Source organism: Pinus tabuliformis, chromosome 5_1 (genome assembly GCF_031772625.1).
Source record: "Pinus tabuliformis cultivar Carrire ecotype Pingquan chromosome 5_1, CPIR1, whole genome shotgun sequence".
NCBI lineage: Eukaryota > Viridiplantae > Streptophyta > Pinopsida > Pinales > Pinaceae > Pinus > Pinus tabuliformis.
This window is the reverse complement of record NC_142305.1, coordinates 922,352,764-922,641,121: the sequence shown is the minus strand read 5'-3', so window position 1 is coordinate 922,641,121 and position 288,358 is coordinate 922,352,764.

Sequence of the window (288,358 nt, the reverse complement as noted above, 5' to 3'; positions counted from 1 at the left end):
AATGTTCGAGAACTATATATATATTCCTCCCTTGGTCACCTTGTGAAGCAAGGTTATCTCCTCTTCTACATGCAACCCTTATTATACCCATCACTATGGTGAATTTTCCCTCCGAGGTAGGTTGATTAGTTGAGTCAAGTTGTTGGGGTGGTTTCATAGGGAAATCTATAAACAGGTGGCCATAAGCATGACAATGACGACACCTAAAGGGCATATGATAATAATGAATAGGTTTCTCCCAGAATATGTCTTCACAACTTAGGATGCTTGCTAATATAGGCTATGTGAGATCTAATTAAATGCATCGCTGCACATATTAAGTATATCTCCCATTTTTTGTGATGTATGACATCATGATGAATTTCCCTATTTTGTTTCCTATGTGAGTTAGAATTTCAGGATCCCAATATTCTTGAGGGAGGGAATATAATCTGACCCATACTGGAAGGAAGGAGAAATATTCCATTTTTAGATTTAATCTGGGTACCTAAGTTTTCATAAATAGACCTACTGAGTTCATAAAGTATGCACCTTCTTGGAAGATATGATCCTGATCTTGAATATTATTGAAGATCATAGTGAAAAATCCTTTAGAACCTAGTTTAAGTTTCAATTCTTACTTGATTTTCCAGTTTCTCTAGATCCAGTCGATGACGAACCATTCTCAGGGCCAGGATCCTATAAATTTCCAATTGATTACATGATCTTTCATATGCTCAAATTTTGAGCACAATTTTTTAGGAGGAATTTCCAAAAGAGGGGCTTCTTGGGTTTGCAAGAGATATGGGTTTGCAAGATGGGTTGATTTGACTATTAGATCCATCAGTGGACTTGAGGGTTGGTGTGTTCTTAAGCTTTCCACTACTAAAGTGTTAACTGATTAGTGGACTACTGCATTGCTAGAATTGCGCGCATGCTACTGAGCGGAATGGTTGGCGACCACATTTTTTAATTAGGGGTTTCTTCCTACCCCCCATGGGGTCATAACGGGAGCTAAGTCGATGGTTGCAAACTATGATGTTGATTAAACCCTAGGACACGTTCCAACGAATGCCAATATATATAAAGGGATATGTATTAGGAAAAAAACCCTGTGAAAATTTGTTAAACAAATATGATTCTTGAAATAAACCAAACACATGTTGTTGTTCTCCTATTCACCATCTACTAACATAACTTAATTCCTTGTCATTTTCTAGGAAAAAAAATTGAATCCAACTCTCAGGAGTGACACCAAAATGGATTTTTTCCCTCAGGTTGATCCTTTTTAGGAATCAATGTCAAGGAATCCTATGGAAGTTAGGAAATGTCCTCATTTTAGTCTTCAATCTAGCCCTTGAACAAGAGGGGGTAAACCTCAAAATATAACAAATGAAAACTTCTCTAAGTTACCTAACAATGATTTTGTTAATCCCTTAGATTTCTAGATTCAAAGCTAGGTTGGAGATAATAGTACACTCGAACTATTATCTTGGAACCAAGGTTCCTCCAACATGCACCTTCACCCTTATTGATGCCAGCGTAAGTCGACAATACCCACATTATGCAAATAAAATTGTGTGCCAGTGGTCCCAAGCCTTAATCACCTAATCCATGGTGAAAACCTTCTTAAACCAAGGTTTAATGTTCTTAATTAAGTTTTATGTGGAAATGTTATATTTGACTATTCAATAGACTGACCCCTCATTAACCTTTCTAGTGGAACTTTATAACTCCACATTCATTAATAAACTTTGATTAATCTATACCCCGCGCATATTAACCAAACCCCACTCTTAACTTTGGTTATATGCGAACTTAACTGATAAAACCTTTATCTGCTTTATTTCTATTATAACTCTTGTATAATAGAAATATTACATAAAACACACTTAACCTTACCTTTTCACCTTTCCTAGACTTTTGCACATTTACTAATGTTCTACCTTTATCGGGTTCACTCTCCACCATTGATTTCACTCCATTAGATCAACGAATTTCGCGTCATATCTCATTCACCCTCCGGAACTCAAATAAACTTAACTCGTGTTAATAAACTCCTCGGGTCCACTTTTTCCCCAAACATTATCAGCTTCACTCTCTACTGTCGATCTTACCATTCAATCCGACAATTTCTGATCCACCTGATAAACAAAACTAATCGACGATCCTACACCATTTGATCAAAGCCATTTGATCCAACGGTTAACAATGATATCAGTCAGGCCTCTTGCATGAGGATTACCCACCTGATAAAGCGTTTTCCTCTCTCCTCCGACATGCTATGTTTCGACTGCTAAATGGAATCAGGTGACCACCCCAAATTACCACTTACCACTTTTTCTCCACCCGATAACCCACTTTTGCTTATAAACCTGCCTTTCTTCCTTGACTAATGTACAAGATTATTGGTGCCCGATGACCATAGATCTTCATCCATCAGACGGCTGCGATGGCTCCTCTGAAATTCCTCTTCCGCTAACACTTAAGTTAATCTCTGTCATTCATTTTTTGACTCCATTATACAGGACTTAATCCTAGCTGCTTATCCCAAACAATCTCATCCGTTGATCTAGCTGATCCAACGGATCCTATGCATCGACACCTCACTTTTCATTCTTCCCTTTACTTCATTTTTATGCCATTTCTTAGTGTTCTTCTGTGGGTTCGAGTTTCTTCCAGGGTTCTAGTCTTTAGTTGTTCTGCATCACAGCTCTCTCTTGATCTTAACTCCGCTCGTTCCTTTATGCTTCTTTCACCTTCACTATAACATTAAAGGCTTCCTCCTGTACTGTCAATGTGTGTAAATTCGTAACACCTCTCTGTTACTCTTCTCTATATTTCACCTCTGATTCTACACTTGCAACCTATGTTACACAGAATAACTCAAGATCATACACAATCTATATCTCAATTACTCAATACACACACATGAACTCAAAATCGAGTTGTTTGTGTTAATAAACAAGTATTTACATAATAGTCTCTCTCTCTGGCCTGATATTCTAATCAGTGGCCTTTGTTTTCCTACCTGCCTATAAGCTTACAGTCAAACCTCTAACTCGCACCTCTAGCTACTAGCTTGACTAACTACCTAACTTGACTCTGCCTTTTAGGCTTACATTTATACAACAGGATTCTATAACCAATTCTTGGTTTAGATCCTTAAGCTTCTCAACAAAATCCTAAAATCTCTTCCTTATCTCTAAGGATCCTCTTTAATCCACAAAATCTTGAACTAGCTCCTAATCTAAGATTTACAATTAATTCTCACATCTCTCAATCTCTCAACCATCTTGATTCTCTCATGTTCTCCAACATTCGAGAACATTTACAAATATGCTGCACAATACTTAATTAATTCCTATTCTCATTAAAATCACACAAAACCTAGGAAACCAACTTCCTTAAAACACAAGACCCCCCTATGTCTACTAAAATATAATGATATTGTTGAGCCAAATGCTTCTGCATCAGAATCTAAAGGTTGAAAATAATCATGATCTCCTGATCATGTGCTTCTGATCTGTGTCCTCCTGGATCCCATACTTTAGTTTGTAACTTTCTGAATTCTCTGCACCTTTGCTTCTGCTGTATGTATACTGTCTTCTATTTCATCTTCCTCTCCTTGTCAATCAGGTTCAAGTTTTGATTGATCATCCTTTCTATTGTCATTTCCCTCATCCTGGACTATTTCATCATCAATTGCCATAATTATTCAATATTCATCTCCAGCACATCCTTGGACTAGTCCATACTCTGCCACTTATTGTTTCTTCCTTGATTAACGTATGAGATTATTGGCGGCCGATGACCATAGATCTTCATCCATCAAATGGCTGCAAGGTCTCCTCCAGATTTCTCTTCCACTAACACTTAAGTTAATCTTCGTCGTTCATTTCTTGACTCCATTCTACGTGACTTAATCTTGGCCGCTTATCCCAAACAATCTTGTCCATTGATCTAGCTGATCCAACAGCTCCTATGCATCGACACCTCACTTCTTCGTTCTTCCCTTTAATTCTTTTTTTATGCCATTTCTTAGTGTTCTTCTGTGGGTTCAGGTTTCTTCCAGGGTTTTGGTCTATAGTTGTTCTGCATCACAACTCTCTCCTGAGCTTAACTCCGCTCGCACCTTTATGATTCCTTCACCTTCACTGTAACATTAAAGGCTTCTTGCTATACTGTCGATGTGCATAAAGTGGTAACACCTCTTTGTTACTCTTCTCTTTATTTCACCTCTGATTCTACGCCTGCAACCTATGTTACGCAGAATAACTCAAGATCATACACAATCTGTATCTCAATTACTCAATACACAGACATGAACTCAAATTCGAGTTGTTTGTATTAATAAACAACTATTTACATAAGAGTCTCTATCTCTCTTGCCTGATATTCTAATCAGTGGCCTTTGTTTTCCTACCTACTCGTAGGCTTATAGTCAAACTCTAATTCACACCTCTAACTACTAACTTGACTAACTATCTAACTTGACTATGACTTTTAGGCTTACATTTATACAAAAGGATTCTATAACCAATTCCTGGTTTAGATCCATAAGCTTCTCAACAAAATCCTAAAATTTCTTCCTTATCTCTAAGGATCCTCTTTAATACACAAAATCATGAACTAGCTCCTAATCTAAGATTTACAATTAATTCTCAAATCTCTCAATCTCTCAACTATCCTAATTCTCTCATGTTCTCCAACATTTGAGAACATTTACAAATATACCTTACAATGCTTAATTAATTCCTATTCTCATTAAAATCACTCAAAACCTTAATAATTACATTAATTCAACACTTAGGAAACCAACTGTCAAAGACCTCCTTATGCACAAGTGAACCCTCCACATGATATCCTCCCAACCAGACAATGTCTACCAAAGTCAACAAAGGTAAACGTCTTCACAAACTACTCTTGTCAAACTCTTGGTCCTACAACTTTAGGTCCAGAATTCGGTCTACAACTTTGGCCTTTGCAACTCAGATAGAAAACCCTTATTTTATCATACGTGTGGACAAAATAGATATATTTTCAAGCTTTATTCCTCGCTTTTAGTTTTCCTTCTTCTCCTTGACGTTTTCACTCTTCTTTCTTCTTGTCTTATTTCAAATCGAACTTGTGAAGTTTATTATAGAATATGTCAAAGTCTCTTGCTATATTTACACCTTTCGTGATGTCAAATAGGCCACTTCTTGGATGAATTCTCTTTAGTAGGGCTAACTTGGTCTTGGGAGTCCAAATTGACTTTATAAACTAAAAAACAATGTTTATTTCTCAATACAAATTTCCCAAAACGTTCTTTTACATATGACAAAAATTATTTGACTCATGAAAAATATCGGACAAACCCTGGGAGCATGAAATGCATTCCTGGCCTAGATTACCATTAAATGGAGCATGAAACCCACACTTAAATAAAAATAATTTTCTTCTTTTACATAAAATACAAATTTATATAAGTACAAAGATAAATATGAAGATTGAACCTAGTTACTTTTCCAACACCCCCTCTTAACTATGGAGGTATACATAATGGCTCAATAGGTCTATCTCAAGTTGAAATATTCTCATAAGGAGTGATCTAAATTGGTAATCATCAATGATCATCACAACCAACATTGTCACATTAGCAAGGCCTTGATAGGTACACTCTGCCTCTCACAAGATCAAAGCACAATGCTGGGAGGCATTCCATGGGACACCACGTTGCCTCACAGAGGTACGTAATCCACCTAGGATATGCAGAGTATGTCTTCCACTAGACCATTTCCCTCAAGGAAATGTCTATCCATTGGACCATTATTTATCCAAGTCTATGTACTTAACTTAGGATCTCCATCATAATCCATCATAGTACATGACTCAAGAATTCCCCTCCAAGATTATTATCCAATCCACCATTTTCCTTCTTCATTTCCATGTACTTGACTTAGGATATCAGTCTTAATCCATAACGATACCTGAAATAAGGAGACGCATGCTAATTGAATCCATCATTTCCCTTTCCATGATGCATTGAATAGACTTACGATGGTTAGTCCTTCCCTAGTACATGACACAGGGAGAACTAGTATCCAACCTTACTCCTCTCAACCTTAGAGGATAAATATATGCTCACTCCCTCTCAAACAAGGAGAATTCATTAGAAATCCTTAGCTTATGTCAGAAGTACACATACTTCCCTTACATCATCTACCAATTATAGTTGTATCTTCCTCCACCAACCCTCTTATCATTGAGTTTTCTCATCTAGAAAGTTCTTGAACTAGGGTTCCAAATATCCCTCCTAACATTCTATGATTATGTACTTGAGGTATTCATGTACTAAATCCTTAAAATTTTCCACACCTACTTCCTGCACTACTTTCTTCCTTGAATATAGTTTATCACACAGTTTCTTCAATAAACCAATCATCACAAGGTTAGCTAATCCATTGTTTTGAATACAACGTGGTTGACCTTTCTAATTAGTATCTATCAATCACAAATAATTCTTCCCTCTAGCTTCTATTCTCACCTTTCTAAAATAGCCAACTCCCACGATCTTCAAATAAGCCTTCTTACCAGTCCTCTAATTTCCTCTTAGATGATTGTCCTTAGCCCTCTAACTATCCTATTGTTGTTTTAAATTAGTAGTTGTTAGGGAACAAATAAAACTACCTTTCAATAGTGACTTAGCTTCTCCAAGATTACTAACATACAATCTTCCAAGTAAAACCCATTTGATAGTGAATGTCCTCTACTTCACTGTCCTTAGGGTTTTCATAAATATTCCACACAATAGTGATCCAACTCTTGCAGTCACTATACATAGATCTCCTTCAAGTGTTCTTATAAACAATTACCGATATGAACCTACATCATTTAGCCCTGTCTAGGGCTTCTTTTTACTTGTAAAGAAAAACATAAGAACATCACCAACGAATGTTCTTCCTACATAGTTTCCATAAAGAGATGTGACCTAGTTTTGGAAAGCCTAAAACATAACTCATTCTCCAAAACAGGTCCTTCTTTAAATTTTCAATTACATGGAAGTTTTGTCCTTTCTATAATTTGAGAATATTCTTTCCATCCTTCTAGACCTTGGCCAATTTTCTTAAAAGATTAATCCTCGAATCTCCAAATCCATGCATGTCCTAGTAGACTTATATTTATCCATAGGTCTACAATTAGGGTTTATTTGGACTCCTACTTGATTGCATTCAAACAACCTCAAGATGTGCAATCCAACAACTGCCCCAAATCTGGACTATCTATCTACTAGAAAAAATCATAACAAGAAGGCCAAACAAACCTTGTTTCATAAATTTCTTCTCCCATCCTTGTAATCTGTTCTATGCATTCTCTCGAGGTATTTAGACCTAAAACTAGGGATTCTATAACATCTATCACAACCCCATAAACCTTGTGCCAAAACACCTCCAATGACAATGGTTGACCTTCTATTTGCTAGATCCCTCCTTCACTCTACTTCAACATTCTTTCCAACCTCCTACTGCTCTTTTTGGCCTTCAAGATAACACCTACAACAACTTCTTCATGTGGTTGAGTGATTTAAGAATCTCGAACTACTAAATCAGAGAATTAGCCCTCCAAATCAGCATAGAAACCATCCTCCTCTTTTCTGGCCATTTCTTCTTCAACTCTGTCCAAACAAACATGAGAAGACCACCCAAAACACACCTTCTTCATCCTTCTCTTGGCATCCTAGAGCTGCATCTACCTCAAAGATGAATCTTGTGATGTTTTCATAGTTTAGATTGGATCAAATTATGACCTTCTTAGTATCCCATCTCGACCTTCAAGTTTGGTCTCCATATGGGCTACATATTAGCCTTAGAAGTAATTTGTATCATATTCATGCATTTCCTTTTTGGTAGAGAAAACACATATCTCTATTTTAACTTTTCATCAATCTTCAAAAAATAGATTTTATCCCTGAATATTCGGATTACAGCAGTATGGAAATAGATATTCCTCTTTGTATTATAACTCAAGTCATTGTAGAAAGTTTCATAGGTCAGATCAAACACATTGTAACATATCTGCATCATGTATACTATAACTACACTGTAGTGAGTTCACAGACCTTGTTTGTAGACCTTACAAATATTCTAACCATCCTTCATGCTTCAATATCTTATTCACAATGCTTGTATCACTGAAATTATGATATTGTAATCCTCATTCAAATTTGTCTTATTATAGAACATAAGTGGAATTTCAGACCTTGTATACTTTGTTCTTCTAATTAGATTCAAGATCTTCCTTCATCCTTGAACATAATTCAGATAATATAGTAGAGGAATAATTTAGTTGCCTTATCATATTCTTTTTACTTCTTCTCTCACGGAAAATAGGAATTCAACACAAAGAGCCTTTGATGAAGGAACTTGTTGTAGAGGTGTCAATTATTCCAACATGAGTGATCTTCAAGTTGTCTTCTTCTTCACCTTAATTGTAATACCATGTTAAAAAATCAAGGAATTCGTTGATTAATATTGATTTTCCTCACTTGATAATTACTTGTGATATTTTTTGGCATTTTATTATTATGTTTTACTTATTCATCAAGAAATTATCAAAAACATGAAGATCACAAAGCTCAAAGAACACGAGATATAGGCTCCATGCTAGGGAAAACCCAAAGAATCCTCTTCTTATAGAATCAGATCAAAATGTGAACTTCAAGACCTAAATACCAAGTCCAAGACCTCCTCAAACCCCAAGTTAGCCTTCCACATGATCTCCTCTAAATAAGACAACGTCTAGCAAAGTCAACTAATGTCAATATCTTTACAGACTACTCCAGTCAAAGTTTCAATCCTGCAACTTTTGACTACAATTCTGCCTGTAACTTTGGCCCCAACAACTCCTACAAAAAACCCTAATATGCTCACACATGTGGAAAAAAATATATATTTTCAAGGCTTCTTCGTCACTTTTACTTTTCCTTCTTCTTCTTGACTTTTTCACTCTTCTTTCTTCTTGTCTTATTGTAGATTTAACTAGTGAAGTGTGTGCTACAATAGGTCAACACCTCTAGATATATATACACCTTTCAAGAGGTCGAATAGGTTAGTTCTAGGTTGACTTCTCCCTAGGAAGGCCAACTTGGTCTTGGGAGTCCAAATTGACTTTATAAACTAAAAAATAATGTTTCTTTCTTAATACAAATTGTGCAAAAGGGTCTTTTACACATGACAATAATTGTTTGAATCATTAAAAATATTTGACAAACCCTAGGAGCATGAAATGAGTGCTTTACTTAGATGACCATTAAATGGAGCATGCAACCCATGCTTAAATAAAAATATTTTTCTTCTTTTATATAAAATATGAATTTATACAAATACAAAGATAAATATGAAGACTCAACCTAGTTACTTTTCCAACAAGGAGATATAGAATCTCCTTGACTTAACCCCCTAGATGGGGGTAAAGGTAGGGGAGGGATATCCATTAACCAAAAATTAAAAGAATGCTTAGTAAATGAGGTCCACAACCCAAGATACCCATTTTTCATGAAATCCATAATCCATGAGAGTGTGATATATGAACTTCCATCTATCTTTATCAAAGGTCTTTGACATATCAAGCTTTAATATCATTCATGGTTGCTTAGAAGTATGAAGTGAGTGGATATTATCTTGTGTTAGGATGATGCTATATAGAATTTTCCTTCCTTATACATAGCATGTTTGCTTTGGGGAGATTAGAGAGGGTAGAAGTAGCTTGAGCAAGTTTTCTATGGTTTTAGAAATGATTTTATAAATGACATTGCATAAGGATATGGGGCGAAAATTAGTAGGAGATGAGGCCTTGGAGGATTTGGGCATTAGAAAAATGAAGATAGCATCAAAGGCTGAAAGCGAAGAGGTAGAAACCTAAGAGTCTTCTACTAATTTCCATACATTCCTTCCCATAATATCCCAACAATATAGAAATAATTTAGTTGTGAAACCATCAGGACTTGGGGCTTGATCCCTTGGCATGTTAATAACGACTTCTTCCACCTCTTGGAAGGTGATTTATTTAAGAACTAGGTCATTCTAATTCTCAGATACAAGTTTGGGATATGTTGAGCCATCAATTGATTGTCCACTCTCCTATCAGAGATCAACTTGGTGAGAAGAGAGCCAAAGTATTGAGAGTGGACACACAATATGTCTTCATGTTCTTCCATAAACTAGTTGTGTTCCTAAAAAATGTGATTTATGAAATTTGGTTTCCTATAGTTGAGCATTGATTTATGGAAGAACTTTGTATTTCTTTCTCCCTCTTTCAAACACTTTACTCTATATTTATTCTTGTAAAGAATCTCCTCCTACACCATGTTGTCTTCTAATTGCTGCCTCAAGACCCCTTCAAATTCCATCAATTCTTTTGACCTTCCCTTTGAAATAATGGATTGTTGAACCTATTTTATTTTAACCTCGATCTTATGCTTTTCTTCAAAGATTTACCAAAGTACTCAAAATTACATGCTTTTAATTTCTTCTTAATATATTTTATCCTCTGTTGAAAGCGAAACATTATATGCCCATGAATGCCACTAGGTTTCCATATTGGAGATGAAATCTAGATGGCGCAACCAAAAGGCCTCAAAATGAAATGGTTTATTACATGACAAGAAATTCTACCCCAACTGAAGAATGATTGGCTAAAGATCCAAACCATAATATGGGAGAATGATGCTTCCAATATAATCCCAGATAAGAGAAGTGATTCAAAGATGAAAAAATGGTTTAACCTTTAAGCCATCTGATGCAAGCCCCCCCTTTTATTATTCTAGGTGTGGACTCCATTACAGGTATGAATGTATACCATATTAGAATTATCAATGAAGGTGTTGAAGAGTGAGGCCTCTTCTTCCAACCTTCTTACATCTCCCTTCTTTTCTTACAGAGATCAAATCATGTTGAAATCCACTCCTATGATCCATTATGCAGGGTGTATATGGAAAGACACTGTGAAAATATTTAACATGAAAACTATTTTTTCTAGAGGAGCGTTTGGGCCACATAAATTAGAAATAAAGCCAGAGTGTTAGGAACCAACGGGTTGGAAGAAAGTTTTCAAAATTTTGGGCAAAGAAAACAAATCCTTAACGGTGACAGTGGATGGATTCCAGAGTATTGCTAGGCCTCCTGAAGCACCCATTTCACATTGGGTTATGAAATCACAATTCTTCCAGAATTAGCTCATAAGTTGACTAACACTGTTGTGAGAGAATTTCATCTCTTGAAGAAAAAGGATATTAGGATTTTCTTTTGAAATTTGTTTGTTTTGTTTTGTTTTGTTTGTTTTTTTTTTAATTCAGCACCTCAATCTTCTATTCAGTCCATGCACATTCCATGAGATGAATTTCAGCATTAGTTTTTAGAGATAATAGGGAAGAGTGCGTTCTTGGAAGAAACTCTACCCAAATTAACCAGTAACTCTCTTAAATCTTGAAGAAGTTGGCTATTGGTTTTACGATATTTTTTCTAGGGTTCTTTGGCTAAATTGGAAGAGCCTTGAGGGGAATTTCTCTTGATGCCTTGTGAATAAAAATAAGGGGATAAAGATGAGGTGGTACCTGGCGCATTTTCCTTATGGAGAAACAAATCCTGATGATGAAGATATACTTTTGAAACCTTTGAATTTGTTTTTCTAGAATAGTAGTGGGGTATTTAGGATCACATTCTTCTACAATCTTTTGTAGGTCCATATTTTCAAAGTTGAGATACTCCAAGTCTTCTTCCTACATGGGAGTTGGGGACTCTTGGCCTGAGGTATTACTTGATAGCCCTGGTCCTCGATAAGGAGGGACTAGAACTGATTTTTTATTGGGAAAGTCCCTCTAAGAGGGTTGTTCCAAAGGATGTTTTGTTGATGGTACTTCCTAGCTCGACACATTTTCCTCCCACAAATGTTCGAGAACTATATATATATATATATATATATATATATATATATATATATATATATTCCTCCCTTGGTCACCTTGTGAAGCAAGGATATCTCCTCTTCTACGTGCAACCCTTATTATACCCATCACTATGGTGAATTTTCCCTCCAAGGGAGGTTGATTAGCTGAGTCAAATTGTTGGGGTGGTTTCATAGGGAAATCTATAAACAAGTGGCCATAAGCATGACAATTACGACACCTAAAGGGAATATGATAATAATGAATAGGTTTCTCCCAGAATATGTCTTCACAACTCAGGATGCTTGCTAATATAGGCTATGTGAGATCTAAGTAAATGCAACGCTACACATATTAAGTATATCTCCCATCTTTTGTGATGTATGACATCATAATGAATTTCCCTATTTTGTTGCCTATGTGAGCTAGAATTTCAGGATCCAAACATTCTTGAGGGAGGGAATATAATCTGACCCATATTGGAGGGAAGGAGAAATATTCCATTTTTAGATTGAATCTGGGTACCTATGGTTTCATAAATAGACCTACTGAGTTCATAAAGTATGCACCTCCTTGGAAGATATGATCCTGATCTTCAATATTATTGAAGATCATAGTGAAAAATCCTTTAGAACCCAGTTTAAGTTTCAATTCTTCCTTGATTGTCTAGTTTTTCTGGATCCAATTGATGACGAACCATTCTCAGGGCCAAGATCCTATAAATTTGCAAATGATTGCATGATCTTTCATATGCTCAAATTTTGAGCACAATTTTTCAAGAGGAATTTTTAAAAGAGGGGCTTCTTAGGTTCGCAAGAGATAGGGGTTTGCAAGATGGGTTGATTTGACTATGAGATCCATCGGTGGACTTGAGGGTTGGTGCATTCTTGAGCTTTCCACTACTAAAGTGTTAATCAATTAGTGGACTACTGCATAGCCAGAATTGCACATATGTTGCTGAGCGGAATGGTTGGCGACCACATTTTTGAATTAGGGGTTTCCTCCAACTCCCCATGGGGGCATAACGAGAGCTAAGTCGATGGTTGCAAACTATGATGTTGATTAAACCCTAGGACACATTCCAACAAACTCCAATATATATCAAGGGATAGCTATTAGGAAAAAAACCCCTGTGAAAATTTGTTAAACAAATATGATTCTTGAAATAAACCAAACACATGTTATTGTTCTCCTATTCACCATCTACTAACATAACTTAATTCCTTGTCATTTTCCAGGAAAAAAAATTGAATCCAACTCTCAGGAGTTACACCAAAATGGATTTTTTCCCTCAAGTTGATCCTTTTTAGGAATCAATGTCAAGGCATCCTATGGAAGTTAGGAAAATGTCCTCATTTTAGTCTTCAATCTAGCCCTTGAACAAGAGGGGGTAACCCTCATAATATAATAAATGAAAACTTCTCTAAGTTACCTAACAATGATTTTGTTAATCCCTTAGATTTCTAGATTCAAAGTTAGGTTGGAGATAATAGTACACTCGAACTATTATCTTGGAACCAAGGTTCCTCTAGCATGCACCTTCACCCTTATTGATGCCAGCGTAAGTCGACAATACCCACATTATGCAAATAAAATTGTGTGCCAATGGTCCCAAGCCTTAATCACCTAATCCATGGTGAAAACCTTCTTAAACCAAGGTTTAATGTTCTTAATTAAGTTTTATGCAGAAATGTTATATTTGACTATTCAATAGACTGACTCCTCATTAACCTTTCTAGCAGAACTTTGTAACTCCACCTTCATTAATAAACTTTGATTAATCTATACCCCACGCATATTAACCAAACCCCACTCTTAACTTTGGTTATATGCAAACTTAACCCATAAAAGCTTTATCCACTTTATTTCTATTATAACTCTTGTATAATAGAAATGTTACATAAAACACACTTAACCTTACCTTTTCACCTTTCCTCGGCCTTTGCACATTTACCGATGTTCTACCATTATCAGGTTCACTCTCCACCATTGATTTCACTCCATTAGATCAACGACTGTCGCATCATATCTCATTCACCCTCCACAACTCAATTAAACTTAACTCATGTTGATAAACTCCTCGGGTCCACTTTTTTGCCAAACATTATTGGCTTCACTCTCTGCCATTGATCTTACCATTCAATCCGACGGTTGTTGATCCACCCCATCAACAAAACTAATCAGCGATCCTACACTGTTTGATCAAAGCCATTTGATCCAACGGTTAACAATGATATCGGCCGGACCACTTGCATGAGGATTACTCGCTTGATAAAGTAGTTTCCTCTCTCCTTCAACATGCTACGTGTCGACTGCTAAATGGAATTTGGTGACCACCCCAAATTACGACTTACCACTTTTTCTCCACCCGATAACCCGCTTTCACTTATAAACCCACCTTTCTTCCTTGACTAGCATACGAGCTTATTGGTGCCAGATGACCATAGATCTTCATCCTTCAGATGGCTGCGATGGCTCCTCCGGATTCCTCTTCCGCTAACACTTAAGTTAATCTTCGTCGTTCATTTCTTGACTCCATTCTACGCGACTTAATCCTAGCCTCTTATCACAAACAATCTCGTCCATTGATCTAGCTGATCCAACGGCTCCTATGCATCGACACCTCACTTCTTCATTCTTCCCTTTACTTCATTTTTATGCCATTTCTTAGTGTTCTTTTTTGGGTTCAAGTTTCTTCCATGGTTCTGGTCTTTAGTTGTTCTGCATCACAACTCTCTCCTAATCTTAACTCCGCTCACGCCTTTATGCTTCCTTCACCTTCATTGTAACATTAAAGGCTTCCTCCTGTACTGTCGATGTGTATAAATCCGTAACACCTCTCTGTTACTCTTCTCTGTATTTCACCTCTGATTCTGCACCTACAACCTATGTTACATAGAATAACTCAAGATCATACACAATCTATAACTCAATTACTCAATACACACACATGAACTCAAAATCGAGTTGTTTATATTAATAAAAAGTATTTACATAATAGTCTCTCTCTCTCTTACCTGATATTCTAATTAGTGGCATTTGTTTTCCTACCTGCCCGTAGGCTTACAACCAAACCTCTAACTCACACCTCTAACTACTAACTTGACTATGACTTTTAGGCTTAGATTTATACAAAAGGATTCTATAACCAATTCCTGGTTTAGATCCATAAGCTTCTCAACAAAATCCTAATCCTCTTTAATCCACAAAATCATGAACTATCTCCTAATCTAATATTTACAATTAATTCTCAAATCTCTCAATCTCTCAACTATCCTGATTCTCTCATGTTCTCCAACATTTGAGAACATTTACAAATATGCCTCACAATACTTAATTAATTCCTATTCTCATTAAAATCACTCAAAACCTAGGAAACCAACTTCCTTAAAACACAAAACCCCCCTATGTCTACAAAAATATAATGATGTTGTTGAGATGAATGCTCCTGCATCAGACTCTGAAGGTTGAAAATAATCATGATCTCCTGATCATGTGCTTTTGATCTGTGTCCTCCTGGATCCCATACTTTAGTTTGTAACTTTCTGAATGCTCTACACCTTTGCTTCTGTTGTATGTCTGCTGTCTTCTGTTTCATGTTCCTCTCCTTGTCAATCAAGTTCATGTTCTGATTGATCATCCTTTCTGCAGTCATTTCCCTCATCCTAGACTATTTCATCATCAACTGCCATAATTCTTCAATCTCCATCTCCAGCACATCCTTGGACTGGTCCATACTATGCCACTTACTGTTTCTTCCTGGACTAACATATGATATTATTGGCAGTCGATGACCGTAGATCTTCATCCATTAGACGGTTGCAAGGGCTCCTCCAGATTTCTCTTCCACTAACACTTAAGTTAATCTCCACTGTTCATTTTCTTGACTCCATTCTACGTGACTTATTCCTGACCGCTTATCCCAAACAATCACGTCCATTGATCTAGCTGATCCAACAGCTCCTATGTATCGAAACCTCACTTCTTTGTTCTTCCCTTTACTTCTTTTTTATGCCATTTCTTAGTGTTCTTCTGTGGGTTCGAATTTCTTCCATGGTTTTGGTCTTTAGTTGTTCTGCATCACAACTCTCTCCTGAGCTTAACTCCGCTCACACCTTTATGCTTCCTTCACCTTCACTGTAACATTAAAGGCTTCCTACTATACTGTTGATCTGTGTAAATCCATAACACCTCTTTGTTACTCTTCTCTTTATTTCACCTCTGATTCTACACCTGCAACCTATGTTACGCAGAATAACTCAAGATCATACACAATCTATATCTTAATTACTCAATACACACACATGAACTCAAATTCGAGTTGTTTGTATTAATAAACAAGTATTTACATAAGATTCTCTCTCTCTCTCTTACCTGATATTCTAATTAGTGGCATTTGTTTTCCTACCTGCCCGTAGGCTTACAACCAAACCTCTAACTCACACCTCTAACTACTAACTTGACTATGACTTTTAGGCTTAGATTTATACAAAAGGATTCTATAACCAATTCCTGGTTTAGATCCATAAGCTTCTCAACAAAATCCTAAAATCTCTTCCTTATCTCTAAGGATCCTCTTTAATCCACAAAATCATGAACTAGCTCCTAATCTAAGATTTACAATTAATTCTCAAATCTCTCAATCTCTCAACTATCCTGATTCTCTCATGTTCTCCAACATTTGAGAACATTTACAAATATGCCTCACAATACTTAATTAATTCCTATTCTCATTAAAATCACTCAAAACCTTAATAATTACATTAATTCAACACTTAGGAAACCAACTTCCTTAGAACACAAGACCCCCCTATGTCTACTAAAATACAATGATTGTTGAGCTAAATGCTCTTGCATCACTTATGTAAATACTTCAAGATTAAAGGATGATATATTTCAAAAAATGAAATGCTAAGGGAATAGCATGAGAATTATTTAGCATAGAGAAGCACAAATATATCAAATTCTAATGGGAGTATCATGAGTATTTCCTTGGAAATTTGATAAGAAGAAAGATTATTAAAGTTGATATGAATAAATTTATCATGTTAATATAATAACTTACAACAAAAACCATGAACCTTTAAAAATCCAATTGTTGATAAAAATATTCATCATAACAAATAGGAAATAGTAAATATCATACCTATCATAAAGTTTAAGTATACAATTAATCAAACCCTAAAATATATACTTACATAACACATAAAATATTTTATATTTTATTATTATTGATTAAAGGAAATTTATAATAGTCAAAGAAAAATCATCATGAGATCATAGTGTACAAATAATTTATTTAATGACCAAAATCAAATATTACAAATGTCCATTTAATGTATGAAATAAAATATTGCAAATGTTTACAATTATCTAGAAAATTAAATAAGGTCTTGAATTATGTAAGAAGGTTTATAAAAATACATAAGAATATCGCCCTTGTTGGGTGTGGAGCTTGATTATCTTCCTAATTCATTGGTCTTGTTTCATCCGTGTTTGTATCCTAGTCCCTGATGGGAGGGGTTTGGGGGGTTGCCCCCCAATTATTGTCTCCATACCCACCCCTTAGCGGGGGTTCGAGGGAAATGCCCTTGAAGAAAAAATTAGATGAAAAATGCCTTATAAAATATTGTAATTCATAGTCAATCTGGGTTGCTCATTAGGGCAAAGCTTTGATGGTAAATGTTAGTCATGGAATCCCCCCACAGCATGTTTTGGGGCTCAAAGCCCAAGTTTTTGTCAAATTTATAGTAAGATTCTACAAATTACAGGCACAGAGTGCGAAGTATAGGATGAGTCTTAGGGCTATTCGCCCTAAAGTATTGTAATGTAATGTAAAGTCATGTCGGCCTACCCAGGGTCTGCAGACTATGGGATTGTATAAATAGAGCGAGACTCTAAGTTGTAAAGGGGCGAAGAAGGAAGAGAGAAGAATACAAATGGTTTGAGCCTAGAATAGGAGTCTAAATGTATTGGGTCGTAGTAATACGAATAGGCTCTGCAGTTGAGTGTGCAGAGGCCTAGTAGAGTCCGCAGCTGAGTGCACGGACCCCTAAAGCTGAGTGCATAGGGCGGTGTCGAGTCTACAATCTTGATCAAAGAATAATAAAGAGAAGTTGATTCCTATTTCTGTGTATCTGCTTGTGCATTGCCTTCTTTACATTTATACTGTTTTATTTATCGTGCACACTGATATTGTTGCTGGATATGCTATAATAATCATTAGTCTTACACTAGTAAGTTAAGTAATCGGCTAATAATAAATTAAATAGAAAGGAACTTGGGTATTATACGAGTTGTGCCCTGAGTAGGGCTGTGCGGAAGCAACATCACAGGTTATGAAGGAATAACAAATGCACATAGCAACGTGCGCGTAGGGTCAAACTATGGACCTCCAGAAGCTCATCAGACATCCCCAAGGTGTGGAAACCTGGTTCTAGCATCCTCCCATACTACTTCGGGTGAGACCTCAGTCCATGCTCCGTGGACTATTGTTGAAAGGGCTAGTAGTATCGAAATTTTCTTGGCTAAATCACCTCTGAACCTGGGTCAGGCCCATACAAGCCAACAAATGGTTCCATTTCTAGGACCGGGATCTAAATAAGGGATGTCTGATGTCATGTCACTGGAATCTAACAAAAAAGGAAATTGAAGAGTGGTTGGACAAGAAGATCCACGAGTTCATGGTGTAGGAAAATATAAATCTGTGAGTATCTAAGGAACAATGGTTGGAGCACTACTTGTATACAGAAATCCACGAAATTTTCTTTGCATCCTTTCCTTCTAAGCTATATGAGTGGATTGCGAAGTTAGTAGACATCCAAAGAAGGTGTAGGCTCAACAAACCAATAGTGTGGACTCTAGAATTAGTGTGCAGACTAGAAGGATTAGGAGATAAGATTGCGCGAGCTGTGGACCATTGGCTCAATCGAACAATAGGAGGATTTATCACTGAGTTTGTGGTAGACACGACCATCAGCTACAGTGAGGTGGAGCAATGTTTCCTCAAATGACTGCGAGGTAAGTATATTAAATCTTTGAACACTTGGATTAAGATGCTATTATGTGAAAAGTGGGTTATGCAAATAAATTAATGTTCGAAGCTACGCGAAGTGGGAAGATCTACAGAAGCTGAGGTAGTGAAGACTTAGAAGCCAGTCCCTTAATTTCACCCTCGTGGGAGAGCGAGGTAGAGCTCGTGAAAGTTTCTCTGAGAAGCACGATCAGTTTGATAAGGCAACGAATTCCACATTTACCACCTCCACCCACATCGCCACCTGTCTCACCCTCCTCACCTCCATCTCCACCCACCCCACCTCCGTCACCACCACAGTTCAGTATGGCGAGTGCAATCAAACTACTGGTATTCAGGGGAGTGGGGAATGAATATCTGGACCAATTCTGGTTTGTGGTAAGAGCAGTATGGGAAGCACAAGGCATTGTGGATGACAATATTAAAAAGGCTACGCTGGTGAGTGCATTGCAGGATCATGCATTAACATGGTATATCAAGCATTCTAATGACCACCCAAATGTAGGAACCGCAGAGATCCGGGTTGTGCTGAATAGGGAATTTAGTAGGCCAAAATCAGAAACACAATCAATCATCAGGTTTAAGGAGATCGCGATGCTCCCAAGCGAGACCCCCTAGGATCTGGACCAAAGGCTGAAAAGTACGATTCGCAAAGCCAATATGACATTGACAGATGGATAGCATCGCACATGGTTTGTGGCATCACTTATGCCACACTTAAGGATGACGCTGCCACAACAAAAACTTTCCACCCAGGTCAAAGCATTGGAGATGGCAGTGAGATTACATGAGACCCCTATACAAGACCCTGGGTTGAGAGTCCAACAAATCCATGCGCAACAACAGAATTTGTGTCTGGAAATGAAAATTTGGAAACAGGACAGGACACCTCGGCCAGAGGCGCGCGAGGAAGTATGGTGCATAAAATGCAAAGGCCAAGGGCACGACAAGGACCACTGTCCAGTGTTCACGAACTACTTGGCAGGGGAAGGGCCAATGCCGTTGAGACCAAAGGCACAGGCAGGGTCAAGCTCGGCGTCTGCACTATGGTGCGCGATCTGTTAGATAGGAGTAAAACACACTACAAATAATTGTCATTTGTCGCAGAAGTATATGCAGACGTCCCAACAATTTTTTTGTAACTTCTGCAGGTCGATAGGCCATGATGAACGCACCTGTCAAAGCTACGAACTAATGATGGATCAGATTCCTGCCTACAGGGTACAGACCGAAATGTGATCCCTCAACCCAAATGTAAGGATGGCATGCACTAGATTTTAGGGGTGTGGTCGAGGTCGAGGCAGAATGGGACCAAGAAGGGGCCGCAAACAAATAATTTGCTACAATTGTGGAGGGACAGGGCACTATGCCCACAATTGTACAAACCCAACAAGGACATCATGTCGGTACTGTACTCAGTTTGATCATGAGGCAGAAGATTGCCCTTCACTGATAGCAAGGATGCACGAAAAAGGGGTACTCCATCCCCCTTCGACTCAGAATTTGCAGATGATGAGGTCTAAGACGCGCGAAGAAGACCCAAATGTAAACATGATGCTTAAGAATGGTATGACCATGGGCGACGATAAAGGGAAGTAGTCAAAATAAAGTGCATGGGTTCACAAGGCTCCTACAAAGGAACCTGAATTTGATTTAGAACGTGCGAAGGAGACATTCATGGAAGCTAAGAAGAGCTTCACAGAGGCCTCCACTTTAAGTAGTAAGGATCAACTAGAACCCGGGATGGATCCTTCAATGCTCACGACCTTTCTGGAGACATGCATGAAATTGCTACATGATAGCAAGGTAGTCAAAGGACTATAGGAACTTATCACTAGGTGCGCAGGGTCAGGAGAACTACGCATGGTCTGGAAACTTGGAAAGAATTCATTTCTCATAGGAAGGGAAATGAGGTTGACTGCACAAATCAGTGAGTATGAAATGGATCAGGTAATCCTAGATCTGGGTTCAGAGATGAATATACTACCAAAGCAAACGTGGGAATTCATGGGTAGAAATGCGCTACAATAGTCCCCTTTTCAGTTATGAATGGCGAACCAATAGATGATTTTGCCCATGGGAAGATTGCAAGGGGTAACGGTAGATATTGAAAGTGCAAGCGTGCAGGAAAATTTTGAAGTGTTAGAGATTGTTGATGATAGTAATCCCTATCTCGCACTACTAGGAATGGACTGGGCCACTGATATGAACAGAGTCATAAATCTAAAGAAGCGCAAAATGATCTTTGAGAAAAAGTCACTACGCGTAGTAGTACCGCTAGATATAGCCAAAGGAGAACGATACACCGAACCGGTGTGTGACAATGTTAGTGATGACGATCTCAATTGTATTTACAAGATAACTGCACGAGAATAGGATTGGGTGAATCTGACTGCAGATGGAAGGATTTTGTGGCAGTGCAAAAGCTCCTGCACTTCGGATTCAGATGAAGAAGTAGAACGATGGCAGAATCAGCTGCACGAAGTAACAACACTTAATTGTAACATGATGATTAGATCACTGTGTTGTGTGACAATAGAGGCAAGGGATATGCCGATGTATGATGGATTTTCAGCGGTGGATGAATTCCTAAGCCAATTTGAAAGCGCAGTACCAGAATAGTAGTAGTTTGATGCACTAAAGTGGGCACTGCACGCAACACCCGCACGATGGAGGGGTATGCATCAAGGAGATTTTGAGGACTAGCATGGATATAGAAGAATGATGTGCCTACGATTTAAGAAACCATAGATACGGCTAGTAGACAAATATGACGGACGAGATGATCCATGCACACACCTCTCGAAATGGACCAAGGTCTACGGGGAAGAGCCACAACCTGAATGGGTACATTTGTTCTACCATACCCTGGATGTCATACCCATGAATTGGTATATTGAGATGGAGCTCCGCCATGGTATGGGCGAATGGGATGTCTTGTGCAAGGGATTTTTGTTAACCTTCACGTTTGAAGATCGTTGGTGGGATACTTTTGACGATGCACTACAAGTAGTAAAAGCCACTATCTTCAAAATACCCCAGGGGCCAATGGGAGAACTTCAGCTAGAATGGGCGATGCAGTCAAGTAGCGCACTAGAGTGTTATAATGTAAATGTTGAGGAGGATGATGAGGACCCATGAAACATTAAAATTTCAAAAATGGAAGGATGTCACAAGATTCGCAGACCATCACTTGAAGACCCCGACATCACCATGCCACTAAAGACAAATCAGGTGAACATTGGAATGGAGGCAGAGCCGAAGTACGCAATGCTTAGGGACTATTGGGATGAAGCCACAGTGGATAAGGTCGTTGAGTTACTCTACGAATACCAAGACTTATTCCCGACCAAAATTATGGATTTAAAAGGGATTGTTGGTGATTTAGGGATGATGAAGATCACCCTGAAACCCAACGCGAAGCTAGTTAAGCAGTGGCCTTATCGCTTGAATCCAAAGTATAAAGAAAAGGTTTGTGATGAATTAGACAAAATGCTCGCAGCTGGGATTATTGAACCAGTGGAAGAATCCAACTTGGTGAGCCCTATGGTAGTACAACAGTAAAAACAAAAGGGTGAAATAAGAATATGCGTAGACCTTAGGAAGGTGAACGACGCCTGTGTACACAATCCATTCCCAGCACCATTCACAGATGAAGTACTGGAGAATTTTGGTGGTGAGGAAGCATACTCCTTCACGGATGGGTTCTTAGGGTACCATCAAATCAAGATCACGCTGGAGGATAGGAGAAAAATGACCTTCGCAACAGAATGGGGCTGCTTTCAATACACCATTATGTCGTTTGGATTGAAGAACTCGCCAGCTATATTTTCACGCATCGTTGTGGCCATGTTAAAAGAATACATTCACAAGTTCTTGGAGGTCTATATAGATGATTGGACTATGTTTGGATTGTTAAGCATCATGTAGCGAGCTTACGCTTGATGCTGGATACTTGCCGCCGACACCAAATTGCATTGAACATTAAGAAGTGCACATTCCTCATTCCCTGTGGAAACCTGCTGGGACATGTGGTCTATAAACAAGGACTGATGGTGGACCCTGTGAAGATTTCCATTATCCTAAATTTGGAAGCACTGCGAAGTGTTAAAAAACTGTGCGCTACCTTGGGACACACTGGATACTATAGGAAGTTCATCAAAATTTATGCCCAAATAACCACGCCGATAAAAAAGATGTTACATACTACTGGAATGATGATTGCATGAAGAGTTTGGATGTCCTGAAGGGGAAACTGGCCTTCGCTCCAATCCTGGTCTTCCCAAACTAGGATGTGGAATTTGATGTACATGTTGATGCGTTGTGTATCACGTTGGGAGCTGTATTCACATAGGAGGGCATAGAGGGTGTGGATCACCTAATCGCGTTTGCGAGCTGAAGATTGTCCAAAGCAAAAAAGAACTACTCTAACACCAAGCGTGAGGGGTTGGCAATGGTATACGTGCTCTAAAATTACCGACACTATTTACTCAGGGGACATTCCAAGATGTATACCGACCATTCTGCGTTGAAATACCTGGTGAATAAGCCTTTGTTGGGGGGGTGCATATGCAGATGGCTCTTACTATTTCAAGAATATGATTTTGAGGTCATAGTCAAGCCAGGACGCCTAAACGCAGGGCTGGATCACTTGTCAGGAAGTGAGATGGGCGAGGAACCCACGAGGCACCTCTAAGTACATATCTTCGCAATATCTCATCATTTCCCATCTTGTAGAGGTGTTGCAAGAGGATGCTATACAAGACACATGACCACATAGAAGATTCTTCGCCCAGAGTTATGGTGGCCAACCCTGCACCAGGATTCGAAGGCACACTGTAAGGCCTGCAATATATGTCAAAGGACTGGAAAACCATCACAAAGGGATGAGATGCCACTAAATCCACAAATGACACTGCAACTGTTTGAAAAATGGGCAATCGAATTTGTGGGCCCGATCAAACCTTAGGGAAATACGGATGCACGCTACATCATCACTGCGATGAAGTACCTGACACGATGGGTTGCACGGCCGCTACGGCTGCAAAATTTTTGTTAGAAAACATGTTGACACGATTTCGCTATCCGAAAATCCTAATGAGTGATCACGAACCACATTTCCTGAATGAAACCATTAGCACACTCACAGAAGAGTTCCAAGTGTATCATCAGAAAAGTACACCGTACCACCCACAGGCCAATGGGATAGTAGAGGCATTCAACAAAATAATGGAGACTGCGCTGACCAAAGTATGTAATGCACAGCGAAATGACTGGGACCTAGGTGTACCTACTGTCTTATTGGCATACAGGACAACATGCAAGAAATTGAAGGGACAGACACCTTTCTGGTTAGTCTATGGCACGAAAGTTGTCATGCTGATGGAATACATCGTACCTAGTCTGTGAATAGCAGTGCTCACAGGCATGACGGACTGCGAAGCTCTAGAAGAAAGGCTCACGCAATTAGAAGAAGTTGAGGAAGAATGATTTTTGGTTGGATTTCATCAGCAGGTACAAAAGAAGCATGAAAAGGCCTGGCATGACTGCCATATCAAGTTGCGTACCTTCAAGGTAAACAACTTAGTACTACTATATGACAGTAAGTTTGAAATTTTTTTGGGAAAATTCAGAATACACTGGCTGGAACCATATGTGGTAAAGGAGGTCACAGATGGAGGTGCGGTCCAGCTAGTCAAACTAAATGGAGAACCCTTCCCAGGAAATGTAAATGGCAGTCGCTTGAAACCCTACATGGGTGGGACAGTTCTCTGACTAACCGGCTGAAGCATAGTCTTTGCAGCCCGAGGAGCTTGACAAGGGTGCGAGACTATAAACACATGCACCAAATGCCGGTACCAAGGTAAGGACATTATTTAGACGCAAATTATTCAGAAGCAATAATGCAGTAGGTCTAGCAAACCACAGAATAGTGTGTTTTGGACCTCCGAGCAGTACGGGACCAGTTGGAGGGGCTCCATGCCAAGATCGCCACACCAACAGAGTGACTCAGGACAAGTCATGATGATTGTGTTGGGGGCCTGCTGGGCATGGGATCCCCCCACAACATGTTTTGGGGCTCAAAGCCCATTTTTTGGTCAAATGTATAGTAAGACTCCGTGAATTACGGGTGTGGAGCACGAAGTATAGGATGAGTCATAGGGTTGTCCGCCCTAAATTATTGTAATGTAATGTAAATTCATGTCGGCCTACCCATGGTCCACGGACCATGGGATTGTATAAATAGAGCGAGGCTCTAAGTTTTAAAGGGGCGAAGAAGGAAGAGACAAGGATATGGATGGTTTGAGCCTAGAATAGGAGTCTAAGTGTATTGGGTTGTAGTAGTAGGAAGAGGCTCTGCAGGTGATTGTGCAAAGGAATAGTAGAGTCCGCAGCTGAGTGCGCGGACCCCTGCAGCTGAGTGCATAGGGTGGTGTCGAGTCTGTAATCTTGATCAAAGATTAATAAAGAGAACTTGATTCCTATTTCTGTGTATTTTCTTGTGCATTGCCTTCTTTACATGTATATTATTTTATTTATCGCATGCACTGATATGATTGTTGGATATGCTGTAATAATCATTAGTATTACACCAGTAAGTTAAGTAATCAGGTAACAATAGATTAAATAGCAAGGAACGCGGGTATTATATGGGTTGCGCTCCGAGTAGGGCTACGCGGAAGCGGCATCACAAGTTGTGAAGGAATAACAAGTGCACGTAGCTGTTAGAGTCGGTCTGGTTATCCCTCCGTCAGAGATCAAAACTCTTTTTTGCATTTCATGTTTAGGTGTCCCATCAGTTTCGATCAGTTGCATTTCATTAGGAGCATGCCATAAATCTGACGGAAAGGTTTGTGTTACTCATTCCCCTCATGCTTGGCACTGCTGGCTCAGGTCTATTCATAAAAATAAAGTCTTGAAAAGTCATTTGCAGTCTTGTTTCAGTCTCGAGGTCATAACAGTGTTTTTTCGGTCATTAGGTCTAGGGTTAAGTCAATTGGGTCTTTGAAAAAGTTTAATAAAGCCAGCAGGCCAGAGGGAGGTCCTTGATATGTTGTTATCTCAAAGATTTTTATCATGAGATGGATAGATTATGACTTCTCTTCAAAACTCTGTTTTGAAGATAAGTCGACATTTCACTTTTGTAATAATTTTCAAAAATTTCAGTTCTTGAATTGTCTAGGCGTTGCACTGGTCTCCTTTTCTAGATCATATCACAGCTATCCCTGCAAAAAATTGTCAAAGAAAATCATTATTTCAACCGAATTTAAGGAGGAAACAAAAAGGTCAAAATTCTATTAATCCTAAAAAAGTGTCAATTGCAAAACACAACAAAGTGGGTTATGGAAGAGGCAAAAATCAAATTGGTGTCTATATAAAGGTTTTTCAATGAAGTTTCAAGTCATTGTGCATGCCAAAGGTGGAGAAAGTCATTCCAAGTCGAGTTTGTGCGTTTTGGAGAAGATTGGTCCCCATTTCACCTGCGCGGCGCATATAACTTGCGCGGCACACACAGGAGTTCCGACCAGTGCAAAATTGAACTAGCGCGGTGCATATAACTTGCATGGTGCACTGGGTAATGAGCGCGGTGCTTACAGTTTGGAGCCCGAAAATGGTTTGAAAACTCATCAAATCGCCCAATCTTCACATCAATTTGCCAGGTAGGCTCGCCTCCATTGCTTTTTCTTTGTTTTTGATGGTGAATGTGGTGGGTTCATGGATGATCGCCATTGAGACAAGATTTTGAAAGCCTCCCTTTGCCAATATAAAAAAATGTGCTGTAGGTTTTGAAAACAGTTTTGTTACCAAGGTCGTTTCCTTTCCTCATTTCCTTTTGTTCCTCATTCCCAAATCCACTCATCAAACTTCCTCATTAATCCCCTCATTAATCCTACACTACAATCCCTAAAATCCTAATCCCTCACCTCTATAAAAAACTCCTTAAACCTATTCAATATCCCAAACCCTAAAACCCTATTCCCATATATACATTTCCCCTCTCTTCCCTAATTACATTTTATTTCAAACTTCCCTAATTCCCTGATATTTTTCCCTTCCTAAAATTCCCTTGTACATTTGTTTTCCCCTTTGTCACAGCATTGTTTAGATCAAAAGAACAGTTCATATTCAGTTGCACACAGCAGTTTCACATATCTTCACATATCAGCATTCATTCAAGGCAGTTTGTATATCAGCAGTGATGTCATCTGGTCACTCATCTGAATATGAGGCAGAAACCCAAAGTGATTCTCCCTTGGGTGAACAGGAACCCCGGAGGCCTCATAAAAGTGGTAAACATGTCAGGGAAGAACCAGTCAACCTTAGAGAATTGCATGCTTGTCCTCTTGCTATGCAGTGTTTTGAGCATCAGCCTTGTTGAGGTTCAGTTTCATTATGAGTTGGCTCGTCTTTTTGTCTTGCATTTGCACGGAGATCAAGCTACCTTGGTTGGGGTCACCTTTACACTTACACCAGAAACTGTTTCGTTAGCAACAGGTATACCAAATATTGGTGAACTATGGCACAAAAAACAACAGATCGATCGGCAGCATTATGAGCCATACATCAAACCCAATTTCTTGAGGCAGCTCAAAAGAGTGTTCCCGTTCAGGTACCTGAAAGATGAATATGCTCCACTCATGAGATTGATCATGAAATATTTCAGCTGTGAGGGACGGTTCTCTCATCTTTATGCTTATCACATCAGGTTACTCATGCATTTCACCAGGGTGTGGATGATGAACATTCCGTATTTCATCTGTCGAAATATAGAGAGGATGACTACCTTTATACAACATAAAACCCCTCAGCAGCAACTCAACAGTGTCTATCATTTTGCTCTTATAAAGATTTTGGTGGTTCATCAGCTTGGTTTGCAGGGCATCACTTGGGATGACTTCATCTCACATGATTTCTTCAGAGCTTCACAAAGAGTATCAAAGGTGAAACATGAGGGTGAACCTTCTCAGCAGTATGAGTGTCATGAGACCAGGCCTATTTTCATTACATATTAGAGAGGCTAGCGAGTGTTATCTCCACCTGGCGTGGAAGGGGCCTCGCTTCCGACATCAACACCACAAGCACAGGTACAGGACAAGGGTAAGAAGCCCATGCATGAGAAGGGGCCTTCAGGTGAGCCATCAGGTTTCGTTCTCATTCCTGATGATGAGACAACTACGGATTTAGAGAAGTCTAGATATAGAAGGATTATTGAGGAGCAAGAAACAGACATTCAAGCCTTGGAAATCCAGTTGGAGATGGCCAAATGGAACATCAAGTATCTAGAACAGAGAAATAAGCAGCTTGAAGACCAGCATGTGATCATGGAGCTACAGAACATCCGTGAGAATCGCCAAGCTGCCCGACATAGGAGGATTCAGTTCACTTCTCTAGAGCAATAGGTCAATGAGGATCGAGAATCTAATCTCGAGAGGGTCAACATTTATTTGGAGAAGCGGCTGAACAAGGCCAATAGAGATAATGCATTGTTGAGACACATGGCTGTCCACTATAGGGCACAAAACCAAGTTTGCAAGGCTCGGATAAGAAATCTAAAGGCGAAATTGAAGAAGGCAATCAACAAGCAAAAGAAGCAAAGGGAGCCTGATCGTCTTCATATTTTGGCCAAGGCCTCTTTAGCTCATCATCACACTTGATAAGGAAACTCCAGCCCAAATTTCAAGAAATTTGGGGCATTTTTGGTCATTTTGGGAATTTTTGTGTTAAAAAACAGGCTTTTTCCCTATGTGTTGCGCACCTTGCGTAACGCATAGGATTGGGAGCTCCAAATTACAAATGGCTTGCAGTTTTGGATTTGTCATGAGAAATCATGAATTTTGGTACTTGGACAAGAAATTTGGGTGAGTTATGGGTCCCCAAAAGGTCAAAAAACATGCAAAAAATGACCTCACTGCCCCTATTTTGACACACAGGAAGCAGTCTTGGGAGAATGCACTTTTGGAGGGGCAAATGGACACCAATTTGGAAAATTCCACTTGGGTTGGATAGTAGACAGGCAGGGATTTCCAACAAGCCAACCTAAGATCAATTTGGACTCCTACAGGTACCTCAAAAGCAGCAGCAAAGTAGCACGGCGCATATAGAAGTCAGCGCAGTGCATATAGATTTTTTGCCCTATTTTTCATCTTTCAGCTCAGAAACTCGGCTAGTTTGACTAGTTTTGATTTGTAATGTAATTTTTGACTTCTCTTGATGTAATTAACTGAACATGATGTAATTTTGACACTTAGTTACTTTTTCTAGAGGATTCATTCACCAAAGGGTGAAAATTTAATGAATGAATCAGTTTCCTACCTTATAGAGGCAAGTTGTTTTGACTGCCTAGATTTCAGTGCTTTGTTTAGAATTGGTTGAAACAGCTCCTAGAATGATGAGCTCGACCCCTAGAGGCAAGGGAAGAGGTTGGCTTGCCTATATTATGTAATTTCTAAGTCATTTTCAGGGTTGGACGCTTGGGAAAAGCTTGACACTCTATTGTACATTCACTTCTGCATTTTTGGCAAAGGAAAGACCAGGGTTTTGCAGCACTGTTTGGGATCCTTGTGGCTTTATGTGTTGATGGCGTGTTTCTTTCAGTAATTGTAAGTTTTTATGTGTATCATTTTCCTTCTCTCATCTTCTGCAATTGAACAAATGAAGTGTTAAGGTAGAATCCATAGATGGTTATGCTCTGCCTTTAATTTTGTTTGATTTTCCATGTTTTCATCTATTTAAGGAGAATCCTTGAAAGCTTCTTGCTCTCTTTAGCTTCTCACCAGTCAGATCTACCCATTCATTCTCTTTTAAAGCATCAAGACAATCGCCTACCTTGCCCCAAGTAGACCTCTGCAAAAACTGTGTCTCATCCCTGCACACAAAATTGCCTTTCCGTTTGATTCAACAAAAACTTCAAAAATCAACCTCAAACTCCTTGTACTTCATACCTAGCCTAAGATCAATTACCCATTTAGTCATCTCGAGCCTCATCGATTACCTTTGCTGAGATTGACCCGGAGAGAGCCCTCTCCTGTCCTCTTAGGGCTAGCTACGAGGCTAAGCGTGGTTTGGTGTGGACCTATAACCTTTTCTTTTCAGCCTGAGACAAATCTAGGCTCTAACAGTAGCAACGTGCAAGTAGGGTCAAACCGCGGACCTCCAGAAGCTCATAAGAAATCCCCAGGGTGCGAAAACCTAGCTCTAGCATCCTCCCATACTACGAGTGGGAACTCAGTCCGCGCTCCATGGAGTGTTGCCGAAAGGGACCATAGTATCGGGATTTTCTTGGCCAAATCACCTCTAAACCTAGATCAGGCCCATACAAGCCAACAATAGAAGTTATATTAATTTAAGGTTTTTTGCTTAGAAGGAAACCCTTGGATTATATGATGGAATTGTATTGTGGATGTGTATTAATTTGTGTGAAAATAAAAGAGGAGATATAATGTGAGAGCGAAGAGGCAGTTACAACGGATTTGATGTATGTTCTATCTCTTCATTTTGCTAAATAATATAAAAGGAAGGACTAGTAGTTTCTTTATGGACATTGTCCAAATTGGTTGAACCACATATGTTTGTGTCTCTCTTATTCTATGATTTTTTGTGTTTGTTTTTTGACAGTAATTTATATGTTCATTTCTCTATTAAGTAATTTCTAATAACGGGTATTAGAGTTGAAGGTCTATGTCACTGATAAACTCGCAAGAAAGAAGGGTTCCTAGTTTAGTGCGAGAAATGGAAAGAGATGGTAGGTTTAGGTTGAGAAATTCAATGACCAAATCTATCAACTATCAAAGATGCAAATGGAGGATGATTTGTATTAGAAATATATTTACCTAGAATTGAGTGGAAAAGCAAAGAAGCCGATAAGTATGACAGACGAAGAATGGGAGATTCTTGACAAAAATGCATTTGGGACAATAAGGTTATGCCTAGCAGCATCAATAGCCTTCAACATTTCAATGAAAACAACAACAAAAGGTCTAATTATTTCATAGGAAAAACTACATAAAAAACACTTGGCCTCAAACAAGGTATTTCTTATGAAGCGTTTATTTAATATGAACATGTTAGAAGGTGGATATGTTGCAGATCATTTAAATGAATTTAACACAGCTACTAGTTAGTTGAATTTTGTAGGGGTAAATTTTGATGATGAAGTTTGGGATATTTTGTTTATGTAATAATTGCTGGAAAGTTGGAATGGCTTAGTCATGGCCATTAGTAATTGTATCTATGGATCTAGTACTTTAAAGTTTGATGATGTTGTTGGTGTTATTCTTGGTGAGGAAATGAAATGGAAAAACTCAGGTGAGAAAATAGGTAATGCTTTAACTGTGGGGACTAGGGGAAGAAAACTAGAAAGAGGAAAGAGCCCAGGGCATCATTGTAATTCAAGGAAAGGAAGATCCAAATATAGATTTTGGATAGTTTGTTGGAAATGTGGAAAGAGAGGAAATCTAAAGAAATACTGTAAATATCGAAAGGGACAATAAGGAGATGGACATCAAGAGAACAATCAAGAAGAAAGTGTAGAAAGTGATGTGTTACAAGATGCTCTGATTCTTTCATTAGAAAATATTATTGATGTCTGGGTGGTAGATTTAGGGGCTTCATTCTATGCCACACTTGATAGGAAACATTTTCATGACCATGTTGAAGGAGATTTTGGATAAGCTCATCTGGGTGATGGTAAACCTTGTAAAATTATTGGAATGGGTAAGGTACTTATAAAACAATAAAATAGAAACCAATAGATGCTAAAGGAGGTTAGGCATGTTGCATATCTAAAGAAAAAATTGATTTCAACAGGGCAGTTGGGAGGTGAAGGTTGTGTAACTAAATTTATAGATAAAACCTGAAGGTCATTAAAGGAGCTCCAGTAATAGAAAAAGGAGAAAGTGTTGGTACATTGTATTTATGAAATGGTATTTGTAATTCTGCTAGTGATTTGACCTCCATAGGAGCATATATGGCACTATGTCATCATAGGCTTGGGAACATGAGTGAGAAGGGGATGTAGATTCTTCACTCAAGAAATTTATTTCTAGGTTTGAAGCATGTTGATTTGGATTTCCGTGAGAAATTTGTTTAGGGAAAATAGAAGAGAGTCAGATTTCTCAGAGTTGGGAAAGAAAAGAAGAGTGAAATTAGAGCTTGTGCATATATATGTATGGGGACCTTCTCAGGTATCATCTCTCGGTGGCTCTTTCTATTATGTTACTTTAATTGATAATGAAGCTAGGAAAACAAAGGTTAATTGTATTCAAAATAAATCTGATGTCCTTGATACTTTTAAGAAATTGAAAGATTTGTTTGAGAATGAGACACGAAATAAGTTAAAGAGTCTTAGATAAGATAATGGAGGTTAATATTGTAGCAAGAAGTTTGATAATTATTGTTCATACCATGAAATTCATAGAGAGAAGACAGTTCTAGGAACACCACAAGAAAATGTTGTGTCAGAAAGGATGAAGAACACAATAATGGAGTGTGAAGGGTGTATGAGATTGCATTCAAGATTGTGCTTACAATTTTGGGCAAATGTTATAGTTATTGTTGTTTATCTAATAAAAATAGGGCCTTCAATTTACTTCAGTGGTGGTATTCTAGAGGAGGCATGGACATGTAAGAAGGAAAACTACTCATTCCTAAAGACTTTTGGCTGTGAAGCATTTGTCCACATTAATAAAGAAAACATAACAAAGCTTGAGGAAAAATCAAAGAAGTGTACCTTTATTGGATATGGTGTTAATGATTTTGGTTATCACTTATATGATTATGAAAACCAAGAAATCATCAAGAGTAGAGATGTGGTATTCAATGAAAGGGTCATGTACAAATATCAATTGCAGGGAAAGAAATGGGAAAAAAAACACAAAATACACAGTGCTTGATGAGATCACAAAAATTAAAGTCAAAGGTGCCAGGAAATCATAATGATTAACGACAACAAGAATAATAGCGACAACAAAAACAGTAGGCACCTCAAACTCCTGTTAGTGCTATTAGGAGATCTACCAAGCTAAGTAGACCCCATGAATGATACTCTCCATTATTATATTATGTATTGCTGACTAATTTTGGTGAACCAAAAGGATATGAAGAAGAAATGTAGGTAGAAACCAAGAAAAAGTGGGAGAAATCCATGAAAGAAGAGATGGACCCTTGGTACATAACCAAACTTGGTACTTAGTCAGGTTGCCTACAAGTAAAACAACATTGTAGAATAAATGGGTTTACAAGTTGGAGGAAGAAGATGGAGGAAAAAAATGACACAAGGCTAGACTTGTTGTGAATGAGTTTGCACAAAACAAAGGTATATACCTTGACAAAATATTTTCTCCTATTATTAAAATGACTTCAATCATAAGTATTTCTCCATGGGGATTTCAAGGAAGAGATCTATATGCAACAACTACAAGGGTATGAGGTCAAATGGAAGGAGAAATTAGTGTGCAAGTTGAAGAAGAGCATGTATGGCTTAAAACAAGATCTAATGGAGTAGTATCTAAAATTTTACAGATTTATGTCTGAACAAGTTTACACTAGATGCCACTCTAGCCACTTTGTTTATCTTAAAAAGAAAAAAATGATGGCAGCTATATTATATTGTTATTGTATGTAGATGACATGATTGTTGTAGGGTATAAAATGAAGATAATAAATGTGCTCAAAAGAAAATTGGCTAATTCATTTGCAATGAATGATTTGGGTGATGCAAAGCAAATCCTTGGTATGATAATAACTAGAGACAAGAAAAATTACAAACTAACATTGTCTCAGAGTGAGTACAAAGTAAAGGGGTTCGAAATATTTATTATGTAGAATGAAAAATAAATTGGTACACCTTTGGTTATCCATTTAAAACTAATTAAGAAATGTGTCCCAAGACTCAAGAAAAGATGGATTATATGTCTAAATTTCCATATGCATTAGTAGTTGGAAGCTTAATGTATGCAATGGTGTGCACAAGGCCTGGTATTGCACATGTAGTGGGAGTTGTGAGTAGGTATATGAACAATATAGGAAAAGAGAATTGGATGAAATTAAAGTGGATTCTCAAGTATTTGAGAGGTACCACTAATCAATCATTATGTTTTGGAGGTTCAAACACTGTTCTACAGGGATATGTTGATGCAAATATGAAAGGTGATAGAGGTAATAGAAGGATTACCATAGGGTATGTGTTTAATGTATGTGGAACAATAGTAAGTTTATCTTCTAAACATTGTTGCACTTTCAACAATGAAAGTGAAGTATGTTACTGCTACAAAGGTTAGTAAATAAATTATTTAGTTACAAAGGTTTATGGATGATTTGGGCAAGATGTAGGAGATTGGCAAGTTATACAGTGATAACTAGAGTGTCATTCATCTTGCAAAGAACTCAACATCACATTCCAAGACTAAATATATACAACTCAAGTACTGTTTCATATGATTAATTTTGGAAGATGGAAATTTGAAGTTGGAAATGATACACACTAGCCAAAATCCAACAAATGTGTTAAGAAAGGTTGTAACCAGGGAGAAATCAAGTTTCTTCTCAGTTTCAATTAGTCTTAAAGTATGTTGTTGAAGATGATAAATATCCAAGTCCAAATGGAAGCACTATCCAACAAGTGAAGCAACGATGGAGTTGATATAACCAGCCTCTAAGTGGCAGATTGTTGGGTGTGGAACCTGATTATATTCCTAATTTAGAGGTATTATTTAAGACGCGTTTGGATCCCAGTCCCTAATGTGGTGGCATGGATGGGATTTCCCCCCCCCCCCCCCCCCCCCCCCCAACTATTTCCACCACCCCCCTTGGCGAGGGTTCAAGGGCAGTGCCCCTAAAGTGAAAATTAGATGAAAATTTTCCTTGTAAAATATTATAATTTCGTAGTCAATTTGGGTCATTCATAGTAGAATTTATGTTAATTTAGGTTTTTTTTCCCATAGAAGAAAACCCTTAGATTATATGAGGGAACTATATTATGGTTGTTTATTATTTTTCGTGTGAAGATAAGAGGAGAGATTGTGGGAGAGTGAAGAGGAAGTTATAATGAATTTTCTATAGGTTGTGTTATCATAGTTTGAATTTAAACAACTATCAATATTCTTCAAAATGATTTGTTTTCAGTTTGAAATAAGATTCCCATCTGTATAAAGGATTGGCATTCTAGAAGTGACAATTTTTAGCATTTAATTTCAAAATTGCAATCCTATTTTAGTCTGGGGCTAATGGATTTCATGCACATGTTACAAGTCTCAAGATTTGAAATAGTTCAAGGGTTTCAAGTTTCAGATTTCCATGCTACCTCATTAGGAGGTCTATATCCAAAATCCATTGGAGTTAGCTATTAGTACTTGGTTGATATTTTACAGAGTCAAAATGGTGTGAAGGAAACTTGTTTGTCTCTTGAATAAGTTTGAAGCATGAGGCATATTTGGAATTTTGATACAGAGGATATCATGAGCTTTAGAGTTTAGTAAAAATCCTCTTGAGGAATACCTAATCACCAAACTAATTTTCATAAAGATTTTTGTTGTAGTTATTAGTTTTTAAGAGTGATGCAAAAATATTTTCCATCACCTACATGTGGCATGCAAAAATATTTTCCAGTGCCTATAGGAAGTGCTACAAAAACATTTTGCAAAATCTACATAAAGGTTACGAAAAACAAGTTCTAACTACTAGATGTTAATTCAACATTTGTTGTTAAATGTTTAAGACCCTAAGACCTAAGCTAAGATAAAGTTTCAACAAGTATCACATCATTAAGGTTTCAAATAGTTGAAAAGGTTTCTCAAAGGCATGTTAGCTTTTAAGTTGGTGTAGTAATCAGTTAGTTTTCAACAAAGATAGTTAAACTTATTTTTGTAGCACTAGAGTTAGTTTTTCACCATTTTGCAGTGTAGTTGTCAACAGCTAAAGATGGGGAAGTTAGGGCACATCAAGCGTTATGAACATGAGAATGTGGGACGACTTGAGGCATATGAAAATATGATGCATGGATTTAGAAATGCGGGTTGGGAGTTGATATTTGATCATTTCAGTGGTTACAATTTAAGTTAGAGCCATGATTTTATAAACTCTTTTTATGGTAGCATTACCAAGATTATGGATATGTAGTTTCTAGTGACTGAGGATTCAATCGCAGAGGCTACAGGACTATCAACCGAAGGGGAAAATTGGTTTAAGAAAAAGATGCTTCAGGGTGTTGATTTGAATTTTTTCCAAAAGATGATGCTCATAATCCTTGTTGGAGCATTGGGGTTCCTTGGAGCCTGTTATCACCTAGATTGACCTCAAGTTGAAGGGAGGCAATGCCAGGGTAACCACAAAACAAGCTTAGCCAAGTAGCTAGCCCTACTAGGTCGGGAGAGGGCTCTCTTCGTAAGGATCTCAGTCAAGATGACTGAATCAAGTAAAGGATTTTAGGCTAGCTATAGTAGCACGAAAGTTTGATTGGATTTGTGGAGGTTTTGCTGGATCAGGAGGAGCTGGGCAATTTAGGTCTCGGAAATTAGGTCAGAAATGCAGGGGGTTCTATGGGGAAAGGTAGGCAGAGGCTTTAGCACTCTTGGTCTTGATGGGGTGAGATGTTTAAGACTAGTGAGAAGCTAAGAATGGCATGTGACAACTATGGATCCTTCCTGGACTATAGAAAACATGAAATGATGAAATATTTCCCAAGGCAGAGCACTGATACAATGGATTCTACCTATCAAACTTGAAAACAGTCAACTAGAAGGAATGAAATGATATATGGCATACATAAAACATATAAACATATAATCACAGAAGAAGAAACTGTACTAAAACTCCATACCACAAGGATCCCATAAAAATAGCTGCAAATCTTATTAATTTCCTGCCAAACTGCTTACAAAAGGTGTACAATCAATGTCTGAGCATCCAGTTGAGTCCAACCCCTTACAAAGAGAAAGAAGAAGAAGATATAGACATGATTTTAACTTCCTCCCATCCTTAGGGGTCGAATTCCTAAGATGAGGAGCTAATCTAACTGATACTGAACAAGAAACACGAATATAGGCATCATTAACAACTTGCCTCTAAAAGTGAAAAACTAATTCATTTAAGCTCAAACTAACTCCTAAAGCAATGAATCTACCCTCTATCACTATTTTTATATCACAAATACATGCCAAGTCATCATTTAAAATGGTAAATCATCCACCATGAGAGAGAATCCATGACTACAGTAAAAAATCTGGAAAAATAGCAACCCTGAGCAAAACTGCCAAAAGCGCAGCGCCACTGGGCAAAAGCACAATGCCATCTTCAGGTCCCTTTTGGAGGCCTTCCTCGACATCCAAATTGATCCCAATATAGCTCATTGGAAAGGTAATCAAGTCTACTTTCCAAAACACCTATAATTTATGCATTTGGAGCTCATTTGACCCTTCAAACTTTGATTCTCCCAAGACTGCTTCTGTGTGTCCAAAAAGTGGCAGAAAGGTCATTTTTAGGGTGTTTTTTGACCTTTTGGTGGACCAGTTCTACCCCAAAAACTTTGAAACTTGCTAGGGTGCATGTCCTCATTGCTCTGAATCCAAAAATACAAACCATTTCTTTAATGGGTACCCCTAGGAAAAGTGTTGCACTTATAGGTAGTTTTCCTGTGTATTGAAATCCAAAATTTGCAAATGACAAAATTTGCTCAAAAATTGCCCAAAATTGGTGAGAAGCACCATCATCATGTGCTTTGATGAGCCAAGGAAGCTTCAGCCAACATCCTAAGTCTATCCTCCTCTTTCTTGCCTTTCAAGGCCCGCCTTAGCCTAGTTTTCATTCTCTTGACCCTCATATTGCAAATCTTGTTTCGGGTCCTATAATGATAGGCCATGTGTCTGATCATCTAATTATCTCTGTTGGCTTTCCGTAGTAGCTTCTCAAGGTGTAGGTTGACTCTTTCAAGCCAAGTCTCCCTATCATCTTCAATCTCTTGCTCAATAGGAGTCAAAGTGACTTGTGCTTCTTTGCCACTTTGTCATTTCAACTTGAGCATTTCTAGCTCCATGAGGACTTGTTTGTCACTCAATTGTTTGTTTTCTTGCTCCAAGTATGTAATGACATATTTGGCCCTCTCCAAATTGTCTGCCAAAGCTTGCACTTGAGCTTCCCTTTCTTGTATGATGATGTCTTTGATGGTTTCTTCGTCCTGAGCCTCTAAGTCAATGATTTCAACCCCATGATGAGTATAACGTTGCTCTGGCTCATCATGCTCAGTCAAGTCAAAGTCCCTTTCCTCCTCATCATCAAGACTCTACTCTAGCATCTTTTCCTTGCCTTTGTGTAGTTGCTGCACCTATACCTGCTATGTCGATGAAGAAGGCAAGGCCCCTTCCACATCCTGTGGAGAAAACACTTGCCTATGAGCTGATGAAGAAGGCAAGGCCCCTTCCACATCCTGTGGAGAAAACACTTACCTATCTACTGCAAATAATCTCCTAGTGCCCCTTTGATATGTCATGTAAAGGAGCACCTCTGTAGTTATTGTCTCCTTGGCCTCCTCATCTGTTTTCACTAGGCTAGAAGGTCCTCCTACTTCTTGAGGCACTGGTGGAAGAATTTGAGGACCCTTGAAGATCTCATGAGAAATAAAGTTCTCCCAATGGATGTTATGGAGACTGAGATGACGAAGCACAATGAATTTGATCAGAGAGTAATGATAAAGGCTGCTCATCTGCTGAGGGTAAGGCTTCCTTTGGACAATAAAAGCCATCTTCTTAATACTCCTGAACAAGTAGTAATGGAGGTTTAGCATCCTCACCCTGGTAAAATGCATGAGGAGCCTGATGTTATAAGTGTACAGCGTGGAGAACCTGCCCTCACAAGTGAAATACTTCATGATGATTTTCATCATGGGGACATACTTGTTCTCAAGAAACATAAAAGGAAATAGTCTCTTCACCTGATTTCTGTACTAGGGTTTGATATAAGGTTCATAATATAACTCATCTAGATCTTGGCGCTTGAACCACTTCTCCCCTACATTAGGAATCCTGGTGGCATCTAAAATAATGGAAGATGAAATGGTGAAAGTTACCCCAGCAAGAGTCACCCTGTTGTCCTGAAGATGTGCTGCAAAAAGTCTAGTGAGCTCCGGGTGATATTGAACTCTCTCAACCTATTCACAAAATTCATAGCAGCCAAGGTATCTGAAGCATGTGACAACTAACTCAGAGGCCTGCAATTCCCTAAGGTTTGATGGCTCTTCTATGATGATCCTGCCTCCCTTGTGTGGTTTTCTCGGTTGCATGGCTCTATCAGCTGAAGTGTCACTGCCTGTGTTCTCCTCCTCATAGTCTTGGTCTTCCAGGTCCATGTTTGCAAGGTTGAGGTGTATGGAAATGAGGAATGAGGGGATGGAAGATGAACTTGTGGCTAGGAAATGAATGGAGGAGTAGGGAATGAGAAGAAGGGTTTTGTGTCTTGAGATTTTCTCTTGGGGAAGAGGGACAAAGGGGAATGTGAAGGAATAGTGGTAAAGAGGAAAAAGGGATAGGGTGATAGGGAAATAAGGATAGGGGAATTTTAGGACTGTAGAGCTGGGTGCTAGGATGAATAGGAAAGAGTTAGGGTTTAAGCATCATTAGGGAGATTTTAGGGTTTGAGATTAAACATGGAAAACAATGCTTGTGACTTAGATTAGCAAATCAAAACCAAGGTGAAGAATGTTTACTTACTTGTGGCAATGAAGAGCAAGGGCAATCTTGAAGTTTTCTTGAGGATTTGAAGGTTTTTGGGCTCTCCTACTAAAACCGTAGTGCCAAGACAAAAGAACAGCACCTATGTTAATTTACACTGAGAAAATCAGGTAAACGTGCAGTGCTAGGTGAAAAGTGTAGCGTTGGTCTCCAAAAGCACAGTGCCAGTCTGCTTTAGCCAAAAGCACAATGCTGGGCTTTCTTCACTCTAACTCACTCAAGCTTGTTTTCTTTTCTCACCTTTTCACTCCTTGCTTGGCAAATGAAGATAGTGAATTTGAAAATGAAATGTGAGGGCTTAAATAGGAGTGGATTTTAATTTTTCACTTGAAAAACCCACTTTTCTAAAGTTTCTTGTTCTTCTTTAAAACTCTATTTTAATGCCTTTTTCTTCTTTGTGTCTTTGTAGGTAGATAAATGCTCAATTTGACTTGATTTTTGCAGTTTTCTTTGTCTTGCAGCAAGGAGAAATGCTCTGGTGCAGCTGAGATCAATTATTACATATAGGGACTTAAAATTACATATGAAATACAAATAAACTTAAAATACTCTGTTTTCACCTCAAAAACATGTTTTTGAGGTGAAAATTACATTAGGTTAAAATATCATAACTCAATAGCTATGACTTACAAACCATCATGCTTGATTTATCAATCATCCTCATACCCTTGCTGACCTTTATTTACACTTTAAAATCAAACTTTTGACCTTGGTGGTGAAACCCTAAGACCTAATGAAATCATGCTCTATGACCTGATGAAATCATGACAACAGATTGATTATGAAACCATAACTAAAGCCAACGTGAAGAAGGATTAGCAAGTATAATCTATGAGGGAAAAAATTAGATTTTCTAAAGAGAGGACAACCATCAGTGGATCGGTATGTCATGACCTAACGGAATGATGCAAAATTTTCAGTATGGGACCCCTAAAATGAAAATACAAAGAGTGAATTTTGATCCTTGATGGAAGTATGTAGATACTAACACTAACATTAGCCTTATTGGGGATGGAAGCTCCTTGGAGGTGTTAAGAAAACCATAGACCAAGTGCCTCATCCATTGGGCAATACGGTCAAAAATAAAAAAATGAAAAATTACTCAATACAATTGAACACTGACTCTCAACCAAACTGACTCAAAACTTGACTATAAACTAAATCAACCAAACTTGATACTAATCATTCAAACTTTATAGCCTTCACTTCGGGCCCTAAGCTCAAATGACAATGTACTTGAAAAGCTTGCAATGGAAATCAAACTGGTATATACAATGAAGGTGAAGTAACTTTAGGGAACAGTCTCAAAAGTAGTAGTGCTTTAGGAGCCTACCATTCACTGGCCCTCCTGAACAATCCTGACCATCCATTTCCTTTAACAAAAAGGCATTCTATCCTCGATAAGCTGAGATTTTGTACGGTCCTTTCCATAGATTGTCAAACTTACCATGCTTTCCCTTTTCCTCATTCTGTGCATCCCACAAAAGCACTACATCTTCCAGCTGAAACTTTTCTGCTTTGGTTTTGTGGTCATAAATCTTCTTTATTTTCTCTTGCAACTGGAAAGTGTTTTGGGAAACCTCTTCCCTTGTTTGCTGAAGGTGAATCATTTGATTAATTCTGCATTGAATATCATCCTCTTCGCTACCATCTTCTTGTAATAATCTCATGACTGGGACTACAAGTGATGTAGGAAATATTGTATCAGTACCATAAACCAACTCAAAAGGTTACATACCTATGGATTTCTTACTACTCACTCTGTTAGCCCACAAGGCATTAACAAGCTTTCGATGCCAAGTCTTCTTATTTGCCTCCAACATTTTCTTGATTATATTCACCAAGGACTTATTTGATGACTCTGCCAATCCATTGCCTTGCAGTTAATATGCTGTGGAATGACCCAATGTGATATTGTAATTATTGCAAAATTCCACCATCATCTTGGACTTAAATGCAACTGCATTATCTGTTATGATCTTGTGAGGCAAACCAAAATGAGACAAGATATTAGATTCTAAAAATTGAATAATTACCGTATCCATGGCTTGCCTTGTTGGAATGGTTTCAATCCACTTGGTGAAGTATTCGGAGGCTGTCAAGATCCATCAGTGTTGTGCTGATGATATAGGATGGATTTCCCCTATGAAATCAAGTCCCCACCACTGGAAGGGTGCATTTACTTCAACTGGTTTCAAAGGAAAAGGAAGAAGCTTCCTTTTTCCTTGAAAAACTTGGCATTCATGGCAACTCATCACTGTCTTATACAAATCTGTAAATAATGTCAGCCAATAATATCCTGCTCTCAAAACTTTGTTAGATGTTGTTTTCCAAAACAAATGACTGCCAAAATCACCTCTATGAAAATCATTCATTACCTGCTGAGCTTCTTCTTCAACCAAACAATTAGGAAGAAATCCTCCTAGATCTTTCTAATAGAGAGCACTGTTTAAAATGTAGAATTTTGTAGACTTGAGTTTAAGTGATCTACCTTTGCTTCTTGACATTCTAGGAGGTGGAAAAAGATGTTGAAGAACATACTCTATATCAAAATAAGATGGTGACTGGAGAAACATTTCTAAAACTTGAATGAGCTAGTCACCATCCTCATCTTCCAACATCGCTGCTATGAGATTTATGTCTAGAGCATGCAGATTTGATTCTACCGTCAGTTTTGCTAAACCTTGTCCCTTGATTAGTTTAGTGGGTTTAATTCTCGAGATCATATTCCAACATTGCTACTATCAACTTACCTCTTCTTCCCTCTGGATTAGTTTGCATCAAAACATCTTTTACCACTACATTAGGAACATATGCTATGGTATGTGAATGCAGAATGTACACTCTGAAATCCTTCAATGTTTCTATGAGAGCCAGCGCTTGTTTTTCAATGATATTACACCGTAAGGTAGCATCTCGAATAGCCCTACTAAAGAAAGAAATGGTTTGCTCAAGCTGATATCTTTTTTGCATCAATACCGCGACCATGGTATGCTCGGATGCAAATGAAAATATAATGAAATCTTGAGTGTAATAAAGACTAATCAAGACTAGGGCTATGGTCAAAGAAATCTTTACCAAATTGAATGACTTCATGGAATCCTCGATCCATTTCATAGTGTTGTCCTTTTTCAAAATATTAGTCATTTCACATAAATGTTCCTCCAAATTAGGTATAAATCTGCGTAAGAAATTCATCTTACCATTGAAAGCTTGAATCTCCTTTTTGTTGCGTGGAAAGTATATATGATGAATTGCCTCCACCCTTGAAGGATCAATGTGGATACTATCTTTAGAAATGATATGACCAAGGAGCTTACCCTCATCCATGGCAAAAAGACTCTTCTTGGGGTTGAGAGAAACCTCAAACTTTCTACATCTCTCAAAGACAATCCTTAAGTGGTGCAAGTGTTCATCATCAAAACCAGAAAATACCATCAAATCATCTAAATAAATAACCAAGAAAATATCCTTCTCATTAGCGAAAGTGATGTCCATTGCTCGCTAAAAAGTGGCTTCGACATTCTTCAATCCGAATGGCATTTTGGCATATTGAAAAGTTCCCCAAGCTGTTGTGAAGGCAAATTTGTCTTGGTCTTTTTCATGCACCAAGATCTAATTATAGCCCGAGTAACCATCAAGTAGTGACACCCATGATGCTCCAACTACTCTTTGTAGAATATGGTCCATCTTTGGAAGTGGATAGTTATCCTTTAAGGATACTTTGTCGAGGTTCCAAAAATCTATGCAAAACCTTATTTCTCCAGTCGTCTTTTGTACCGGGACCAAATTCGAAATCCAATCAGAAAATCTGATTGGAACAATGATGCCAGCTTTGAACAATATATTTACCTCTTTCTCGATGGATGGCAACAGCTTTGGATTGATCCTTCTCAAATTTTGTCTGAAAGGCTTTTGATCCGGCTTGATAGGAATAGTATGCTAAATTATATCCTTGTCATACACCTTCAAATATGAATAACCTACGTTAACACATCAAAAAATTCAGAATGAACCTCAAGGTTGAGAAGAGGTAATTCTGAGGTAACCACAGACCAAGCTTTCGATCTGGCATCTAGACCTGCTAGATCAGAGAGGGTTCTCTCTTTGCCAACAAAATGTGGCTGCAATAAGTGAATCTTAGGCTAGATATGCAAGTACGGGGATTTGATTGAAAGTTGAGAGTCAAAAACAACAAGAGAAGGGATCATTGGGCTATGGAATCGAGGCTAGTTTCTGCCAGAAAACTTGGGGAAAAGTAAGCGCAATGTTCAGCTAGATTAAAGATATAATGAGAGAATAAAAGAGGAAAAAGACCACTGCCTTGCAGGCATCAATCAGGGGATGGATCTATTGGCAACTTTAGGAGAAAGAGAAGCACAGGATTACTCAATAGAGCATCCAATAGAGGATGGATTCTGAAAAGATAACCACTACATTAAACAACATAATCATTGTGAAAGGAGCATCGTGTATGGATGGATTCCTAACACTTCCCTTAGAGAATGCTGTAATGAAATTAGCTGAAAAAACAAAGCATGGAAATTAATTTACAAGGAAAGAATGTTGCACATTAAACACTGTGATGGATCCCAAATCTAAAGGGTAGAAACTGCTCCATTAAAAATAATATTCAGAAAAAGATTTACACAGTCAAAAGAAGCTTCCCTCTGCTACAAAATAGAACCCTTTACACTTTGAAATTCATAAAATATGTACAATTAGCTCATCCATGTACTAAGGGAGTTGAGCTCAACCATCTCCCTAAAGATAGAAACAATTACATTAAATTTGGACTAAATTTCTGAAAATAGGGGTCACAGATGAACTCGTATCTCTTGAACCATAACACCTGTCACAAAAATGAAAGAAGTTTTTGTAGATAAGGTCATTTTTGAGTAAAACCTCTCTCAAATTTTAGAAATTTGTTTCCAGTTGCTCGAAAATCTGTGCCACAAAATAATCTCTAAAACAAGAAATCATTAAATATTTAAATCTGTAAAAATAGGCTTTAAAGATCTAGCCAAATATTCCAATTCATGATATCTGTAAATAAAATGAAAGACTTTTCTTGTTATATGGCTCGTTCTTGACAAAATCCTCCTTGGGTTTCTCAAAATTACTTTCCATATGTTGTGAAATGGTGCCGCACTAAAATGACTAAAACAGTAAAATAAATGAAAATTTTGTTTTATTTTAATGTAGGCTTCAAATATCACTACATATCTCCCACATAGTAATACCTATGCATAAACTGAAGGAGGTTTTTGTTATTTGGTATGTGATTGACAAAATATTCTTTCACTTTTGTAAAATTCATGTCCATTACTTTAGAAACTGATTTTGTAGTAAATTTGTCCCTGTGTGCAGCAAATACCTTAAAACATGCATAACCAAGGATCAATCATTCATTTTGATCATATCATCGGATCAGGAGCCATTTTTGGGAGTGTGATATACCATTGGAAATCTTTTTCTGAGCTGCTTCTGATGAACATGCTTATGACATGTTTTTTTGCTAAAGATCATGTGCAAAACATCTCTGAAAACCAGACATAGTAAGAGCCCATTTTGATCCCTCGTGATAGGCTGCAAAGACTGGAACTAACATTGGCCTTATTGGGGATGGCTCCTTGGAGGTGTTAAGAACACCATAGACCAAGTGCCTCATCCACTAGGAAATACAGTCACAGACAACTCTAAACTGAAAAAACTCATACCATTCTAAAAACATATACATACTGTAATATGTAGATAAACAAATACCGGAAACTGAAATGCTGCTTTGGGTAGTTTATTTATTTAAAAATTTACCCTACTCTGATGCAAAATTGATAGATCAAGTAATGTTGTAATGCCAAACCAATCAATCAAGCAGCTGTGGCAACGATGATGCTAGGGAGTACTTGAACCAAGACACAATTGTTAATGGTAATAGCTATACATGCACAAAATTAGTCTGGCTGTGAAAAAGACAATCTGGTTTGTCATTCAAACTGAAAAGATTCTCCATATATGCAACAATAGGATCATAGAAACCAGACCATGTATGTTGCACTAACTCCTCAAAATATGCTTCCAGCTGCAAACTGTTAATGCAAACATTCATGGGCAGCCCTATTGTTTCTTGTTTTGAAGGAGGGAGAGTTTCCAAGAAGTTTTTGGGATCTCGGAATTCATATGATTTAATTTGAACAACTATATAATCAATCTCCTTCTCAAATTTTTCAACCACTAACTCAAAGAAACCAGTTTTACTGTTAAGAGGAAACTTTGGAGATCTCAAACATTGAAGCATGGTAATGAAAAATACCTCATCTATTTCAATATCCACTAATTGATCTGTAACTTCTTTGAAAAATTCACAAAACACAGGGTTTGCCACATACCCTACCATCTTATTTTAGTACATGAACGGATAAGTAAGCACTGGAATCTCTGGATTGAGTTGGAGTCACCAGGTGATTGTTTTAGCCTTCATATGTGTCTGATAGTTGTCCACCATTAGTAACCAGATCTTCAACTTGAACAATCTTTCCCAGAGAAGATCTGTCACCTCGTCCCTAGCAACAGTGCCAATATGTTAGCACTTAGAATGAACCTCAAGGCTGAGAAGAGGTAATTCCAAGGTAACCACAGACCAAGCTTTCGATCTGGCATCTAGCCCTGCCAAATCAAAGAGGGCTCTCCCTTTTCCAACAAAATGTGGCTGCAATAAGTGAATCTTAGGCTAGCTATGCAAGTATGGGGATTTAATTGAAAGTTGAGGGTCGAAAACAACAAGAGAAGCAATCATTGGGCTATGGAATCGAGGCTAGTTTCTGTTGGCAAACTTGGGGAAAAGTAAGCGCAATGTTCAGCTAGATTAAAGATATAATGAGAGAAGAAAAGAGGAAAAATACCACTACCCTGCAGGCATCAATTAGGGGATGGATCTACAATGGCAACTTTAGGAGAAAGAGAAGCACATGATTACTCAACAGAGCATCTAACAGAGGATGGATTCTGAAAAGATAACCACTACATTAAACAACATAATCATTGTGAAAGGAGCATCATGTGTGGATGGATTCCTAACACTTCCCTTAGAGAATGCTGTAACGAAATTAGTAGAAAAAACAAAGCATGGAAATGAATTTACAAGAAAAGCATGCTGCACATTAAACATTGTGATGGATCCCAAATCTAAAGGGCAGAAACTGCTCCATTAAAAATAATATTCAGGAAAATATTTAAACAGTCGAAAGCAGCTTCCCTTTGCTACAAAATCAAACCTTTTACACTCTGAAATTCATAAAATATGTACAATTAGCTCATCCATGTACTAAGGGAGTTGAGCTCAACCATCTCTCTAAAGATAGAAACAATTACATTAAATTTGGACCAAATTTTGAAAATAAGGGTCAAAGATGAACTCGTATCTCTTGAACCATAAAACCTGTCACAAAAATGAAAGAGGTTTTTGTAGATAAGGTCATGTTTGAGTACAACCTCTCTCAAATTTTGGAAATTCGTTTCCAGTTGCTCGAAATTTGTGTCACAAAATAGTCTCTAAAACAAGAAATCATTAAATATTTAAATCTGTAAAAATAGGTTGTAAAGATCTAGTCAAATATTCCAATATATGATACTTGTGAATAAAATGAAAGATGTTTTTGTTATATGGCTCGTGCTTGACAAAAAACTCCTTGGGTTTCTCAAAACTAATTTCCATATGTTGTAAAATGGCACCACACTAAAATGACTAAAACATTAAAACAAATGCAAAATTTGTTTTATTTTAACGTAGGCTTCAAATATCACTACATATCTCCCACATAGTAATCTCTGTGCATAAATTGAAGGAGGTTTTTGTTATTTGGTATGTGATTCATAAAAACCTCTTTCACGTTTGTAAAATTCATGTCCATTACTTCAAAAACTGATTTTGTAGTAAACTTGTCCCTATGTGCAGCAAATGACCTCAAAACATGCATAACCAAGGATCAATCATTCATTTCGATCATATCATCTGATCCGGGAGCCAGTTTTGGGAGTGTGATATACCATTGGAAATATTTTTTTGAGCTGCTTCTAATGAACATGCTTATGACATGTTTTGCGCTGAAGATCATGTGCAAAACATCTCTAAAAACCAGACATTGTAAGAGCCCATTTTGATCCCTCGTGATAGGATGTGAAGATTGGAACTAACATTGACCTTCTTGGCGATGGTAGCTCCTTGGAGGTGTCAAGAACACTGTAGACCAAGTGCCTCATCCACTGGGAAATATAGTCACAAACAACTATAAACCCAAAAAACTCATACCAATCCAAAAACATATACATACTACAATATGTGGATAAACAAATATCGGAAACTGAAATGCTACCTTGGGCAGTTTATTTATTTACAAATCTACCCTACTCTGATGCAAAATTGATAGATCAAGTAATGTTGTAATGCCAAACCAACCAATCAAGCAGCTGTGGCAACGATGATGCTAGGGAGTACTTGAACCAAGACACAATTGGTAATGCTGACAGCCATACATGCACAAAATGAGTCTGGCTGTGCAAAAGACAATCTGGTTTGTCATTCAAACTGAAAATATACTCCATATATGAAACAATAGGATCATAGAAACCAAACCATGTCTGCTGCCCTAACTCCTCAACATATTCTCCTAGCTGCAAATTGTCAATGCAAACATCCATGGGCAGCCCTATTGTTTCTTGTTTTGAAGGAGGGAGAGTTTCCAAGAACTTTTTGGGATCTTGGAATTCATATGACTTAATTTGAACATCTATATAATCAATATCCTTCTCAATTTTTTCAACCACTAACTCAAAGAAACTAGTTTTATCGTTAAGAGGAAACTTCGAAGATCTCAAACATTGAAGCATGGTAATGAAAAATACCTCATCTATTTCAATATCCACTAACTGATCTGTAACTTCTTTGAAAACTTCACAAAGCACAGGGTTTTTCACATACCCTACCATCTTATTTTAGTACATGAACGGATCAATGAGTGCTGGAATCTTTGGATTGAGTTGGAGTCACCAGGTGATTGTTTTAGCCTTCATATGTGTCTAATCGTTGTCCACCATCAGTAACCAAATCTGCAACTTGAACAATCTTTCCCATAGAAGATCTGTCACCTTGTCCCTGGAAACGGTGCCAATATGTTAGCACTCAGAATGAACCTCAAGGCTGTGAAGAGATAATTCCGAGGTAACCACAGACCAAGCTTTCGATCTAGCATATAGCCCTTCTAGATTAGAGAGGAATCTCTCTTTTCCAACAAAATGTGGCTGCAATAAGTGAATCTTAGGCTAGCTATGAAAGTACGGGGATTTGATTGAAAGTTGAGGGTCGAAATAGCAAGAGAAGGGACCATTGGGCTATGGGATCGAGGTTAGTTTCTACTGGCAAACTTGGGGTAAAGTAAGCACAATGTTCAGCCAGATTAAAGATATAATTAGAGAAGAAAAGAGGGAAAAGACTGCTGCCCTGCAGGCATCAATCAGGGGATGGATCTACAATGGCAACTTTAAGAGAAAGAGAAGCACAAGATTACTCAACAGAGCATCTAATAGAGGATGGATTCTAAAAAGATAACCACTACATTAAACAACATAATCATTGTAAAAGGACCATCGTGTGTGGATGAATTCCTAACACTTCCCTTAGAGAATGCTGTAACAAAATTAGCAGAAAAAACAAAGCATGGAAATGAATTTACAAGAAAAACATGCTGCACATTAAACATCGTGGTGGATCCCAAATATAAAGGGCAGAAACTGCTCCATTAAAAATAATATTCAGAAAAAGATTTACATAGTCCAATGTAGCTTCTCTCTGCTACAAAATTGAACCCTTTACACTCTGAAATTCATAAAATATGTACAATTAGCTCATCCATGTACTAAGGGAGTTGAGCTCAACCATCTCCCTAAAGATAGAAACAATTACATTAAATTTGGACCAAATGTCTGAAAATAGGGGTCAAAGATGAACTCGTATCTATTGATCCATAACACCTGTTACAAAACCGAAAGAGGCGTTTGTAGATAAGGTAATTTCTAAGAAAAACCTCTCTCGAATTTTTGAAATTCGTTTCCAGTTGCTCAGAATCTGTGCCACAAAATAATCTCTAAAACAGGAAATTATTAAATATTTAAATCTGTAAAAATAGGCTATAAATATCTAGTCAAATATTCCAATTCCTGATACCTGTCAATAAACTGAAAGATTTTTTTTGTTATATGGCTCATGGTTGACAAAACTCTCCTTGGGTTTCTCAAAATTACTTTCCATATGTTGTAAAATGGCACCACATTAAAATGACTAAAATAGCAAAACAAATGCAAAATTTGTTTTATTCTAATCTAGGCTTCAAATATCACTGCATATCTCCCACATAGCAACACCTGTGCATAAACTAAAGGACGTTTTTGTTATTTGGTATGTGATTGAAAATAACCTCTTTCACTTTTGTAAAATTCATGTCCATTACTTCATAAACTAATTTTGTAGTAAACTTGTCCCTGTGTGCAGCAAATGACCTCAAAACATGCATAACCAAGGATCAATCATTCATTTCGATCATATGTTCTGATCTGGGAGCTGGTTTTGGGAGTGTGATATACCATTGGAAATATTTTTCCGATATGATTATGATATCCCTGGTGACAGGTTGTGAATACTGGAACTAACAGAGCCCATTGAAACCTTAGTGGTACAACATTGTGATGATAGTCAAGATTTACTTCAACTGTGAAGGTAAGTATTCTAAATTTTACCTGTATCACATGAGGTTCCTCTATTATTTGGCTAATTTTAGTGAAATTAGTTTGTCGTATTTTATCCACCAGAGTCTATTAAAGGTCACTACAAAAGCTAGAGTTGAGAGGGTTTTACATCCCCATGACATCTTCCACCATGGTTTAATAAAAATGCCTACATTCATGAAATAAACAAGAAAATAAAGTAAGTTAGAAGAAACCCTTTACCTAGGAGACTAAGAAAGGGTAAAATAAAAAATTCTAATGAAACCCTAGAAGTCAAAAGTAGTCACCAAGCTACTATTTGTTGGCACAAAAATGTCATTAGGGAAAGACCCTAGGTTCAAGCACAAGGGGCCAACAAGGATTTGATATAGTCTAGGAAAACGCTAGAATTTTCACCTTACCCAAAGGATAAGGAATCTCACCCAAGGCATGTTGTGACTAAAACTAAGAAGGATTAGAAGGATATCAAGGATGATCTAGACATTAACTCATAGGTATCTTAAAGAATACATTCATCACAACATCGTATTGTTACAATTACCAGATTCATCCAAGAAAATGCCATCAATAGAAAAAAATTTAGCAACTCTGTAAATTAGAACAATACGCTTAATCATAATTCCATACAAACTGGATCATTCAGTCATTGATATTAACTCACAAGAATACTCATTACAACATACATCGGCATAAAGCCTTAATAAAACACATAAAATACCTTGGCGACAAGATGGCTTAGATCTCAAGCCAAGCCTAGCTCTGGCCACTCTACAACTACTCAGGTCCTTGGGATCCTGTTCCTTTGTGTTTCAGGCTCCTACTAGATACCAACCCCATATCCATGCTATCTTCTCCTTTTATCTTCTCTTCCACTATTCCCACTACCAGTTCTATTCAGTTGTCTTTTCCCTCGGCTGCTTCTCGCTCTCCTCCTTATCTGCTCGACTGTTTATGCTTGCTCTCAACACCTTGCCACAACTACCCATCTATTGCATGGTCTTGCTTCCCTCCCTGGTTGTCATCTCCAAAACTCAACCGTTGTTTTTGCCACCTGTTTTCCACCTTAATTCCTTCAAAAATTTCAAAATTCAAAATGAAGGCCCCAACAAGCCTTGACCATAGTTCTTTCATTCGCTGTGTGCCAATCTATCTCAAGAGTTGTGGGTCTTGTTGCTGTTTCTACGGGTATTTCTGCCTGTTTCTGCTCCAGTCCTTCCTTCTGTAGGGCTATTGCTTCAGCTGCTTCTGCCACATGCTATCCTTCTTTACAAAATGAAGGCCCTAATTAAAAAACAAATGTGGTCGTTTCTTGCCTGAAGTTGTTGTAGTTGTTGAGTATTGTTTTCCATGCAATCACTATTGAGTTAGCCTGCTTGATGAAGTCTTTCATGGTGCTATACATTGGCTGACTTGGCCTGATGCTTTATAGTATGTTCCACTGTGCTTCAATGTTGTTGTATACCTCTTTCAATGAAAGAACATGTAGGTGAACTGGTGGTCTGAGGTCACAGATTTTCTTTTTACTTTTTGCAGAGGCTTCCTCTATCTATTGGACTTGTGCCTCAATGGAGGTGATTTCTTCATCAATCTTCTGCAGCCGAACTGAGTCTTTGCATGTCTTGTTGACTGCAATTAAATTTTGTAGTTGTTCGTGAAGAGAATATATAGGCTGATTTTGTTTAGCCAAGCTACCCACCCAATCATGCACTTTATCCATTAGGGCATAACCATCTGTGAGTGCTTTAGCAAGGTACTTTTTTCTAGTGATGATGATGTTGATCTTTTCATCGATTGATTGGATGTAAATCTCAGTTGGATCAGGCAACACCGATCTGACTATCTCCAACTTCTTTTTCATATCTGAATTTATGGCTATCAAGCTTGAACATGTTGCTTGTATGTGTTCACAAAAGTTGACCAATGTGCAGGATGTATAATCTTCGGGAGCTTCAATGACAAGGTCTTAGATTGTCAGAAAAAGGGCCCTAAACTTATATGTAACCTGATCTACTTGTGCTTGCAGATAATTTTTTTCTTTTCTGAGTTGATCCCTTTCTTCCGTGATTGCTTGGAATTGTCTTTTCTTCTACTCATGTTCGTGAATGAGGTCATCGTGTATTCTCTCTACTCTCTATGCAGCTTGTTAGATAAATCCAAACAACTGCGATGATGATCAATGTTGCAGAGTCTCTGCCTGCTTTGTGTTTGGATTTGGGAAATTACTCTGAATGGGTAGGCCACTGGTGATGGACTTTTTTGAGTGGGATGGGGGTGAGGTCGCTGGCCGTGAAGCTGGGGTGAACTGAGGAGTGGGTGGAATGATAACTGGGTTTGGGATTAGTAGGAAATTTGTTGGGAAGGCAGTCTGGTAATGGTCAGTTCCCTTAGAATGTGGTGTGGACGCAATTGACTCTTCCCCTGGTAGTGGGACCGACCCTAGAAGTAGGGATATCAATGAGGATGTGTGAGCACCATTGCCCTAGAGGGACTCATTGTACTGTTATGTGGAGTCTACTGCCATATCTTCTATTGCCACACATGTACCAGGGAATAGATTTAGACAGGGTTGTGGAGATGGAGGATGTATACTATGATGGATCCCGCGACTCTGGTGAGACTGTGGATGTGGATGGAGGATTCTCTTCAACTATGGGTGACACAGATACTGATTGGCCAGCCTTGCCAGTGAGGGTGAAAACCATAACTATAGGGGTTGTCTTGGTTTTCTTAGTGACTAGAGTTTTAGTTCCCCTTTTCTGTTTCAACCTAGGAATTGTTGTCTTTGGTTGTGCATGAGGGCCAACATGAGGAATTGCTACAAATAAAGGGGTGGTGATGATTGGATTAAACAGTGTAGATCCTTGAAAATATATGGATCACGTTATCTTACTTAAGGGTTCTGTGAAACTTGCAATCGTTTGTTTGAGGGAAGACATATGTTGCTCCATTTAAATAAACATAGGCTCCATATTGTCCTCTGGTACTCTCTTCCTGTTATTTCCCCTTAGTTGATGACAACAGTCGCATGCCTTCAAATAGGTACCTGTATTTTCCCTCCGTGATCTCACACACAACCCTTGGCCATGAACCAGCTTTAGTGTGGAATACTGCTTCTGTTAAGGAAAATTTTGTGGCCTCATTTGGAACATTTTTGGATGAACACATCTTGGCCTGGCATATGTATGCCCATGGGTAACCCCATACTAGATATCCTGCAAAAACTCATCCAATAAATCTTTGGGTATTCATTCTACCTTTTAGATTGTAATTAGAATTGCTTCATACCAATTGTTGAAGGCTGCTTCATTGACTTCTTTGCTACTAGAGTCCCCTAAGGTTCTCCAAGGGTTGTACTTAAGTGCTATAGGTTGATATTCTATAATTTGAACAAGGTCCCTTCCTTTTAGCCATCACCATTTCCACGTTTCTAGCATCATGAGTATATATCCAATATAAAATTGGTGCTTCTCTTATATATTTCTTTGGAAGCTTCTAAGAGCTCATTCAGTAGGAAGGTCGACCAGTTTAGAACCTCCCCTTTGTAGTAGTGTTTCGCAACCGATATTGCGTCTAAGGTACACTCATTTTGGGAAAAATGTCTCATTTTGTTCCCTACTATGATATAACATGAAAATTTTATTTATTCCTTGCTGATGAGGTCAATATTTGCACCTTTTCCTCCACACTTGGTCTTGTATTTTTCATAGTAATCTTTGTCACCTTCTTTCTTTGCTCACTTTGTTCCTCCCTAGAACACAGGAGATACTACATTCCCTACTACTGAGATTCCTTTCAATAACTGGATATTGTTGACATTAATTAGGTATTCTTTGTCAAGACTTAGTGATCCGCCATGCATCCTGTTGGTGAGGAGCTTAGTGTATTGCATCGTAGCCAATTGTGTACCAAAGACTGGTAGACTTTTGAGATTAATTAGTGTTGATCATTGGTGGCCTCTAAAATCATCCTTAAAAATTTCATGGTGTGATCTCCCTTGGGAACATAGTCTGTATATACTTCTTGCTTCAAAGCTGGGAATTAGAAACAATCTGAGACATCATTGTCCACTAAAGTTTCCTTGTCATATTTCCCATACAGAGTTTCCAAAACTGTAATTTGTTCTTCCAATTGATCCTCCGGGACTGAGATAATTTCCTTTGTCATCTTGTTGCGCCTTTGATAGAAGAATGTTATTAGAGGTTTACTGTTTCCGTGTCTCTACTGCTGCTGGTTCTCAGACTGAATTTCGAGTTCTTCTATCACTTGCACTAGAAACTGTGTAACTTCTTGCATAGACATGCAAATTAAGTAGATCAATTTTGACACAACGTTTTTGACTGTACTTGGTAACTAATTACTACAACAACTTTCCCTATTCAAGCTAAACCTTGTTATGTCATCAACGACTAACCTAGATCTGACTGGGATGACATAGCATGGGAAAGGATAGAGTGGCGTGCATGGTTAATAAAGTTTCCATAATGTAGGTAATTATTAGCTAATTTCTTCCCCATCGAGAAAATATTTTATGGAAATTTTTCTGATAGGTGTATTATTGCTTATTTATTTTGGAAAAGAATGGTAGTACGATGGAAAAGACTCGTAGAATATGTGACTAACCCCCCCCCAACCACAAGTGGGTTGCAGTGTCAGGGAATTGTTTCCACCACCCAACTGACACGTGCTATTTATTTTCTAGGAAAAATCAAAATAAATCAGAATGCAACTAAATATGCAACTAACTATGTGTTATTGACTATAAACCTACTTGTGGGTTCATCTTCGAGACCCTTTCAATTTGATGATGCGACTTTGGACTTGTGGAAAGGCTTTAGGCGTGTGCAATTTACCCATCCTGGTAACATTATCCCATATAGTTGCACTAGCTTCACCACACCTGAGTCTTTTATCTCTACAACCATGAATGGCCCCAACTAATGCATTTGTAGTTTTCCTCGGAATTTCTAAAATTTACTATCATATAGTAGAACATGATCTCCTACCATGAAAGCTTTCTTCTTGATGTATCTATCATGCCAAGCCTTCTATCTCCATTGTTCAACTGATTGGTGGAATTCAACTAAAAACCTCGATTCATCCAACTCCATTAGTTCTTCCAACCTCTCTTTTAAAGATGCATCATTTTTCATTTTAGTGGCCTGAGAAATGAAGATGCTTGGGACAATGAATTCTACTGGTACTACTACTTATCGACCGTATACCAGTTGGAACGATGTTTTCTTGTGTGTCTGTTTTACCGTTGTTCTGTAAGCCCACAATGTTGCTGGCACCTGCTCATCCCAGTCATCTCGATTTGTTGATATAATTTTTGTTAGGCCCTTCTCGAGTATCTTATTGAAGGCTTCGACCATTCCATTGGCTTGAGGATGGTATGGGCTGCTCTTGTGATGTTGGATCAGAAAATTCTTTAGGAGAGAAGCGACAGTTTCATTAATGAAATGAGCCCCTTGATTTCTAGTTATGCTCTTCGGACATCCAAATCTGGATATTATGCTTTCAAAGATGAATCTTGCTGCTATATCAGCTGTACAATCCTTGACTAGCACTGCCTCTTCCCACCAAGTAAGGTACTTTGTAGCTATTATGATGTATGTGGCATGGGAATGACGCACTGGCAGCGTAATTGGACCGATAAAATCTACTTCCTATTTGTTGAAATTTTTTTACTATGTGTACTGGATATAAAGGAAATTCATCTCGATGCGATGACTTCCCAACTCTATGAAAAACATCACAACTCTTTGCGTACTCCTTAGCATCCTTGTGGAGGTTAGGCCACCACAACCCCGCTTGTAGTACTTTGCTTGTGGTAGATTTTCCCCCGACATGGCCCCCCACAACCCCAACATGGCATTCCCACAATACGTCTTTCATTTCGTGTTGAAGGAGACAATGCTGTAGAACTTGATAAAGTCCAGTTTGTATATATGTCTTGAAATTAGTTGATAATCTTCCTCTCTCACTATTAGGTGTCTCTTTTGCATCACCGTGTATCCCTCCAAGCAGTGTCATGTTGCTAATAACACAACAATATCCTCTAGGTAGCCTGGTATGGCTTCTATTCAGAACAAGTTTGAATCTCACAGTTGGTCGTCTAGTGGTCCTGCATTCTCTTTTGACTCCAACTTGGACAAGTGGTCTGGACCCACATTTAACCTTCTCAGTTTTATAACAACTTCAAATGTGAATTCTTGTAATAGTAACAACCATCAGTAGATCCTTCCTTCCAAGACTGGCTTGTTTACCAGATATCTTAAATCTAAATGGTCCTTGAAGAACTTGAATGGTGCTCCTGAATTTTTACAATGAGTACACCATGGCCAATGCTTCTCTTTTCGTTGTGGTGGAGTTCTTCTCTGTTGTTGATATTTTCCTGCTAACGAAGTAAATTGGGTGGCCTAGGTTTTCTTCTCCGAGTTGCGTCAATACTTCTCCCAATGCAATTCCTGATGCATCAATGTTTACATGGAACTGTTTATTCGAGTATGGGTATAAAAGAATAGGAGAGCTCACCAATTTTTCCTTTAATTTATTCAGCGCTACTTGATAGGCCTCTGTCCACCTGAAGGCTTCTATCTTCTTCAGTAGTTTCTCAATGGGAGCCGTAATCGAGGCATAACTCTAGATGAATCAGCAGTAATATCTTGCATGGCCCAGTGCTGATCGCAGTTGCTTCACATTATTATGTGGATCCATATTTACAATTTTTGCAACCTTTACGGTATCTACACAAACGCCATCCTTGCAAACAACATTGCCTAGCAGTGTTCCAAATGGAATTGCAAAGATGCATTTCTTCAAATTTAAGGAGATTTGTCGTTGTCTGCACTGCTCAAACATCACCTGAAGGAGACTGGTGTGTTTCTTTAGCAAGCTGTATAATTTTCATTCATCCATATATACTTCTAATAATCGATGAATATAATCTCTAAAGGTAGCTATGGAAATCTGGTAGAAAATAGTTTGTGCATTCTGTAGATAGAATGGCATGACATGATATGCATAGAACCCCCATTCTATGGTGAATGTTATTTTCTTCTTATCTTCTTCCACTATTAAAACTTGATGATATCCTGAGAATCCATCGGTGAAAGAGTAGGCTTCATTCCCCACAACGTTATCCAGGACCTCATCACTGAATGGCATTGGAAAGGGATCGTGTACACATGCATTGTTTAGGCTCCTATAATCTACACAAACCCTGATTTCCGTGGCATCCTTATTATTTTGTATTACAATTGGGCTGATCCATTCCGCTTCATCTACTGGGAATATAAGTCTTGCTTCTAACATCTTATCAATCTCTTTCTTGACCTTCTCTTTTACCATTGGGTTTAGCCTGTAAGGTTTGTGCTTTACTCGATGTGCATCTAACTTCAACATAATCTTCATCTCCCTGATGTCCCCTTTTATTCCTTTTAATTTAGCAACAGAGGATGGAAACAAGTCTTCGTATTCATGCAACAAATCAAAAATTTCCTTAGTTGTTTGCTCATCCTAATAATCCCCAATGGACGCCATCTTAGGTTTATTTTCTGAGCCAATGTTTTTCTTCCACAACTTTATTGGGAGAAAATGGGGGGCATCTACTAAAGGGCCCTCTTGAATATCTCACTCTCCTTCAGTTTCTTGGAATGTGAGGTGTCTCAGTCCTTCCAATTCACCCTCCTTTAGATCCGCATTAACTTTTCCACAAGACATGAATTCTAGATACCCTGCCTCATAGAAATACTGTAGGAATATCTCATCAACGCACCCCTCCCATAACTTTCCTGGAGTAAATAGAATTGTTTTAATAACATATAGGGTCTCAATCAGACATCAGTCACTGTCTTTGAATGAGAAATGGATGCAGAATTTGTTAGCCATAACATCCTAGTCTATGGTTTATCATCGAAGTTCCTCCTGTATATACCATGCTTGGGGGATTGTACCCAAGGTATGTATGAACATGTGCACCCAAATTTCCTTTGGGACTCTCTCTTTTGTCCACTTCCCTGTGCAATTTTCTAGATGTTTCCAAGGATCAAAGTTTCCTCTATATTTCACCTTCTCCTGCGGTCGATCTTCTTCCTATCTAAATATTTCTGTCATTACCCATTTTATAGTCTCCCATTCACACAAGGTGTTGTGATGCACTCCCCACAAGGAGTTTTAATGTAGTATCCAATAATGAGACCTTGTGACTTTCCCTTATAGTTCTATCAACCTTATTCAGAAAAGTATCTACTGATTCTATGCCATGAAAAGTTTGGTAATTACTTATCTCTATCCCAATCTAGTTTACTCTGCATATCTTGGCACAACTTCTGGTATCAACCTCGTATCCTCCTTGTTTCCATGCATCCCAAGTGGTTTTAGAGCTAGCTTCTGAGCTTTGTATGCTTCTCCAACTAACCAATCCTCCTACTATAGGATTGATATAGTATTCTCTTTTTCCTAGAGTTAGAATATACAATTGATCCAACATCCTAGGCTCATCTCAATCATCTACAGGTTCGGTGAACCTTGGTCCCTGATATGGATCTAGTGGTTTTATTACTCGCATCACTTCTACTTCAAAAACCATCAATTACTTCTTCAGATCAATGATGACATAGTTCTCATATGCTCAGTCGATACTAAGGAGTGCTGGGTAAGGGTCCTTATTACCCATTATATTTATTACTTTGAATTCAGTATGAGTTTACCCCTGCCACATCCACTTTTACGTCTTCTAGCCTTTCAATGGGAAATATGCAATACTATTTTTCCATTTGCAGTTGGATTGGTGAATATTTTAGTTGTGGCTTTCCCAGCGCTTCCCATGTTTTTCTGGGTAAGATGTTTACATTGGATCCTAGATCTAACATTGTATCTTTAGTATGAAATCCTACAACTTGAGCATCAATCCAGAATTCCAAACCAATTCTTTTCTTGTTCCTCCATATCCTCCTCGAATGTCTTTTAGGTAGATTTGTTGATAGTGTTTCTCCTTTCTCTTATTCTTCTAGTAATACTTCTTTTAGACTCCTGCACAACTCCTTTAACATTTTTTCATTATCAATAGTTTGAAAGAATAGCCTAAACCATTCTTCAATTGGTCAAGAGTTTGCAGCTATGCCTAAATCTTGTTTCTTGTCTCCTTTTGTCTCTGTTAAACTATCAGAAAAATTGGCTGCTTCCTGATAGTATTTTTTCTATTGGGTGGGGTTGTATGACCGCTTTGGGGATGCTACCTGAACAATTGAAGGTTGGTCTACCATACCCCAATCATCCCCTGTCCTTTTAGCCACTCTAGTAACTATGTTTATATTAGTTACTAGAAGCGTGTCAGTTGTCCGTGGTTCCACATTGATCGAATTAGTTCCCCTCTGTCTAGTTCTTTCTTCCCATTTTGCAATCAGCTCTAGACAATCTTTTGTGGCATGCGTATTGACATGACATTGTGAGCACCAAGGCCTTCTTAGGAGTGGGTAGTCTCTGGTGACATTTCCCTCCTAATCACAATTGTAGCACCTTATGGGTCCTCTACCCCTATTTCTTCCTCCTCTCATACCTCCTCCCCATCCTCCATGACTAGTTTCATTGATTCTGAATGTTGACCTATCTAGCCATTTTGCTAGGTTGTCTAACGCTCGGCACTAATTGGTGTGGTGAGTTGTGGATGCACAAAAATCACAGTAATTGTTGTTGGGTACATTGGAGTACTTCTGCAATATTGGACATGCTCATAGCAAATGTACGTAATTTCCACAGGCTTCACAGTAGTCTTACAAATTTCGGCCCAGGAAAGCTCCTTACAATCCCACCACCGCAACAACTGTTGTTGGCGAGGCCCCTAATGATCCTGAAATTCCTGCTGAACTATTTGTGCCTCTCAGTCTTGGGCATTCAATTGCTACATGACCTTTTATCAGGCAATGAGTGCACCATACATTGTGTCTCACCGGTCAAATCGGTTGTAGATCTTTTAATTTCTCTGTTAGACTGGCGATCTGATTTTGGAGGCCCATGATCAATGGGTATTGCGATCCCATACCTCCCCAATACTCATGGGGGTATCCTGACATGGCTTCTATGTGCAATTATTTCTCTAGGGCATCTTGGAGAGTTCCAATATTATGTTGTGTTAATAGTGTCCTAGTAAGGGGTAGGAGCACTTTAATGAACCAATCCCTCTGGTGATTAGGATCTATTGTATAGCTTAGCTTGCTAATAGCATCTTTGAACCTCTGCATCAATTCCCAAGCAGTCTCTCCTTCCTTTTGCTTGATCTCCCATAGTTTTGACAGTCCTTACTGATTTGTTTGTGGTACTTTGAACTCTTCAACAAAGCCTTTCTTGATGTCGCCCATAGGAGGATTCTGATTCAGCTCTATCCATTTGATAAACCACCTTGGAGCTCTCTCCCTTAACATAGTCTGGAACTTAATCGATTTCACATTGTCTAGTGTTTGGAAGGCTATCCATATAGCTTCACATAGGTACCAATGTTGTTCCACATCTTCATTCCCTTTACCAGCGAACTTCAGATATCTAGTAAAGGATCCTGCCATGTTGGTTTGAGTATGTGCTAGGAGCATGAATCCTTGGTTTCTGGGTTTCTGGGTTTCTGTGATCCTTGCATCCTTGGTTACTAATACTATTATGACCACTACTATTATATTTATTAAATCTCGTCTTATATCTATCATGCACACTATGTACTCGTATCACTTTAATCAAATTAGTAACAATTTTATCAGGGTTTTTGTAAAGCACCAGGGGAAGGTCAGGGTGAACACTACCCAAAATTTGTGGATGCTACATCTGAAATTTATCTGATGTATCATCCTCTGCTAACAATCTTCTCATCACATCACACATCTCATCTTCCATCTCCTCCTCGTAAATTCCTCGATTTCTTACTTTCAGTATCTTACCCACAACTTGGGAGGGAGAGTCCCTGTTATTCTCCTGGCTCCTATCCATCTAGTAGACATCCAACTCTTTCTCTATGTCCTTTTCCATCTTATTTCCATATTTTAGACTCCCTGACACTGTTCTTGCTTGGTGGGTTCCCATACATCTCTCCTTCAGTGCTTGAACTGCTCTTTCCTTCCATTTTTCTGCTAGTAGCACTCTCCTTTGCAACCTAATATCTCTAGCCTTCCGTGATCATTTTATATCCATTCCTTCAGTATCATCTAAGTTTCCCCAAATGGCAATGTTCTCCCCTTAGATCCTTTCTCCGCTACTCGTGTTTTATGCTACCATACTTACTCTATGTAAAGGTAACAACCCTTCCTCCACCATCAACATCTTAATCCGCAGGGGCACCTTGTTCACTAATTTCCCTCTCAACCCCGATCTGAACAGCGCATCCACCTTCTAGAAAGAAAGATAGTTCTCCGTTGCGAACTTGACTACATACCCCTCTATGGTAGTCTTTACCTAGAAATATACTACCCTCGTCTGCTCACTATCCAAGTGTTGTAGCGTTGCGAGGTCTGCGGGAACCCAGTCAGGATGGGCTAACGTAGGTCCTTCTGGCAGACTCTGTACTTTGAAGCTCCTTAACTAGTTATATGATTCTTCTAAAAATTTACACCAGAAGATCTCGTATTGATCACTCACAGCCTCTGAGTACAAAATTTCTTCATTTACATTATTAGTAGGTTGGCTTTGACGAGTAGACTGCTCTAACAAGAATTGATCTACTCGGTTATCCAACCAATCCCAAATTTCCTTCTTAAATATCCTTGATACCATATTCCAAACCACTCTTTGTGATTTCAGGTCCTAACAATGGAACCATTTGTTGGCACAAAAATGTCATTAGGGAAAGACCTTGGATTCAAGCACAGGAGGCCAACAAGGATCTACTATCTAGTCTAGGACAACGCCGTCATTTTCACCTTACCCAAAGGGTAAGGAGTCTCACCCAAGGCTTGCCATGACCAAAACTAAGAAGGATTAGAGGGATATCAAGGATGATCCAGACATTAACTCATAGGTATCTTAAATAATACATTCATCACAACATCATATTGTTACAGTTACCATATTCATCCAAGAAAAGGCCATTACTATCAAAACATTTAGCAAGTCTGTAAATCAGAACAATATTCTTAATCATAATGCCATGAAAACTGGTTCATTCATTCATTCATATTAACTCACAGGAATACTCATTACAATATACATTGGCGTAAATCCTTAATCAAATACATAAAATACCATGGCCACAGGATGCCTTAGACCTTAGTCCAAGCCTAGCTTTAGCCACTACACAACTTCTCAAGTCCTCAGGATCTTGTTCCTCTGTGCTTCCAGCTCATACTAGATACCAACCCCATCTCCATGTTGTATTCTCCTTTTATCTTCTCTTCCATTGTTCCCACTACTAGTTCTATTCGACTATCTTTGCCCTCAGCTGCTTCCCGCTCTCCTCCTTGTCCACTTGACTGTTTCTTATTTCTCTCGAAACCTTGCCACAAATGCGCATATACTACATGGTCTTTCTTCCCTCCCTAACTATCATTTCTACAACTTAAGCTTTGCTTCTGCTACCTATTTTCCACCTTAATTCCTTCAAAAATTTCAAAATTCAAAACGAGGCCCCAACGCTATTGAACTTATAGAAAACCCTATTAGAGAGACAAAGATTAGGGTTTATAAGAGACAAACAAAGAAACAACAAGAACATGTACAAGGAGGTAAAAAATCATAATACATGGTGGTTGAAAACAAGAAGGGAAAACATCTAAACAGGAAAAAAAGGGAAATTAGCAAAAAAATAGAGGAGAAAGTATAATATTTTATCAAACCATGTACTAGGCATACAAAAAATACGAGATTATATTTTAAGGCCAAGTTTAACCCTAAGTTGAAAGAAACTATCATTGTTGATGAGGAGGAGAGTGTAGGACCTTCCAAAAGCAAGAAAAAGTCTACAAAGAAGGTAGAAACAGATTCTTCAAGAAGGGTAGGAAAGCAAACCCTAACAATTGATAGAATCATTCAAGGAGAGAGAAAGAGGGTTACGAGATCAATGGCAGGTTAGGATGCTTGCACAAGAAGCTGAAATGATGGAGGATTGATTAGATCTACACTTTCCTTTTTAAAAAATATTGTATTAATCTAGAAGCGGGTGAGGCTTAATTATTCTTCAAACCCTAATTTCTTGTCATATACCATAAGCTACATCACTAGGTAGTTTTGATAGTATCAAGAATGATTTAATAAAGAGGATATGATGAAGACCTTTATGTGGTTTTAGTCACATAGATGTAGTTTTTGTGATCTTTTGTTACATAATCAACAAGATAAGGGTGCCTTCAGAAGTGGAGACAGTTGTGATTTCGGTTACATGATTGGAGGTAGTTTTGAAGGTTCAATGTATCTCAATCACCATAGGAGATTAAGGAATACACCTTATAGTGGTAGTACACACTAGCTACAATCCAACAAGCAGTTCTAGATCCAAGTTTTTGGTGATTTGACTCCACGATTTCTTTCAAATAAGCAACATCAATCTTGAGATCAGTTTTCAAAAATATTTTATTTTGTGTCTATATTCAGGATTGGAATTCAAATAGAATTATTAGCAGGGATTAGACTTATTTTGAAATGGAAATAGTGAAATTATTGTAATATTTTTCATTTGAATTTTCCAGATATTATGGATATCATATTTTGTATATTTTCCTATATAATATATGAAAAACAAGGGTCAAGGGTTGGAAAGTTTAGGAAAAACCTTGTGTATTATGTATAGCTTTTGATATTAATAGAATTTATTATAAGTAGTGTTACATGTACAATTTCTGGAGATTCATGTGTCAAAGGTTTCCAATCAGTTCTCTACCATGCCTTTTTCTCCTTAGCCAAATATTTGATCAGTAAATCTTTAATGTTTGAATAAAGCGTTTATGAATTATAATTCTTAGAAAATGCCCTGTTTCATGTTATTCAAATCACTCATGTGTTTTTCAACTTAGATGTCACTTACAAAAATCATATGGTTGCTCTTTTTTTATGTTTACTCTCTAATGTATTATACAATATCTTGTTGATGATTTGTCTAAGAAACCTAAAGCTGTCTTGTCTCTGTTAAACATTTTCATACAACCTGTAGCTAGCATATTTTATATCAGAGACTCTATGCTCAATGGTCTTTTTATCTTTCCTTTCCAAACCAATTTTATATGTTACCAGATAAATTTGGCCAATAATCTTAATGACCTATTGCTAAAGTGAACTTGAGTGGTTGAGTTAAGGAGAAATCCCTCTCCAGATTGAATGGCCAACATTCAATCTCAAAGCGGTCTAAAGGTTTTCTCATTGAGTTTCTTTTCATAGCCAAGGAAAACTTCGGATTGATAACAGGTTGTATCTCTTGATTTTGTTAGATAATATAAAAGGAAGGACTAACTATTTCTCCATGGATGTTTCCCAAATTGGGTGAACTACATATATTTTATGTGTTCAATTGCTCAGTTAATTAATTTTGAATATCCCTGAGGGTTATCTCAATTCATTGAGTCGCCATCATTAAAGAATATTTTCTATTGAGATGTCACGAGTTAAATTCTCTCGACACTCTTAGGGTTAGGCTCTGTGATTAAGCTAGTAGAAAGTGATCCATTTGGGCAGATCTACCTGGTACAAATATTTTGTGGATGTAGTGGTCATCGATCTTTGGATTCAATTAACCACATAGAAAAAAATACATAACAATATGGATTCAATTTAGAATGTGGGAGGCAATACTAGTGGTTATTCAATGATCTTCTATAAAATACAGTGCCTTGTGCTACTTTGAGCATAATGTCTCCTTCATTGTAATAAAATTCCAACATCTTCTTTCTGTTTTTCATTTATTTTATCCTCCTAGAAAGTTAGTTTCTAAATTTATGATTATGTAACCATTCTATAAAAAAAAATTAAGGTTTAAATTTAATAAAAACAATATGATCCTTTAAGTCTCAAAATATAATTATACATATATTATTTTTCCCATTAATATTAATAATTTTAATAATGTCTTAGCATGTAAGTGCTTCAACTCTTTTAAGTAACTTCATCACTTCATCTTTATTCATATTCTATTGAGAGGTGAATTCTGATATCATTAATATGAAGAAATATTGAGTATTACTTATCATATTAATTATTATTATTAATAATGATACATTATCTTAATGAATTTTACTTAAAAGAGTATCACAATAATAATAATGGTATTTATTAGGGGTGGCAGGAGGGGAGGCATGCTCTATATCCTTGAGAAAGTTAAAGTTGTAAAGTATTCATGAGGCTTAGGATGCACAAAAATGAATCTAACTGAAGCTTATTCATTCTACTAGAGGATTTAGTTAGCTAAAGAAAAACAGGTAACTTCTCTCACTATTTTGGGAGACTCCGACATTCTTATTCAACATTTGGTGAAGGGTTATTCGTTGAGGGAAAAAAAATATATCTTATGAAAGTAATTAGGAAAGCAACAAAAAGGTTCTCTTCAGTGACATATTTCCATGTTCTCCATGATCTCAATAAATATGCAAACTTATGTGCTAATGAAGGGTGTAAATTAAGATTGAGAAATTTAAAAATCAATGGTTAAATGACATCTTCTCATATTCCTTAGAGCTAAATGGATTGAAATTACACTATTATTAAGTATTGTTTATCAATGAGTTGTAGCATGACATGCAATTTTTTTGTTGGGTCAAGTTTGTAGGGTATATACCTACAAAACCTCACTTTTTGTTGTCCATTTTGGAGTCCTTCTAGAAAAAATTGTAGTTTTGCTAGATAAGGAGACTCATGAATTTTTTTATGTACTACCTGATGTATTTTTTGCGATCTAGACGTAAAGTTTCATACAAATATAAAATTCACATTCTAACTTAAAAAAATAATGATAATATTTATAATATTAAAATATTAATATTAATTCGAATTTAATTAATATAATTAAATTATAGTAAATATAAATATTATAATATAATACAATATAATGTTGTAATTTAATATGTAGTATATTGTGATGATAACTATCATTGTAATTATGTATATCTTAATTACAATTACATAATTACAAATTATTTCATACGTGTGAAAATAAATATATATATATAATAATGTATAAATTATATATATTAATTATAATTATATTGACTTTGTGTATGTTAGAGAAAATATATATATATATATATATATATATATATATATATATATATATATATATATAATATGTTGTAATATGATGTGTATGGAAATATATTAATTTGAAATTATAATAAATATATTCATGTATTATGTAATGTAAAATTAATATACATATATGTTAATTATAATTATTCTGATTTTTTGTATGCTACATAGAGAAATGTATATAAAATAAGTTATATATATATATATATATATATATATATATATATATATATAATAATGCAAATTAATATATTATGTTATATATATGTATATTAAATTATATAAAAAAATAATAGTATATAGAGATAAAATGAATTATATTGATATAATGTAACCTAAATATTTAAGGTATTATACTCATAATTATACCTCATTTTTTCTTCTTATTCTATATTCACTTTACCATTTTACATGTCTCATTATGTTAGTAAGAATTATTCACCTTCTCATTACTACAAGTGTAATAAACATATTATATGTTGGGTTTCCTAGTTTTAGAGTTTACTTTTATAATCATTGTATTTTTTCTTAAAATGGATTATCAATCTAACTCCACCTTTATTTGGTATTGCTAATATACAAGGAGTAACTTCAGTTAAAGATAGAGAGACTTCTCAAAATATAGTTTTCCTAAGTTACTATTCTAGCATTTCTTGGATTTGTAGGTCTTGTAAAAAGTAAAAACAAACAAAGTAACACATGCTAAAAAATATAGGGATTCAAACCATACAAACTCACCTTTCACAGAGATAAATATTTACTAGTAAGTGATGAAATCCAACATCACAGAGTTCAAAGTGAAAAGTTTAATATATATGAACATTTGGAACTAGTTACCTTGACAACCTGCTCAATGAAACAGTCTGGTGCAAGTAACTTTTCTTATGCTATCTCGAGCAAAGATTACCCTCCAAAAAGTCCAAGTGAATCTAGTCAACGTCTATTCCAGGTACAACGGGACCTTCCCTTTGTCGTCACCTCGAGTATAGCCCTAGTATTATGGTCACTAAGTCTACGAACTACAACAATTTTACCTGGGGGGACAGTCACGTATCGAACATGCACGCAAGGGCAGAGTAACAAGTTCAATCCCCTTGAAGGCTCCTCCACATGATCAATTGGAGGTTTACTTTCAAGTGACCCCAAGTACCTTTTGGTACAGTTTTAATACATGTAAATTACTCTATCATAGCTAATGAAGTGCTTACGATCAATTCACTAGATCCGACATGATCTCGTGCTTAATTCATGTATAAGTAGAGCTTCCCAGAGCAAAACTAAAATAATTGGATTTTCTCTCCCTAACTCAAGGTTCTATGGTTTGTTTGTAGCTTTGGAAAGTTCACTTCCTTCCCTATTCCAAAGCCCTACAACCTAATCCACTGTAGGTGGAAAGAGACCTAAAAATAATTAAAAATCTAGATAAATTTTATTAATGCTATGTTATCAAGCCGTTATTTACTCAGAGGATAAATGGACGTGAAACTGATGGTGTTATGAGTTGACTCAAAACTCTAATGCATCAAATATGAAATATTTTATCTCTTCATTTTGATGAATTCTAGCTCGAGTAAGTAAAGAGGTTCTTCTTTAAAAAATTAACTCCAAAATGTAACACTTCTATTTTTTCAATGCAATTCAAAGCTCTAAGTTGCAAAGCACACAATGTAATCTATGCACAATTTGGTTGAAAACTATGCAAATGTAATCTATGCACAATTTCCATGAACACTATGCAAATGTAATATATGCACAATTTTCATTCATGAAATGAGAATTCTAACCATGAAAATGTAATCTATGCAAGATAATTATTCAAAACAATCACAAGATGATTCCAAAGCAGCGAAAGAACAACAAGACTATTTCCCTTCACTAATCCAACTAAAGATCCAATAAAGTGTAAGTAAAGAAAATCAGGTGAAAATTCCAAAGATAAAAAATAATGACACTCAAAGGCGATTAACGCTCAGACACATTTCAGCGAAAAACATGAAATCAAAAAACATTCCAAAATTGTTTAATAACTTAAGCAAATATTTGAGAAATGACCAAAGGAAATAAAATTCAAAACACCCAAAGAAATCCTTAAAATGAAAATGCTTGAATGAATGTTATGAAATCAACACTTAAAGTGTAATTTTGATTAAACTTCAGTACCGGAATAAAAATGACTTATGTTTTCAATGCAACAGAAGAAGCACATCTCATCAAAACACTAATTCTTGAGAAAACCTACCTTTCAATCCTTGAAAACAGACAAATCTCAAGAAAAAACCTTCACAATGCTAGATCAAACACACGGAGACTGACTGGAGTCATAGACAAATGTAATGAAACCTTAAAAACAAAACATTAGACTTTAATGAGAGGAAAAGCTATTTTTTCCAAAAATATCAGAGTATGTGCAGGTAAACAATATAATACAGTGTGCATGTGCGCTGTTACTGCATAGATCTATGCTCTATTTCTAAATAGGAACTGTGCAGGTCAATAAACTTAAAGAATAAATTGAAAAAAAAAGTATCCAAATAAATCACAAAATCTAAAATATCATTAACTTGTCAAGACTCATATAAAGCTATCAAAATAGGTTTGAGAATAAAAAACAAAGAGATGGAAGAGAACAAGACATTCCCTAGTATGGTTTCCAATTTGTTGGGTGGGTAAATCCCTCTTTCTAACAAGAGTGATCTCCCTAGATCCTAAGAGGAAATTAGAAACAAACAGACAATCAAGCTAATTCCTTCCATGAATCTATCTTTTCTTGAATCATAAGCCAATAAGGTGGGAAAAGGAAATTCATATCTTATTACGACATGCTTGATGAATATCCATTTTTGTGCTTCAGTGCAACTCCTCCATGCTTGAACCTAGACCTACACACATGGAAACAACAAAGGATCAAAGGCATATGCAACATAAATAATTCAATAATACAAACTAGTGATCAAGGAGACTAGTAACAAACATCATTCCAATGGATAAACATAAATAACATCATTCCAATGGACAAATATAAATAACATAAACCATCCATGAAATTGATCAATTAATCCACTAAGAAATGAAGTGAGAAGGAATGCTTGCTTGTATTAATTTCAGAAACATATAGGAGTTACAAAACCCATACCTTGATGTTGTGAAGCTCCTCCCATTGATCTCAATCCTCTCTAAGAAAGATAAGCTCTCCAACCTAATTACTCTAGCATAAACTTACTCTCAACAGCCTCCTTCATTCCCCCACCTATGGATTGATTAAATAGGCCAAAAGGAAGTAGTTTGAGATCCTTAGTCCAAGGATGAGATCCACTAAAAGAGGGATGAGGGCTCCTTGAAGAATGGGAATTAGTTCGATCAAAATTGAGGTTAGGCTCGAATAAACATGAGTTCAAGGCTTTCTCTTGGGAATGATTTTCCCAACAATGCTTCTAGATCGTACTTTTTATTGATTTACTTGTGCAGTTTTTGTTCATAAACAGAGCACAAATCTACACAGTTTATAGTGGAAGAAACTGCACATGTGCGGTTTTTGTTCAGAAAAACTACGCAGATGCTCAAAAGCAGGGTTTTGTACCAAGAGATCCAGAAATTCCACTTTATTCAAGGTATATAAGTTGTTGACTTGCAAGGGAGTGCTTCATGACACTTGGATGGATGGTGAGAGATCCAATTTTGATGATTATTTTTCATGGTGACAAAATGATGTGTAACAACCCCTTAGATATAAAATTGAATTAATAAGGGGCTTTCAATGCATTTGATACCAATACTTTTCAGTAACATACATATTTTACCAACACACTATCAAATCCTTGATACCATGACTTTGCATTGTAATATATATAGCATACAAACATGTTTCCTTACAAAAAAAGAGTTTATGGTTCCCAATTACGTTGATTAGCTTGGTTTGTGACACCTCACTCGACCATGTGGTAAGTCAGAGACGAAAGTTTGAGATTTGAGTTTAGGGATGTAATGGTCAAAATTCTCTTGTCATTTGGTTAGGGTAACCCCACCCTTTGTCTCCTCCACCATTTGCAAGTTGGGGTTTTGAATTCAACGCTCTATGAAAAGAAGAGGGTTTTGAGGTTTGTACTTCTCTTTGATTTTTAGTTCAGTTGATTTTTTATAGAAATTCTTTTCCCGCATTGTGATTCTATCCTCCTTGAATAGATTGTTTGCTTAAATATATCAAAGGAGGCTGTTGTGTGTAGAATTATTTAGATATTTGCCTTTTGAATCCCTCACATAAATGTATTAATTGCTATCGTGTTTCGAACCAACTAATGTGGTTTATCATCGAGACGATTAGATGAAGAGAAACTAATCCAACATGGGTATCAAAGAAATTAACCATTAGGAAAAATAAACTTAATATAAATTTTTAATACTAACAAATATAAATAATAACGGAATTAGCGTTATCATAATAATTCATTATTAATAAATATAAATAATTATAATAAGAGAATTAAGAGTCAAATAAAATTAAGACTAAATAAATAATAATTTATTACAAAAAAATATTATGTATATATAATTATTTATACAACTATTATAACTATATAAAGATTTATTTACTACTTCATATAATTATAACAGTAAAATATAAATAAAATATAAATAATAAATAATTAGGGATCAAATAAAGTGAAGATTAAATAAAAAATAATTCATTAAAAATAATTATTATAGATACATAAATATTTATATAACCATGTTTTTTTTGTCGGTAAAAAAAACTTAATTATGTTATCATAGCTTCAACAGCAAAATACATAACATCACACCATCAAAATACATCACTACTGCCACACAAGGCTGAGTAGCAGGCTTAAGAGTTGGCACAGGCCTTGCTTTGAACAACATTAAGCCTGTGAAGAGGCCAAGACACCCTGTGTCTTTGGTTATTGCCGATACAAAAGAAGCAAAAAAACATATCTCAGGAATACACATTAAGGGGGTGGGTTGGGGGGAAATGCTAGAGGAGCAATAACCCGCTCATGTGTATGATATTCGATGTGTTCCACTGGAGCCTCCAAAGCATGGAGATGGTCATTTCTACGTTGGATCTACCTCCGAAGGCCATCTATGGAGTCCAAGAGCTCACTCTGCATACGCTAGAGGTCATTAATGTAAGCCACCAGTTCATTCATGTCATCATACCTATGCTCCCTTAAAGTTTCCATGCTGAGTTGGAGATTGTTAAGTTGGGCCGCTATGGATTCCAAGGTGGCTGGAGCCTCAACGTGGCCCAGGGAGTGGCCTGGGGACATGGCAGCGTCTGCATCATAATGGTGGCTCTCGGTCAACTTTGAGCCCGAGCTGGGCATTCCCTGGTGCGGATGTTCATCCATACGGTGACCGACTCTCCCCCTTCAAGTGTTTCCTCTTTGTCTCGGCATGTGGCCATCACCACCACCACCAGTTTCACCACTACAAAGAGGAAACTACCTGCCCCATGAAACCCACCACATAAGCCGCATGTTAACCAAACACAATAACATGTCACTTACCACACTTGAGCCAGGGAGCCCTAAGAAGTTATTTCTAGTTCTGTAACCATAACCATAATCCGTAGGTGAACAAGGGGATGCATCATCGTTCCTATAATTGGGCAAGCCACTCCAGTAAGGGGACCAAGACCTGTGCTCCCAACCACACTGCCTCTCCATAGGAACAACCGCAAACCAAAGGTATAACCAAACTAAGGATCATGGGATGAATGCTCCCCACCCACACTCTCTAGCCCCAGAGCGGTACTCCTGATTGCAACTGCTAATGAATTCCTCACATGGATCCCATGGCCAAATTGACTATAGGTTCCAATCCTCCACACATTCGCATTCACCGAGCTCACCCTGCACTCGCCCCAAGCCACAGCTTGAGCCAGGATGCTAATACCTCGTTGCTCTATCTCGCCCAAGAGTCTCTCCTCATCACCCAACAATTGCAACTCACCACCCTCCTACATATGTTCTGCATTATGTAGTACTTGCGGGAGCAGGTTCCAGGTCACAATGATCCATTAAGTCATTCGTATGGTGCGTGGAGGCCCATCTGGCTCCACTCTCCAATGAACCTCCATCTGTCTCTTGCCTTGGTCACCCCCATATGGGAAAATATTTATATAACTATCATAATTATATAAATATTTAATTATTTTTCATATACTGGATTATATGAAATAATGTTAATAAGGGCCAAATAAAGCTATTAATAAACTTTAAAATGTTAATAAATAAAAATATGTTAAATAAATATAAATTCAAATAAAATCTAAATATAAGATAGATTAATATAAGTAAATAAATAAAAATAATATTTTTAGCCCTTAACATTATTATTACAAGTAAAATGAAATGTAAATATAAAGTTAATAATAATAAGAAAATGGTCATAGATCAATGACCTTCTTAACGCAGTTGAATCCCAAAATGATATCTAATATAATGCACTACAGAAACCCCCAATACTTAATTCAAAAGAGTGAAGGGAACTCTACTGGAATGGTTCATGAGGCACAATACTTGCTAAGGTTTTGCAAATGGGGTAGCAAGCTAAGCGGGCTTGATTGTGGGGAAAACTCCACAGTTTAGCGTGCTTGAGCCAGAGGCGATCTGGGATGGGTGACCTCCTAGGAAGTGCTGGTTACAGGGTGCAAGCCCCAGAAGTGATGATTAACACTATGTGATTTATTTCACTAGTTTCAATACCACTTCTTTACCTCTGTGAGCATCACCGGATGCAATGAGTGCTAAGTGGACTATTCAAAACTCAAGAGAAATTAGTCAGTTACGACTACCTCTCATGAAAATGGTCATAGATGAATGACTTTCTTAACACAGTTGAATCCCAAAATGATATCTAATAATAATAATGTTATAAATCAAATATAAAATTAAAATAAAAATTAGCTAAGGGTAAAATAAATTATAAAATATGAGAATACATAGAAATAGAAGGTGTTGGCTACTTGAATTGTTTATTGATTAAACAGTCGAGTACCACATTAATTTGTCAACCCGGGAAAGTCCTTTTATTTCAAAGGTGACCTCGTACTGTATGTACTTAATTCTAAAAGCATTAAAAGTTGTAGTATACACAATTCTATTTTCTGTCAAACTCCTTACTCTATGTTATAACAATTAAAGTATATTGAAATGAAAGCAGTTAACTAAGAATACAAATCTGCAAAGAAAAATAATGGTTGCTCTGTTAGCAGAGGATCAGGACCCTATCCTCAGGGTAAGGATGTTCAGCACCTGCCCCTGTAACCAGGTTGCTAATACACACTGCAATTCCAAATCACCGGTGAAGTATTCTTTTACAATATCAAGCAATTAACAAAACAGAGTATCAGCAAAAGGAAATTATCAGAGGTAATGCTACAGAATACAAACAGAGTACCAGCAAAAGGAAATTATCAAACACACTCACACACTACAGGAAATGAATGGGTGAATCTTGTGAAGAAGGTGGGCCCTGTCCCTCTCACAAGATTCCCCAGAACACAATGTCGGATTAGATGCTCAGAACAACCTTTTATTCATCTGCCAAAATGTCCAGTTACAATGAAGATTCAGACTTGCTTTTGTTTTTCAAAATTTCCCCTTACAACTTGTTTTCTTTTCTCCCCCCTTTCTAATGTAGATGTCTCCTCTTTATAGAGGAGACATCTATTACAATAGACCGTCATAGTTCATTCAGTTAAACCTTTTTGTCAAAAATAAGAAATCCATCCTTGTTACAGGATGTCGTTACAATAGTGTGATGGTGTATTCTTTCTTGGGTCTCTTACTGTTACACAGCTGGTAAACAAACTTCAACCGTCTTCTTGGAATCCTCGTACTATCCTTTGTCGCTTCCCCATTGTTGTTGATTTAGTAAACTCATGTTGTTCCTGGTGTTTTAGCAACTGTAACCGTGTTTTACCCTTTCTGGACAGTTGCTGATCGTGCTGTGTTAGCATGGAACTTTGCTGATCTTCTGATAGTTGCTGTTTGTCATTTCTGGTATTCCAGTTGTTGCAAAATAACGTTTTCCCTGCTTTAGATAGTTGCTATTGCTGGTGTTGCAGCAACTGCGTAGTTGCTATTTCTAGTGTTGCAGCAACTACGTAGTTGTTGTTTCTAGTGTTGCAGCAACTACGAATTATAATTTCTGCAGACTTTAGACAGTTCAACGATTACTTAGCAACTTGGTTAACTTCTCCAAAGATAATTATAAAGATAACATGAATATGTAATGAATAATTAAACATATAGTAATGCGGAAAGTTACTTCATACCTTGGAATGATTAGGTCATTATATAATCAAAGCTTTCAACTTATGGACTGAAGAGGGTAATATTATAGCAAAAATACAAGGTCAAAAGTGGTCAATTTGGAGTCCTAACATCCCCCCCAACTGAAAGGGTTGCATGTCCTCATGCAGTGCTTACTCTGAATCTGAGTCGGAGTACTGGGATGAACAGTGTAAATTACTGATACAGTAGCTATGGAAAGTGTTATCAAACTTGTCTCTGAACCCACAGACAGTCTCTAGTTGCCTCCATGCTGCCACCTCTTCCTTTTTGGATGATCCAAACTGACCCTTATATTGCTGACCAGATAACCATAAGAGGGGAAATTTAAATCTGTAGCCAATCCATTTTTCAGCACATTGTTCCATACATCTAACATAGTAAGGTACCCTTGAAATTGCTGCCTGTAGATTATGGGGATTGTAGGGATGATACTCCTGTCTTTCCTTGGGACAGTTTTCCCAGAATAGGTTGTTGGCTTTAATAGCCAAAGGTGCCTTTGTTTTCACATAGTGTTGGCAATCTCGCAAGACCACTGCTTGTAGTTGCCTAATGTGATCAGTCATTCCAGGTTCACTTAACATTCTTTGGTGTTGTGCAATGAAAGTAGCTGCATTTTGAGGTTCAGCCCTAACCCACAGGAGGCAGTTATGTTCATTATGTTGTGCTGAGATGAAAGCGTTTTGCCAAGTGAGTTGGTTGGCTAGAAAGGAAATGAAAACTCTGAGTTGTATGTCCCCAAGAAGAGGGAGTATATTCATTTTTCTGTCTTCACACATGGCTTCGTTGTGGAGATAAAGCTCACACAACAAATTCTGATCATTCTTGGGTGCCTCTGCAAAGGTTTCAATAAATTGTTCTGATGCAATCACCTGATGAGGTCTACCATCTCTAACTTCCTTTATCTGTAAGAATGTTAGTCGTTCCCTCAAAAATGCTGCATAGTTGAAGGAAGGTTTTCTTGTAGCAAGTATTCTTTGAACCAAATCAAAGATCTGGGACAGTCTGGCTTTTAGTTCCTTAATTTATTTGTACTGAGCTCTAGACTGCTCAAGTGCTTCCCAATTCTTATATGCATAATTGAACCAGATTCCCTTTTGTTGTTGGAATGCTTTCCCTTGTGACAGCTCATATTCTTTCCACCATATTCCCTTTAATTCCTGAAAACTAGTGGTCTCTATGCATGCATCACTGACAGAGGGAGATTCAGTTTGTGTAAACGCATCAACAAGAATTTTTTTTTCTGTGATAATTGGAGTAGGCCGGGGTGGTTCGATGTCTTCTTCTCCATTTTCTGCTAATTCCTGTGTAACAGCCAATGCTTCTTCTTTTTCTTGTTCTGTAATTTTTGGGGAGCCTGCTGGTTCTTGTGTTACGGCAAGTTCTTCTTCTTCTTTCTTTACACTTTTTGGAGATCCTGCTGGTTCTTGTGTTACAGCAAGTTCTTCTTCTTCTTTCTTTACACTTTTTGGAGATCCTGCTGGTTCTTGTGTTACAGCAAGTTCTTCTTCTTCTTTCTTTACACTTTTTGGAGATCTTGTTGGTTCTTGTGTTACAGCAGGTTGCTCTGTTTCCACCTGCACTGTTTTTGTAGAGCATGCTGGTTCTTGTGTTGCAGCAGGTTGTTCTATATCAGCAGAGGGTTGTGGTGGTTCTATTTTTGCTTCTGCAATTTGTGTAACAGCAGGTTCTTTCATTTCAACTACAACAACAGAAGGTTCTGGAATGACTCCAGTCACTGGTACTGCAACTATCTTGTATCCTGCTTGAGTGTAGAGCTCACCACACTCAGCGCACATATACTCACTCTCTTTACTCCTCTCCGCTGCAGATGCTACCTGTGCTAAAATGTGTAGGTTGCTCTCATTTTGATAAGCTTCTTTGACCCTTATTATTTCCTCCTGATAATCCTGAATTTGGGATTTCAGAAATTCTATTTCTTCCTGCAGGGTAGATATGGTAGGCTGAACTTGTGAAACTGTAGGTTCCAGTGGAGGTAGAGGTTGTGTTTCAGCGTTCATTTGAACATTTATACCCCCAACAGGTGGTTCTTGTGTGTCACCTAGTGGGGTAGTGGTTGTTTCTTGTGTTGCAGCCCCTTGGCCGATATTACCTTGGGTGTCGGTAGCTGGTTCTTGTGACAGCTGCCTCAAAAGATAATGTCACGAAACTGTGAACACTCTGCATCTCAGCCCCAGAGAATGAGGAAGGGGTGTTTTCAGGGCTGGTGGGAGTACGGGTTCTTAACATGATGGGTGGAGAGCTAGGGAGAGTGGGGCTAGGGGATTTAGCTGTTACAGACGACCGAGTCCTTTTCTTGGGTAGAGAAGCAGGGAATTCAGATATTTTTCTTTTTCGGCTAGCTTTCTTTAAAATAGGGGTAGTGGCGGAAATAACAGCTGCCTTGACCGAAGCCCTAGTTCTTCTTCTTTTCGGTGAGGTTTCATTTTTCTGTTGCTTCTTTCGTTTGAGAAGGGTAATAGGGATGTTATCATCAGAGTCATCGATAGAAATACCAAGTATGGGAGTGGATGGGTCGCTTTTATTGGGGGATGGGGTTGTTTGCATGGGTATTTCTACTGCTGATTGTACATTTTCAGCAACTTGTGGGGGAGTTTTTTCAGTTTGCTGGGGAATTTCTTGGGGTATTTGCTCTGAAGAATCCTCTGTTTGCTGAGGAATTTCTTCATCCTGTTGAGGTATGTTCTCAACTTGATGAGGGATTTCCTCTTCCTGATGAGGAATTTCCTGCTCTAGCTGAGGGATTTCTTCCTCTTGGTGGGGATTAATGAGGGAAGGGGGGTTATTTAAGGCAAGGCCTTTATTTATCAATAATTGAGTTAGACGGTGGTGCTTCAAGGAATGGAGAGGATGCTTTGCGTTGACAGTATAACGTGACATATTTTTAAGACACCCCAATGGATAGTATGGCATATTTATCAATTGACCATGCCTCAAGTGATTCAACAAGACAAAATCGTGCTGGTAAATTACCTGGTACCGGCCTTCGCATGTCAGGTATTGCTTTAAAAACTCAGAAACTTTCGGCCATGGTTGAGGCAGCGATTGAAGTGCTACGCCTCTGCCCCTTGGTTCCACCTACTCGCCTGGTTGAAGAAAATCCTGCTGCGCGTTGAGGATCAGGTGCTTCCTACTGAACCAGCGCGTTCCATTAGCTGGTAGCCCGATAGCTTGGGCTATGAATTCCTCTGTGACTGGAATTTGTACTCCATGAACAACGGAAAACACCTCTGTTAAATTGCATGCAAACTCAAGGACTTGCTGTGCGTCGAAATCTGGAAGTCTCCTAAAATAATCTAGCCATCTCGCTTGCCGGAAGATTTGGTAGGCCTCGGGATAGAGCTCAAGAAGTGTTGTTGTGCCAGGTTCATATGTGATGAGATTTCCACCCATAGCTGCTGTTTCAGTGAGAATTCTCAGTACAGAGCCGAGTTTCTGAGTTCAGTCCAGAGTAAACCATTGCAAATGGTAACATGACACGATGAGGTGACTTTTACATATTACCGGGAGATTTAAGGGCGGCGGCAGTTGGCGTGTTATACAATTATGACAGCGCTTTGGTAATCCCCTCCCCCGAAAGCTACGACTAAGTGATATGATTGGAAGTACGATTATTCAGTAGTCCTATCAACGTCTCCACATTAACTATTATTTAATATCCATGCATAATCATGCGTACCTTTATATTTTACCTTTTTAGTTGCTACGTCGAAGAGTCTTGTCTTGTCTTTTGCTGGATTAATAATGATTAAAGTGGGTCTAAAAGTATGAGAATACCGGCGGTTTTTATTACTGACGAGAAGTAATAGTGGAGGATTGTAATCATCATAGTGTATGGCTGGTTCTTTTGGTAGGAAATGGTATATTTTATGCAAATAATAATTCATTTCTTGGGGACTGAAGTGGAGAAACTGGTGCTCTTTTAGTATAAATGAGAGAAATACTTGAAAAAGGTATTACGTCATCGAAAATGAGCAACGAAGTTGCAGCAACTGTAGCAACAGGAAGTTGTATCGTGTTGCAGCAACGTTGCAGCAACATGCAACAACAGGAAAGTTGTGTGTTGCATAGGAAAGCAACAAGACAGCAAGAGTTTGGTGTTGCAGCAACGGGAAATGATGAAAGACTGATTTATGGTCCAAAAACGTTCCCAAGTCCGCAAAGTGATTCTTTTGAAGTTTTTGTTCTCCGCCATTTTCCAAAACTAAGATCTGTAAAATAATGAATTGTAATATGGCAACCCTTGGAAGGGATTATTAGTTGAAAAGAATATCTAATCTTAAAAAAAATACATAAATGAACAGAAATTTAAGTGCTTTGAGGGACAGCAAGTTCCCCCAGGAAAGCATAGTGTATATCTGCCATGCAAGTAGTTTTAAAATCTTCTTTAGAAACAGGCCACTGATACAAACTGAGTCGATACCCATTCACTAATAGTGGAGTTTTTCTATCATCAATCGTTAAAAGTCTGACTGTCCCATTTGGAAAAACAACAGCTACTTCATAAGGCCCTAACCACCTTGTTCTTAACTTACCTTGGAAATTCTCAAAACGGGAGTCATAGAGTAGAGCCCAGTTACCTTTCTGGAACTGCTTTTGCTTGATGGTTCTGTCATGCCACCTGCTTCTTTGTTGCTGTATCATGGTTGTTTGATGGATGGCATCTAGTCTCTTCTCGTCCAATTCTTGAAGCTGTTGCAACCTGGCTGTCTGTGTATCAGTCAAGTCAAGGTTAACAGCTAAAGCAGTTCTTAAAATTTTGATTTCAAACTCTACAAGGAAAACAACATTTTTTCCAAAAGCTAATTCATAAGGTGAAAAACCCGTAGTATTCCTCCAAGTAGTTCTATAGGCCCATAATGCCTCAGGAAACCTTTGAAACCAGTCTCTTCTATTCTCCTTTATTGTTTTTGTCAAGATGGCTTCTATGACTTTATTGGTGCTTTCTACCTGCCCATTTGCCTGGGGGTGATAAGGTGTAGTCATTTTGTGCTTAATATGATATTTCTGAAGTGTGTCCTTGAAGCCATGAGAGTTGAAAGGAGGTCCTCCATCCGTGACTAGTTCTCTAGGCAATCCAAACCTAACAAAGATCTCTTCAAATAAAAATGTTAGTACTGCTTCTTCATTAGCTTTAAGGAGTGCCTTAGCTTCTACCCATTTAGTCATATAATCTATGCATACTAATATGTACACTCTTTGATTGGATGGGGGATTAATGGGACCTATAAAATCTAATGCCCATCTCTCAAAAGGTTCAAGAATTACATGGGGATTGAGTGGCATTTCATCCCTGTGATTAGGCTGGCCCATTCTTTGACAACTATCACAGGCCTTCACATATTTCCTTGCATCTTTGAAGAGTGAGGGCCAATAATAACCCATTCTGAGTACCTTGTGTGCTGTTCTTTTGTCTGCAAAATGCCCTCCACAAGGGCCATCGTGACAAGCTTTTAACACATCATAAATTTCATCTTCACCAATGCATCTCTGGATTTCTTGATCGAGTCTTGTGTGGAAAAGACACCCGCTTATCCAGCTGTACCTAGCACTTCGCTGGATGATCTTTCTTTTTTCCCTGTGTGATAGGTGCGATGGTAATTTTCCTGCAACTAAATAGTTGGCAATGTCTGCATACCAAGGTGAGTGAGCAGATACTGCAAATAAATATTCATCAGGAAAAGAATCATCTACTGGAATGTTTTCATCAGTTTTTAATCGAGAAAGGAAATCAGCAACTACATTTTCTTTTCCTGGCCTATCTACAATTGTGATGTCAAATTCTTGTAATAATAATAACCATCTAGTAACTCGAGCATTTGTAACTGATTTATTCATTAGATATTTAATGGCTGAGTGATCAGTATGCACAAAAGTAGTGTAGCCAGTAATATAATGTCGAAACTTATTGATAGCATAAATGACTGCTAGGAATTCCTTCTCAGTGACTGTATAATTCAGTTCAGCTGGTGTCATATTCTTACTGATAAAATAAATGGCATAGGGAAGACTATTTTCTTCTTGACCCAAGACAACTCCAATTGCAGTATCTGAGGCATCAGAGGATATATGAAAGGGTAGTGCCCAATCAGGTCCTCTCAAAATGGGAGCTGTAGACAATTGATGTTTAAGTTCATTAAATGCTTTTTCACAATCATTAGTCCACTTAAATTCAACATTTTTTGTTAATAACACAAATAGAGGAGAAGCTATTTTGGAAAAATTCTTGATAAATCTTCTATAGTATCCAGCATGTCCTAAAAAGCTTCTTACATCAGTTTGTGTTTTGGGGATAGGGAGGGTCTGAATTACCTATATTTTGGCTGGATCGACTTGAATTCCTAGGAATGAGATGAAGTGACCCAATACAATACCTTGATTCATCATCATATGACATTTTTTAGTGCTTAAGGCAAGGTGTGCTTCTACACATCGCTTAAGTACTTTTTCAAGATTCTGCAGTGCATCCTCAAAAGTCACTCCATAAGGAGTAAAGTCATCCATAAATATTTCTAAGGAATCATTTAGCATATTAGAAAAAATCCCTATCACTGCTCTTTGAAATGTTTCTGGAGCATTACATAGCCCAAATGGAAGAACACTGTAAGCAAAGGTCCCCCATGGGCTAGTAAACATGGTCTTGTCTTGGTCTTGGGGTGCAATCTTAATCTGATTAAATCCACTAAATCCGTCCAAAAATGAAAAGAATTTCTTACCTGCCAAATTATCTAATACCTGATCAATGAATGGTAAAGGGAAATGGTCTTTCTGGGTGGCTTTATTCAGAGCTCTGTAATCCACACATACTCTCCATTTTCCATTTTTCTTGGGTACAATTACAAGTGGGGAAACCCACTCACTATCAGATATAGGGTATATAAATCCTGCATTCAACAGTTTTTGAAGTTCTTCTTTCACAATTTCCCTTAGATTGGGATTCATCCGTCGCTGAGGTTGACAGACTGGGCGGGATCCTTCTTTAATATAAATGCGGTGGGTGCATAGCTCAGGAGAAATCCCCTTCATGTCTGTATAATCCCATGCAAATGCTTCTTTATTTTCCCGGAGTAACTTTATTAACTGATGTTTTTCATTATCAGTTAAGTTAGGATTTATATTTAATGTTTTGCCAGGCTCAATTTCTATTGTTGTACTTTTGGAGGAGCTGCCTACTATTGTCTGAGATAAATTTTTAGTTTTCAGGTTCTGCTGAGATTCAGATTCCAAGATTGCAGTGAAGTGATTATACATTTCTGGGTTGACCGAAGAAGGTTCAGAAATGAAGCTACTGATTAATTCATCTTCAGTAGAGTCTTTGAAAGTTAAAGCTTGTTCGATAGTCAAGATAGGTTGGGTTTCTTCATCCTCATAATCTACCCATACAGAGTTGTCATTATTAATCATGGGTGTAGCATGAGGATAAAGGGTAAGCTGTTTGGTTTCTTTCCCATTAGAGATGGTCATTGATCCTGATCTACAGCTGATGAAAGCATCCGCTGTAGCTAGCCAAGGTCTTCCTAGAATCAGTGGATGACCCCCCAACTTTGTTTTAGTTTGTAACACCACAAAATCAGTTGGGTAATTCCAAGATTCTACAGAAATTATTAGGTCTTCAATGACTCCTTCAGGTTTAATTGTAGAGCGATCAGCCAGCTCTAGAGTGGTTGGAGTTTCCCTAATAAAGTTTTTTAACTGCAGCAATTGTGCTGTTTCAAGTGTCATAATGTTTATTGCAGCACCTAAATCTACTAGAAATTTAGAGACAAAAGTTTTTCCAACCTGAACTGTTACTATAGGGTGACCAGGGTCACCATATTTCACAGGAGGATCTTTTTCTGTCATTAAAGCAGTCAGTTCTCCCATCACATGAACTGTGAGGGGGTCCTTAGCTTTTCTTCCGAGTTTTTTTATGCAGATATATGTAACAGTCCTAGCATAAATGGGAACATCTCTTAGCGCTTGCAACAATGAAATTTTAACATATAAATTCTGTAGTTCGCCTAAAAGGTTAAAAGCAGGTTGCTCAAGTGTTTTGGTGAGAGCCAGACGTTCAGGGAATGGCAGATCTGTTGTTTGAGCATTGTTGTTAGATGTTGATTCAACTGTTTCAGCATTATTGTTAGCTGGTTTTTCTTTTCCAACTTCCTCTTTATCAGAGTCAGTAATGTCATCAATGATGGGTTCAACAATTCTCCGTGAACGAAGATGGATATCGTTACATTGCATGGGGGAGACAGGTTGATTTTGAATATCAATTACTTGTAGAGCTTTATTGTTATTTGGGTTGGGGTTGGGTTGCACAGGCAGATGTGGTCTAATTGCTTGGTTATTCGGAGGAGTATTGGATGGTAAGGAAAGAGACTCCTGATGCTGAGGAAATGGGATCTGCTGGCCTGCCCAGTTCGGATTCCATTGATTAAAATACGATTGCTGGGGAGCCCAAGGATTCCATATGGTAGGATCAGGAAAAGGAAGACTTGGTTGCTGCATGGGTAGAAAATTCATCGTATTAAAGGGTGGGTACTGCATTTGGTTCATGGGTGGGTAATTTGTTTGAAAAGGAGAATGATTATTCCAACGACTAAATGCTGTGTTAGAATTCATACCTTGTCTTTGTGGCCATTGCCTCCTGTGTCATCAGGTACAATGCTTCAGCCTCTTCTTCAGTTGACTGCAATGTTGCTTTTATTCCAGGCAGAGAGGGGCATTGCTGGGTCTCATGGTCCTTTTCACAGATCGTGCAGACTGGTACCTTATCTAGTGGGCATTCCCTGAGTGGGTGTTTTTCTCTGCATTTAGAACAAAAAATAGCTAGGGAATCTTCTGCTTCTGCCTGTTTCTTTTTTACCTACAGAGCATCAATTTGTGAAGCAAAAGAGCTTAACATCTCAGTTTTAAATTCTTCCAAAAAATTACCTATTTCAGCCCTTGTTGCTCCTCCACTTGCTGACTTCTGGACTCTTGAATATACGTTGTCCCTGCTTTTTGATCTGATTACTGCTCCTCTTGAACATATCATACAGAGGTTGATAATTTCATCAAATGGTTCCTTGGAAATGTCCCCTTTTCCAAGCATATTCAACATGTCCAAGCAGTCATCTCGTACCCCTTTCAACAGTATTGTTTTCAGAATATCTTTACTCATGGTAGGGTGGTCAGACCGCTGCAGATTATACTACAGTATTTCCACAAAGTCCTCCAGATTCTCGTCCTCCTTCTGAACCATTTTAAACAACTCTTCCTTCCTCTCTCTTGTTCGGCAGTAATCCTGATATTTGGCCAGAAAACTTTCTTTCATCTGATCCCAGGTAGTGATTGCCTAAGCTCCTAAGCTCATAAACCACCTTAACGCATTCCCTTTTAGTGTTGCTGGAAACAGTTTTAGTTTCTGATTAGGGCTCACATAATCATAACTCCTACATAGTATATCAAATTCAAAGAGGAATTCATCCGGGTCTTCAGAGGATAACCCATGAAAGTTGGGTAATGCTGAAAGTGGAATGTTCTTCATAGGGGTTGCTCCTCTCGGGAGCTCCCCAATAGGGAACTCCAGGGTAGAGAGTGAGTTTTCCCCCCTTCCTTCTGCTCTGTTATCCTCCATTGGTCTTTTTCCTGAATCGCTTGCTTTATCTTCTGTATCTTCTGTCTCTTCAGGTTCTTCTACCGGTTCCTCAGTGTACTCTGGTGCTTCCAGCTTCCTTTCAGGTCCTAGTACTTCCTCCGTCTGTCGATCTGTTTGTGAGGAATACTGGATCTGAGATCTTCGGGAACTCGTCCTCTGTGATGTCTCGGCCTTTGAAATAATTTCGTCAATGAAGGTCTTTCTTCCTCCCCTGCCTTTGCCGCCTGTGAAATTAGGTTTCCTGTGTCCTCTCATGCACCTGTTATTCTTAAAAAGAAATCATTAATGCTTTTAAAATCTCTAGTCGCCTTCCCCGGCAACGGCGCCAAAATGTTGGCTACTTGAATTGTTTATTGATTAAACATTCGAGTACCGCATAAATTTGTCAACCCGGGAAAGTCCTTTTATTTCAAAGGTGACCTCGTACTGTATGTACTTAATTCTAAAAGCATTAAAAGCTGTAGTATACACAATTCTATTTTCTGTCAAACTCCTTACTCTATGTTATAACAGTTAAAGTATATTGAAATGAATGCAGTTAACTAAGAATACAAATCTGCAAAGAAAAATAATGGTTTCTCTGTTAGCAGAGGATCAGGACCCTATCCTCAGGGTAAGGATGTTCAGCACCTGCCCCTATAACCAGGTTGCTAATACACACTGCAATTCCAAATCACCGGTGAAGTATTCTTTTACAATATCAAGCAATTAACAAAACAGAGTATCAGCAAAAGGAAATTATCAGAGGTAATGCTACAGAATCCAAACAAAGTACCAGCAAAAGGAAATTATCAAACACACTCACACACTACAGGAAATGAATGGGTGAATCTTGTGAGGAAGGTGGGCCTTGTCCCTCTCACAAGATTCCCTAGAACACAAATGCCGGATTAGATGCTCAGAACAACCTTTCATTCATCTGCCAAAATGTCCAGTTACAATGAAGATTCAGACTTGCTTTTGTTTTTCAAAATTTCCCCTTACAACTTGTTTCCTTTTCTCCCCCCTTTCTAATGTAGATGTCTCCTCTTTATAGAGGAGACATCTATTACAATAGACCGTCATAGTTCATTTAGTTAAACCTTTTTGTCAAAAATAAGAAATCCATCCTTGTTACAGGATGCCGTTACAACATTGTGACGATGTATTCTTTTTTGGGTCTCTTACTGTTACACAGCTAGTAAACAAACTTCAACCGTCTTCTTGGAATCCTCGTACTATCCTTTTCCGCTTCCCCATTGTTGCTGATTTAGTAAACTCATGCTGTTCCTGGTGTTTTAGCAACTGTAACCGTGTTTTACCCTTTCTGGACAGTTGCTGATCGTGCTGTGTCAGCATGGAACTCTGCCGATCTTCTGATAGTTGCTGTTTGTCATTTCCGGTATTCCAGTTGTTGCAAAATAACGTTTTCCCTGCTTTAGATAGTTGCTATTGCTGGTGTTGCAGCAACTGCGTAGTTGTTGTTTCTGGTGTTGCAGCAACTACGAATTATAATTTCTGTAGACTTTAGACAGTTCAACGGTTACTTAGAAACTTGGTTAACTTCTCCAAAGATAATTATAAAGATAACATGAATATGTAATGAATAATTAAACATATAGTAATGCAGAGAGTTACTTCATACCTTGGAATGATTAGGTCATTATATAATCAAAGCTTTCAACTTATGGACTGAAGAGGGTAATATTATAGCAAAAATACAAGGTCAAAAGTGGTCAATTTGGAGTCCTAACAGAAGGTAATTATAATTTTTTGGTATTAATAAAAACAAATAAATAAGAAAATAATAATAATCATTAAAAACTAGAATGGCTCAAAGCAAGAGTGTAATCATCGAGCTACAGGTAATGATCGACTTTGATTTCTTCATGGGTTATTACAAATTTGTGTTGTTTTCATTTTTTTCCTTGATATTTTGTTCTCTGAGCTTTATAGTATTGATAGATAACAAGTCCTTATTGATTTTGTAATTCCAAGATATTGGAAAGGATTTTGTCTCATCATTTTTAATGATTCAGTGAGTTCTTTACCCCCCTGTTATAAATCTTTCTAACTATAGTTACCAGTTTCACAAGTAATTTTATTAGGGTTCCTATTTTTTCCTTAATATTAACTATAACGTTCCTTGTTTATTCCTCGATCTTTTTTCCCTTGAAAAATCCCTTTTCACTCACCATTTCCCCTTTTTCTTATGTAGGCTTGAACATGGCTCTCTTAGTGTTTTAACAACTACAAGTTTTGAAGGCTAGGGTTTTAGTTCCTACAAGTAAATGTTAAGGTTTCCCTTGAGTTTCTTAGCACTTATGGGTGAACCCTTCTTCTTCTAATTCTTATGTTATTGCAATGGTATAACTTTATTAATAATACCTTAATGTTTTTCTTCAACAATTTTAGGTTTGACGTGGTTTTATTCTGTCAATTTTGAAGGCAAGTTTCTCGAGCCACAACTACTCATAATCATTTATTTTTCTTATAACAGTTCATAATTGGGTTTAAAATTTTTTCTCAAGTTAAATACTCAAAAACCTCCTTACTAACTGTAATTTGTCTTGTTATAGGGACAAGGAGTCTTAGCTTTCATCTATTTTCTCACCAAGTAATTTATATAAACTAACCCCTTTTCTTATCTTATGGTTTTCACAGAGTTTCTCTTTTTAATTTATGTTTGCTAACATAATTGTTCTTTTGGGTGAGTTTTCAAGTTAGTTGACTCATGTTGTTGTATTTTCTCACCAAGTAATTTATATAAACTAACCCCTTTTCTTATCTTATGGTTTTCACAGAGTTTCTCTTTTTAATTTATGTTTGCTAACATAATTGTTCTTTTGGATGAGTTTTCAAGTTAGTTGATTCATGTTGTTGTGGGGTTATTGTTGGAAAAATTCTTAAGGTTTACACATTCTGACTCTCTCCAGGTATTAATTTCCCATTAAATTTACCCATTCCTTTCTTTTGTTGTAGGGTCATTATTATTGAATGTCATTCTTAGGTTGGTTATGGCCAAATCCACATGTGAATTGTTTTATTTTTTTTTTGTATTTGGACGTTTTATATATAAGTCTTGGTAGCTAATATTATAACTATTTGATTTTGAAAAACAATTTTATTTATAAGTATTCCTTCAACAGGTCAGCTTGTACTTGTTAATTTTTCAAAATATGCTTATCAAATTTCTTGTACTACTTTTTCCTCTTGGTTTTGGTTGTGTAAAGGATAGTAACATAATTAATATATTTGAACATTCTATGTTCTCAATTTATAAAATATGTTGTAGACACATTCCCATAACTTAGCACACTTTCTGGTTGTAGTAGACACTTGTGTTGTAACTTGTATTTTAAGTGTTGCAAAGCTACATTTCAATTTTTGTTTCAACTGTGGTTGACGGTCACTAAGTGGCCGCTACATCCACAGGTAATAATCGAGAAAAATCAACTTGAACAGATTTATCCATCAACTTATTTGGTTGGGCCTGACCCCAAGGGCATCGAGGATATTTGACCCCGTGACCTCCCAATTGGTAAGGTACTTAGCAATGGGAACTTGACCAACTGAGTTATTCCTTGGGGCTCAAAGCTACATTTCAGTTGTTGCACCTTGAAATAAGTGTCGCTTTGTTTTCATTTTAAGGTATACATGTTGATTTTGGGCGCTAAGAATTCCCTTAGCTTGCTTTTATGTTATCTAAGTGTGAGATCACTATTTCAAGACTTGTTTGCATGGTTTGTTCTCTCTCACCTTGTTGGTCCCACACTGTGTCATTTTTCTGAGCCTTCACCATATGAGCAACTTTCCTCCTTCCTAAAACTATGTGCTACATAGTATTAAGTCATATATAACCACCCTTACCTCCTAGAACTATTCACTACGTAGTCTTAAGTCATAGACAACCACCTTTACCTCCTAGAACTATGCACTACGTGGTCACTTCCTCCAAGGACTATGCATTACGCAGTCACATTTCTCAATCTTTTCCTCCTATCCCTGAAAACTATGCAATCTCTCTCACATTCAGTGTTCCATTATGCACTGCACAATATTTGTTAATAGTCAGACCCCACTACCTCCTTGACCTGTGCAACTATGCAATCAATTGGCCCAGTCTTTCCTAAACTGTGCATTTGCACAATCACAGTAAGCAAGCCTACCTCACTATGTCACTTTTTCTATCAACTGTGCAGTTTTGTCTTCCAGTCCCTTAGCTACTATACATTGCATAGTCATAATGACTAGAGCTTCATCACTGCCTCTTTAAATTGTGCACTACACAATCCCTAACCCTCATCCTTTGTCTTGCACTATGTCTAGGGTTCAATCAATGAATTGCATAAAGAAATTAGATTGGGATATTTTCAGATTGGTCTCATCTTGTCATGAGTGAATTCCATTTGTAGGTACCATATCTTGACATGACAAGATGATTCTTAGTGAGGATGCCAAGGATATCATGCAAGAATACACTTTTGAAGCTAAAGAGACAAAGGTACTATCAAGCAAGAGGATGAAGGGACACTAGATCATGACAGAAGATTGAAGATCAAAATCACAAAGAATACTCCATATCATCCAAGATCTAGGAGGATGAAGATTAATGCATGCAATAATTATCATGAAGATATAAGGGAGGTCACTAAGGAGAGGTTGCAAAAGAGAACTTGTGAAGAAGCAAAAGGAGGATCCATCACAGAGGACATGAAATAATCATGGATTAATATAAAGACATGGAAACTCATGCTAACTCTGAAGGTTCTCACACTCATCTAGAACCTTTAGAGGATGAAGATAAATAAAAAGAAAAGATCCATCATGAAGAAGATAAAAATATGGAAGTAACGACAAAGGCTTGGTGAAAACACATCACAATGAAGTTCCATGTCATCAATGCCAAGCCATGGCTTGTCCAAGTGTCATAAAAAAGTGATATGTGTCAATGTATCTCACCACATCATATGTGGAATGCAATTATTGTATTTCTAAAATGAGAAAATGTAAAATGTGTGGAAGACCAAGGGTCCCACATTGAATGTGAAAAGTCAATAGAAAGTTCTAGGGTCATTAGAAGTTCAAAGGTCATAGAGAAATTTGAAAAGCCAATAGGAGGTAAAGAGTCATGTTGGAGGTAAAGAGTCACATGGGATGTGAAGAGTCATCTTGTTCATTATAAATACACCCTCATAGCTCAAGAGGAGGGACTTTTGAACTTTGGACTTTTTGCCTTGGCTTCTCTAGTTTCACCTAGGAGATACGATCTTTCTTTGGAGGAGCAAGTGGCGACTTAATGTTCCACTATTGGGGCTAGCGTGGTAGCATTTTAATTGTATATCTTGGCACTTTCACTTAATAGATGAGGTTTTCAAAGCCATCATAGTTTCATGCATGTTGTGAATGATTATAAGACTATTCTTTCATTGTTTGCAGGTGTGTTTATGTTAACACATACTAATGAAAATGAACTATTTCATTGGCTTTTGTGTGCATCTCATTGAATGTGCATTGCTACTTCTTTAATCATCGTTTTTATCTCGTGAAATTTTGCATGTTAATCAATGATTTTTTCCATGCTCTTGTTTGTCTCTTTTAGGATAGTACTATTACTTTTTTTCTAAAGGATCACTCTCTCTTTCCCCTTTGTGAAAGTACCATATATTCTTTGCAATTGTATGCCTCACAGTGTCAACTTGCTTGTTTCAAAGATTGTTTGTATAACCTCTTATGTTGATAATTGTAGCCAAGGAAAATTCTTAAGATTATGGAAATCAACCTTATTATTTGGTTGAGGCTCCTACTCCAAATAGTGTGAGGTATAATTGGGAATTCATACCAAGGAGAACCCTGTGGTTTACATATTTCCAACATTGTCAATAGTTGGCACTATAAGGAGGGCTAGATGACAAGCTGAGCCCATTGAGTCTGTTTGAATATCTTATTTTGAAAGGATCATTCCCAAATCATACTCCCGTGATTTTTTTTCTAATAGATCCAATCTAAAACTTTTAATCTGTTAGTGCCTAGATTTACCTCAGGCTGAAAAGGTAGGATTTAGGACCAACATCAAACCACGCTAAGCCTTGTAGCTAGCCCTACGAGGATAGGAGAGGGCTCTCTCCAGGTCAATCTCAACAAAAGATAATCAATGGGGCTTGAGATGACTGAGATAGAAACTAATTTTAGGCTAGGTATGAAGTTCAAGGATTTGATTTGAGTTTTTGGGGGTTTTGTTGGAATCAAGGGAAAGGAAAATTTTGGGGTGCAGGGATTGAGGCTCAGTTCTCAGAGATCTCGATGGGGCAAGGTAGGCAATCGTTTTGGCACTCAAATTTTAGTGATATGGAAAGAAAAGACAGGTGAGGTGTTGAATAGGGCAAGAGCAATCAAGAATCCTCCCCAAAAAGCTGAAAACATCAAACAACTAAAGCAAACTTCAAGTAGAGCATTGCACTTTCAATGAATTATACTTACACTCTTGTTTGTTTAGTTAAGAAGAAATAAGATAGATGATGGCATACATAAATAAAATTCACAATTACAAAGATAAGCATTGTACCAATACAAATTTCCACACGAATCCCAAAGAGTGCTGCAAATCCTGGTCTCAATTCCTTAGCCAAAATACTGAAAATGAATGTACAATGAAGCTCAAGGCTTTCTCAAGAGTCCAACCATGATAATGACTGAAAAAACATAAGATATAGGAAAAAAACAACTCATCCTAGCCTCTAGGGGTCGAGCTCACAAGTTTAAGAGCTGTTACAACTAATTATAAAATGAGAACTACAAATTAGGTAGTGGAACAACATGCCTCTAAAAACTAGGGAACTGATTCATTCAGTTGCAAACTAACTTTTCATGGATGAATCTACCTTCATGAGTGAAAATTTGACATACTTACATCAAGATCCATCAATGTACATTAAATTACATCAAAAAATTTCCATTAGGAAAGTAAAATAGTCAAAGTAGGGAAAGCTGGGCGAAAAATAGAGCAAAACTTGGTCAAACTGGGAATTTTCCCTCTATGTGTCGCGCCTGATTCTCTATGCATAACGCCTGTCTAGACCCACTTTTGGAGGCCTTCCTGATGTCCAAATGAGCTCCAGGTGTGCTTGCTGGAAAGTTATACCTGTCTAGTTTCCAACCCAAGTGGAATTTTTCAATTTGGCCTCCATTTGCCACTCCAAACGTCCATTCTCCCAACATTGCTTCATGTGTGTCAAAATAGGGGCAGTGAGGTCATTTTTTGAGTGTTTTTGACCTTTTTGAGGGCTCAAAACATGCCCAAATTTCTTGGCCATAGGTAGGCAAGAATAATTTTCCATGAAAAATCCAAAAATTCTGATTTTTTGTGATTTGGAGGCCTCTAGCAAAAGCGAGCGCCACGTGGCGTGGCGCATAGAGCAGAAAACCCTGTGTTAAAAATTTCTGTGCGTAGCGCCTTTTTTCAGACCAGTTTTGAGGGCCTTTCCGGTGTCCAAATTGGGTGAAAAATATCTCTCTGGAAATATTATTGAGTCTAATTTCCAACCCAACTTGAATTTTTCAATTTGGAGTTCATTTGCTCTATCAAATGTCAAATCTCCCAAGACTGGTCAAAATGTACAAAATGAGGCTGCCTAAAGGCAGAGTGTTGTTGCAGTCAACTTTTGAAGGTCTTCCTCATCCCAAAATTGAGCTCATGATTGGAAATATCTTTGTGTCTACGTATCATTTGACTCATCAAGAAAGTCATTTGGCCAACCAAGCTAGGAGAAAACGTGATTTTCCCAAGGTCACTTCATAGGTGCATCAATTCTCCTGAGGCAACTGTATTTTTGACATTTCTCTAAAACCATGACACCTGTGTAAAAAGTGAAGGAGGTTTTTCTTCCTTGGCCTATCTTGGACAAAAGTGTTTCTCAGTTTTCCCAAATTCATCTTTTCTTACCCAGAAACATCATTTGAGTAGAACCTACCCCGATGTGTGGAACAGGGGATTCGTTGAAATGAAGTGAAATGAAGGGGATAAGGGGCTTCTTAATTCTTGGAAGTAGGGAGGGATGTTAGGAAGCAAGGGAAAGTGGAATTGCAAAGATTGACTGAGGGAAAGGGGTCCAAAAGGGAAAAACATAGGACTAGCCCAGAAAATTGTCAAGTTGTAGCAAGAAACTAGGGTTTGTGCGAAAATGAGGAATTTGAGGGATATCAGTGATGGGAAGAGTTTAATAAGGTACATTAAGGATAGGGGAAGGTGTATGAACATCAGAATACAAATTTTGCTGATGATTTGACCATCCAAGAGAAATTACCTTCAAAACCCTAGGAGAGGGAAATGAACCTTACCTAGGCACAACTGAAGTATGAACAAGGTGTAAAATGACCCATTAGAACCTGACATAATGATGAAAAACCTCTAAATGACGGTACACTCAACCGAATGGTGAAATGAATCTCTTGGGACAGCCATTAGGGTTTGGGAATTTACACTTGGGATTTTGGGAAGGGAACTTGGGATAGGGGATTAGTGAATTTAGGGGGTAGGGGAACTTAGGGAATAATGAAATCAATGGACAAATGGGATAAGGGAGTGATGGAGGGATGATAGACTTGGTAGCAAAATAGTTAAATACAAAACCCTAGTAGCAATCTCCTTTGAAAATGTTGAAAAAGTAGGGTTTTATTTTTTAAACACTCACCATTCATCAATCACCATGACATATACACCAAACTTGGATAAAAACAGAGATGAAGGCTCTACCTACTTGTATCAAGACCAATTCATGCGATTTGGGGCGATGAGAGCGATTTTGGGTAGTTTTTGGGCTCTTTGGCTATGTGCGCCGTGCATCCAACCCAATGCGCCACGCCCAACGTATGCGCCGCACCCGTGTTGTTTTACACTGCGAAATGCGGCCCAATGCGTCGTGCTTCCTGCCCAGTGCGCCACGCCTTTGGATTTGCACAATTTTGCTTCAAACTTGCTTCCTTTCTTCAACATGACCTTCTCCCGCATAATATGTCTTATTTGAATGCAAATGAGCTCTTTGGACATGATCAATGAGTTATATACAAGAGATTTTAAGTTTTCACTTATCAACAACCCACTTTGTAATGTTTGCATTTGACTTGCTTTTCAAACTCTGTTTTTGGGCAGTTTGCTTTATTTTTGCCTATGATGAACTGAATGCTTTGATTTTTTGTTTTCCTTAGAGGTGATGGAGTAGCTGAAGCTTGGCAAGGTGACCAGGGTTTCCACTGAAGTTATTACATATGGAAAAACTGAAATTACATCAAATTTATACAGTAAAAACCTAAAATACTCTGTTTTTAGGAAAAATACATTTCTAAGTGAAATTTATTGGTACTAGAACTTTATTCAACCACCTCATGCACCCGCTGACTGTTATTGGACATTTTGGAGACATTTTTTGACAAAACCCTAATGAAACCCTAGACCTAATTGACCATGAAACCCTAAATACAACCTTTGCAATTTTCAAGATAAAAGGAAGACTGTATATGCTTTTTTTTAATGAGCAAACATGAGCCAATAGGTAGATAACACGAGGGAAATTGTAGGAATGCCACTACCGTCAGATGATCTATGCACCTAATGGAATGAAAATCACTGGGCGGGACACCTAATATGAAATGCAACAAGAGAATTTGATCTCTGATGGAGGGATGAAAATACCGAATCTAACATAATCCATGCGGAACTTTTTGTTGGGTTGTGTTATATTGTTTCCATGACTAGCCCCCTAGTTAACTGGGGGGTTAGAAGGGGGGTAGAGTCCCCCCTTTGTTGTGCCAATTATGTAGTGGGTTTAATGGGGGTGGGTATCCCCCCTCTATGGGGTCTGAGGCAACGCCTAGGAGAAATTTGTTTGGACCCTATATTAGGTAGGCGGACCTACCTATGGTTTTGTGCATGGTTTTCACACATGGTTTTGGGCGTGATGGTTTTCGGTCCATGGTATCGGATGCTTCGATATGTATAAATATGTATTGTAACATTGAAAGGAACATAACAAAAAATCAAGCTGGTAGTCCCGACTTTGGGATCCAGGGGAAATCTCTATGTATATGTGTTTTATGTGTTCTTCTCTCGCATTGTTTATTTTCTGTGTTTTAAGAATTCGTATGCAAGTAATTTCTATATGGGGTTAAAACCTACATTTGGTGTCGGAGCTATTTTGGCTTCAAGGGGACACCTTTTTTGTTGAGGGTTTTCTTGGGCCTGTGGTGGACCCTATTCAGTGGGAGATCTGCGAGATCGATTATGGTTGTGAAAGATGATGGCGAGCAGTGGAAAGATAGAGATCGAGAAATTTGATGGTCAGAGTTTTGAGTTATGGAAACTCAAGATGGAGGATTTGTTGGTAGATAAAGATCAGTGGATCGTGGTAGATCCAAGTACTAAACCAACAGGAGTTTCCGATGAAGAATGGAATAAGTTGGATTGGAAGGCAAAGAGCACAATAAGATTGTGTGTCTTAGATTCAGTATTGTTGAATGTATCAGGGGAAGCTATGGCTAAGGCTTTGTAGATCAAGTTAGGGATTTTGTACCAATCTAAGTCTCTAGTGAGTAAATTGTTCCTATGGAAAAGTTGTATAACCTAAGGATGAAAGATGGAAACTCGGTGACAGAGCATTTGAACGCATTTAATATTGTGGTAAGTCAATTATTATCTATTGATATTAAAATTTCAGATGAAGATAAGTGCATCAGTTTGTTGTGTTCTCTACCAGATTTGTGGGATAGTCTGGTTATTGCAATATGTAGCAATGCAACTGCCTTGCAATTTGATGATATAGTCTCATCCTTGTTGACGGAGGAGATGAGACAGAAAAATATGGAGAGACAGAATGGTGATGCCTTGTCTGTACGAGGACGATCCCAGAACAAAAACAAAAATAAGTCATCAAGTGGGAGATCTAAATCTAGAGGGAGATCTAAATTCCAGGAAAACCTGTAAAGGTGTGTTGGAAATGCAGAAAGGAAGGGCACTACAAAAGGGACTATAAATATAAGGCTCCTGACAAAGGAAATGGATCTGATGCTGCTCCTTCTGTAGACGCGAAATCCACCTTAAATGAAGGTGGGGATGTATACTTGGCTTCTTCAAGTAGACATGTATATCATGAGGCATGGTTGATTGACTTAGCTGCATCCTTTCACGTCACTCAAAATAGAGAGTGGTTCTGCGAGTATGAGAAATATGATGGTGGTGATGTCTTATTAGGGGATGATAGGAAGACTAGAATCATTGGTCGTGGAAAAGTAAAGTTGAAGTTGCAAGATGGAGGGGTTAGAACACTTCTAGGTGTTTTGCATATTCCTGCATTGGCCAGAAATTTGATTTCTGTAAGAAAGTTGAATGATGCAGGTGTAAAAACAGTTTTCGAGAAAGATAACTACAAGATGGTTCGGGGAGCACTGGTATTGATGCGGGGAGTTCAGATTGGAACTCTGTACAAGCTCCAAGGTAGCACTGTTATTGATGGGTGCAACAGTTCTGTGGTTCCTGAAAGTGGAGTAGAAAATCTAGTGGTCTCTGGAGAAAATACCATGCTATGGCATAAAAGGCTTGGACGTATTGGAGAGAAGAGCCTTCGAATACTTCATGGTAAAGGTATGACTAACAGCTCTCTGGATTTTGATTTCTATGAAAATTGTGTATATGGGAAGCATAATCGGGTGAGTTTCCCTTCTAGGGGTAAGATGGCGAAACAAATATTAGAGCTTGTGCACAATGATGTGTTTGGACCTGTGAAGGTTCCATCATTGGATAAGTTTGTGTACTATGTATCATTTATAGATGGCTTCTCAAGGAATACATGGATATATTTCCTCAAGAAGAAATCTGATGTCTTTGATAGGTTTAAATAATTTAAGGCTCTGGTGGAAAACCAAACATAGAAGAAGATAAAGGTACTGAGGAGAGATAATGGTGGATAGTTTTGCAGCAAGGAATTTGAAGAATTCTATAAGAAGTGTGGTATAGCATGACATAATACTACTCCATACACACCTGAGAAAAATGGAGTTGCAGAAAAAATGAACAAGACATTGATGGAAAGGGAAAGAAGCATGCTCAGTGGTGTTGGGTTAGGACAGGAATTCTGGGCAGAGGCGGTGGAGACAACATCTTACCTGGTCAACATATCACCTTCATTAGCGTTGGAGGATAAGACTCCACAAGAGGTATGGACTGGTAAGAAACCCTCTCTTTCACATCTAAGGGTATTTAGATGTGATGCATATGTACATGTTCCAAAGGAGAAAAGAACAAAGTTGGATAGTAAATATGAAAAGTGCATCTTTATTGGGTATAAGGATGGTTTAAAGGGTTATAAGCTTTAGAACCCAGTAACAAGGAAGGTTGTGTACAACTAAGATGTAATTTTTAGAGAGGTGAAAGATGTTATTAAACATGAAGTCCCATTTCGGGGATAGAGTTTGAGCTAAAGGAGGAAGAATCAGACTCTACAACATAAGAGGAATCAAAAGATGAAGAGCCACAAATTTCGATTGTGAGAAGATTAGTTCGAGAAAGAAGGAAGCCAGAAAGTTATAGTCCATCTTCTTTCTATTCAAATTTTGCTTTATCTATTATTAATGATGACCCCATAACTGTGAAGGAAGCAGTAGATTCAGAGGATGGAAAACTCTAGAAAGAGGCCATGGCTGATGAAATGGCATCTTTTCACAAAAATGAGGCCTGAGATTTGGAGGAGTTTCCAACTGGAAAGAAACCCATTAGCAGCAAATGGGTGGTCAAGAATAAGACAAATGTAGAAGGAAGGTGGAGAAATACAAAGCTCGGTTGGTAGCAAAAGGTTATTCCCAGGTGCCGGGAATTGATTTTGGTGATATTTTTTCTCTTGTTGCCAAGGTAGCTTCTATTAGATTACTTTTATCTATTGCTGATGCTTTTGATTTTGAGGTAGAACAGATGGATGTGAAGACAACATTTTCCCATGGAGATCTGGAAGAGGAGATCTACATGTAGCAACCTGAAGGCTTTGCGGTGAAGGGTAAGAAATAACTGGTATGCAAGTTAAATAAATCTCTGTATGGGCTAATATAGCACCAAGGATGTGGTATCAAAAATTTGATACATTTATATGGGGACTTGGCTTCACCAGAAGCAAAGTAGATCATTGTGTGTATTTTAAATTAATTGGTGATCATATTATTTATCTGGTCTTGTATGTGGATGACATGTTGCTCGTTGGAAATGTCAAAGAAATTATTGAGGATTTGAAGTCTCAATTTTCCTCCAAATTCGACATGATATATCTTGGTGCTGAAAACTATATTTTGGACATGGAAATTAAAAGAGATCAGGCAAAGAGGAAACTCTAATTAAACCAGAGGAAGTATGTCGAGACAATATTGCAGAGGTTTAATATGCAGGATAGTAAACCGATGAAGGTTCCTATTCCTGTAGGTGTAAAGTTATCTATTGAATAGTGTCCCAAGACATAAGAAGAGGAAGATGACATGTGCCATGTTCCATATGCAAGTGCAATCAGTAGCCTGATGTATACAATGATATGTACTAGACCAGACATTGCACATGCAATGGGAGTATTGATCAGGTTTATGTCAAAACCAGGGAAGGAGCATTGGACAATAGTGAAGCGTGTTTTCAGGTATTTGTGTGGCACTAGTGATTATGGTTTGTGCTACCAAGGAAGGTCAGGATTGGACAAAGTTTTTGATATTCGTGGCTTTGTTTATGCAGACTGGGATGGAGATCTGGATCAGAGAAGATCTAGAAGGGGGTATGTGTTTAGCCTACTTGGAGGTGTAGTCAGTTGGATGAGTAAGAAACAATCTGTAGTGGCACTATCAACTACAGAGGCAGAATACATGGCAACCACTCATGCAAGCAAGGAAGTAGTTTGGTTGCAGAGATTGTGTTCAAGTATGGGGTTAGTATAGGGAGCTATAAGGATAGACTGTGATAACCAAAGTGAAATTTTATTCGCAAAGAACCCTGCTTACCATTCAAAGACAAAGCACATTGATGTTCAGTATCACTTTGTGAGGGATATGATAGAAAAAAAAAGGCTTGCTAGTAAAGGTGGACACTTTGAAGAATACTGCAAATGTATTAAAAAAATCTGTGAGCTCTAAGAATTTCTCTTGGTGTAGAGAAACAATGGGCATTGCAGGGCTGGATAAATGACTAAGCTCTCCTATGGCCCCCTGTGGAAAGAAAACAACAAGTGGGAGAATGTTGGGTTGTGTTATATTCTTTCCATGACTAGCCCCCCTAGTTAACTAGGGGGTTAATGGGTGGGGGGGAGTCCCCCCTTTGTTGCGCCGATTGTGCAGCGGGGGGTTCATAGGGAGTTTGAGGCCATGGCTGATGAAATGGCATCTTTTCACAAAAATGAGGCTTGAGATCTGGAGGAGTTTCCAACTGGAAAGAAACCCATTGGCAGCAAATGGGTGTTCAAGAAGAAGACAAATGTAGAAGTAAAGGTGGAGAAATACAAAGCACGGTTGGTAGCAAAAGGTTATTCCCAGGTGCCAGGAATTGATTTTGGTGATATTTTTTCTCTTGTTGCCAAGGTAGCTTCTATTAGATTACTTTAATCTATTGCTGTTTCCTTTGATTTTGAGGTAGAACAGATGGATGTGAAGACAACATTTCTCCATGGAGATCTGGAAGAGGAGATCTACATGAAGCAACCTGAAGGCTTTGCGGTGAAGGGTAAGAAAGAACTAATATGCAAGTTAAATAAGTCTCTGTATGGGCTAATACAGTCACCAAGGATGTGGTATCAGAAATTTGATACATTTATATGGGGACTTGGCTTCACTAGAAGAAAAGAAGATCACTGTGTGTATTTTAAATTAATTGATGATCGTGTTATTTATCTGGTCTTGTATGTGGATGACATGTTGCTGGTTGGAAATGACAAAGAAATTATTGAGGATTTGAAGTCCCAATTTTCCTCCAAATTCGACATGATATATCTTGGTGCTGAAAACTATATTTTGGACATGGAAATTAAAAGAGATCAGACAAAGAGGAAGCTCTGATTAAACCAGAGGAAGTATGTCGAGACAATATTGCAGAGGTTTAATATGCAGGATAGTAAACCGATGAAGGTTCCTATTCCTGTAGGTGTAAAGTTATCTATTAAATAGTGTCCCAAGACATAAGAAGAGGAAGATGACATGTCCCATGTTCCATATGCAAGTGCAGTCGGTAGCCTGATGTATACAATGATCTGTACTAGACCAGACATTGCCCATGCAATGGGAGTATTGAGCAGGTTTATGTCAAAACTAGGGAAGGAGCATTAGACAATAGTGAAGTGTGTTTTCAGGTATTTTTGTGGCACTAGTGATTATGGTTTGTGCTACCAAGGAAGGCCAGGATTGGACAAAGTTTTTGATATTCGTGGCTTTGTTTATGCAGACTGGGATGGAGATTTGGATCAGAGAAGATCTACAAGGGGGTATGTGTTTAGCCTACTTGGAGGTGCAGTCAGTTGGATGAGTAAGAAACAATCTATAGTGGCACTATCAACTACAGAGGCAGAATACATGACAACCACTCATGCAAGCAAGGAAGCAGTTTGGTTGCAGAGATTGTGTTCAAGTATGGGGTTAGTATAGGGAGCTATAAGGATAGACTATGATAACCAAAGTGAAATTTTATTCGCAAAGAACCCTGCTTACCATTCAAAGACAAAGCACATTGATGTTCAGTATCACTTTGTGAGGGATATGATAGAAAAAAAAGGCTTGCTAGTAAAGGTGGACACTTTGAAGAATACTACAGATGTATTAACAAAATCTGTGAGCTCTAAGAATTTCTCTTGGTGTAGAGAAACAATGGGCATTGTAGGGCTGGATAAATGACTAAGCTCTCCTATGGCCCCCTGTGGAAAGAAAACAACAAGTGGGAGAATGTTGGGTTGTGTTATATTCTTTCAATGACTAGCCCCCCTAGTTAACTAGGGGGTTAGAGGGGTGGGGGGGGAGTCCCCCTTTTGTTGCGCTGATTGTGCAGCGGGGGGTCCATAGGGGGTTTGAGGCCATGGAAAGAGGCCATGGCTGATGAAATGGCATCTTTTCACAAAAATGAGGCTTAAGATCTGGAGGAGTTGCCAACTGGAAAGAAACCCATTGGTAGTAAATGGGTGTTCAAGAAGAAGACAAATGTAGAAGGAAAGGTGGAGAAATACAAAGCACGGTTGGTAGAAAAAGGTTATTCCCAGGTGCCAGGAATTGATTTTGGTGATATTTTTTATCTTGTTGCCAAGGTAGCTTCTATTAGATTACTTTAATCTATTGCTGCTGCTTTTGATTTTGAGGTAGAATAGATGGATGTGAAGACAACATTTCTCCATGGAGATCTGGAAGAGGAGATCTACATGAAGCAACCTGAAGGCTTTACGGTGAAGGGTAAGAAAGAACTAGTATGCAATTTAAATAAGTCTCTGTATGGGCTAATATAGTCACCAAGGATGTGGTATCAGAAATTTGATACATTTATATGGGGACTTGGCTTCACTAGAAGAAAAGCAGATCACTATGTGTATTATAAATTAATTGGTGATCGTGTTATTTATCTGGTCTTGTATGTGGATGACATGTTGCTGGTTGGAAATGACAAAGAAGTTATTGAGGATTTGAAGTCCCAATTTTCCTCCAAATTCGACATGATATATCTTGGTGCTGAAAACTATATTTTGGACATTGAAATTAAAAGAGATCAGGCAAAGAGGAAGCTCTAATTAAACCAGAGGAAGTATGTCGAGACAATATTGCAGAGGTTTAATATGCAAGATAGTAAACCGATGAAGGTTCCTATTCCTGTAGGTGTAAAGTTATCTATTAAATAGTGTCCCAAGACATAAGAAGAGGAAGAGGACATGTCCCATGTTCCATATGCAAGTGCAATCGGTAGCCTGATGTATATGATGATCTGTACTAGACTAGACATTGCACATGCAATGGGAGTATCGAGCAGGTTTATGTCAAAACCAGGGAAGGAGCATTGGACAATAGTGAAGCGTGTTTTCAGGTATTTGTGTGGCACTAGTGATTATGGTTTGTGCTACCAAGGAAGGCCAGGATTGGACAAATTTTTTGATATTCGTGGCTTTGTTTATGCAGACTGGGATGGAGATCTGGATCAGAGAAGATCTACAAGGGGGTATGTGCTTAGCCTACTTGGAGGTGCAGTCAGTTGGATGAGTAAGAAACAATCTGTAGTGGCACTACCAACTACAGAGGCAGAATACATGGCAACCACTCATGCAAGCAAGGAAGCAGTTTGGTTGCAGAGATTGTGTTCAAGTATGGGGTTAGTACAGGGAGCTATAAGGATAGATTGTGATAACCAAAGTGAAATTTTCTTCGCAAAGAACCCTGCTTACCATTCAAAGAAAAAGCACATTGATGTTCAGTATCACTTTGTGAGGGATATGATAGAAAAAAAAAGGTGTTGCTAGTAAAGGTGGACACTTTGAAGAATACTGCAGATGTATTAACAAAATCTGTGAGCTCTAAGAATTTCTCTTGGTGTAGAGAAACAATGGGCATTGTAGGGCTGGATAAATGACTATGCTCTCCTATGGCCCCCTGTGAAAGAAAACAACAAGTGGGAGAATGTTGGGTTGTTTTATTCTTTCCATGACTAGCCCCCCTAGTTAACTAGGGGGTTAGAGGTGGTGGGGGGGGGGGGGGGGGGGGGGGGGGGGAGTCCCCCCTTTGTTGCGCCGATTGTGCAGCGGGGGGTTCAGAGGGGGTTTGAGGGGGGATGGGTAACCCCCCTCTATGGGTTCCAGGGCAATGCCTTGGGGAAATTTTTTTGGACCCTATATTAGGTGGGTGAACCTACCTATGGTTTTGTGCATGGTTTTTGCACATGGTTTTGGGCGTGATGGTTTTCAGTCCATGGTATTAGATGCTTCAGCATGTATAAATATTTATTGTAACATTGAAAGGAACATAATGAAAAATCAAGTTGGTAGTCTCGGTTATGCTCTCGCATTTTTATTTTCTGTGTTTTAATAATTCGTATGTAGGTAATTTCTGTACGGGGTTAAAACCTACACTTTTTACAACTTGTCTCAATTAAGGTTTGATGGTGATGGTGGAATATCCATATCTAAACATACATCTCATAGTAACAAGTTTTTTGAATCTCATGAAATCAATTATGAAGATGTTGCCTGTAAATTATTCACCCTCACACTTGAAGCTTGAGTTAAACTATGGTGCATACCTTACCATATGCTTCAATTCTTTCGGTTGAGCGACTCTTCAAGGAGCTTCATCAAGATTTTAATAGGTATGATTACTAAGATTCTTATAAAAGGATTAATCAACTTAGAATTAAATATGATGAATCAATAAAATACTTTGCTATTATATTTCTTCACATGCGTTATGAGTTTCCTGAAGAAGATGTGGATGAGGATTTCTTCAAGGAAGAGTTTTAGCGCTTGGTTTAAATATCCTTGAAACATTGTGAATCTAAATCCTTGGTTGATTTTACTCTCCAAACTTGTATTAATCATGAGACACCTCTAATATCATAGGAGGAACCTACTATTCTTTTGGTCCCTTTCCTCCTCCCTTTCATTGCCTAACAAGGTTGTCTCTAGTGCTATTGTTGAAGTTGAGAAATATGAAAATCAAATTGATGATCCATTTATCCCGCCTACGTTTTATCTTCATGGTAAACACTATATATGGTAAGGCTTGGAATATCCAAATTAGTACAGGAAACCTAAGGTGAATATTGGTCCCTTGATCCCCCTTGATCACGTTAATGTACATAACCGAAATCATGGGTTAGATATCATTAAAAGTGTGGTTTTCCAAGGGACACATTCCATACTCTATCATCTACTTGGCATGACCCTTTATACCCTGATTCACTTGATCAATCTACTTTATTAGCATGTTCTTCAGATACTCTTGATCCTCAGTTTGTTGGTCCAAATTATGATTGGGTACAAGGTGGTCACATTTCACAGGTTCTTAGGTCCCTATGCTACTAGTGTAGCCCCTTATTGTTATTAACGCAACCCACTTATTGTATTTTTGTGCCAATGTAGTCCCCATATTATTATTATTATGACCCATAAAATCTCCATTATTGTTATTTTTGTGCCCTTACAATATTTTTTTTATGTAGGCTTTGATTATATTGTGACCTGTTAGACTCCTATATATAGAAAGGAGGTCTTGTCATTTGTATCATCCAAGAATTGTTCATTTGTGTAATGTAAAGGAGGTTGCCCCCTTGAAGAGGCTATTTTTGAAGTTGTTGATCTATTTCTTCTTCTATTATGTGAGTTAGTTTTCATAACATTTGGTATCAGAGCTGTGGATTCTAGGGTTTCGCTACTTCAAACAAGTCATCGTGGAAATTTCGATATAACTTTGTTTCTACGAAGCTTTAGAAGTGGAAAATTAACACCCATTTGTGCAAAAATATTGATGAACTTCATGTCCTAATTTAAGATATTTTCTCGCTATATTTTCAAATATATGAGTGAGGAATTTAGGGTTTTTGTAGGCTCCAGAATTCTATCTCAAACAAGTGAACTAGGGAAAATTGTCATAACTTTCTCTTTGAGCATCAGATTCAAATGCTATAAAAAGTGACAAAAACATGATGGATGGTATTTTTGGGGTATCGTTTTCAGGCCCAAAGGTTGAAAGAGTGATATGTGGCGTGTCATACAAGTTATCTATACTGAAACAATCTATAATAAGGTCATCATGGGAGATTGGGCATAACTATTTCTTCAAGATTCCAATTGTGATCAGACTGTGGGGTTAGAAATAGGACTCAGAGGGATACTACACGCCAAAATTTCAAAACTTGGAGATTTGAAATTACAAAGTTAAATTCGTTTAAATATCAATATCCTAAAACAAAGAAAAATAATGACTCGTGTTAGGATTCCAAGAAACTCTCCTAGGTTGTAGCTTGGAGATGCCTGGTAACATATAAACTCAACTATTGTTGCAAGGTTTAATGGAAGGAATGATGTTTTGGTTCAAGCTAGATAACCACTTCTACTTTGTTTCACTTCAGACATGCATGAACACCCTCAAAATACAAGGCTTTAGACCACCAATGCTCATAGTTTAGATATTAGGTGAATATGGAGAATACCAACCACACCAGCAGATACATAAGACCATGTGATGGCTGGCTGCAACTAGTACAGAAACTTGCAAATCTAGTCTATTAATGCAAAGACAGGATGACAACTCTCCTGCATTAGATAGAAAGAAACCTGAGCAACCTATTCAGTGATGCATTCAAGATTCTAACACATAGATAAGATTACAATTTTCTAGTGCTAAACATCAAGATATCAAAAACACAACATATCATGTACAAGCTTAGAACAAAGGAAAATGGACAGTGAGAAGTTAAAAGCAAAAGAAGCTTGTATTTGCTGAAAATGAATATGAGACGTTGCAAGTGACAAAATGTCTAGAGTCTCCAAATTTTGAACCTTACATTAAATGCCAACCTTTATTACATCTTGCTCCTAGATATTTATAAGTTTTTGTTACAATGGCACTTGTGCATTTAGGTATGGAGGGGTCATAATTGACCACCAGCTGCATTTAACTACCTGATGGAGTCTCTGAACGAGGTTGCTTGTTTCAGTGGGTGAATTTGATCTATTCAGGTGTTGCGATGTCCTTTAGGCGGTTGGAGTGCTCGTACTAGTGGGGTCCATGACTGATAAATTCAGTTACGGGGTCGTGCTGTGTCCTTTTCTCCTTTGGCCATGCTTTATGTTAAATATGGTTGTTGGGGATATTACTATGACTGATGCCGGTAGAGCTGGTCATCTCCTTCTTCAGGCAATAGAATGGTCAGAGGATGTTGGATGCATGGGTAAGTGTACAGTTGGGATGAGAGGGAGAGATGATTGTCATATCGGGGAAATGGACGGCGGAAATGGCTTGGCAGAGGCTATCGGCCAAGATGGGAGCGAGGTGAAGGAAGAAAGGGAAAAGTGACCAATGTGAGCCCCATTTGGACATAACCAAACAGACCATACTTCTTTCTTACCATAGAAAGTTAGTGTAGCATAGCAGAGCTAACTGAACCCTTTCGGGTCTAGGACTCATCACAACTGCATTACCACTTATATAGAGTCCCTGCTCCTTCACAATATTCCGATGCGATATTTTTGATGTGATATGATCACAATCGAATATTGCTCCAGCCAATGGTCTTCATATAACATGGCATATGTTCTTGCTGATTTCGAACCTGCGATGTGATGTAGGCCCCCTGACCCTTGGTAATGCTCCGCTGCGATGTAGCAATGCGATCCGATCGCAATCGTTGATCACTCAACGCTGGGGATTTATAGATTATGCTCTCCACCACCACGATTGCCGATGTGACTCACCGATTAACTCTCCCTTCAGCTTGGTCGATTGCGGTTTAGCCAGTTAGATCTGGGTCATTGATTGGCCAGATCTAACGGCAGTTGTGCGTTTCTCTGTTCGCGCCTCCAAGGTTCTATTTTTTCACTGTTTTGGAGTATTTTAGCCTCCCGATAGAGTATTTCTACCCTTCTGAGGGCTCTCCTCCCTCTCTTGTTTCGATCGATGTATGATATTAAGTGATTTTTAATACTTTAGGGAGTACTTTGGAGCATATTTGGATCCCTTAGGATGATTCTTAAGAAAATTTGGAGACTTTTAGAACTTATATGGATCCAATTTTGGGCCTTTTGCCAGCGAAGCTAACATTGGCTCCTTCTGGGGATGAAATCCTCCTTGTGAGGTTTCAAGGATCTCAAATCAATGCCCTTCCTGTAAAAACAAGATCAAGCCTTCCTCCTAGTGTTGCATTGGGCATGAAGTCTATTTAGCATGAAATAAAAACTTTGAAAACAACATATTTACAATACCAAGGCTTGAAATCCTTAACTGAAATAAAGTTCAAAGAACATCCCATTGAATGGGCCATCAAAAACATATCCTTCCTTTGATTCATCCCTTTTGAGAAAACAACCATCAAACTGAAAATTGACCCCCTTTACCTTTCTATGAAAGGTTTCTCTCTCTTGGTCAATGTGCATATCAGCCAATTCATCAAAGACTTGTAAAAGCCTATTGATTTGATCACCCACTTCAAAAACTTTCCAGCATTTGATATTATCAAGCAGAGATGGTCTATATTTCACCTCATCTCGGTGTGCTTTCATCCTTGGATGTTTTTCTTGGAAGGTTTAGCACACCTATTGAATAGTTAAGTCTACTTTATACTTTGTTGTGTCATTTGTGACCTAAAAAGTTAATATAAAAGGTGAATCAATGCATTCTTGTGTGTAGGACATAAGGATTTCACCTATTCCTACAGCTTCCTTAGAGCAAGCCCCTTCAAAGAAAATGTCCCAAATTTGTGGGCTTTCTTCCTCTGTGATCTGACAAACTGGTTTTTTAAGATGCATAGAAGCCAACTGATAAGGCTTGGTAATTTCAAGACCGAGCTTATCCATGACAGCCTTGGGCATTGGATTATGGCTGGCTCTAGTGTCCAGAAGGCAATTTTGAAGAATTTCATCATAAATAGACAGAGAAACATAGAATGATGGGGAACTGTCTTCACATTTTTTATCATTGGGCTTAGAATAACAGCTGGTTGGTCATCTTGCAGATTTACATAGTCAGTGGAAGCTTGGATGGTTTTAGGCTCAAGAGCCTCAAGGATAGATTTCTTGAAGGACTCATTCTTCACTGGTTCAATCAAGGGCATAGGTATTCTTGGCTTCTGGATTTCTGATTGAAAACTGAAAGAAGAAGGGGAATTGTCAAGGCCTCTTACCTGTATGGTTGGAGCTTTGAGAATGATAGGATCAAATTCTGATTGCTTATGCTTATTAGCTTGCTGTTCTGCAGGGACATTAGCTTTATGAACAGGAGTTTCTTTGACATTATTCATCATAGACCTCAAATTATATTGGTGCTAATTCTCAGTTTATAGAACAGCTTCACCATCCCACTCTTGGTTGATCTAGTCATTGAATAATGACTTCTCATAGGTAGATTTGGTTAGAAAGGTGGCGTTTCCTTTATCTTCCATGCAGTTAATCTCATCCTCTTCATCAAACTGTTCCTCCTCCATGACTACATTTTGGAAAGGAGTCTTAACCCTTTGTTATTCACTGACCTCTTTGCCCCTCTGAATGATCTACAATTGTTCATTTGCTCTTCTAATTGGATTTGGATTTCTAGGAGCAAATGTATTAGGAAGCCTTTCTTTCCCAAAACTCTGCTCAACCTTTAGTTTGGATATTTCAGCAGCCAATGACTCTATCATTTTAGTCATTTTGTCTATTTTGGATACTGAAGATGAAGAAGAAGAGGAAGACTCACCTCTCTGCCTCCTTATAGCAGAATGTCCTTTGAGTTTCTATGTAGCCATGATATTGGATTCCACCTCCAAGGTTGCATCTTGCATTTTAGCTAGAGAGGCACATCTTCTCTCTCTTAGCAGTAGGTAGAAATCAGAGTCAAAGGTATTGGCATAGGTGAGTTTGGCAGAGGTGGGGTTAGGCTTCACTTTAGTTGGTATCTTGCTATACATACGATTAAATCTTTTATTAAAGTTAGAAAATGACTCCCCATTTTCCCTTTTTAGGTTGCCAAAATCCATATGGTAGTATAGCAGGTCTTTCTTATCTCCCCAATGCTTTAAAAACACATCATTTAATGCTTCAATGTCTGTTATAGACCTAGGGGTCAGCTCTCTGAACCACTTTCTAGCCTCTCCATCAAGGCTTTGGACAAATTCTCTCATCCACACATCATCTTCACTAATATCTAGGTTATTAGCATAGCTATAAAAAGACTCAATGTGTTCTTCAACTGTTACTCCCTCTGTACCAATGAACTTAGGCATGTATTTATGATATTCTCCTGCAAGCATAGCATTCAAAGGAATAGGCAGGACTAGGGGTCCATAACTGGCAAATATTATTATTTCCATTTTGGTGGGTGCTTGTGGACCTACCATGACTGGGGTAGATGGAAGGGTACTGGCAGTTTGGATGATAGGAAGCTGAGAAATGAATGACAGGGTTGAAGGAAACTGATGGACTATAGGGGAGGTTTTCTTTGGGCTAATATCCGAAAGGGAACTTATTGAACAAGGAGCTTTATGAATCTTTGAAAGTATTTTTTCACTACTAGTACTAGAGGCTATATTTTCAACATGTAGATGCTCTGTTACAAGCCTTTCTGGCAAAGATACATAAGATTGTTTAGGCTTACCTGACCCTGATGCTCCCTTTTGTGATGTATTTCTCTACTTGACAATCGTCTCAGGGTCAAGCACTAGGTCAGTTGGTGATTTCTGAGGATTTCTACGAGTATGCCTCACAAACTGAGCCCGAACTATGATTTGGAGTCGCCAAAAGGTTAGTGCTCCAATAGAGTCGCTAGATACATGATTACAACCAAAAATGTGTCCAGGCTTTGTCTATCATCAAAGCTGGATCTGTGTCATTCTCCCAGGGAAGCTGAGCTTCAATCTCCTCTCCCCGGCAACGACGCTAATTATGTTTGGATTCCAAGAAACTCTCCTAGGTTGTAGCTTGGAGATGCCTGGTAACATACAAACTCAACTATTGTTGCAAGGTTTAATGGAAGGAATGATGGTTTGGTTCAAGCCAGATAACCACTTCTACTCTGTTTCACTTTGGACATGCATGAACACCCTTAGACTACAAGGCTTTAGACCACCAATGCTCACAATTTAGATATTAGGTGAATATGGAGAATACTAACCACACTAGCAGATACACAAGACCATGTGATGGTCAGCTGCAACTAGTATAGAAACCTGCAAATCTAGTCTATTAATGCAAAGACAGGATGACAACAATCCCTGCATTAGATAGAAAGAAACCTGAGCAACCTATTCAGTGATGCATTCAAGATTCTAACACAGAGATAAGATGACAGTTATCTAGTGCTAAACATCAAGAGATAAAAAAACACAACATATCAGGTACAAGCTTAGAACAGAGGAAAATGGATAGTGAGCAGTTAACAGCGAAAGAAGTTTGTATTTGTTGAAAATGAAGATGAGACGCTGCAAGTGACAAAAATTTTATAGTCTCCAGAAGTTGAACCTTACATCAAATGCCAACCTTGATTACCTCTTGCTCCTGGCTATTTATAAGTTTTCGTTCCAATGGCACTTGTCCGTTTAGGTATGGAGGGGTCATAATTGACCACCAACTACATTTAACTACCTGATGGAGTCTCTGAATGAGGTTTCTTGTTTCAGTGGGTGAATTCAATTTGTTCAGGTGTTGTGTTGTCCTTTAGGCGGTTGGAGTGCTCGTACCAGTGGAGTCCATGACTGATAAATTCAGTTACAGAGTCGTGCTGTGTCCTTTTCTCCTTTGGCCATGCTTTATGTTAAATATGGTTGTTGGGGATATTACTATAACTAATGCTGGCAGAGCTGGTCATCTCCTTCTTTGGGCAACAGAATGGTCAGAGGACATGGGATGCATGGTAAGTGGACAGTTGGGATGAGAGGGAGAGATAGCCGTCAGATTGGGGAAATGGCCCGGCAGAGGCTATCAGCTGAGATGGGAGTGGGGTGATGTAATAAAGGGAAAAGTGACCAATGTGAGCTCCTTTTAGACATAACCAAATAGACCAGCTTCTTTCTGACCATAGAAAGTCAACGCTACATAGCAGAGCTAATTGAACCCTTTCGGGTTCGGGACTCCCAGCTTTACCACCTGTATAGAGGCCCTGCTCCTTCAGAATATTCTGATACGATCTTGCGATGCAATCTGATCGCAATCGCATATTGCTCCAGCCAACGGTCTTCATATAACATGGTGTATGTTCCTGCCAATTTTGAACCTACGATGCGATGTGGGCTCCTCGACCCTTGGTAACGCTCTATTGCGATGTAGCGATGTGATCTAATCACAATCGTTGATCGCTCAATTCCAGGGCTTTATAGATTATGCTCTCCATCGCCGTGACTGCCAATGTGAATTGCTGATTAACTCTCCCTTTAGCTTGGCCAATTTATGATTTAGCCAGTTAGATCTGGTCCATTGATCGACCAGATCTAATGGTAGTTGTGCGTTGCTCTGTTCGCGCCTGCAATATTCTATTTTTTCACCATTTTGGAGTATTTTAGCCTCCTGATAGCGTATTTCCGCCCTTCTGAGGGCTCTCCTCCCTCGCTTGTTTCAATCAATGGATGATATTAAGCGCTTTTGAATACTTTAGGGAGTGCTTTGGAGAATATTTGAATCCCCTGGGATGATTCTTAAGAAAATTTGGAGACTTTTAGAACATATATGGATCCAATTTTGGGCCTTTTATCAGCGAAGCTAACAACTCGAATCAAGAAAATAGAAACACCTAGTAAGAAAAATCATATGGATGATTTGAAGAATGTGATTGAAACTAGGATAAATAGTTTTACCTATGCCATGGAAGTTAATATTGATGGTATAGAAGCATAATTGAAAGGCAGCATGGAATATTTGAAGAAAGAGAGGGAAGGTTTGAAGGAAGGTTGGCCAAAGTTGCTACAAGAAAGGTTTCCTAATGATGAAAATGTAGTAGAGGAAATTCATGATGAGAACAAAAGAAATGTTAATGATGATTTCATAGAATCTAACATTGGATTGAAGACCCATCATATTCCAAATATAGATATGAGAAAGTTTGATGGAAAGGATTCGGTAACTTGGATACTACAGATGGAGAAATATTTTTATCTACATGATGTGCAACCCTCACAAAAGGTACGTATTGCATCTTTATATTTAGAACCCAATCAGTTTGTATGGTATAAATGGCTTTGTTATCATAAACCACTTGTCACCTGGTCAATTTTTATGGAGGAAATGGTAGCACATTATGAAGATACAAAGAGCAACACCTTCTTTAGCCAATTGAAAAATCTCAAACAAGAGGGTTCAATGGCAGAGCATATTAAGGACTTCCAAAAACTGAATGTAAGAGCAAATGATATTCCAGAGAAGCATAGGAATGAATTATTCGTAGGGACTTTAAAGGAAAACATCCAACGTCAGGTTAGCAAGAAGGCATTCAGGTTGGCAATAAAAATTGAAAGAAAAGTTATGGCAACAAGGAAGCGTACCACTCATAACTATAAAGATGGAAATGATATTGCTCCTAGCCTTCCACAACCTACAAGGTTAACACCACAAAAATTGGAAGAAAAAAGAGCAAAATGGATTTGTTACAGTTGTGATAGGAAACACACTAAAGGTCATAAGTCTATTGAGAAGAAATTAATTTACATAGATGGGGAGAGGAGGAAGAAAAGGAAAAAGAAATGTCAAAAGAAAAGGATATACACCATGAACCAACCCCAGAGAAAGAATAAATGAATTTGTCCATATCTTGTAATGCATTAATAAGAATTACCACTCCTTAAACTCTTAAGATAGAAGGACATGTTAAGAAGGAAAAAGTAATAGTGTTTATTGATTCAGTTAGTACCCATAATTTTATTCATTGTAAGATAGCCAAGGAATTGAATTGCTTCCTATATCCAACACCAGAGTGTCATGTAATGGTTGCAAATGGAGGAACCATAAATTTCTATGGAAAGTGCCATAACATCAAGCTCTCCATGGGAGAATATGTCTTGAATAGTCCAATGCTTTCCATTCCAATGGGTGGTGCTAATGTTGTACTAGGAGTCTAATGGTTGCAGTCTCTAGGGATGATAACTTTCAATTTTCAAGAGCTTTTCTTGAATTTTTTTTGGAAGGAAAGGTAGTCGAATTAAGGGGTATCACAGGGAAACCAAGAAATATAATCATCTCTGATGGCATGAAAAATATTCTAAATAAGTAACAATAGGAAGTAATTGCACAATTATGTTCACTAAAGGTTCAAACAGCGAAATCATCTATTTCTCCCGATCTACAAAAATTCTTGGACAATGATTCTAAGGTTGAAGCAGTGGAATATTACATCAAGCATCAACAACAATTTGTCCAACTCTTAAAGGATAATCTCAATTTGGCACAAAATCGATTGAAAACAACAGGAAGATCAACATTGTAGTGAAAGAAGTTTTGATGTAGGCGAATGGGTATTTTTATGGCTACAACTATACAAATAAATGTCCCTCAAGCAAGATAAGAAGGATAATAAATTATCACCAAAGTATTATTGTCCTTACAAGGTGTTGCAAAAGATTGATACTATTGCATACAAATTGGAGCTTCCTGAATCTTCCCGAGTGCACCTAGTTCTCCATGTTTCATGCTTAAAGAAGGTTATATGTGACAAGCTCCTAGTTCAAACAATATTTTTGGAACTTGGTGAAGAAGGAAAAACCATATTGGAACCTGAAGCAATCACAAAAACAAGAACCCAACATCTACGAAATAGATCAATTTAAGAGTATCTCATCAAGTGGAAGAACTTACCCACTAAATATTCCACATGGGAGGACGAGAATTTTATACATAAGCATCTAGAACTACTCAAGCCTTGAGGAAAACACTTTTTTTGAAGGAGAGGGTCATGTTAGGTCCATATAATACTAGTGTAGCCCCTTGTTGTTATTAGTGAAACCCCTTTATTGTATTTTTGTGCCCATGTAGTCTCCATATTGTTATTATTGTGCCCCATAGAGGCCCCACTATTGTTATTGTTGTGCCCTTACAATATTATTATTATGTAGGCTTTTATTATAGTGTGATCCCTTAGACTCCTATATATAGAAAGGAGATCTTGTCATTTGTATCATCCAAGAATTTTTCATTTGTGTAATGTAAAGGAGGTTCCCCCCTCGAAGAGGCTATTTTTGAAGTCGTTGATCTATTTCTTCTTCTATTTTATGAGTTGGTTGCATAACACAGGTAGGGGCAAAAAGGTGAAGGTACTTTTGATCTCTCTTCCCTATTTAAAATTCCTCTAAGTCAAAATGATGCTTCTACATTATTTGTTGATCATGTATTTCAACATCTTGGCAATCATTCAAATGAAATAAAATCCCTTTATTATAATGAAGCCTTGGGAAACCATCACCCTAACAATAATGAATCTAGTCATATGCATGGTGATGAGTGCCCAAGTACATTGGATGATTTCTTGTTTTCACAAGAAGACTTTGATTTGAAAATACTTGATCTAGAATCTAATTTGATCATAGAAGATTTTATCACACGAATTTTTTCCTCAGCACATTAGCCCTTATGTGGAGATGTGTAGAGTGAATCAACTGATATATCATATTCTTCTAATTCAAATTCTGGGGAATTGAATTTGAAACCCACATAAGGTGATAATTTTTCCCATGATGAAGAAGATAATGTGGTAATTGTTGAACATCTCTCTTACAATTTGGGTAATCTATTTGGTGATGTTAGCACATCTTTTGATACTAATTCCAACAATTGTCATCTGATTCACAATGTTTCCACTGAAATAATTGATGATAGTTGTCTTCATGCAAATACTAACCCAACCATTCTTTCAAAATTCAATAATCTAACATTTGAAAGTTTAGATTCTTTTGAGGAAGTCGAGGCACTTCAGCTTCAGCTGATGGTTATGTCAGGTTCTCGCAATCCTAATAGAATCTCTGAACTAGGCTAGATTAGGATTCTCTCACAAAATAATTTCATTAGCTTGTTTCAATGGATGTAAGCTCTTTGTTAAATGATTTTTAGCATTTCAAGTTAATCCTATTAATCCTCAAAAAGAATCTTTGATCGGATAAAAGATTCTTGTATAGTTAATTATTCTTTATGTAAATCCCTTGTATAAAATTCAAGATTGGAGAACATACCATCCATAGATTTATATATACTTGAAATATACCATCCTAATTATTGATATATAGATCATCATTCCATTAACTTTCTCTCCCTGTCAAATTCTTCCATGAGCAATCAAATCCTCATCCTTCTTGTTTTTGTTTTTGAGCCAATCATTTTCCTAACACAATAAATCCTATTGAGTATCATTAAATGATTGAATCATTTGGTGGATCAAAACCCTCATGTTGATATGGATGCTAAATTTGATTTGACATATCCTTCTGACCTTTTGTTAGAATGTTAATCTAATTGGTTTCCCAAATTTACAAGACCAACAATTGTTTTTAATTCCTCAAATCTTTTGTATTACTGGTTTGGTATGGATTTGGATACAAATGGAATCAATCGAGAATCAAGAGTCTTGTATTCCAACTCATAAATCTGATCATAACACCGGTTCTAGCAACTATCACACAATTAATCATTTTCCTAGTAGTATATTTGATGATAGTTGTTTTACACCAATTGATCTTGTTGAACCCATTGATCTCTATGATTTATCATTTCATTGTTCTTGTCAGTCAGTGGAGGCTCTTTAGCCTCTACTGGTGGTTATGTCAGGTCCTAACTATTACACAATATTTTTTCATGCCTCCTGCACTTCCTTGTGACATACCCTGAAGTGCCCAAAACATGACCATCATGCAGTGTACTCATCCAAATATGCATCTCAAATCCTCCCTAAAACACTAATTAGAAAATGCCTTGAACTTCCCATGAAGGAAACAACTCTAAAACCATAATTATAGCATCATCTCTCCCCTGACATTGAAAACCGTGATGGTCGCTAGTTGCACTACACTAGCCCTGTGATGTCATCACACCTTTTGCTTGAATACTAGCGATGATCCTTAAAAGGAAATTTTCCCAAAGAGGACAAGAAGCTTCATGATCTAGAGGCTTCCATAACGACGAGATGGAAGTTGTTCGACATCGATGAGGTCGAGTTTTATCAACTTGGCCTTTTGGTCTTATCCATATGAGCTACCTCCTTGAGATGAGGGACTTCTCCTATATTTGGAGAGACCCTAACTCCCTTTCGCTACCTGTAAATTCATCCTCTCCCATTCCAAAATGGCTGGTCTTTGGCTATTTTCACCCTTATGCTAAGATTGTGCCTACATGATACTCATTTGGCTTGGAGAAGGAGTGCTTGGAGAGATTGAGCTTGGACTTAGACATTCACTCATGGAGAGCTTATTAACATCAAGGCTTGGTTGTATAATTCCTCCTTTATTCTATTAATATATACAACTGTTGGTTCATTTTCCATAAATTTGTATGTTGATGTATCATTTATCTTAATTCTCCTTGATCTATTAAGTAGGTTACTTTCGATTATGCCATTTGTACGTGTATGCTTTGTTGTGTCTTGATCTCTTGTGCAGGAATTTAAACATTGTGAGCAGTAGGACCGAGCCCATGGTGCAAGCAATTTGAGGTCTTCAACAAAGGAGGATATTATAGCATATGGACGAGGTAGGTAATCTTCCTCATCTCCTATTTCGATTGTAACTTAGGAAAGTGTCTAGTATATTTTCACGTAGGTTGCTAGTCCCACTCATTGGGCTAGAGGGATTGTCTCTGTCTGCAAAGAGGATTGCCTAGACAATAAAATGGTGATTCCACTGAGGAGGCTATAACCCTTTCCATCAAATCCTTCATTCATATTCTATGATGAGTTTGACCAACCATCAACTTTTTGACTTATTTGTTTCTCTGTAGCTATTTGTACTTACTGGTTATTGCTTGAGGACACTCAATCTATTATGGTCTTGAATACCTTTTATTTTCCCTCATTTTTCTCACCCATCATGTGTTTAGCCTTAACAGTTGCATTGTCATCGATGTTATTTTAATTATAGATGCACCGATTAGTCTTGCGTCGCGCATTTTCCTATAGCAGGCGCGGTGTTCCCAGAGGATAAGAAAAATTAGGGTTTTCTTGTTCTCAACCTTTTTTCCCTCTGTCAATGATTTTCCAGTGTGTCTACAATGTATTTTTCTTGGTTGTTATGCTTGTATGATTGCAATTGTCTCTTGACTTGGTTAATGTGTGTTTGAAGCTTCATTTCTTTCTAGGGTTTCTAGGGATTCTAGGGCACCCTCCATTCATTGTTTGATATGCTTTTTTGAGATTGATTTCTCTCATTCAAGAGTCTTCCTATAATCAGGACACCTTTTACAAGTTTCTTTTGGTTCATTAATGTGAATTTATTTTCAATAGTGTCGATTCGTATTCATGCTTTGAAGATTACTTTAGTTCCATTATTAAGCATAGATTACAAATTGTTTTCTTTGGTTGAACCGAAAGGAAGTACTTGTCTTCATTCTTATGTTTCAAAAAGAAAAAGTGAAAGATATTGTCATTTAAATGTTTTTGAGATATTTCTTACATTCGAAATCCTAAATTGAAAGAGATTTTCATTTTCATTAAGTTTATTGCATTTTCCTTTGTTGTTGCACTAGTTTGTTGTTTGAATCAAAGTGAAAGAAAAATCATTATTGCATCTTAGTGAAAGGAAAGTGATTTTTTGCTTCTATAATATTGCATCTTGGCATTGCATTTGTTAGTGAAATGAAAGATTAGATTTTGTTTTTACATATTGCATTGGAAAGAATTGTGTTGATGCTTTTTGCTTGTATGATGCATTATTTAGTTGTCTCTCTTCATTTGTTAGTTTACCCTTCATAGAATGAAAAGATCCCATTTTCATCATATAGTTTCATTATAGGAATAGGTGACATCGTTGAGTCATCAAATTGAAACTTAACCCAATATAAACTTAAAATTTACCTCAATTAACCTAAGGAGCATTTGTCACTTAATGCAAATATCTAGAGGTCTAGGTTAGAGACATGTTCTGACGTCTTTAAACATAGCAGTTGTCATTAACTGCCTATAGTGTATCCTGGGGGTGAAAACTTGTCCCAATATGGAACTATATAGAAGGTTCTCCAGTACTTTTGGCTATATCAAAGGCACTTCAATATGATAAGTATACAAGGACGCTCTCATCGAACAGTTTTTCATTAGACAGTGCTAACACAGACTTGTGCCCCTGGTACCATCATGGATATATTGGGAGACCCCATTAGGTTGATATCCTTTAGCCATAGGTAACCAAGTTGTCCGCCTTGTAAATGTGATACACTGAACACATCATTCAGGGAGATTGGTCATCATACATTAAGTCCCTGGTTTCGGCTAGGGTGTATATTGCATTTCACGGATACTTGGTAAACACTCTTACCTAGTAATTGCCCATTTTCATTTTTTTTTGTTTCAATAAAATTAACTTCAAACACTAACATGTTGAACCCATGTGGTTTCTTGTTGGCTCAAAATTGAGTAATTCCATGTAAATTTTAATTCTAATCAACCCTCAATGAACCATCTCTTCTTCTTCTACTCTTGAGAGAAAGTCACCATGATTGAACCATTGAGTTCACCCCACAGTTCCCCTTCATTATTTGACATTGAAGGGCCTTCACAAGGAGTTCATCCAGAACTTCCTCAATCACTTGAAGCTCAAAGATTTGAACTTGGTATTTTCCCAAGCATCCAACCCCTTGCTTCTCTTCCACCACCTTCAGATTCTTTTTCACCTCGAGAGTCTAATCCTAAGAACCCTGAGAGTCCATAGACATTTGTCTTATATCTTCTGAATCTATTATTTGATCCTTTTTTGATATCTCCTCAATGTCCTTACAGTCCTTACAATTGACCTGGTGTTCCTTCAGAGTTATCTACTCATACATCTCGAATTCCTCCTCGCCAGCTATTTCCGCCCATGGATTTAGGTGAGATTCCAACCTCTCCTAAAAGTCCTCTGGGATTTTCCTCCACTCACACTCATCATGTTGATGAAGAGCAAGAATATGACTTTCCTCCAGAAGGTTTCGTTTTACGGGAAGAGTTCTATCTCAGAAAATTCTTGAAACCAGTGGGCCTATGCTTCCATATGGTTATAGAACCTTAGCTCAATTAGTTTCAGGAACTTCCAATGCTTCATATTTGTACCACAATCCTATTTTTTCATCAAATTCCATGCCTACTTCTGGTCCGTTTATCCCAAATGCGGCCTCTCAAATTCCTGTGAAAATTTCCGTTATGTCAATTCCCATTCAACCGATGATTCCATCACAACCTTTATAGTTGTTTCAACCTTCTATTCTAGTACAACCGATTGTTTGGGTTCATGCATCTGTAAGTTCCTCAGTCCCTCCGTCAAGTGGAAAAAATGTATCACTGCCTTATTCACAATCAGGGGGGGAAAATCCAAACATTACTCTTGTGTCAGGTGGAACTTGTGTGACTGGATCACAATCTCACATGTTTGGAGTCAATAAAACTTATCCAGGTGGTATTCCTAACCCCGTTCGTCCATCTGGGATAGGTAATATCCAATATCAACAGCCTCACATGGCCCAAATACCACTCCAACAAGCTTATGTGCCATATGGTTCACAAGCATTGCAAAATCCACCCTATATTCTACAAGTAGGACCTCATGTGCATCCTGGTCAATCTATTATTCCTGGTGCATATGGTCAAATCCCATTTGAAACTTACCAACACCCATAGGGTATCCCTTAAGGAACTATCCAACAACCATTACAACAGCAAGGGAAACCTTTGTAACAACAGGGGAAACCTTCGTAGCAGTATCAACAACATTTTCAACAACAAACATAGTTTGTTCAAAAACCCACTCAACCCTTGTATCTGCAATTCCAACCTTTGCAGCAGTAAGGTCAACTCCTCCAGTAGCAAGGTCAACTCTTGCAGTAGTAAGATAAACTTGTATACCAACAAGGTAAAACCTTACAGACACAAGGTCAACCCCTACAACAGTAGTGACAGTCACTTCACATCTAGGGTCAATAGATGTAGCAACCTTACAATCCATATGCTGCATATAATTCTTATCAACAGCCTATGATAGGTCAATATCAACCCTAACCTGGACAGAATCCACCTTATGGTCAACGTACCTCACAATGGGGGAAGAGTCAAGTCATTTATGGTCAAAATACTCCACTGTGTGGGCAGAATCCTTACCAAAAAGGTTGGAACCCCACAGGTTGGGCCTCCTCAAAGGCCTTACATGCCCTTTAATCTGCAATTGGCATTTTTACTACATTGGAATTGCCTGATGTTTCGAGGCTTACTAATGATCCCATTCTTCATTCGCCTTACTGGCCTCCAGTTCCTACTAAAATTCCAAGCGATTTCCCTAAGTTCGAAGGAAAACCTAAAGAGGACCCTCAAGCCCATGTGATGACATATCACTTTTGGTGTTCTTCCAATTCTTTCATTGGCGATTCTATTCATCTCTACCTCTTTCAACGAAACTTGATAGGTGTTGCTGCAAAATGGTATGTCGAGTTGCCTCAGGGTACCTATGCTGACTTTAACTCTTTTCCTATGGCCTTCTTCACCCACTTCCAACTGCCAATTCGTTATGAAACTGGTACTCATTTTCTCACATCTCTGAAGCAAGACACTACGACCCATATTTCCGATCATATCCATGAATGGAGACGTCGATGTCACTTCATAAAATTTGAAATTCCTAATGAGTTGGTAAGTGAATGGTTCACCAAATCATTCGTAAAAAAATTGCTAAAGATATAGCCATGGGTGGATGTGTTACCAAGGATCTAGCTCAGGGAGAATTTTAAGGATGGAAAATTATATTGAAGATTAAAAACATTGGCGAATCTCACTAGTCCCTAATAGGAAAACTATAAAAAAATTATTGATATATTTGTAAAATTATTCAAATTTATAATAATTTTATATATACTCTTTATATATAATGTTGGTGATTTTTAAGGTAAAATAATTTTATATTGTAAAATTTGGGCAAATCATTTTTATAAAAAATGAAATTGGCGAATCATTTTTTTGGAAAAATCATGAAAAATTAGTCCATCTACAAATATTAGCCCCTAAAATTTTCCATGATCAAGCTATTGTCCATTCCGAGTATTTAGACTTAGTATATTCCCAATCTAGCATGCTATATTAAATGTTGTCTGATGCTCCAAGACCATGTTCATATCTGGCATATTCAAATTCTCTCGATGTACCACTTGTTGATGGTATATTTAGATCATTGTCTCAGACTTCCACCAAAAATTCTTCGAAGAAAAAATCTATTTCAGATACTGGTTCTAGTAATCCTTTGAAAAATTCATCAAATCCTGGTAAAACTTCTGAGGTACATGCCATTCAGTCTACTGTGGTAGATAAAGCCTTGAAAAGTAAGAAAAAGGGTAGAGGCAAAGAAAAATCTAATACCCTGAAACAAGATCCTCCCAAGTCATTTGCTGTTGATGCCTCCAAACGAAAGTCGAAATATCCTTGCCTCATTTGTGAGGAAGACCATTATACCAAGGATTTTCCTCGACGTACTGAAGTTAGTCATTTATTGAAAGGGACTCCAACTATTTTGAAAGATCCATTTCCATCTCAGCAGACTCAGTTGGTAGACCAACCACAATCCTCTGCCTCCTTTGGTTCTCAAGTTTTCATGATGCAGGGTTCATTGCCTATCTATGTCTCTACTCGATCGAAATATTATCAAACCCCTCAAAATAATATGGTGGAGAAAAAAGCCACTGATATACCTTCTACTTCCACTCCACCCGGTGTTGGGAATGGGTCCCTTAGGGTCAATTTTGGGGTTAAAAGCCCATGTTTTGGGACTAAAGGCCCAAGTTTTGTGTAAAGAATGTAAAGTCTCTGCATTTTTTGGTCGCGGAGTGCAAAGATGTAAATAGTCAAAAAGGTTTGCCACCCTTAGTTTAGATAGTTTGTGTCGTATTGATGAGATCCACCCTTGGTCTGCGGGCCATGGGAATGTATAGAAAGGGAGTCTTAGAAGAGTCTAAGGCAAGTTTTTAGTAGAGTTCTGAGTAAGTTTTTTGGTTTGTGAGAGATAAGAGCAAAGAGTCTTAGCGTAGGAAGAGGCTCTACAGCTAAGTGCGTAGAGGCCTAGGGTATAATTCTGCAACTAAATGCGTGGACTCTTGCAGATGTGTGTGCAGGGTAATCAGAGTCTATACTGGAAATATGTATTATCAATAAAGAGAAGTATTATGGAATTACCTGTGTATTTTAATTCATTTAATTGTATGCGATTATGTTATGTTGAACACTAGATTTATGTTTTAATACTATTCTGATGTGGGAATCTATATGTTTCTCTTTGTTATATGAGCACAAGTAAAGATACATGTTTATGCAAAGATAGTCATAATTACATGTTAAGACTGTACGAAACTAAGATAATCTGAGTAAATACATAAGTAAGAGTAATTACAGAGGCACATAAGTTCCCGATATAAATATTAAGGGTACGTGAAGGATAGTCGTAGACATTCGCGGAGGTTTCAAGGACGAATAAGAGAGGTACATTGATAAGCCTGAAAGGGATTATTCATCTGTGTGAAGGCAGAGTGAAGGTCTAAAGGCGACATCGCTACCATCTTAGGGTGTGAAAACTTGGTTCTTGAATCCCCCCATACTTCTTCGAGTGAGACTTCAATTCGCACTCTGCAGATTGATGCTGAAAGGGCCAATAGTGTAGGGATTTTCTTGGTTCCTTAACGCTAAACCTGGGTCAGGGCCCATCAAGCCAACAAATGGTTCCATTATTGGGATCGGGATCTTGCATCATTGGAATCCAACTAAGAAATATATCGAAGATTGGTTGGATAGAAATATCCACGAATTCGCGATGCAAGAAAATAGGAATCCGCGATAGATGAAAGAGCAGTGATTGGATATATATATGTACACAGAGATACATGAAATCTTCTTTTGTTCCTTCCCGGTTAAATTATACGAGTGGATCACGAAGTTGGCAGATGACCAAGGAAGGTGGAGGCTTGACGGTAAAATATTCTGGATGCCAGAGTTAGTACACATATTATAAACCTCTGAGGATAAGATTATGTGTGTTGTCAATCATTAGCTAGATTGTATCATAGGAGGGTTTGTGACAGAGTTCATGGTCGATACCTCGGTTAGTTACAGCGAAGCAGAGCGCTGCTTCTTCAAGGGGCTGCGAGGTAAGTATTTAAAATCATTAGATACTTGGATTAATATGCTATTGTGTGAAAATTTGGTTATGTAGTTACCTTGATGTTTGGGGCTATGTGAAGTGGAAGGAATTTTAGGGATGGAGGGAAAAAAGGCCCTGAATAGCACCCGTTAATTGAACCTCCTCTAAGTGATGACGAGGGAGCAACACAAGCTTCTCCGCAGAGTGTTGTTCAGTTAATAAGATAGGGGTTCCCACGAATACCTCATCCACCCACACCACCACCACCACCGCCTCCACCACTGTTCAATATGGCGAACTTTGTAAAGCTACCCATGTTCAAGGGTGTGGGAAACGTATATCTGGACCAGTTTTGGTTCGTTGCGAAGGCTATATGGGAAGCTCAGGATATCACAGATGATCAAATGAGGAAAGCAACATTGGTTAGTTCTTTGCAAGACTGCATACTAACGTGGTACATTAAGTATTGCACTGATAATTCGATGTTTGCGTCGGTAGATATCCAGACTACACTTAAGGAATTTAGTAGACCTAAGTCTAAAGTTCAATCAATTGTGGGATTCAAAGAGATCATGATGAAGCCTGGTGAGACACCTTGGGATAAGGATCAGAGATTGAAGTGTACGATCCACAAGGCTAACATGAATCTAACTGATGGGTAGCACCACGAATGGTTTACGGCCTCGCTCTTGCCTCATCTACAGGTTGCGCTATCACAACAGAAGATTGGGACCCAAGAGGAAGCCCTAGAAATCATAATGAGATTTCGCGAGACACCAATGCAAGATGTTAATCTGGGGGTTCAGCAGATTCATGCGTAGTTGCAGAACCTCTGCCTAGAAATGCAGAGTCTAAAGAAAGATAGAACAACTCGAACCAAGGCGCACGAAGAGGTTTGGTCCTAAAGTGCAAAAGCCAAGGGCATGACAAAGATCAATGTCCATTTTTTTATTATGTTGCAACAGGGGGACCAATGCCTCTGAGGCCAGAAGCTACGACTGGGCCAAGTATAGGGCCCGTGCTATGGTGTGTTATCTGTCAGGTACTTGGGAAACATGCGACATATAATTTCCATTTGCTATAGAAATTTGTACAGACATCACAACAAATCTTCTGCAATTTCTGTCAATCAATGGGTCATGATGACCGAAATTGTCGAAGTTACGAATTAATCATGGACAGGACAACTGCATACAAGGTGTAGGTAGAAATGTGGCCCCTGGAACAAGGTGTTGGAGAAGCGCGAGGCGAGTATCAGGGGTGCGGATCAGGCTGAGGTGGAGGAGGACCTGGTAGAGGTCGAGGGTAGGTTATTTGTTACAATTGTAGAGGACCAGGACACTAGGCACGAGACTACCTAAATTGAACACGGCTGTCATGCCGCTATTGTACTTAGTTTGACCATGTAATGGAGGATTGCCCTATATTGTTAGCTAAGAGTCACGAGAAGGGGGTGCAGCCTTAGCAACTGACTTGAACCTACAAATGATGAGGGCTGAGCTTTGTGAGGAAGACCCTAAGGTAGATATTGTGCTGCAGAGTGGAACGACGACTGGTGAAGATAAGGGGAAGCAGCCTGAAGAATGTGAGTGGGTCTGTAAAGCTCCAGAAAAGGAGATCAAGTTTGATCTAAAATGCATGAAAGAAAAATTTTTGGATGTGAAGAAACGCTTCGCCGATGCCTCTACTTCAAGGAGTCAAGAGAAGCCAGCTGAAGAAATGGATGTGTCAATGATTACCACATTCTTGGAGACCTGCATGAAACTACTACACAATAGCAAGGATTTGAAGGGACTACAGGGTTGATCAATAGATGTGTTGGGAAGTAAAACACTACTGACGGAGTGCGCATAGTCAGAAAGATTGGTAGGCATAAGATGAGAACTGGACATGAGATGAGACTCACCATGCAGATAGGAGAATACAAAATGGACCAAGTTATCTTGGACCTAGGGTCAGACACGAACATTTTGCCAAAACAAACATAGGAGAGAATGGGGAGAACTGCACTATAGTAGTCTTCGATTCAGTTAAGGATGGTGAATCAACTGAAAAGCATCCCAATGGGGAGGTTGCAGGGGGTAACAATTAATATTGAAGGTACGAGCACACTAGTTGATTTTGAAGTGATAGAGATTGTGGGTGACAATAATCCCTACCCCATGTTAGGTTCCTATACCAAGAGGAGTCATAATTTTGAATGACTAAGGTTAAGCCTTGTAATATTGTACATATCTTTGCTTTCTGCAAATGCTTTCCATATTAAAAAATCAAAAAATGTAAAGAGGGTGTGTCCTAAAAGAAATATCAAAGGACAAAAAGAATAAAAGAAGGTCAAAAAATGAAAATATATGAACCCCAAAAACAAAAGAGACCATGAAAGTGTGCAAGTCTAAATTCCACTACTATTTACTTTTATGCATAATAATGATTGTGTGTAGCTTGTTATTCATGCCACAATCCATGGTAGTCAAACTATTTAATCTTGATTATATCATGTTTTGAATTTTATGTTTATAGTTAGAGAATAAAATATGACCAAACAGTTTAATCTTGGCAGATCATTAGATAGGTAGAGAAAATAAAGGAGCTCATCAGTTTAATCTGAGCCCTTGGATAATATAAGGTTAGAAGTAGACAATTTGTTTTATAAAAGTAAAGGTAGGGTAACGATTTTCTAGCCTAAATGCACCCAAATAAATGAAGAAAAAATGTTAGGGTAAGGAAATGAGTAAGTAGAAGAAAGGTTGTTGAAGTATAATGTTGATTGGATCAAAACACATGCATCATGCTTAGACACATATTTCAATATGCATGATCAATTATGGAAGCAAAGACAAAGGTTTGCACGTTAAATGTGATTAACTCCCCCTCATTCATTTTTCCCCTCACTTAATAATTTTCTATACACAAGTATATTCTAGCACTTTAAATCCTTCAAGTCAAAGAGGCTCAGAGCATTTCTCTTACTTTTGGTGGGACCAGACCCTTGGTTTAATGATTTATGGACATCAAGTATTAGAATCACTTTCATAAAAATCATTTCCCCCTAATTATCCTAATAAAATCCCTTTTCCTAAGGATAAACTTTATTTTCCTAGTAAAAGTAAATAAACCCCATGTAAATCCTATTTCACTCAAAAAACCCACAAAAGTACTTTATCCTAAGTATTAAATGTATTTGAATAAAATGCACATATTTTACATTTATGCTATGGATATGCCCACTCCGCTCATTTCATATTAATTTTTAATTTTATTATATAAATCCCCATATACCTTTTCCCGTATGTTAATTAAATCCCTTATATAAATATCCCAACCCTTAGTTTAAAATATAGACTATATCATTTACCCCATATCCCGATGAATAGATTAATCATGTCATTAAACCCCACGTGATCAATTAAACCCGTCACTAACCTATAATTAATCCCATACCACTGAAGTTTAAAGCACTGGGGCCCCCTGAAATCTATGCTCTTATCACCCGCGTACTTCCCTCGCTCGACTGTCGTATGATCACCATCCCCCTCATCCGACAGTCCACAACCATATTGACTACACCCGATGACCGACATTTACCCGCCCGATAAAGTTGTTTTCCCCAGCCCCCCGACTGCTACGTGTTGATCTCTGAAGTAGATTGGGTGACCCCTCCTCATAAGCGGTGCAATGACTTGGAAAACCACCTCCCCACTTAACTCGATAAACTGCCCACTGTTCATTCATAAATTACCCCCAAAAAAATGACCGTTGCTCCATAAAAAGGACAAGAAGCCTTTTTTCGTATTTTTTGCTCGTTTTCTTTGAAAACCTCTGCAAACCAGTGCGACACCTGCAAACTTGCAAACTACCAATTAACTCCATTTTAGTCCTCAAAGAAGCTGCAAAAATCACCTTCAAATCTCTCAGATCCGTTTCAACATTCCGCCGTCGTCTAGAACACCAATTTGAAGTCAATTCACCTGAAATCGAGGTATTTGTGAAAAAATTACCAACCACCCTTCGAATTTGAAAACGTTCTATATTTATAAGTGTTTTAATTAAGTAAAATTAATTGGAATTACTTTAAATTCAAACCACATACCCAAACCCTTCTCAAAACTACCAGTTTCCATCAAAACCTCTGGTACAACCCTAAACAGTCAAATTCAAATCCATAAGAACTAAATTATGGCTAACCCTATCACCATGGATGTCATACCTATCACCACTCCCCATCTAGACTTAGACCACCTTCCCCTAGTGGACAAGGATTTTCAAATCAGAGATACAAGTGCATATGAGATCTTGCTCAAACTTCATTGTTTGAGTAGGGATAGATATCTGAACCATTTTTATGACATTGGTCTTTTGGAATCCAACTTGCCCAAATAAAAATTTCCCCAAGTACATGTTTTTCCTGAAATTGTCCATGTATGCCATGCCTGTTACATTCCCAGCTAGAGAGCAATAATGTCCCTTGACCATAAAATCCTGTTTACCATCACAGCCAAATCAATCAATGAGATGTTACAGCTCCAACTAGGTCCAAACCTAACCCCACTCTCATTTCGAGATTTGCTAGACTAGTAAACCAAGTTGAGTCCATCAAAACTAACCCAATTGTTTCAAACTTTCATTGTTGAAGACAATCGCATACCTAAAGATGCCCCTCCATATGTTTCTGTCATTTTCTCTGAAAGGGGCAAGCACATAGTGACTATGATATAATGTATTTTGGGCTTCACTACTAATGAATTTGTTGATGAGCCTATCCTGGCCTTCATGTCCATTTTCACCCCAGGAAAGCCTTCTGCTATTGTATACAATTATGCCCAGTTCATATCTGAGAGGATGCATGAACAATTTACTAGAATGCACAATGAGAGATTATTCAAATACTCATCTGTATTGTACCACATGTTTCTATATTACCAGTCAGACAAATTTCCCTTTACCCTACAAAATCTTGATACCAGAGACTAGCCTAGGTCTGTCATATTTTGGACACCACTTTTCCACAAGTTTCAATCACCATATACCTATACAGACTTCATTGACTCTTTTGTCCATCCAATAATGACCATGCTGACAAGAAGCCCTCCTCCTAGAATAATTCAAGACATCAAAAGAATCCTCCAGTTGTCCAAGCTAAGTAAGGTGGGAGATTAGTACCTTTACCAAAACCACACTGAGATAAGAATCTATGGGTTTCAGCTTGCCCCATACAAACTCCCCAAATACCTCCCCATGAGGTTATTTTCTCTAGAGTATTATAGGCAAATAATGAACTCTAATGAAGTTAATTTGTGTCACCCAAGAAAATAACTAAATTCAAAGTCAAAAATCAATTAGGCCCTTTCATTTACAACTCTAGAGAAGTAGGGCAGGAGGCAGATCTGATTCTGCAACAAATGAAATTTCCAAAATATAGAAATTCCCACCTGTAGATCACCTGATAATGCAATAGACTAAAGCAAAATACTTGATCTACTTCTACAACCAATTTAGCGGAAGCTTAATCGAACATGAGCAACATCAATAAGAACACATATAATTGATATGGAGAAATCAATCACACATAACACATAAGAGATAACCTGGTGAAAGCCTCAGCCTAAAACCCCAACTCTGTATTATCATACAAGTGGAAATATAGCCAATATTACAAAAAGAATCAACTCAAAAGTTATCTTTCTCTCTCTGCAATACCTATGCTGCTCACAGACAGTCAAAGGCCTCTATCTAACCTCTGGTCTGCCCTCCAAGCCTCCTATTTCTTTGCGCAATTTTGATTGGGGTACAGTGCAACCACTTGTGTGAATTAGCCTCTTCACACACTCACTACCCTCTGATCCAACTACGCAGTCCTAAAGAAGATAAATCCTCATCATGGATGAGCTTCCTTTATAGGAAAAATGTTCATCCAACTGATAGTACATTGTCCCTTCTTTGATCTCAACTCAGTCTCTGTCTGAACTGACATTCATGAGTTATTCATGAGAGACTCTTTAGTTATCTGAAGTTCAGCAGTCATATGCAAGCATGCATTAAATAACTAAACTTACTTAATTTAAACAAACTGTTTAAATCAATTATAACTAGACTTGACTCAGTTAACTGGGCCAACTAATTACTACTAAATATAGAACTCATCCTTATCTCTTTAACTGGTGGATAAATTCCTCAATTAATAGATAAATTGTTGCATGTCCTCACATAGACTTCATGTTTGATTTTTCACAATTAATTAACTCATGGAGAATTAATTAATTTATTTTCAAACAGCTATTAAGTTCAAATTCAAAATTTACTTCCTATTTTTAGTCTAGGGACTAACTAAAAATAGGACTCCATCTCAAACTGTTAAAAATAGCATTTTAGTTTTAGCACTTCCATTTTTCACTCCCTGTTGCTCAATCCAGCAATGGTACCCAAACTACTATTTATAGTAGTGCTATTTTTAGCATTTCTATTTCTAGCATTTCCTGTTGCCATTTTCAACACTCCCTCTCAAAAAGAAAGGCTTCAACTCGAACCCAATCCTGTACCTTTGGAATGTTCTACATGCAACACTTCTACCAAGTGTGGTTGCTCCAGAAACTCTCGGAATAAAAAAAACTCCCCACTAACATCTCTGTTGGGCTAGAAACATACTCTGATGTTGAAGCTCTACCTGTTGCTGACAAGTGCTCCCTCTCTGTCCTCTGAGCTGCTACAACACTCCATGCATCTCGCACCATTTCACACCTCTCTGTGCCATCCTCCATTGATGCAACACTCGTGTGCCTCTTGAATTGCTAAAACCTTCTAGCTCTACACAGTCCTGGGACTCTTGCACTGTAACTCTCTCTGCCGCTCCATCCGCATCTATCTCTACCCATTCAGCTAGTCCTGCTACTCCTCGTTGGGGCTCCTATAGCAAAGTCGAATCAAAGAGGTTGGGTACCTCAAGGATCCTGCCCCTCCTCCTTGGGACAATCACTCCACATTGCCACACCTCCTACCTGGAGGTATGGCTGCATGTGATCCCTCTGCCCACCTAGCTCAAAGTTTCCCCCTACTGGAGGTATCTGCATGAGTGGATGTATCCACTATGTCTCCTCTCGACTTCCCCAGTTGTGGCTGCTCCACAACCTCCTGAAGTTGCTTCACCAATTGTAGCTCCTCCAAAATCATCTGAGACTTCTTCTGGCACTGCATGTTGAGAGGTAATGTACTCTCCCTCTCACCCACCAAGTCCCCATCAATTGCCTTGCTCCTCAAGGCTTTGCATGCATCTTGAACCTCAAGAGCATACAGGTTCTTGACCTGTGAACCGATCTGCTTCACCTGTCTAGTGATGATGTGTCTAAGGAAAACCTTTCCCTTACTGAAGACTACATCATAGCCTCTGTCTTCTAGCATTGTGATTGACACCAAGTTTCTCTTCTGTCCTGGTACATACTTGACATTGGTCAAGGTAAGGCGAGCTCCATGCTCCCTCTGAAAAATAATCGTGCCTACACCTGAGACACTATACATTTCATCAATACCCATCGCTATGAGTATCTGGAGATCTTTCTCCTCCAAATTACTAAACAAACTCTTGTTGTCAATCATGTAGAAAGAAGCTCCACTGTCAAGAAACCAACCACTTCCAACTATGGATGAAACCATGCATGTGAACAGTGTGAAATCCAACTTGAGTTGTGTGGCCAATGACTCACCTTCTAATCCTTCCACAGATCCCTTCTTGGATTTCTTTAGTGGACAATTTGTAGCAAAATGGCCAACCTCATGACAATGAAAGCATCGCACTTTTGATTTGTCAAACTTCTTCCCACCATGGGAAGAACTGGATTCAGAATGAGAAACCTTCTCCTTCCCCTTCTTTGCCTTACTCGCTAAGGCACAGTTTTCTTCATCCTCCATGGATGAAGAACCATCTCTGGTGCTTCTTCTTATCTCCTCCCGCATCAAATCCGACCAAAGTCGTTCCCAATCTAGAAGTTTCTCTCTTTTGCTAACTGAGTCCTAGTAGCTATGCCAGCTCTTAGGAAGACCGAGGAGTGCAAGACTCACCATGTCATCATCAGCTGTCATGATCCCTACACTTCCAAGCTCATCCCTGCATGTGGTGAGCTTGTTCAGATACGTAGAGATCATGTCTCCCTTTTAACACTTTATTTTCCAAAGCTTGTCTTTCAGTGCCAGCTTCCTCTGATCACTGCTATTCTAATATAGATCTTTCAATGTTTTCCACATTGAAAATGGTGTCTCCTTCCCATGGAGACTCGAGACTATGTGATCTCAAACTCCCTCTAGAAGGATTCTCCTTGCTCTAGCTACACATTTCTTCCATTCAGCCAATTCAGCAGCACTAGTTGGCTTGAGGACTTCCTGATCAATGAAGTCCTTTAGACTATTATCCTCTAGTACTGCTTCCATGCGATCCTTCTAGGCTATATAATTCGAACTGCCATCAAGGGCATATTCGAGTCTCAAACCATAGAATGCCATAAGTGAAATAGAGATGTGATAAGAACTCGATTTCTAATTCAGGAATCACAAACTTCAAACTTCTCCCTTCTTGTATACTGTTCTTCCTTGATCACCTGTGCTCTGATACCATGTAGAAATTCCCACTTGTAGATCACCTGATAATGCAATAGACTAAAGAAAAATACTTGATCTAATTCTACAACCAATTTAGCGGAAGCTTAATCGAAGATGAGCAACATCAATAAGAACACATATAACTAATATGGAAAAATCAATCACACATAACACAGAAGATAGAACCCGAGGAAAGCCTCAGCCTAAAACCCCAACTCTATATCATCATACAAGTGGAAATATAGCCAATATTACAAAAAGAATCAGCTCAAAAGCTATCATGCTCTCTTTGCAATACATCTGCTACTCATAGACAGTCAAAGGCCTCTATCTAACCTCTGGCCTGCCCTCCAAGCCTCCTATTTCTTTGCACAATTTTGATTGGGTTCCAATGCAGCCACTTGTGTGAATTGGCCTCTTCACACACTCACTTACCTCTGATCCAACTACGTAGTCTTGAAGGAGATAAATCCTCATCATGGATGAGCTTCCTTTATAGGAAAAATATTCATCCAATTGATAGTACACTGTCCTTTCTTTGATCTCAATTGGGTCTCTATCTGAACTGACATTCATGTGTTATTCATGAGAGAATATTCAGTTATCTGAAGTGCAGCAGTTATATGCAAGCATGCATTAACTAACTGAACTTACTTAATTTAAACAAACCATTTAAATCAATTATAACTAGACTTGACTTAGTTAATTGAGCCAACTAATTACTACTCAATATAGAATTCATCCTTATCTCTTTAACTGATGGATAGATTCCTCAATTAATAGATAAACTATTGCATGTCCTCACATAGACTTCATGTTTGATTTTTCACAACTAATTAAGTCATGGAGAATTAATTAATTTATTTTCAAATAGCTGTTAAGTTCAAATTCGAATTTTACTTCCTACTTTTAGTCCGGGGACTGACTAAAAGTAGGAATCCATCCCAAATTGCTAAAAATAGAATGTTATTTTTAGCACTTCCATTTTTCATTCCTTGTTGCTCAATCTAGCACTGGTACCCAAACTGCTATTTATAGCAGTGCTATTTTTAGCACTTCTATTTTTAGCATTTCTTGTTGCCATTTTCAACACAAACAGTTTCATGTGGAGATATGACCCTCAAGGGTTTATGACTAGACTTAGACAAAAGGTCAAATTAGGGCCTTACATTCCTCATCCCATATCAGAGATTGAAAGATATGAAAATCAATCTGAGTGGTTGGAGAACACTCTTGTAGACAAGGATAACACAAAGGTAGATGTTGAGAATGCCTTGATTGATTTAGAAAGATAGCTTGATGAAATCTCATTTCTGTAGGTACCTGAACAACAAGAAAGAACCATGAGCACCCCTCCTATTATGCAAAATCCTTGGAATGAGGAAAAGGATCCTAAAAGGAACAAGGAGGGAGCCTCCACTTCAGCCATGGACACATCCAATGTGCAATATGAAGGCAGCCAGAGAAAAAGGCCAAGGCTAAATCCTGTTTCAAAACAAGAAGATACAGAAGGCTCAGCGAAGGTAACTAATACTGATTTTGACATGAGCAGGTGCACAGCTCCATCTGGAGAAACTCAAGAGCCATCCACATCACAAACTCAGATGTTGGAAAGACAACTCAGTGTAGAAGTTTCATCCTTTAGTAGGCCTGCTGATAAAGACAAAGACATAAAAGATAGATATAAAGAAATTAAAATGAGAAATGAGAAACTGAAGGCACAGTCTTATGCTCGGTATCTCAAGATTAAACCTACCAATCAAACTAGGTTGATGTCAGCTTTTGACATCAAGGAAGGAAAGATTCAAATGTCTATCATAAAGCCAACTATGCGACCACCAAGGACATCAAAAGATTACAAAAAGATTGATTTTGAGGCATTGGCAAGGGATATTCATCCCATAGACCAAATTGATTTTCACAAATAGGTTAGAGAAATTATTTACTCCACCCCAGTTGGAAAATCCATATCTGCCCATCAATTGCAAATTCATTGACTAATATCTCAGCTCAGTATCAGTTGGAGAAGGCCTCCTCACAGGCCAAGGATACTAGAATTAAGTCTTTAGAAGACTTAGTGATTGAATTGGGACATGATCCCAAAGACATCAAATCCACTGAGCAACTAATCAAGAAAAAGAATGATGACATTGCAGCACTTAAAAAACAATTGAAGATACCTCAGCTGCATCATCCCCAAACACAAGAAGTTTTGGAAAACCAAACGATGCATGAAGAGTTGATGGGCTTAGTCCTCAAACTCAATGATCCGTTAAGGGAAATAAAAAATGAGTTGGACACTTTAATTCAATTGAACCAAAGTGATATCGCCACTACATCTGTAAATGTCATCCCAACAGTCTCAACAGTTGTTCCTTCTATAGTGGCAGCCTCATTGGCTCCCACAGCTCTTGTAGCCACAGAAGAACAGGTTTCAACACAGTATACATCAGCAATAGGTACAACAGGAGAAGAGGCAACAAAATTGGTTAGATCTATGGAGGAAATGTCCATACAAGCTACAAAAATGAATAAGCTGAAAGAAAAGGTGACAAGCTTGGAAACTGATTACAAGCTTTCCAAAATCATGCACAAGGAAGAAGTGCAGAAAGCTGCCAGAATGAATGAGAGATTAAAGGCCATGGAGAAGGACCTAACACTAAAAGAACCTCTTGGGAAAGCTAAGGAACTGTTATGGGCCAATATCATTGACTTTGTCAATGATATTTGGCCATCTATTTAGGTAATTTTTGAGTAGATGGATCTAATAAAGATGGCTACAAAAGCCATCCAAAAGGTAAAAGAGGAATTAGGAGAGATGCCTGAAGATGCCACCAAAATCATCCAATTCCTTAATAGTAAAATAGATATGAGCTTCAGGAATTGGATATAGAGGATAGAACAGAAACAATTTTGGAAGTGAGGAAGGTCCTTTCCAAGAGAAACTTGATGTTAAACTTGGAGGAAAAATGTCGGAATATGCACGTAGCCATTGATAGATTTATGGCTGTTACAAATTTTGAGGGAGAAAGGGTTACCGAGTCCCTTAGTCATAAATGACAAGCTCATGACCCAACAGTATTACAACAACAAAATCAGAGAACTAGCAAAAGAACAGGTTAGTACATCTTCTATGAAGGCATTCCCAACAGGAAAAGTACTATACCACACGTTTGAAAACTTTTTTTACCTCCAGCATGAGGTAAACCACTTGTTTGTCAATAAGCCTACTTTTTCCAAGTACACTGAGGCATATGAAATATATAGAAGGATGTTGAAGATCCAATTACCTGATGCTGAAATGTGGGAAAATTTGACTAGTTTACTGTAAGAAAAATGCAGTAAAAAGGTTAGTGCACAGTAAAATCAAAACAACCAAGTGAAAATATTAAGACAGGTCAGCAGGGTCAAAGAGTATCAGTGTCAAAGAGTATCAGATGAAAGCCAAAAGTAAATGAAGATTTCAGGGTAAATAATCAAACAACAAAGCAACATAAAGGGCTAAAAACAAACCATAAAGGCCAGCAATACCAAAATAAATGGGATAGCATGAGACCAGTTCAATTGCTATCTCTATCTTCTTGCAAGAAGATATTTTTATTTCCCAGATTAAATCTCAAGTTAGTTTGAGATATTTTGTAATAATTATTTGTATAAATACTTCACAAACATTTCTATAGAATATTGATCAAAAGGACTATAAAGCTATTGTATCATTGATTGAGCCAGCAAGCTCGATTGATGAATAAAGACACGATATTTCACAGGATTCATGTGCTGAGCGAAGTGTAGACAAGTATTTTCTTATGTTATCGTTAACTTTCTTAAATTTTTTCCATAATCTTTGATGTATTTCTAAATCTAAATGTTATAACTAGAACAATATTTCAGAATTTGTTTAATTACACTCTGTTTTTATAGTTAATACATATAAACGTTTTCAACTGATATCTAAGTTAAGGAATTCTTAATTTCTCCTTAGTTTAGGTTGTTTCTTGATAATCTAGATCAAAGGATTCTTAATTTCCCTTTGTTTTCGATTACCCTCTATTCCTCATTTATATCTTGGTCTGAGAACCCTTAATTTTTCTCTCACCTTGATTAAAGCCATTTCACCCCCCTGTTCCAAAGACGTGCACTTTACTCTGCTAGCTTGCCCTTTGAACATTCCCTTTAGTGAGTTGATCCAGTCCTGTTGCCTTTCTGTTGACTCCATATCCCAATGGTCTAAAGACATTATTCTATCCATCTTTTCCAAGGATCCCACCATCAAATCTTGAATACAAATAAAAAAAACCCTAGAACATCCATAACTAGCCTAAAATCCTAGCAAACAAAGCTAAATCATATAGAGAGAGCCCTCTCTGAGCCTAGGTTGGCTAGAGACTATGCTCCAAAGTTGGTTTGTGGTTACCTCAGTTATTTTATTTCTTCTAATAACTTCTAGAGAAATCTCTGAGTGATAACACCCCGTGCTCCTTGGGATCGATTGGGACACTGACATGAATGGGGTAATCAATATGAAGAAGCGAAAGATGATATTTGAGAAGAAATTGCTCCATGTAGTGGTGCCACTAGACCCTATAGAAGGACCACGGTATACTGAACCAGTCCGCGATTATGAAAGTGATGATGTTTTGGACTAGATTTATAAGATAACGGCACAAGATGAGGATTGAGTGAATCTGACAATAGATGGATTTATTTCATGGGACCGCAAGAGTTCCTGCACATTAGATTCAGACGAAGAACTGGAGCACTGGCATAATCGACTGCATGAAGTATCTACGCTGCATTGTAATATGATGACCAAGTCGTTGTGCTGTGTATCGTCAGAGGTAAGAAATCTACCTTACTATGATGTTTTAACTGATGTTGATCACTTTTTGGATGCATTTGAGAGAGAATTGCCAGAGAAACATTGCTTCCAAGCCCTGGACTGGGCACTCTATGCTATGCCTACGAGATGGTGGGGCACACACAAGGATAGTTTTGATGATTGGTGTGTATACAGAAAAATTATGAGAGTGCAGTTTGGTCACCCACAAGTGTGACTAATAGAAAATTATGATGGGAGAAATGATCTTGTGATCACTTGGCCAAATGGACTGAAGCATATGGAGTGAAGCCTCAGCCAGATTGGGTACATTTGTTTTGTCATACTTTGGATGTTATACTGATGAAATAGTACTTGGAGACAGAACTTTGCCATGGCACTGAAGAGTGGGATGTTTTGTGCCAAGGATTTCTGATGACGTTCAACTTTGAGGATGCATTTGCATGTATCGACGAAGCATTGCAGGATGTTAACGCAGTGATCTTCAAGATACTGCAATATCCTCTAGATTTGATTCAACCTGATTGGACTACCCAACTAAGCCATGCACTGGAGTGCTACAATGTAACAGTGAAGAAGAAGATGAAGACCCGAGGAAGATTAATATTCCTTAGACTGAAGATCACCGTGAAGTTGAGGGACCAAATCTAGAGAACCCAAACATAACTGAGCCATGAAAAATTAGACAGGTGAACATTGGTACAAAAGCAGAGCCAAAGTTTGCAAAGATTTGGGACTATTGGGATGATGTGATAGTAGATAAGGTCGCCGAACTACTCCATGAATATCAGGATCTATTCCCCACAAATTTTTCAAATCTGAAAGGGATAATAAGGGACCTGGGTGTCATGAAGATCACTCTAAAACCAGATGCAAAGCTAGTTAAGAAAATACCTTACCGCCTTGATCTGAAGTATAAAGAAAGGGTCTGTTTGGAGTTGGATAAAATGCTTGCAGTAGGTATTATTGAAAAGGTGGAAGAATTTGATTGGGTGAGCCCAATAGTAGTTCAGGAAAAGAAGAAGAAGGATGAAATAAGGATATGCGTAGATCTCAGGAAGTTGAATGACACCTTCATGCATGATCCCTTCCCAACTTTGTTCACCGATGAGGTGTTGGATAATGTTGGTGGCCAAGAAGCATATTTGTTTACTAATGGGTTCTCAGGGTACCACTAGATCAAGATCGCACCAGAGGATAGGAGTAAGACGAACTTCGTAATAGAATGGGGATGCTTTTAGTACATTGTAATGCATTTTGGGTTGACGAATGCGTCGATGATCTTTTCGCGCATAGTCATCATGATGTTCAAGGATTTCATTCAAAAATTTCTGGAGGTATACTTTGATGATTGGAAAGTGTTTGGATTGGTAAAGTTCCATGTGGAAAGTTTGTGCTTAATGATAGATACTTGCCAGAGGTACCAGATTGCACTCAATCTGAAAAAATGTTTGTTTTGTGCCCCTTTTGGGATATTGTTGGATCATGTCGTATGCAGACAAGGTTTTATGGTAGACCCTACAAAGATCATGGTCATAATCAATTTGGAGGCGCCAAGGAGTGTGAAACAGCTGCGCCCAATGCTGGGGCATAGGGGATACTATAGGAAATTATTCAAGAGCTATGCTCTGATCACCACGCCAGTGTAAAAACTATTAAAGAAGGATCTTACGTTCTGTTGGAATGAAGAATGTCAGAAGAGCTTGGATGTGCTAAAGGAGAAAATGGTCACCACGCCGATCCTAGTCTTCCCAGATTGGAAGAAGGAATTTCATGTACATGTGGATGCATCATGTATTGTGTTGGTAGCAATACTGACATAGGCCGGTAGGAAGTTGTCCAAACCTAAGAAAAATTATTCCACGACAGAGCGCGAAGGATTAGCTATGGTGTAAGTGCTCCAAAAGTTTAGGGATTATCTATTGGGCAGACATTTTAAGATGTATGCAGACCATTTCGCATTGAAATACCAAGTCAACAAGCCTATGTTAGGGGGGAAGATATGCAGGTGGCTATTGTTTTTCCAAAAATGTGATTTTGAAGTCATTGTGAAACCATGATGATTGAATGCAAGACTAGATCATGTGTCGTGCATTGAAATTGGAGAAGAGCCTAATAATTTGGAGGAAGGATTGCCTGATGCACAACTCTTTGCATTGTGTGTCGCGGACGATGACTTTGAAGATATTATACACTTCTTGATGATAGGAACGACTCCGGAAGGAAATACAAGTCAACAAAAGAAGGAACGGGTGGTGTGCGCGACAGACTTTTCTGTCATTGCAAAGCACTTGTACAAAATGGGATTAGATGAAATATTGCGACGTTCTGTGCAAGAGTTGAGCGAAACAACATCCTCACTGAGGCTCATGGTGGAGCTAAGGGAGGACATTATGCAGGAAAATAAACAGTGCAAAAGATTCTATGCCCTGGTTTGTGGTGGCTGACCTTGCATAAGGATTCAAAAGCATATTGTAGGGCATGCGATGCATGTCAAAGGACTAGCAATCTCTCGCGAAGGGATGAGCTGCCACTAAATCCACAGATATCATTACACCCCTTCGAGAAGTGGGTGATTGACTTTGTGGGACCAATTCCTCCTCCAGGGAAGAAGACGGGTGCGCAATACATAATCACCACGGCTGAGTACTTAACCAGATAGGTGGAGGTGTAGCCTGTGAAGGATTGTACAAGTGCGACAATAACAAAATTGATCTTTGAGTACGTACTGACAAGGTTTGGTTGTCCAAAAATTTTAATGAGCGATCGCAGTACACATTTTCTTAATGAGACGATCAGCGCAATGACGGAGGAATTTCAATTTTACCATTAGAAAAACATGCCATATCACCCGCAGGATAATGGAGTGGTAGAATTGTTTAATAAGATACTGGAAAACACGCTGACAAAGGTTTACAATACACAAATAAATGACTGGGATGTGCACATACCCACGGTGCTATGGAATTATAAAACGACTTGCAAGAAGGTGACTGGACAACGTCGTTCAGGCTGGTTTATGGCGTAGAATTTGTGATGGTGATGGAGTACATTGTACCTAGTCTGTGCATAGTGAAATTCACACGAATGGTGGATCACAGAGCCCTAGAGGGTAGGCACACACAGCTAATAGAGTTTGAAGAGGATAGATTTCTAGCTGGATTCCATCAACAAGTTCAAAAGGAGCACGAAAAGGCATGGCACGATCAACACATCAAACTACACACCTTCAAGGTAAATGATTTAGTTTTATTATATGACAAAAAGTTTGATAATTTTCCAGAAAAATTTAGGATGCATTGACTAGGGCCATATATCATCAAGGAGATTATCGATGTGGAGCATTTCAATTGGAAAAATTAAATGGAGAACCCTTCCCAGGAAAGGTGAATGGAAGCCAATTGAAGCCATACACCGACGATTCGGCTAGATGAATACATGATGGAAGCACAGTCTTAGCACTCCAGGTAGCTGAAAGGAGGCGCGGGACTATAAACTACACTGCTCGGGTTGTGGAGCTGCGCGGTTGAGAAACTACACAGAACGAAGGAATGTCACAGTGTCAGCAGAAACGTGGGGGGAGCTACGCTATCGAAGAAGGGACCGCGCAGGTCAGCCGGAAAGTGAGTATTATGGTCACTGTTCTTGATTTGACGATGAAAAAATGGCTAAATGGAGCATGGGGGCAGCATTTAAGTCGAAATTTAAGGGTAAGATGTTTTAAAATGTGCTGCCAATGTAGCATTTATGAATGAATTTTGGGGGGAACTGTCAGATTTGAATTCGAAAATGCTTATAAATTACAGGTGGCTACTCAACGAAAAACACTTAGCATTTTGAGAATTGAGGTGTTGAGCTCTCAAGAGTGTATGAACCATGAGAACTTTGAAGCTTTGATAGCAAGTTCAGTATTTGAGAGGTTGCCGAAGGAAACACAGAATTTTTTGTCTAGCATCTTGTTGGTGCCCGTAGAAACCATGAGTGCTAGAGAAGTAATGGCAGTTGAGGGAGTTGCCTTGGAGATAGCAAGTGTTGAAGTACCTTTAGAGGTACCAAAATCACCAAGGTTTCCTAGGCTGAGGCCTACGCTGACCAAAGAGGGTCCAAAAACAAAGAAAGATAAGCAAAAAGCGACACTGCTGGTGCATGCGCCACCCAAAAAAAACCCGCAAAAGGAAAAGCCCACTGCACAGGAGAAGGGAAAGGTAGTTGACCCAGAACCTGAAGAAGACAATGAAGATATCAATATGGGTGGGGAAGATATTGACATGGAGGCAGAGGATGTTCATGTTGAAGGGTCCGACTTATCTCTAAAAATTTGCCCGAATACATTCCTCCGTGCTGAGGCAAGGCAAAGGTCCCCAAGGACATTTATGAGAGTAAAGTCACGCTACATATGTTGTTGCTTCCAGACAAGATCATATTTGAAGGACTACGCCTGGTGCATGTCCCCCATTTAAAGCTGGAGGATTGGGATTTGGCTAATACAGAGTGCTTTCCCCATTTAGTGACCGATCAGTTCATGCGATGTGTCTTCTATAAGGACACTGGTGTGACCGCGCTGGAGCCAAGGAAATGGATAAAAGGGGTGGAAAAGGCAATATTGCTAAACATGCTATGGGTGCTACATTACAACCATGCACCTATAACCATGATTTTTATCAAATAGCTGTTATTCTTGGTGCGCGATGGGTGCTTATGGTTAGAAGAACCAATACTGATCACTGACATGTTGATCCATAGGATCATTTGACTATCGTATTCAGGATTAAATTTTGCCATGGAATTTGGTGGAAAGACAGGTGAGCACAACCATGCCAAGCTAATGAAGGACAAATTTATGCTCGTCAAGAAGCTGCGTTGCTACTCCATTTCTAGTATAACTGACCCCATGGTCAAAGTAGCCACCCAGATCCTGGCTGGGAAAATTATGCGGAAGTGTCACGTGGATGAAGTGTCGGCACCAGTCGTATCATTAGCAGCCCAATACATGGAGGGGGTACTATTTTACTAGGCACACTACCTCTATAGTGAGTTCCTCACAAACTATAGAGAGGCATAGGATTAGAGAAAAAAAATTCACTATGCATGGCTGCTGCTATCCATAGCACTGGTCGCATGGGAGTTATCGGAGGATAGTCAGTTTCCTCCGGTCGCGCAAGATTTACTGGAAGTAGTGAAGTTCGCTTTGCTTTGGGCCACCAAGGACCCCCAAAGGGTCAAGGATAGCAAGATATTTTAGATCTTGATGGAGATGAGTATCAACATTACCATCAACCGGAAACCGCGGTTATCACTGACTGTCTTCGAACAGTTGGAAGAGTATCTGGATTTCAAGGTGGACTTCCACTATTTCTCTATGCGAGCATGAAAGGAACCTGATCAAAAGCAGTATGACCTTCCATACCTGGCTACGGATGACACAATCACAGTGGTCCTCGACCGCTGGCCAGTAGAGTAGCACACGACCTCAGACTTGATAGTTTTGTCTAGCAAGTCAGCAACAAAGCGTAAGAAGGAAGAGGCTAGATTAAAGATGGAACAGTTGGCTAAAAAGGGGAAGAAAGAGGTTGAGGACAAAGGCAAAGCAAAGTGTGTTACCAAAAAGCAAACAGAAGGGTAGGAAGAAGAGGAGGAACGCGATTCCGACAGGAGTCAGAAATCTCCTTCCCTAGAGACAGAAGAGGAAGAGAAGTGATCCGAATAGGGAGGAGCAGACCCGGAGACTACTCCATTCCGAGCTAAGCACAACAGGGAGTAGGAGAAAGTAGGGTTGTGAAAGAATTCCAAGGCCAAAAAAATGTCCTTCAACCAAATCACCTTTATAGAAGTTGATTTGAATGACATTGGCGATGCGGTGAGAGATGCAATCGCGGAACTGCTACAGTAGTTTGAGCAACAGGAAAAACAGACCTTGGGTTCCATTCAAATAGGTCTATGTGAGCTGCAGATCCAGGTGTCATAGGTACAGAGTAGTGTGGGGCGAAGCAGTGTGGCGTCAACTAGTTTGGTGCTTGGAACATTAGAGGCAGCAGAAATGGTGCGTACGTTGAATCCCTGGGCCATAGTGCTATCAGATGGAGTGCTGACTACACAATCAGAAGCTAACAGGCCACTATTAGTGCCCCCAAGAGGGTTGGGCTAAACTTGGTCTCGCTTCTAAGTGAATCCCTTCACACCTTTAAAGATGGTGTGATCATGAAAATTCGGGCTCAGGAACAACATGCCCTGAACGTTATCAGTGAGCAGAAGGTGAAAAAAGGTCAGTTGGTTGTATAAAAGAATTATACCATTGATCTTCTTAAGGCCACCATGGAAAATAATGAGCACATGACCAAGGTGGTGGCCGAGGCATGCAGGACTATTCCGGTGCTGGATATTCCTGAAGATGTGGTAGTGGATGTGAGAATTCGGAAGCTCACTGCCAGAGTGCGCGAAGCGAGAAAATTGTTGGCTAATTTTCAGTTTGAACTGAACCTTAAAATTATAGAGCTTGAGTTGAGGGCCTAGCCTTCAACTACACTAGAGGTTAAAGAGAAGTGCGCAATTGCTATCAAAGATGCAATAGTAGTTGTAGATGCAACAGTGATAGATTGCATTATGCTCTTCGAGTAGTTGTTCGAAGTAGTCACCAGCGTACAGGAGTATCCTAATGTGAAGAGGCTGTAAACAAAGTCACAGGAGCTGCAGCAGAGATATGATGAGGTTAAAGTGACGAAAAAAACCATCACCATTACAAAGAGGTTAGCAAAGCTGCAGGAAGCAAAGGTGCTTAAAGAATAGGTGAACACAACTCACCACAAGGAGGCAATACTAAAGGATATATTGGGCCCTCAGCTAGAGGAAACCTATGTACTCACTGTCTCCATTGAAGGGAAATTGGTGAGTCTGCAGGTGACACAACAGAAAATACAAGCAGACAATGTAGAGCCAACGACGAAGCAACTGGTTGAGCAGGTGAAGCAGGAAGTGCACCACCGAAGTTATAGTGGTACAAGTGGAGCTAGGAGGTCTTTGCAACAATATCTTCACACCATCAGAGTGACTCAAGGGCAAGTCACTAGATTTGTGTTGGGGGCCTGCTGGGAATGGGCCCCTTGGGGTAAATATTGGGGTTAAAAGCCTAAGTTTTGGGGCTAAAGGCCCAAGTTTTGTGTAAAGAATGTAAAGACTCCGCATTTTGTGGTCATGGAGTGCGAAGATGTAAATAGTAAAAAAGGGTTTCCGCCCTTAGTTTAGTTAGTTTATGTCGGCTTGATGAGATCTGCCCTTGCTCCACATGCCATGGGAATGTATAAAAAGGGAGTCTTAGAAGAGTCTAAGGCAAGTTTTTAGTAGAGTTATGAGTAAGTTTTTGTGTCTGTGAGAGCTAAGAGTGAAGAGTCTTAATATAGGAAGAGGCTCTACAGCTAAGTGCGCAAAGGCCTAGGGTAGAAGTCAACAACTGAGTGCGCAAAACCCTGCAGCTGTGTATGCAGGGTAGTCAGTGTCTGTACTGGAAATCTATATTATCAATAGATAGAAGTATTCTGGAATTACCTGTGTATTTTACTTCAGTTAATTGCATGTGATTATGTTATGTTGAACACTGGGTTTATGTTTTAATACTATTCTGATGTGCGAATCTATAGGTTTCTCTTTGTCATATGAACACAGGTCAAGATATATGTTCATGCGAATATAGTCATAATTACATGTTAAGACTGTATGAAACTAAGATAATCTGAGTAAACACAGAAGTAAGAGTAATTACAAAGGTGCGCAAGTGCCTGATATATCTATTTACGGTACGCGAAGGACAGTCGTAGACTTTCACGGAGGTTTCAAGGACGAATAAGAGAAGTACATTAATAAGCCCTAAAGGGCCTATCGATCTATGTGAAGGCATAGTGAACGTCTAAAAGCGACATCGATACCATCTCACAGTGCGGCAACTTGGTTCCTGCATCCCCCCATACGATCATCACGTTTGTTTTTATTAAACATGCGATGTCATCGCGAGGGCCTTTTGATGAGCCCTAGAAATGGGTAACTATATGGGCTCATTTTGCCTATTATTTTCATTTAATCTACCATTCTCCATAGTTTTGTGCATGTTTTTGAATATATTTATGTCAATAGAGTGAATGGGGATAGTCACTTTGCCACATAGTCTAACGAGTGTTTATTGCAAGTTTTTGGACATTTTTGGACAAAGACCAGGCATTTGTGAGTAGATTGGTAGCCAAACTCGAGGAAACAAGGCTGAGGACTTATAGGAGGAGTGTCTCCTTTACTAATGACCCCTTCCTCGAGTTCTCCATCAGTAGCTTGGAGTACAAAGGCCCACAATGATGATTCCAAGGGGCAGTCGAGCAAGTCTAGTGAAGTTGTTGTTATCTTCAGTTTTAGGCAGCCGAGTTCGTAAAGTTTAGGAGGGCTGTTGGGAGTCCTCACTTGTATAAATAAGAAAGCTTCAAGCCTCAGTAGGTTAGCCATTTGATATTCTATTTTCGCACTTTAGTGTAGCCTTGTACTCAGCTCATTTTCAAGCTCTTTTTGCAAACAATTTTGTGATGTAAGTATTATTTCTTTATCAATGAAGATGAATCCAACTTTGAACCAGCACTGATCTTTCCTAAAGGGCTGCATTTCTTGGGTTTGGGCCCAACCCAAGTGCCCAACACCTCCTTTGTGTATTTAAATGCCTTTTTCTTGCATTCATGAGATAATTTCTGTTGTTTAGGTTAAATCTTGCTTTGTTAATTAGGTTGCTTTTGATGATTAGAATAATTGTTCTTGCTTCAGGTTGATTAGATAGTTTATTGCAGTAACATAAAAAGATCTAAAAAGGCTACCAAGCAAGCCTTGATCTCCTTTCTCTCTCCCTGGGACCATGATTTGAGATCAAGGTACTATTGCTGCCACCAAAAACATTGTTTTTGCTTTCCAATGCAACTGCTAGTGTGAGATTTCAAGTTAGAGAAGTTGATATCAGTTGGATTCACATGCTTAGATGCTTTCTTGTTCATTTCCAATGGATTTTTTGCATAGCTTCCTGTCCATAAAGTTCTGTTCAACACTTTTTGGTTTAAGGTCAGAATTAGGTTAAAATAGGCAAAACTCTGTCTTTTCAGTTCTTTCTTGGGTAATTTTTGACAAGTAATTGTGCAGCTCACTTGTAGAACACTCCAGCTTATCATTCTTCCGTCACATAACTTGCTGCAGTTCATCTCCCAATATTCCCCCACTCATTCACCATACTTCTCCAAACTGCCCTAATTTCTTCATTTTTGTGCAAAATTTCTTTCTTGACATTTGAACAAATCCAACCATCTCCTTCATTCATGATCTTCATTGACAAAGTCCTAGACCCCTTAACACCTCCATCCAGCTTTCATTTCCCTTCTCCCACCATTTTTCCACCTTCAAACCTCCAAAAAACACTTATGGCCTCCTCCTGTAGATCCTCTTGTAGAACCTCTTGTAGATCCCCTGAAACCTCCTATAGAAATTCATGCGAGTGATTTTTTGAAATCTGATCATAATGGAAGTCTCCAGAAGGGTACTAGGGACCTCTTAGGACCTCTCCACACCTTCCTCACCTCCTGCAAAAGCCAACTCCATCTCCATTCACAACCAAATCTCTACACAGTCAGAACTAGTTAAAACACAAGCATAATAATTCTACATAAAAATGCTCAAAAGTAAAAAAAGATGATTTCTTATCATTTTCCTTCAGAAGTAGCTTGAATACATGCATTTTACCTTTTCAATAGTCAATGGCATCCATTTCAGTAGCTTCCATCTCTTTTCTTGCAAAAGTAGGGTCAGTGGGTAAAACTAGGGTTTACTAGGGTTTGTGTTTCCTTTCAGTTTTCATTCTCTTTCTGCAAGTAGAATAGCCTCTTTCAAGTTAGCTTTCCTCCATCACAGTTAAAAGCTTCTTCTAAGAACTCATAGAAGTTTTCTTAAGCTCCTAGCGAACTTGCGCCAGCTGATCAAGTGACAGCTTGTAGTAAGAGCTAGTACTTCTGCATACAGCACTGTCGCTTCCAAGTTTGTTACAAAATATCGGGTTGATAAAAGTAAATTAGGGAGCCCCGGGAGTTGCAACATCATTGTTGCAATACTGGAGCTCACCATGTTTTTGGCGTCGTTACTGGGGAAGTGTCAAAGTATTTTTTGATTACTACTTTTCTTCTACTTTCTATTGCAACATTCTGCTAAATAGTTTATTTCAACAAGAGTATAGTAGTTGTTTCATTTCAATTCTACAATTTCCTTTCTGCAAAAGTAGACTAGACATTTCCTTCTTCCATTTCAATTCCGCAATTTCATTTCAGCAAGCTTATATTAGGCATTTCCTGCTTTCATTTCAATTCTGTAATTTCATTTCAGCAAAACAGATTAGGCATTTCCTGCTTTCATTTCAATTCTGCAATTTCATTTCAACAAAATAGATTAGTCATTTCTTGCTTTCATTTCAATTCTGCAATTTTCATTTCAACAAGGTTTATTTTAGTTAGTTGCAATTTGTTGTTCAATACATTTCAGTTTTTGTAGGTACAAGCAGAAAATAGAAACACAAAAATAACCCAAAAAGAGATTTCCTTTCATGCCTCGTAGGAACAGAGACAATTCAGGAAAATTCCTACCCAACACCCCCACTACTTCAGTAAGTCACCCTTCTCTCTTCTTTGGTGGCAGTGATCTAGAAGAACCTATAGGTGAACCTCCAGAGATATACAAGATCATATAACAGAAGAAGAGAAAGAGACCATTCCTCCTGAGACCATGGCTGAAAACAGAAACGTTAGAGGAAATGGGGAGAGAATAGAAGTTGTCTTTCCTATCCGAGAGACCAATGAGGACACAAATATGAAAAACATAAGTCCCTGAGCCTTACCTCACTTCCATGGATTGACTACCGAAGACCCTGATACCTTCTTGTTTGAGTTTGTTGTTCTCTGTCGAACCCATGACTATGCAGAAGAGGAGTAGAAGTTGAAACTCTTTCCCTCTACACTCAAGGATGCAGCATTACGCTGGTTCATGCAGTTACCTGGAAACAGTATCACAACTTGGGCTGAGATGCAACAAGCCTTTAACAACAAATAACGAGACTATTGTAGGTCAAAGAATAGAAAGGAAAAAATGTTCTGAATGACCATGGGGAGTGATGAATCTTTAGAAGACTATGAAGAGAGGTTTTAACTCAGTTACAAAAGGGCCAGCTGCGAACTTGACCTCGAATCTCTAAATTTGGTTCGGCTCAGAGGAGTCCCTGAATACCTTCTAGATACCCTCCATTTGCTGGCTGGGGGAGACATATACCAACTACCTTATGATGACATAAAGACTGTGTTTAGAAACCATTCTAGGGCAGCCAGAAAGAGAGGTAGGGGAAGTCAACCTTTAGCCAATACCCATTTATCCAGTTTATCCCTTAAAAATGAACTTACAAATCAGATGGAAGATTTTAAAAGCTAGATGAGGCAGACTATTGCTATACAAATGGATACCTTGCAAATCCAAAGGAAGTAAGAGGAAGCTGAGAGGGCCTTGGCCATATTTTGTCCCAGGTGCACTAGAAAGCATCTTAGGAATGAATGTCCATTGCACTCTGTAGAAGTGTGTTTTGTCTGTGAAGAATACCATCCTACGAATCAGTACCCTTCCTTGCCCGGATTCAAAGCTATGTACCAAGGGGCTGAAGGAGCCACTGAACCACTCTATTTTATGAACCAAAGGAGGCCACATGGACCCAAACCTTACCAGCAGGGAATGCAAGGGACATCCCAAACTCATTACAACCCAAATCAAACCACTTCCATGCCTTCTTGGGGTCCCCTACTCATCCTTCCTAGTCCACACCCCCTCCTTGGTCATATCCATCTCAATATCATACTCAACCAGCTGCTCATTCATTTCACTCTTATGCTTAGCCACAACCTCAGTGGAATGCACCTCATCAGGGGTGGAGGCCCTAATACAACACTCCTCCCGCTCTTTTGCCTCCACCACCTACTCAACCAAAGCCATTACCTCCTGCTCCCCCAAGACAACCCCAAATACCTGCTCAACTGAACCCAAACCCCAATAACAGACAGGCCCAGTAGATATATAGTAGAGAAACAACCTGCCCTACCTATGTTGTGGAGATTCAAGAGATCAACCTATGATCTGGGAAGGTTCTCTAAAATATCCAACCTCCTCCTAAGGAGGATGTGGAAGAGAAACAGGAAAGTAAACCAAAAACCATTCCACCCTTTCCTGAGAGACTAACTAGAACCACTCAACCGACCCTAGAAGAAACTGAACTTCTAGGAGAACTAAAACAATTATGTGTAAAAATACCACTTCTCCAAGCCATAAAAGATGTACCAATCTACAACAAGTTGATCAAAGAGAAGTGCTTTAGGCACCCAGGCAAGCGCAAGAGAGATGCCCCAACTATCAATGTCATAGGACAACTGTCTGACCTGATGTTGGGGCAGGTAATCTATCCGAAATATTTGGACCTTGGGAGTCCTGTAGTCGATGTCCACATCAATGGTACCATAATCCCCCACACCTTGATTGATATAGGGGCTTTCATTAACGTAATGACCAGGGACACTATGCTCAAACTCAACCTTCAGGGTTCCCTAAGAAAGACCTCAACAGTACTGCAGTTGGAAAACTGCTCCACCGTGACCCTTGAGGATATTGTGGAAGATGTCATGGTCTCCATTGATTCCTGGGAGTACCCTGCTAACTTCTTGGTTCTTCAGCCAAAGGAAAATCTCACTGGGTATCCTCTCATCCTGGGAAGACCTTGGTTAGCTACTGCAGATGCTTACATCAGTTGTCGAGCTGGGAGCATGACCATGAAGAATGGGCATATGTCCAAACAGCTAGTCCTATATCCTCCTACCCAACCTCTTCTAGAACATGACTTACCTCTCTGGTTGGAGGAGGAAGATGAGGATGAAGTCTACTCTGCACCATTGTGTATAGTGGAAGCTACCAAGGGGGCTCCTCAAACTGAGGATGATATTATTGAGAACTTGATCCAAAATCCACCCCCCCCCCCCCCCAAGTGTGTTTCCATTAGAAGAGTTGGTGGAAGAAACCCAAGCCAATGCTTTAGTTGATCTCTGTGTGGCTGATCTAACCTCTCTCTGAGTTAAGAATGTGGAATTTGGTCCAGAAAAAACCTTGAAGATCAACTCATCCCTATCCACCTCTCAGGAGAAGGAACTGTGTAGCTTATTGAACAACCGTTTGGATGCATTTGCTTGGAGCTATAAGGAGATGAAGGGAGTCCACCCTTCAGTCTGTACTCATCACATCTACATTAAAGAAGATTGTAAACCAGTTAGGCAGCCTCAAAGGAGGATGAATCCAACCCTTAAGGACATTGTTAAAGAATAACTGCAAAAGTTGCTGGATGCAGGATTCATCTACCCCATCTCTGACAGTGAATGGGTTTCTCCTTTGGTGCTAGTGCCAAAGAAAAATGGGAAGTGGAGAATCTGTATAGATTATTGAGAACTAAACAAGGCCACCAAGAAGGACCATTTCCCTTTGCCTTTCATAGATCAAGTGTTAGATGGACTAGTAGGGAAGAAGTTCTTTTCCTTCCTAGATGGGTTTAGCGGGTACAACCAAATCCAAATCAGCCTGGAATACCAAGATAAGACCACTTTCACTTGTCCATGGGGTACCTTTGCCTACCGGGTCCTTCCCTTTGGGTTGTGCAATGCTCCTGCCACTTTCCAGAGAGCAGTACTGAGCATATTTGCTGAACTGGTTCATGATTCAGTGGAAATCTATATGGATGACTTTACCCCTTATGGTTCTAACTTCCAGGAAGCTTTGACTAACCTGAGGAAAGTTTTAGCCAAGTGTATTGAAATGAACCTGTCCCTCAGTCCTAATAAATGTGAATTCCTGATGACTGAAGGGATCGTGCTAGGTCATACAATTTCTCAGCAAGGATTACAGGTGGATCCCAACAATATTACTATCATCCAAAGGGTTCCACGTCCTCAAAAGGTAAGAGATGTTTGGAGTTTTCTAGGCTTAGCATGGTATTATAGAAGATTCATTAAGGATTTTAGTGAGCTAGCTTCTCTATGGTTTTGTCTTTTGGGAAAAGAAGCTGAGTTCATATGGACTGACAACTGTCAAGAGGCTTTGGATGCCTTGAAAGGTAAGCTAATAACTGCCCCAATCTTGAGACGTCCAAACTGGGCTCTACCTTTCCACATTCACACAGATGCCTCGAACAAAGCTATAGGAGTAGCCTTAGGGCAAGTGGAAGAGAGGTTACTGTATGCCATATATTTTGTCAGTAAAAACCTGTCCAAGGCAGAATTAAACTACACTATAACCGAAAAACAGCTCCTGGCTGTGGTCCATTCCCTAAACAAGTTCAGACACTACATCATTGGCTATCAAACATTCGTACACACTGATCATGCTACAATTAGGTATTTGATGAATAAACCTGATGTAAATGTCGTATCATTAGATGGTTACTTGTATTGCAACAATTTGATTTGACCATTGTTGATAAGCCAGGTAAGGAAAATGTTGTTGCTGATTTTCTGTCTAGGCTAGATCTGCTTGCAGGTGAAGAAGGAATGGTGGATGATCAAATTCCCGATGAACACCTATTTTCCATTTTAGTATACTCTCCATGGTTTGCTGATATAGCAAATTATTTGGTTTCAGTACATTTTCTACCACACCTGTCCTTAAAAGAGAAGAGCAAGATCGTGAGGAAAAGTGCCCCATTCACTTGGATTGGGGGAAATCTTTTTAAACTTGGCCCAGATCAAATTTTGAGGCAATGTGTCAGTAAGAAGGAAGGTTTTGACATCCTCCTAACCTGTCATGATGGGCCCTGTGGGGGCCACTTTGCAGCAAAGAGAATTGCCTTCAAAATTCTACAGGCAGGTTACTACTGGCCCACTCTTCATCAAGATGTCAGGAGATACATTAGCCAATGTGACTGATGTCAAAGGATGGGGAAACCTACTCCAAGGGATGAGATGCCCCTATAGCCTCAAGTGACTTTCGAGCCATTTGAGAAGTGGGGCATGGACTTTGAGGGTCCTATCAACCCTCCTTCAAAACAGAAGTCTTACATCATTGTGTACATGGATTACCTGACAAAATGGGCAGAAACAAAGGCAATCAAAGCAACAACAAAATAAAAAGTAGCTGAGTTTTTGAGGGAAAATATATTCTACAAGTTTGGCTATCCAAGAGAATTAGTCACAGATCAAGGAAGTCAGTTTACCTCCAATCTGATTGAGGACCTACTCACACATCACAAGATTAAGCATACAAATTCCACCCCTTATCATCCGCAATCAAGTGGATAGGTGGAAGTCACTAACAGGGCTTTGGAAGGGATTTTGACTAAGGTAGTGAGTAGTAGCAGAAAAGACTGGGCAGAGTGATTGGTTGAGGCCATCTGGGCCTATAACACTACTTGGAAAACCACCACAGGTTTCACACCCTATGAGCTGGTCTATGGAAAGAAGGCTTTGTTGTCCATAGAATTTGAATATAACACGTTAAGGATGGCAACTCATCTAGACCTAGATCTTTGCCATGCATAAAAGGAAAGATTGCTTCAGCTAAATGGATTGGATGAACAAAGAATGCAGGCCCTTCTCCACTCAAAGATAGTCCAACTTCAAAGAAAAATATGGCATGATAGACACCTCAAAGAAAAACAATTCCAACAAGGAGATTGGGTGCTACTGTATGATTTGAGATACAAAGATTTCAAGGGAAAATCAAGGACAAGATGGCTGGGACCATATGCAGTAGAAAAATGCAATGACAATGGTTCAATCTTTATCTAGACCATTGATGAAGAAGCCATCCCCATGCTCGTTATTGGGCATAGATTGAAGATCTACGGGAAGCCCCTTTCCAAGTAGGAGTTCATTGAGAATCTGGGTAAATCAGTGTTGGTAGTGGAGCAGGTCCCTGTCTCCGCTCCACCCACACCTTGAGAAAACAATAGAAAAAAAGAAAAAAAAGAGAGAAAAATAGAAAAAATAAAAAAACAGAGAAAAAATAAAATGGAATAAAAGATCCCTGGGTGAAAACCTCTTGGAGGCGCCCAAGGCAGGTAGTGAGGGTGAAAACCTCCTAGAGGTGCTCCAGATGTCTCAAAAAAAAAAAAGAGAAAAAAAGAGAGAGAAAAAGGAAAAAACCTAACTCCTTTTGAATAAATTGCAGGTTGTAGGAGGTTCACACAAGAAGAAAAAGAGATGGCTAGGCTACATACACCCTTCATAGTCCATCCCTCCATCATTGTTATCCTTTCCGAAAGTTTTGGTCTCAGTTGTTCTGAAAATTTCGCATCCTACAGGAAACTCTGTGTCTTCTACAGGAGGATCCTGTAGAAACTACAAAAAGGCCAAAATCAATTTCAGAAAAGAACCTGAGGGTCAGAAATTTGTCTAGAAGGCCTATGAGCCTCCTTGCTACCATCCATCTGCATAACTCTCCATTTCATCCCTATGCACCCACATTTCCACTCGTTTTTTTCTTCCCCTGCATAAACAAACACAGAAATTCTGTTTCTTTCATTCTGTAAACCCAAAAAATGATGACAAATAAAGCAGCAACGTTCTTACTTATTCCTACCTGATACCTTCCAGCTGCTATTTCTTTTCATTCGAGACCTTCTTCAGCATTTTCTAACCCCTGCTCGAGCATCAGCATGAATTTCAAAAGGAGAAGCAGCTACAGGAAATCCTACAAGATTCCTGTAGTAGTTGATCCCTTTGAAAAACACACTCCAGAGACAGGGTCAGTGCAGTAGAATGTATGAAGCATGCAAGGAGCAGAGCTTGAACAAGAAATCATTAGCATAAGCCAAAGTCCAAGCATGCAGAGCACCAATAGCAACAACAACGAGTAAATGAAGTGCCAAATTCTGAAGCATGCATAGCACAATAGCGACTAAGCAGGTAAGTGCCTACACCTATGCCTCGATTGCATGAATATTATTTCAAAACTGCATGAACTATGGGAATGGTCAAAATTAAGTGGAATTGGTGGCCAGCTAACTAGCCACCCTCATTCAGTTCACACACCCTCGTGGAATTCAAATGATCCCCGTCAAATTCAAACTGCTAATCAGATACGCAGTCAACACGTGTGGCATGTCAACTCGGAAAGAAAACATTTGAAACCGGTAGTGGTGGCAGCGTATAATAGGAGTAAGGGAGGTGAGGCAGTCAGGCAACATGAAGAACAATAATGACACTGGCGTAGGATCAACGGTCCGGATGGGGATAATGTACCCATCCGACCACCTCACCTCCTCACCACAGATTACGCCATCAATTAGGTACAATGCAGTCTAAGCGTCTGCCACCCTTTATTTCATTCTTCATTCACGAAGTTCTTGACTGTAGTACTCACCTACCACCTTCAGAACAAAAAACCAGTCATTTTCCGCCAGCTTTTTGCCATTTTTTCAAAACCCTCCCACCTATCAGGCTCTACAGGAGCACTACTACATTCTACAGGAGCAGGAACACTGTCTACAGGAAGATTTCTACAAGAAGGGCAGAGAGTAGCTCTGTCGAAGGAAAATCTGATATTTTTGTCAAAATTCGAGCTTGAAACGAGGTAGGCTCAGGAAACCTCTCTGCATATGACCTATTTTTATAATATGGTGGATTAGAAACACAGTATTGGGTTGAAAGAAAGGAAAGTGAAGCTTAAAAGTCTGCCTGTATATTTTTTTCTGAGTTCTACACAGTCTCTCTGTTTCCTTCTCTGCATCCAAAATTTGTCTTTTTCTTCCTCACATTCTACTGTAAAAAAGGCGAGGTGCAACCATAGAAACTAAGCCTGTGTGAAAAAAACGAATTTGCAAGACTGTTCACTCTCTGAAAGAAAAAAAAAAACTATGTTATCTATTCTTTGTTCTATCAAAAAATTGATTCTTTTCAAAAACCGAGAAGCAAATTCAGGTCTGAAACAGTTTGAAGAGAGGAAAATTGCAAATTGATGCTATGAAGAGAAAGCATACAGGAAAATTCCCTCTTTGGTTTTAGAGAAAGACAAAATTAAGCTATCCCTCTGTTTTCGGTTTTGCCTTCTTCCTCACCTGAGTATTTTCAGAAACCACTAAACACCATGCCAAGAGGCTTCATGAGAAAATAACCTTTGAACTCCGACAAATTGCATGAGAACCCCGAGGTGATGGCCCTCTTCACCAGGGAAAACTGGATGCCCTTCTTTGAGAGAATTCATGGATATGATGAGGAGGTGACTGAAGAATTTTTGATGTCCTTAAGACCCCATTCGAAACCACATGCTACAGTCAGTTTTAGGGGTCTGATCCTAGAGCTTACACCTGATTTTATCAACAGAATTACAGGTCTTCCACTTGGGCTCCCTTGGAGCAAGGAGGAAAAAACATTGGGACAGGTTGCCAATCTTGGAAGGGCAGCAATAGCAGGAAGGTCCCCTAGCAGATAATGAAGCAGCAGAGAAACAACAACAAGAGGAAAAGCCACAGACTGATGTTGGAATGCTAATGAAACAGCTACAAGAAAAAGAGTCTCAGGAAGCAACTGAAGTGCGGATTTTGAAACAGTAGTTACAGGAAACGGAAGCCCAAATGGCCTGTATGGCCAGCTAGGCAATGGAGGCTTTGTAGTGTAGACAACTAGCTAGATATTATGCACTGTATCTCAAGGACCAATGGCTCCAATTCCAGATTAAAACATTGTCCCAAAGGGGCACAATCCCATTCCAAAATTATAATCAGTTTATGCATTTATGTGATAGTAGTTCAGTAGAGGATAAAGCCAAATTAGTAGAATTTTACCTACACAATATGGCACTCCTTGATATGAATTTATGGGATCCAAATGTTGCATTGGGAGATCTACAACTCATGGCTATGGCTTCTTGGTTGAGCCATGAAGAAAATAGAGCAGTGGAAATTCAGAAGATCATGACAAAGGAGTTAAGTGAGCCCCTCCTGATAAGGGCCGAACCAGAAGATCCCTCAGCTCTCATCTATGCTCATCGAAACCTTGCAAGCAACCCTCAAGTCCTCCCTAACTATGTTGAAAGGCAGGCAAAATCTATCGCTCACTTTGAAGATATGGAGAGATTATTTGGCGATAACTGCCTTCATGCTTGCACAAGAAGATGGAATACATTTTCCCATAACCTAAAGATAATGGAGTATCACTCCCCAACCAGAATGAGGGAAGCTATGAGGAGAGCATCCCTATACAAACAATCAATGCAAAACTTGAAATCCAACTGGATTGGCCTTAAGTTCAGTCCTCCACTACTGCTAGGACTATTGGAAGTGGTTAAGGAGGAGGAAGAGCAGAAAAAATGGGAGGAAGTGGACAGAAATGTAGGTTTTCATGATAGAGAAGAAGGCATCACCTCAGAGGCTTGGGATGTCAGAGAAGCTATTAAAGCCATTAAAGATGAAGAATTGGATTAGTTGCTCAAAGGATGAGAAACCCATTCAGCAGGGGGGTGATGATGAACCCTAGAAATGGGTAACTATATGGGCTCATTCTGCCTATTATTTTCATTTAATCTACCATTCTCCATAGTTTTGTGCATGTTTTTGAATATATTTATGTCAATAGAGTGAATGGGGATAGTCACTTTGCCACATAGTCTAACGAGTGTTTATTGCAGATTTTTGGACATTTTTGGACAAAGACCAGGAATTTGTGAGTAGATTAGCAACCAAACTCAAGGAAACAAGGTTGAATACTTATAGGAGGGGTGTCTCCTTCATTAATGACCCCTTCCTCGAGTTCTCCATCAACAGCTCGGAGTACAAAGGCCCACAATGATGATTCCAAGGGGTAGCCGAGCAAGTATAGTGAAGTTGTTGTTATCTTCAGTTTTAGGCAGCTGAGTTCCTAAAGTTTAGGAGGGTTGTTGGGAGTTCTCACTTTTATAAATAAGAAGGCATCAAGCCTCAGTAGGTTAGCCATTTGATAGTCTATTTTCGCACTTTAGTGCAGCCTTGTACTCAACTCATGTTCGAGCTCTTTTTGCAAACAATTTTTTGATGTAACTATTATTTTTTGATCAATGAAGATGAATACAGCTTTGAACCAGCACTGATCTTTCCTAGAGGGCTGCAGCTCTTGGTTTTGGGCCCAACCCAAGTGCCCAACACCTCCTTTGTGTATTTATATTCCTTTTTCTTCCATTCATGAGATAATTTCTATTGTTTAGGTTAAATCTTGCTTTGTTAATTAGGTTACTTTTGATGATTAGAATAATTGTTCTTGCTTCAGGTTCATTATATAGTTTGTTGTAGTAACATAAAAAGATCCAAAAAGGCTACCAAGTAGGCCTTGATCTCCTTCCTCCCTCCTCGAGACCATGATTTGAGATCAGGGTACTATTGCTACCACCAAAAACAGTGTTTTTGCTTTCCAATTCAATTGCTAGTGTGAGATTTAGAGTTGGAGAAGTTGATATCAGTTGGCTTCACATGCTTAGATCCTTTATTGTTCATTTCCCATGGATTTCTTTCATAGCTTCCTGTCCATAAAGTTTTGTTTAGCACTTTTCTAGTTTTAGGTCAGAATTAGGTTAAAATAGGCAAAACTCTATTTTTTTTAGTTCTTGCTTGGGTCAGTTTTGAAAAGTAAGTGTGCAGATCACTTGTAGAACACTCCAGATTATCATTCTTCCTTCACACAACCTTCTCCAGTTCATCTCCCAAGATTCCCCCACTCATTCGCCATACTTCTCCAAACTGCCCTAATTTCTATGTTTTTGTGCAAAATTGCTTTCTTGACCTTTAAACAAATCCAACCATATTCTTCATTCTTGATCTTCATTGACAAAGTTCTAGACCTCTTAACACCTTCATCTAACCTTCGTTTCCCTTCTCCCATCGTTTTTCCACCTTCAAACCTTCAAAAACCACTTACGGCGTCCTCCTGTAGATCCTCCTGTAGAACCTCCTATAGATCCCCTACAGCCTCCTGTAGAAATTCATGCGAGTGATTTTTCGAAGTTTGATCGCAATGGAAGTCTCTAGAAGGGTACTAGGACTTTTTAGGACCTCTCCACACCTTCCTCACCTCCTGTAAAATCCAACTCCATCTCCCTTCGCCACCAAATCTCTACACAACCACAACTAGTTAAAACACAAGCATAATAATTCTACATAAAAATGCTCAAAAGTACAAAAAGATGATTTCTTCTCATTTTCTTTTAGAAGTAGCTTGAATACATGCATTTTACCTTTTCAATAGTCAATGGCATCCATTTCAGTAGCTTCCATCTCTTTTCTTGCAAAAGTAGGGTTAGTGGGTAAAACTAGGGTTTGCGTTTCCTTTCAGTTTTCATTCTCTTTCTACAAGTAGAATAGCCTCTTTCGAGTTAGATTTCCTCCATCACAGTTAAAATCTTCTTTTGAGAACTCATAGAAGTTGGCTTAATCTCCTAGCGAACTTGCGCCAGCTGATCAAGTGACAACCTGCAGTAAGAGCTAGTACTTGTGCATACAGCACCGTCACTTCCAAGTTTGTTGCGAACTACCGAGTTGATAAAATTAAAGTAGGGAGCCCCAGGAGTTGTAGCATCATTGCTGCAATACTAGAGCTCACCACCTTTTAGCTCAGGGGTGACCATCGCGGGTCTGATGAGAAAACCCGCGATGATCACCCTCGCTATTAAAAATTAAGATCCTTCCCTCTGGCAAGAAAAAATTTGATGAAAATGCATGAAAACACAATGAAATGCAAGATAAAAGGCAGATTTCTTAGCTCCAACTGACAGTTCGAGAAATGATTCCCTGGATCTCCCACACTACTCGCTTAAAAAATCGAAGAAAATGGGGTAAAAATGCACTCTCAAACTTACTCCAAGTGAAATGGTAAAAATGTTTTTACTCTTATTCTATTGAAAAGTTTTAAATTCATTTTTCCCAATATTTTATTATTTTCCTCAATATCAGTGATGTGTGGTTATCTTTGTGCAGTTACAAGTAATTTTTGGTGGATACAGTGATTATTATTGACTAATTCAATGAGTTTTATTTTATCTCTTTTTTAGACTCATTAAAAATAGATGAAAAATGAACCCCCCTAGAGTCATCTTTAAGCTATTTTCTGATTCTCAAAACATGAAAAGATTGTCGAGTACTTGAATTTTTGAACTAGTTAAATTAAATGAATTGATGTCACCTCAGTATACATTCACCCCTTTTTTGGGCCGAGATTGACTATTTACGAAAAAGGTACACCTTGGTCGACATGGTCAAGCGGTTCTCTCGACTATTGTTTTCTACCTTTTCGGGTTTGAGGGACAAATTGCAAAAAGGGACATGATGTAGTTTTCTTTTTTGTCTCTTTTTCAAACTCTCTAAATATGAAAAAGATACTAATTTATTCTTCCATCAGACTCGTTAAAATTTTTACGACGAAAGACTCATCACCATGATGAGACCAATTTTCGCCTTCCTAGGACTCATAAAACTTACTAGGATGGATTCATTCAAAGAATGAACTTATATGACAAGCATATGTTATCCCCTTCAAAATTGTGATAAAAACATAATTGGGGTACTCACTAGCAACAATGGGGAAAAATGAAAGTGAAACATCCTTTGTATAGGTAGCATGTCGCTCTTGAACATGACACCCTTCTGCTTCTCGTGTCAGGTTTGGGATATCCTCACTAAGTCACTTGTCCTTCTGGGTTTGGTTGATCCATTTTACTTCTCATCTGACTATTACATTTCATCATCATGACCCTTGGTCTTATGTTGAGTCAAATGTTGCCACACTCCGGAGTCGTGTCATCGATGTTCAAGAGAAGTCTTATTTGCAGTCTATTACCTATACATTATCTGACCCTTCGCTACAATCTTTAATATTATTCATTTCATTCCACTTTATTGCTCTTTTCGTGTCAATGATGGGGGACTCATCATGGTCCTCCTTCAACGAATCACTTCTTGATGACTTCAACTTATTATCCAGGAAGATGACTTAGAGACTCCCTTTCAGTACCTTAGAGCTTGCATGCCTTAATGGCAAGTTTTTCGCATTCGATGACAAGTTTTTATCATTTTCCTTAGATCAGATGATTCCACGATTATTCAACTTCAACTTCATTTTCGCATTCACGGATTTTACTGTCATACCTTGAGAACCATTCTCATTACTGGTGGTTTCTCTTATGCTTGTTAACAGTCCATGTCATTGGTTGGTAATCAGGTGGCATTCTAGCATGTTCGACTTCGACACATTCATTCGGATGTTAGAATTCGTACTTCGATTGGGTTGGGATGGAGCGCAAGACCTTGAGTATTATCTGATATGACTCAAGATATCTAGAGTTGTGTATTATTCATGATTGTACACATGTTTCTACTATACGAATGGCTATGGCCATACCATGGGACTTTACATTTATGATGATCCTTCTATATCGAATGGATGCGTCCATACCTTGGATCTTAGATTTAAAGATGATGCTTTTCATTTGGATGGTTGTGCCCATACCATGACTTCTTTCACATAATCCTTACTATCCGGATGGTGTTGTCCATGCCGTAGATTCATGTTTTGATATCAAATATGTATATGTATATGCATCTTTGATTTGTAGGTCTCCTCACAGTGTTTTTTCTCATCCTTACAAAAGCTCGTATAGCATCTCAGCCATCACTCCTTGTTCTTCCTTTATGCTTTAGGGGGAATCCGTTACACAATATTTTTTTCATACCTGCCACACTTCCCTATGACATACCCTGGAGTTCCCAAAACATGACCATCATGCAGTGTACTCATCCACATATATAGCTCATATCCTCCCTAAAACACTGATTGGAAAATGCCTTGAGCTTTCCCTAAAGGAAATGGCTCTAAAACCCTAATTATAGCATCATCGCTCCCCTGACATTTAAAACCGTGATGGTTGCTAGTTTCACTATACTAGCCCCGCGATGTCAGTGTGCTTTTTTCTTGGATACTAGCGATGATCCCTGAAAGGTATTTTTCCCAAAGTGAACAAGAATATTCGTGATATAGAGGCTTCCAGAATGAAGTGATGGAGGTTTTTCGGCGTGGATGAGGTCGAGTTTTCTCAACTTGACCTTTTGGTCTTATATCTATGAGCTACCTCCTTGATATGAGGACCTTCTCCTATCTTTGGAGAAATCCTAACTCCCTTTCCCTACCTATATATTCATCCTCTCCCATTCCCAAATGGTTGGACTTTGGATATTTGCACCCTTGTATTTAGATTGTGCCTACATGCTACTTATTTGGCTTGGATGAGGAGTGCTTGGAGAGTTTGAGCTTGGACTTGGATATTCACTCAAGGAGAGATTATTGACATCAAGGCTTGGTTGTATGCTTCCTCCTTTGTTCTATTAATATATACAACTTCTGGTTTATTTTCCATAAATGTGTATGTTGATGTATCATTTATCTTAATTCTCCTTGATTTGTTAAGTAGGTTACTTTCGATTATGCTATTTGTAATTGTATTCTTTATTGTGTCTTGATCTCTTGTGCATGCATTTAAACGTTGTGAGCAGTAGGACCAATGTCGTGGTGCAAACAATTCGAGGCCTTCAACAAATGAGGATATTGTAGCATCAAAATGATGTAGGCCATCTTCCTCGTCTCCTATTTCTATTGTAACTTAGGAAAGTGTCTAGTAGATTGTCACGTAGGTAGCTAGTCCCACTCCTTGGGCTAGAGGGATCGTTTCTATTTGTAGAGAGGATTTCCTAGACAAAACTCACTTTCATCTTATCTTTCCTCTACAATATTCTCATTTTCATTCTATTTTATTAATTGCAAGCTCATTTTCTCATGAGTTTTAGGGTTTTCAAAAGGATTGTTTCAAATTCCATGATCGAATCTATGATTGGTTGGAAACATCTTACTTACCAAGATCTGTTGTAAATAAGAAGTTTCGATATTTCTTGATGTTTTCTAAGGATGAAAAAACAAGCAAAGGTACATTCAAAAGAATCTTTCAAGGTTTGTGTGATTGTTGTTCTAATCAGAAAGATAAGGATTCAAATTGGTTAATGTTAACTATTATGGCACATCTTTCAACTAATAAGAAAGAACTTTGATTTCTTGTGTAAGGTATTTAGGTTTTCATATTTATTTCTGCACGTTGTTTTATATTATTGTGTTGATGGTTTTGGACATGCCAACATCAAGGGATCTCCCTGGTATGAAGTCCCAACTATACCTCACACTGTTTGGTGTAGGATTCCCATCTGGTACGATGGCCCAGTTTCCATTATATTAAAGATATGCCTTATTTTTTGCTTGTCAACACATGAGAGTGGTCTTCTTTATCTTAGAATAGCGAGGTTTGTGTGCCTGGTGAGTGCTAGTGTTACTTATGTCAAGGCTCTTTCACTATAGAGAGAGAGGGAGGAAGTGAGTCTCCAGTCAAGAGGGAATAATCCTAACTCTGTCAAAGGCACACAATGAAATAGGACATGCACAACTTTCGGAGGAGAAGTCCACATGGATGTGATAGTCACAACACACAAGAGAAAGTAGCACGTACAACACCCATCGGAACAGTCCTCATGAGTGTGACGGTCATTATAACAAGTTTATGGGGAAGCTTTTGTCTAATGTCTAGTGAGGCAACCCACATAACCAAGACAACATTAACAACTCATACAATGCATTTTCATAAATACATGTATTAGAGCAACTGAAAGAGTTCAATTGTTTTAACATAGGTTAAAGCAACATGCATTACAAGTGTTCAAGGTTAGTCTTACAAACAGTTACAATACATGTGTGAAAATGTGCTGGCTTGTTAATAGGCTTCTGAATTTAGCGAAAGTTCCAAGACACATCAGTACACCATTACATCACTAACCCCTTGGAAGGGGTGTTGGAGCCACCACTCACTCCTCAAAGAAACTATTATAGACTCTCAAGGCTATCTGGGAGGAGCCAAGGTGAAAAATCCTTTACATGTACAAATGAGGGCTATTTATAGCCAAGGGTAAAATTGGCCCTTGTGACTATTTGACTTCTCTCATGACTGTTTGAATTTCATGACTCTTCAAATTACAAGTGGGTCTCTTGGACTTCCATGTTACATTACATTTATTTACACAGTATGGCCCACACTTGTGATGTGGCCTGACATGACTCATGACATGACCCGACATGACAGTGTTGGTATGTTCATGTTGTTGTTGGTGTGCATGTCGAGCTGAATTGTTGCTGAGTGATGGATGTCCTCTTGGTGTATCAAAGCTTCACCTCTGCATGGCTAGGTGTGCAGAGTCCTCGATGGTTATTGGCATTGCTTGATGTTGCATGTGCGTGTTGCTACTTGTCTATACTTTGGAATACTTGACAATTTCTTCCATTCGCAAAATTTCATGTTTGTCTGCAAACACATCTTTGCATGTTCATTTGTCCATCCATCCACGAACACATATTTACATGTTCGTCCATTCATCCATCTGTGGACACCTCTTCGCATGTTCGTCTGTTTGTGAACACATCTCTTTGCATGCATCGTTTGTTTGTCTGTTCGCGAACATGTCCTTTTGCATGTACTCCCTTTGTTCATCCCATTTGTCATCCCATCATGTTCCTTCATGTACCTGTATCATACTTACCCTTAATATGATCATGCATCTAACAAAGTTTTCATGTGGTCCTGATATTTTCCATTACTCGGTTCCTTGGTCCTTCTCCTCAACTCCTTGGAAGCGATTTCAACATGTCACCTTTTCCTATAGTCACTAAGAGGTAGATCTACGCAATTTCAGCGGAAAGTGACTGCTGCTGGAATGAGGCCCTGGGAGGCCCATCTGTGGAATTTCTTCATGCAAGAATGGCACAAAAACTAGGACAACACTGTGCAGTTTTGAGGCCCAAAGCACTACTGCAGGATACGGGTCTCGAGTGGACACCTCTGCACAATTTTTGAGTGCAGTGCAACTAGACTACTTTGCGCATTTTTGGGGAATAGTGTTGGTTGAGGCCTCTACGGGCTATGGGGTTTCAGAAGGCAAGGGAGGTTGGTGTCTCTGCGCATTGTGGGGTTTCAGGAGGAAAGGGAGGTTGGTTGATGGTTGCATAAATAATTTTCATAGTTATGGGAAGGTTGATGAGGCTAGGTTGCTTGGGAAAATGGCTAAGTGTAAGATCATTGAGACATATGCAAACATTGATAGGACTCGACTGTGATCGCACATGGACACTTAGTGACACAAAGTTGACCATCCATAATACATAGGACATACTTTTCTTGATGCAACAACCTTCGTGACATGAGTGTGAAACATGCCTATGTGATGGAAACCACTCATACACACACAAATCCCTTCAAGCAAGACAAAATCGAATTTGTATGACAATCAACAACCCCTATGCCCAACAACAAGTGACCAAGGATAATCAATTGCAGGATCTGAGGTGGGTTCTGAAATTTTCATGCAAGCCAAAATTTTGGAGGGTGGTTGTAACTGCTACAACACTTGGCAACACACTAGTAGAACTCCAGCTCTCTGTATTGACCTTGTTTCGTGAAAAGAAAGTCTAACCCTTCTAAAAGTATTGTTCAATTGTTTTATCATTCTGGTTCTCACACGAGCTTGGTTGAAAGATGTAGTCCCTACCATTCTCTTAACTGGTCAGCACACATTCCAAGCCAAGTCAACCCAATTGTTTCGATTGGGGATGAGGAGTATATTGGTGCACAAGTAATATGATAGTCTGAGTTTAAGTTTCATCTCTAGTGTTGCTCCGCTGCCAGCAAGCCTGGAAAGTACCCCGGCAGAGGCATGGAGGAACACAAGAATCACTCTACTTCCAACGATCTTGGTAAGTATCTCGATGGAGTTACTTGCATCACCTCTCTATGTAGGAAGCCTTTCTCTTCTTTCAAATTATTCATTTTTTCAAAATTTCATATCTTTTTTTTTCATTTTCGAATAACTATGTGTAGGCACTTATTTATTTCAGAGGAATAAGAGGGATCTTGACTTATTGAGAGCAAAATAGGTTTTTTCTTCACAGAAATGTGTTATGTATACCTCTGACATACTTGTTAAGGTTTTCCCCCTCACCTTACTCTACTTGACTGAATTGACAAGGGTTAACCAAAAACAACCGACTAGAGTAGGTGGTGCTAGTTAGAGTGTAAGCATTGTGTTTTCACCAAGACTCACTCTGAATAGAACATATTTTTCATCACAGAATCACCAACTAAAGACAACAAGTTTTTCATAAGAGAGAGGACAACAGATAACCAAATGTTGATACTTGTACAACTCTTCTTAGATTTTCTCAGCTTGTCTTAAGATCCAAACACTATTTCACAAGAGGCTAACCTACGGGTACAAGCAAGCGAAGAAATAAAAAAGAAAAGAGCAGAAGTAAAGTGAAGAAAAAACAAGAAAAGAAAGCAAGCAAGCAAACCAAAGCAAGTAAGCAAGCAAGCAAACATGCAAACCAGAATGCAAAGCAAAGAAAATCAAGGAAGAAAACACTACTCCTACTCTTATACCAAACAATGCATGGGTTTGCTCACATAAAGTGATACTTCCAATGCAGCCATCGATGCATTGGCTGACCCATGTTGGTGAACGCATGGTTCATGAGAACCGCAATCAAGTGAACTAGCACACATAAAATATATAACAACGAATAACAACACATTCCGAGTTTAAATGCGCCCAGAGAGAAAAAATGAGTGTAAGCGCATGACATGCAATCCATGGACTTGCCATGGTGTTGTGCGACGCTGTGTGCAGATGTTAAGCATACACATACTCTTGACTATGACATGCAAGCAAACAAGAGAAACAAAGACAACTTGCGTTGCACATGTGTGCTTGTTGTGTAAGATTCCTCCAATGCATGAGTGATGGGATTGTGTGCTTTGAGTAGAGGAAGTGAAATATGAGTGTTGGATTGATCTTCAATGTATACAGATGAGTGATGAGGAGCCTTGAGTGTTTCACAAATTTTCTGACCAGAAGTGGAACTAACCTTAGGACAACGAGGGTTTGACATAACCATCAGCTCAGACTGAAGTGCCTCGACATCCTGCGGGGTTCCCACTTCGTCATCTCATCAAAGACCAATGTCTTAGACAGATTAAAAATGAGTGAATCAACATCGTGATCAGATGATGAGGTATAGAGATCATGACAACCAAGATCAGAATATTCAAAACGTTTGTCGGTATCCTCATGATTTGATGAATCACACAAAGGGGAAGATGAGAAGAAAGAATGTTCACCCTCTTTGTTTCCAAAAAAATAAGATGAAAAACTAAGTGGATGTTTAACGAATGATTTTTCCTCTATGTTGTCGAATGATAGGTTGACATCCGGTGTGTTATGTAAATGATCAACAATGGGTGCACCCATTGGTGGATTTACACATGGAAAATGAGAGATGGCGGAATCACCAAATATGTTAGGGAAAATTAGAGGAGGCACGGACAGAAGGAGATCATCCTTTTCCATGGGTTGATGTTCAGGTTCCTAGTCATACTTATCATGAATGACAATGCAGGTTGGTTGTGCAACACCAACTCTATCGATGGCTTGATCCTTGTTCACAATAGGTATAGAGTCTGGGACAAAAGAATACAAGACAGTGTAATCCAGAGGATCAGTAAAACACAAAGACAAAGGTTGTGGTAACAAAGGCATGTGACAACCCATGGGCTTCGAAACCAAATCTGCATGAAAATTGAGAGAAGTGATGTTGGGAGGATATGAAAGTTGAATAGAGTTGCATGCATGTTCTCCCACATAACTTTGTGGTGGTGAAGCTGTTTGATGGTGGGACGATGGATAGTCACTTGTGAAAACGACTGTTTCCATCTGTGATTACGTAGCTCCATCATCGAAGTATGTTGAGTAGGGATTGAACTTCAACTTCATCTTGGGATGGAGTGATTTGGTAAGGAAATATTCAAATTTGTCCATGAGATACTGAAATTTCATTTGACGTTTTGGAGCTTGAAACTGCAATACAAAAAAGTGTTGCCAAAAACCCATAGGCGATTCTTGCAGAGTATTCCGTTGTTTTAATAGTTTTTTTTCAAGAGGTCCTGGATCAAAATGATGGAAAGTAGATTCAATGAGATCACATAACTGCTCAAGTGAGTGCACACTATCGAGTGGAAGGCTACTGCACCATCGTTCTGGGGATTCGCGAAGTGTGCATGAAATCAAGAAACTAGCCTCTTCATCAGAGAATTCATATCCCTCATCAATAAATGCATAGAAGTCTTGTAAGTACTTAGGCTAGGCCACTTCGCCTTCACCATCATACCTGAATTCTGACAACAGATAAAAAAACTCCCTTGTGATGTCGAGAGGTTTGGCATAAGAGAAACATCACAAAGGGATGAGTCTAATGATATCCATGATATATATGTAAAAATTCAAAATAGGATGTAAGGGCTCAGCTTGTCATCTGGCCCACCTTCTAGTTCCAGAATGTTGACAGTGCTAGACTTGCAAACATCAATGGATCTCCCTGGTATGAAGTCCCAACTAGACTTCACATTGTTTGGTGTAGGATTCCAATCTGGTATGATGGCTCGGTTGCCATTATCTTAAAGATATGCCTTAGCTCTTGCTTGTTAGCACATGAAAGTGGTCTGCTTTTTCTGAGAAGAACGAGGTTCGTGTGCCTGGTGAGTGCTAGTTTTACTTGTGTCAAGGCTCTTTCACCGTAGAGAGAGACAGTGGAAGTGAGTCTCCAGTCGAAGGGGAATAATCCCAACTCTTTCAGAGACATACAACACAACAGGACATGCACAACTTCCGGAGGAGCAGTCCACACGGATATTGCAGTCACAACATAGAAGAGAAGGTAGCATGTACAACACCCAATGGAGCAGTCGGCGCGAGTGCGACGGTCATTATAGAAAGTTTATGGGGAAGGTTTTGTCTAATGTTCGATGAGGTAGACCACATGGGTAAGACAATGTTAACAAGTCATACAACACATTTTCATAAATAGATGTATTAGAGCAATCAAAAGAGTTCAAATTTTTTAACATAGGTTAAAGCAACATGCATTACAAGTGTTTAAGATACTCTTACAATCAGTTACAATACATGTGTGAAAACGTGCTGGCCTCTTAACATTCTTATGAATTAAGAGAAAGTTCCAAGAACATGGGTACACCATTACATCACTAACCCCGTGGGCGGGGTGTTGAAGCCATTGCTTGCTCCTCAAAGAAAATATTACAGACTCTCAAGGCTATGTGGGAGGAGCTAAGGTGAAAATTCCTTTGCATGTACAAATGAGGGCTATTTATAGACAATTGTAAAACTGTCCCTTATGGCTGTTTGACTTCCCGCAAGACTATTTGACTTACATGACTCTTCATAGTACAAGTGGGACCCTTGGACTTCCACGTTACATTACATTGATTTACACAGTATGGCCCATAGTAGTGATGTGGCCTTACATGACTCATGATAGGACTCGATATGACAACGCTGGTATGTTCATGTTGTTGTTGGTGCGCGTGTCGAGCTGTAGTGCTACTGAGTGATGGATGTCCTCTTGGTGTATCACAACTTCACCTCTACATGGCCAGGTGTGTGGAGTCCTCGATGGTCATTGGGTTCGCTTGGTGTTGCATGTGCGTGTTTCTCCTTGCCTGTGCTTTGGCATACTTGACATGTTCATCTGTTCGCAAGAATTTCATGTTCATATGTTCGTTCATCCAGGAATGCATCTTCACATGTTCGTCCATCCGCCTCTCTGTGAACACATCTTCGCATGTTCTTTCGTCTGCCTGTCCATGGACACGTCTTCACATGGTTGTCTGTTTGCGAACACATCTCTTCACATGCATAATTTGTTTCTCCATTTGCAAACATGTCCTTTTGCATGTACTCCCTTTGTTCATCCCATCTGTCGTCATGTCATGTTCCTTCATTTACCTATATTATACTTACCCTCAAGATGATCATGTATCTAACGGAGTTTGCATGCAGTCATGATCTTTTCGATTACCCGGTTCCTTGGTCCTTCTCCTCAACTCCTTGGAAGCGATTTCAATATGTCACATTTTCTTGTAGTCACTAAGAGGTAGATTTGTGCAGTTTCAGGTGACAGTGATTGTTGCCATAATGAAGACCTAGGAGGCCCATCTGTGCAATTTCTACAAGTAAGAACGACAGGAAAACTTGGAAAACATTGCACAATTTTGAGGCTCAATGCACTGCTATGGGATAATGGTCCTAGGAGTACACCTCTACGCAATTTCTAAGTGTAGTGCAGCTAGACTGCTTTGCACATTTCTAGGGAGTAGTGTTGTCTGAGGCCTCTGTAGGCTGTGGGGTTTCAACAGGCAAAGGAGGTTGGTGTCTCTGCACACTGTGGGGTTTCAGTAGGCAAGGGAGGTTGTTTTATGGTTGCAAAAACAAAGTGCATAGTTCTGGGAAGCTGGATGAGGCTAGGTTTCTTGGGAAAATGGTTAAGTGTGAGATCAATGAAACATATGCAAACATTGATAGGACTCAACTGTGATCGTACACAGACACTTAGTGACACAACGTATACCATCCAGAATACATAAGACATACTTTTCTTGATGCAAAAACCTTTGTGATGTGAGTGTGTGAGGTGAGTGTGAAATATATCTATGTGATGACAATCACTCATACACACACAAATCCATTGAAGCAAGACAACATTCCCTTTGTATGAAAAATGACAACCCCTGTGCCCAAATATGACACATGCTGCATGAAGATGAGAATGCGAACAACTCTTATAATCAAGGAGGGGAGCTTGAAATATTCAGCTTACCAAGAAGTGACCAAGGATAATTAATCGTAGGATCCGAGGTAGGATCTCAAATTTGCATGCAAGCCAAAATTCTAGAGGGTGGTTGCAGCCGCTACAACACTTGGTGATACACTGGTTGAACTCTAGCTCTCTGTATGGACCTTGTTTCATGAAAAGCGAGTCTAACCCTTGTGAAAGTATTGTTCGATTCTTTGATCATTGTGGTTCTCACACGAGCTTGGTTGGAAGATGTAGTCCCTACCATTATCTTGATCGGCGGCACACATTCTAAGCCAAGTCAACTGAGTTGTTTTGATTGGGGATGAGGAGTATATTGGTGCACAAGTAATATGACAGTCAGAGTTTAACTTTCATCTTTGGTGTTTCTCTACTGCCAGCAAGCCTAGACAGTACCCCGATGGAGTCATGCAGGAACACCAACATCGCTTCCCTGCCAGCGAGCCTGTTCAATATATAGAAACAGGTCGATTGCTGGGATTTGTTGTTTCAAAAGCCGGCATTCGCGTCGATCCCTCGAAAGTCGAGGCTATCATCAAATTGCCTCCTCCTTCGAGTTTGCGCCAACTCCAAAGTTTGCAAGGGAAAGCGAACTTTTTACGCCGATTCATCCCAAACTACGCCGAGGTCACTAAAGGTTTTACACGGTTGTTGAAACAGAACGCACAATTCTTTTGGGACGAGATTGCCCAACAATCTTTTGATGCACTAAAACACGCGTTGACCCATGCACCGTTATTGCATCCTCCCAACTACAACCAGGACTACTTCTTATACCTCGCAGCTTCGCATTCCACCATTGGAATGGTGTTAGTTCAAGAAGATGAATTCAAAGCAGAGCATGTGATATATTATCTTAGTAGAACCTTGAATCCCACTGAGTTAAAATATTCGCATGTGGAGAAATTGGCCCTGGAAGCCGTTCAAGCTGTCCAGCGTTTTCGTCACTACATTCTTCTCCGCAAGACTACAGTTATTTCGGATTGCAACCCTATGATTTATATTTTGACAAAACAACTGCTAGGGGGCAAGTACTCTAAATGGATTGTTATCCTGCAAGAGTTCGACTTGGAGTTCGAGAAGTCCAAGTCTAAGAAATCTTTAGTTTTTGCGGAATTGATGTGTGATTTCCCGAGTGCTAACACAGAGACTGTGGCAGAGGAGTCCATTGTGGACGAATCTTTGTTTCTTATTAGCACTTTAGATCCGTGGTATGGGGATATAATCATCTATCTCCAAACCCAAACCTTTCGGCCTGAAGCTTCCAAGGAAGACCGTCGAAAAATTCGGTTTCGATCCCAGCAATACAGAATTATTGGAGATACACTTTATCGCCGGGGGGCAGACTTAGTTTTTCGACGTTGTTTAACTCACGAAGAGGCTGAGAGAGTTTTGAATGATTGTCACTCTGGAGCATGTGGCGGTCATATGTCTGGGTATGCCACAACTCAGAAGGTGTTGCGCGCTGGCTATTTCTGGCCGTCTATGTTTAAAGATTGTATCCTTGCTGTCAGAACATGCCACAACTGTCAAGTGTTTGATCGAAAGATGCGCGCTCCACCTGCTCCTCTCCACCCTATAATTGCCGCTGGTCCATTCGCCAAATGGGGCATTGACTTTATTACTTGTAACCCTCACTCGGCCGGGGGGCATGCGTATATCATCCTCGCGGTTGATTATTTTACAAAATGGGCCGAGGCAATGCCTACATTCGACGCAAGCGGCAAGACAGCTGCAGTTTTCATATTCAATCATATCATAACTAGGTTTGGTGTCCCACAAGCAATCATTACTGACCATGGGAGCCATTTTCGAAACGTCATGATGACTGAGCTTACAAGCCAGCTTGGTTTGCGCCATGATAGCTCTACTCCTTATTATCTGCAGGCCAACGGTTTGGTTGAATCAATCAACAAAGTTCTAGTCATCATGATTCGACGGATCATTGGTATCCATCGAACGAATTGGCATAACATGTTATTTTCGGCGCTATGGGCATATCGAACTTCAGTGAAAAATTCAACAGGTTTCACCCCATTCCAGCTAGTTTATGGCTTAGAAGCTGTGTTACCTATTGAATGCGAAATCCCATCACTTCAAATGGCTGTCGAATTACTTCCAGCTACTTCCGAAGAGGAGAAACGGTTATTATACTTGGCTAAATTAGATGAGACTCGACGTGACGCTACTTTAGCTATCGAGACTCACGCGAAACGAATGAAAGCTCAGTACGATAAAAATGTAACCCCTCGAAGTTTTTCGGAAGGAGACCTAGTACTATTATATGATCAAGCTAACGATAAGCTAGGTGCCGGAAAATTCGTTCCCATGTGGCATGGGCCCTACATTGTAAAGCGAAAGCTGGCAAAAGGGGCTTATGAGTTAGTTGATTTTGATGGGGACTCTTTGGGTAAACCCAGAAATGGACTTTACCTAAAGAGGTATTATGCTTAAAATGATGGGTATGGAGAAATTTTTTAGATAGGTTAGATTTCCTTTCTAGCTAGCAAGTGTGTTAGTTTAGTCAGTGTGCTTAGCTTAGCGAGTGTGGTTTTTCGTCATTATTCTGGCTTATCTTGGTTTTACTCTTGATATTGTAGATGTCGACGCCTCTCCAAACATACATTGGATTTGCTGATGGTGCTTGTCGTAGTACACGGAATATCTCTTCCGCAGCTTGGGTTATCTATTCGCCCTCTGACGAGTTAGTTTCTATGCATGGGGTAAGCCTCGGTCAAACAACGAATAACATTGCAGAATACAGCGCAGTGGTTGAATTATTATCCGAATCTATTTCATTTGGAATTCGACGTTTGATAGTGAGGTTAGATTCTGAACTTGTTGTATTACAGCTTAATAGAGTTTATGCCATTAGAAATCCTGTGTTATTAAGGTTGTTTTTGAGAGTGCGTCTCTTGGAACGTGAATTTGATTACATTGAATATCAACATATTCCAAGGTCTTTGAATACATTAGCAGATGCAATTGCTTCTCGAATGTTGGACAGACATTTACGATAATCATGCAAGTAAATTTAAAAACATTTCATCACATATGTTAAACAAGATAAGCCGGTAATAGTGATATATATAGATAGAAGTGTGTCAAAAAATATATACATCGTCTTCGATCATAGGTTTAAAACACCTTATGATCGGCAAAATGATAGTACAAAAAGTCAAAAATGTCACATGTGACTACAAAAGTGACTAGTCAATCACTGGTGGTGCTCTCTGTACGACACCACTGCGCGGGCTACCTTACGCAAAAATCTCCTAAACGGTCCAGGGACCGCGACTACGAAGCGTTGAAGCCTGATAGGAATGTCGTCCATAGTAGTCTCAGGTATATCTGCCGTGAGACGCTCTAGATCATGCTCCAACTCAGCTAGTACTTCTGCTGTCACATCCTGTTGGGCCGGTACCGGTGCAGCTGGATGTAGTCTATCATAAGGCCGGAGGTTGGCTGGACGCTGTGGACCAACATCTGCATTTTGAAAAAGTTTACTATTAGTTTTGAGACGATATATATAAAAAATACAAAAAATACATAACTAGAAAACTTGTGAAAATAAAAAGTACCTCTGTCATCCCATTGTTCTCCCTGTGGAAGAACCATGTCCGGATCACCTCTGAAATCCATTCCGGCATACGGAAAGTCCTGTATCACAAAAAGCTGGCCCTCTAACCAGTCAAAATAACTATCTGAGAATCGAACTACTGTCGCGCCCTCGTCAGGATGCCGGGCCATCACCGCAACCCATCGTATCAGCTTTGGCTGCTGAGGACCCAAGATATCAACAGTGAGTTGCTGAGGGATCAGCATTGGAATTCTCTCCAAGGCAAAGCTCACGACTATAGGCCCATATCCAAAAGTCTTTAGTCGTCCGTTCTTTGCCTTGGTCAGTTGGCACTTCATATGAGCCGACACAACTTCACACCAGTTGAAAATGGTGCCTTGGTAACAGTCAATTGCCATCCGCATTTGGGATCCGGAAGCAATGTGTAAAGCGGCCGCGCCGCAAATTCTGGTAATCGTGAACGCTATGACTTTGAGTTCCGGTAGAGTGATGTGTTTTATCTCTATGCCTTTTGAATGGTGAGCCCCAGGTGTGCACCAATTCTCGCGGAGACTATCAAGGGATTGGCCACCCGGCCTAGTCCCCGCAAGACTGAGTTGCTCACCTCTGTTTGGCAAGCCAGTGAGAAAGTATACATCCGAGGGCTCTATCTCGAGCTGGTGCCCTTCTATGTAAAAGCATTGTTCTTGTACGTTCCATCGCTCAACCAGCCATTCCAAGAATCTTACCTGGCCCCTCATGCCCGGTATGGTCCAATATTTGTATAATCCGCATGCTCTTAGGGCATCCAGGGAAGGTTGATGATTTATTGCAGCTTCATCTTCCTCTACATGCTCTCTTTCTCTCCAGTCTAACATGATTAATGCCCTGCATATCAAGAATAGCAATTAGAAATTAATTTGGGAATTTTTGGTGGTTTTTTGAGAGAGTTGGGGTTTTGAAATGCGCGTTTCTCGGAGGACGCACCCTGGCTTTGTAGCACAGGGCGCCCGGACGCAGCTGGCCTGAAGGCGGGCTGCGTCTTCCGACCGTTTTCCCGTATGAGAAAAAGTCGGGGGACGCAGGTCACCCGAAGGGCACCTGCGTCCGCCGAGAGGCGCATTCCAAAACCAAAACCCTCCCAAAAAATGAAACTAAAACCTAAAAATTGATTCTAAACGGATAGAACTGCAGAGTAAGATGTGTAAAATACCTGGATGAGACGGCGTTCGATTCCAACGGTCAGATTTTCCGCAGCAACCACGGGAAGTTTCTTGTCAAAAGCTCCTTTTTCAACCTCAACAGTGAAACGGTAAAAATGACATGGTAAAAGGTCTTTTTATAGGTTTTTTGGATGAATTAGTTCATTTTTTACCATGAAAGATGTTTTTGAATGTATTTTTGCCTATTTTAAACAGGTATGAGTAATGTGTTACTTTTGTGCAGGACAAAGGGATTTCGAGGGAAATTGTAATTTTTCACAAACAAAAATATCAGAGTCATCTTTTAAGCCCTTTTCTGACTCCTAAAACATGAAAAGATCGCCGAGTGTTTCTTTTTCACTCGTTAAAACGGAATTAAAAGACGGTCCCCTTTTAGCTCTTTTCTGACCGCAAAATCAGGAAAAGATTGCCGGGTTTTTGTCGTTTCAAACTCGATAAGGAAATAAAACGACGTGTCCTTGATCGCTTTTTACTTTTCAGGTTAACGACACTATTATGAAAGTACTCCTTGGTCGCAAGATCAAGCGGTTCCCCCAGGTATTATTTTATACTTTTTCGGGCTTGAGGGACACAAATATACGAAAAAGTTCAACGTGGAGTCTCCTTTAGTTTTTTCAGACTCTCTAAAATTGAAAAACGCCGAGTTTCTCCTATACTGGGCTCGTTAAACTTTTACAGTAGAGGACCTGTTCAATTACAAACAGGAACGAACCACTCCTTCCTAGGGTTCGAATTTAAACTAGGTTGGACTCGTCCGAAGGATGAGCTTATAATCAAGCATATGTTATCCTCCTCAAGCTTGTTAAAAATAAAGAGGTACTTGCCAGAAATGGTGGGGGAAAAGAGAGAAGAATGAACCTGTTTGTCACCTTTAGTCTCAGAAGAAACTTTATTACCACTCTTGAACACGACACTTTTCATTCACCTGGGTTGGGAAATCTTTTACCTCACAGTTGACCAAATCACTTTGAAAGTCTTTAACCGGGTTCCAGGGGTTAACTTTGAGTTATACGTCACCAAGCCATCTGTTGTGTCGTTATGTGTTCAAGAGGTCTGCAAGCAAAACTTTCATCTGCAAAATACTTGTCATCCATTTGACCATCCCTGAGTCAGTCCTTACAGCAACATTTCTTCAACTTGAACAATGATTTCGTGTTGCAGGCTTGCCTGCAACGGGTCGCTTTCTATCGACATCGACACATTATCTAGAAAGATGACTTAGGAATCGACAGTACCTTGAAGTCTGCATGCATCAATGGCAGGTTTCTCGCCTTTGACGTCAGTTTACATCATTGACTTTCGATCAGAGGATTCCGTGAAGTGTTCGACATTTCACGGGTTGTGCTTGGTACTTTGAGAACCATTGACATTACTGGTGGTTTCTCTCACGCTTGTTAACAGTTTACATCATTGACTGGTAATCAAGTGGTTTCTACCATGTTCGACATCGAATCATTTAATCACATGGCTAAAATCGTACCAATTCGGGAAGTAGAAGTGAAGACCCTGGATCTAGTTTCTACCATCCAGGCTGCGAGGAGTTTTGTATTCATTATCTATGTAGACTAATCATAAACAGATGGCTGCGTCCATACTGTGTCTACAAAAGTCTATAAAAATGATGTACTGCAAGATCATTCCTGTATCAGAATAGTTAGTCCATTAGTTAAAGTTTTGAATCTGAGTATGGGAATGCCTACCTCAGTGATGATATAATCTTATCCATGTATTTTGTGTTGAAAATTGCAGGTTCCAACCAGGCCATCCACAAGGCAATCCTTGAAATGATAAAGCGCTTCACCCTTCCTAGAATTACAAAACCCTATTCTATTCCAGGCTTCGCACTTTAGGGGGCAATCTGTTACACTAAAAAATGTCACCTTGACTACTTACAGTTAGTATGGCTCAAATCAACAGTCATGCTACCCTCTTAGGCAAGTCTCATGCCTCTGTTATCCATCTCAAACTCAAAGAAGAGAGAAAGTCTTGTAAAAACTATGTTTATCTCTGGGGTCGCAGGTTCTCTCTAGCCTTACCTGCGGGGACGCTGACCATGTTCACAAAATCTGTGTCCATGGACGCTCTGTATGTTAAGGGACAGGTGTGTCCCTCTGTAAAAGGCAAAATGCGCGAGTTTTATCTTGAAAAAGTTACTTGTGGTTACTTCTAGAACATTCTAGAGGTCGGTTTGATGAAATGGATGCGCCTCCAGTTGGTTCATGTATCTCTATTAAGGGGGAACTTATCCCATCAATAAGGGAGCTATCCCACCCATAGAGGGGGATGATCCCATTGATAGTGGACCTGAATAACCTCTTTACAGCACTATAAATAAAGGCATTGAGCCAGAAGGAGGGGAGGTTGGAGCTATACATTTTCTTTGAGTAAATGCTGCAGGATTTAGGTCTTCCATTAGAGCCTTTGTGAGGAGAGATTGTCTTCACTTGATTCTACTTGGGAGAGGGTGAGCTTTGTCAAAGTAGAGGAAAACCCTTGATGGACCCTGGGAGGAACTTGCACAACACCAAGGCCAGGTTGTAAGAGTTTCTTTGTTTCGTTATTAATACAAACTGGTTTATTTTTCTCAATAGCTTGTGTTAATGAGTTATTTCATGTGTTCCTTGGTCTGCATGTTGAATATATGTTTTATTATGTGAAATGCAAGTGCTTGGTAATTGTTTGATTGTTTGTGGTTGCAGGAATTGACTTGAAGGAGGAGCTCATCCGGATCGTCAAGAACGAACTTCAACAACAGCGTTTTGGAATAAGGTAAGCCTAAACACTTGTAGTTTTCATGTTGTAAAAGGTGTATTTAGAGAAAGATCACTCCATTTTGTCTTGTTTGTCATTAGAATGTCTTAGACTTCTAGGAAGGTCAGTCGTGTCCGCACCCTTGACAGATTCCGTGTGACAAATACCCCGTTGGAGTTACTTGCATTGCCTCTCTACGCAGGAAGCCTTTCTCTTCTTTTGCCTTATTCATTTATTCAAAATTTCATATTTCATTTTCAAAGAACTATGCATAGGCACTTATTTATTTTAGAGGCAAAAGAGGGGTCCTCACTTATTGAGAGAAGAAGAGGTTGTTTCTTCAGAGAAGTATTTTATGTATACCTATGGCATACTGCTGAAATATGGCAACAAGAATATTCCAATTTAATTTGTCCTTGAATTAAATTGTGAATTAAAATTGAATTTAGTCATAACAGCTACTTGGAAATAATTAATTAATTTATTTTAAATTAATTAGTTGGAGAAATTCAAGTTAGAAGTCTTTCTGAAGTCATGCAAGAGTTATCCCTTAAATTAAGGAGATAAGATTGAGTTATATTTGAGTTGTAATTAGTTAACTCAGTTTACTGAGTTACGACCAGTTAAATTAGTTCCAAAATGTCTGAGGAACTAATAGTGAGTTAACAGTCAATTGATGCATTAATGCACTCAACTAGTGCTACTCCAGTTAACTGAAGATTCCCTCATCAGAAACTCATGCATGTCTATTCTGAGAAAGACCCAGTTGTGATTAATGTTCAAGGATAGTGTACTATCAGTTGCATCTGTTTTTTCATGGAGAAAACTCATGCATGCAGTCAAGGATTCATCCTTGAGGATTGCACAATTTTGAAGGCTTGGTTTTCCACTTGGTAATAGGCTAATCATCCACAAGGAACAGGGCAAGGAAATAGGAGCTTGGAGGGTAGAGAGGAAGGCTGGAGAAAAGTTGAGATTTCCTGTGAGCATCTCTAAGAATTATACTAAGATCTGGCTAGCTGTGAGAGCAAAGGATTTGTATAATTCCTATGTATTTCCACCATGTATGATAATACAGTAGTGTGGGGTTTTTAGCTGAGGCTTTCCCCAAAGTGTTTTCTTGTGTATTGTGTCATTGATTCTTCTTCTTCTGGTTATATTGTTCAGCTCAATCTTTAATCTTCCGCAAATTGATAGTAGAAGTAGGTTATAGTACTCTGCTTTGATTTATATTGCATTTTTAGGTTAACCTATCATAGATTTTCTACATGGTATCGGAGCTGTGAATAGTATACTGAGAAGAGAATTTGAAGTTTGAACTTCGGGGTTGCATGTGCAAATCGAATTCATATCATACTTCAAGGTTGGCCAATGGCATTCTATGGCTTGAAACTCAAGTATGCCTTGGAAGGTAACTCGAATTACATAGCATGGAAAGATAGAATGGAGGATGTATTAGAAGACAATGGCTTGAAGGAATTCATTGATCAAGAAATCCCAAAGCCAACTTCAACTAATGCAAAAGATTTGGCTGAGTGGAAGAAGTGTGTGGGGAAGGCAAGACAGATCATCTTTGAGGGAGTTTGAGACCATATTGTCGTGAGTCTCCATGGGAAGGATACTCCATTTTCAATGTGGAAGACATTGAAGGACCTCTACTAGAACAGTAGCGACCAAAGGAAATTGGTGCTCAAGGATAAGCTTCAAAGAATCAAGATGGAGAAGGGAGATACTATTTCCACATATCTAAACAAGCTCACCACTTATAGAGATGAGCTTGGCAGTGTGGGAATAACTACTGCCAATGATGATATGGTGAGCCTCGCTCTTCATGGCCTTCCAAAGAGTTGGAATAGCTACCAGGAGTCTATGAATGGAAGGAAGAAACTACTGGATTGGGAACGACTCTGGTCAAATCTTATGTAGGAGGAGATTAGGAGGAGCACACGAGATGGTTCTTCATCCAAGAATGATCATGAAGAAAATTTGGCCTTAGTAAGTAAGGCAAGGAAAGGGAAGGGGAAGGTTTCCCATTTCAAATCGAATTCTTCTCATGGAGGGAAGAAGGGTGACATGTCTAAAGTAAAATGCTTTAATTGTCACAAGATGGGACATTATACGACTAATTTCCCATCAAAGAAGTCCAAGAAGGGATCAGAAGGTGCGGCATTAGCCTCTCAGTTCGAAATGGACTTTACCCTCATCGCATGTATCATGCCATCGATGATGGGTTGTCTCTGGTGTGTTGACAGTGGAGCCTCATTCCACATGACCAGTGATAAAAATTTATTCAGTGCCTTGGAGGAGAAATACCTCAAGATGCGCATATAGATGGGTGATGACAGAAGGTATAGTGTTTTAGGAGTGGGCACGGTTGCTTTTCAGAGGGAGCATGGAGCTCCTCTCACATTGATAGATGTGATGTATGTGCCTGGACTGAAGAAGAACTTGGTATCGGTGGCGATGTTGGAGGACAAAGGCTATGATGTTGTCTTCTGGTAAAGGAAAAGTGTTCCTAAGACACATAGACATGGTTCAGACCAAGAGGATAGGGATTTGGGTGAAGAATCTCTATAAACTAGAGGTAGATGATTGTGTAGTATTGAGTACGAAAGTAGAATTGGTGCAAAGCCAAGACATTGGTGAGTTGTGGCATAGGTGTTTGGGCCATTTGCATCATGGGGCTTTGAAGATAATGCAATAGATATCTACAGGACTTCCCAAAGGTAAAATTGAGCAAGTTGACACATGCAAAGGTTGTACCTTGGGAAATTACAACAAGTCTTCCTTTCATGATCGAGATAGTCGAGCAGAGGCTATCTTAGAGTGAGTTCATAATGATTTGTGTGGACCATTCTCGACGACATCCACAATGAAGTAAAGTTATTATGTGATTTTCATTGATGACTATTCTCGTAAATGTTGGATTTATTTCATGTAGAAGAAGGACCAAACTTTCACAAAGTTTTGTGAGTTCAAAGCTTTGGTCGAGAAAGAGTTAGGGAAGAAGATCAAGGCCTTGAGAAGCCACAATGGTGGAGAATATGTCTCTCAAGAGTTCAAGGACTTCTGTGCAGTGGAAGGAATTAAACGAGAGTTGACAGCACATCATAACCCACAGTAGAATGGGGTGGCAGCGAGGAAGAACAAAACTATTGTAGGGGCAGCACGGGAAATGATACATGACCAAGGCCTACCACTTAACTTGTGGGATGAGGCATGAAACACAGTGGTCTATTTACATAATAGAAGCCTGCATCACATACTTGGGATGAAGACACCAGAGGAAGCTTTCTCCATAAGAGACCAAATGTGGGCCACTTCAGGATCTTTGGCTCATCGGTATATTGCCATGTGACAAAGGATGCACGGAAGAAGCTTGAGCCAACAACAAAGTTGGGGATATTTGTGGGGTACACTAATACACCTCACAACTATCAGGTGTACTTGCCTACCAGTCGGAGGACAGTGGTTCATAGAGATCTCAAGTTTGATGAGCACAAGGCCATGCAAGTTTCCCTTGAGAGGGAGCTCCAACTACAGGCTATGGAGGAACTCTTGGTTCCTAAGGAGGAGGAGCCTCAGACTGATGTAGAGTAGCCACATGCAAAGGTTCCAGGAGTGGAGACATCCACTCAAGCAGAGTCTTCTAGAGATGGATGGAAGCGCACAAAAGAAGCTGACAGATTGTTGGAGTTTGCGAGAGAGAATGTGGGAGCACCATCTTCTCAGCACAGGCAGAGGAGGTCACCTAAGAGGTACACCAGATACATGGCCCTTGCTGGGGAATGTGTTGAGAGTGAGCCATATTCCTTTGAGGAAGCAGTGCAACAACCGATTTGGGTTGATGCTATGGTGTAGGAGTATGACTCCATAGTTTGTAACAATGTTTGTGATGTGGTTCTGAGATCGGAGAATAAGTCAGTTGTGAGTTCCGTTGGCTTTACAAGGTAAAGAAATATGCTAATGGTAGTGTGGAGAAGCATAAGGCAAGATTTGTTACCAATGGTTTTTCACAGGTCGAGGGGATTGACTATGATGAGACTTTTTCTCCTGTCGCAAGGTACTCATCTATTTGGTCTGTGTTGGCACTATCAGCATAGATGAGTTGGAAGATCCATAAGATGGATGTGAAGGCTACATTCCTCAATGGCCAGATTGAGGAAGAGGTGTACATAGAGCAACCGCAAGGTTTTGAGAGCTTCAATCGTGAGTCGCATGTGTGCAGACTCAAGAGAGAATTGTATGGGTTGAAGCAAGCACCTCGTGCTTGGTAGACCAGGATAGACAACTACTTCACCGAGTTGGGCATCACAAAGAGTGAAGCGGATGCGAACCTGTACCACATCGTAGTGAAAGGTAAGTTGTTAATCATCGTACTTTATGTTGATGATATCATATTGACTAATGATGATTATTTGATCGTGTCTTGCAAGGAGAAACTTGCAAGAGAATTTGAGATGAAAGACATGGGTCTCATGCATTACTTCCTTGGCATGGAAGTGTGGCAGAAGGATGGGGAGTTGTTTGTGTCTCAGGGTAAGTATGCCAAGGAGATACTCAGGAGATTCCACATGGAGAAGTGCAAGCCCATGTAGACTCCTCTAGCAGGTAACTGGAGGAAGGAGGTTGCTAATTCAAGAGCAGTGGTAGAGGCTACTGTGTATAGGCAGCTTGTGGCTTCACTAATGTACTTAGTGAACACACAACCAGATTTGTCCTATGCGGTGAACCAGCTGAGTCAAGCGATGGTTCAACCTACCAAGATGTTTTGGAAGGTGACAAAGCATGTATTGAGATACCTCAGAGGCACATCTCAGTATGGATTATGGTACAGATGGATAGAGGGAGTGAAGCTACAAGGCTTCACTGATGTAGATTGGGCAGGGAGTCCATCAGATCGGAAGAGCACATCAGAAGGGATTTTCAACCTTGGGTCAGAAACAGAGGTCAGTTGTACTCATCTCGATAGAGGCAGAATACATGGCTACAAGTCAGGCAACATGTGAGGCCATCTGGATGCGTAAAATCCTAGTTGGTTTGTTTGATCAGAGGGTGGATCCAACTGTGATCTATTGTGAATTTCAGAGTTGTATCAAACTCTCTGAGAATCTAGTATTTCATGATAGGTCCAAGCGCATTGACATCCGGTATCATCATCTTAGAGACTGTGTAGTGAGGATGATCATGTTGCTGTAGTATATTTTGACAGAGGAGCAAAATGCTGACATTTTGACAAAGCCATTGTCAAAGTGTAAACTCGAGTTCCATAGAGACAGGATCAGGGTGGCAGATAATCCCTTTCTTGTTGAGAGGGAGTGTTGAAATATGGAAACAAGAATATTCCAATTTAATTTGTCCGTGAATTAAATTGTGAATTAAAATCGAATTTAGTCATTACAGCTACTTGGAAATAATTAATTAATTTATTTTAAATTAATTAGTTGGAGAAATTCAAGTTAGAAGTCTTTCTGAAGTCATGCAAGAATTATCCCTTAAATTAAGGAGATAAGATTGAGTTATATTTGATTTGTAATTAGTTAACTCAGTTTACTGATTTAATTCCAGTTAAATTAGTTCCAAACTATTTTAGGAACTAATAGTGAGTTAACAGTCAGTTGATGCATTAATGCACTCAACTAGTGCTACTCCAGTTAACTGGAGATTCCCTCATCAAAAAATCATGCATGTCTATTCTAAGAAAGACCCAGTTGAGATTAATGTTCAAGGACAATGTACTATCAATTGCATGTTTTTTCTCATGGAGAAAACTCATGCATGTAGTCAAGGATTCATCCTTGAGGATTGCACAGTTTTGAAGGCTTGGTTTTCCACTTGGTAATAGGCTAATCATCCACAAGGAACAGGGCAAGGAAATAAGAGCTTGGAGAGCAGAGAGGAAGGCTGGAGAGAAGCCAAGATTGCCTGTGAGCATCTGTGAGGATTGTACTGAGAGCTGGCTAGCTGTGAGAGCTAAGGTTTTGTATAATTCCTATGTATATCCACCATGTATGATAATACAATAGTGTTGGGTTTTTAGTTGAGGCTTTCCCCAAAGTATTTTCATGTGTATTGTGCCATTGATTCTTCTTCTTCTAGTTATATTGTTCAGCTCAATATTTAAGCTTCCGCATATTGATAGTAGAAGTAGGTTATAGTATTCTGCTTTGATTTATATTGCATTATCGAGTTAACCTATCATAGATTTTCTACACATACTTGTTAAGGTTCCCCCCCCAACCTTACTCTACTTGATTGAGCTGACAAGGGTTAACCCAAAACAACCGACTAGAGTAGGTGGTGCTAGTTAGACCACAAGCGTTGTGTTTTCACCAAGACTCACTCTAAACAGAACATATTTTTCATTAAGGCATCACAAACTGAAGACAACATGTTCTTCATAAGAGAGAGTACAACAAATAACCAAATGTTTATATTTTACAAGTCCTCTTAGATTTGCCTGACTTGTCTTGAGAGCCAAACACAATTTCACAAGAGGCTAACCTACCGGTACAAGAAAGTGAATAAATCAAAAAGCAAAAAGTAAAATTAAAGTGTGGGAAAAACAAGTACGCAAAGCAAGCAAGCATGCAAACCAAAGCAAGTAAGCAAGCAAGCAAACATGCAAACTAGAATGCAAAGCAAAGCAAAGTAAGGAAGAAAACACTACTCGTACTCCTATGCTAAATAATGCATGGATCTACTCATGTAAAGTGATACTTCCAATGCACTCATCTACACATTAGCTAACCCATGTTGGTGAAGGCATGGTTCGCGAGCAAAAAAATCAAGTGAACCAGCACACATAAAATATATAGCAATGAAGACCAACATATTCCGAGTTTAAATGCATCCACAAAGAAAACATGAGTGTAAGAGCATGACATGCAATCCATGGACTTACCATGGTGTTGTGTGACACTGCGTGCAGATGTTAAGTGTAACAACCCAAGAGAAAATTCCATGTAAAAATATATAAATACCATGGATGATGGGACACGTATTCTAAGTTGAATGGTGGGAAAGACATCCTAGGGGGTGTTCATTTGGTTGTTTATGGCTAAGGAAATTGGCAAGGGCAATGGCTAAGGCATTAAAGATGCAAAAGGTATTTTGGAACATTTATCTATGAAAAGAATGGAAAATAGGAGAAAAGGAAGGTGAAAGGTTACATGTTACATGTGAAGAAGAAATTGAAGGGAAATAATGAAAAATGAAGAAACTAGAGGTCTCATTAATAAAAAGGCTTCTATGGATCAATTGGCAAGATTCTTCCTTTGAGAGTGAACCTTTTGTCAATTTAGATTTGAAGCTCTCCCATTATTCTCTCTCTCTCTCATACTCGTGGACACTTAGGAGATTTCTAGGAGCACTTTGGCATTGGAGCAAGAAAGGCAAAGAAGGCAAGAGGAAGCAAAGATCAAGTAGGGAAAGGCAGGATCAACCAACTACAACAAGCTTCATTGCAGGTATCAAATTTCATGTGTATTTTACTTGCTAGATTTGGGATACATGGGATTGTGTGCGTTTCTTTTCTACCATGGCATGGGTCTTGCTAGGTGTGACAATATTTTTAGCCCAGCCTTGCCATTTCCTGATAGCTTTGATGAAATGGGTTCTCTCATGTGTTTTGTAGGCAATGGCCAGATTGGATTCGAAGCTGAGTGGGGTGGATCACTAAATTGATAAACACATGGTGGTAGTGGTCCCTGAATCGGACTGAGGATGCACAAAGCCACTAGCCTAGTAACCCCTGAACCGTACTGAGGATGCATGAAGCCACTAGCCTAGTAACCCCTGAACCAGACTATGGGTTGTGGTAAAGCCAGATTGTGTGCCTTGGTGGGCCTAGGAATCCTTGCCGGTGAATGGCGGGATATACGGTAATGCCAAGAGGTGGATTTTCTCTCCGTTGGGCCTAGTGATTCCGGGATGGAATGCATGGTAAATTCTAGAAAGTATGTCTCAATGTAGGACCTAGTGATCCCTGGATCAGACTAAAGATGCATGTTAAAACATGAGAGACTAGGAGGCACTCAAATTCCTCACGGTGTAGGTGGAGAACTCTGGTGTTATCCACATTGATTGTGTTTTTTATGTGTTCTATGAGTCCCACATTCATGCTTGGAATATGGCATGTTGGTGATTGGCTAAATAAAGACTTGGCTCAGCCAATCTATGGTCGGGTGGAACATAGTAGGCCCATCATCAGTTGGTTCATTGCATTTATTAATGAAAAATTCATTCCCTTGATTTTCGTGTGTAAATGTACTAATATATATATGGATTTTGATGGCTGATATTTTTATTGTATTTATGTTCCTATTATGTTAGTTTATATGCACATTTACCCCAGAGGGTGTATAGAGAGGTATTAGAGCATGGTTCAAACTTTTAGACTAGATCGGATCTATCATAGGTGAAATGAAGAACAAAGGGATTAATGAGTACATCCAATTTTAATTTTCTTATATATTTCATTATGTATTGTTCCAGAAGCTGAAAATTTATCCACATTGAGGGAAACTCCCACTAATAATGTGGTAAAAATTTCAGATATTGGTTCACAATAATTTAGGAATTATGATCTAAGGAAGATGACCTTCCTAAATGCACCTTTAAATAGGTCATGTTGGAATTTCTGCAATAACTCATCTTTTGTAGGCTTTTAGAAGCTGAACAATTATCCAAATTGTGGGGACATACCACTTATTATGTGGTATACATTTCAAATGTTGGGTCGCAATATTTTAGGAGATGTGAGTAGAGGGAGTCGAGCCTTTTGAATGCTCGTAAAATCAGGCCTCAAACAGGTCACACTGACATTGTTGTTATAACTTTTCTTCTGAGCACTCTCAGGAGCAAGAATTGTTTCCACAATGAGGGAAAATCCCACTCATATTGTGATAAAAATTTCATACATTTATTTGCTATATCTTAGGATATATGATCAGTGGAATTCGAGATTTTTGGATACTCCTAGAATTGTGCACCAAATACGATTGTGTTAGTATTTTTGTTATAACTTTTCATCTATGAAATGTCAGAAGTTGAAACTTGAACCATAGTGAGGGAAAATACCACTGATCATATGGTTCAGTTTCCTTAACTTGTACTACTACAGTTTAGGATATATGCATTGAATTATTCACTATATTAGTTTGCATGCAAAGTGTTTGATGAAATGCTCAAATGGTTCAATGATTAATTGCATACAAATTGTTTGATAAAATGCCCCAATGAGTATGTTGTTTGTGGTTGGGGATAGTATTGATTTGTAATAGTATTGTTGTAGTTGATATATGCTTACTTGTATGCAAATAATTTTCTATATTAGTTTGCATGTAAAGTGTTTGAATAAATGCTTACATGCAAATGTAATAGTATAGTAGTTGTTTGAAGAAAATGTAAAAGTATGGTAATTGTTTGAAGAAAAGGTTATTTTTTTGGATGGAATAGTATTGCAATATGAAAATATGGATATAGCTGATATAGGACTATTTTCATGCAAAGAATTTGAAGAGTTGCATGTAAGGAATTTGAAAGGTTGCATGCAAGGAATTTGAAAAGTTGCATGTAAGGAAATGGAAAAGTGGCATGTTTTTAGTTATTGTGTTACAAGTGGAATAAGTGCAATGTTTTGACTTAATCTCATACAAAATGTATGAGAAATGAAAATCAATTTCTTTTCAAATGTGGTTAAATTTAGTAGAGCTTTGGAGATCCCATTTTCATAATTGGACATTAGAGATTAGGCCATTATAGTAGCTTCCTCCTTCTACATTAGTGTGGACCATGGATAGTAAGGGGGTATGCTTATAGGTTGTTAGTATTGGTGAATGCTGATTTCAAATTAATAGACACGATGTCTTGATTTTTGGAACATGTGACTGGCTGTGTATGAATTATATGTCGCTTACATGTTGATTTCATGATACCTACTTACATCCTTGTATGTTAGGTTACATTTTTGAATATTTTGATTACATGTATCAGTCTTGTAGGTTGATTACGAGATTTGATCGCTTATGTTTGACTAGATGAGTTTATGCGTAGGTGTAGGTGATTTGACATTGCTTATGCATATTGTGGGTTGCATGTGGCAATGTGTACAATGGAGTAATGTTTATTGTCATGCATGAGGTCATGGTTTGTGTAGTTGATATGGTCATACATTGATGACTGGACTTTAGCTAGAATGGTGTGTGTATGGTTTTGCACTCATGTGTTATACGCCTATATGCAGTTGTTATGCATGTATGGTCTTTGTCATAGTTTGAATATTAGGTCAAAAATGCCTTGTGAAATCATTGTATGCAATTTAGGTCATCATGAATCTATTGGTGTTTATGATGCTAATGAGCTAGTTGAGATAGAGCAAGGGATGCAGATCATCATAATGAGGTTGGAGCATTAGACTTTGGGGTAAGAGACAATCGTCATATAGGTAGTGTATGTTTGGCATGCAAGTATGTAAGTTGAGGATTATTTTATGAATTAGGGTTATATACATTAGGTTTATGAACATGTATTTGATGTTATGGTTACATTCATGATAGATGTTAGATGATTAGTGTGGTTATATGCACATGTGTTAGATAGTCAAGAATGATAGTAACCTGTAGTTGTATGCATTACTATTATTGTTCTATATTAGATAACCTGATGATTATGTTGTATGTTGTTGATGACTATGATATATAGATTATTGTTGTTATATGCTATTAACTTGATGATTAGGGTCATTTCATTGAGATATTGATGTTATAATTTGGATTGGTCATATGCGTGATGGTTATGTTTATTGCCTTGAAGTTCTTGGTGTTATATGTATTGTGTTAACCTAGTTTGACCTATGCAAATGGTTATGGTTGCATTATTCAAGTATGAACCGACATATTTATGAGATGGTGTCATACTAATCTAAATTTACTTTGCATATGTGTATGAGTTTACGATGTGAACATGTTAGTTAGATATTGTTATGGATATCATGATCTTATGAGTGCTTAAGCTAATGTGTTGTAAAGTTATATCATGATAACTAGATTGATTGTGCAGACAAGATCACCTCCCCTGAGATACATTAAAGTATCAATTGCTTATGTCATATATTTGGTGCTTGATTATTGATTATGTCATCTAGTTGATTTATTTAACATGATATAAATGTTTAATGAATTGCATAATATGAGTATGTGTTCAAATGATCTTGTTTGAAGATGATTGTACTAAAATATATGTGTTGAGATAGTTGGTATGTACTTGAGTATAATAGGTGATAGTTGTAGCATTATGAATGATGACTATGAGTTGACTATGGATTATGACATGATTGTTAGTCCTGGTAATAGTTGATTTCAAATTAATACATATGATTATCTTGATATTTGGAACATGTGGGTGACATGTGTGAGCAGTTGCAGGGTAACATGCTTGGTATTAGCATGACAAGGTAATAGTTGATGTGTCTATATAATTAACAGTTGGGTGGTGTGACAACATACAGTAAGCCTCGATTCCAACAAGGTAAAGAGGTAAAAGAAAGGAATTTGGTGAGAATTCCTTTGGCTATGTTTGGAAACCCTAATTTCGAACGAATGAGTGCTTTACACACATGAAGTCTTCTTAACCTTGATTTTGTCTGACATTATGTGGATATGTGTTATATTCATGAACATGCACTTGGCGGGTATATTAGCTAGTATTTAGCTATAGGTGGATTTATTAAAGGATTGGAGTCCCTTGAGAGATGGCATGGATGTGTTTAGTTGCAAGCAACATGATTGGCACAATTAGATGAGGTAACTGGCGTATTATTATGCTTAATTATACATTGACAGTTATGTGTTTATGGTAGCATGATGCAGGGAGTTGCATGGCAAGACAAGTTGCCATGAAATCTTGAACATGGCTGAGGTTGAGCTTTCCTTGGGAACCATGGGGATTGAGACATGGTGCCAGTCTTGTGCTTTTGGTATTTTGAGCTTGATTTTCGGTTTTCTTTATGTCTGGTGCAAGGCCTTGCCACTTTTTTGTAGTGTCATATCGTTATGGGTTTTCGTGGTCTTCTTCTTGGTTTTTTATTGTCTTCTCTTTTATTGTTTTGAGTCTTGGGAATTGGTTGGGAAAGAGGAAAGTTGGTGGAGCTTGGGGAGAGCTGTGTGGTACCAAAAAGGTAATGTAAGATTCAGATGAAGTTCGGTGCATGAGTAAGCGCAACGAAAGGTAAGGGTATGATAGTCAGTTGGATTGGTTGGGTCCATTGTGGTAAATGGATGTTAGCAGTATAGTCATGATAAAGGTAACAGGAAAAGGTAAAGTAAATGGATTTGAGGCATCATATGTCTTGGCTATGTTGGGAACCATTGCTCTCAATGTTGTGCATGTGTTGCATGAATAAAGGAATTTATCTTAACCTAGACCTTATGTCATCTAGTAATTATCTTATGATCATGATCACGTTGTTGTTTATATATGTATACATGATTGTATGTATGTCATATTTGACAGGGTGATCATGAATCATGATTATTTTATGTTAATCGTGTTATTATTTTACGTTAATTATTTTATGTACATATGTATCTATGTATGACGTTGACTGATGAGATAATTATTATTTTATGGTGTATGTATGTGTACATGTATCTATGTCACTGTCTGACAGGGTCATCAGGAATCATTCTTGTGGAGGAATGATTGCTTATGCAGGAGAGTGGCATGAAGAGGTTCCTGGTCTTGCAAGGAATAAAGTGGAAGAGTAGTCATGAAAAATATATGAGGTCATTGTCATGTGAATATGAATTTATATGCTTGTATTATGCCTATGTTTATGTTATGATAGGTAACGGTGAAGGATATATCAATGGAATGAAAGTAGCATGGTCCACGACATGCTAAGAATGGCATGGATAAGACATGAGAAGAAAGGTTTCTTGGTAAGGACAATGTGGTTTTGGATGTGTGGTACTAATGTTATGCATATGTTGTATATGTTGTGCATGTTTCATCTATGATGTGTGCACTTGTGGTGTTGTGCATACATAACATGTGTACATGTTATTTATGCAATGTTATGTACATGATGGTACAAATAGGGTTGAAGGAATATTGCATATGGGGTGTGGTATACATATTGTACTGTCTTCATGGCGTATATGCAGCGTGTTTACATATGGTGCTCTATGCATGTTGGATATGCAGTGTTGTGTACAAATAATGCTACGTACAAGTGGTGTTGTGTGCATGTTGTACATGTGGTGCTTTGTACATATGATGTGGTGTGCATGATTGTACAAGTGGTTCTTTGTGCATGTGGTGTTGTGTACATGTTGTACAAGTGGCATTGTGTGTAGGTGGTGTTGTGTACATGAATTGCATGTGGTGCTGTGTACATGTGGTGTCGCGTACATGTCATTCGTGTGGTACTATGTACATGTGGTATTGAGTACATGTTGTACAAGTGGTGTGGTGTACATGTGGCATTGTGTACAAGTTGTGCAGGTGACACCATGTACATGTGATGTTGTGCGCACATTGTGCAGGTGGTGCGATGTACTGGTGGTATTGTGTACATGTTGTATATAAGGTACTGGTGCACGTATGGTATTGTGTGCATGTCATACATGTTGTGTTGTGGGCATGTGGTATTATGTAGTCATGTAGTCGTGGTATTTCAATGTGTGTATTCATTGTGTTGTACTCTATGTAGGTACATGTATTGGGTGGTATTGCACATCAGGTATATATGGATGCACTTTGTTGTACACTGGCTATAGGTGTATGTGTTGTACGTCAGGTGTAGGTGCATGTATTGCATGGTGTTGTGTGTCAGGTGTGGTTGTATGTGTGTGATGCACACTATGCGTATGTGCACTTGGTAGGGAAGAAAGCACTGGGTGTTTTCTGGGTGTGGCAACTGATCCAGTGTGTGTACAAAAGAAAAAAGGTAGAAGTAAGGATTGATGAAGGATAAGTATCAGTATATTATTTCAGTTTTACTATGCATGTGATTTATGATTCTGATATATGATGACTATATGTGATCTATGATTTTGGTTTATGATGGTTACATGTGATTTGTGATGTTGATCTATGGTGGTTGTGTTTTGAGCTAACCATATGTGATATTTTTATACATGATGTTTTGATCAAACAATTAGTTTTATTTGACGTGACAAGAAGTAAACAGGATTGAAAATGTACCTTATTGACGAGATACGAATGAGGTATGATTTGAAGTTATTTCAATTTATTTTGAATCTAATGGAAGTTATGTGCTTGGTAGAGAAAGCACATAAATGACGGGTTGGGTGGTTAAAATCAAATGCAAGAATTAGCAGTAGCAACCAAGAAATTGAAATAGGAAGCAATATGATGGTAAAGCACTTCAGGAACATGGCCATTGTGGGACACTAGTAGCCAATAGTGTCCATTGATTTCCATGAGCATGCTATGATTGGTATGATGTGTTGAGGCAGGTGTATGCCTTGGTTTTTGTATCTTCTGATGCAAGGAAGCCTTGCTAAGGGATGGACTACCCATGATGGGGGTGCCAACGGAACTTGGAAGGTGAGTGACTACATGGAAGGGGTTACCGGATTCCCAAGGGACTGTGTAGAATAGAAGGGAAGGTCACGAATGGATTTTTTTTGGTCATTAGCATTGCTAGATGGAATGAGATGCACATTGGGAGTGCACCCTGGAAAAATGAGCTGGTAATTTTTCACTGAGAGGACAAGTGGCGCGAGTTTATGTCGCTGGACATTGGATGCATATTTGACTTTGAAGTGGATTCTGGACTTCCTGCGAAGGAGCTGGATCCTAGTATTACTTTGAGGATGGAGGTTTAAGCCTCTGGATTCCCTTATTTCTGATGCAAGCATCATATTATTTTATTTTCTGGTTGAGAAAATGTGCATATGTGTATGTGTATATGTGGTTATTGTAAATATCATAATGACCTATGTTATAAAGCTCCAGTATGTGGTATGTTGTCAAGTTGTCATGATGTTTTGATTTTGAGTAGGTCTTTCATTGTAAATACTGCAATGAGCTATGTTATAAAGCTCCATGGGCAATATATTTTGTTTTCAGAAGTCATGTTCGTTATAGGTGTCATTGAACACTGAGGACATTGTTGCTCCAAGGGGGAGGGTTCTGTAACAACCCTGGTGAAAATTCCATGTAAAAATATATAAATACCACGGATGATGAGACACGTATTCCAAGCTAAATGGTGGGAAAGACATCCTAGGGGGTGTTCATTTGGTTGTTTATGGCTAAGGAAATTGGCAAAGGCATTAAAGAGGAAAAATGGTATTTTGGCACATTTATTTATGAAAATAATGGAAATTAGGAGAAAAGGAAGGTGAATGGTCATAGGTTGCATGTGAGGAGGAAATTGAAGGAATATAATGAAAAATGAAGAAAATAGAGGCCTCATTAATAAGAAGGCTTATGAGGATCAGTTGACAAGCTTCTTCCTTTGAGAGTGAACCTTTTGTCGGTTTACCTATGGATCTCTCTCATTATTCTCTCTCTCTCTCTCATACTCTTGGAAACTTAGAGATTTCTTGGAGCACTATGGCCTTGGAGCAAGAAAGACAAAGAAGGCAAGAAGAAGCAAAGATCAAGCAGGGAAAGGTAGGATCAAGCAACTACAACAAGCTTCATTGCATGATCCGGATTTAAATAGGAACACAAAAAATTACAAATATAACCATAAACATAGAGATGCAATGGAAATAATACTTCATTTCATTAATGTAAAATACTAAAATATGCTTACAAATAGAAATGGAAATAAACCAGCTAGGGTGATGGTAGCTTATCTCTGAGAAGAGATGTGGCAACTACATGCCTCTAAACTGTGTTACAATTAGGCTCAAAGGCTTATTTATTGTTGAGAAACAATGGAAAACCCTTAACATCCCAAAACCTAACCCTAGAAGATGAAATGCCAATGCCTGTTTGGGTAAGTTAGTACATCAACTTCCCAGGGTCGTAACTTTGGCACTCGATCTTTATTTGATGCATACAATATCGCGTTAGAAAGATATATCCAAACACTACAACTTTGGGAAGAGCAACATGGGTCCATCAGTCCATGGACCCATGTTGCTCCCAAATTTCCCAAAAAATCTCGTTTAGGGCCTCAAAATGGCTCCGGAAGTTCAGGACCCGAAAAACTGCTAAAAGTAGTAACTTGTGCTACAATTACAGAAATTGAAAAACTAAAAGAGACAGTTGTGGGGGTTCAAATGGGATAGGTGGGTGGCCATCAACATCCACCTGGATCATTCCTCCCCCCTTAGGAAGCAATGGTCCCCATTGCGTTGAGTTCCTCCATCTGCTGAACTTGGTCCTTGGTGAGCTGTTCTGCAATCTCTAATGTGTCCAGTAATGGTGGGAAGCATGGTCGAAGGCATTCCACATTGAACACTCGATACAAGCAAAGGAATGGAGGAATGTTGTGCTCCAAAGAATTATTTCCTATAGCCTTGGTAATGGTGTAAGGACCATGTCAGCATGGTCAGAGCTTCTGATGGGCTCTTGTAAGGAGTTCTTTCTGTAGATGCAACCAGACTTTGTTGCCCACCTGAAGCTTGTGTGGTACCCCTGTGGGTGAGGAGAAGTTGTTCTTGTGTTCTGTCATGACCGTATCCCTTTGCTGCTGCTGCTACGTGGAGGAACCCTTCGCGGGGGTCATGGATGTGGTGACGATCTTCCCCTTACTTTGGGAGCGAACCAGATAGAAAATGAATTTCCTAGTCTGGGAGATGAGCTTGCTTCCTTTCTTAGCAACGACCAAAGAGGTGGTGGTAGGTGGGGGTACCTCTGGTATCCTGTATAATGAATTACCCAAAGAAATAATAACAACGCGAGGCCTTGACTCATACACAACATGTCACCTCCACATGTATGGTTGGCCTAATAATAGATCACAAACATCCAGAGGTGTAACAACACACAATACCTCATCTATGAAGGGCTTGATGCTGTAGGGAAGGTGACACTGCTGGCAAACTCGAAGATCTTGTCCTTGGTGAAGCCACCCAATATTGTACGACTGTGGGTGTGGTGTAGTTGGTAGGCCTAACCGCTTCACAAACTATGCTGAAATGAGGTTCTTTTGGTTGCCACTGTTGACAATGAATTATAGCGGCGAACCCTTCACCCACATTTGTGAGTGGAAAAGATGCTCCCCCTCCTCTGGATCTTCGGGCTCATTCTTCTTGATCTTAGCAGTGGCAAAAGTGGTGCTGGGTTCTGCGTCAATGATTTTCTTCCCTTTGCCATTCCCCTTGTTGGGTTCTAACTCAGGGTCAGAACATGTATCTGATTCGGAAGCCTTCAACTCAGCCACCAGTGTCTGCTTGGTCCGACACTCACTTGTGTTGTGAGTGGTGCTCTTATGGAACTCACACCACTTTCCTATGTCCTTCTTTGACTTTGTGGTGTTTTTATTTTCCTATGGCTTCGACGGGTTGTCTTGGGTCACCTCGCCTTGCCTTTTTCAATTGGTCTTTGGATTTGCGGATCCAAAGTCTCGCTTCTTTTGTTTAAGCTTCCGCTCGATTTTGACAGTGTATCGGTATGCCGTGCCGAGCAAGGAGATGTTCAGGAAATCCATCTCTTCCTGGATGTACCTATGTAGGAAGCCAAGGTATTTGAGTACCAAATGCAGCTCAGAATCCTTGATACCCAACTGTGTGCGAAGGGTATGAAAAATGTTTGTGAACTCTGGCACATCTTGGTCCCTTCCCTGCCGTAGCGTGGTCCACTTTATGTATTTGTCCTCATAGCTTTTGACATGGTAGTACTGCTCCTTGATGGCATCCCAGAAGGAATCCCAAGTGGGTGTGGTTGAAAATAGTGAGCCCGTACTTTCATCCTTCTGCTCGCAGTAGGTTTCCCACCAGTCCTTGACATGGGGGGCTACTTTGAGAAGAGCGAAAATAATCTTTTCCCGACTGGAAAAATCATGAACAGAAAAATAACCTTCTAGCATATTTAACCATTTATCGATGACATCTGCGTCTATCTGACCCTCGAATATGGAGATTTCAAAATTAACTTGTACCTTAAACGGTGTGGCATTTCCAGAGTAATTGTTGGAAGTCGATGCGTCGCCTCTAGGTAGTTGCTGAAGGATCTACGCAAAGTTGTCCATCATCGCGTTCCTTTGTCACTCGAGGGATTCTTCGAGCAAGATTTTGATAGGATCTCCTGCCCCCTCGTCTTTCTTTTCATCCACCATGGGAGGCCGTCAGGATTTGCGAGGTTGGTCTTGCAAAGGTTCAACTAGTTCAAGCCATAACTCCTTATATCCCGACCTCATTGGGGACATGCAAAGAAAAACAGAGAAAAAGAAGACAACTCTGATACCACTAATCCATATTTAAACAGGAACGCAACAAATTACAGAGATAACCATAAACACAAAGATGCAATGAAAATAATACTCCATTTCATTAATGTAAAATACTGAAATATGCTTACAAAATAGAAATGGAAATAAACTAGCTAGGGCAATGGTAGATTATCTATGAGAAGAGATGTGGTGGCTACATGCCTCTAAAATGTGTTACAATGAGGCTCAAAGGCCTATTTATTGTTGAGAAACAATGAAAGCCCTTAACATCCCAAAACCTAACCCTAGAAGATGAAAAGCAAAATTGTGGGCCCCGTTTTGGGTAAGTTAGTACATCAACTTCCTGGGGTCGTAACGTTGGCACCCGATCTTCGTTTGATGCATACAATAGCTCGTTAGAAAGATCTATCTAAGCACTAATTACAAAAAACTGCTAAAAATAGTAACTTGTGCTACAATTACTAAAATTGAAAAATTGAAAGAGACAATTATGGGGGTCCAAATGGGATAGGTGGGTGGCCACCAACATCCACCTAGATCATTACAGGTATCAACTTGTATGTGTATTTTCCTTGCTAGATTTGGAAAGCATGGGATTGCATGTGTTTCTTTTCTACCATGGCATGGTTCTTGCCAGGTGTGATAGTATTTTCAGCTTAGCCTTTCCATTTCCTAATAGATTTGATGGGATTGGTTCTCTCATACATTTTGTGGGGGATGGACGGATTGGATTTGAAGCTGAGTGGGGCGGATCTTCGAATTGAAAAACACATGGTGGTAGTGGTCCCTAAATCGAACTGATGTTGCACAAATCAACTGGCCTAGTAACCCCTGAACTGGACTGTGGGTTGTGGTAAATCCATATTGTGTGCCTTGGTGGGCCTAGGAATCCTTGCCGGTGAAAGGCAGGATATACAATAAATCCAAGAGGTGGATTTTCTCTCCGGTGGGCCTAATGATTCCAGGATGCAATGCATGGTAAAGCCTGGAGAGTATGTCTTAGTGTATGGCTTAGTGATCCCTGGATCAGACTGCTGATGCATAGTAAAGCTTGAGAGACTATGAGGCAATCAAATTCCTCACAGTTTAGGCAGAGAACTCTCGTGGCATCCACATTGATTGGTGTTTTTGATGTGTTATATGAGTCCCACATTCATGCTTGGAATATGGCACTGGGGTGATTGGCTGAAGAGAGACTTGGCTCAACCAATCTATGGTTGGGTGGAATGTGGTAGTTCCATCATCAGTTGGTTCATTTCATTTATTAATGAAAAATTCATTCCCTTGATTTTCGGGTACAAATGTGCTGATATATATATATATGGATTTTGATGGTTGATATGTTTACTGTATTTATGTCCTATTATGTTGGTTTAAATGCACATTTACCCCAGAGGGTGTTACATTAAGCATACACATACTCTTGACTATGACATGCAAGAAAACAAGAGAAACAAAGACAACTTGCTTCATGCACATGTGCTTGTTGTGTAAGATTCCTCCAATGCATAAGCAATGGGATTGTTTGCCTTGAGTGGAGGAAGAAAAATATGAGCATTGGATTCATCTTCAGTGTATACTAATGAGTGATGAGGAGCCTTGTGTGTTTCACAAATTTTCTGACCAGAAGTGGAACTAACCTTATGACAACAAGGGCCTGACATAACCATCAGCTCAGGCTAAAGTGCCTTGACAGCCTGTGGGGTTCCCACTTTGTCAATAGATAGATCATCAAAGACCAGTGTCTTAGGTAGATCATCAAAGACCAATATCTTAGATAGATTAACAATGAGTGAATCAACATCATGATTAGATGATCAAGTACAGAGATCATGACAACCAAGATCAGAAAATTCAGGATGTTTTTCGGCATCCTCATGATTTGATGAATCACACAGAGGGGGAGATGAGAAGCAAGAATGTTCACCCTCTACATTTCCAAAAAAAGCATATGAAAAATCAAGTGGATTTTCAATGAATGATTTTTCCTCTCCACTTTCGAATCATAGGCTGATATCTAGTGTGTTCTACGAATGATCAACAATGGGTGCATCTATTGGTGGATTTACACATGGAAAATTGGAGATGGTGGAATCACCAAATATGTCAAGGAAAAGTGGAGGAGGCATGGACAGAAGGAGATCATCCTTCGCCACAGGTTGATGTTCAGGTTCCTAGTCATATTTATCATGAATGACAGTGCAGGTTGGTTGTGAAACACCAACTCCATTGATGACTTGATCCTCGTTTGCAATAGGTGTAGAGTTCATAACAGAAGAACACAAGACAGTGCACTCTGGAGGATCAGCAGAACATGGTAACAAAGGCATGTGACAATCCATGGTCTTCACAACCAAATCTATGTGAAAATTGAGAGAAGTGATGCTGGGAGGATATGAAAATTGAAAAGATGTGTGGGCATGTTCTCCCACATCACTCTACGATGGTGAGGTTATTTGATGGGAGGATGGTGGCAGTCACTTTTGACAATGACTATGTCAATCTATGATTGCACAGCTCCATCATCGAAGTATGCTGAGCAGGATTGAACTTCAACTTCATCTTGGGATGGAGTGATTTGGTAAGGAAATATTCAAATTTGTCCATGAGACACTAAAATTTCATCTGAATTTTTGGAGCGTGAAACTACAATACACGGAAGCACTACCAAAAATCCATAGGAGATTCTTGCGGAGTCTTCCGTTGTTTTGACAGTGTTTTTTCAAGAGGTTTCAGATCAAAATGATGGAAAGTAGATTCAATGAGATCACATAACTGCTCAAGTGAGTGCACGCTACTGGGTGGAAGGTTGTTGCACCATCATTGTGGGGATTCACGAAGTGTACGTGAAAGCAAGAAACTGGCCTCTTCATCAGAGAAGTCATCTCCCTCATCAATAAATGCATAGAAGTATTGTAAGTACTTGAGCTAGGCCACTTTGCCTTCACCATCATATGTGAATTCTAACAAGAGATAAAAAAAACTCCCTCGTGATGTCGAGAGGTTCGGCATAAGAGAAACATCACAAAGGGATGAGTCTAATGATATCCATGATAGATATGCAAAAATTCAAAATAGGATGTAAGGGCTCAACTTTTCATCTGGCCCAACTTCTAGTGCCATAATGTTGACGGTGCTAGACCCGCCAACATCAAGGGATCTCCCCGATATGAAGTCCCAACTAGACCTCACGTCGTTTGGTGTAGGAGTCCCATCAGGTATGATGGCCTGGTTGCCATTACCTTAAAGATATGCCTTATCTCTTGCTTGTTAGCACATGAGAGTGGTATTCTTTGTTTGAGAACATCGAGGTTTGCGTGCTTGGTGATTGCTAGTGTTACTTGTGTAAATGTTCTTTAACTACAGAGAGATAGGGTGGAAGTGAGTCTCTAGTCGAAAGGGAATAATCCCAACTCTGTCAGAGACACACAACACAACAGGACATGCACAAATTCCGAAGGAGCAGTCCACATGGATGTGGCAGTAACAAAATACAAGAGAAGGTAGCACGTACAACACCCAGTGGAGCAGTCTGCACGAGTGTGATGGTCATTATAACAATTTTATGGGGAAGGTTCTATCTAATGTCTGGTGAGCCAGCCCACACGGGCAAGACGACAATAACAACTCATATAACACATTTTCATAAATAGATGTATTAGAGAAACCAAAAGAGTTCAATTACTTTAACATAGGTTAAAGAAAAATGCATTACAAGTGTTTAAGATTAGTCTTACGAACAGTTACAATACATGTGTGAAAACATGCTAGCCTATTAATAGGCTTTTGAATTAAGCGAAAGTTTCAAGACACATCGATACACCATTACATCACTAACCCCGTGAGTGGGGTGTTGGAGCCACTACTCGCTCCTCAAAGAAACAATTACAGATTGTCATGGTTATGTGAGAGGAGCGAAGGTGAAAAGTCCTTTGCATGTACAAATGAGGGCTATTTATAGCCAAGGGTAAAAATGGCCCTTGTGACTATTCGACTTCCCTCATGAATGTTTGACTTTCATGACTCTTCAGATTACAAGTGGGTCTCTTGGAATTCCACGTTACATTACATTGATTTACACAGTATGGCCCACAGTAGTGATGTGGCTTGACATGACTCATGACACGACTCAACATGACAGCGCTGGTATGTTCATGTTGTTTCTGGTGTGCATGTCGAGCTGCAGTGCTACTGAGTGATGGATGTCCTCTTGGTGTATCACAGCTTCACCTCTACATGGCCAGGTGTGTGGAGTCCTCGATGGTCATTGGGTTCGCTTGATGTTGCATTTGCGTGTTACTCCTTGCCTGTGCTTTGGGATACTTGACATGTTCATCTGTTAACAAAAATTGCATGTTCGTCCATTCATTCATTCGCGAACGCATCTTCACATGTTCTTCTATCCGTGCATCGGCGAACACATCTTTGCACGTTCATTCGTCTACTTATGCACGGACACCTCTTCAGATGGTCGTCTATTTGCGAACACATCTCTTCGCATGCATCATTTGTTCGTCCGTTCATGAACATGTCCTTTTGCATGTACTCCCTTTGTTCATCCCATATGTCATCGCATCATGTTCCTTCATGTACCTATATCATACTTACCCTCAATATGATCATGCATCTAACGAAGTTTGCATGCGGTCCTAATATTTTCCATTACTCAGTTCCTTGGTCCTTCTCGTCAACTCCTTGGAAGCAATTTCAGCATGTCACCTTTTCCTATAGCCATTGAGAGGTAGATCTGTGCAATTTCAGCGGACAATGACTATTGTCGGAATGAGGCCTTAGGAGGCCCGTCTGCACAATTTCTACATGCAAGAATGATAGGACAAATTGGACAGCACTGTGTAGTTTTGAGGCTCAAAGCACTGCTATGGGTCTAGGGTCTCGGGAGGACACCTCTGCACAATTTCTGAGTGCATTACAACTGCACTTCTTTGTGCATTTCAGGAGAGTAGTGTTGGCTAAGGCCTCTGAGGGCTGTGGTGTTTTAGCAGGCAAGGGAGTTTGGTGTCTCTGTGCACTGCAAGGTTTCAGTAGGAAAGGGAGGTTAGTGTCTCTGCGCACTACGGGGTTTCAACAGGAAAGAGAGGTTGGTTGATGGTTGCAGAAACAAAGTGCATAGCTTCGGGAAGCTGGATGAGGCTAGGTTTCTTGGGAAAATGGCTAAGTGTGAGATCAGTGAAACATATGAAAACATTGATAAGAATCGACTATGATTGCACACAGACACTCAGTGACACAATGTAGACCATCTAGAATACATAAGACATACTTTTCTTGATGCAACAACCTTCATGAGGTGAGTGTATGAGGCGAGTGTGAAACATGTCTATGTGATGGAAACCACTCATACACACACAAATCCCTTGAAGCAAGACAACATTCCCTTTGTATGAAAAATGACAACCCCTGTGCCCAAATATGACACATGCTACATGAAGATGAGAACACAAACAACTCTTAATATCAAGGAGGGGAGCTTGAAATCATCAGCTTACCAACAAGTGACCAAGGATAATCGATTGTAGGATCCGAGATAGGCTTTGAAATTTTCATGCGAGTCAAAATTTTGGAGGGTGGCTTTAGTTGCTACAACATGTTCTTAATTGCTTGTATCTTTGTACTCGCAAGTCAGGAGCAACTTCGATGGCTACATTGGAAATTTCACTTCACTTAGTGCTAACCTTCTAGCTGGTTAGATTAGGAGTAGGTCTATTTGCATTTTGGTTTTATTTTGCATGACATGTACCTTGCATTTTTCTTCACATCTAGTTTTTTCATTTCCTTTCTCTCTTTCTTCCTATCTTGCATATTGTTTATTTTAGTCTTACATATTTCTTTCTCTCTTGGTTTTCTTTTCTTATTGTGTCATGTATTTCCTTTCACATCTTGTTCAGTAAGAACATGCACGAAAATTTCTCTTGTCTAGCTCAAGAGAATAATGTGGCATATTTTTGAAAAGGGAATTGTGATGAAAAACAACTCTTATATAACATATTTTCATCTTCTTTGTTTGGGCCTACATATCTCCTAAATTCAATGATGTCTAAATGGAAAATATGATCCATTTGAATGGAAATACATAAGCAAAACCATGATGCCCACATATATTTTAGAATATTAATTCCTTGGCTTGGTATGGTAATTGAATGGTATTTTTCTTGCCGATCTAATTGAGTAGAGAAAGGAAAGGGGGGAAATAAGTGTGAGCATATCAATTTAAGAGGTATATAAAAAATAGTCTTTGAAGCAATAACCTATATTTCTCTCAATAAGTCAGGATCCCTCTTCACCCCTTGAAATAAATTATAATGAATGCCAATGAGCATATTGAAAATAAGATAAGGGGTGAAAGAAGAGAAAGGTTTCCTAAGAAGAGAGGTGAAGCAAGAAACTTCATTGGGGTATTGAACAAGCTCACTAACAATGAATAAATTCTTTTGTTCTTGTAATGACTATGTTGAGGTACTAAATAGGCCTACTGGCAGCAGAGAAACACCAGATATGAAACTAAAACATTCATCATGTTAAACTCATGAATATATCCTTATTGGGTTCTAAATATTTCATATTATTCATTATATAAAGTCTCTATTCATAATCCATATTCTTGCATTTATAACACTTTCCATAGTCGTTATACCACCAACTTCCATTAGATATACCTCTTCTTGCATGTGGTTAATTATCATAGATTTCTCATCTTTTTAATGGTCAAACGTGTTTTGAATATGGTTTTATCAATGATGGTTTACTAATGTGGTTATGCAACCAAGAAGCATGTTTGAGTATGAAAATTTCTATTTCTCCACCAGCTCAGTAACAATTCAACAGTTCAATACTTAGTTCTATATCAATTCAGCAGTTTGATACTTAATTCTTTACTTGCACGAATGGAGGAAAAAAAGTCAAAATTATAAAACATGTTTTTTTCTTCTCTAACATGGTAAATTAGGTGCCACATAAGCCTAATATTCTAGTACAAGCCTTGGAATATACCCATCTCACATGTGTGGGATCCTAGCACATTTATTTAAGCTAGATCCAAAAATAGGTAACAGTTTTGAAACTACCATGTTTTGCCTCGATTTATGTGCACATGGTGGAGAATCTCAAGAGTATGGAAAATGGATTTTTGGAAAACATATAAATTTACTTATATATCAAACTATTTCCAAAAATTACATATGGTTAAAATTTACCACTAGTTCTTCGAAGTAGATTTGTACAAAATTTCTGAGAAACCCAGACTCGGAAAAGTATCTAAACAGCCAACTTCATGGACGATTTTCGATGCCATGGAATTGAATGAGTAAATTCAAAGAGAAGTTTTTGTTGATAATATGAAAAATTAGGATCCATAGAAACATATTCTAAAAATACATCATGGTCTAGAAGATATGGCTAGTTCTTTAACACCAATTTGTATAAAATTACACAAAAAATCATATTTTTGAGATTTTCTTCTAAAGTTGTAAATTTGTTTTCTGATTTTAAGGGATTGGATCTTATCCTTACTCAATGGTTTTTATATACAAATAAATCCCCAAAGGGAAGAGAGGGGGATGAGAGAACACAATGAGGAATTTATCATTATTTTGAGTTGATATTTTGTAATAAATCGTTGTTTGTAAGAAGAATAGAAATCATTGCAATGAAGATTAATTATTGAAGTTTGAGCATCTTGTTTATTTGAATTAGTTTTTGGGAACATTTCCAAGTCGGGAAGGGCCCCTCGATTCAGGTAATGCACTAGGTTTTATTCATAGAGTAGGGTAATATTTAGTTTTTATTGATTGCAGATTTTATTTGATGTTTATGTCAATTTTCCATTAGATTTGTATTTCACGTAGTATGAGATTTATTGTTCTATTTTCAAATTTGTTAAGTATAATACATTATGATTAAGTTTGAAGTGATTTTCTCGGGCTTAAGATTCAAGCAACTTAAAATTTGGTTTCTTAATACGTTTTGGTACCCAAAATTTTAATTTACAGATTTTCAATACTTAATTCAGTACTAATGTTCATAATTTTAATTTCCCAACTTTTTGTACTTATTTAAATATCAGGTTCTGTACTAAAATAGGGCATTAAAAAAATATGTAATTTGCAGTTTAAGATTCTTTAATTGATTGGAGATTTGCAGCTACTTGGTAAAAAATCCCTATAGTGAATAAGCACCTACAATATATATCTAATCCTGCATTTCCTATGCTTGCATCTCTAAGTATTACGATCCTAGATTGATAATTAAATGTTGGAATTAAATAAATATAATTCCACCAACATTTTTGGCATCATTGTTGGGGAGGTTCTAAAGGTATTAGAGCATACTTTCTTTCACAATAATTTTTTTGCATGATTTTAGTTACACTGACAACTTGGGGGTAGAGATAAAACGGTAAGACGAGAGGTAAGAACATGCACGTCCACTTTGGTGGGGTTTCTCCAAAGCCTTATTGTTTCCTTCTTTTTCTTTGCAAGTGTGTTTTTCTTTAGATTAATTCATGAAAATAATAGAAACCTAACTTGTGTGAACATATAACTTGGTGACAACAAGGTCTTAGTAGCATAGTGGAGCTTCAAGTACATGATTGGTTTGATTGTATATGTTTTAAGTGTGTTTCCTTTCTATTTCTTTAGGTTTTCTAAACTTTTCTGGTATTTTAAGGAACTCCATACACTAATCCATGTGCAGGACAAGGATTAGCAATTGAAAAAGTAGTACTCAAGGATGTTTAAGATTTTGGGAGAACTCTCTCAAATCCTAGCAATGGTTGGGATCTCTACTTCTTAGGAGGAAAAAATATTGATAACAGTCAAGAACTTATCTACCTCCTCAAAAGTGATAAAAGAACAACAACTCCATGAATCACATTCATGAGAGGATTTTCACCCTTGTAAACTTGTTGAGGAAACTAAAGAATTATGGACCACATCTAATGGACAGCAACCATTAGAACCTGAGATTGATGAATTTTCGATATGCATATCTATGGATCATATAAACCCACAAGATGATAATCATCTAATGCTAGAAGATATGCATGGCCATTAGAGTAAATTTCAAACTAAAAATGGCCTCCTAAGGAAAAATAATAAAATAATAGTTAAAATAATAAAATATGAATTATGAATTTTGGAGGAAAAGAAGAAAACTAAATTTTTAATTGTATTTTCACCTTTTAGGTTTACTAAAATTTCAAGTGTATACACTCATTGGATGTGGAATTAAATTCCACATCCAACGAGTACCTATTATACATACTTTTGAGAAGACCCACATTGATAAAAATTGAAGATACATTAAAAAAGTGTGTTCAACGCGTGTTCAACGCGTGTTCAACACATTCTTTTAATGTGTCTTCAATTTTTATCAATGTGGTTCTTCTCAAAAGTATGCATAATGGATACTCATTGGATGTGGAATTTAATTCCACATCCAACGAGTGTCTACACTTGATATTTGAGTAAATCTATAAGGAGATAAGCTAAAAATACAATTAAAAAAGCAGTTTTTCTTCTTTTACCTCCAAAATATTTACATGTACCTCTTTTTAAATTTAAAGGATTTTGATTGGTTTAGATGTTATGACATGGAAATTACGTGAAAATTTCATTTCGACTGTAGGCTAAAATTTCCTCTAATGATGGTAAAGGAGGATATGCTAAATGAGCCAAATAAAGAGGTAAACCAAAATCATTTTGATTTCGTTGAAATTTCATTTCAAGCAATTATAATACCATATCGCTCCTTCATTCTTCCTTAATTATTGACATCATCATTAAAACACATGGTTGTTCATACTCAAGTGTGCATTGAATATTATATTTTAAACATGAGTATGAATGTATTTTTATACCTTTTACGCACATGGTTACATTGGAGATACTTCTATACTTGAGGAGAAGAATTTCTTTTGCTCAAGTAGAGTGGGATAATAAATAAATAAATAGACATTGCATATAGTAGTTACTTTAGTTATAAAATATAGTGCAACATCTTTCTCGTTTGTTTTGTATAATTGGGGTTATTAATGACTAAAAAGTAATTAGTTGAAAATGGGAGATCTATGTTTCTATTGTATATTTTTGTTGGGGTCTCTTTTAGTTGTGTATTGTTATAATGAAGATTTCCACTCAGTCTTATTTCCAACTCCAGCATGCTTTAACTATTACTTTTATTTCCCACTTATTATTTCTTTTTTAGTTAGATTTGTTTCTTGTTTTTCTTTTCAATAAAGTAAGATATGACCATTATGCTTGGAATCTTATGTGAAGTTGGAAATTATTGCATTGCGACAACATCTAGTATTGCATACCAACTGTTTGGTACCTTGAATCATTACCCATAATTTTGGTACCAATTTTCTATTTTGTAAGACAATGTTGGATTCAAGGATCTTGATTGTTTGGGATGCTTAAATACTAGAAGAATACTGGTACTCAAAAGTGGAAAAGACATCTTCATCAATGGAATGGAACACCTAGAGGAGTATTTGATTACATCTTTCCTTTTACCTTAAGTTTTTAAAAATGATGCATTCGTGATTTATCATTACTTATATGTCTTAAGACCGTTATTTCATAAAGATGATTGAATAAGAAATCCTTTTCATAAAAGTTTAATTGAATGATAATTCCAAACTATTCATAACTGATATACCCTTTTTGGAGTTTCATTTTTCTTATACATATAGATTTCTGATTATCAATATCAAATAGTTTCTCAAAATCTAGTTACCAAAACATACTAAGGGGATTATAACAAAGTTAAGAGGTCCATACAATGATACCGCTGAAAAAGGAAACTTGAAAACTATAACCATGGCACTAAAGCATGATATCCGATCATCTTTATTACGACTTGCAGAAGAGTTATTGAAGTCTCTACTCGTAGTGGAACACTACTTTAAAATTGAAACCATACATAAAATCTATGATTGGTAGGACTTTAGGTGTATTTTGGTTACTATTTGGTTAGCCTCATCCATTTCACATTAAAATGGTTTATTCATGCTGTGTCCTTCAAAGAAATTATAAGTACCTTATGCATCTAAGACATTATGTAGGTAATCTAAGTCACTTTGAAAGGTGTCATGCCTTTAAGGTACTTTCTGAAGCCGCTCCCCCATCTACCAATTGCAAAAGGAATATCCATAATATAAAACTAAAATGGTAGGAAACACGATACTAGAGCCTTCAATGTAAAATAGGTTTAAGAGGTTAACCTGTCGAGGCTATGGACGCATGTTGGCAGTGGGTACTAACATGTGATACCACTAGGAAAACCCATCGGGGCTATGGACATTCGCATGAAATGGGGTATTCTTCCTAAAGAAGTGTCAACCAAACCAAGGATTTTGTCTACATGTATGATGTTTACTCTATAGTGTTACAATCAAAAGGAAGCATGTGTGAATGAAGTCAAGAGAAAAGCGAACTCCATAAATTTGTTGTTAAAGAATGGCCTTTGGTAACCTTGAGTCCTCTAACATTGGTTTTCATACTATATCTAATATTTATTTACCATAGAAGTGGGACCTACGATCACAGAAAATTAATAAAACTTAACTGCAAAGCTTATCTGTAATACTTGGATAACTATAAGACTCTGAGATTTACTTAGTAATAACTAATTTTTCATTGGTTCATCATTTTTTGTGATCATAAAATCCTCCTTTTCTACAAAGAAGGAGAGCCCCTTAAATTTATAAAAGGTTTACTTTCTTGAGCATAAGACTATTAAAGATTGATGAAATTATATGTAATGAGTGATTTGGAATTTATTTTATGATTAGTGTTAGTTTTACATCATTTTAATAAATATGAGATGACTTTTTTTTTTCTCAGTATTCATCTCATTATATCCTTTGTTTTTTTTTTTCAAGTTCCTTTGCACCATAGTCATCTCTCCTCACTTCTTCAAAACCTCACCTTGTTTGCGTGAGGACATGCAAAACCCGAGGAATGGGGAAGTGGATGTTGCGACATTTTCAACATCTTCAGTTCATTCTCTTTAGAATATCATATCAACATTCATCATTTTAGACTCTAAACATTACTTTGCCTCATCTTTAGCTCCATATGAATTCCATTCCAGCCTGCAGTACATATCAACATTCAAAAGGTATACTTGAGGTAAAACATGTTTAAAGGCTCTTTAACTCATTTAAATTTAAGGAATCTTGATGATTAACCACTTCCTATTTCATAAATATTCACCTTTATTAAACTACCATTAAACCCCCATTTCCAAATCCATTAATGTATATTCTAGTAAGACCATAAGAATGATTGTGGTACATGAACATCTATAGTGTCTTCTCCTTGTACATCATAAAGCATTCACAAAATCATCACCTGAATGCTCTCAATAGGTGGATGAAGTCATTGTTGTTTATACAAGAAAATAATTGCAAAGTGAGTAATGGTCTTGCAAAGTTTCCAAGTCCACATTCATAAAACCACTATCTTCATTATCAGCTTACATCATCCACCATCCTTTCCTAGTCCATATTTTGTTTGCATGAGGGCATGCAAAATCTTAGGCATGGGGAAATGTTGGGTTCTAAATATGTCATATTATTCATTATGCAAAGTATCTATTCATAAGCCATATTCCTACATTTATGACACTTTCCATTGCCATTTATACCACCAATTTCCATTAAATGTACCTCTTCTAGCATGTGGTTAATTATGATAGATTTCTTATATTTTTAATGGTTAAACATGGTTTTAATATGGTTTTATCAATGATGGTTTAATAATGTGGTTATCTATACAAGAATCATGTTTGAGTATGAAAATTTCTATTTCTTCACTAGCTCGGTAAGAATTTGGCAGTTTAGTACTTAATTCTGTATCAATTCAACAGTTCGATACTTAATTCTACACTTGCACGAATGGAGGAAAAAAAATCAAAATTATAAAATATGTTTTTATATTCTCTAAAATGGTAAATTACATATCACATGGGCCTAATATTTTGGTAAAATCCATGGAATATACCCATCTCGCACGCATGGGATCCTAGCACATGATTTAAACTAGAGCAAAAAATAGGTAATGTTTTTGAAACTATCATGTTTTGCCTCGCTTTCCGTCCACATGGTGGAGAATATAAAGAATATGGAAAATGGATTTTTGAAAAACATAGAAATTTACTTATATCTCAAACTGTTTCCAAAAATTCCATACATTTTAAAAGTTACAGCTGGTTCTTCGAAGCAGATTTGTACAAAATTTATGAAAAACACAGATTGGCAAAAGTATCTAAACAATCAACTTCTTGAAAGATTTACAAGGCTCCATAGGAAAATTTCCCTAAAATACATCATGGTATAGAGATTTGGCTAGTTATTTAACACCAATTTGTATAAAATTACACAAAAATCATATTTTTGAGATTTTCCTCTAAAGTTGTAAATTCGTTTTCTGAGTTTAGGGAATTGGCTCTTATTCTTCCTCAATGGATTTTATGTGTAAATAAAGCCTCAAAGGTTAGAGAGGGGGAGGAGAGAGCGCAAGGAGTAACTTTTCATTATTTTTAGTTGATATTTTGTAATAAACCTTTGTTTGTAAGAAGAAGAGAAATCGTTGAAATGAATATTAATTATTGAATTTTGAGAATATTGTTGATTTGAATTAGTTTTTGGGCACGTTTCCAAGTCAGGAAGGGCCCCTCAATTTAGGTAACACACTGGTTTTTATTCAGAGAGTAGGGTAATAATTAGTTTTATTGATTGCAAATTTTATTTTATGTTTCTTTCAATTTTCCATTAGATTTGTATTTCATATAGTATGAGATTTATTGCTCTATTTTCACATTTGTTAATTAGATTACGTTATGATCAAGTTTGAATTGATTTTCTCAGGCTTAAGGGTCAAGCAACTTAAAAATTGGTTTCTTAATACGTTTTGGTGCCCAAAATTTTAATTTACAGAATTTTGATACTTAATTCGGTACTAATGTTTAGAATTTTAATTTCCAACTTTTTTGTACTTAATTCAGTACTAGGTTCTATACTAGAATAGGGTATTAAAAAATATATGTAATTTTTAGTTTAGGATTCTTTAATTCATTGGAGCTTTGCAACTACTAGGTAAAATATTCCGAAAGTGAATAAGAACCTACAATATATCTCTAATCTTGCATTTCCTTTGCTTGCATCTCTAAGTCTTACAATCTTGGATTCGATAATTAAATTTTGGCATTAGAATACATATAATTCCACCAACAATCTTCTTCTCCCAAATCGAAACAATTGAGATATGGTAATCCTTGTAAATATGTTTTGCTGAGAAAAGGGATAGGAGAGACTATACTTATAATTGGGATAAATGGGGAAGCTAAGGTAGTCCACATGGTGTTCAACACTTCTTGAAATATTAGGACTTTGTGCTCAAAAGTAGACCTAAGTAGAGAAATTGGAGTTCTTCCAGTGTGTCGCCAAGTGTTGTCGTTGCGAAAAACACCCTCCAAAATTTTGCTTACACTTGAATTTTTTAGCCTACCTATGATCTGTCACCTCAAGTTCTCCACTATCACTTCATGATTGGTTGATGTTTTTCTAAGTGACCAAGTCTTCTTCTGATAATATAAGTGTCAAAGCCACTTGCTTACACATGCTTAGCCTTTTGATGCATTCTCAAGCACAACCTCTTCTGTAAATTTCAATAGTTAACAATTACCCTTGAAGAAAAGCATTGTGAAATCCTCGAGACAAGTTCTTGCACAATAATTGGAAGTAGTTCCTACACAATCCCTAGATATAGTGTCTATGCAGTGCCTAGTGATAGTAACTATGCAATTCACGATGATAATTGTTGCTCAACCCTTTCTGATAGTGACTACGCAGTTCATAAAGACAGTGACTATGCCAATATTTTGAAATTAAATGCACAATATTAGTTGGCAGTGAGCATGAAATCTTGTGATTCGGTCATTATCTCGCTCATAGTTGCAATTGTATTATCATTCCAGTGAGTTTCATCTCAACTATCACTTTTGTGCACTTTTGCTTTCATAAGTGTCACTTTCATTTTCATGACTATAATTTTTTCTTAATTTTTCTTTCACAAGTGTCAATTTTGCATTCTTTTCACTTTATCATGTGTCACTTTCAATTTCTTAAGCTTTTGTAAGTGTAATTTTTACTTTTTCTTACTGTCGCAAGTGTTGCATTTAACAGATTGTAGGTTTGCATGTGTCACACTTTAGCGCATCACTAGAGGCATATCTAGCACACTCTTCTACATTATCTAATCTTATATGTCATAATAATATGCACTAGACACATACCCATAGCTTAGCTCACTTTCTTGTTGCAGTCAACACTTGTGTCGTAACTTCTATTCTAAGTGTCGTAAAGTTATGTTTCAATTGTCACACCTAGAAATAAGTGTCACTTTTCTGTCATTTTAAGGTATACATGTTGATTTTGGGTACGGATAATTCCCTTAAATTTTTTTGATGGTATCGAAGTGTGAGATCACTATTTCAAAACTTTTTTTCATGTTTTGTTCTCTCCTGTCTCATTGGTCCCATAATTAGTCATTTTTCCAAGGCTTCACTGTCTTTGCAACTTGCAAACTTTCCTCGCTCCTAGAACTATGCATTGAATAGTCACAGTTCTTAGTCTCTGCCTCTTGTCCCTAAAAACTACACAATATTTCTCCCAATCAGCCTTCCATTACACTCTATGTAGTCTTAGTCAATAGCCAATCCTCACTACCTCCTTGACATGTACAACTGTGTTGGAATTATGGCTAATGTGTTGTCCTTGATGGTAACCTACTTGACAAATATGTCCTTGATGTCAAGTTACTTATAATATGATGGCTATGGAACTAATGCAAATATCAGGAATATTGGTACAAATATTATAGAGGATATGGAAGAGAATTGGTAATTTTGTTAGAGATGGTTGAACAATGTGAAGTTTAAGAAGTATGTGTGGTTTCTGCGTAAGTTTTGTGAACAAAATTCGCATACATAATTTGAACCATGGAAAACTAGATACCATGGACCATTACCATGGTAATTTCCCATAGTAATTGTGGCAGCAATATGTATTTGAGCCCATCAATGAATACCATCGATATTACCAATGGACTTCCCTGAGGTATTGGAAAAAGGAAAAGCTATATAAGGAGATGGATATCAAGGATTCATGTGTGCAAGCAATGGTTTATTCATGTATGATCCAATTTGAAACAGGTGTCCACCAGGGAGCAAGGAGAAGGCTCAAATCAGAGAGATTTGAAAGTGCATTGAGTACTAATGCTTATACTTGATTGATTTGTTTATGTTTGAGTATCTAATGATACAGATATATTTGAATGTGTTTGAAGTAATATATGTTTTGACAGTAAAATTTGCAAAAAGTATGTTATGTTTGCAGCGAAGATTGGTATCAGTAATTTAAGATTTGTAAGCGAGTTTTCTTCAATAAGGTTGCGTACACACGCAAATATGGTTTAGTATTGTTGTGTATAAATTTTGTGATTATTTATTCAATTAGTGAAATGTATACATAGGTGTTATGAATGGTAATCGTCGACATATGCAGATCTATTTTATGGAGATTTCATATATGTACTAGGGTTTGATTTGCTACTTGATGATGTCTATTTTGTTTTATGTTATCTGTCAATGATGACTTAATAAGCATGGATTGTATCTGGCAGTGTTGATTGGATTTATTAGGTTGTGTCTTGGTATATTTATGAGTGATGATGTTGCATTATGATTAGGTATTCAATGACTTAGTATTGATATATTTGTGATTAATTGATATTGTGACTCAGTATTTCAGTGATTCAGTGATTGATAGAGGGATTTAGTTTCACAATGTTTCAGTATTTAGTGATTTGAGATATGTACTTAGATTTTTATGCAAAGGAAGTGCATATATACGCGGGTGTGCTTCAAAGCAGTCACGTATATATTCTAAAGTCAATATTGGTCAGGATTTGTAGTGATAACACTTTTTTTTGTGATGACTAATAGTGTGATTACTCAATGAATGGTTGAGTATTAGTTTGTATGATTGATTTGTCTTGATTTGATAAGTTATTGGTTGAATGGTAACTTGGGGTTGGTTCAACATTCATTGATTCAGTTGCATCAGTGAATCAAAATTATTGGTCATTTATTTTTAGTGGTGATTTGGTGACTGTATTTTAGATTTTATGATTCAATATTTAGTTTGGTATTGAGCTTATTGTTGGTGTGAGTCTGGTATGAAATATTATGAAACATCATCCATAGAGGGTGTTTAGGGTTGGAGCCTTTAATGAGGGAGTCAAAGCTTTCTTCTAGTGGTAGCTGGTAAATTTATTCAAGGGGTACGATCTCCCTTCCAGTAGGAGCCAGTAAATGAGATCAGGGGGTTGTAGCTCCCTTCCAGTGGGTGTTGAAGAAAGAGTGGAGTTTTTAGCCTCCTGCAGGTAGGTGCCTGGGTGCTAGCAAGAGTCTGTGCCAATACAAGACATAATGAATTTTTTCTCTATGATAAAATAAGAACACAAAGACAAAAACAATGATGGTTTTCTCCCAGATTGGGTTTCTTTCTAAAATATCATTGTTCATATGTGTTGATATTTTTCTTGTGTGTTGATGATTTATCTACTCTTTAGTATTGATTGTTACTGCTTAATAAATGGATACTAAAATAATGATGCACTGGTTAAAGATAAACCTATGATAGAACATATGAAAAATTAGTTATCTGAATACACATAGTTTGCATTCACTAGAGTTTCTTACATAAGTGGGTTACATGAAGAACAATAATGTCAATATTTTTGAATGTGAAATTGGAAGTTAAAGTGAATTAAAAATATTGATTCAATCCCCTTCTATTTTTCCTAACAAACTGCACAATCACTTGGTTCAATCTTCCCTAAATTTCACATTGCACAATCACAATGAGCAAGCCTACGTCATTATGTCATTGCTTCCCTCAACTGTGCAGTTCTTTCATTCAGTCCCTCAACCACTATGCATTGTGTAGTCAAATTGACTATACCTTCATCACTTCCTCCTGAAATTATGCACTATGCAATCCCTGAGCCTCCTCCTCAAGCCTGCATTTTGTCCCCGGTTCAATCAGTGAATTGCATGAAGAAGTTAGACTAGGATATTTTTGGATTGATGTCATCTTGTCATGAGTTAATTACATATGTAGGTACTATATGTTTACATGAAAAGATGGTTCTCAAGGAGGATACCAAGGAAATCATGCAAGAACACATTTATGAAGTTGAAGAGACAAAGGGACTATCAAGAAAGAAGAAGAAGGGACACTAGACCCTGATGGAAGATTGAAGATCAAAATCACGAACAAGACTCCATATCATCCAAGATATGTAAGCATGAAGGTGAAAAACATGAAACACTTATCATGAATATACAAGGGAGGTCACTAATAAGGGGCTACAAGAGAGTGCTTGTGAAGAAGAAGTAAGAGGAGGAGTCATCATGGAGGACATGAAAAAATATTGGACCAAGATAAATACATGGAAACCCATGCTAACTCGGAAGGTATTGACACTCATATAGACCCTTTGGAGGGTGAACATAAATAAAAAGAAAATATCCATCATGAAGAAGATACAAATATGGAAGCTACGACAAAGGCTTGGCCTGAACACATCACAATGAAGTTCCATGTCATAAATTCCAAGTCATGGCTTATCCAAGTGTCATCACAAATTCGTATGTGTCAATGTATCTTGAAACATAATTTACGGTATGTAATTATTGTATTTCTAAAATGAGAAAATTTAAAATGTGTGGAAGACCAAGTGTCCCACATGGAATGTGAAAATTCATTATAAAGTTTCTAAAGTCATTAGAAGTTGAAAGGTGACATAGGAACTTGAAAAGTCATAGTAGGAGCTCAAGAGCCAGGAGGGAGGTCAAGGGTCACATGGGAGGTGAAGAGTCATCTTGTTTGTTATAAATACACTCTCATAGCTAAATAAGAGTGACTTTTGGACTTTGGACTTTTCACCTTGGCTTCTCTAGTTTGGGATAGGAGAGAAGATATTTCTTTGGATGAGAAAGTGGTGACTTAATGTTCTACTATTGGGATTAGTGTGGTGACATTTTAATTTTATATATTTTCACTTTCACTTAATATATGACGCTTTTAGATCCATCCTACTTTCATGCATATGTCATGAATTATTGTAAGACTATTCTTTCATTCTTTGTGGTGTATGTTTATGTTAACACATACTAATGAAAATGAACTATTTCATTGGATTTGGTATGCTATTCATTAAATGTGAATTGTTACTTCTATAATCATCATTGTTACCTTCTGAATTGATTTGTAGGTTAATCAATGATTTTTTCCATGCTCTTGTGTGTCTCTTTTAGGATAGTGCTATTAATTTTCTTCTAGAGGCTCACTCTCTCTTCCCCCACGTGAAAGTACCATATGTGCATTGCAATTATATGCCTCATAGTGTCAAATTAATTGCTTGTTTCAAATATTTTTTGTATAACCTCTTATTTGATAATTGCATCCAAGGAAAATTCCAAACATTATAGGACCTAGCCTTGTTATTAGGTTGGATATCTTACTCCAAATGGTGTGAGGTCTAATTGGGACTTCATATCAGGGAGACCCCCTTGGTTGATGGATTTCCAACATCTTCAGAATTCTCAAGCTACACATTTCAAAACTCCCTCTTAGAAAACGGATGTACTTCCACTACATGGAAGTAACTCATCATCGTTAGTGATGCTTGCCCAATCTTTGACATCCACCACTGCAACATACCCTGTAGAATGAAACAAAATATCCTTGGTAGTGTCCTTGTATCCAAAAGCTTCTCACTTCTTCCTCTCATGATAAGCCTTCATCCCAATCCATGGTTTGTTCTTGTCAGTTGTAGAAGTCTCCCTACTCCCCACTCACCATGTGCTCTTCTTAGGTTGTAGATTATCCCTTTGAACCTACATACTCCTACTTGAACTTGAATCCCTCTAATTCATAGGAACTTGCTTCTTACCTTAATATATAGGCTTTCCCATCGATTGATATAAACCGTGATCCTTAACTCTAATGATAAATCCAGTAGAGTTGGATCCTTTAGGTCTAAGCATCAATTTCCCTTATCATAATGTCACCTCAAATCCCTTCAACTTTATTAGTGAGACAAACAAAATGTTGTACCTAAGATATGGTACCTATAGTACATCTTGAACTCATAACAACCCACCTAAATCCATCCTGAATGGCACAACACCTAATCCTATGATAGCCTTTTTACTCTTGTCACCAACCTCCATGTCCAACTTTGAGTCCCATTCAGTTAGAGTCTCAAAAATTTCACGTGAAATTGTTATATGCTTAGATGTTACATTATCTACATACCATGAATCATCTTTGATGGCACCCTCAGATAAATGATAAACTAGAGAAATGTCCTCCTCCATTCTTATTGATAAGTCATCTACCTCAAAATATGTAGCAACACCATCTATCTCGTTCCTCTTCTCATTGTATCCCTTCTTCTTTCGCAAACACTTTCTCACATAATGACCATATTCATCACATGTATAACACTTCAGCTTGCTCAAGTCCATGTTTTATTTTCCCTTCATCTTTCCTACAAGATCCATGTTATCTTCAATGGACTTCTTCTTCTCGTGGAGATCCTTGTGCCATTGTTCTTCCTAGATGAAGTTGTCCAATAACCTATTCCAATCTGGAAAAATATCTCAAATGACTATCTCTTTGATAAATATCGTCCTTTCCTCAGAGAAGCCTTTCAAAGTAACCCTCACTAGATCTGACTCTGGAATTCTATCTCCAATGATAGCTATCTCATCATGAACTTGAGAAACTATCATCAGATACGAAGACACATCTTCACCATCCAACATCTTGGTATTCTTCAATTTCTCTCTCAATACTAGTAACTGTTTGTCATTCTTGTTTTGAAATGGGTCCCAAAGATCCTTCCACATCTCATGGGTAGTGTTCATCCTGGTCAAATATCAAGTGATCTTTTACATTGTCTATGACGATCAGCTTATCCTTCACATACAACTCTTCAAATACTTCCATTTCCTTAGGGTTTATTAGTTTCTTAATCTCCTTACCATAAAACTTGCATATCTTGTTCACCAACAAGACCAACTTGATCCTTTCCTTCCAAGGACTGTAGTTGGACAAGCCACCTAATCTATCTTCATACCTCATACTAGTGACTAACTTTACCATGCTTCTACTCCTTCAACAACAAGGCAACCAAATCCCTCTTGGGTTGTATGTTGTGCACACTTTGATTCAATTGTCTGTTCAAAGTAGCTCAGATACCATGCTTATTTTTCCTTGGCACTTCAAAATTAGGTCTATGTCTAAAACACGATAAAAAACAAACTAAAATGCCACAACACAGGCACTTTACATAACGGAAAATGTACAAAAATGAGTCAATTAAGTACAAAAGAATTTTACATAACCCAAAACCTATTATATTACAACTTTAATTCAAAAAACATAGGGATGTCATACGAGGAATCATGGCCCTTAAAATTAGCATTGATATAATGAAAACTAGGGCTTGATGTCAACAACACATGAAGATAATTTTTCCCTTGAACAAGAACAACTGGGCTTACTTGCTAAAGAAGCGCTTACACTATCCCTTTCAATCCACTTGTCTTGAGCACCTAGTAGGTCCTTTTACATTTATAAACATAGATATCTTGCTACTCCAACACCTCTGATACTACTACTCACAAGGAAGTCTACATATTTAGATTCTCTTTCATGATCAACTCACCATTATGCCTTTTATTAGTCCACTTATTGCTTCAAAATGGTTGAACATAAGGCCCAACTAATCTTCCCTCTAAGAAAAACTCAACACATCCTAAGTCATTATACTTAGGATATTTATCAAGTTTCTTTCTAATAATCCCTTAGTTGCTCCAAAGGTGATTGTACATAAGGAATTCATTAAGCATCCCTCACATTAATGATTAGCCACATGAACTCATTAAGCTTAGGGAATACTAGCACGTTGTCCAAACACCACTTGTTGAACAGAATTCAACCTAATCATCCTAGCATTCATCACATATAAAAATCAACCACTTACCTTGATGACAGTCTCTACTCAACCATGATGAAACTTAGCCCTGTGCACTCAAAACACAAAAGATTTTTGTCCCTTTCTAGGTCTCCTATATTAGCCTTAAGATGTGATCTAGATCAATGAAGGAATAAAATGAAAGACAAATATAAAAAGAAACATAGAGATACAACAAAAACAAAACTACTTTTCATTAATAACAAAGTACTAAATTTGTTTTACATGCAAAATGGAAATAAACTAGCTCAGGCAATGGTAGCTTATACCTAAGAAGAGATGTGGCGACTATGTTACTTTTGAAATATATTACAATGAGGCTCGAAGGCCTATTAATTATTGAGAAATAATGGAAAACCCTAAAAATCTAAAACCCTACTCCTAGGAGATGAAGTGTCAAAAGTCTGTGGGCCTTGTTGGGGTATACTCGTACATCAACCTCTCAGGGTTGTAACTTTGGCATACAATCTTTGTTTGATGCTCACGATACCTCGTTAGAAATATCTATCTAAGGACTACAAATTTCAATAAAAAAATTCTACCATAGGTTCCAAGTTTTATCATTTAAAAAAAACATCATTTAGGGACTCAAAACGGCTCTCAAAGTTCAGGACCCAAAAAATGCCAAAAATAGTAAACTATGCTACAATTAAGGAAACTGAAATAAAAAATGGTGGGGGTCCAAGTGGAATAGGTGGGTGACCACCAATATTCACCTGGATCAGTCCTCCCCCCTTAGGAAGCAATGGTCCCCATTGTGTTGAGTGCCTTCATGAGATGGGGAAATTCTCTTGAACTTGGTCCCTGGTGAGCCAATTCCCTTGGTTTAGGACTTGGTCGGCTTTGAAAACATGATATAGTTGGATCTTATGCTAGAAAGTGTTTTGGATCTACATTCCATGATCCCATCCATTGTGGCATGTTTCATGCAGTCTAGGCTTAGCTCTATTGGTGTTCATTTTTCTGCAATGCCCGGTGTGCCCAGTAATGGTGGAAACTATGGTTGAAGGTGGTTCACATTGAACACTAGGTGCAGGCCAAGGAATGGGGGAATGTTGAGCTCAAAATTATTGTCTCCCATAGCCTTAGTGATGGTGTAAGGCCCATATCTGAGTGGTCTGAGCTTCTAATGGGCTTTGGTAAGGTGTTCTTTCTGCAAATGAAATCAAACTTTGTCACCCACTTGAAACTTGTGTGGAAACCGATGTTGATCATGATGTTGCTTGTATTTGGAATTGGACTTATCCAAGATGTTATACACATGTTGGAAGATGTGTTGGATGCATTCAATAAATTAGGTTTCTCTATCAACCTCAGCCTATACATGTGTGGATTCTATCTGTGTAGTTGCATGAGCCATGACAACAAAAATCGAACACAATGGTTGAAAACCAAGACCCACTTGAAAAGTACTATGGCCAATCGAGCTATGGAAGGCTCTCATCCCAGGTCTACGGATGCTTGAAGTTGTACATGCATAATATGTGCACTATCATCATGTTGACGACCTTTGTCTAGCCATAAGTATTGGGATGGAATGAGGTTGACTTGGTGAGCCTAGTGTCTAATAATTTCCAGAGGCTCAACCAGAATGTGCTCAAGAACCTACTATCTTGATCAAATATAATGGTCTGCATGATTACAAAATGTATCCATGCTAGTTGAAAGAAGAGTTTGGAAGTGTCCTTTGTTGTGATACTCTTCTTGTAAGCTACCAATATAGTCATCTTAGAAAATATGTCCACGACCACAAATACACAGTCATTACCATGCTTGCTAGAAGGGAGGTCTGACAGATAGTCCATGGAGATGGATTCCCAAGGTTGGATGGGAGTAGGAAGAGGAGTGTACAAACTTTGCTTCTTGATGGTTGGCTTGGCAATGGCACAGGTAGTATGAGATCTTATATATTTTTAAACATATTGTTAGAGTTCTTGCCAATAAAAATACTTCTGTAGTATGGCCATAGGTTTCTCCACACCAAAGTGTCTTGCAACCTTAACATAATGTTCCTCCAAAATAAGCTTGGCACGCTCACTTGAAGGAACAAAAAGGCGTCCTGGGTAGAATACTAATGTGTCTTGGAGGTGGAAATCTAGAACTTTCTTTCCATCCACTAGAATCTGGTATGTAGTGGTGAACTCTGGATCATTTTTGTACAATTGTGTTGATCTGGAGATCTCGTGGCCACAAGAGTTGAGAATAATAGTCAGTGCATCTATTGGGGACCAACGTAGGCAATATGCAACATGGTTGGTGTTTCCCTTCTTTTATTTTAAGTTCAAGTGGAATTGTTGCAAATATGTAGACCATTTCTTATGTTGATTATTCTGCAATTTCCCTTGTGTCTAGATAAAATGAAGAGGTCATGGATCTATGTGGATGACCATCTCCCTCCCTAGAATGTAATGTTTCCATTGTTGACATGCATGTACGATGGAATACTTCTCTTTATCATAGGTGGGGTATTTCTAAATTGTATCAAAAAGTGTCTCATTATGACAAGGCACCAGATGCCCCTGTTGGATGAGAACTACACCAATAGCATATTCAGAGGTGATTGTCTAAATTTTAAAGGTTTGTTGTAGGTCTAGCAATGTAAGTACAAGTGCAGATCATAGGTGACACTTCAGCTCAATGAATGCCTTCTTTTAGTACTCGAACCAGAAAAACTTTTCTTTTGCTTCGCCCTTGGTAACTTGACTCATAGGTCCATTAATATTAGAGAATCCCAACACAAACCTCTGATAAAAAATGGAAAGGCAAAAAACGTTACGAAGCTCTGCTAGAGTGGTTGGGGTTGGCCAATCCTGAATGACTTACATCTTAGATGTATTCACATGCATGCCTTTCTCATCAATGATGTAGCTCATATATTGGACTTGGTTAACGTCAAATGTGAATTTCTACCAAATGTGTTGTAGGTGCTCTTCCCAACTCTTGTTGAAGATGATGATGTCATCCATATATAAAACCACGAATGAGTTGGTGAAAGGACACAAGATGTCATCCATCAGCCTCACAAAAGTTACAAGGGAATTTTTCAACCTAAAAGGCATGACCAACCACTCGAAAAGGTCCTCCTTGGATTTGAATGTGGTTTTCCATACATCTATGGGCTCTATTGGCACCTGGTGATATCCAGACTTCAAATCGATCTTGTTGAAATACTTAGACCCCTTAATCTGGTCAAGAAGGTCATCAATCTATGGGATTGGATACTTGTTCCTGACAATGATTTCATTTAGTTCTCAATAGTCAATTCAGAGTCTCCAGGTTCCATCTTTCTTCTATACAAGTACAATTGGGCTCCCAAATGGTGAGGAACTTGATCAGATGTGCCCTTTTTTCAGCAACTTCTGGATTTGCTGCTTCATTTTTTCATTTTCCTAAATGGAGTGGAGGTATATCACCCATTGGGTAGAGGCGCTTTGGGAGTCAAATCGATCAAATGCTTGACCTGACAATGCAAATTTACCCTTGTGGGTGAGGAGAATATGTCCATGTATTCTTCCATGACCTTATCTACCTGCTTCTGCAATGTGGGGGTACCCTTCCTGGGGGACATGGATGTGGGCACTATCTTCCCCTCGATTTGAGAGCGAATCATAAAGAAAACAAATTTATCGGTTTAGGAGATGCTCTTACTGCATTGCTTAGCAAAGATCAAAGAGATTGTGGTAGGTGGGGCTACCTTTGGTATCCTGTATAAATTATTTCCCAAAGTAATAATAATAGTGGGAGGCCTAGACTTATACAGATCATGATTCTTCCACATGAATGGTTGTCCTAATAACAAATCACAAACTTCAAAATGAGAAACATCACACAATACCTCATCTGTGAAGGGCTTGATGTTGTAGGGAAGGCATCATTGCTAGCTAACGTGAAGATCTTGTCCTTGGTGAACCCACTCGATGGTGTATAATTGCAGGTCCAATATGGTCGATATGTCCAACTTATTCATGACCTTTGTTGAAATGAGGTTCTTTTGGCTCCCATTGTCGGTAGTGAACTGCAACAAAGAACTCTTCACCCACATCTATGAGTGGAAGGGACACTTCCCCTACTGTGGATCTTTGGGCTTAATCTTCTAGACATTAGTGGTGGGAACAGTGATGTTGAGCCTACCTTTTGATATCTAAAGTCATCCATTTTTGCCTCCCCTGACACCTATTTTTGCCATAAATGTCCCAAGTTATCCCTATAGTACACCATGGACTATACATTTTTGGCCTTTTTGTTGTACATAAGTTATAGATCTCTTTAAGAATAATTATATGATTTATTAATGTTTAGATTAGTTATTAAATTTCCATAAATATATGATTAAGTTATTATGGACTTTTATAGACAAAGAGTTCGGTCATGACCAACACTTCATCCAATTTTCATGCTATAGCTAGCAATAAGCATTCCCCCACCACACAAAAGTCATCTGTTACCTATACTACATATTTCTAATTTGGTACCCATAATAGGAGTTCTAGAGCATTCTGTTACCGAGATTGACGATGATCCAGTACCCGCACTAGGAGAATAGAGCATGCCAAATTATAAAAATATTTTTTATCCTCATGCACTATGTGTCATGAGGATAAAACCTTGGACGTGAAGAATAATGAATCCGATCTCCCTGATATTTTTCTATTATTTTTATACCAGTCATTTCTTTATTTAATGAGGACCTATAGATGATAGAAAAGAGGATAGATGATGCTAGTCTGAACACTCATATGTAACATTTTATTATGTTGTTAAGTTCACCCCATAACTGTTTTAAACTTTTTCTTCCAAAGATTAATACAAATGCAATTATTATGAAATCATGTTTTTCATTTCAGTAGACTGTAGGTTTCTTTAAGCTACCAATTGGTCTTGACAAGGGCCTACCAATGTCATCCCGGTGAGATTTTCTATAGTTTATTGAAATTATCATGCTGTTTCAATAGTCATGTGATCTACTTCATCATCACCATTCATTACATAGTACCATAAAGATACTTTTTTCAGTACCGTACTAATACTCTGTTTTCTGAATCAGCAAATAGATATGTTTGCAGTGTGAAGGAGTAATTTATTGAATACAAGATTGTCTAAAGAATTGTGTGAACAAATGTTTTAATAAAGAGTGTTATCGGTACATTTATAGTTGTGTGTATTTCTCCTAAAGACTATAAGAATGATTTCCTGTGTTATAGCTGAATGAGATTGCTTTGGTTTGTAGGTTTATACATATTTTAGAATAGATAATAGTCCATTGTTATAGTTCATAATATTGCTTGGATTTCTGTTGAGTTAAATTCCTGCAGTGGTTAATTCTTGTAGCAGAAAAATTTTGATACCAGTTCTGTAGCATATAGTTTCTTGTACTTGTTAATGATTGATTTCTGGTACCATTTAAAGTTATGCATTAGTTAATGTGTGAGAGCATGTATTTTGTTAGTAAAGTATTATAAAGATTAGATTTCTTCTTTAAAGTTCACAATAGGATTTTATTGCATTATTTTCCAATGAGTTCTAAGTAAGCTTCAAAACATCTAAGGATTAAGATTTGTTTGATTGAAGTTACTTTCTTTTCCACTATACTAGACAAGTAGATAGAGTACCTGTTTCTGGCACATATAGTGCATCAACTTTACTAATTATGATCCTTGGTTAACACTTTGATGTTTTGTGATATATTATGCATATAATTGTGCCAACATTTTTGGCACCATTGTTGGGGAGATGTAAACAGTAATAGTAGGGAAAATTTTAAGAATGGAAATTTATCTTAAAGTTTAGAAAACTCAACGAATCTTGATAGTCTCCACTATGAAAACTATAAAATATTTGGTGATACCTTTGTAAAAAAATTCAAATTTACTATTTTTTTTATATATACTCTCCATATAGTTCTGGAGATATTTAAGGTAAAATAATTTTGTATCATAAAACTTGGACGAATAAATTTTAGAAAAAATGGAAATTGGCGAATCGTTTTCTGGAAAAGCCATGGAAAATGGTTTAGTTTTTTTGGTGGTTTTTTAGTGATATTGAGGACGACCTAATGACAGAGAGAATATGGTAAGATGAGAGGTAATAAATTGCACATCTAATTTGGTGGGGTTGCTCCAAAGTTAAGTTTTCCTCTCTTTCAGTAAGTAGTTAAAGTTTGATTTTTTGATTACATGAGAAGAATTAGAGATAGGAAAGGTAGGTTTGTTTCATCAAAAATCCCAGAAAACCTGGATAGTCCCAAAATTGCTAACCCAACTAATTTTGCTAATCACTATGCATGGAAAACTCTAAATGAGAAAATTCTAGTGGAAATAACAAGAGATATAAAGAACAAAAATGAATCTGAAGCTATGGTACAAATTGAGAATACACCTCAACAAGTAGCAGAGGAGACATCAGTAAAGTAGCCTGAAGCAAAGAGGGTTGGAAGAGAAACAAAGAAAGTAGTAGAGGAAGTTCAAACTATAGTTGGGATAGCACATTGGTACATTCCAGATAACCTAGTGGCTGAACCCTCATCCAGAGGAGAGACATCACCTACTTCCATAGCTTTCAAATTGTGGAACAAGAAGATGGATGGAGAAGAAGAAAGAGTTGAAAATCCATAAATAAGTGAAGCAGAAATGTTTGGATTTCCAATTCTCGACATTACTAGGAATGTCACCATGAAGAACATTTCATTGTCATTGTTAAAACACTTCCATGGTACATCATCTGAGAATCCTGATGCATTTTTATTCAATTTGATATACTGTCTAGAATTTATAATTTCTCAAAATTTAAAACTTTTTCCAACCACCTTAAAAAACTCAGCATTAAGAAGGTTCACAAGTCTAGGGGAAAGCATTATTTTATCTTGGGATGATATTAAATAAATCTTTCTTCATAAATACCAGGATTACTGTAGGCCTAGGGATGCCAAGAATGACATCTGTAAAATGCAGCAAACCAAGTAAGAAAGCCTAGGAGACTACTTAGAAAGGTTCCTTTACAATTACCAAAAGACCAAGCAAGTTGCTCTCGACACAACCACAATTAGAACCATCTTTCTGAAAGGTGTAAGGAATGACTGCATATAAGTACTTAATATCATAAGCTCTAGTGATGTTTATCAAAATTCATTTGCTAAGATTGAAAATTAATGTAAGACTTACTCTTGTAGTCAAGGAAAAGTTGAGAAACGTCCAAAAGAACTTACAAGTCGAGTTTTCAAACCAACCACAAGTGGTGTAACCATGATAGAGTTGGGAAATCTACTATAAAATCTTAGAAATGATATCCTTAGTACAATTTGTAACCAGCTAGATACCCTCAATGGTAGGAGGAAACAAGAAGAGGAAATCATTCCTTTAGCCATCATTTGCCCTCATTGTAGGAAGAAACATCCTGAAAAGGAATGCCCCTTTAATGTCATAGAGGTATGCGGAATTTGTATAGCTAATCACCCAACTAAAAAATTCCCTTCGTTGCTTGGATTACAAGCTATTCACAAAGGGGGAACAAAACCACAAGATTCACCTTATTCCCCTAGGATACCATGGAGGTAACAAACCCCCTTCATGTTCCAGGACCCTCCCATGTAATATACACAACAACTGTGGGCCCCTAAAATTCCTTATTCTCAATGGATGCCTCAACCATCATAGGAACATTCTTGGAAACAAGGTTGGAGGGGGCATACCTATGGGAATATCCGTCCACAACCATATCAAAAACCTTCTTATCCAACCTACACACAATATCCTCCAAATATTTCTAATCTATTGCCAAGGTTTAATCCACCCCTACTGCCTCCATTTCCTTAACAAAAAATTCCCATGAACCCAAGTCAACAACAGCTTAATCTTCCCATGAATCCAAACTAACAACAAATTCCACTAAACCCAAATCCTCCTTGACCTACTCAATTACCTGCATAGCCAATTCAAAACCCTAATAATAAGCCATATCAAACTATATAGAATGTGGAGTTGCAAACCTTCCCTACCTACACCATCACTTCAGTCCCAATCAATCAAAATTCAACTCAGGTCTGGGAAGGTCTTAAAGAAAACAGGACCTGCAGTGATCATTCAGGAAGAACAACCAGAGAGCTAACCTCCTGAAAATAAATACATACCTAGTGAAGAGGAAAATTATCCTCATGATGAAGAAGAAATCCCTCCTCCATCACCAATCAAATTGACCACACAACCTAAACCATCTTAGGAGGTTACTCAATGACCCTATCTAGAGAGATTACTTGTCAAAAAGCCCGAGGCCTCGCTAGGATATGATTTAGAAGTTGAACTGCGAAATATTTTTGTAAGGATACCCTTACTACAAGCTATCAAAGACATTCCTATATATGCCAAGATTGTAAGAGACATTTTCATAAAAAAATTTGGGAAGAAAAAGGAAGGGTCCCCATGTTATAAAGGTATCTAGCTAGTTGTCAGAGACCATATCAGAGATGCCTTCTAAATACAATGATCCTTGGAATCTAGTAGTGATTATACAGATTAATTGTATATATTTACCAAACAATCTTCTCGGTCCAGGTGCAGCAATAAATGTCATGACTATGGATATTATGCAAATGTTGAAGTTAGAAAGCTTGAGGCCAACTCAAACACTATTGGAATTAGCAGAAAAATCCATCCTTATACCTGCAGGAAGCCTAGATGATATCATAAACGTAGTAGCTTCCTGGGAATATCCTGTAGACTTCTTTATGATTCATCCAAAATCATCCAAACCTGGACATCCAGTAGTACTGCGCCGACCCTGGTTAGCCATTACTGATGCATTTATTGGGTGTCATTATGGAGACATGACACTTTCCAACAGATGTCAAAACCAAAATATTTTTTTTATTTCCTCCTCCCCAACCCATTACAGTAATTCATTTATGAATAGAACACGCATATGCAAAGGATGAATGTGCTCAACCCTTGTTAACAATAGAATAGCCTAATGGTATTCAAGAACAAACCAAAGATCAAGTTATGAACATATTTTTAACTGCAATGGGATGTATTGATTTTCCACAATCCTTTCAAGAATATGAACACATTTTCAGCTCTGAATTTCAGGAAGCATGTCATCCTTCTACCTCCACACGGTTTTCCATAACAAAAATAGGTGAAGGTAAAGATTCTCCTGCCCATGCTATTGAAATTAACCCTGGAAAGTGTCTATATATTAATTATGGTCTAGAAGTAAAGCAACAAGAACAATTGATTCAAATGATTAAAAGGCAATGTGGTGATTTTGCATTGGATTAGTCTAACATGAAAGGGATCCACCCTGACACCTACATGCATCACATCTATATATATGATGAGATTAGACTACTTAGGAAACCTCAAATAAGGATGAACCTAGCCCTAAAATATATAGTGAAGGAATAACTTCAAAAGCTCTTAAATGCCAACTTCATTTACCCTATTTCCGTAGTAAGTGGGTGTCATCGCTAGTCATTGTTCCTAAGAAAAATGGTAAATGGAGGATTTGTGTGAATTTTAGGGAACTGAATAAGGCTATGTTCAAAGACTACTTTCCCTTTCCTTTCATCGATTAATTATTGGATACTTTAGCTGGGAAAAAGCATTTAACCTTCTTGGATGGGTTTAACAACTACAATCGGATTCAAATTGCACCCGAAGATAAAGAAAAGAATACATTCACTTTTCCATTGGGGTACCTATGCCTACAAGGTGCTTCCTTTTGGGTTATGCAATGCCCCTAACACCTTTCCAAGGGATGTCCTTGCTATTTTCTTTGATCTAACCCAAGGCTATGTGGAAGTCTATATGGATGACTTCACAGTATATGGGGAAGATTTCCAATAAGGTTTAGACAACCTAGAGAAAGTTTTAATCAGGGGTCAAGAGACCAACCTTTCCATTAGCAATGAAAAATCCAGAATGATTCTTACTGAGGGTGTTGTGTTAGGCCATCACATTTTTGGTACTAAGATAAGAGTAGACCCTGCTAAGATTTAAATAATCACTCGAATGAAAACTCGCAGTTCTCAAAAAGAATTTAGAGGTTTCATAGGGAATGTTGGGTATTACAGAATATTTATTCAAAATTTTACAACAATAGTCACTCCTATGTTCACACTACTAACAAAATATGTGGAATTCTAGTGGGATTCTTAGTGTCAAATTTCCCTTGAATCTCTTAAACAAAAACTGTCAACTACTCTAGTTCTGAGAGGACCAAATTGGACCCTTCCTTTTCATATCTGTACTGATGCCTTAGACATAGTTCTAGGTCTTGTTTTGGGCCAAAGAGAGAAATAAATTCCTTATGCTATCTATTTTGTTAGCAAAAAAATCTCTCCTACAGAATTAAACTACACTAAAACTGAAAAAGAATTCTTATCAGTAGTTCATGCCATTAATAAATTTAGACATTATAAAACCAGATATGAAGTTTTTTTACACACAGACCATTCAAATATTAGATTATTAATGAATAAACCTATCACTAATGTCTGTGTTACTATATGGTTGTTACTATTGCAAGAGTTTAACATTACTACCATTGACAGACCGGGAAAAGATAATCTTATTGCTGATTTTCTGTCTAGACTTATCCACATAGGTGATAATGCACCGGTTAATGATAATTTTTTGGATGAGAATTTATTTGATATTTCTACTTGCATTCCTTGGTATGTAGATGTAGCTAATTATCTGGTTACAAGAAAGTTTCAACAAAATTTGTCTTCATGAGAAAAACAGAAAATCATACAACTTAGTGCTAATTATATGTGGCATCAGGATTCTCTATACCGCACTACACCAGACCTGGTGATCAAAATATGTGTATGCAAAGATGAGATGAAAGACATTCTCAAATATTTCCATGATGAGCTATGTGGTGGACATTTTGATGAAAAAATAACTGCATATAAAATGTTACAATCTGGGTATTATTGGCCCACTATTTTTAAGGATGCAAATAAATATGTGACTAGTTGTGATGATTGTCAAAGAATGGGGAAACCTATCCCAACAGATGAAATGCCTCTTCAAGCATAGGTATTCATTGAACCTTTTGATAAATGGGCATTATATTTTGTAGGACCAATTTCTCCTATGTCCAAAAGAAGAAGTATATTCTGGTATGTACAGATTATGTAACCAAATGGGTAGAGGCTAAAGAACTATATTCTGCTAATGAACAATTTGTTGTTGATTTCTTATTTGAAGATATATTTACCCATTTTGGTGTACCAAGGGAAATAGTAACTGATCAGGGCACTCAATTCACTTCCAAGTTGGTCAAAGCTATTACAGAGTAGTATCGAATCAGACATTGGAAATCTACACCTTACCACCCCCAGGAAAATGGACAGGTAGAGTCTACCAATAAAGTAATCGAGACCATTCTTACCAAGATAGTACAGATGCATCATAAATATTGGGCTGATAGGTTACCCAAGGCTTTGTGGGCCTATAGGAAAACTTTAAGAAACAAAACAGGCCATACTCCCTATGAATTGGTGTATGAGAAACAAGTTAATCTTCCTATAAAATTTCAAGTAAAAACCTTCAGAACTGCCATGTAGATGGGAATCGATTTGAATGAGGCACAAAAACAAAGGTTAATGCAAGTGAATGCATTTGATGAGATTAGACAAGATGCTTTTTAAAGGATGATGCTCATTCAGGATCAGAGAACCAAATGGCACGATAAGTTCATTAAGAAGAAGATTTTTCAACTAGGTGATTGGGCCTTGTTGTATGACAACAAATTAAAAAATTTCCAAGGAAAACTATCAATACAGTGGCTGACACCTTATGAGGTAGATACAGTATATGAAAATGGTCCGGTCAATATAAAAACTATCGATGTAGATCATACTTCTTTCATAGTGAATGGGCATAGACTAAAGGTTTACCATAAATTGTTGTCTAAAGAAGAATTTATCAAACATGTTCTTCAAAATTCTGAAATGCATTTAGTAAGTGAGGGGGATGCTCCTCCTACTAAGTCATCACTATAAGTTTCTGATTATTTTCAAATTTGTATATATGTAGGTAGGAATAAAAGCTTTTTGTGTGACTAACCATGTTTCCTTCTCTATAGATAAACAATGAAGGAGGAAATTTACCAGGTGTAAGTGTATTCCTTTAACCAACACCGGTAAATTATTTATGGAAAAGGAACCTATGGAGTTTTCTTTAATTTTTCTAGACTCCTTAAAACTGAAAAACACCGGTGAGCGTGAACTAGCCCAGGCTCGAGAAAAATCCATGAGTAAGTGAAATGGAGTTTTCTTTAAGTTTTTCAAACTCCTTAAAACTGAAAACACCAGTGAGCATGAACTAGCTCAGGCTTGAGAAAAAACCATGGGTAAGTGAAATGGAGTTTTATTTAAGTTTTTTAGGCTCCTTAAAACTGAAAATATCGACGAGCACTGACTAATCTAGGCTCAAGAAAAATCCATGGAATAGTAGTAGTTAAGTCACGTTCTGCAATAAAATGGAAGTGTAAAAGGGGAACCATGATTTGATCCCAAAAACAGAAAGTTTTTGCATCTCAACAACATAAATATTGTGTTGGCCAGTTACTCATCACGGAGACTTGGGACTTGATCAACAATTTATCCTCTTTATACACCACTTCCAATGCAATTTAAGAAAGTTTTTTTGTACCTATGTAACTCAAAAAATTTGTAGACATCAACAACTGTATTATTCCGGTACATGGTAAACAGTTCCTGCACCAACAATCTGAATTAACATGGGACTAAAAAATAATGAACATTTCCATCATCTATAGTGTGAAGTTAGAACATCTTAGCCATGAACTAAGCTGACATGGTTCAAAACGTCTTGGCTACCAGGTGAAGCTTTCAAACATGAAAGAAACAGAAAATTCAGGCATCTGGTACTGGTACTGCAGGCTGCATATTAATATAAATATATTACAATTGTTGTATTTAGCCTTATAAAGTATCATTAATTAGAAAAAATGAGTTAATTTGTATTTACCCTTTCTGATTAAGAATCATTTAAAAAATATGAATTAAATTGTTTTTATCTCATGTACATTTGCGACCAATTCCTCCTATCATTCTCCTACCATGAACCTTGATGTATTTATCATTTTCTAACTATGTTAATGATTGGCTATCATTATTTTATCACTATGTACCTCAAATTCGGCATCATCCACTTTTCTCTTCCCGATTAACTACACAATCATAAAGGAATGTTTATGTAGCCATACAATTGCTCTCTCCCTGTCACTACAGTAAACACTACCTATGGCTCACTATTCCCACAAACAAACAATTATTATCTAAAGACCATGAATCAACCCCTTGTAATCACCATAGTGAGTTGACCAAAGATGATTCTAGATATTAACCGTTTCCTGTTTATCCCCCATCCATATCCATCCACCTTTTTGAATTGCACCCACTACTGTCTACATTTGGTACCGAGCCTACAATACCAAACCCTAGTTGTCCATTTATGAGACCCTATTCTAAAAAAAGGGATGGGGGATGACCGCCATGAGCCAATATTTTAGTTATACAAATAATTACAGGAGTATCAAGCAGCAAGCTTGTAAATCTAAATATGAACAAGTTTGTTGGGTGGTATTTTTAGAGAAATTTGGTGGGTACCAGAATGAGGTTTCTAGAATATTTGCCCAAAACTTTAACAGTGAGAAAATCAAGTTGGGGAGATTTGAAATGATGGTGAATGAGGATTCAATCACTGAGGCTAGAAGGCTACCTCAAAATGGGGAAAAATATTTCATAGGAATTCCATATGAACGGAAACTATGGAAGCCATTCCTAGTGTCGAGTCAGTCAATTTAAAATCTCTCAAAGGGGATTCCAAAGAGTGGAATCAAGTGAGACTACTTGAAAATGCTCACTAGCCTTCAAAAATTTCTGTCCTATGAAGGTAGGTATTCTTTTACTTTCCTATACCATCTAACACTGCTATTACATTTTGAAGGGGTCCTTAGGTCAATTTTCCTTTCTTCTTATGGAAAAGTTTGCATAAAATGTTAAAATGAGTCAAGTTAGTCTCTAAGAAGCCAAAAACAAGCTTGTATCATGATGGGCTAATCAAATTGTTAATTTTTCATGAACTAAGAAAAATAAAAAGGAGTTGGAAAACTTCCTTACTTGAGACTTCCTTTTAGAAAACCCTAGCCAAGACCCAAAAGGAAATACACAGAAATATGTGACTGGAGAAATAGGGGAGAGTAACAAGAAACCTAATAAGAAAGGCAGGTACCAAAAGGAAAAGGCCAAAGAATCTGAGCATGAAACAAACAATATCATATTTGATGTGGCTCAAGAGCTAGAAGAAGGAAAAAATTGAAAACTGAAAAAGAACCCTAAGGCAAAGGGTAAAACACAGGAAGAAATTTCGACTATTGAAGACAAATGTTCAAGAGTGACTATTATAGACAAATAAGAGGCAGTGAAAGAAAAGCTCACAATGGTAAAAATACAAAATCTAGTGAAGAGGAAACAATTGGCTGAGGAACATGCTATAAAGCTCGTTCCTGAATTTTGTAAACCTTCAGGCCCTACTCGAAGAACCACGAGGAGTATAATATGGCAGATGCATATTCCCTCCATCCAAGTTGTATCTAAAAATTATGGGGAAACTTTGAGAGACCACAGGGATGAATGTTTTGGCTAAAAACATAATTAAGAGGTAGGAATCTTAGTCTTCCAGTGGACTATTTCAACCCAAGGTAGAGGTAAATAGGCTTCAAAAGAAGGTTGAAAAGCTAAATCAAGAGGTATGGGAGTATAAAATTTTTGGATGGCCACATTAAAACGGAAAATGCACTCCTTAAGGAACAGAACAAAAATCTACAAGATGAAAAGTCAGAATTGATAGAGAAGCTCAATAAATTCCTTTGTTTGATCAAGTACACAAGAGTTATCAAGAAGGATCTTAAAAGGGAGACTCTCAGGCTCGACCTGTTAGCCCAAACCACTATTATATAATTTAGCTATGGTATACATAAATTTTACATTTTTGAAGATTATTTGTTGCATGAGGACATGCAATGGAATAGGCATGGGGGAATGTTGAACCTACTTTTTGATATCTAAATTGATCTAGTTTTGCCTCCCCTGGCACCTATTGTTTCCATAAATATCCCAAGTTATCCCTCTAGTACACCATGGACTATGCCTTGTTGACCTTTTTGTTGTACATAAGGTATAAAACTATTTAAGCATAATTTTATGATGTATTAATGGTTAGAGTAGTTATTAAATTGCTCTAAATCTATGATTAAGTTATGATGGAATTTTAGTAGACAGAGACTTCAGTCATGGCCAACCCTTCATCCAGTACTCGTACTATAGCTAGTAGTAAGCATTCCCGCACCACGCAGCAGTCGTCCAGTGCCTGTATTGCATATTGCTCATCCAATACCCATAACAAGAGTTTTGGAACATTCTGATACCGAGATTGATGGTGATCTAGTACCCGCACCAGGAGAAAAGAGCATGTGGTTTTGACCACAATCTATTTTGTGTATTTTTAAAGCGGTAGTTGGAAAAATAATAAAAATATGTTTTATCCTCATGCACTATGTGTTTTGAGGATAAAACCTGGGATGTGAAGAATAATGAAACCGATATCCTTGAGATAGGTTTATTATTTTTATACTAGGTCATTTCTCTATTTAATGGGGACCTATAGATGACAGAAAAGAGGATATATGATGCTAGTCTGAACACTAATATGTAACATTTGATTATGTTGTTAAGTTCACCCCATAACTATTTGTAAACTTTTTCTTCTAAAGATTAATACATATGCGACTATTATGAAATCATGTTTTTCATTTCAGAAGACTATAGATTTCTTTAAGCTATCGGTTGGTCTTGGAAAGGGCCCACCAACATCATCTTAGTGATATTTTTCTATAGTTTATTGCAGTCATCATTTTGTTTCAATAATTGTGTGATCTAATTCATCATCACCATTCATTATGTAGTACCATAAATATAATTTGTTTTCAGTACCGTATTAATACTCTATTTTCTGAATTAGCAAAAAGATATGTTTGCAGTGTGGAGTAATTTCTTGAATACATGAGTGTTTAAAGAATTGTGTGAACAAATGTTTTAATAAAGAGTGTTATTGATATATTTATAGTTGTGTGTATTTCTCCTAAAGACTAGCAGATTGATTTTCTGTGTTATAGGTGAATGAGATTGGTTTTGTTTGTAGGATAAAGTTATAGTTATTGAGCTTGTCGATTTGTAGGTTTATACATCTTTTAGAACAGATAATAGTCCATTGTTATAGTTCATAATCTAGCCTCAATTTCTATTGAGTTAAATTCCTGCATTGATTAATTATTGTAGTAGACAAATTATGGTACCAATTCTTTAGCATATAGTTTCCTGTACTAGTTAATGATTGATTTTCGGTATCAGTTAAAGTTGTGCATTAGTTAACGTGTGAGAGCATGCATTTCATTGGTAAAGTATTATAAAGATTAGGTTTCTTCTTTAAAGTTCATAATGGGATTTTGTTCCATTATTTTCCAACGAGTTCTAAGAAAGCTTTAAAACATCTAAGGATTTAGATTAGTTTGATTGAAGTTACTTTATTTTTCCACTATACTAGACAAGTAGCTAGATTACCTATTTATAGAACATATAGTTCATCAACTCTACTGATTATGATCCCTAGTAGATACTTTGATGTTTGGTGATATATTATGCATATAATTGTGCCAACAAGTGGCATTGGGTTCTGCATCAATAATTTTCTTCTTCTTGTTGTTCCCCTTTTGAGGTTGTAGCTCAGAATAAAAACATGCATTGGAATTTGAAGCTTTTAGCTTGGCCACCAATGATTTCTTGGCATGACACTCATTTGCATTATGAGTGGGGCTCTTGTTTAACTCACACCACTTTCCTGTGTCCTTCTTCATATTCGTGGTACCATTCTTTTCTTGTAGTTTTGATGGGTTGTCCTAGGTCACTCCACCTTGGATCCATCCTTTGTTCTGTAGTTTGTGGGTGCTCTTTCCCTTCTTCTAATTTGCAGATCCAAAGTCATGCTTCTTTTGCTTAAATTTTGGTTCAATATTGGCAGCATATCAGTTGTTACACCAAGCATGGAGATGTCTAGGAGCTCCATTTATTCCTAAATGATCTACGTGGATGTTGGTGGCCACCCACCTATTCCACTTGAACCCCTATCATTGTCCCTTTCATTCTTTCAGTTTCCTTAATCGTAACACAATTTATGATTTTTGGTAGCTTTTTGGGGCCTGAACGTCCAGAGCCATTTTGAGGTCCTAAATGACGTTTTTTTGGGAAAACCGGGGCCAGCATGGGTTGTGGACCAATGTTGGCCACTCAGAAGATGTAGTCCTTGGATAGATATTTCTAATGAGGTATTGTGTGAATCAAACGGAGATCGCATGCCAAAAGTTATGACCCCGGGAAGTTGATGTACCAATTTACCCAAACAGTGCCCACAGTTTTGGCGCTTCATCTCCTAGGGTTAGGTTTATGGATTTTTAGGGTTTTCCATTATTTCTCAATAATAAATAGGCCTCTGAGTCTCATTGTAACATGATTCATATACATGTAGCCACCACATCTCTTCTCAGAGATAAGCTACCATTGCCCAAGCTAGTCTTATTTCCATTATGTTTGTAAGAATATTTCAATATTTGATATTAATGAAATGAAGTATTATTTATGTTTCACCTTTGCATTTATGGTTATATCGGTAATTTTTTGTGTTCCTGTTTAAATTTAAATCAGTGGTATCAGAGCGGTCTGCTCTTTCTTTGTTTTTCTTTGCATGTCCCCAACAAGGTTTGGATATAAGGAGTTAGGGCTTGAACTGGTCGAAACTTTGCAAGATCAGCCTCGCAAATCTCGAAAACCTCCCATGGGGAAAGAAAAAAAAGACGAGGGGGTAGGAGATCCTTTCAAAATCTTGCTCGAAGAAGCCCTCGAGCTACAAAGGAATGTGATGATGGACAACATTACCCAAATCCTTTAGCGGCTACTCAAGGGTGGCACATCTACTTCCAACAACTACTCTGGAAGTGCCACACTCTTTAAGGTACAAGTTAACTTTGACATTCCCATATTTTAGGATTAGATAGATGCAAACACTGTAGATAAATGTTTAAATCTACTAGAGGGATATTTTTTTGTTCATGATTTTTCCAACTGGGAAACAATTAATTTTTCTTTTCTTAAAGCCCCCCCCACATCAAGCATTGGTAGGAAACTGACGGAGTAGAAGGATGAAAGTACACCCTCACTATTTTAAATGGCACCCACTTTGGATTCATTCTGAGACGCCATCAAGGAGTAGTACTACCCTGTCGAGAGCTATTAGGATAAATACATAAAGTGGACCACATTGCAATAGGGAAGGGACCAAGACATGTCAGAGTTTACTAATTTTTTTCATACCCTTCACTTGAAGTTAGGTATCAAATATTTTAAGAAACATTTGGTACTCAAGTACCATGACTGCCTACATAGGTACATCTAGGATGAGATGGATTTCTTTGGCATCTCCTCACTCAATACGATGTACCAATATGCTTTCAAGATCGAGCATAAGATTAAATAGAAAAAGCAAGACTTTGGATCTATGAATCCGAAGCAAGGGAAAGGCACCCCCAAAACATAGATCAAAGGGAAAAGCCAAGGCGAGGCAACCTAGGATAACCCGATGAAGCCACAAGAAAATAACAACACCATGAAGACAAAGAAGGATAGGAAAGTGGTGTGAGTTCCATAAGATCTCCACTCACAAAACAAGTGAATGTCAGGAAAAGCAGTCACTAGTGGCCAAGCTGAAGGATTCTGAGTATGATGCATGTTCTGAATCTGAGTCAAAACCCGACAAGGGGAATGAAAAAGGGAAGTAGATCATTGACACAGAGCCTAGTGCCACTATGGCCACCACCAAGATCCAGAAGATTGAGCCGAAGATCCAGAAGAGGAGGAGCGCATATTCCACTCGCAGGTGTGGGTGAAGGGTTCTCCGCTGCAGTTCATTGTCGACAGTGGGAGCCAAAAGAACCTCATTTTAGCAGAGGTCATGAAGCGGCTGGGCCTACCAACTACAACACATCCGCAGTCATATACCGTCAAGTGGCTTCAACAAGGATGAGATCTTCCGTCAGCCAATAGTGTCGCCTTCCCTACAACATCAAGCCCTTCATGGATGAGGTACTATGTGATGTTGCTCCTCTTAAAGTTTGTGATGTATTATTAGCACAACCATACTTATGGAAGAGACATGTTGTATATGAGTTTAGACCTCGCTCTGTTATTATTTCTTTGGGTACTAAGTTATATAGGATACCGGAGGTATCCCACCTACCACTATCTCTTTGATATCCGCTAAGAAATGTAGTAAGGTCATCTCCCATACTCAGAAATTTGTTTTCTTTTTTATTTTCTCTCAAATTAGGGGGACGATCATAGCCACAACCATGGCCCCTGAGAAGAATTCCTCCAAGAAGTAGAAGCAGGTGGATACGGTCGTGGAAGAATACAAGGACATTTTCTCCTCACCCAGAGGGGTACCCTTGCATTGTTAGGACAAGCATTCAATTGATCTGACTCCTGAGGCACCTCTACCCAACGAGCCGATACATCGTCCCTCCATTCTGGAAAATGAAGAGATCAGGCAGCAAATCCAAGAGTTGCTGCAGAAAGGGCCCATTCGAATAATTTCCTTTCCTTGTGGGAACCCGATTATACTTGTACAAAAGAAGGATGGGACCTGGAGGCTCTACATTGATTATCGGGCACTAAACAAAATCATTGTTAGGAACAGGTATCCAATCCCATGGATTGATCACCTGCTAGACCAACTCAAGGGGGCCAAGTATTTCAACAAGATCGATCTAAAGTCTAGTTATCACCAGGTTCCAATAGAGCCCACAGATATATGGAAGACCGCCTTTAAATCCAGAGAAGGCCTTTTTGAATGGTTGGTTTTTCCCTTCGAGTTCACAAATGCCCCTACTATTTTTATAAGGCTAATGGATGACATCTTGCGGCCCTTCACCAACTTGTTTGTGGTGGTTTATCTGGATGACATCCTTATCTTCAACAAGAGTTGGGAAGAACACTTGCAACACATTTGGCAGGTCCTTCAAACCCTTCGGCAATACAAAATGTGTGTCAACTTGGAGAAATTCACCTTTGGCATGAGCTAGGTCCAATACTTGGGCTACATTATAGATGAGCATGGCGTGCATGTGGACCCAACCAAGATCCAAGTCATTCAGGACTGGCCTGCCCCAATCACTCTAATGGAACTTTGTATCTTTTTAGGCCTTGCAAATTTCTATCGAAGGTTCATGTTAAGATTCTCCCATATCACTTGGCCTTTGAGTTAGATTACTAAGGGCAAGAGTGAAAGTAAAGTTTTCCTGGTCCGAGTCCCAACAAAAGGCATTCGTTGAGTTGAAGCACCACCTCTACTCTGCATCGGTACTCACACTGCCAGACATGTAGCAACCATTTGAAATTGAGACAAATGACTCAGACTATGCTATTGGTGCAGTCCTCACCTAACACAGGAATCCAGTGACCTATCATAGTGAGACACATTTTGATACAACTCAGAAGTACCCCACCTATGATAAAGAGATGTATTCCATCATGCAAGCTTGTTGACAATGGAAGCACTACATTCTGGGGAAGGAGATGGTCATCCACACCGATCACTAACCTCTTCAATTTATATAGACACAAGGGAAGTTGCAAAATGACCACCATCAGAAGTGGTCTACATATCTGTTAAAATTCCACTTAAAAATTAAATACAAAAAGGGTAGCACCAGTGATGTTGCAGACTGCCTCAGCCGGCCCCTGGTTGCAACACTGACCACTGTTCTCAACTCTTATGGTCACGAGACCTATGAATGGCCGCAATTGTACAAAAATGATCTAGAATTTGCCTCAAGATACCAGATGCTAGTAGCTGGTAAGAAATTTCCTGATTTACACCTCAAGGACTCATTATTATGCTACCTAGGCACCCTTTGTTCCTTCAAGCAAGTGTGCCAAGATGATTTGGGAGGTGCACTAGAAAACTGTGGTTGTACTACGAAAGTACTTTTATTGGCCCAAACTCTGACTGGATGTTGGGAAATTTATCAGATCCTGCACTGCTTTTTCCATCGCCAAGACAACCATCAAGAATTAAGGCATGTACACTCATTTGCCTACTCCCATCCAGTTGTGGGAATCCATCTTCATGGACTATATGTCTGGCCTCCCTTATACCAAGCATAGTAATGACTATGTATTTTTGGTTGTGGATAGATTTTCTAAGATGGCTATATTGGCGGCCTGCAAGAAGAGTATCACAACAGAGGACACTGCCAAACTATTCTTTGAACGAGTATGGGTACATTTTGAGATCCTGCAGACCATTATATTAGATCAAGATAGCAGGTTCCTGAGCACATTCTAGTCAAGCCTCTGGGAACTATTGGACACCAAGCTCACCAAGTTGACTACCTTCCATCCCTAGATCGATGGCCAGATGGAGGTCGTCAATAGGATGATAGTACACATACTCCACATATACAAATCCAAGCATCCACGAACCTGGGATGAGATTCTTCCTTATGTGCATCACAATTATAACAGATCTCTCCATAGCTTGACTGGTCGCAGTCTCTTTCAATTAGGTCTAGGATTTCAACTATTTTGTCTGATTAATGTTTCCATGCCTCAAGTGACTACACAGACATAATCCACACATGCATTGTCTAAGGCTAATAAAGTGACCAGATTTATTGAAAGCATCCAACACATCCACCAACAAGTTCACAACATCTTGGAGAAGTCAAATGCTAAGTAAAAGCAGCAGCATGATCAACATCGGGTGCCACACAAGTTTCAGGTGGGTGACAAATTTTGGTTGCATTTGCAAAAATAACACCTTACTGGATCCCATCGGAAGCTCAAACCACTCCGATATGGTCCTTAAAACAATACCAAGGCTATGGGAGAAAATTATTTTGAGTTCAACATTCCGCCATTCCTTGGCCTGCACCTAGTGTTCAATGTGGACCGCCTTAGACCAAACTTCCCACCATTACTGGACACATCAGACATTGCAGAATAGCTCAAACCAACAAAATTAAACCTAAACTGCATGGAATAGGCCACAAATGATCGGATTATGGACACACGAATCAAGAACACTCACCAATAGGATATCCAACTATGTCAGGTTGTCAAAGCTATCCAAAGCCTACACCAAGGCAAGTGGCTCACTAGGGACCAAGTTCAACAGAAGTTTCCCCATCTCATGGAGGCACTCAATGCAATGGGGACCATTTCTTCCTAATGGGGGAGGAATGATCTAGGTGGATGTTGGTGGCCACCCACCTATTCCACTTGGACCCCTCCCACTGTCTCTTTCATTTTTTCATTTTCCTTAATTATAGCACAATTTACTAGTTTTGGTAGTTTTTCGAGTCCTGAACTTCCAAAACCATTTTGAGGCCTTAAATGACATTTTTTTGGAAAAACCAGGGCCAACATGGTTTTTTGCATGATGGTGACCACTCGAAATTTGTAGTCCTTGGATATATATTTCTAACGAGATATTTTGCGCGTCAAACATATATCATATGCAAAAGTTACGACCCTGAGAAGTTGATGTACCAATTTACCTAAACAGGGCCCATAGTTTTGGCGCTTCATCTCCTAGGGTTAGGTTTTTGAATGTTTAGGATTTTCCATTGTTTTTTAATAATAAATAGGCCTCCAAGCCTCATTGTAACATAGTTCAAAGGCATGTAGCTGCCACATATCATCTCAGAGATAAGATACCATCGTCCGAGCTAGTCTTATTTCCATTATGCTTGTAAGCATATGTCAGTATTTGATATTAATGAAATGAAGTGTTATTTCTGCTGTACCTTTGTATTTGCAGTTATATATGTAATTTGTTGTGTTCTTGTTTAAATTCGGATCACTATATGTATTTGTGTAGCCAATCATTGTACTTAAGCACCATATGTCGCTCAAATTCTCTGATACCTAACTTTCTGTGTAGAGTATGATTTTTTTTTGTGAATTCATGCTCATTTTTGTCCCTTTGCTACTATAGTGTGTTCCACTATACGTACTTGTCCTCATATCTCGCTACGAGGTAATATTGTTCCTTAACAACATCTAGGAAAGAGTTCCAAGACGGGGCAATGTAAATAGAGAGGGTTCCTTAACCCTTTTCTCACAGTAACGTTTCCACCAGTCCTTGACATGGGGGGCATCCTTAAGCAATGCAAAATTAATCTTCTCCCTATCAGAGAAACTATGGATTAAAAAATAACCTTCCAATTAACTCATTTATCTACAACATCTGCATCTACTCAACCTTTGAATATAGGGCTATCAAAGCTCAATTGTACCTTGAAGGGGGTTGTTGGGCATCCGCTAAAATACCTATGAAAATTTATCCATCATCTCGTTTCTTTGCTACTCGAAGGATTATTCAAGCAACAGTTTGATAGGACCTCCTACTCCATTGTCTTTATTTTCTTCCGCCATGGTAGGTCGTCAGTGTCAGCAGGGATGGTCTTGCAAAGGCTCAACCAGTTCAAGTCCCAACTCCTTATGCCTCAACCTAGTTTGGGACATGTACAAAAAAAAATAGAAAGAGAAGACCATTCTAATATCACTGATCCATATCTATGAAGGAACAAAATGAAATATAAATATAAATAGAAACATAAATATACAACAAAAACAAAACTTCAATTCATTAATACTAAAAAATTGAAAACTGTTTACATGTATAATGGAAATAAACTAGCTCAAATGATGGTAGTTTATCTCTAAGAAGAGATGTGGGGGCTACATGCCTTCTGAAATATGTTACAATGAGGCTCGAAGGCCTACTTATTGTTAAGAAATAATGGAAACCCTTAAACATACAAAAACCTAACCCTAGGAGATCAAGCACCAAACTTTTGTGGGCCTAGTTGGGGTAAATTAGTACACCCACTTCTTGGGGTTTTAACTTTCACATATGATCTTTGTTTGACGCATATGATACCTCGTTAGAAATATCTATTCAAGGCAAACAAATTTTGATAGAAAAAACCAATTATATTTTACAAGTTTCACCACTTTCCAAAAAAAGCATTGTTTAGGGCCTCAAAATGGCTCCAAAAGTTCAAGACCTGAAAATATGCCAAAAATAGTAAGTTGTGCTATAATTAAGGAAATTGAAAGAAATAATGGTGGGGGTCTAAGTGGGATAGGCGGGTTGCCACCAATATACACCATGATATATATGTTGCCTAACTTGGCCTCAAAATATCTCTGAAACTCTACAAAAACCTCACCTTTAGGCCCTTAGATATATTGTGAATATGCTTGAGGAACTCGACCATCACACCAACACAATCTGTTAGCCTCAGGGCCTCACTATACACAAAATCAAGGGTCTCTTCCCTCGTCTAAGTAATAGAAAATACCTCATCCTATTCACATATATTTACCCTAGTACATGTGCATAGAACCATTCCCATAACACACTTTCAACCCTCCTCTTCTTGACCTGTACTAGAACACAAGAAACCGAGATAATATGTCCTTCCCCTTGACTCCAACTAGGCTCCCTGAGGTATGTGACTATCTTAGGCTTGTCTACTCATTAGAATGCTTACACTTGTGATGATAAAAATGAGCTCAATCTACTACTTATAGTTTTAATGGTGGAGTCCATTAGCCACAAAGGGTCACCACTTGTGCCCAATCCAACCTAATCCAAACATGCTTAAACACCAAGAACTATATAAATAAAATTTCTTTCATTTTTATTATCCCACAACATTGTAGCACTAGGTTCCCCTTAGCCAATCAAGGGTGCCCCTCATGCATCCAATAAATAAACAATAATTTTCTTCTTGGGTCTTTCACCCATTGCTTTGGGTAAAGATCCCAATACTTGAGTACATTGCCCACAAACCACATTTTGTGCATCAAATCCTCACAAAACCAGTACCCCATTGATTGTGGGAGTACCTACTAAGCTACACATTTCAGTAACCTCTTAGTGAGGGAGGTACTTCCAATACACAAAATTAACTCGTCATTTTCAATGACACTATCCCAGTATGTTGCATTCACCACTACAAAATACCCTATTGAAATAAACCACACCATCCTTAGTATTATCCTTACCTCTATAAGCTTCCCACTTCTCCCTCTCATGATAGGCCTTAATCCCATTCCATGGTTCCTTATTCCAGGCTATAAAAGTCTCCTTACTCCCCACTGACCATGTGTTCTTCTTAGGATGCATATTCTCTCTCTAAACCTAGATACTTCTGCTTGAACTTGACTCCCTTTGAGTATTAGGAACCTACTTCTTCCCTTGATCTATAGACTTTCCCATCAGCCGATATAGACCATGCACCCTAACACCAATGATAGTTGTAGTAGAGTTAGAGCCTTTGGGCTTGAGCATCACTTTACCTTCTTGAAATATCACATCAAAACCCTTCACCTTGATCACTGAGACAAAAAAACATGTTGTACCTAAGCTTTTATAACCATAGTACATCTTGAATTCATAACAACCCACTTGACTCCATCCTAAATGGCACAAAACCAGACCCTTTGGTAGCTTTATAACTCTTGTCACCAACCTCCATGTGCAACTTTGAGTCCCATTTAGTTAGAGTCTAATAAAATTAAAGCAAACCCACCATATGCTTCAACACTCTACTATCCATGTACTATTCAAGTTCGTCAATGGCAACCTCATCGATGGCACCCTTGTATAAATGAGAAACTAGAGAAAATTCCTCCTCCAACCTTCTTGAGAAGTCACCCATCTCAGAATATGTAGTAGGACCAACTATCTACTTGCTATTCTCATTGTCTCCCTTTTTCTTTTGTGGACACTTTCTCACATAATGACCATATTTTCCATATGTATAACACATTATCTTTCCCAAGTCCTTCTTCTTCATCTTTCCTACAAGATCCACATTATCTTCAACAAACTTCTTCTTCTTGTGAAGATCCTAGTCCAACAATTCTTCCTAGATGAATTCATCCCATAACCTTTTCCAATCTTACAACTTATCTTGAGAAACTATCCCTTTGATAAATGTATTGCATTCCTTAGGGATCCCCTTCAAAGGAGTGCTCACTAGACTTGACTCTGGAACATTATCTCCAATGGTAGCTAGCTCATCGCGAACTTGAGAAAGTATCATTAGATATGAAGCCACACATTCACCATCCAACATCTTGGTCTTGATCTTCAACTTCTTTCTCAATACCAGCAATAAATTCTCATTCTTATTTTAGAATAGATCTTGAAGAGACTTCCACATCTCATTGGCATCGTTCTTCCTGGTCATATGAGGTATCTAATTATCTTTGAGATCATCTAGGATGATGATCAGCTTAACCTTCACATCAAACTCTTCAAATAATTCCAACTCGTTGGGTTCTATTAGTTTCATAATCTCTTTGTCAAAAAACTCCCATATCTCCCATATCAACAAGACCATCTTGATCCTTTCCTTCCAAGGACTATAGTTGGACAAGCCATCCAATCTATCTCTCTACGTCGGACTAGTGACCAACTTCATCATGTTTCTAGTCCTTCAACAATAAGGAAAACAAATCCCACTTGAGTTATACATTGTGCAAACTTTGATTCAGTTTTCCTTTCAAAGTAGTTGCGATACCATGTTGATTTTTCCTTGGCACTTCAGAATTAGGTCTATATCTAAAACTTGATCACAAACACACTAAATTCCACATCACAAGAACTTTGCACAACAAAAAATGTACAAAGGTGAATCAATGAAGTAGACAAGAATTTTACACAACCCAAAACCTATTATATTACAAATTTAATACAACAAATATAGGGCTTTGGTACTGTGGATCGTGGCCCTTACAATTAACCCCACTACAAGGAAAACTAGGGCTTGATGTCAATAACACATGACAATCAATCTGCCCTTGAACAAGAACAACTTGACTTGTTGAAGAAGAATTTTAGTCCACTTTTCTTGAACACCTGCAAGGCCCTTTTACACCTATACATGTAGATCTCTTGCTACTCAAAAAACTCTGCTAATGCTTCTCACAAGGATTTATGCACCTTTATATTCACTTGCATGATCAACTCAACAATCTACCTTCTATAAGTACACTTGTTGTTCCAAGGTGGTTGAATATAAGGCCCAACTAATTTACCATCCAACAACAACTCAACACCTCCTAAGGCACCATACATAGTGTCTTTATCAATCTATCTTCTAACAATCCCTTAGTTTCTCTAAAGGTGATTGTACATAAGGTATTTGTTAAGCATCCCTCACCTCAATTATTAGCCATATGAACTCACTGAACTTAGGAAATACTATAATGTTTTCCAAACACTACTTGTTGAATAGACTTCAACCCAATCAGCCCAACAATCATCACATAGAAAAATCAACCACTTATCTTCATCACAGTCTCTTATTAACCATGATAAAACTTGGCCCTGTGCACTCAAAACATAGAGGATTTTCAATCCTCTCTAGAGATCCTACAACAACCTTAGGATGTGCCCTTATTCACCCTCAAAAAACCTCTCAACTTTGCACAAATCTCACCTTTAGGCCCTTAAATATCCCATGCATATGATTTAGGAAATAAACCCTCACACTGATGCTATCTATCAGCCTCATGCCATCACTCTACATAGAAATTGTTGAAGAATGTGACCAGGTTTGGTCTTAATAATTGTATAATGTAATATATTTGTCAAAATAAACTTTCATTATTATTAAATTGGCTTATTAAAGCATGAATTTCATGCTTGGGTCAATATTCATAGGTCAAGCCTCTATTGCAGTATTTTAGGATTTTTATTTAAGTCAAAGTAAAATCTATTTTGTCATGTCAAAATCATCCTCCATCAAGTCTCCTTGCAAGTCGGCCTTCAAACTAATCTTCCACAAGTTGACTAATTTTAGTTAGAAACAACTATAAATACCCATGTGCACTCGACCAAACAAAGAGAAGAAGATGAAGTTCAAGAAGATCACATAGATAGAGAAACATCATTATGTAGAAGTTCGAAGTTTTAGATAATTACAGGGTTGAGGCATTAACTACTATAGGACCGAAATATGACTCTATCACATTACCGAAGTAAGATTCTATTACAAGAGTTCAGATAACCATTGTAGATAATATTACAAGTCTATCCACATAACAATAAAGAAGTGAATTAATTACAAGAGGTGACTACAAGACAATAACTTCCATTTATTACAGAACCAAGATTCCTTAAAGAAGCTACATGACATGAGATTCCTTGGAGAAGCCACAAGAACGAAACTGGGTATAGCTACAAGACTGAGATTCCAAATTACAAATTTGACAATTGATATAACTGCTAGACTGAGGACTTATGTATGGCTACAAGAATCATGTGTGATAATACTTTTGTATGAATACAGGACCGAGGTTCTAGGATTAAGCATTTATATAACTACAAAGTTAAGATAGCTACTACTACAGGACTGAAGTATAGAAGCCAAGATGAACTACTTATGTTTATCATATGAAGAAATGAAACAACGAATGTGTGCTAGGCTGACTTGATGGTGTTAGTGCCTAAATCTACCTTAGGCTGAAGGAAGGCAAAATTCAGGGTAACCACAAACCACACTCAGTCTGGTAGCTAGCCCTACCAAAACAGGAGAGAGATCTCTCCGGGTCATGCTCAGTGAAGAATAAACAAATAGGGTCTGAGAATGACTTAAATTTGATATTGATTTTAGGCTAGTAAATAGATATGAAAAAAAGGTGATTTTTTGAATGACTGAATTTTCTGGGCTGTGTGGGACCAAAGAACCGCATGAGCTGGGAAATTAAATCGAAGACACAGAATAGTTTGTGAGGCAAGATAGACAGGAAGTTTAGCAATCAGATTTAAACAATATGGATTGGAAAGACTGTTGAGAAATCTGAGAAGGGCATACACATGAATCCTTTTCAAACAGAAGAAGAAACACAGAGGATGAATGTTTTCCAAGGCAGAGCAATAAATTTGGATTCTACCTTTCCTACTTAAAAAGCATTCAACTGGAAATGAATATGAATGAACGGAAAAACATTACAAGCTACATATGAAATATAGAAGAAACATATTTCTAAAACTCATGCCACAAGAATCTCATAAATCAGAGCTACATCATTTTTCATAAATCTCCAGGCCAAGCTATACAATGAATAGCTGAGTTTTTTCTCCACGCGATTCCCAGAAACTCCCCCCTCCTTACAAATGATTTTTCAATACAATAAATAACCTCAGAAGTGGGAAAGCAAATCGCTGAAGATAGGGAGTCGTTTAATCATCATTAGTGAACTGAAGCTGAAGAGCCAACCGTTTGCCAGCGTTACATTTTCCACCCAAATGACCGATGGAGAGGTCTGGGGACTCAAAACTCGCCCAAATTTCTTGGCCATGCACCATTAGTCATGATTTTTCATGCCAAATCCAAAAATATAATTTTTTTGCAATTTAGAGCTCCATAGCATAAGCGCACGCCACGTGCGCGGCGCACTGGGCTTGAGGCGCGGCGCATAGAGCCTGTCCTTAGCGCTTTTTACAGGAGACTTTTGGAGGCCTTCCCGGTGTCCAAATTAGGCGCAAGATAGCTTGTTGGAAAGGTATTTGAGTCTAATTTTCAACCCAATTAGAATTTTTCAATTTGGATTTGATTTTCCCTATAAAAAATCAAATCTACCAAGACTGGTCAAAATGTGCCAAATGAGGCTGCCTCAAGGTAGAGTGTTGTTGCAATCAACTTTTGAAGGTGTTCCTCAACTCCAAATTGAGCTCATGATAGCTCATTGGAAATATATTTGTGTATAGTTATCATTTTACTCATCAAGAAAGTAATTTGGCTAACCAAGCTAGGAGAAAACTTGATTTTTGCAAGGTCACTTTATAGGTGCATCAATTCTCCCAAGGAAATTATATTTTTGACATTTCTCTAAAACCATGACACCTGTGTAAAAAGTGAAGGAGGGTTTTCTTCCTTGGCCTATTTTGGACAAAAACCTCTCTCAGTTTTCAAAATTTCATCTTTTCTTGCTCAGAAACATCATTTGAGTGAATTATTGAGTCTTCCTTTGGCCTGCAAGTATTATTGAAGCACTTTGAGAACAACAATTTGAAAACCCTAGACCTAATGACCAAGTTGACTCTTTGCTTATCAAGCAATAAAAACAAGATTATAAATGATTTCAAGACTGTCTTAATGAACTTTAATAAATAGAGCTGAGCTAGCAGGACATGGCATAAGGGATAAATGAGTGACCAGGTCCTTCCGTTAGAATATGGCATGCTCCTAAATGGAATGCAGGTGATCGAGTAGAATGCGACACCTAAAAATGAAATGAAAAAAGAGTTTTGATCTCTAAGGAGGACTGGCAAGACCAAATCTAACAGATGGATGGAAGGTTCTTGGTCTAGGTGTCAAGAGTCTTGGGTTTCTCACTGCGATATGAATCTACTGAAGGAAGAGTTCTTGACTAGGTTTTCCCCTACCTAGGGGCTTTTCCTAGGATGTGTGCCTATACCTCATGTTCCATTTTGTAGTGATATTCATGTATTAGAATTAGTCTTAATGATAAGAACATAATAACTTGAAAAGAATAAATAATAAGTAAAACTTCATAAGATAATGTCATAATAGAAGATAAATGAAGTGAAATACATGATGCCCTAGATTTATCAACTTGGTATTAGAGCTTGGTTCAGTTTCATAAGGGAAGAAAGGGTATCACGAGGGCTATAAGTCATGGAAAAGAAGTCTAGTCAACTAATACTAAGATTCTCAAAGAGGTAAATAAGAAATGTTGGGCACTATAAAGAATCCCTAACCACAACAATGTGACCTCGAACCTGGATAAGAAAAGTGAAGGCATAAAAAAAATTGTGTTTAAAAGAGAGTGAAATGTATAGTATGTGCTTTCAGGCTTCTCGACCCTGATGATCAAGTATTATACTCTCCAATAGGTCATCGCCTAAAGATCAATCATATAATAAAAACTAAAACAAACTCCTATCACTAAATCATGATAAATAAGAACTGAAAGGCACAGGTCCTACAATAACAATTTTCTCCAAATACAATGAAGATATAAAAGTTATGAAGGATGGATTTTCCAAGGCATAACTGGGATCTGATCACCCACCATGTATCTCCTTTAGTTTAGCTATAATTTGTGGAAAAGTCAAGGTAATTAGAAATAATCACAACTCAGTTATTTAACATGTTTTTGTTTTTGTTTCCTTTAATTCAAGTTAGGGTTTGTTAAAGTTTGTTTTTAGTTTGGTAAAGGTCTATTTTTTTAATATTTTTATATGGCTGGTTAGGGATAGACTTGAGTTATAAGAAAATTCTAGGATTAGTCTAGATTAGTATTTGTAATTTTTTCCTACAGAATCCCACAAATTCTTGATATCCCAAGGTTTGATTAAAACTCTAATTAAGCTTTGTCTAAATTATTTCTAGTACTGCATATTAGAGAAGTTTTAGAATTAGGCCAGATGACTTTTTTTTCCCTGTGGAAAAAATCATAATTTTATTCATAATGACAAAATTACATTTTGTAGATGCATTAAAGCATATGCATATGGCCTGAACCTGTTTTCACAAGATGCTGGGCAGACAAAAAGTAAAGTAAAAAGAATAGCATTGTGTAAAAGGTTGACTATGGTTCTTTTCTCCCCTTCTTCTTTTCCACCTTATGCCAACCTCTAGTATTTGGGGTGGCCAATACGATGGAAATATGATTTTTAGAGGGAGTGTCTTTGTCATATTCATATCCTTCTGATCCATGGTTTCGCTTGATGCCCATTATTTCCTTTCTCGATAGCTGGACTGACTTATGCTGTGTTTGCTTGCTGGGGTCTTCCTCCTCCTTTGGTGAGCTCTTCTGATTCTTTTGATCCTCTGTTTCTACTTGGTATACTACTCTTTCTGCATTTTCTACTTCTTCCTCCAAGGGGGATGTACATTTCCATCCTTTTGGCTATTTCTGTTGCTTCTTTTTCCGATTGGGGGGTTGATTTGCTTTAGGACAGGCACTGTGGAGGTGTCTTATTTGTAGATATCCACAACATCGAAAAGTTGTGTTTTCATAATCTAGTGGTTGTATCCGTTGTGTGTTATTGAAATTCAAATTAAAGCTATTTGGTAGGCCCTCACTGAGGTCTACCTCGACACATATCCTAGTGAATGTTAAAATTCCTCTGGAGTTATGTCCTCATCAGTCTTGAGGTATTTACCCAAAGCTTTCCCTATGGCAATTAATACTTTATGATGCCAAAAATGTAACGGGAGATTGTGCAGCCTAACCCACACTAGCATCTTTGTTACCACCATTGTATTGGAATCGAATTCTGAGAACCATGGGGTCATAAAAAGTCCTGCAATACCCCAGAACCATGGCCCTTTGTTGAGGATGTATTCTCTTTCTTGTTCTATTGTGAATCAGACTATAAAGAACCCTATTGGGCATAAGTAGATCTCACAGTTTGGTGACCAGGTCTCATATATCCATTGGTGTAAAACATCATATTTTGGCCGGAATCCATTAAATCTACATATGACTGAATTGGAATAAAGATCTGTAAATAGGATTTTCACCTCAGGCATGGCTATGGTAAGTGTAGGATTCGCTGATGTTTGTTCCACTATGTAGGGCCCCGTGAGCTCCACAAGTGCTGTATATTTGCCATGCATTTGACCCTTACCTTTGACTGCTTCCTTGAAGGAGCCTATGCTTTTGGAGCTGGTTCCAGCACTTCCTCCCCTCAAATGTAGGTTAATTATTATGGTTGTGTTTGCATTGATGCCATAGTCCTTCAGTGTGAGGTTGTCTTGTGGGCTATGACCTGAACAGATCAGGTTTTGCTGATGTGCTAGAATGCCTAGTTGGGTATGGCTCTTGTTTTTTAGCTCCTGGATCTTCCTTCCTTCCTGGATCCTCCAGCAAACCATCTTGACTTCTAGTGTTTTAATGAATATTTGTATCAGGTCCTCATTTGTTGGGTATGTGTCCATCTGCAGTGTTGCGATGTCTTCTACCTAGCTGACTGATTTTATCAGATCTAGTTGTCCCGTCGCTTTCACGCAGTGCTTCGTCCTGTTCCAGCCTAATTGGTCGCCTCCACCCTGCTTGCCTGCTTGGCCTTTTAGCCATATGAGTTCCATTTTTGGCAGATCTAGTTCGTGATCTAAGAGGGTTGGCAGAAGTCTTTGGGGTTTCCATTCTCCTAGCAACTCTACCCATGTTTTTCCTTCCCCTACGTTTTGGGGTTGTGATCCAAGGCAGAGGGATGACTTGTCACATGCAGGCCTCCAGATCTAGGCTTGGTGTGGCCCATTCGGACTTCTGAATGCCGGATCTGTTAGAACGTAAGTGGATCTATAGGTAATACTCCCTTCCACAGAAGGTAAGATCAACCTAGATCCATGTGTTAGCCATACAGGAGTGACATTTCCATGCTCAATTTTATGGCAAAGGTGCGCGAGGGATGATTCGTCCTAGATCTCAGAGCCAGTAGCATATAGGCTAATAGATATAGCACTGTGGACTTGGTCATGGGCCTAGACCGTCACTTTGTAGGTGCCTAAAAAAAACCCTCTGTCACCTTCAAGATCACTGCTTCTCCGTTTTCCGCATGCCCCTTGCCTGCGCTATCGGTTGTTATCTCTGCGATCTTAGGTTTTGAAATAGCCAACGACACCTTGAGGGAGGAGTTAGACTTCGCAAGCACGAAAGATCTGGGTTTTATACTTTCCAGATAGCTCAAATTGCCATATTTTTGTTCTTCATTGCCTCTCACCATCCCTCGGTGCTCTATTTCGTGTTCTTCCTTCCCCTTGCAACCTGTATCACTCAAGGAGACAGGAACAATGACAGCTCGCTAGAAAACTCGAATACTGGATCTCTCTGTAGTGAGCGAGGGCGCTGCTCCACCTTTAGATCTGCTGCTGCTCAGGGACTCCCACCCCGTGTAGCCGGGGTGTAGTATGAGAGAGGAGGATACGCGGGAGTTCATGGTTGTAGACCTGTTTTCTTCAGATACTTTGTGATCTCGGTCGTGTTCTAAGTGGGCCAGTTGACTTATATGCATAATTTTATGATTTACCTATGATTCAAATTCTTGTACTAACAATCTGGAGTCTACATCAAGATTCTTGTATACTTGACAACTTTGCATTGTAGGTGAAGATAAGTATCATTGGTTTAGGACTTATTTATTTTCATCTTGGGATTAGGATTCGTCTTGGCACTATTCTTCATTACAGGTACAAATTGACTCAAGAAATCCAAAGCTACAATAGACACTTAGGTAAAGCAGTTCAAGGAGCATCACTTCAAAGAAAGCATGTAATAATTTTTCATCATTAAAAGTATAATTATTTTGAAATATTTTCTTGGTATTACTAACTCTCTCATGTCTAGGTTTTGAATCGTAAAGATTCTTGTTAGGGTGATTAATCATTAGATTGAATCTACCCTCATTATATTATCATCTGATCATTCTTATGGAACCCTAAAAGGTTCTTTGTAAAACCCTAACCTAAGGGTATGTCAAAATTGATTATGAAACCCTAGTCTACTTAGGGTTGTTAATGAAATCTAGAAAACCTATTCATTTTTATGTTTAGGAGTTGGTATTGTTATGATAGAAACCCTAGTCCTTCAAGGTTTGCTATTAATGTCTAAGTTATGTATTGAAACCCTAGATCTCTAGGGTTTGGTAAATTAGGGTTTATAAGAAAGACCTTTGTATTAGCTAACATGAAGTTCTAAGATAAACAATCTCGGTGTATATTCATTCGTATGATTAAAACCCTAGTCTGAATGAAATTGTTGTATATCTAACTTTGATGTATTGATGTTTGTGTTTACCTAGTACATATAAATATGAGATTCTAGTGCATGCATCCTAGATATGTATATATGTTGTCCTAATTGTTAATGTTCATGTTTTAGTTTGTGAAACCTAGTGTCTGTAAAGCCCTAATTGAGTTTTTAGGATATGACATTGTTTTCAATATGATTTAGCCTATGGTCTGCAACAATCTCTAGTAAAAGTTTGTCATGTAAAAGCATATTGTTGAAACTTTAGATAGTACTATATTTAATCTCTAATATCTAAAGTGTTGCATCTCAAATATGGAATCTAGGTTTTACATTAAGTCGTATATCTCTAAAATTGATATTGAGGCCCTAGATAGAATGAGATTGATATCTCGTTTGAGTTGCTCCAAGTTTTGATGATTGTTGGGTGTGGAGCCTGATTATCTTCATTATTCAGAGGTATTGTCACATTGGACCCCAATTCGTAATGGGGTGGAAACACTACTCATTTGTTCGTCACTAGGGGAGGGGATGGCCATTTGTATTAGCCCCCCCTAGCGAGGGTTTGGGAGTAGTGCCCCAAAAGCTAAAATAGATGTAAAATTGCCTTGTAAAATATTGTAATTTTGTAGTCAATCTGACCCGTTCATTAGGCGAATGATCTAACAATAGAAGTTATGTTTAATTTAGGATTTTTCCTTAGAAGGAAACCCCTCACTATTTATGAGGGGATTGTATTGCGGCTATGTCTATGTGTGTTCAGAGCGAGAAAGAGGGAGGATATTGTGTGAGAGCAAAGATAAAATTACAAAGGATCTGCTGTAGGTTGTATCTCTTCATTTTGCTAGATAATATAAAAGGAAGGACTGGTTATTTCTTCGTGGATGTAGCCCAAATTGGGTGAACCACGTACATCTATGTCTCTCTTGTTTTATGCATTCTTTGTGTTTGTGTTTCTACAATATTTTTTGTGTTCCATTGCTCTATAATATATAATTAACTAACAGTGATGAAGTCTAAAAGTTGATGTCTAGCATGAACCTAACTAGGTTTAGTTGTTTAATGTCCAAAGTTTAATATTTCCATACAACGACTTCATTCATTTGTATATTTCTTTTTGGTTGTACTTGCTATTAAATTTTTGTAGATACATAATCTTCAAGATAATAAATATGTTCGTATAAGTATGATGAAGGAATCATATGAATGATGATGATCAAGGAATGAAGCCATGAAAGGTTCTTCGATGTTATAAGAAAATCAAGTTGTTGATCTCCTGTTATGGGCTCGAAATGGCCATTCAACATTATATGGGAGACCCCCCGGTTGGGAACTTAAAGTAGCTCCTTTCCTACTTGGAATCTTGGTTTCAACTAGTTAAACTAGGTCAAGTTACCTTCTCTCTATCGTTGTTAGCTTAAATATGTCTTTTACTTACCAATAGAAAAGAGACATCAGATCAACCGTCTTGCTAAGATCAGGGAAGAAAGTGATCCTTAAGTTGATCTAGGGCTCAACCATGCCACAACTAAATTTTCCTCTTTGATAAGAGGACTTCTAGAATGAAAGATTTAAATTAAATGAAGATTTACTCTATAATCCAAGCAAAAGGAAAAAAATCCTAAGCCTATCTCGATTAGGAAGATGTAGATCTAACCCAACTAAAAGAAAGATATTAACATGATTGGGATTTTAACATGTCTAGCTGAAGATGAATATGTAGCTAACGAACTAATTCAGTTAACTAATATTATAATTACCAAACATGCTTTTCATAGATCTATTAACAATGAATGATGAACCAATAACATTAGGAAGTAGTTCACATAATGCCAATGGAAATTAAATCATAATTATATTACAGATTTATGAGTAAATAGTTACTCAGAAACCTGGATTTAATATATCAGAGCAAAAGATATAATTAACAACAGATTCATGAGTCAAACAGATTAGATAAATAATCTTTAAGACAAAAATTTATATGGACAGTAGTGCACAATATAAATCCAATCAACATAATTCTACCATCAAGAATGAAATTCACATTAAAAATAAAATTATTTCTAATAAAAAATTATTTGAACCTGTTCTCCTACTATGTTGTTTGAATCTGATCTCCTACAATCTTCTCCAAAGCATAAACTCTTATGTTAAAACAAAGAGCTGCAATAGCACAAGCTCTGTCTCCCATACGTAGTTCAAGTTGGCAAAAGATGAATCCCAATATTCCCCAGATCTAAGATTTCACTCTCCTCTCACCTACATCTCCAAACCCCTATTATAGTAGTGTTATAAGAAGTACAAAGTTGCAGAAGAGAGAAGCTCATTTTCCCCATTCTACAAACCACTATTTATAATTACAAAAATGAATTCAAAATAGGAGAGTTTTTGAAGAACAAATAGGTTCCATCAAATTTCATTTTTCAAAATTATTTTTCTTCCCTTGCAGGAGAAATTCCATTGATTCAAATCCTCTCTTCCTCATCTCCTCAATTGTTCTCCTACCAAAAACCAATCAAAATTAAATAAAAATAAAAATATCAAATATGGAAAACAAAATATTTCCAATCAAAACTCAATTAGATAAATAAATAAAAGAAAATCGGAGTTTTCCATTGATCCTTGTTAATATCTTATTGGTCAAAGAGAACATAGTCGAATGAATTTTCACTCAATAGAGGCTATGAGAAAATGAAAATGCGAAAAATTAAACTCAGAAATTAATTTTGGTTACAAATTCAGAGCTTGATTTTCTACTAAATTTTAGACTCATCTAATGACTGAATCTGGTCATGAAACCACTTCAGAAATATTCTCCATGATTTTATCTATCTAATGAGTCGTCCTGGGCTTCATTTGTTCAAGTAAAACTCAACCTATGAGCTTCCAAAGTTGAAGTGTTAAAATTGCTAGAATTATGGAAAAATTGCTACCTAGGCCAAAAATAGGAATTTTTAATTAAAAATTCTAATCCTATTTAACAGTATAAATTAAATTTAATTACTTATTAATAAATTTATTAAGTTAAATATATACAAATTAATTAAATTCATTAAATTAGATTAAATGGGGGTGTTGAGTTTTCACTACAACATTGGCAACACATGGGGAAGAACCAATTATCTCTAGTTAAAGATAATGAATTTTAATTTACCTAAAGGTTAAAAATAATATAGTCCATTGAATCATCAAACAATAAAACATTTCCATGAGTCCCACATAAATATATTAAGCAATATTAGTTTGAAAATAAAAGTACTCAAAGGAGACTGAGTAAAAATCATGAATCCAAAATTTGGAAAAAAAATTATTTTAAAATTACCTTATATGAGAAATAGAAGAAGGTACAAATACGAATGTTTTTATAAAACATATATCCATTGTTATGAATGGTCTCTGGCATCGCTTCGATGCTAAAAATCCTGAAAAGTACCCTAACGAAGTTGTCTTTTATGCCATACAAGCCTAGCCCGCTGCCATCAAATGTTCATAGTCCCAACGTGTTTACATGTATTTCTCATGCTTCTTCTTTTAATCACCCTTTTGATAAGCACATTTGTGGGCTTTTAGTTTATGATGTACCTGAGTGAAAGAGGTGGTATGGTAATAGAGACTTATGTTAATGGATATAATACTTCCATAATGTTGGCTCCAAATTATTTTCCTGTGACTATCAATCAGAGGCTTTTATAAAGTGGAGGGGTGGGATGGATCCATTGAGTTAAAATCACATCAGTTATTTCCTTGAAAAATGTGAACTATATCACTTATGAAGGATTTGTTCCTCCATGAAAAAGTTTTAAATGAAGAGGGCTTTATTGTTCCACAAAGATATACCTTTAATGATAAATGAAATTCACTAAAATAGATAGAGTAAAGATTTCCCATGTATGCCAACAATTGTTGGGTGAGGAAAATGAATTCCACATAAATCATAGTGGAGTCACCAAAATCAAACCATAACCAATTGCAAAAGTGAAAAATAACTCGAAACTAAAATTAAAAAGAAATCAACAAATTCAAAAAAAATATAAAAATGAGGAAAAGAGAAGCTAAAATAAAAGCCCAAATTTAAAAGACAAACCCAAACAAGTCTAGTTATACAAATATCTCAACAAAAGAGTAAAATAAGATAACCATATGAGTTAGTCTCATGTTATGATTTTAATGATTTTATCTTGCAGAGTTACAAGCAATTAGGCTTCTAAATCGCAAGAGAAATAAAAGTCATGAGGTGAAATTAAGCCAAATGAGAAGTCTCCGTCTACTGCAAATTTCGTTGTTTCCAAACAAATCTGGCATAAAATCATCTTAACCATTTTATGATAAAAGAAATGCTTTAGAAACAGACTAAAGTTTCAAAAACTTCCCATTTTAGCTGATTTGATGAACAATCATTACTGTTGTCCCAAAACCCGAAAAAAAAAATGATAAAGAGAATGAATTCCCAATTTGACCTAATACAGGTGTGCAAATAACTCATGGAGACCTACAAAATAGAGTTTTGTATAAGCACAAACTAAAAACAAAATTGAAAAAATAAAATAGAAATGAATGAAAGTGGCATATGAAACTTACCATTGGAGAATTTCATTTAATTTTACCTAAAAGATATCATTTTTTCTAATAAAAATAACCCCTTTTTTTAATTAGAAGTAAAAGCATAAAGAAGTCCAATTTCTTGAAATTTCATTGATCTGAAATCATCATTTATTAAATCTAAACTAAAGCAAGAAATAAACTAGAAAATAATGTTTCATGTCCAAGGAATATGAAGTAAATAAAATCAATCAGAAATGAGAATGATGATGTGCTTCTCCATGAATTGCAACAACAATTTTTCTGTTTGTTTTGTTTAGATTTCATAACCACTCCATGGTTTTCGTAACTTGTCAAGAATCAAGACCAAGTCCTAAACAATGTAATGCATATGTGTAGATGGAGAGGTCTTGAAATTTTGCATGCTAAATATAGAGTGATATATCAAAACTCAAATATAAGAGAAATTAAACATGATTTAACTATGATCCATTATCTTTTCATGTTCCAAATTCCTTACCAATTGTTGCATTACCATAGTGGTTTCTCAAGAATTCCTTGAAAAAAAATGAAGATGCCCACTAAGAAATAAATGAGATAATGAAATGGGAATCCAATAGTGAGACAAAGGAAAAAACGTAAATGAACCATAGGTGATGGAATTTCTCTTTAGCTAAGAACATTGCCGAGAAGAGTAAAAAGAAGCCCATGTGCACACGCCATGAAGAATATATATCCCCAAAGTCATAAAGTAATCCCAGTGAATGAATGCTTGGATTTAATGAAACTATAATTAAAATACATCCAAGCTCATGACCACCATGATAACATGAAAGTAAGCATATATGCAAAGATAATGTGAGCATAGTGAAATATCAGAATGAATTGATCAGAGACCTGTGAGGATACTTACCCTGATATTATGATGTTCCAAGATTTCCGAGAGGATCAAAGCGAAAGGTAAGAGCTCTGATAAACAAGACTTTCAAAATGGGAACAATTCTCTGATAGATAAAGTTTTGATAAATAAATCTTTTGTTATTTAAATGTTTTCAACAAAATTTATTTTCAGAGATTTAATTGATTTTCACTTCTGATATCGGAAGTCTCAATATAAATATTTCTTGTAATTTTTTTTAAATGAGAGTTCTAATAAAAGGAAACTTAGAATAAATATTGGATATAAATATAATATCAGAACTCGGATATGATAATAGTTCAACATCACTTCTACGAGATTTTGAGATCAAGGATTTTGAGCAGATAAAATAAAATAGGACTCATGGATCTAAGACAAATGCCTCGAAAAGTGTTTTTAAATGGTTTTGATGTAACATAAACCCAAGAATCAGATATTGAAAAGTGAATAATAGAAAATTGAGATTCCGATAATTACCCGATAGAGGCCTTGAATCAATTCGGAAGAAGAAATGTGACTGAAACAGATGTAAATGAATGAGTATAATAGAAAAGGTTTTAACTCAACCGGAAAATGTAAGATTGAGAATAGTTATAGATAAAGTCATGGATAAGATCATTTTCTACAAGATTTTTGTGCAAATTTTCCTATGTTTGTATCAAATTTGAGCAATAAAGAGTCTAAGCATTTCATTTCAGCTACATCGATGAGAGGCAAATTATTATTATTGAATCATATTTCTAAATGTGCGAAGAAACTAAAGTATGAATATAAGAAAAACCAAATAATATCCAAAGTCTGATGAAAGAACAAATACTTCCCCAGACATGTTGTAGATTAGAAAGGGTTGACTTCTCGCTAATCTCAAGCCTCCAAAATCAAGTCAATGAAGAATTGCAAAATAAACAAAACAAAAATAAGAAGTAAATTATGAAAAAAGAGAAAACTAAAAATAGATGAATATGAACTTGTTAATGCATACCTATAAGAATATTGACTATTAGTTTACCTCATGAATTTTCAAGTTCTCCCATGCATTTCTCAAAATTCACATATGTTCAACATCATCTACTTATTCAGTAAAAAATTATAAGTAATGAACTCCACCTCAAATTTACATCGGAGGTCAAGAGTGGTGAAAACAAGCTTTTTAGAAATACTTATGAATCAAAAATTGCCAAGCCATAGAAATTTATTGGAATTTCTTCATATATAATTTTATTAAAAAAACATTTTTTAACAATATGATGAAGTTTTGAAAAAAATAATACAATCAAGTGTTTCACAAGTGTGTATAAACTGACTATATAAGAACTTTAATATGTTCTAAGTCACTTTGCCAGAACATAAAAGGGGATGCTAAGAAAAACTCGGATTCATTACTTGCTTATTAAAAATATGCAATAATGAAATAAATGCAAATAGAAAAGGAATCTAAATCTAAATTAATCTATCCCTAATTCTAATTGAATGAAAGGAAACATGACTAGGTATAGTCATACTTCCAATGTAACCATTCAAGTACTTTATTTCCTACACATATGTACAGGACAAACATCAATAACAAAAATACAAATATAATTAAACTAACATAACTAAATATGAATTAAAAATGTACATTTATTACTAACTTGTTTACAATAAGCAACTTATTTATATCAACCTCTCTTGAAATGTCATTTCCAGCTGAATTTCAATTGGATCATAAAAATCTGGATGGATTTCCATTAATGATTGGAAGAGGTTCAAAAGAGATGATAACATGTGAGATTGTGGAAATGAATTTTTAGATACAATCAACCTACATGAAATTGTAAGTCTTATGTACATATGCTAAAATATTAACAATATTCTATGTAGGAAAACTTTCCAAATGTATTTCAAATGTGTCAATGAAATATGGATGGAAGTCTGATAGATTCAATGGAAGATCATTAATTGAATTAGATTGCTGGTTATATTGTAAAGATACATTCTCTTCTTGGCACTGCTTTTGAGAAGAAAGAAGCAAGTGATAAGAGATGAATATCAATTGAAATTGGAAGAGTAATAGCTCTTGATGTTCATGATTATGATTTGAAACTTCATTTTTCCATTCAGACAATACATCAATTGAGCATTCAATACTAAACTGCTAAATATGTCAGCATAAGATATCCAGAAACTGAAAAATGAAAACAGAAAACAAATCTGAAATAAAACAAAATAAGTGAAGGAAAAATAACAAAATAAAAACACAATTTACACTATTGTTACAACTAGTGTTACAACACAATTATGACTGACTTGAAACAATTTCCTTCTCACAAGAGTTTACTAGAATAATGGAAAGAGAATGATTTCCAACAACAACTTGTGAATTAGAGAGAGGATCAGGACTATGAATAGGAATGAGAGCTTGATCATCATAAGAATTATATATTGGGATGGATTCTTGAATTTTGAAATCATGAAGATGATTAGTTGTTTGAAAATGAGAATTTATTAGAATGATTTCTAAATTAGAGTTTTCTTCATTCTCCAATGTGACTTGACTTTGATCATGAGGATTTAATGTATAAGAAGATAAATCAACATCCTTAATGTCAGAGTAATTATCATAAATGACTTCATCACATTCTCTAGAATTCCCTTTATTCCAAAATGATGCATCAAAACATGAAGGAATAATAAGCACATGTTCGTCAATGTTAGAAGAATTATTCTCTATCTTGATAAAAACTATTTGGCAATTGATTTATATCAACTTCTATGTTTTCTAGAACAATATTAATGCAAAGAGGAGATAAATCACAATCAGCAAAAATATCAAGATAAAAGAGAAATGAGAATCTAAATAAATGAATTTAAAAATATCTCTATTCACAGACTCTTGTGCATTTTCTTCATTATCAATTTCAGATTCATGACCAATCATCTGTCTACTAATTCTTTCTTAAAGACTATAGTTTGGCTGCCTTGAATTTGGCATTTGATCAACATAATCAAATTCAGAAATTTGTAGCGTATTGCATATTATTGAAAACCTCAATTTTTTCCTGTACTTGCTAATCTATAATCTGATATTCTGAATTTAATTCATATTGATTTTTAGATTTCATGGCAGGTGATCCTTCAAGATTATTACAAGTATCTTCTTGCGGTTGATTAGGAGAATATTCTAAGCTTTGTGACTATGTTTCATTAACATGAGAGAGATTATCATGATCATTATTAACATTGTATGAAGTGTGCACTAAATGAAGGAATTGATCATATATGGTAGAAGCAAATTCATCATGATTGGTATGCACCTCCATATTGGAATTCTCAATTATGTTAATAAATTTTGAAGAAGATTGATTAAAGTTTATAATTGTTTCATATGAAATGGGAATGCAAGGAAGATAACTAATATGTTCAAACCAATCCATCCATTCAATTTCTAATGGTTTATGTTCAATTTTGGATCTTAAACAATTTAATCGAAATCTAATAGTAAAATCCATAAAATATTATTTTCAAATCTTCATAAATTTTCAAATTCATCATGTACCTATTCATAATCAAAAAAGTAAAATCTATAAAGAAACATTGGGATAAATTGATCCCAACTATGAATAGAGGCAACTGGAAGAGATTGACACAAGCTTCTGGCTTTTCCTGAGAATGTAAGAGTAAACATTTTGCATAGAATACCTTCATCAATATCATGACAAGTAGAATTTGAATTTTTTTTAATAAAATGCAAGACATGATCAAATGTAGAAATATTATTCTTACCATTAAACTTTACCTTTGACAAGTGTCTTGCTATTTCTAGTGGAATATTGACAGATGCACGTCCAGAGATAAAACTCCAAATGGGAAGTTTGAGAGGAGTCATTGTGATTAAAATAAAACTTTAAAATAAAAATAAAAAAACTTTGAAAGGCAACAAGTCATTAGGCCCACCTTCTAGCATAAAAAATGTTGTAGGCTCGAAATGACCATTCAACATTATAAGGGAGACCACCCGGTCGGGAACTTAAAAGAACTATTTTTCTATTTGCAATGGTGGTTCCAACTGGTTAAAGTAGGGTTAGTTACATTTTCTCTATCTCTGTTGGCTTAAAGTATGTGTTTTACTTACCAATAGAGAAGAGACATCAGACAAACTTTATTGTTAATCTCAAGAAAAAAAGTGATCTTTAAGTTGATCTAGGGCTTAGCCAACCCAGACCTAAATTTTTCCTCTTTGATAAGGGGGCTTCTAGAATGAAATATTTGATCTAAATTCATATTTACTCTATAATGCAAGCAAAATGAAAAATATCCTAAGCCTATCTTGATTAGGAAGATGTAGATCTAACCTAATCGAGAGTAAAATATTAACATAATTGAGATCTTAACATGCATGGCTTAAGATGAATATGTAGCTAATGAAGTAGTTCAATTAACTAATATTATAATTATCAAACATGCTTTTCAGAGATCTATTAACAATGAATGATGAACCAATAACATTAGGAAGTAGTTCTCATAATGCCAATGGAAATTAAATCAAAATTATATGACAACTTTCTCAGTAAATAGTTACTTAGAAATATGGATTTAATATATCCAAGTAAAAGATACAATTAACGATAGATTCATGAGTCAAATAGATTAGATAACTAATCTGTAAGACAAGAATTTATATCGACAACAGTGCACAATATAAATCCAATCAACATAATTCTACCATCAATAATGAAATTCACATTAAAAATAATAGTATTTCTAATACAAATTTATTTGAACATGTTCTCCTGCTCTGTTCTTTAAATTTGATCTCCTAAAATCTCCTCCAAATCATAAACTCTACTGTTTAAACAAAGAGCTGCTATAGTGCAAGCTCTGTCTCCCATACAAAGTTCAGATTTGCAAAAGATAAATCCCAATATTCCTCAATTTTGAGATTTCACTCTCCTCTCACCTACATCTCCAAACCCCTATTACAGTAGTGCTATAAGAATTACAAAGTTGTAGAAGAGAGAAACCCCTTTTCTCCATTCTACAAACCACTATTTATAATTACAAAAATGAATTCCAAATAGAAGAGTTGTTGAAGAACAAACTTGTTCCAACAATTTTCATTTGTCAAAATTATTTTTCTTCCCTAGCTATATCAATTCCATTGATTCAAATCCTATCTTCCTCATTTCCTCAACCATTCTTCTACCAAAAACCAATCAAAATTAAATTAAAATGTAAATTAAAATAAAAAATACCAAATCTGGAAAAAAATAAATATTTCCAATCAAAACTCAATTAAATAAATAAATAAAAAGAAATTTGAGGTTTCCATTGATCCTTGTAAATATATTAATGGTCAAATAGAACATAGTCGAATGGATCTGCACTCAATAGAGGCTATGAGAATGAAAATGCAAACAATTAAACTTAGAAAATTAATTTTGGTTACAAATTCAGAGTTTTATTTTCTGCTAAATTTTAGACTCATTTAATAACTGAATATGGTCATGCAACCACTTCAGAAATATTCTCCATGATTTATCTGTCTAATGAACCATCCTGAACTTCATTTGGCCAATTAAAATTCAACCTTTGAGTTTCAAAAATTTAAGTGTTAAAATTGCTAGAATTTTGGAAAAATTGCTACTTAAGCAAAAAAAATAAGAAATTCTAATTACAAATTCTAATCCTATTGTATAAACTAAAGTGTATAAACTAAAGTGAATTAGTTATTAATTAGTTATTAATTAATTTATTAAATTAAATATATGTAAATTAACTAAAATCATTAAATTAAATTATTATTACATAAATTAATTTAATTAATTAGATGTACAAATTAATTCAAACTAATTAAATAAATTTTAAAAATATTAAATTAACATATTTAAATAAATTAATAAAAAAATAATGAACAAGGTGTTAAGTGGCTATTGGCCCAAATGGATGGGGCTAAGTGGATTTTGGGCTCACATATGATCTAGTGAGACCTAGGTTCATTAATGAACCAAGAGAGGAGGGTTTTTAAAAAAAAAAGGTGTATTACGTGTGGGAGGCATAAGGAGTAGACGGAGTATCGGGATTTTTAAAATGAGCGCTTTCATATCCAAAAACAATGTCGAGGTCTGATATTTCAGAATATTTTTTTATATCGATTTTTTTTTTTTAATATTGGAATGTTTTTAAGATATTAGAACTTTTTAAAATATCGGGATTTTATATTATCAGGATTTTTGTCGCATTTTTCATATCAGAGTTTTTTATATTTTTTTTTATATCGGGATTTTTATTGAAGAGTAAGAGATGAGGTGAGGTGAAGTGGGGCCCACTTGGAGTGGGACCCATCCATTATAAACTACAACCACTTGGTAATTAAAAATCAATCAAAATGAACTACAGTCACTTTGCAAATTTGAGATTTCGGGTCTCATAATTTCTTTTAAAATTGGAAATTGGAATAAATTACTGAGATCCCGAAAATACATAATTTAGTTGTTCTACAATTTGGTTGGGCAATTTTGTAGGACTATCAATGAAAAATGAAATAATTAGTAAAAGTTAACTAGGAATTAATATTTACAATCAATCACTAATTTATTTACAAAAATTAAAATAATATATATTTTTTAACCCAGGCGATAAAAATTATCAAACTTTGGATGAGCACCATTTTCAACCCATGTAACTGAATGAGATGAAACAAGCAATGGAAAGCTATCAAAAACTCGAACTCAATGAAGAAATCAAAACAGAAATTTGACGAAAATGAAAAATTAGCAAAATTGTAGGACACCTAACCAAAAGAAAATATTAAAAAGGTGATTTAGCCAAAATTTAATGGAAAGGGTCCCCATTATTTCAAATAAATAAACCAAAAATGGAGTTGTTGAGTTTTCACTACAACATCTCCCTAATTTAAGAGGGAGCTTGGAGCACATCTCTTGAGTTTAAAGGGAGTGCATATTATGATAGTCAGGATAGATACCCTTAAAAAGAATTTAGAGAATGAATTAGTGTTACTGAAGGAATGGAAGAAGAAGAAAACATTCCGACAAATTTAAAATGGATAACTTGATGACGATATTAGCAACATTTGAATAATTGAGGACCCCGAAGGTTTGTGCTTACTTGTATATTTGAAAGTTTATTATTGATTTCGATTTGTATAGGTAAAATATATCCACAAGAAGATTAAACACTTTGGAAGCATGCTTGGACTAATGGATATATTGATAGGGAGAGTTGAAGCATCTAATGGTGGATACTTGGGAGGACATCTGGTTAGCCTATGTGTGATTGATGTCTAGACCCTAAAGAGGGAGGGTGGCATTGGTCTTGGAGATCTGACCTTGCGTACACACCTAGATCCCTAGGATGATCGTTAGTTAGTAAGCCTAATGGTACCTAGATTGGTTGAAAGGTCTAGTCTGTCTTAGTCCCACCTGAATAGATAACCCTAATTAGGTATCTAGTCTATGGCACTAAGTGTACCTGAACTCTTTGTAGTTCATGTGTTTTTGAGATCTTCCATGTACTTGTATATAAATGTAATTATAAATACTTACCTAGTTAAGAGGGAGTGTTGAAGAATGTAACTAGGTTCGGTCTTCATAATTGTATAATGTAATATATTTATCAAAATAATTTATTATTATTATTAATTTGACTTGTTAAAGCATGAATTTCATGCTTAGATCAATAGTCATAGGCAAAGCCTCCATTGTAGGATTTTAGGATTTTTATTTAATTCAAAGTCAAATTGATTTTGTCATGTCAAAATCCCCCTCCATCAAGTCACCTTACAAGTTGGCCTTTAAACTAATGTTCCACAAGTCGGCTTCAAAACTTTCTCAAGTCAACTTATTTTACAATTAGAAACAACTATAAATACCCATGTGCACTCAACCAAACAGAGAGAAGAAGATGAAGTCCAGGAAGATCACAAAGATAGTGAAACAAAACTATGTAGAAGGTTGAAGTTCTAGATAATTTCAAGGTCGAGGCATTAACCACTACATGACTGAAATGTGACTCTATCACAAGACCACAGTAAGATACTATTACGAAAGTTTAGATAACAATTGCAGAGAATATTACAAGGGATATCCACAGAATAATAAAGAAGTGAATTAATTAAAAGAGGTGACTATAAGACAAGAAATTCCATCTATTCCAGAACTGAGATTCCTTAAAGAAGCTACAAGACCAATATTCCTTGGAGAAGCCACAAGAATGAAACTAGGTATAACTATAGGATTGATATTCCAAATTATAGTCTTGACAATTGATATAACTACTGGACCGAGGACTTATATATGGCTACATGAATCATGTGTTACAAGACTTTTGTATGAATACGGGACCAAGGTTCCGGAATTAAGTCTTCATATAACTACAAAGTTAAGATAGCTACTATTGCAACACTGAAGTATAGAAGCCTAGATGAACTACTTATTGTTATCTTATGAAGAAATGAACCAATAGGTGTGTGTTAGGCCGACTTTATGGATGGAAGGTACTTGGTTTGGGTGTCAAGAGTCTTGGTTGTCTCACTATGATATGAATCTACAGAAGGACGAGTTTTTGACTGGATTTTCCCCTACCTAGGGGTTTTGCCCTGGTTGTGTGCCTACATCTTGTGTTCCCTTTCATAGTGATCTTCATGGGTTGGAATTAGTCTTAATGATAAGAACATAATAACTTGAAAAGAATATATAATAAGTAAAACTTCATAAGATAATGTCATAATAGAAGAGAAATCAAGTGAAATACATGATGCCCTAGATTTATCAACAAAAATAAGGGCATTGACTGTCCTCTAAGAAACATAAAATACCTCGGCATGTTCATAGAGATTTGCCCTAATAAAAATGCATAGAACCATGCCCAAAACACACATCCAACCCTCCTCTTCTTGAATTGTACCAGAACACGGGAAACATGGATAATCCATCCTTGAGGTATGCGAGTTAAATTTTATCGATGCTCTTACGATTAGGCTATATTGTTGAGCTAGCAAAAAGTGATCCATTTGGGTGGATCTGTTTGGTACAAATATTTTATGGATGTAGCGGTCACGGATCTTTGGATTCCATTAACCACATAGAAAAATACATAAGAAGATGGATTGAATTATAATGTAGGAGGCAATGCCAATGGCTAGTCAATGGAATGCTATAAAACACAATACCTTGTGCTACTTTAAGCATAATGTATCCTTCATTGTAGTAAAATTCCAACATTTTCTCTATATTTTTCATTTCTTTTTATCCTCCTAGAAAGTTAGTTTCTAAATTTATGGTTATGTAACCATTCTATTAAAAATAAAATTAAAGTTTAAATCTAATAAAAACAATATGATCCCTTTAAGTCTCAAAATATAATTACAAATATATTATTTTTCCCAATAATATTAATAATTTAATAATGTCTCAACATTTCCAGTGCTTCCACTCTTTTAGGAAACTTCATATTTATTCATAGAGATGAATTCTAATATCATTAATATGAACAAATATTGAATTTTAATTATCATATTAATGATTATTATTAATATTGATACATTATCTTAATAAAGTTGGTTTAAATGAGAATCACAATAATAATGATGGTATTTATTAGGGGTGGCAAGAGGGGAGGCTTGCTCTATATTCCCAAGAAAGTTAAAGTTATATAGTATTCATGAGACTTAGGATGCGCAAAAAAAAAAAATCTAACTGAAGCTTATTCCCTCTACCAGGGGATTCAATTAGCCAAACAAAAACAGATAACTTTTCTCACTATTTTGGGAGACTCCCACATTCTTATTCAACATTTGGTGAAGGGTTCCTCTTTGAGGGAATAAAATTAGAATGTATTATGAAAAATATTAGGAAAGCAACAGAAAGGTTCTATTCAATGACATATTTTCATGTTCTCCATGATCTCAATAAATATGCAGACTTATGCACTAATGAAGGGTGTAAATTAAAATTAGGAAATTTAAAAATCAATGGTCAAATGATGTCTTCTCCTATTCCTTAGAGCTAAATGGATTGGCATTACACTGTTATTAAGTATTTTATTATCAATGAGATATAGTATGACATGCATTTTTTTTGTTGGGTCAGTTTTTGTAAGGTTTGTCTAGTTTGGAGTCCTTGTGGAAAAATTTGTAGTTTTGCTAAATAAGTGGACTCAATAATTTTTTATGTAACTTAAATAAAAATAAAAATAATAATGATATTTATAATCATAAAATATTAATTCAAATTAAATTTGATTAATATAATTAAATTATAGTAAATATAAATATTATAATCTAATATATTATATTAATGTAATTTAATATGTAATATATTTTGATGATTATATATATATATATATATAATTAATTGTAATTATCAATATAAAAATTACAATTATTATATATATATATATATATATATATATATATATATATATATATATATATATATATATATATATATATATATATTAATATGATGTGTAGGTAAATATATTAATTTAATTATAATTATTTTGATGATGTGTTAATTATAATTATTTTGATTTTGTGTATGTTAGAGAGAGAAACGTATATAGAATAAGTTATATATATAAAATAATGCAAATTAATATATTATGTTATATATATGTATATTATATTATATGAAAATTTAATAATATATATAGAGAACGAATGTCATTAATATAATAATATTTAGCTAGCATCAAAATATTACAAGGATTGACTTTTGGTCATCTATAATGATCAATTCTTTGTCAGGAATTACTCGATTAAGATTAGGAAAATTAGCTAAAGAATATTGGGCGGAGTTTGCAGAAGAGATTTGTGTTCATTTCCTTAATTGTCTCCATGTTGCATTGCATAGAGTTGTTGTATGTGTGTATGTATATATATAAGAAAGAAAGAAATTCATTATCATATTTTTAAGGTAACATTACTTCCTATAAAATTATGTTGATGTAATGTACCCCAAATATCGATTGTATTATATCCATAATAATACCTCATTTTTTTCTTATGCTATATTCTCTTTACCATTTTACTAGTGTCATTATGTTAGTGACATGTCATTATGTTAGTGAAAATTATTCACCTTTTCAATACCACAAGTGTAATAAACCTATCAAATGTTGGGTTTCCTATTTTTAGAGTTTACTTTTATAATCATTGTATTTTTTCTTAAAAAGGACTATCAATCCAACCCCCACCTTTGTTTTGGTATTGCCAATATACACAGAGGTTAAAGATAGAGAGGCTTCTCAAAATCTAGTTTTCCTAAGTTACTATTCGAGCCTTGCATGGATTGGTAGACCTTATTAGCTATTGGCCCCTTAGATACAAAATATAACTAATAAGGGTTTTTCAACACATTTGATACCATGTATTGTAACATACATATCATACCAATGTGCTATTACTATATTTGATACCAAGGCTTTGCAATTGTAACGTACATATTTACCAACGCGCTATCAAATCCTTGATACCATGACTTTGCATTGTAATATATATATATATATATGTGGGGTACAAACATGTTTCCTTGCAAACAAAGAGTTTATAGGTCTCAAATACACCATGTCATGCATGTGGCCTATAAATACATTGATTAAATTGGTTTGTGGCACCTCACTAACCATGTAGTATGTCAGAGTGGAAAGATTGAGATTTACGTTAAGGGATCTAAAGGTCAAAATTCTCTTGTCATTCGGTTAGGGTAACTCCCCCCACCCTCTATCTCCTCTACCGTTCGAAACTTGGGGTTTTGAAATTCAATGCTCTGTGAAAATGAGGGTTTTGAGGCTTTTACTTCTCTTGGTTTTTCAATTTAGTTGAATTTTTATAGAAATCTTTTTCCCGAACTATGGTTCTATCCCCCATGAATAGATTGTTTGCTTAAATATATGAAAGGTGGTTTGTTTGCTTAAATATATGAAACGTGGTTTTTGTGAGTATAATTATTTAGATATTTGTTTTTCAAATCATGTTTTGAACCAACTAATGTGTTTTAGCATCAAGATGATTGGATGAAAATAAACTAATCCAACAAAAATATATATAAAAAAAAGAAAATCCAGAAAACTAAAGTATCAAAAAAATTAACCATTAGAAAAAATAAACTTAATATAAAATTTAATACTAACCAATATAAATATAAAAATTAATATAAAATTTAATACTAACCAATATAAATATAAAAATAATAAAAAAATTAGTGCTATAATAATAATTCATTATTAATAAATATAAATAATTATAATAAACAAATTAAGGGTCAAATAAAATTAAGACTAAATAAACAATAATTTATTATAAACAATTATTTTGAATATATAATTATTTATATAACTATTATAATTATATAAATATTTATTTACTAAAATTAAAATTAAATCAATAATAATTTATTAAAAATAATTATTATAGATACATTAATATTTTTATAGTTATGATAATTATATAAATATTTAATTATATGAATAGAAATATTTAATTACTTATTTATATAATAGATTATATAAATTAAAGTTAATAAGGAACCAATAAAACTATCACTAAACTTTAAAATGTTAATAAATATAAATATGTTAAATAAATATTAACTCAAATCAAATCCAAATATAAGATATACTAAAATAAATAAATAAATATAATATTTTTAACGCTTAATTTTATTATTACAAGTAAAAAGTAAATATAAAACTATAATAATAGTAATAATAATAATATTGTTGTAAATTAAATATAAAATTTAAAGAAAAATTAGTTGATGATAAAATAAATTAAAATTAAAGAATAAATAGAAATAGAAGGTAATTAGACTTTTTTAGTATTAATAAAAACAAATAAATAAGAAAATAATATGATGTTCATATTTTCCAGAGAAATCATATAGAGAACAAAGGGTCCACGCGTTTCAAACCTAGATCTAGGTTCATCATCAAGACCAGGATGATGAGCAAGATCAAGACCAGGATGATGAGCAAGATCAACTGACCAAAATATATAAAAATCTTAGAGATGCAACGGTTAAATATTTCCTTTTATTTTATTTATTTTTACTTTTATTTTTATTAACGTTAAAGGAACAAAGTTAAATTAGTTAATTTTAAATTTTAATTTAATTTAATTTTATATATATATATATATATATATATATATATATATATAATTTTAATTTTCTAATATTTTGTTATTAATAATTTTTTATTTTATAATTTATTTATTATCTTTTTAGGATAAATAAAATAATAATAATAATAATAAATAAATATATATATATATATATATATATATATATATATATATATATATATATATTATATGAATTTAAGAAAATAATAATAATCACAAACTGCTCCGGTCAAAGTCTTAGTCTTGCAACTTTAGATTGCAATTCAGCTTGTAACTTTGGCCATTCCAACTCCTACAAAAAAAAAACCTTTATCTGCTTGCACATGTGGACAAAAAAGATATATTTTCAATCTTTCTTCCTCGCTTTTGCTTTTCCTTCCTCTTCTTGAATTTTTCGGTCTTCTTTCTTCTTATGTTATTGTAGATCAAAATTGTGAAGTGTGTGCTATAATAGGTCGACATCTTTGGCTATAGATACACCTTTAAGAGGTCGAATAACTCACTTCTAGGTTGACTTCTCCTTGGGAGGCTCAACTTGTGATGCAGGAGCATCTGGTCAACAGGGTGAAGTCAGAGAGAGGGTGGACAAGGTTTCTGAAAAGGACTGGAGATGAGGAATAGTTCACTGAACGGACAACAAGTCTGTCTCGTTCTTAAGTTTCTTTTCTTTCTTTGTTAGCTACATTATTATCTGTTGTTATTTTAGTTTTGTCCATTATGTCTGGAGTATTGTAATAGGTTCTAACTAGAAATGATAGTAGTAGGTTAGAGTCATCAGACAGTTAACAATAAATTACTGTTGTAAAGAACAGACTAAGTAAACTAGTTAAACACCAAGAAAAGTCACGTCTGTAGTAACTGCTGAACTGAAAATGAGCAACTACCAGCAGTTATCAAACTGCCTGGAAACAATGTATAAAAAGATAAGCAAGCAAACCCAGTGGGGTTCAGCAGCGGAGAAAACACAAAAGAGTAACATAAAATCAAGAGATATTTCCTACATTTTTTACAGTGCACAAGTAAACAAATAATTCTTGTATGCGTCCTCAGTAACACAAGACTGTGTGTAAAGTTCTGTATAAATAATTTACTTTTATTTGCATATACCAAAAGTTCATTACAGTATTCGATGAGTTACGAACTGGCAGAGTAAGAAAGCGAGCAAGAAGTGGAATCGACCAGCACCCACTACGGGTTCATACCAAGCAAACACAGTCACCAGGTAAGCACCAAAAACTGGCAGTGAACGAGTTTACTTCCCATTTAATTTTTACAACAAACTATCTCAGCATAAAATTACATAGAACAGTTCATCTTAGTGCAACCTAACAGCGTTGCCGCAGACACCAAAAACCTACTAGTTTACAGCCAAGGGTTTGACAAACCTAGAAACCCCAAACACGACAAAGGAACAGGCATTCTACATAACAAGCAACCATAATCCGTGACAGTGACCAAGACTCAATACAAATAAGTAAACAAGAACAGGAGTACCCGAGAGGAGTCGACGAATGCCATTGCCCACGAAACAGGGGACAGCCACACCTGCAAAAGGCACCAAGGGTGGAAGGTTAGTTTTCTTTTAAAACCCTTGCATGAGAAGTAAAAAGCCGTAAAGACAGGAAACGAAAACACAGAGAATGAACACGAGGGCGTGACCATACCTGAGAGTGAGCCGTAATAGCAGACAAGAAAAACCTCGAACCAGAGAGTCCTGCTCACAGAGGGGCCGAAAAACGTTAGCATCTGCACAAGTTGGGGTAAAGAAACACCAGCATAGAACTGGAACTTACCTTATTAAATAGCCGAGAGCCGGAGAGGGAAGAACCCAGAGTTCCATCGACCTGGGTAACTGTCGAGCTGAGCGAGCCGAGCACCATTACGCCATAGCAATTAACCACAAAGAATTGTCAAGAAGACCAGACCAGACGGTGCCCACGTAACCAAACAAAGGAGAGTGTTTACAGCCAGGAAAAGCGAAACGAGCATACGATGGAATAGCAATAACTTACCAAGGAAACCAAGCGCTGGACAGACAAACCAACACAGGAACGATAGAGCACAGTCGAGCTCTCACCATATCACCACAGAACAGGCGGAACCACATAGGGTTTCATCACAGGCGAACAACCACAAGCAGAGCAAAATAACACAGAAACCACCGAAAGCAACCACCGGGAGATAGAAATGACCGCAAGGGCATGAACAGAGTGACAAAATCAAGGCGGGGTTTGCCAGGATCCCGAGGAGAACAGGTGTCCAACGAAGGGGTGGAGAGAGTACATGCAAAGTTGATTGCATATCAGACAGTAATCAATTCCCAATTAATGTGTATATTGCCCAGTTCATAACGTTAAGTCCACATCAGCTGAAGCAAGGCGGGACCACGTGGGTTGGCCCCATCAAGTGGTATCAAAGCAGTGTTTTGAAGAAATAGAAGAGGATGGAAGTACCAAGACGAGGACGTGGAAGAGGTGCACGTAGAGGAGCAGATGAAGGATTGAGGGAACAGATCCGAGTTCTTACAGCTCATTTGGAAGCGGTGGAGGCGGGTAGGCGAAGAGACCCGGAACTTGGAGATGACAGTGAGGAGGAAGCAGTAACCGCTACAGACGGGTCAGACGAAGAAGCTCCGGAATTGAGACTGCTGCGATCAGTTCTATTAGCCAGCGGCAAGCCCAAAACAAAGATTTCTAATTACGATGGCAGTCTGTCCGCAGATGTCCTGTTGGACTGGATAAGCGAACTAGATAAATATTTTGAAAATGAGGAAGTCAGTGAGGATAGAAGAGTTAGATTCGTTGCAACTAAGTTAAAGGGACACGCCCTCTTGTGGTGGGACAGTGTCCAAGCGGACAAAAAACGAATGAATAAGTTGCCGATACGAAAATGGTCAAGGATGGTGGCAAAATTGAAGGGTAGATTTCTGCCAAAAGACTACCAGGTTGAATTATATCGGCGAGTACAGAATTTAAGGCAGAAGGGTATGACTGTCAAAGAGTACACGGAAGAGTTTTACCGAGTGAATTTACGTGCTGGTTATACAGATGATACCCCAGAAAAAACAACAAGGTACGTAAATGGCTTGAGGATGGAAATATTGGATGAAATCAGTATTCTTTCTCCCTGGAATATTGAAGAAGCCTTTTAGAGTGCTGTGAAGGCTGAGGAGAAAATCAACAGAAAATAGAACAATAGGAGAGGGAGAGGGAATGGCAGAGGACGAGGACAGTCCTACGGCAGAGGAAGAACTGCCGCGAACAACGAGGAAGGCAGCAGTTCCAAAACTTCGGGGACAGCAGAGAAAGGAGAAAGCACCAGAGGAGGTCGGTCATATCAGCGAGGACGAGGAAATGGCCGCGGAAGAGGGACTAATGTCCAGTGCTACAGGTGCCATAAATGGGGGCACAGATCCTTTGAATGTCCAGAAGTTGAACATGCAGGCCAGAGGGGAACACTTGTTGCACAGCCAGAGGAAGCTGAAGCACAACCCCGGGAAGTGGAAGACATGGCGGAAACGGGAGAAGCTTTGATTTTGAATAAAGTGCTGTTAAAACCAGCCAAGGAGGTGGCTGAACCAACACAGCGGAAAGCACTGTTCCGGACAGTTTGTAAATCACATGGAAAGTGCTGCAAATTGATAATAGACAGCGGAAGTACGGACAACTTGGTTGCCACTGAGATGGTGGACAAGCTGGGACTGAAGCGGCTAAAGCACCCCACACCTTACAAGGTGTCGTGGCTACAGAAAGGCCACCAGCTATTAGTTGATGAACAATGCGAGGTAGAATTTCACATTGGCAAGTACCACGACACAGTGGTCTGCGATATTATGCCAATGGACGTGTGCCATATACTGCTTGGAAGACCATGGCAGTATGATCGGAAGGTGACACACGATGGGAAGACAAATTGTTATAAATTTACAAAGGATGGGGTCAAACACACACTTGTACCCATCAAAGAGGAAGACACAGCAGAATCAAGCGGAACAAAGGCACTGTTAATTGGAGGAAAACAGTTTGTAAATTAGGTTGAGGAAAATGAAGTTAATTTTGCAGTTGTGAGGAGGATGAAGCCAGTGTTGCTGAACTTGGAAAAATCAGAACTGCCCAAAGAAATACAGGAGCTGTTGGAAGAATTCCAAGATATTGCGGCTGATGAGTTACCTGATAAATTGCCTCCCAAAAGGAGTATCAGCCATCACATTGATTTTATACCGGGAGCAAGCTTACCAAACAAGGCAGCGTACAGGATGAGTCCGAAGGACAATGAAGAAGTACGCAAACAAGTGCAGGAGTTGCTGGATAAGGGACTGATCAGAGAAAGTCTGAGCCCCTGTGCAGTACCAACAGTACTTGCACCCAAGAAAGGTGGAGAATGGCGAATGTGCACGGATTCGCGGGCTATAAACAAAATTACGATTCGGTACAGGTTTCCCTTGCCTAGAATGGACGACATGATGGACTGTCTTAGTGGGGCAGCTTACTTTACAAAAATAGATCTGAAGAGTGGGTACCATCAGATCAGAATTAGGGAGGGAGACGAATGGAAGACAACCTTCAAGACCAACGAAGGACTGTACGAATGGCTGGTCATGCCATTTGGGTTGAGTAACGCTCCTAGTACTTTTATGAGATTGATGAATGAGATGTTAAAAGAATTTATTGGAAAATTCGTGATAGTTTATCTGGACGATATTTTAATTTTCAGCAGAACGAAAAGCGAGCACCTTCAGCATATTCGAAGGGTATTCGAGAAGCTGCAGCAGAACAAACTGCTGATAAATTTGAAGAAATACACTTTCTTGCAGAAGGAGTTGATCTATCTGGGATTTGTAGTTGCAGAGAACGAGTTAAAGATGGACCCAGAAAAGATTGCAGCAATCATGAGTTGGCCGTCACCAAAGAATTTGTTTGAGGTACGTAGTTTTCACGGTCTAGCAAGTTTTTATCGAAAATTCATTAATAATTTCAGTGAAATATGCGCACCAATGCTAGAGACCATCAAAAAGGCCAGCCAACCTTTTTGTTGGACCAAGGCGGTAGAAATCAGTTTCCAACTTTTGAAGCAGAAAATAACGGAGAGGCCGATTTTGAGACTGCCCGACTTTAGTAAACCTTTTCAGGTTCGTTTTGATGCAAGCGGGACAGCTATTGGCACTGTGCTCAGTCAAGAGGACAAACCAGTGGCATTTTTTAGTGAAAAACTAAATGAGAGTCGGCAGAAGTATTCGTCATATGACAAAGAGTTCTATGCAGTGGTCCAAGCTTTGAAACATTGGAGGCACTACTTACTAGGCAATGAGTTCGTCTTGTTTTCCGATAATTCAACATTACAATATGTAACACAGCAGCACAAGTTGAACCATAAGCATGCCAAGTGGGTGGAATACTTGCAGAGTTTTACTTTTGTGTTAAAACACATAAGTGGGCAAGCCAACAAAGTGGCAGATGCTTTAAGCAGAAGAGCCTTGGTCTTACAAGAAAGTGGCATACAGGTGATGGGATTTGAATATCTGAAGGATTTGTACCAGATGGACGTGGACTTCAAGGAAGCTTTTGAAGCTTGCCAAAATCCCGTATTAAGGAATACAAGCCCATGGCTAGATTATAATTTACAGGAAGGATTATTGTTTCGAGGTGGGCAGCTATGTATTCCGGACTGTTCGATGAGGGAAAATCTAGTGAGAGAGAAACATAGTGGCGGACTAGCGGGACATTTTGGCATCGACAAAACTTTGGAGCAGCTCGGGCATTTTAATTATTGGCCAAAAATGAGCCGGGACGTACAGAGGTATGTAACCAGATGTAAAATCTGCCAACTGGCGAAAGGACACAGCCAAAACACTGGACTGTACACACCCCTACCTGTTCCAAGCAGGCCGTGGGATTCGGTCAGGATTGATTTTGTCCTAGGATTGCCTAGAACGCAGCGGGGATATGACTCAGTGATGGTGGTGGTAGACAGGTTCTCGAAAATGGCTCATTTCATTCCTTGCCGGAAAACTAGTGACGCCACATACGTGGCACACCTGTTTTTTACAGAAGTAGTTAGATTACATGGCTTACCTAGAACTATTGTTTCAGACAGGGATGTGAAGTTCACAGGACATTTTTGGCGCACCCTGTGGAAAAAGTTGGGCACGCAATTAAATTTCAGCTCTGCATATCACCCGCAGAATGATGGACAGACAGAGGTGGTGAACAGGAGCTTGGGAAACTTATTACGAAGTTTGACAGGAGAAAATTTATGATTATGGGATCGAGCTCTTGCCCAGGCAGAATTCGCTTATAACGATTCGCCCAATCGGAGCACCGGATTTAGCCCATTTCAGATTTTGTATGGTATGCATCCTCGGGGGGTACACGAACTACGAGATTTAGGACAGCTAGAACGGAGAAGTGCAGATGGGGAAGATTTTGCTGAAGCAATGAGTGAACTTCACGAGAAAGTCAAATTAAAATTGCAGGACAGCACGTAGAAATACAAACAACACGCAGACACAAAGCGACGGGAGGTACATTTTGATGTTGGGGACGAAGTCCTTGCGCATCTGCGCCGGGAACGGTTTCCTAAGGGCACATATAACAAGTTGAAATACAAGAAAATCGGTCCATGCAAAATTCTGCGAAAGTTTTCAGCTAGCGCGTATGAAATAACGCTGCCACCTGACATAGGCATATCACCTATATTCAACGTGGCAGACCTGTTCCCATATCATGCCCAGGCGGAAGATGATAGTATGGTATAGCCAAAACGGGACACCCAGTTAGAGAGCAGTCTTTGGAAGAAGCAGTTGCCTTCGGTCTGGACCCATGAAATTGAAGGAATCCTCAGCACCCAGGTAGCCAAGAAGACGCGCAGGAAGGAGTATCTACGTTACCTCGTCAAGTGGAGAGACCGTCCAATGGAGGACAGCTCGTGGCTTGACGCGGCGCAGATTCAGAAGGCTGGTTACTCGGTGGAGGAGCTCATGGAACAGAGCCATGAGTTCTCTTTTACCCCGGAAGCTTGATGCAGGAGCATCTGGTCAACAAGGTGAAGTCAGAGAGAGGGTAGACAAGGTTTCTGAAAAGGACTGGAGATGAGGAATAGTTCACTGAACAGACAACAAGTCTGTCTCGTTCTTAAGTTTCTTTTCTTTCTTTGTTAGCTACATTATTATCTGTTGTTATTTTAGTTTTGTCCATTATGTCTGGAGTATTGTAATAGGTTCTAACTAGAAATGATAGTAGTAGGTTAAAGTCATCAGACAGTTAACAATAAATTACTGTTGTAAAGAACAGACTAAGTAAACTAGTTAAACACCAAGAAAAGTCACGTCTGTAGTAACTGCTGAACTGAAAATGAGCAACTACCAGCAGTTATCAAACTGCCTGGAAACAATGTATAAAAAGATAAGCAAGCAAACCTAGTGGGGTTCAGCAGCAGAGAAAACACAAAAGAGTAACAGAAAATAAAGAGATATTTCCTTCATTTTTTACAGTGCACAAGTAAACAAATAATTCTTGTATGCGTCCTCAGTAACACAAGACTGTGTGTAAAGTTCTGTATAAATAATTTACTTTTATTTGCATATACCAAAAGTTCATTACAGTATTCGATGAGTTACGAACTGGCAGAGTAAGAAAGCGAGCAAGAAGTGGAATCGACCAGCACCCACTACGGGTTCATACCAAGCAAACACAGACACCAGGTAAGCACCAAAAACTGGCAGTGAATGAGTTTACTTCCCATTTAATTTTTACAACAAACTATCTCAGCATAAAATTACATAGAACATTTCATCTCAGTGCAACCTAACAGCGTTGCCACAGACACCAAAACCCTCCTAGTTTACGGCCAAGGGTTTGACAACCCAGAAACCCCAAACACGACAAAGGAACAGGCATTCTACATAACAAGCAACCATAATCCGTGACAGTGACCAAGACTCAATACAGATAAGTAAACAAGAACAGGACTACCCGGGAGGAGTCGACGAATGCCATTGCCCACGAAACAGGGGACGGCCACACCTGCAAAAGGCACCAAGGGCGGAAGGTTAGTTTTCTTTTAAAACCCTTGCATGAGAAGTAAAAAGCCGTAAAGACAGGAAACGAAAACACAAAGAATGAACACGAGGGCGTGACCATACCTGAGAGTGAGCCGTAATAGCAGACAAGAAAAACCTCGAACCAGAGAGTCTTGCTCACAGAGGGGCCAAAAAACGTTAGCATCTGCACAAGTTGGGGTAAAGAAACACCAGCATAGAACTAGAACTTACCTTATTAAATAGTCGAGAGCCGGAGAGGGAAGAACCCGGAGTTCCATCGACTTGGGTAACTGTCGAGCTGAGCGAGCCGAGCACCATTACGCCATAGCAATTAACCACAAAGAATTGTCAAGAAGACCAGACCAGACGGTGCCCACGTAACCAAACAAAGGAGAGTGTTTACAGCCAAGAAAAGTGAAACGAGCATACGATGGAATAGCAATAACTTACCAAGGAAACCAAGTGCTGGACAGACAAACCAACACAGGAACGACAGAGCACAGTTGAGCTCTCACCATATCACCACAGAACAGGCAGAACCACATAGGGTTTCATCACAGGCGAACAACCACAAGCAGAGCAAAATAACACAGAAACCACCAAAACCAACCACCGGGAGATAGAAATGACCGCAAGGGCGCGAACAGAGTGACAAAATCAAGGCGGGGTTTGCCAGGATCCCGAGGAGAACAGGTGTCCAACGAAGGGGTGGAGAGAGTACATGCAAAGTTGATTGCATATCAGACAGTAATCAATTCCCAATTAACGCGTATATTGCCCAGTTCATAACGTTAAGTCCACATCAGCTGAAGCAAGGCGGGACCACGTGGGTTGGCCCCATCAACTTGGTCTTGGGAGTCCAAATTGATTTTATAAAATAAAAAATAATGTTTCTTTCTTAATAAAAATCGCCCACAAAGGTCTTTTACACATGACAATAATTTTTTGACTCATGAAAAATATTTGACAACTCCTACAAGCATGAAATGCATGCTTGACTTAGATGACCATTAAATGGAACATGAAGCCCATGCTTAAATAAAATTAATTTTCTTCTTTGACATAATATACAAATTTATACAAATACAAAGATAAATACGAAGATTGAACCTAGTTACTTCTCCAACAAGATGGAGCGATAGGATCTCCTTGCCTTAACCTTGTAGTTGGGGCTAAAGGTAGGGGAGGGAGATCCATTGACCAAAACTGAAAATAATGCTTTGGAAATGCGGTCCACAACCCAAGATACCCATTTTTCATGAAGTCCATAAGCCATGAGTGTGTGATAGATGAACTTCCAGCTAGCTTGATCATAGATGAGTTTGGCAGTGTCCTCAGGATATAATGGTCCGTGGGATTACACAATGTACCCATACTAGTTCAAAGAAGAGTTTGGTAGTGTCCTCTATTGTGATACTCTTCTTGCAAGCTACCAATATAGTCATATTAGAAAATCTATCCACAACCACAAATAGATAATCATTACCATGCTTGGTAGAAGAGAGGCCTGACAGATAGTCCATGGAGATGGATTCCCAAGGCTGACTAGGAGCAGGAAGAGGAGTGTATGAGCTTTGCTTGTATAAAATAAAGTTAATAAGGGCTAAATAAAACTATCACTAAACTTTAAAATGTTAATAAATATAAATATGTTAAATAAATATAAATTAACTCAAATAAAATCTAAATATAAGATATATTAAATAAATAAATAAATATAATATTTTTAACCCTTAACTTTATTATTACAAGTAAAATGTAAATATAAAACTAATAATAATTATATTGTTATAAATTAAATATAGAATTTAAATAAAAATTAGCTGAGGGAAAAATAAATAAAAAATTAAGAGAATAAATAGAAATAGAAGGTAATTATAATTTTTTAGTACTAATAAAAACAAATAAATAAGAAAATAGTAATAATCACAAACTGCTCCGGTCAAAGTCTCAGTCTTGCAACTTTAGGCTGCAGTTTAGCCTGTAACTTTGGCTCTTCCAACTCCTACAAAAACCCCTAATATGCTCACACATGTCGACAAAAAATATATATTTTCAAGCTTTCTTCCTCGCTTTACTTTTCCTTCTTCTTCTTGATTTTTTCAGGATTACAAAATGTACCCACACTAGCTCAAGGGAGAGTTTGGAAATGTCCTCTGTTGTGATAATCTTCTTGCGAGCTACCAATATAGTCATCTTATAAAATCTATCCACGACCACAAATAGACAGTCATTACCATGCTTGGTAGAAGAGAGGCCTGATAGATAATCTATGGAGATGGATTCCCAGGGTTGCTTAGGAGCAGGAGAGGAGAGTATAGGCTTTGCTTCTTGATGGTTGGCTTGGAAATGGCACAAGAAGTGTAGGATCTGATATATTTTCCAACATCTTGTTGGAGTTTTTTCCAATAAAAATACATTTGTAGTATGGCCACAATTTTCTCCACACCAAAGTGTCCTGCAACCTTACTATAGTGTTCCTCCCAAATCGTCTTGGCATGCTTGCTTGATGGAACAGAAAGGTGTCCCAGGTAGCATAGTAATGTGTCAAGGAGGTGTAAATATGGAACTTGGCTTCCATCAAATAGCATCTAGCATGTGGTGGTGAACTCTGGATCATTTTTGTACAATTGCGGCCATCTGGAGGTTTTGTAGCCACAAGATTTGAGAATAATAGTCAGTGTTGCGATTGGGGGCCAACATAGGAAATTTGCAACATGATTAGTGTTGCCCTTCCTGTATTTAATGTTCAAGTGGAATAGTTGCAAATATGTAGGCTATTTCTGATATCGATTGTTCTGCAACTTCCCTTATGTCTAGATAAAATGAAGAGGTCAGGGATCTGTGTGGATGGCCATATCCTTCCCCAGAATGTAATTTTTTCATTTTCAACATGCCTTCACGATGGAATACATCTTTGTATCATAGGTGGGGTATTCCTAAATTGTATTAGAAAGTGTCTCACTATGATAGGCCACCACATGCCTCTATTGGGTGAGAACTGCACCAATAGCATATTCAGATGTGATTGTCTAAATTTTAAAGGGTTGTTGCAGGTCTAGCAATGTGAGTACAAATACAAAGCAGAGGCAACACTTTAGCTCAATGAACGCCTTCTATTGGGCATAGAAAATTTGCTTTTGCTTCACCCTTGGTAACTTGACTCAGAGGCCAAGTGATATGAGGTAATCCCAACATGAACCTCTAATAAAAAATGGCAAGGCCCAAAAAGTTGTGAAGCTATTTTAGACCAGTTGGGGTTGGCCAATCTTGAATGACTTGGATCTTAGCCGGATCCACATGCACGCCTTGCTCATCAATGATGTAGCCTAGCTATTGGACTTGGCTCATGCCAAATGTGCATTTGCCCAAGTTGGCACATAGCTTGTGCTACTGCAGGGTTTGAAGGATCTGTCGAATGTGTTGTAGGTGCTCTTCCCAACTCTTGGTGAAGATGAGTATGTCGTCCAGATATACAACCATGAATGAGTTTGTGAAAGGATGAAATATGTCATCCATGAACGTCATAAAATTTGCAAGGGAATTTGTCAACCCGAAAGGCATGAACAACCACTTGAAAAGGCCCTCCTTCGATTTGAAGGTGGTCTTCCTTAAATTTGTGGGATCTATTGGCACCTGGTGATAATGATACTTCAAATCAATCTTGTTGAAATACTTGGACCCCTTAAGCTAGTAAAGAAGGTCATCAGTCTATGGGATTGGATACCTGTTCCTAACATTGATTTCATTTAGTGCTCGATAATAAATGTTGAGTCTCCAGGTTCCATATTTATTTTGTAAAAGTGAAATTGGGCTCCAACAAGGTGAGGAACTTGATCGGATGTACCCTTTTTGCAGCGACTCCTAGATTTGCTATTTGATTTCTTCATTTTCCAAAATGGAGTGACAGCATATCATCCTATTAGGTAGAGGTGCTCCGGGAGTTAAAACAATCAAATGCTTGACCTGACAATGCAAATCTACCCCTATGGGTGAGGAGAATATGTCCTTGTATTATTCCATGACATTATCTACATGCTTATTCTACGTGCAGGTACCCTTCTTGGGGGCCATGGATGTGGCCACTATCTTCCCCTTGCTTTAAGTGTGAATTAGAATAAAAACAAATTTAGTGGTCTACAATATGACCTTACTGCATTGCTTAGCAGAGATCAAAGAGAATGCAGTAGGTGGGGCTACCTCTGGTATCCTGTATAACTTATTTCCCAAAGTAATAATAATAGTGGGAGGCATAGGCTCATACACAACATCACACTTCCACATTTATGGTTGGCCTAATAACAAATCACAAACTTCAAAAGGAACAACATCACACAATACCTCATCCATGAAGGGCTTGATGTTGTAGGGAAGGCACCACTATTGGTTGGCACGAAGATCTCATCCTTGGTGAAGCCACTCGATGGTGTATGGTTGTAGGTGTGGTGTGGATGGTAGGCCTAACTGCTTCATGATGTCTGCCAAAATGAGGTTCGTTTGGCTCCATTTGTCGACAATGAACTGCAATAGAGAACCCTTCACCCACATCTATGAGTGGAAGAGACACTCTCCCTGCTTTGGATCATCAAGCTCAATATTCTAGACCTTGGTGGTGGAAACAATGGCACTGGGTTCTGCAAAAATAATTTGCTTCCTCTTGTCATTCTCCTTATTGGGTTCTAGATCAGAATCAGAATGTTCATTGGACTCTGAAGCTTTCATCTTGGCCACCAATGACTACTTGGCATGACACACATTTGTGTTGTGAGTGGAGCTCTTGTTTAAATCACTCCCCCTCATCTAGATCTTCGGTCTCAATATTCTAGACCTTGGTGGTGGAAATAGTGGCACTGGGTTCTGCATCAATAACTTGCTTCCTCTTGGCGTTCCCCTTATTGGGTTCTAGATCATAATCATAATGTTCATTGGACTCTGAAGCTTTCATCTCAGCCACAAATGACTATTTGGTACGACACACATTTTTGTTGTGAGTGGAGCTCTTGTTTAAATCACACCACTTTCCTGTGTCCTTCTTCATCTTCGTGATACCATTATTTTCTTGCGGCTTTGATGGGCTGTCATGGGTCACTCCACCTTTGCTTTGTCCTTTGTCTTTTAGTTTGGGGGTGCTCTTGCCCTGCTTATAATTCACAGATCCAAAGTCATGCTTATTTTGTTTAAATTTTGGTTCAATCTTGGAAACATATTGAATATTGCACCAAGCGAGGAGATGTCTAGGAACTCCATCTCTTCCTAAATGTATTTGTGTAGAAAATTGTGGTACTTAAGCACTAGATGTTGCTCAAAATCTCTGATACCCAAGTTTGTGCGTAGAGTATGAAATGTTTTTGTGAACTCGTGCACATTTTGGTCCCTTTGCTATCATAGTGTGGTCCATTGTATGTACTTTTCCTCATAGCTCCCTACGAGGTAATATTGTTCCTTGGCAACAACTCAGAAAGATTTCCAAGAGGGGGTAGTTGAAAATATAGAGGGTTCCTCATCCCTTTTCTCACAATAATTTTACCACCAATCCTTGACATGGGGGGCGAACTTAAGCAGTGTAAAATTAATCCTCTCCCTATCATAGAAACTATGGACTGAAAATTAACCTTCCAAAAGATTCAACCATTTATCTAAAACATCTGCATCTATTTGACCTTCAAACATAGGGATATAAAAGTTCAATTGTACCTTTAAGGGGGCAACACATCGGATGTGACGCCTAGATGAAGATGTGTCAATAGTGGGCATCCACCAAAGGATCTAGGCAAAGTTATCCATCATCTTGTTCCTTTTTTGCTCGAAGTATTCTTTGAGCAATAGTTTGATACGATCTCCTGCTCCCTTGTATTTATTTTCTTCTACCATGGGAGGTTGTCAGTGTTAGTGGGGATGGTCTTGAAAAGGCTCAACCAACTCAAGTTCCAACTCCTTATACCTTGACCTCATTTGGGACATGCACAAAAAAAAGAGAAAGAGCAGTCTATATATATAAACATAAATGTAGATATATAATGAAAAAAAACTTCAATTCATTAATAGTAAAGTACTGAAAATTGTTTACATGTGTAATAGAAATACACTAGCTCAGGTGATGATAGATTATCTTTAAGAAGAGATGTGGCAGCTACATGTGTTCTGAACTATGTTACAATGAGGCTCGAAGGCCTATTTATTATTAAGAAACATTGGAAAACCTTTAACATCCAAAAACCTAACCCTAGGAGATGAAGCACAAAAGAACTTTTCAAAACAAAAAATGTACAACAGTGAATCAATGAAGTAGACAAGAATTTTACACAAACCAAAACTTATTATATTACAAATTTAATACAACAAACATAAGGCTCTGGTACTAGGGATCATGGCCCTTACAATTGACCCTAATACAAGGAAAACTAGGGCTTGATGTCAAAAACACATGACAATCAATCTACACTTGAAAAATAACAACTTGAATTACTTTTTGACGAAGCAGTTACACCATCCCTTTTAGTCTACTTGCCTTGAACACCTGGCAGGTCCTTTTCCACCTATACATGCAAATCGCTTGTTTCTCCAGCACCTCTGCCACTACTGCCCACAAGGAATTATGAACCTTTAGATTCACTTGCATGATCAGCTCACCAATCTACCTTCTATCATTCCTCTTGTTGCTCCAAGTTGGTTGAATATAAGGCCCAACTAATATACCCTCCAACAACAACTCAACACCTGTTAAGTCACCATACTTGGTGTCTTTATCAAGCTATGTTCTAACAATCCCTTAGTTTATCTAAAGGTGACTGTACATAAGGTCTTTGTTAAGCATCCCTCACCTCAATGATTAGCCAAATGAGCTCACTAAACTTAAGGCATAATAGCATGTTGTCCAAATACCACTTGTTGAATAGACTTCAACCCAATTAACCCAATAATCATCACATAGAAAAATCAACCACTTATCTTCATCATAGTCTCTACTCAACGATGATGAAACTCGGCCATGTGCACTCAAAACATAGATGATTTTCGACCCTCTCTAGGGATCCTACAACAACCTCAAGATGTGCCCTAACTCAACCTCAACAAACCTCTAAAATTTTGTACAAACCTCACATTTAGGCCCTTAAATCTCCCATGCATATGCTTGAGGAACTCAACCCTCACACTGGCACTATCTATCAGCCTCATTCCATCACTGTACATAGAAATAAGGGCTTCGGTTGTCCTCTAAGCAACATAAAATACTTTGACATGTTCATTGAGATTTACCCTGTCACATATGCACTAAACCATGCCCAGAACATACGTCCAACCCTCCTCTTCTTGACCTGTACAAAAACACAGGAAACAAGGATAACCATCCTTCTCCTTCACTACATCTAGGCTCCCTGAGGTTTCTGGTTGTCTTAGTCTTGTCTTCTCATTAGAATGATTACACTTGTTATGATACAAATGAGCTAAAATATACTTCAATTTATAGCATTCATGGTGGAGTCCATTAGCAATGAGGAGTCACCATTTGTGCCCAAGATGATCTAATCCAAACATGATTAAACACCATTAACTATAGAAATAATATTTATTTCATTTTTCTTTATCCACGCCATTGAATCCCTAAGTTCCCCTTAGCCCATCAAGGGTGCCCCTCATGCATCCAATGAATAAACAATAATTTGTTCTTCAGTCTTTCGCCCACTTCTTTGGGTGAAAATCCCATTTCTTGGGTACATTACCTACAAACCACATTTTGTGGGTCAACTCCTCACAAACCTAGTAACCAATGAATTGTGGGAGTACTTCCCAAGCTACACATTTCAACAATCTGGTGACCCTCAAGCAAGATACTCCAACCATCTATTGTTTCCTTTTCTAAGAGGTACTATGTCCTACCACCTTCCTTCACATTCTATATTATTGTATGAATTTGATAGGAATGTTTGAAATGAACACTATTTCACACACATCCATCTAGTGAGTCTTAAGAAAGACTCATGGTATCAACAACTCCTTGTAATTATGCAATTTATATGGTAAAAATGACCCATATTATTTGGATTTAATTTGATCCACATGTCTAAGCCTTGGTATTTTATCATATTTTCTATGCCTAAGCATATCATAGGTTCTGAAATCATGTGCTTTGTGTCCAAATTTTGTGCATGAAAATAAAACCATTGAACTTATTTTGAATCCTGGAGGTATAGGGTGATCTTGGTCTTCTGAAGTTTTTCCTTCGAAGAGCCTCATCTTTCTATTGATTTCTAGCTCATGCTTCATTGTTGCTTGTGGATGCTTTGTGAATATTTTTTTCCTGGGCGGTTCCATTCTTTTGTTATGGTTCCTTCCTTTTAGTGAATTAGATGTACCCTGTTGATTCTTGGCATTATTTTTTGAATCATTAGAAATGTTAAAATGAACATGATTGGGATGATTCATCACTTGCTTATGATATTCAAATGAGTTGTTTTTCAATGTGAAGAATTTATAATCAAGCTTCTTGGGATGGTCCTGATTTGATGTGCTTGCAAGATATTTATTATTATATGTCTCACAACATTTCTAATAGCAAAGGGCTCTTTTGATAAGAGGAGATATTTGAATGCTAAGAATGTGATCTAGAGATTCAAACCTTTCGTGAAGCTTTAAGTTGCGTTTGAGCCGCTCAATTCTTCTTTCGAAAGCACAACTTCCTCCTCTAATATTCCACAAAGTTGTTTCTTCTCATTTAACTATTCTAACAAAAACTCTATTCTTTTAGCTTCCTCTAGTTCAGCCTTGAGAGAAAGAATAGTCTCTTCATTTAGATATTTGTATTGTAGTTGTCACATTATTTGACCTTCCTTCTTTCTAATGTTTTTTATTTCCTTCAATAAATTTCTAATTTCTCCTTCATAATATATTTCTAGTTCAAGTTCTTCAATTTCAACGAAGAACAAAATTTCACATCCTTCATCATTAGTCACACTTAAATTGATTTCATAATCACTTTCTTCTTTTGAGAGGAATTTCTTCTTCTTGTCACCTCACTTATTCTTTTGATTCTTAAACTTGAATCCTGGTTCATCATCACTATCATAATGCATAAGGACATTTAGAAGAATAATGTCACACTCTTCCACATACAAAACACTTGAAAGGAATCTCACTTTTAAATTTTTTGGTTCCTATTTTCAGCTTTCTGACGAACCTGGCTTCTTCTTCATCAGAATTGGAGTCTTCTTGATTTTCATTTTTTTTCACTTCTTTGGTTGCTTGGAATGTTTCTTCCCTGAATCGTAATTTGTCTTCCTTTATCCTTATCTCATATGATGAGAGTGTTCCATGAAGTACATACATAATAATTTTAGCCATGTATGTCAATTCTTCAGGATCTGATACTTTGGGATTGAATCTTGATGGAAGAGATCTCAATATTTTTCAAACAACAACACTATCCTTCACTTCATCAAGACCTGCAATAAAGTTTAATATCTTGTCTATTAGAAGAAAACACAAGAAATATCCTCATCTTCTTCCATATTCAAAATTTTGAATTGAGCCCCGAAGGATTATAGCTTAGCTTCTTTCACCTTACTGTCCCCTTCATAACAAGATTTAATCTTGCTCCATACATCATGAGCTAACTTCCATTGTAGTACTTTGACAAATTATGAATCTGACAAGCAACTTAGCGTTGGTCAAAGTTATCATTGATATCAATATGCTAGAGCATTGTTGAAGATGATGGAAACCCTAATTGTTGATGTAACCCTAACCCCTGCATACCCTAAGTTCTAAATGTATACCCTATACCTTACTACCCTAAGCCCTAAAAGGGTCATATATCCTAAATGCATAAATGAATCCCTTAGTCCTAAATAATCAAGCCCTAAACCCTAGAATTTTATATGGTGCCCTAGTTTTGTTGAAGCAAGGCCTAATGGATAAAATGTATTAATCCTAGAAGGAGTTTGTTGTAGCGGCTACAACCACCCTCCAAAGT